The sequence below is a fragment of the Aphelocoma coerulescens genome, chromosome 10 (assembly GCF_041296385.1).
Source record: "Aphelocoma coerulescens isolate FSJ_1873_10779 chromosome 10, UR_Acoe_1.0, whole genome shotgun sequence".
In the NCBI taxonomy this organism is placed as follows: Eukaryota; Metazoa; Chordata; class Aves; order Passeriformes; family Corvidae; genus Aphelocoma; species Aphelocoma coerulescens.
Genome location: NC_091024.1, coordinates 11,487,397 through 11,774,958, shown reverse-complemented (window position 1 = coordinate 11,774,958; position 287,562 = coordinate 11,487,397). Strand labels below are relative to the sequence as shown.

At 46.9% G+C, this 287,562-nt stretch overlaps 4 protein-coding genes across 12 annotated transcripts in view; 1 reads left to right on the top strand and 3 right to left on the bottom strand.

Moving 5' to 3' along the window:
- Positions 1 to 46,700, bottom strand: part of IQCH (IQ motif containing H) — a 67,700-nt gene extending 21,000 nt beyond the window's left edge. Inside the window, exons 1-16 of one of the 5 annotated variants that reach the window (XM_069026246.1) lie at positions 44,052 to 46,700; positions 33,700 to 33,799; positions 31,862 to 32,012; positions 31,535 to 31,651; positions 31,091 to 31,188; positions 30,673 to 30,781; positions 28,942 to 29,064; positions 23,150 to 23,261; positions 22,304 to 22,465; positions 21,694 to 21,908; positions 19,616 to 20,152; positions 18,914 to 18,980; positions 14,130 to 14,213; positions 11,835 to 12,010; positions 8,433 to 8,705; positions 6,441 to 6,632 (exon numbers count right to left, since the gene is read on the bottom strand). In XM_069026246.1, the coding sequence (XP_068882347.1) occupies positions 6,441 to 6,632; positions 8,433 to 8,705; positions 11,835 to 12,010; positions 14,130 to 14,213; positions 18,914 to 18,980; positions 19,616 to 20,152; positions 21,694 to 21,908; positions 22,304 to 22,465; positions 23,150 to 23,261; positions 28,942 to 29,064; positions 30,673 to 30,781; positions 31,091 to 31,188; positions 31,535 to 31,624 (2,238 nt within the window). In that variant the 5' untranslated portion in view covers positions 31,625 to 31,651; positions 31,862 to 32,012; positions 33,700 to 33,799; positions 44,052 to 46,700. Of the gene's footprint in view, positions 1 to 6,440; positions 6,633 to 8,432; positions 8,706 to 11,834; positions 12,011 to 14,129; positions 14,214 to 18,913; positions 18,981 to 19,615; positions 20,153 to 21,693; positions 21,909 to 22,303; positions 22,466 to 23,149; positions 23,262 to 28,941; positions 29,065 to 30,672; positions 30,782 to 31,090; positions 31,189 to 31,534; positions 31,652 to 31,861; positions 32,013 to 32,306; positions 32,387 to 33,699; positions 33,800 to 44,051 lie in introns of those variants that run through there. The other 4 variants (XM_069026249.1, XM_069026248.1, XM_069026247.1 and 1 more) reach the window with 4 other exon arrangements.
- On the top strand, positions 32,515 to 49,339 carry AAGAB (alpha and gamma adaptin binding protein). Its single transcript, XM_069026251.1, has 10 exons — positions 32,515 to 32,618; positions 37,959 to 38,149; positions 38,656 to 38,752; positions 39,435 to 39,524; positions 41,774 to 41,857; positions 46,708 to 46,790; positions 47,197 to 47,290; positions 47,972 to 48,076; positions 48,345 to 48,394; positions 48,920 to 49,339. Exons 1-10 carry the CDS (start codon positions 32,543 to 32,545, stop codon positions 48,995 to 48,997), a joined length of 948 nt encoding a protein of 315 aa, XP_068882352.1. The 5' UTR covers positions 32,515 to 32,542; the 3' UTR covers positions 48,998 to 49,339.
- A 3,368-nt stretch (positions 49,340 to 52,707) lies between these two features.
- Positions 52,708 to 121,151, bottom strand: SMAD3 (SMAD family member 3). 2 transcript variants are annotated; one of them, XM_069026253.1, is made up of 9 exons: positions 120,642 to 121,151; positions 71,730 to 71,923; positions 70,857 to 70,961; positions 70,069 to 70,143; positions 69,244 to 69,294; positions 63,643 to 63,855; positions 62,227 to 62,364; positions 59,783 to 59,927; positions 52,708 to 57,172 (listed from the first exon to the last, which is right to left on the bottom strand). In XM_069026253.1, exons 1-9 carry the CDS (start codon positions 120,845 to 120,847, stop codon positions 57,049 to 57,051), a joined length of 1,251 nt encoding a protein of 416 aa, XP_068882354.1. In that variant the 5' UTR covers positions 120,848 to 121,151; the 3' UTR covers positions 52,708 to 57,048. The 2 variants fall into 2 exon arrangements, with proteins under 2 accessions (XP_068882354.1, XP_068882353.1); XM_069026252.1 differs by having other exon boundaries at positions 70,827 to 70,961; positions 120,642 to 121,150.
- A 32,793-nt stretch (positions 121,152 to 153,944) lies between these two features.
- SMAD6 (SMAD family member 6) lies at positions 153,945 to 269,058 on the bottom strand. Of its 4 annotated transcripts, XM_069025286.1 has the most exons (7): positions 267,609 to 269,058; positions 264,918 to 264,974; positions 263,141 to 263,218; positions 227,943 to 231,384; positions 202,561 to 202,646; positions 155,324 to 155,577; positions 153,945 to 154,667 (listed from the first exon to the last, which is right to left on the bottom strand). In XM_069025286.1, exons 1-4 carry the CDS (start codon positions 268,363 to 268,365, stop codon positions 230,843 to 230,845), a joined length of 1,434 nt encoding a protein of 477 aa, XP_068881387.1. In that variant the 5' UTR covers positions 268,366 to 269,058; the 3' UTR covers positions 153,945 to 154,667; positions 155,324 to 155,577; positions 202,561 to 202,646; positions 227,943 to 230,842. The 4 variants fall into 4 exon arrangements, with proteins under 4 accessions (XP_068881387.1, XP_068881390.1, XP_068881388.1 ...); XM_069025289.1 differs by lacking the exons at positions 153,945 to 154,667; positions 155,324 to 155,577 and adding an exon at positions 201,701 to 201,933; XM_069025287.1 differs by lacking the exons at positions 153,945 to 154,667; positions 155,324 to 155,577 and adding an exon at positions 201,701 to 201,914.
- Between the last annotated feature and the right edge of the window lie 18,504 nt (positions 269,059 to 287,562).

Sequence of the window (287,562 nt, the reverse complement as noted above, 5' to 3'; positions counted from 1 at the left end):
GCCCCACAAAGCAGCCCCTTCCCGGGACTCCCAGAACAAGGAGCTTAGTTCCCTTTCAACTTGCCAGCACTTAAAGTGCTGCTCCTTTTTTCACACCACATGGGGCCACGGTTCTCTGGCCGGGCTCACACTGCCACTCCACACGCTGAGGGTTTCCATATAGAAAGATCAAGCACCTCTTTTAATTCTAAATTCAACTACAGACACACACACATACAAAAACCCCACAAAACCCCCTCTGCCCTGGACCAAACCCCTTCCCAATCGCTTCTTTCATTGTGCACTTTCCTATTTACCATCCATTGAAAAGCACATGTTTACATTGTGCCCTGAACTACTTCAACATCTGCTAACAGACCAATAAAAAATAAATAAACCAGGATTGTTTAGGAAGAGAGATCCTTCCCTATTTCCTGCAAACACTCCTAAGCTGGCAGCAGCAATATGCTGCCAGATCCCTGCTCGGAAAACAATCTATGCAGGGAAATCAAAGATCAAATCAGCGCTGCCAAAAAATCAGCCAGAAAAAGGATCTTGAAAGTGCTATGAACCCCTCAAAGAATTCTGCATGATTATGCACTGAATGTTAGTTTAAGATTAGGATAATTTTATTAACTACTTTGCTTTCTAATCCAAATAAATATTCCAGAAGTGTGTCTTTTGCAAGGTGCGTCCTGCATGTTCAAGGTTCCCCACACCTTCCTTCAGAGAAAAGAAAACACAATTGTCATGATCTTCAAAAAGCTCTCTTCAAAACAACAGTCATATATTTATTTCAAATGCAGCATTTGTAAGTTCAGGATATTGGGATGTTAATCCTCATACAAAATGAGATCAGGAATATTTGAAGGCATTTTCCTGTTTTTTAGTGAGATTTCTGCAAGTGCACAGACAATTCTGATGCCCTCAGATTAAAATTATTTTCCCAATTAATTGAGTTTTCTCTATTTCAATCTCTATAAATTTAATGCACTTTTGTGACTTGCTCTCCTTTGTGGCTTGTATCTCTAAAGAAAATATTCTAATGAATTTCAGAAAGAAAAAAAACCTTATACAGAAAACCCACAGTCACTTCCCAGGAATTTTATGGAAATTGCTGTAATGCTACGGGAATTGTCAGACAAAACCTGCATTGTGTTTCACAAACAACACACACTTAAATTCCTTTTATTCCCAGAGTTGCCTATGTGTTACTTTTTGGATTTTAGCAAAACAAACATTTTTAAAATAATCCAAGCAGGCATTTTATTGGCTGCACCAACATTAAGGCATTTCAGATTTCTTTAGTGCTCTTGCTTTATCCTCTCCTTCCCCACTGTTATTGCTACAAACTGGCACTTAAATTCAATTGATTCAGAATATTCTGGATCCATATGGCCTAAAACCCTGGAGCTGAAGTTCTGATATTGCCTCACTGCTGTTTTCTAGCATTTGCCTCTCCTCCAGTCCCCAGATGGTGGAAGTAACATTTAAACCTCCTTTTCCTCTGCCTTGTACAATAGACCTTGGCACCATTTCAACTGTTTACTCCGGTAATTAACAGCACTGATACCACAACAATTACAACTCCTACAATCTTAGCACAATAATGCTATGAATTAGTGAGAGCTAATGGCTGGAAGGTATAGTGGTTCCAGACTGCGAGATCTGTGCATTTTTAGAATAAAATAAAAGGTAGGAACAGCACGCTGGCGGTAGACAATGATTACCTAGTAATTAGTTTACACAAAGCTTCCTATTTAATGGCAAAACGCTGTAATTAACGCGTGACAGAAAATCAAAGGGTACTTTGTAAGCATATGAAAAATTAACACTGCAGGCCTATAGCTTTATGTACTGATTAGGAGCATATTAAATCAATAGGACATACAGCCCAACAGCTTGCAGAGCCCGTGCTTGTGGCTCAGGAGCGATATCCCGGCTTTCAGAGCCCAGGGATACAATTCTGCTTCATTTTACCTCAGATTTGCACATCACCTCAAACACCACCATGGCAGACACACAGATAATCTTAATAAACTGAGGACTGTGTGCAGGTACAGGGAATATTTCAATTATTTGGGATAATTGCTGGCAGAGCCCTGCTCACACTAAGAAACCTGCAGCACTACTCCTTTACATCATCAGTTTCTTCCGGAAGTCTTTGGGTTCCTCTTCTTTCCCTAATAAACACAACACCAGTTAGAAGAAATGTTAAAAACCTGTCAAAATGTTGGAAATACATTTTCTGGGGATCTGTCAGAGTTTCTGGCCCTCTTCAGGCTGGAAAAATACCACACCTGCAATTCCACTTCACAACAGGCTCCTTAAGAACCCCCTCCGTGGGCTTTAGGTGTTACACTAAGATCAATTAAAAAAACCAGGAAACAAGGCAGTGTTAGGAAGCTCTACTGTGTTCAAAGGAGGTCAGAAAGGAGTGTGCTGGCAGTGGCAGATTTCTGAAATTACATTTCTGATGAATTGGTTTTATCCTGATTTGTTTGCAAACGCACACCCTACTCTGAATTCCTTAACACAGCAAAGAAACAAGATGTGGTATGGGAGCTCCAGGTGTCCAGTGCATGGAATTCATCCAACCAGGACACAATCTGCTCTCCACTATACCTGATTTCCAGGTAATCCCAGAGTTCATCTATTACTTAGTACAGGACTTCCAAAAACTGAGCAAAAAATGTTTCATTTAAAGGAACATCCAGCATTTTGCATTACTATTTTCCAACAGCAATCAATGCAAAATCCTGCAAGCAGCATCCAAATCTTGTTTTATGTGATTCAGACCAAAAGTTGTCCAGATCTGTCACCTTTTGAAAAGATTATGATTTCCTCATTGTAGTAAGTTAACCAAATTATGGCCTACAAGGAAAAGAAAAAGCAACAAAATCCTCTGACTCAACTGGAGGAGGAAGATTCAAACATTTTTCTAGCAGGGGCTGCCCAAGTGCATTAAATCACCTTTTTTTGCTCTACAACAGATATTTAGTGGAGAGTTTTGAAATGGTTGTGTAGATATCACCAGTTTTAAGGCTTTATTGAGAGAGTATTTATTGCTTGCTTTTCTGTGTCTTGTTCTATCCCTGGATTTTCAGCTCTTCTTTATCCCTTTTTTTGTCTCCAGCCTGATCTTTGTTATTTTCAGACTTGCTGCTACGTAAACTCAGATCATGTTGTTGGTCCTGGTGGTTAATTAAGTCACAGGATAATAAAAGATAATTCTAAAATTAATTTCAGTAGTAATTTAATCTAGCGATTTACTATTTACAGCTCCATAGTTATGCAAGAGGATGGGATCCTGCAGTCCTGTGTTATTTATATAAAAGGGAATTGCTAAAAGAAGAAAAAAGGCAATAATAACAGGGAAGGTGATGTTATCTTCGCCCTAAAAGGGAAGAGTTTTGGGAGTTTGAGTCCCAAGAAAATGGAAAATATAAAAACAGTGAGCATATCCGTTCCTTGGATATTCTCCCAGCCTCCAACAACTCAGAATCCCTCTAAGCCAGAGATTGTGTCAGCAAAAACAAGAGTTTTCCATGAATTTAGCGTCTCCCAGCAAGGGTCCATATAAGTTTAGGTGAGATTTTCCAGAATCTGAGCTGCTGGCTTTGAGCAGGACTCAGATGCCTGGCTACACTATATATTAATAAGGGTTATGGGTATCTTTATCTAGATATTCAAAAAAATTATACACTTATTCTTACAGCAGCAAAACCACTTTTTCTGCTATGCATGGACTAACTGAAGCTTGAATTGGTACAGAAAACCAGCATATGTTAAAAATTAATTTATTTGTTCCCTACAACCATCATTCACCCTATAAGATACAGTTAATCTGATAAGGACCTCAGTATTTACTCATTTTTCTGTACACAACTAGGGCCAGATCCTGATGTTGTTTTCCACACTGGAGAATATCTCCACAAACAACCTCACAAGTACCAAATGTGCAGCAGTCCTCTGGATGTTGAGCCATTGGATTCTGGGCCTCAGGATGAAATTTCTCTGCTGACAGACTTGAGCAGTGCACAGGAGGCTGATGGACTTCGAGACATTCGTGCAGTTTATGAATTCAACCCTTTCTGCAGTTGCAAATTAACTGTTCAGATAACTCAGAGGCTGCATTAAGTTTACAAGGTGAAATCCATCCATAAACCCATCATGCACTTGGGTCTGCCCCAATGTTCTCTTTGCAATGAGGAATCTAAAATCAGCCTCATTTTTAGCTGGAATAGGAATAGATTTTTACACAGTTCAGACTCACAAAGTACATTATTTTTAATCTGTTGCCTACTCCACACTACTGAGGAAAATCTGGGTGTCATGTCTTAAACTGCTATGCAAATGATGCTATTTGTAAGTATTACCATAATTTAGTGCTTACAGTCATGTTCTCATTTCTAATAATTCCACCAGAATGGAGAGGCTTTTCACTGTACTCCTAGCCTGCAGGATAGTCTTTCATCAAGAGGCTGAATTTTTTAATAACCTGCCAGCATCCATTTTTTGTGTGGCAGCCGCCGCTGTGACACGACGTCTTCATTATCAAAGGAACCAGGTCCCTACCCTACAACAGGACATTAAAGCACAAACTCCTGCTTTGATGTTTAAATGTGGATCATTACAATGGTGTTCCCTAACAAAGGAGCATTTTAATCCTCTGCTCTCAGTGCTGAGACTCGGGGAGGCTGCAATTCATTATTTCAAAAGAGGGTAAACGCAGAAGGCAGGGAAATTCGAGCAAACATTCAAGTAAAGTGTTCAAAACAGCAGCAAGTTCCACACTTCAGAATCACAGAAAGGTTTGGATTGGGAGGGATTTTTGGGATCATCCCATTCCAGCCCCTGCCATGGGCAGGGACACCTTCCACTACTCCCAGGGTGCTCCAAGCCCCATCCAACCTGGCCTTGGACACTTGCAGGGATGAGGAAGCCACAGCTTCTCTGGGCAACACTTTGCCAAGGCCCAGTTCAATATTGGCCTTATTTGTCTGCTGACTCTGGGAAGTTAGATCAAATTCATTACTCCATATTTATTTCCCAACTTCCAACATATATTTATATTTCGAGTTTCTCACTGGTTGATTGCTGGCTGTATCAAAGCTCGAGGTAAATGGAGTATAAAGGAAAACCAAAGGAAGTCAGGGATCACTGCGTCCTTTATGCAGAAGCACTTAGGAAAAGAATCAAAAAAGGCACAGAAACAGGGAATGCCACTTATATCAGGGATTTATACCAGCAAAAACCTGGAGCTGGTGACTCCTGATTTTGTCATGACTCAGGTGGTGGGAGCAGGACCTGGATACATCCTGAGCTTTGTGTCGCACTAGGATGGCTCTCCAGGGCTCTCCTTCATCCTGTCTGACTTGCAGGCAGTGAGGAATCAGCAGATCAGAGAAATTATCCCTTTAGCTTTGTATCATGAACTCTGTTTTGTAATGTGGAATTATTTTCTAGTTGTCAAACACAGCAGAACTGTAATCAGCCCAATTTGAAATTTTAATATACAATATAATTCAATCAACCCAAAATTTCAAACCCGTTTTGATTGAATTAAAAAAATCAGAGGAGCTATAATGAGTAGTTTATGTAAATTAAACAATTTTTCTGGATACATTCCTTCTGGCTTTAAAACCATTACATTAGGAATGAATTTGGCACGAGATACAGAAATATCAAATGCTTATTGAAATTAACACATTTAAATACCAATGAATATTTAAACTACAAATAGTTCTTGGAAGGCCAGAATAATGAAGTGTGGTTTCACATGGATCTTTCTGCAGTTAAAATGTATCATCTTCCAGCCTCTCAATCGTGGGTATTCTTAGGAACCCAGGAGCGCCTGAGTTCATGCTCTGACGTTTCCCTTAGATATTTATTGATGTCTCTCCTAAGCACCCCTGGTAATGAAACTGGCAGGAGTTTAATGACCTCCAAGACCTCAAGTGTTGTGTCATACAGGTTTAAAAGTTATTACTAAAGCAAAATATACAGGAAAAACAATCCATAGAAAACCAGATAAAAAAGCAATCAGTTTGTATGATTTCAAATTAGTGTTGCTCAACTATTTTAATCCCAATCCCAACTAATCTTTGTTTCAATAATTTCAAATTTCTATGTAGAGATTAGGCTCTACTGCCCATAAACTTCCCTTTATATGTCCTCACTTTAAATTAAAAAAATGTATAAAATTTGCACATTATTGCATAGGAAGTGTTATGACACAACTTATTCCACAGTTGGTTGCCAGGCATTCCTTTGTATTTTGGAATATTTCACTGTTTTATTTAAATTGCTGCTACCTTTGCTTTGTAAAGCCAGTCTGGGCTGTGATATCAATGTTTACCTTCAAATCAAGGCCCAGAGAAGAGATTTACAGCGAGGAGGAACCTCAGGGGACCATTAAAGAGCCACGACAACAAAGATGATTTCATTTTGTTACTTACACGAGCCTGGCTCTTACTCCACACCTCAGGGCCGTGTCCCTGCCATTCCTTCTGGATCCAGTGGTAGCATTCCAGGTGGGAAATAACATCGCAGTAGGCAGTGCCATTTCCTCCACGCTCATCATCCACCTTGAAGAGCCAGCGCTGCACTTCCATGTTGTCCAGGATGAGCTGGCTGAGAGCACAGAGCAGCTGCAGAGCAGGGACACAAAGATCCTTTGCACAGTGACAACACCAAAATGCTCCTCAGACTTCCAGTTCCCAAGTATTCGGGCTTAACATTTATTTTCTAAATACGGTTTCATTTTCTCAGAGGTGCTTGTGTTGTTACAGCTGTTTGGGTATGGATTGAAAGCAACCTTGGTCAGCTTTGGATGAAGACTCCATGGCCTTCATCCCTGTTTTCTGCAGAGAGGAATTTGCCTGCCCAGGTTTTTGTTTTGTCTGATGAGGATCTGAGGTTTTGGATCACCGGAACTGCTCCATAAATGTTTGTGACAGGGAACAACGCGGGATGGACGATGCTATTTGCAAAAATGTGCCAGGGTAACACCAGCCAAAACAGCTGGGAAATTTTCCTACTGGAGAGTGCATTCCATGGTTATAAATGCACGAAGGAGGTACCAGGCAGGCTTTATAAAAATGCTAATTATTTATTTGTGTATGTACACAGATTTAAATGGCTTTCAAATGCCTTTTGCCCAGCTGGTGCAGGATGCAATTAGCTTCTTAGAAACTGCAAATGACTTTGAACCTGGTAAAAGTATTCTCAGATCTTGTTGCATTGGCTGGAGTCTCCTACATTTTACAGAGTAATTTGGGGGATTTTTGTTTCTTTCTTTCTTTTTTTTTCAAAGATTGACCTAAAATACAATTACATGTGTTCCATTTGTGGCATTTGAGAATCACATAAATGTGTTTTTCTTGAGGGCTCCCCTACAGTAATGAAAAGGATCAATAATCCTGTAAGGACCGTACCAATCACAAAGAATTATGTGCTATCTTTAAGTGAAAATTGAATTGTGCTTTACCATGGTGTCACCTCACTTTGATTATTTAACCTAAAATGTCAATATTTCATACAAGCAAACAACAGAAGGAGAAATTCCATAACCCTGTAGGATGAACCAGAAGTATTGTTAAATAATTTACGTGAATCAAATAAATCAAACAGCTGTTTTGCAGGTCATTGATCATATATTTATTTCACCTACTACAGAAGTTGCAATGTATTTGTGTAGCTTAGATTGTTCAGTCTAAAGGTGATTAATAAAAACCAAAGCAATGTGAAAAGCCTCTTGAAGAAGCAGGAATACCTACTAAAAACCTTAGCAATGATTCTTTTCCTGGATGAGATGTAACACCACCATAAAAATGTTTTCTTTTTTTTTTTTATTAATATTTAGACATATCATTGTAAATTGCAAAATCAGCTTACAGAATAAAATATTGAGGAACTGGCTGCAAAATAAACTTGTAAAATGAAAGTACAGAAACCTCTTGTGCCTTGTAATTTTAGTTCAATAGGATTTTGTTCCTTCCTTACTGGTCACAACAACAAGAGAGATGAATTTAGCAATGACAGGCTGGGTACAAAGTAAAACTGCAGAGACGCTCAGTGAACCTCAACTGGAACAGGCTGATTGAAGGGAAAATTTCTTCCCCTTAGAACAAGGAATTTTGGAAAATGTGCATCTTCAGTCACTGGCAAAATGGATTAATTTCATGACTTCACTCATGGGGCAGCAGCACAAACCGTCTCAAATATTGGACCAAACACTTTTATATCCTTAAGACCATGAATAATCCCAAAGTAATTGTATTCCTTCCTGCCTTGGGCACAAACTGCATTTAATTGAGCCAAAAAAGGACCCAATCTCACCCAAGATTTGACGAAACCCACGAGGGTCCCATCACTGGAGTTATTGTAATTACACAAATCCCCACCCTGTCAGGTGAACACTGTCCCACCCCAGAGCACACCCCGCTCACCTGCTCCCTGCTGTGGATGCCCCACTCTCCAGGAGGGGTTTGCACTCCAGCACTGGCAAAGATTCTCTTGCTGCCAGACTTGGTGCTGTAGAGCTGAGCCACTGCTGGCTCTGAGCCCAAAAGTGGTACCTGGAGCACGTCGGCCACGGCCAAATCATCCTGGTGGGGAAACCCCCCAACCACGTAGGCATCCCTGCTCTGGATCAGAACCTGGAGCCTTTGGATTGTCCTGGGACTGTACTTGAGCACAGTGGCCAGGCACATGTGATGTTCCTGTAAAAAGAGAACATTATTCTTTTCTTGTGATAAGTGGGTTTTTTTTCTCCCCCTAATTCCTAATGTTGCCCACAATAAATACATTATTAATAGCAGGCTGGGTTATGACCTATCCTGTAGCTTAGCAGTTTAAATTGATAAAAGCTGTTGGGGTGAGGCTCCATAATCGTGCACATCTTTAGTGTGTTGGAAATGGCCTCATTGGGAATAGAACTAATTACTACACATCTGTATTTATTTGATCCATGTGGAATTATCCTTCTGTCAGTCGGCAGAGAGGCTGGTGGCCTTTGGATAATAGTGATTCATCTCAGCAACACTCCTGGCATGGTTTAACTCCAGAGCTCCTAAAAATCAATAAAAAAATGAAGAAACCCCGTCTAAAGCAGGGAATGTATTTCACATACAGTTCAGTGGTATTTTAAGTGATTCTTTGAGAATAAAACACTTTGATTTACAAAAGCTTTCAGTGCTCACATTAAATTACTGGGGATGCACATTTCCATTACACAGGAGCTCTGATAGCTGATCTAAAGTAGCACTCAAAGAGAGAGGAGTAGTTTTGTGGTTGCTTAAAATAAAAGGCTTCCAACTTTTTGGAGAGAATTTTTCATTTCTTCCCAAAAAGATCTACTGCTGAACAACTAGCTCGTGACATATCCTATAAGCTCAGAATTTAAACTATCACTCATTGCAGCTGAAGCTTACAAAATGTTTTAAACAACATATCCTATGCATGGTATTCCAAATATAGTCCCAAAAATATGGAGATACACTGGGGATGAGACAGAGAGAAACAGCACAAGAGAAATCCGCTGCAATAAATTGTCATAAACAAATCATAATCCCAACAAGAAGAAAATCATCTTTCTATTGAGATTTCATCTAATGTAGGCCTTGATCAGGAACGTATCCCTTTTCAGGATAATGTAAATCCTGGATTTGCCAGGGAATTCCAGCATTGGAGAACACAGAATATTTTCCTTCCAGGTCCTGGATGTTCATTGGCAGGGACTGAAGTATAAATCCTGATTTCATTGCTTGGATAGGGATGATGCTGGAAAAGGACACAAGGAATCCAGTTCTGTCAGTCCCTTGGTGCTTTCTCATACCAAACACAGCTCCAAAAAGTGCCCAAATCTCTATGAAGGAGTTGGACACACTGCAAGGACAGCAGGAATGGGATACTCTTCAAAGTTCCAGCAGAAAAAAGGGAATCACAGAAGGACAAAAATAACAACAAAGTTACCTGGAGCCCTTTTCCTTGCATCAGCTTTAAAGCCAAGACTTCTAAAGTTCTGGTCCAAGTGTTTTCTTTACCTGAGCACTGGTGCAAAAGCAGGGAGCTGGCCCATTCCAGAGTTCTGCCATGCAGGGAACAGGATCAATTCCCCACCCCGGTCACTCCCTCCCTGGGGCCAGAGTGAGGATGTAGGGAGGAGATTTGCTTTGTGTCCTTCAATAATGGATTTTACAGTTAATTAAGGAGCGCAGGAAACAGGCTGTAAAAGCTGGTTCATTCCTGCTTTTTGAGAGTGGTAGAGCTGCCAGGATATACGGAAGTGTGAGGGAGAGCTGGGAAAAGCAGGAGAACTGAGGGATTCCAGCAGGACTGCCCAGAACAGGGGATATGGGATTAACCAAAGTTCTTGGCTCTCAAACCTGTTGATTTTTGTTTTGTTTTCAGCTTCCCAAGATTCCAGATCTGACCTTGGCATCAGCCTCACCACAGAGAGCAAAGCTGCCTCCCGTTGTGACACACCTCAAGTGGAGGATCAGGGCCAGCTGCGCCTTTTCCACACATTTTCCTTCCATCCAATTCCACCAAAATAGCTGGGAAAACGTGCAAGGCTGATTTGTGCTTCTGGAATTGCTAAAAGAAGCCCTCTGAGGTGGCCTTCAAGCCACACTTTCATTGATTGGGAATAAATTTCGATCCATTAGGTGCAATAAAAGCTTTTTATTCAATAACCCAGAGAAAGATCCTTCAAAAAGGGCCTGTAAAGCTCAAAACCTTACACAGCCCAAACTGTCACTGAAGCCAAGGGATGGCCAGAATCAGTTCTCAGCTGATTCCTCTCCACATAGAGGATATATTCCTTAAACATATTAATTATTATATGGTAAACACATGTTTAATGAAAACAAGGTACTTTGAGCATTTTGCATATTAACAGGTACATGACACTGAAGAGCCAAGGGTTACCTCAACATGGTTCACCTAAAATCTGGTGTTCCCATTCTCCTGACAGATTTTGGCATTAATACACTCACAGTGGGGAGTTACTATTGGAAAAATAACCCAGCATCCAGAGAAAAAACTTGCAATAATTGATCAAAGTGCAATTTAAAAATAAAAAATTAGCAAAAAACAGCAGCAGGGCTTCAAGCAAAGTCCCTAAACATGCCACAAAAAAGTTTGATAAAAATCAAATCTCAGCCAAGACACTGTAGGTTTAATACTTGCAATATAAAACTATTATTCACTGTGAAAAGTCTCCACTACACTGCAGCATTTTCAGAAACACTGTACACACAGTACATTAATTAGAACATGATTCAGCATATGGATTTAAAACTGACTTGACAGGTTTGGAACTAATATTTCTGCATTATTAATTATTATTCTGGACCTATTATTTCAGTGTTATTGAAGCTAATATTTATGTATTATTCTGATCTGTTTGAAACTCATATTTCTGTATTATTACCTAACTTTGTTTAAGCCCAGTTCTTTAAGGAGCTCCACAATGGATTTAGTTGCAAGAAACTCAGCAAACACAGGAATGATTAAATGCTGGGCTAGCCAGAAATAAAGTTTGAGTAATAAGAATGGTTTATTGCTATGATTTGCTTAGAGATATAAATCTATCATGTTCCCAGTCCGAAGCACAGAGTCAGAAGGGACGACAGCCTACAAATAGCCAATATAGGACTATCTCAAGCAAGTCTATAAAGCTAAACCAGGATATTTATTTCCAATGCTCTAACTAGTAGTCTAATCAGTAAAGCCCTTAAACTTGCAATAATATTTCACTGATGTGTACCAGAGCGTTGCAAGTTATAAAATTTCCAATTTAATTTTACTGCATCCCTCAAGCTGTAGTAATTAGAAGACAAACTCACAGGGAAGCTGTTTATAGCTTCAGGGGTGAGAATTTTGAACCTGTCCTGCAGGTCAGCCATGTCCTCGGGGTTCCCAGATCTAACAGCTGCCTGCAGACCCAGGAGTTTATTGTAATACTGCAGTAACTCCTCACTCAGAGCAAGGGGGCAGATGTAGATGACGTCCACGTTGGCATCTGAAACAAAGGGGCACAGTGTTCATTGCTGGGAGAAAGGTACACCGCATTCCCAACAGCAATCCCAGCATTCCCAACCCTTTGCTCACAAATAGCGTCTCTAAAAAAGCACTGGAAATAAAAATGAGGTCTAATTCCCAAATCTTAGTGCTTTTGCTGTGCTTCAGCATTTCTCTGAAGACAGGTCAGCAACCCAAAAAAAGAGCTGCTTCCCAGGATTCAATCTGCAGAACATATTGGGGGCAGGATTTGGGAAGTGGTGCAGGGGGATTTGTAAGCCCGACTCCCATTAACATCAGTGAGAATTGAACTGCTTTAAAAATATATCCCATTAACGCCAACAAATTATAAAACTGAGCTATTCAGTTTAGAAAGCTGAGGAAATTGCAATTTTCTATGCTGCCTGGATTTTCCATGGGCTGTTCCTATTCCTGTGCTGCCCACACAAAAGCTCACGGTGGGGTATCATTAACAACCACTGCTGGGCATGCGAGTGTGCAGGGCAGCCACTTGAACACAGTGTGGAAATCTGCTTGTCCACATGGAAAACAGCGTGGGCTGAAGGACTGTGTCTAAACAGAAGAGAAATCTGTAATATAAGCAGTTTTGGAAAATTTTAACCACGCTGCTCTGATAAAATATTAATGTTAATTGATGAGCTAATGAATTAATAGGCCTTGAAGCATCAATAGAATACACTGGCAAAAAGCACTCCAAGATGGGAAGTAGGAAAGTCTTTCACTGTTTTATTGTGCACAAGTGCCAGGGATAACTGCTATTCCATGGGAACGACTCTGCAGCAAAGCAAGGACTGGATAAGGAAACCCTGAGCCAAATGTTGTAAAGGAATAAGAGATCCCACTGATTGACTTTGTTTTGCCAGAGCTGCAGGGAAATAATCCACATTAAAAATGTGAGGCCAGAACTCACCTGAGGCATTAAAATACCACAGAGCCCACAGTCATAGTCTTTCTATAATTATTTACCATACACGTAACTTTTAAAAATACTTAATAGAAGAGTTCAGAACCATTCACCAGTCAATACTCAAGTGAAAAACTGACAACTCAAGTGAATTTGGGGAATAAAAAGGTGCAGCACATTTTACTGCTGTAGCACTGCCCTATAAAGAGAAATAAACTCTCCTTTGGACACAGTGGGGCTCCAGGGACAGCTTAACTCACAGGCGGTCACAACCAGCAAGGAAGTCCTTTGCTTTTCTAAGGAAAAACCAAACCGAAATGATAAATCGCAGTCCTCTTCTGCCAGGCACAGGTAAAGCATCTCATCTAGTTCATAATTCAGTTAATATTTCACTAGTTTGTATTTTCCTCTTGGTCTGTTTTACAGTAGAACCAGTTTTCATGTTCAGACATGAGAAAAAGAAATGTCTGTTTCATGTGTGACTTTGTCCCTTTAAGTTTCTATCATTTTAGAGCCAAAAAAATCCACGTGAGAAAAAAAAAAAGAGTACAGTGGAAAAAACCAATATTAGTGCCTAGATAATATATAAAGGCAATTACATTATTATTTTAGGCAACTGTAAATTTCTGGATCTAATATATTTTTGTTACAAACTTACTAAATGGCATTTATAAAATAATCATGATCCTGAAATATACATGAATCATGTAAAGTATGTCATTCCAGGGAGCCAATGAAGTTGGTCACTGATAAATAATATCCTTCCCTGCTTTGCTTAAAAGAAGCCTGTCAGGAAAAAACTTTTAAATGGATGCCTTTTGCCTCATTTGCTGATTTAAAATAAAAAAACATTGGTTTAAACAAGGGCTTGCTCTTTTGCAGCACATCTTCCTCTCCGTGTGAGCCTGAATGAGCACTAACAGAATTAGCTACCTAATTTTGTAGAACACTAAACACTTTGTGGTGCTCAGCAGGTCACAGGATGAGGCTGCTTTACCTTATCACAGAGGCACAAGGAACCAGCAGGATTTTTTATGGATAACATGGCCAGGAAATGCCACAGCAGATCAATTCCTTCTCAGCTTCTCTGTGCTCTATATTTAATATTAATACAAGAAGTCCTTGTGTTGTTTTCTTTCACTCACAACTGGGGGGGGAATAATCAAAAACCAGGAGGCAGGAGCTCATCACATACCCAGGATGTCACACAGCCTTCCCATCTGCAGGTTCTGCTGGAGAGCAAGATCAGGGATGTGCTCACGGATGCATTGGGAATATCCTGGAAAACAAGGAAAGCCCCCCTCAAACTGGAGTCAGAAAACCCTAGTACAGATTTGGAAAAAAATCAAACTTCTGAATTAAAAAGAGCTAAAAAAACCCCCTTATTTCAAATCCCACAGCACTCATTGCAGCATTTTTCTGAATTTACTTTTATTACTGATGCAACTTCACGTTTTTCTGTCATTTTAAATACAGACCTGAATGTTACAGACCTACAGAATTTTCTAATTTAACCATGCAGACCATTTTGTTGGAGTCTTTCATGTTGCTGGATTTTTTTTTTTAAACACTGGGGAAAAAAATGACACCATCATTAAGCAAGAATCTTGGTAATTTTGTCCTTCACACAGATAAAAGGCACCAAACCCACTTCATTAAGGAGATGTCTCAGTGCTACCTGCTCACTTTGTTGCAGAGGAAAGGTGAGTGACAGCCTGTCTGAGCCTGGATTATCTCTTTGGAGGTCAGAATTCCAGCTGATTCCATGCTCACATTCAAAAAGACTGCAGGAAGTGATGGCAGCACCGTAACTATAATTTTTAAGCCTGTAATTTTCAAACTGCTGCAATTCTAAATGAATTGTGGTGTCTGTACAAACAGCCACAACCCCACCGTCGGTTGCCATTGAATCCCTCAGGGTTAAGCCCAATATTCAGTGTTTGGCATAAAAACTTGGATCCAGGAACAAGATTCCTTACATTTCCCTACATTTACACATGGCAAATCATCAGAAACTCAGAGAAAACTTACTTAGGCTAAAATCTGCTCAGTATTTCAATGCTTTCATTTAGAAAACAGCAAAGTGGATATTTCAGACTAATTACAAAGACAATTATAACAAATAACCAGCATTCTAAGGTGCTGTGGCACTGGCACTTTGCACAGAACATAAGAAAATACAAAGAAATTAAAATTACCAGTTTAATTTTTAGTCATTTCTTATCAAACTTACATTATTGCAGTCAGCATAGCGGTACCAGGCACTTGGAGAACTAAATCAAAGTAAAATATATTGATTTTCCTTTTTTTTTTACTCCTCTAGTATTATATATATACAGTAATTAGAATAAAAGCTTGCTCTGAGTATTTAAACTTTAGTCTCAAGGCTTCATTTTGCTCTCTCACTCAATTTTAAGCTACTAAAAATGCTGCCTAATATTCTCAAGCCATTTAAATGTCAGCCTCAGAAAGCAGCTGATTTCCTTACCCTGAACTGTCCTCTTGAAAATGTTGGATTTTAAGAACTGGGCCAAAATATAACACGCAAATATCACTTGAAAAACCAGGAATTATTTGAAAGGAATAACAAAGTAGCAATTAAGGAAGTTAAAATTTGCATTTTGCTCTGGCTCTGCAGATCCATTACAGCATTGTACCACTGTACTTTTCACAGGAAGGTTAATAAAACATATTAATTCACAATATATTAACTTCCACTGGCATGACCCCATTAGATTTAATGAGGAATTTTCCCTCCTGGTGAATCCTTGCCCTCCCAGTGGACAGGATGAACCACATTCCTCCTCACCCCCTGATCCACCTTGAACATTCCTCACTCAAGACTGGACACCTGATAAAGCTGATTAAAGGTTTAATATTCCTTTTCTTCCAGTTTAAACAGAATCCAATCCAAATAAATTCAATATATTGTGATCATAACCTACATGTTCCAGTGTACCTGTGCCATCAGTTCTGGTTTCTGATCCAGCCTCCAATCTGGGTAAGAAACTCCAAATGGTGGCTGAAATTTGGGATGTGGACAAAGGAACACTTGGGAATGGGATTGGTTCTTGCATTAATGACTCCAAAGTACAGGGAGCATCACAGAAGTGCTAAAATAAGAAGTGTAGGAATGAATTCATCTCCCCCTCTCAACCTCAGCCATGACCTAACACCCTTTAATTGACATTTCCTTAATAAATTTTGCTCATCTCCAAGTGACTTCTCCCAACAAAGAATCCACAAATGTGCCTTGGAGAAAAAGAATAGCAGAGAGGGGGACAGGACACAAAGGTTCAAATCCCCATGGGGCAATACCTGAAGGGGAAGGAGGAAAACGAGCTGGGATCACCCACCCTGTGCTCCCCAGGACTTGGGACAGCTCTAGGAAATAATAACCAAGGTTTAATAAATAAAACTGATTTTTTCTCTCTATATTTGGCACACATTTAAGGGAGTAAATCTGATTTGAAGGTTCAAATTTATTTCTCCTTACTCTGCCTGACAACAATCCTTTAACACTGGAATCCACTTTTGTTTTTTAGCTATCCTAGAAATTCCAAGTTTTTCTTTGGGTGAAATAAATGGAACCATTTGCTCCTCCCAGCAGTACAATTTAAGTCCTTCACTATCCTTTTTCCTGGATTATTTCCAGGAACTTGACATGAATCTGAAACTGTTGTGAAATGAGAAATTCACCCTCCTGACTCTATCACCGTTTATTGGAATTCCACCTGCAAGGGAATTAAAATCAGACTCTGATTTACCCCAAATGCTGAAGTCAAGGACATTGAGGAGAGAATTTCAGGTTTTATTTTTGATTTACAGAACTGAACAGAGAAACTATTGAGTATCATCAAACTTTGGTGTCTTCTTGTTTATCTGCTCATCCCAGGTTTTGTAACTTAAAAAATTTCTATGATTCCACAAAGGTAGTAAAAAATAAAAATACTGCTGAAATCAGTTAGCATTTTGCATATTTAGTCCTTTTTGACTGAACCAAATGTTACTTGTTTAAATTTTCTAGCTTCCTCCAAGTTGACTCAAATTATTCTTAATTTTAAAATATCAAATGTGCAGAAGCAGAATAATGAACTATATAAAACTTTTTGTTACATTTTAAAGGTTTTTAGTGTAGGGATTTTATGTTTTCACCTTTTAAAATCTTAAATATAAGCTGTTCTTAAAATTAGATCAAACCAAAATTGCTCAATGTTAATAATTTTTTGTTGCTGTTTCTCGAAATCAGTTTTAATCTTAACATTTCAAAAGAAGAAAAAAAAAACCCAAAATACTTAACATTACATTTTAATAAGCTTACCATGATTTAATCCATGTAAAATCCCTATGGAATACTGGAAATATCCTTATATAGCTGCATTTAATAAAAACAAGCAGGAATAACTTTTCCAAACAGCACCTTCCAATCCCTCTTTTAAAGAGAATATATATATATATTTTTTATATTTTAACCGACTTAAATAGGTTTTCTGATTTTCCAAGAAAATATCTGCACTCAAATTATCTTTACCCCTTTCTTTCTTCCTCATTAAGGGGGAGATTCAAATTCCTGTATTTACAGCACAAGGCTGTGTAAACCCTGTTACAGAATCAGGGCCTGGGCTCCCAGTGAAGTGCTGAATAAAGTGGAATATCCCTGGAGTTTTACCTTTTACTTAAGAGGTTGAAATAATTTAAAAACTTCTACAAATTCCCAAATCCAGCAGAAGAACAGGGACATAATGATTAATTTTTGATGTCAGCCTGTTTTGATTATACTGAGGATTATTTTAATACATCTTTGAAAACATCTGGTATGCAACAGCTCTGCTGACTTTTGAATTCACACACCTAATTAATAATTGCTTTTTTTTCTGGCTAAATGCTCTCCTCCACGTTTTTATTCAGTTTAGTACACTGGAATGTCTAAATTATTTTTAAATTATCCTGGTTTAAAATAGCACTCAGTCGTGATTTAACCTGGGATGGTCACAAGACTTTGGGACAGGTGTAATTAACAGGAGTTGTTGATCAAATGTATATTTATGTTAAATACAGCCAGCAGAATCATGGAATAAAGGGCTATCTGGGCTGCAAAACTTCGAGTTTAAAACTTATTTACCATCTTCATTAATTCAGGTCTTAACTAATTCACTTTACGAAATCCTGAAGCTCTCAGGTCAATTAATGTGCTGTGTAAATACAAATTATAAATCCAGTTACAAGTGTTTTGACAGGATTTCACATTTTAGGAGATTATCAGTGCGTTCTAGAAATTCCCAAGAAATCATCCTCCTAATTTCTCAACACCTCCACTTTGCCATTACGTGGCAGAAACCAGCTTTTAGGCTCCCCCAATTCATAAATGTAATTAAATAATTACATTAGTGCTAATTAACATGAAACTGCAGATTATTTAAGCGCAAAAAACACTATTCAACTTCTTAATTATTCTTGTTCACACAGCATTTCCTTTTGCTCAGGCGCCCTAGGTGCAAATAAAGCATCCCATCTGCTCGTAATTAGAACTAAATAATTTCAGAGAATGTAGCTTATCATTTTGACTGCACATTTGATTAAAAACAGTGTACAAGCAATATCCTGCCTTATTGCTGCACCAGCATCAACGTGCACGGGCCCGGCTTCGCCTCTCATTAAAGGAGCCTGCAAACATTATCTGTTATTTCAGGGGGAAAAAAATACAACTTTTTAGTTCATTTCATACAGATGAAAGCAAATTACAGCAAATCACCTCTCCACTGAATAGAGGCCCCCACATAATGACTTTATTTGCTTAATCCCCAAATTAAACAGCGTTTCAAGCGAGGGCCCTGTGTTATTACTCTCATCATGTCGAGAACATTTTCCTGCCGAGACCAATTTGAATAAAACAAGGGGCCTTCCTTGAACTCAATCAAGGAGTCATAATGTGGTGGGTAATAGAGGTTGCTGATAGATTTGCAGGCAAAAGTGTTATACCTAATGATGGGATATGGATAATAGTCCTCCTGGAGGTCCTGATGCGATTCCAGTTGGCTGCCAGATGCTAAAAATCAAGAAGAGCATTGATCAGTGACAGGAAGCTGTAGTGGATTCATCTAGTCAAACTTCAGCTGTTTTTCCACTGTACAGTTAAGCCAGGCATAAATTATATTAATTGATTTAATTACATACTTAAAACATCTTCCCCAATTAATTTAATTAGGTGGCTACATGAAGCTACTGGCAGGGGAAGATTAGAGGCTGCTCACTTAATTAACAGAATATGAATGAAAAAAAAGAAAGCAAACATAAATGAAATTGTGAGCACTAATTAAGAGGCTGTCTGCAAACTTAAATACTTTCTGACAAAGTGGTGACAGGAATGTAGACAAGAGAGGGATTTTTTTTTTTGCAGCAAATTAAGTGCCACAAGGTATATATAAGGAACTAAGGTAATGCAGTTAAAACATTGATTTTCTGACAGAACCACTGAAGCCAAAGAGAAGGGACATTTTCACCAGAAACACTGCGACAGATTTTGCAGCCACAAAGGCTGAATTGCTGATGAAGGATGAAATATGATCCTCGGACAACTGGATGGTTAAAGGGGGAAAAAAATGGGAACAGCTTCTTGCAAGCAGTGAAGCAGGAGATGTTTAGAAAAGAAGCGCTGCAGTAACAGCTGGTAGCACCACACACCTTGGACCTGCTGTAAAAATTCTCCAGGTGTCTGTGGCGTGCTTCCCTCAGGGCGTTTCTCACACGTGCCTGGTGATTCCAGGAGCGCCAGGAAGCGCCGAGCACACCTGCTGCCCACTGCTGCTGCCCGGAGCCCAGCGCGGCTCCGGGACGCCGCCACCGCCTTGGGATGTCTGCGGCAGCCGCTGCAGTGCCCCCCTGGCCTCTGCGTCTCTGGCCAGGTCGGTTTAAGATCTTTTCCACAGCTGACTGATTCTTTATCACTGACAAAATGTCACTTTTGGTGGGATTCTCATTAAAATCAAAGTCCGAGGCGATTTGTGCCAACTTTTGGCCGTTGATGGTAGCCAAGGGTACGGCGTGGTCCTTGAGGAGCTTTTCTGTGCGTTCCAAAAACCCCACAATGCTCCCCCAAGAGGAATGATGGTGCTGTTGGAGTGCCAGAAAACCTGGAGCTTTCTGGTCCACAGTGCCATGGTGGACAGCAATGTTCCAGTCCAAGCAGGGATCCTGGAAGGGCTGAGCTGTTTGTGGGGGCTGCAGGGAGAGAAGAGCCACAAATGGTGCTGTAAACGAGGGTTAAAATGCACTCTTTTATTATTTTTTATGACTTAACTGAGGGGATCTGTGCATCTGAAATACACTGATCCTGGTTCTGTCCATCAGAGCTACAAATCCTGCCCAGTTTTACCATCAAACCCACTGCCATATGAAAACCTCCAAGGTCATGGAAAACTATGAGCAATTTTGAAGAAATACATTCATTGCACCAAGGAATGCTTGATTTACCAAATATAAAAATTAAACTTTACACTGATTCACAGGACTAAAAGCAGAAAGTAACTGCAATGGCATTCCTCCACTGAGACTGCTTCCACCTTTCCCAGGAGAACAGGAAATATCCTACCATAAAAATGCAAATGGGGTAAAGCTTGGAATAGAAACATTCCTGCCTCTTCACAGCACTCCCTAATTCCTGGCAACTTCAGCCAGCAACTCATTAGCTCTGATTTTCAATCTAAGGGCAGTATATTCATACCATTTTAGGTAATTATTTTTATTTACTTCAACATCTCATTGATAGTAAGACAGATGGAGAGATGGTATTACAAGGGCCTGGAATCACAGGACACAGGGAATGGCTTCCCACTGCCAGAGGGCAGGGATAGATGGGATATTGGGAAGGAATTGTTCCCTGTGAGGTTAGGGAGGCCCTGGCACAGGTTTCCAGAGAAGCTGTGGCTGCCCCTGGATCCCTGGAAGTGTCAAAGGCCAGGCTGGAGCAACCTGGGACAGTGGAAAGTGTCCCTGCCCATGGCAGGAATGAGCTTTAAGGTCCCTCCCAACCCAAACCATTCCATGATTCCATGATGTCCATTTCTCAAGTTTACTTTCTTTTTCATTCTCACACCTCCTCAGTGGCACAGAACTCAAAAACTCTGGAAAGATGAAGCAAAACTCCACAGAGTTTGTCACAGAACACAATAATTATCCATAAAAGAAAGAAATGTCTCTTTTCCATGGGGATCAAGAACAATGAGCAGGCACTGAACAGTCAAGGTCAAACTCCCCCAGATTCTTCTGTAAGTATAAAGGGAAACACCACATTTGCTTAACTGCAGTGAGGGAAATGGAGATGAAACATTCAAAAACTCTTTTATAACAGTGAAGATAGTTAGTTAAGCACTGGAACAGATGGCCCAGGGAGGCTGTGGAGTTGCTATCAACCCAAAGTTTTCAGAACAGGTTAGAAAAACAGCTGTCTGCAATATTACAGGTACAGGTAATTCTGCCTGGAGGTCTGGATAACCTCCTAACATCCTTTCTAAACTAATTTTCTAAGATTCTGTGGAAAAAAAACCAAATCCCAGACAAATTTAGGTAGAAGACTTGAAAGAGCAGAAATTGGGAATACACAAAGTATTTGTTATTTTATTTCAATATTTACTATTTACTGGATGTGGTTCAAACTCTCCTGTGATTTACAGCCACTTCCTAAACCAGCTCTGGTGAAGACAGTACTAAAAACACAAATAAAACCTCATTATCCTCACGGAGTGATTCATTCCATCAAATACCTGTGTCTGAGAGGGAATGTGCACCTCAGCTTCCAACTGCTGAGCTGGATATGTCCACTCTGGCTTTGATTTCCTTGTTGAAACCATGGAATTGCTGGATGGAAGTGGTGCAATGTTACCTTTACCAGAGGAATATGTGCCATAAATTGCTTCCTTTGGCTTTGGGAAGATGATGGTGTCTGTGTTCTCAGGGTCCAGCCTGCTACTGATCTCTCCTGTACAAAGAAAACATGGATTGCAGGTTTCATTCACTTATTATCAGTTATTCATTTAATCACATGGCAAACAGAGGCTTGATCAGCTGGTCAAAGACACTATTTCCAGCACCACTGGCTTAACACTGGGCAGAGTTTCAGATTTGGATGCTTAGAATTTGAAATGTGCAGGTAGGAAGCCAGGAGGATCTCAGAAATGAACAGGAACCAAACCCTCCCAGGGACGAAGAAATCTCTTTCCTACCCAGTTGCAAGACACAGGATTCTCCTGGCTTTATGCACTGCAGAATTTGGTGAGTGCTCATCTCAGAGCTCTTTCCTTGGGAGATAAAACCACAGCCCGAGAGTGAAGCTGGAGATGCAGCTGAAGGTTGTTATCAATGCTTTGTACTCACCTGCGGCTGATTTCTTGCGCTGCCTGGGAAATTCAGGGAAAGGTGCTGCTTTGGATACAACAGGAGGGACTGGCAGAGTTCTCTTTGCTGCTGGAAGGATGAGCCTTTGGCCAGTGAGGCTCAGAGGTCCTACAAGAAGACGACATTCCTGAACAATTCCAGCTAGGAAAGAAAAGGAATTCATAGCAATAAAGAAAGAATTAAGCAAAGGCAGACCCAAGTTCTACATCAACACTACAAAAGCAGCAGTTTTCTTTAACTGAAAGATACCTGTCTTTCAATAGTCAATGTTTTACCTTGAAGGAAGGTGAACTTTGCCTATAAAAATTGACAAATACGTGCAAGGTATTGTACCAGTGCTAATTCTGAAAGGGAATTATATGTTTGTAAATCTATAATTAGATGCTTGTACAATGTAATTTAATATGCAGAATGGATGAGAATTAACTCTTGTAAAGCACAATATAATAATGCAATTATGAATATAAGCTGATTGCTAAAACAATCCAAGTCTAGTTAAGATTGAACAATTAATAACCAGCTGTTAATCATGGTAGTTTATTTTGACTGGTATTTAGACAAGAACCTCCACCACACACAAAATTCTTTCCAGCAGCAGCTAAACGCTGTGAGTTGCAAGAACTGGCTCAGGATGATTCTCAGCACAACACACACTACACCCTCCACCAGCTACCACCTGGAGTAAGCAGCCTAAAGTTCATCCCTACCCCTTGCAATGTCTGACATCACAATTCTTGGAAGTCTAGAGGTGGCAGGAAATTCAGTTCCCAGACATCTGCTGCAAATAGCAGCCCAGCAGCACCCAGGGGGGCCCCTGGGACTCACCTTCTGGGGTGTCCTCTTCTACCAGGGGTAAGGCAGAATTCAGGGAGTGAAAGGCAGGCAGAGCCCAAGGGCTGGTAACTTTGTGACCTTTCCCTGTCTTCTGACTGCACATCTAGGAAGAGACAGAACCTTCTTTTAACAAAGGGAAATCTGGGATTTACAGACATTTCTCTACTCCTGCAGCAATAAATAATAAATATAATTTCTGCTGTGACCATTTCATTAAGATTTAACAATGTACCACTACTTTTACTACTCATAACATGCTACAGTATTGTCTACTGCTGTTACTTCAGTAATTTAAAATAAAGTTAATTAAATTTAATTGATGACTTGTGTACTATTTAATGAAGGAATCCAGGAAGTTTGCTCAGTTTTAAGAGAGTAGTATAAATACAGTGTTTCTTGACAGAACAGTCTTTAAAAATATAAAATGCATACACAAGCAAGGAAACAGAAGGAAAAACAAACACTTCAAAATATTAGCTTTTAATGAGTGACTATCAAGCTTTTAATACAATCCAGGCCATGATTGGGATCTTGGAGCACTGTTGGGTCATAATTACTGAGTAACAGCACTCAGCAACTTTCTAGAAAGGGAGAAGCAACTCTCAAGAACTGCTCAGAATCCTAAGAGGGAAATGAGACAGATCAAAAATTAACTATTCTAACCTTTCCTCCCAATTTGTCTAACAACACTGCCCACAAGAGATGAGGGAGAGAGAAAATCTGTACTTTTAATCATAATAAAGTATCTTTCAGAGAAGTCGCAGGTTCTCATTTTAGTTATGGCCATTATGGAGCATTCTGCTTTAAGGGATGGAGGTGGATGAATCCTCATGTCCTGGTGTTCCAAGAAAATAGCAACAACCATGGAACAAAGATTAACTTTATGCCAGCTGCCATATAAGTGGCTTGATATTTGAGAAAAGGAAATCATAAACCACGCTTTCCTGCTCACCCTCAGCCCCAGCAGTTTGGTGAGGCCACAACAAAAATAAATAAAAGGCAAGAAATTGAATTAAACAGTGATTCCTTTTCCAGGCTGTTGTTGCTGTATCAGTAAGGCAGCACTGATTTTATTCTTGGTGAGTTTTATCCTAATTTAAATCCCAGTTATGAGGTTTTGTTATGATAAACAGCAATGAAATACATTTTAATTCTTTTCATAGAAATGTAATAAGCTCCAAGGAAAAGGAGTTCAGGTGGAGTGTGTGAGTTCAAAAGCAGCCTGGAGGCTTGGAGTTTTTTTTAATTGGAGATAGATATTTAATTCTTTTTTGCTGTAGCCTTTAATTTCTCTAAAGTCCATGCCAGGTGTGATGTTCAAACAAGGACTGATACAACAGAAATGTAATTTAATCTCTCATTTACACTGCCCAGTGCCATCATTCACTTCCTTACAGGCAAGAGAGTGGAACCGTGGAGCTGATCCACAACAGCTCCCCATGAAAATTCCACCCAGTCCCTACACCTTTCCATGTTCTTTTAGCACCCTGATTGCTGCATTAGCTCCCTCTTGAAGAATTCAGGGAGATACCAAAGCAAAATCTACCAAACTGCTTCCATTTTGGGAGTATTTTCACTAAAATTAAGCCAACGCAATTACAAAAATAAGACCTCAAAAATAACATTAAGTTCTGCAAGATAAAGGTTTAGTTTTAACATCACTGATTCATCAGGGGCATTTTTAAAGTTCAGTTTTGTAGGGCTGGAAGGGAGCTCTTAAATTGCAGGGCAGACTAAGGCTGACTTGCCTTAAAATATGCTTGGAGTGTGCTAAAAAACTATTTTTTCATTTCAAGTGCTTCTGAGTGTAATTAACCTGGGACACAAGAAAAACAATTCTATTACCCTTTCTAAAGTGTTTTTCTCCTGTGGATAAACCTCTCCCACTTTATTTTTGCTTTTTTCTTCATTTTAAATAGGGCACTTGTTGGAACACCACAGGAAATTTTCTGATTAGCTCTCTATTTGTTTTCTTTTTACCTAGCAATATTTAACTAGAACTTTTTTTTTTTTGGTAAGTATCTTTGTAAGTATTTTTTCCTCCAGTAAAAAACAAAGACTGGTATTAAATACAGAGAAAAGATGACTATTGTGTACCAAACCAGGAATAGAGAGACAAGATTTGGTAAATAAATATCAGAAAATCTGAGGGTTGGTAGTGATGGGAAAAAAAGGGATATAACAGATTAATCTATTGTTCCATCTATCTTCTCCAAACTGTTGTATTTGTTTTTAAGAAGTTACTGTCAAGATTTGATGGACACAGCACTTCTATAAAGGGAAAGAGGAAGCACAGCAAAATAAAATCAATGGAACTAAGGTCACTTTTCAGTATGTTCAGGAAACTGTCAGGAAAGAGCTTGGAGAAGGCAAGATTAATTGGAAGAAACTGGGAATTGCATCTTTAACAACAGGTTTTATGTTATTCTTACCTTCTTTAAGCTCTTAAAGTGACCAGAGATGGCTCTGAACTGTCAATTTTCCACATACTTGGAAAAATCAAGCTTTGCCCCTTTTCTGACCTACTGCTCTCTAGCTCTCCCAGAAATCCACCTCCATCAGAACTCCTCCCTAACAGGTGTGAAAGAGAATAGCTGGAGAACTTTGGTGAATCCCACATCTGCTTTTTGAAACAGGCACCAGAAGCAGCACAGAAGGAAGTAAGGAAGATAATTGCTGGCTTGAACCACAATATGTTTTACGTGTGGGCAGAGGGCCAGCTTACATGAGGCAGGATATGTAGGATCAACTTATTGGAATTCAGGGATGAGCCTCCATTCCTGTGTGGAGCCAGCTGTAAACCAGCAGCCCATGGCATCCCAATCAGGCACTGAGTTTTGTCAAGGAATGCTGAAATGCACACAAACAGCTTCAGCAGCTCTGGCTGCACCCCTGCCTTGCAAAATGACAGTCAATCTCCAATTCCAGATGACAAGAACTGGATAAAAACTTAAAACAAATGGTGACCTTTCGAAAGATTAATTTGTTTACCAACAAAATGTTCTGCGTTTGTCAGGTGAGATGGGGGTGACCTTCACATTCCCATTTCCAGGTTGAGAGGATGCTGACTGCAGTCATCTGTTAACTCTCTCTCACCAATTATTTCCTTTTTATTTTTAGTGACAAGAGGATTTTATTAAATCACTGTGCTGCTTATTACAATTACACACCGTAATACAAATGCAAGCAGTTTCTTTTGATTTACTGTAGTGTGACATCAATTTGTTTAAGTCTCATCCTGCCACCACTGCCAAACTCTGCTTTGGCTGTAATTAGAGCCACATGCCTGGGTTTAAAACACAATCAGATTTGGGGTACCAAAAGACCTGGATTTCTTCTACAACTTCTTCCAATCACTTGAAATGAAAGGAATTGCCCTGCCTTGCTTTATAATTTTGAAAATAAATACACTTTCAACATAAGCATTAATGATTAGCAGGATGCAAATGCTGAATAAAGAATGAATAATTGAGGATATGATTAGAATGGCTGTGCTCAAACAAGTGAGCTTAAAAAAAGCCCCAGAATCACCGCCATCACCATTAGAGCCACACTAGATAAGATGCAACTCATAAAGGCTAGAAATCATCACCATATTAAATTCTACCTCATGAATAAATGAAAAGGTTCCTAAGTTTACAGTATAATATACATTTATAAGAAAACAAGGACCCAAAAGTGCCAGTATAATTCTATAACAGAACAGCAGTCCTATGAAAATGGAAGGTAGAGCTGTGAATCTTTTCTACATTGCACCAGTACATCAGAATTATTCTTGCTGCATTTCAGATTACTGTTCTTTTGGCTGGATACTCCACAGGAAGTATACATATTTAATAATTATCCACTCATCATTTTTCATCTCTTATCCAGATATAAACTGCAAAAGAAAGTGATGCCCAGTCTGTGTTTCAAACAGAATGACAGCCCTCTTTTAAAATAACTACAGAATTTAACAGAGGATGAAGCATTACTATCAGACCCAAAAAAGGTACAAAAGGGCAATAGTTAATTGTTCTTAGTTTCTATGAAAAAATCCAGCATCAGCAACTTTATAATATCAAAAGAGCGAGAAAAGACATCATTTTTGGTGAAACAATGAAATCCTGACTAATAATTTTTCCAACTACTGGAAAGGCAGGATAATAAAAAGTCTGAGTAGATTTTCTGCTTGACCCCTCAGGTCACCTCAACCCCCGAGTTTTTAACCTCACCACGCTTTCAGCTGCTCAGCTCTCCTTGAAAACTCCTGGAATACACCTGTGTGGCGCGAGACAAGCAATTAGTTTTTAATTTACTTGGAGGAGAGTGATTTTTCCATGGATTTTTTGGGAGCCGCTCGCTGACCCCACGGACACACCTGAGGCACGTGCGCGTAGGGACAGCGCCCCCTGCCGGCCGCTCGCCGACACCAGGCAGGTGCCGCCGGCCCCGATTCCCGCAGTGACTTTAATCTAAATTTTACCCAAATTAATGTCATTTCAGACCTGCAGCTGCACACAGATTCACTGCTGTTACTACTAATAATCATATATATCATGTATAATCATATAGATCATATAAAATCCCTCCTTTAAGTGCTGGCAGACACCACATTTAACAACAAACACAACTCAGCAGTGGATTTTGCAAATACCAACTGCAAAATTCTACAGCCAGCGAAGACAGAACATCCCAAACCACACGTTGTGCCCAAAGATTCGAAAACTATGAATAGAATAAATTGGAGAGGAAATACCTGCTTGGTTTTTGACCTGTCAGCTCCTAATCAACTGTAAATATGTATCTGGGAGCTTGACTAATTCACATTAAATGCTTGTAAAATAAGTCCCCAATAAGTTTTCTGTGCTCAGTTCACGTTTCAGGGAGAGTGGTAAAACACATGGCTCTCTGCAGTAGGATAATATTCCTCTCTGTGAGTGTTTTAGAGTGGTTCTAAAAAGCTATTAGCCATGATGCTTTTTTCTAATTAACTCTATTATCACAGGGTTAGACAAATCACCTCTTAGTCTGGGCAACAGCTTTCAAAAATCATTTTTTATAAGTGGCAGCTCACAACTGTGCCATTCACAGATTCTCTTTCTGTTGTTTAAAACCAAATACCCCAGAATCTCTCCTAGAGCACTGGGCTTGCTGCAGGATGCTTCTGTCACATAAATTAAATTGTAGAAGAGCATCCCCATGTGAGACCATTGGGTTTGTGGACCACAGTGCTGTGCTAAATTTGTGAACATAATTGATTTTGGGAGGGATGGCTGTGCCTACTCTTGTTTTTTTTTGAAAGCATTCTTTGCTAAAAATACCATCTTTACATTCAACTGCTGCAGAACAATTGCAGAATTGGCAGCAGAACTGAAAGTTGCAATTGCAAGACATAAATTTGGAAGAATCAAAACTTGATCTTGCACAATTTCAACATTCCCAGAGCAGAGAAAATAATGGGCTTTTAACTCCTCCTTGATCTTTGGGTCCAAAGATCCAAAACTCCCCATGCTCCAGTTCATCTCCTCTCCTTGATTTTCCTGAGATTACTGACCATGCACATTTCCATGTATATTCATACTTTTGCTGGATTGGGATCTTGGTACATAAACCTGTGATATTACAGATTTCCCCCAGTATTATCACTCAAAATGGTTCGATCCTTATATATCCATGCCAAAAAGTAGGAAATTATGAGGAAATTGCTTTCACTTAATTTTTTTATTTAGAAGTGATACATATTAACTGTAAGAGTACAAAGCTGCATATAATGAACCCATAAAATAATACAAGTTACTTACAGGAGCAGATTTTTTCTTAGTTATAAGTGGCAGCCTGGTCTCAATGTTGGGATGTTTTAAACCAGCTTTATTATCAATGTTCTCTGGGTCAAGCATGATTTTAACATCCATTTCCACCTGCTGCTGAAATACAGAATAGGGATAATCTTAAAATAACTGCACAGGGGCTGAAGTGTTTAGAGGCAGAAATTGTCTAACATGTTGTAAATTTGCAAAATGATGATAAAAATTAATATTGACTCCACACAGAATAGGGCAAACAACAAAGCCTTTTGATTAGATGGAAAACTTCACAAAGACTTGCAAATACTATCCAAATATACACTTTCTTCAGACTTTGTTCAATTAATTCCATTCCCAGCTCTGACATTTCAACATCTGCACACACACACCTTTGGGTTAAATACGGAGTGGAAAGCCCAGTCAGGTTTGACTCCCTGGATCAGCACAGGTCCCTGTGCCGTGGTTTACACACTCACCATCCTTTGGGAGGGGGCTCCCTGTGCTTCCCAGAGAGGATAACAAGAATCCAGTCTACCCTGGCTGTGTCTGCCAGACACTGGAATTCAGGAATCACTGACCTGATGGACCATAACAGCTCCTCTGGATCAGTTACAGCTCATTGACTCAGTGCAGGAACAGCACTTGATTATTAGTAAATGACAAAAAAAAAACCCTGACAGTGATCAGAATTAAAACATAGTAGTTCTTAATGCACTCTGTGATCTGCATGGAATGAGTTCAACTATTCTGCTAATAAAAACCATGATGATTTAAATCCCAATGGACAGAAAAAGACTTCACAAGTTTCTTCTTGTTATAAGAAATACCTAAAGCATACCTATAAAAGCCAGAGTGATGCCCTATGTTTTTATTACAGTAGAAGTTTCTTAAGTTGAAAACATTTTGGTGCATCTTCTAATGTATAAACATAAAAATAAATCCAGGAAAATTCCAATTTTTACAAATAAAATATGCCATAAAAAGTTCAAGAATCATTAGATGTGTATTTGAAGTATTGAACAATTGTATTATTTTGTGAAAGCACTAAAAATGGCATAATTTATTTATCTACACAATATATTCTCTCTTCTTTTGATGGTAATTACAAGCAGATGTATCAATGAGATGCTCATTTAGATTTGGGGTTGTAAGAACACAAGTTATTATCCAAGCCAATTACTCTTTTACCCACATGGCTGCACAGAGACAGAAAGTTCAATTTTCACCTCATCAGTGCTTTTGTGGTATTTATTTTATTACTATAACACACCGTTATGCAGGGAGGAAACTGCTGGTGCTATTAAAAAAAGAACTGGGGAGAATTGAGCACCTTCTCAATTAAAACAGGGGATGATTCCCAATGCAAACTCCTCACTCAGGCTGACAGGGAAAAGTGCCACACAGGATAACATGAATTGAAATGATTAATAAAAAGCCACCTGATAGAAGTGGCTTTGTCAGCTTAGATGTGTGGGAAGTGCCAATTCCACGTCTGCATGGATGATACCGAAATTCTTCCCAACTTAAATGTTATCCTGGGCTGGGAGAAGGTTCCTATCTCAGCTGCTACTTCTACTGAGAATTTTTTAACACTTTCAGTCATGGGGTATTATCAAAACCTCAATCCATGGGGAGTCAGAGCATTATGGGATGCATTAGTACCCTACAAGACAGCAAACACTCATTGAATGTGGTCCCTGGCAGAACAATTAGTGTGTGATTTCAGACCTGAGAGCCCTGGGACACACGTGGGGCTGATTTGCTGCATCTCTGGACAGCCACAGGCTCAACTCGTGGCAAAACCAGCTGCTTCTGACAGGCACCAAAAGGAAGACCCCTGGTTGAGAAAGAAACAGGCAGTGAGGTTTCTAAAAATTACTTAGATTTCACCTATTAAACCCATGCTGCTTTCATCCAGTTCTATCCAAATGACTGTATTTTTATTTGAATTTGCATTCAGCAAAGGTAAAATCCCAGGAGTTAGCAGAGCACTGCTGTAGCCACTTAGAATTGCATTTACCTTCTTTTTTTTTTTTAACTTAAAATCGAAACTAAACTAACTTTTTCTAGGTCAATACTCCCATTTGCTTTACAAGATTCTGTCACCACAGGTTTTGGGTCTTGCAATAAAACATGTTTCACTTACCACTTAGGGGGCTCTTTTAAATTTACTTCTTTATTACCAGCTGAAGAAAGAGTTAACTCCTGGCCATTTATAACATTTAAATAGCTTTCAGCATGTTTCTGTTAGAGGGAAAAAATGATGTTTAGACTAATACTAAGAGATAAGTAATATTAATTTTATTTAATTCAGTTCATTAAGCAATCCAGGTCTTTGCTTGACTGAAAAGTTGATAAACTTTGTGCCTCTGATGGACTAAAAATCTGATTTTGGCTAGTGGGCACAAGATCAGCTAATTCTGATGACCCAAAAAAGGAAACCAACATTCTGAACTGTAATGTCGGAGTAATCTCATCAGTTCCTGATTGGAAAGGGATCTTGCAGGACAACAAAAAGTGGCCCCAAGTGAATTATTAACACAGACTTTAAAAACGGGATAATTTTCTGGATCTGCTCTATTTTACTTACTCTCAGCCCCAGTTCAGTTCTTTCAGTTGCTGTTCTGAGGTCACAAATATCCACAGCTTCCACATTTCCTTTCAAGTTGTTTTTTTCCATTTTAAGTTTGTGAAGGTCTTCTTGAATCTAAAAAGCAAGTTAGGACAAAAATCATATGTGTAACCAAACCCCACGGGATTCGGTAGAAGGATTTAATTCAAATCAAATTATTCCTAAATACAGAAAAAAGATCCATGCTACTTCCCATACTTCTGTACCATTATAAGATAATATAAAGCAAATGTCTTTAAGTCGTTGATAGTAGAAAGGCTGGAAAAACTCAATTTTGAAACAAACCTCACAAAGCAGTGACAATAAACTTCAGGAATGAGGTTCTCTGCCAAGGAACGATGTTTCCTCATACATCTCTCACACCTTTCATGGCACAGGTGGTTTCACGGGGCAGGGATCTTAAAAGCCTTAACGAGAGATAAAATCTCCAGGCAGCCTGTGAGGAGACCACACGTCAAACTCGTATATTTACGTTAACTAAACAACTCCGAAGTCTCAAACCCCGCAGCATTTACAGACCAAGCCCTGGTCCGACACGCACCAGCCGCTCCCCCTCACGCAGGGCCGAACCCCCCCGCATCCCGCATCCCTTCAGCAGCATCGGGACGCGCCGCGCCCCAGCCGAGGGGCGACTCGGGGTACCGAGGAGTGACCCGGGGTGCCCTGGCTGCTCTGCCGGGGCGGGAGGAGCCGGTCCCGCTGCTGCCCGCACCCACCTGCCCGCACCCACCTGCCCGGCTGCGGCCCCGCTCCCGCCGCGGCCATGGCGGCACCGCCTCACCCGGCAACGGGACGCGCTGGCCGGGCCGCACCATCCGCCCCGCCGCGGGGGAGGCGGTGGGGGGGGACAGCGCATCCAGAGGGGGACAAGCCCGCGCTCCGCCTGGTTCCGCCCGGCTCCTCCCCCGGCCACCCCCCCCGCGAGCGGTGGTAGCGGCGCGGCGGAAGGGGCGCGGCGCGGGCGCCATGGCGGCGGGAGCGCGGCCGCTGGCGCTGCTCACCAGCTGTGCCGCGGGCTTCGCGCCCGAGGAGCTCGTCAAACGTGAGTCGGGGCCGCCGCGGCGCCCAAGCGGGCGGAACCGGGGGCCGCGGCCTGCCCGCGCCCGCGGGAATCGGGCTGGCAGCGGCTTCTTCCAGCCCCGGCCCTCACGGGGGCTCTTCTCCCCTCAGGATCGCAGTTCTCCCCTCACGGTCTCAGTTTTCCCCCTCAGGGGTCGCCGCCATCCCCTCACGGTCCAGATTTTCCCCTCAGAATCTCAGTTCTTCGCTCAGGGTCGCATTTTTCCCCATCAAGGTCGCAGTTCTCCTCAAGGGTCTGAATCCTCCCCTCAGGCACCAGCCCCATGGCGGCCACGCAGCCCCCGAGCCCTTGCAGAGGGTGTCAGGAGCCTCCTTAGTGCTTTAAGGAAATAATTCATCGATTTCTCAATGCGGAAGGACTAAAAGGGAAAACTAAAAATTCTGTCTGTTCTGCAGTTGTTAGAATTGCAGATTACACTTCGTACCAAGTACATAGAATTCATTCTGTAGGAAGTGGTTTTCCTGGAAACCAGTTGCCATTTTTATGGCTCAAAAAGGGAACACAAGAATAAGTTCTGATAGTAGAGGAAACCATGGTGGAATTTTCGGTAATTCTAAGATCGGGGGATTCCAGGAAGAAGCTGTTCAGATCTTGATGGGTTTCCCATGTTAGGACAGCCCTGGTTTTTAGGGAACGCTTGAACAGTTTGCTGTGCACACTGAGGTGTAGAACTTAACTCCCTCATCCCTTCTCTGGATTTGTTTTTACCTCTTTCTGAGCAATTCTTGCTTAGGATCTCACCAAGCACAGGGCTTCCCCCTGAGAACTGGCTCCCTCCACCTCATTAAAGCACATTTTGAAACAAAAACAACAGTACAAGGTCTGCAGTCAAAGGCTCCTCTGTCAAAGAAGTAGTAGTAGTTGCTTATTTTTAAGGAAGGTATAAGCAAATTGGAAGGAATTCTTCAGGGTTTCTCTGGGTTTCCCCTTTGATTATTTTACACAGCGAAATTAAACCGGTAGAAAAGGTAGGTAAGCAAAAAGTTATTTAATCTGAGAAAGCCCTAAAATTTAAGTTCAGGTTTTTTTAACTGGTACTCACTTTGAAATGTCTCAGCTTCCACTGTTCCTGGTACCAAAACTGGAATCTTGTCTGTGTGTCCTCTGATTGGGTTACTTCACATTAAGACATTAAAATCCTCCTGAAAGAAACAGCAGCATTTGCTAAAATAAATGCCATCAGCATTTTAAGTCCTTCCTTTGTATAACAAGTGAAATGAAATCAGATCCAGCAGACTATAAAACATTCAAGGACACACTGGCATGGACAGGGCAGCAGTGAGAAGGGTGTGGTGGGGTGAAAGAGCCTGTCAGAACTTTTTAGGCCAATTCCAAGATTTTTTCTAGGGTTTTCATCCTGTTAAATAGAAAATGGCTTGAGGACGAGAAGCAGTTGATGGTACTTTCGCTAGATGTAGTTTTATTTGTTCAGGTCTCAGTAGGGTGCTCTGAATGCTTTAATTCATGGAGTACTGGGGCAAACAAAGCTATTTAAAGTGCTCAGCATAGATATGTCTGTTATTATTGTGATATATTTATCACAGCTTAAAACAGCAAATAAGATTGGTTCAGTTTTCATACTATCTCATGTGATTGTTCTTGCTTCTCTTTTTGGATTTTTACCACTCCCCTCCCCCCCTCCAGCATATTTGGGTTCTCTTCAGTCCTTGGTGTAATTTTAGGAGTATTTTTTATGGTTTATTCCACCAGGTGGCTCTCAAGGCCCAGAATGTGGGAACTACTCCGTGTACCTGACAACTGAGCATTTGAGAGCATTTAGGGCATTATGTTCTTACAGTGTTTATTCAGTCTGAAAAACACTATGAAGGGTGGTCAATATCTTACTCCACTTGGGAAAAAAAAACCTGCAAAAAGAAGTTGTAATAATTAAAAAAAATTATTACGAGACACACAATGTGCTAGAAGTGCTTAAATAGCACTTGGGTATGAGAACAGGGAAATTACTGCAGGAGAGCTGCATCTGGTTCTCTGATTATTTAACTCTTCTGAACAGTTATTTCTGGTCTTCAACTCCTGTTTTTCAAAAGTATTTGCACTTTCAGAAGACTTAGTAAGAGTCAGCATTAAAAATGGGGAGGGATGTGAGATTTTACAATATTGTCATGTCCTCTCTTGTTTTCAAAATCATTATCTTGCCTACATGTAAGAATATGAAATTAAAAGTCAATGTTTAAGTCAGTAAAATGAGCAGACATTTATATAAATAGCTGAGAATCATTTCCAAAAGTATTGGTCATAACTATGGTCTGCTTTATTAAAAATTATAAATACTTGTGAGTGAAGAAGGGACACAACTAATGAACTTGCTGAAAAATATAAGCCAGTGACTGACTGCCTGGAAGCAATGAAAGCTTTTCCTCTGGACAGATTCCAGAGAAGTTTGGAAGTTCCTGGAGCTATGTGACACCAGGAAGGATCAGCTACTAGACTGAGTCAGTAACTCAACAAACTTGCTGTTTGTTAAATGGTTTTCTGATAGAAAGAAGGCAAAATCAGTCATGGGGTGAGCTGGAGTAGGGGAATTACCCAGCAAATGTGGTGCTCTTCGTGTGGTACAGGGCTTTGTGGAGGCTGCAGGAGGTAATGACCCAGGATGATGCTGGAGCAGCCAAAAATGGCCTCAAATAATTCCCTGTAGAGCTTCTGCTGCTCCAAATGCTTCTATACAGTGTGGGACACAAATCCAGGATGTCTCCATTTGGATTCAGCAGTTACGGGTAACACTGGGACCATTATTTCAGTAAAATAAGTGTCCAGCAGTCACAGGATTTCACAGGGGACCCTGAGCTCTACACCCTGTTTTTGAGTGACACCAAGCAGCTCTGTCAGTGCCATGAACTTTTCCATGTGTGTTTTTAGAGCTCTGTAGTGGTGCTGCAGCTGGAGAGTGTTTGCATTCCTGTCATCCAGAGAGCTGCTGGTGCTCTCAGGGAGGCCCAGCCCAAGCCTCGCTCCTGTTGTGGTCACACAGTGACTCACTTGGTTTTCCAGGCTCTTTGCATGGCAAACCACTGACACTTTCAATGGCTGGGCAGTTTAATATTAACTCACTCATAAGTTACTCATAAGCTGAACAAGCCACCTCCTTTTGCCATATTAATTTTCTAGGAGTTTATTCTGATCAGTACTCTCTAAATTAGATACCAAGGTATTCTGGCTGAATTTCCTTCTTTAATTAAAATCCGGGGTGTCTTGAAAAGAAATTTTTGGAATGCTGGGGTGGTAAATATAACCCTTAAAACTAATTCCTGCGTCAAATGAGAACTCAGTTTGAGTTGCAGTGTGTATTTCTTTTGTAGTCTCTGCTTGTTTACTCTAAAGACCAAAATCCAATTGCTCCAAGTAACTTTTTTTGGGAGAGAACTCCTGACAAGATACTCAGTTTCCTGCCAGGAGTGATCAGGCTGTTGTGCAGTGATTTCCTACAACCCCACATGCAGTCTGAGACACAGCAAGTCTGAATCCTTTCACAAAGTTCCTGAAGCCCTTTGAGTTTAGTGTGCAACATCAATTTTTACTGGGAGAGAAATTTCACAGGAAATTGGCAAAATCTCAGGATGAAGGATGGGTAATCAGCAGCACAATGGGATGAAAGAAAACCCCTTAAAATACAGGATCAAGTAGCAGGTAATAGGAAATGGCGTCATTCTAGCAGTGCTTTGAGACCTTAATTTGTCCATGAACTCTTCTAAAAAAATTATCACTCAAAAAGCAAATGTGAAATTCATATCAGCTTTTGAAAATCTTTTATAAAAGTTCTTTTGCTTTGTTTTGCCTGGGTGACTGACTCAAGTGACTTTTGAGCAGATTTTCTTTCCTTAAGTCTTTTCTTTCCTCCTTAAGTCTTACTGCTGATTTTCTGGGTTTCAGTAATTTCTGTGGACTCCTGTTCTCAGTTTGTTGTGGCATTGACTTGTAATTCTGTTAGCTTAGCCTGATTGTTATTTAGTTACTTATTTTTAACTCTCAAAACACTGGTAAAGGGAAATTTATATCATATTCAAAACATCTGAGAAGACAAATCCCAGAATCCAGATTTGTTTGGTAGTGACTCAGGATCATTGTCCCCCAGCTCCAAAGTGATGTGGATAATCTTAGTGTGGAATATCTTCTGATTAAAGCCCAATTACTCAGAAAACGATTGCCATGCAAATTAAAATAAAATAAAACAAAACATGAACCTGGAAAAAGCATTTAGACGTGGCACTTTTTATTTTAAGAAACCCAGAGAGGAGACTCCTGTTTCATCCTCTTAAGTAGGAAATGGCTGCAGGTTTCTGTTTCCAAGGTCACATTTCTCCCTCAGATTCCCTGTCTGCTCTTCAGGGCTGCAAATAATCCTGGTTTACAGCTCTCACTGCCTTGTACCCTGTGCTCATTGACCAGATCTATTTCTCAGCCTTTGCAGTTTAGTTGTAAAAATCATTGCAACCTTGGCAAGGAGGTTTTCCTGTCTTTTTGCTAATAAGATACAGATAAATTCAAATTCATCTCCAGACTATTTGGGGAACAGCCTGTTCTAGCAGCTCCAGGAACTCTCAGTGCCTTAAAATACAAATCCTTGAAAAACCATGTACTTTATTCTTTAACTCTTCTGCTGCCCAAGGCAATTCTAGATGACTCAGTCCATTTTATAAATAATTGACCTGTGTTTCAAAGTGTCCATGAGTTCATCCAGCCTGAACAAGATATCCTGGCCTTTCCCTCAAGGTATAATGGGATGCTCTGCTTCCAACTCTAATTCAGCTCCAGGAGTGTTCCTGGGAAGGTTCCTGCCTTGAAGGGCAGTGTTTGACAGCACCTGAGCAAAGCACTGCCTTGGTTTTTAATTGTTGAACTCCTACATGGAATTTAATGGGAATTACAATAGAATTGTAGGAACTGGGTTTATTTTCTCATTAGTTACCTTCAGGTTTTGGTCACAGTTAAACAGTTCTTTACATCTCAATGAGCATGCAAGGGTTGTAATAAAGTTTAGGTTTTCTCTCCATACATCATGTTTACAGGTACTAAGTTTGAATTAACACTTGAAAAGGCATTTGCAGGAAAACAAAAGGCTTTCTGCAGCTTCTGTGCCATATTTTATATTAAAAACTAGAAAGCAAACTCTCTGAAAGCTAAGCAATAAAATCTAGGACAGAGTAACAAATTGAGTTGAATTTTTAAAGATCTTGAGTATATACTCAAGTAAAGATGGATCTGCATTGGCACTGTACTTTTCTAGACAAATTAAGTTCTTGATGCTGGTTTTATCCTCCTCATTAAACTTCTCTCCTACAGGTATCACAGGAAAAGATGACCTTACTGCAGGTGCAATTACAAGTGGAAGAGTGAATTTTTACCCTTGGACAATAGATAACAAATATTATTCAGCAGATATCCACTTCTGTGTCGTCCCAAACACCTTCCATGTGACTGGAGAGATTGCTGAGTCTGTTCAAGCATTTGTTGTGTACTTTGACAGCACAATAGTAAGGCTCTTCTGCTTCATTCTCTCACTTTATCTCTGTCATGTAGCTGCCTTATCACAGTGATAACCATAAATCAGTTTCTCCATCTCTCCCCTTTAGGCTGTTCTGTTAATTGGCAGAAGATCAATATTCAATTTCCCAGCTAACAGTAGTTGGTTTCCTTCTCTCTTACTCCTCTACTCCAACTGGAAGAGGGGTTTTCAGGATTCAGTATGCCACTATGGCAAATCCTCTTCCAGCTCACCATCTCCAGCTTTGTTCCTAGCTGGTGCTGCTTCTTAAAGGCTCCTTTAAGATAGCCAGGATTTAGGTAGCTAAACATAAAATTCTGTGCATTTTACCCTAAATTGTTTCTACTAAATGAGCAGCAGTGAAAACTGGTTTAGCAGAAACTAGAAAGGCTGAGATAAAAAAAGCCTATTTCTTTAAATAATTCAATTCTAATATGTTAAAAACTAAAGTATTGTAGGATGTATTCCAAAGAATACTTTTCTTTTCCCTTTTAGAAAACTGGACTGGATGGTGTCTCTGAATGGCTTCCCCTGACAGAAGAGTGGCTGCCAGAAGTGATGATCCTGGTTTGTAACAGAGTGTCTGAGAATGGTAGGAGACCCAAAGAACTTCCATCCTCACTTAGAGCCATTAACCTGCATAATAATTGACTTTCTAATTACATCAACAATCACTTCTCAGAATGTGTGGGTGAGACTGGCCTGGAGAGCTGATAGAGCACAGCCAGGTGACTCTGGGGAGCAGGAGCAGAAACCTTCAGCAGGTTGTGGTTAAAGCTGAATCAGAGTTTTACCAGCTTGCTCAGTGAGCCAATGCAAAGGCATTCCTGCTGCTGGATGTGCTTCAGCCTGCTGAAAAATGGGGAGGACTTGGTTGCTTAATTCCATTTTTTTGACCATTTGGACATTGAACACACACATTTGCTTTGGTTCTAAAGAACAGCAAGCTGTGAGATACAGATGTGTCCCTGCAGTTTAATTCACTGTCAAACCCAGAGTTAACAGAAGTCTTCATTCACACTTACATGGCCCTGTGGGTATCCTCTCCAAAACCATTTGATTCTATTCCTTCTCCTAAGGAGAAGTTTAACTCTGTTTTTGGAATCCACAGTGAATGGAGGGAGGATCCACGCCAGCTACTCTACACTTTCCCATACAATCCAGAATAAGCAAACAACTTTGAGGGAATAAAACACAGCTAAATATTCTGATAAATATGCTGGCATTTGTCTTAAACTGGCATGTTTAATACCCATTTTTGTCTCCCAATTTAGGTGTAAACAGACAGAAAGCTCAAGAATGGTGCATCAAGCATGGCTTTGAGCTGGTAGAACTTAGCCCTGAGGAGCTGCCTGATGAGGATGGTAGGTCTGCTGCTTCTCTTGAAATTTTGAGAATGAAAAAGTGCACAAAAATATCTTCTAAATAAAATTATGCCCCTTACAATTGTTTATGTGCCACATGATTACGGCATGGAATGCTCCCAGTTGGTGGGGCTTAGTCTCAGCTATTAAAGGTCAGGAGGAGGAGGAGGTTATTTCCTCTGAGAAATTCCATTTGTCTCCTCCCAAATCCAGCTGCTGTTTATGTAGCACCTACGTAAAAATAATATCTGCTCCTTTTTCTGGCACTGCCACCAGGACTGTATTGATACATCAGAAGTTTATATTCCACTTAGAAAATAAATCTAAAGAACCGTTTTTATGCATAAGGGCGGAAAAATTCTTGTTTTAAAGACTTGAAAACTATTTTATACTATCTATCCTCTCTTGGTATAAACAGTGACATGATAGCCTGAAAATGGCAGGTTATTAAAAACATTTCAGAGCAACATGAGCTGTTACACAGGAAATAAACCAGTTTCAGAATCACTGGCTGCCCATACATTTATAACTTGAAAAAAAAACCAAACCCAGTAAGAAAAGTTAGAAGTGTGATGTTCCACTCTTGAAAAGTGACTGTGCATTTCCTGACAGCCTTATCAGCATAAGCCTTATCTCCTCACTTCAGTGATACAAAAAAGTGTTTACACCTTACCTCTCTGCAGCAAAATGAGATAACTGTGTGCATTTGCAGGTTGGAGTGGAATTAGTCACTAACATTTGCTCTGTTTCAGGTTCTCCAAGCACACTGCTGTCACCAAAAATAATTCACTGTGAAATCCTCTTCTAGAACACATCCTCGCCCCTTTTCCCCCTTTAAAAGCCTACTAAAATTGGATCTTAAGTAGCTGAGAAATCTCCCTCTCCCCCCACCACGCCTTTAAAAGTGTTTATTTTTTTTTTTCCAGTCAAGGGGGCAGGATACACTTTTCATTCACAGAAACCAGGAAAATCAGAAGTGAAGACCCCTTAGACTAAACAAATACTAAATGCTTTAAAAATTAGTAACCTTAAATCAAGTTATTTTTTCTATTGAATAATTGTTATAAAGAACAAGCTCTTTACCATTTAAATAATGGGAATAATAACAACTCAGGATGCTAATTTTGGGAATATTAGGATACATGTTCTTTCCTAGCTGTTGGGTAGTTGATTCACTGTGACTCATGCAGAGGAGGAACTGTGTTCCAGTGAGTAACTTATTTACCCCACAAACATTCTGGGTGAGTTACAAAAGGCACAACAGATGCTGTAAACACACTGAGCCAATCTCTGTTCGAAATTCTGACATTTCAGGCAGCTCATCTCAAATAAACTGGAACTTTTGTTTTGACTCACTGTCAGTTGTTTGTACAGTCAGGACAAGAGCGCCAAACTGAGGCTCTTGATAATGACTCTGATACCAAACCAAACAGTGGCATCACAGAGGGCAAAAAATCTGATTTCAGCCTTAAATTCATTTCTAAAGACAGTTTCAATTACTGCACCTGTCCCTGAGTCACTTGAGTTTGATTTCTAAACAATCACATTTTTGTATCCAAAGGATTGTTCGGGGTTTTTTTTTCCCTTTGTCAACCTGCACAAACATGGGAAGTTGACTAAACCGAGGAAATGGGAAAACTGACTTGATACAAAGTGGTGTCAGATCTATTTAGTAAATAAGTTGAAATCTGAATAATGCTTTCCCTGGTCTTTCAAGTTACTGTAATTCCTAGGATTACTGGAACATTCGGACATAGATATTGTGGGGACAGCTTTACAAGATTCCTTTCCATTTTTTACAAGCATTGCACCCTTTTTTAAATGGGTGTCTCAAGTTCTTTACTTTCTAAAGGAATAGAAAGTAATTCTAATATCTATTTTTATGCTGTACAGCATTGTAAAAGATCTTGGGGCAAGAGGTTTAAGTTCCTTGTCTGTTCCAATGAAATTTACTCAGATATTACTTAACAATGTAGGCCCCCTGCTAAATATTTAACAAAAAAAATTTAGGTATCTCCAAAATGCTGAGCTCACAGTTCATTGTACCTGGAAGCTCAGCCCAAGAAGTGAGGCATTAATTTAGATTTACTTGGCCTCTCCTGAAGCAGAGGTGAAAAATCTGTGTTTTGTACCAGAAGCAGAATGTATGATTGTGAGAAGATAGGACAGGCTTTCAGCCCCACCTCTGGAGGCATGTCATGGTTTTTAGAGCCATTTCTAGGAGTGCAATTCTTTGTGTTTTGGTGCAGATGATTTCCCCGAGTCCACCGGAGTGAAGCGCATTGTGCAGGCCCTGAATGCCAACGTGTGGTCCAACGTGGTCATGAAGAGTGGTAGGTGCCACAGGGCCTCTCCCCGAGATCTGCAGGGCTGGGAGTTTTTATCAGGAGTTAAAATCAAGCAGCTGCAGTGCTCCTGCACCAGTACAGACACAGCTGGAGCACTCTGGAACCTTCCTCGTCAAATAGGAAGGTTCAGGCATTCATTGTCCCTTGATGTCCTGATGAACTCATAGGTAGTGGGTGAGATTTATCATAGAATCCTGGGATGGTTTGGGTGGGAAGGGACCTTAAAGCTCATCTTACCCTCTATCCCAGGTTGCTCCAAGCCCATCCAGCCTGCCCTTGGACACTTCCACCCACAATTTCTCTGGACCACCTGTACCAGGGCCTCCCCTCCCTCACAGGAAAGGATTTCTGTGTAAAACTTACTCCCATTCCAGCATCTGCTCCTGTTCCCTCTCTACTTTAACTTGCACTCTACCAGTAATTTGAATTAAATACTCCATTAATTCTACACACTGCAATGAAAAACCAAAGTTTGTTCCACCAAATTCTAGTAGGAAATAGGTTATAATTACCAGCTTGATCTAAAGACTGATGGAGGGTTTGGTGTAGAAGTGAAGGTTAAATTCCACATTTGTTGTAGGGGATTTTTGTTTTGTTTTTTAAACTTTTCAACTAGCCAGGAGAACAGCAAGTGCAGAGATGAGATTTGGCAAAGGAGCCATGTCAAACATTTAAGGACTTTGTCCTACAGAATACCCCACTTGAGTACATGGAAACCACAGAACTTTTTGAAAACAGTGCAAAAAATGGGCAACCCCAGATAATTTCCTGCGAAAACTAATTATCAGGTGGAGTTAGAATTCTGGAAAAAGCACTTTAGCCTAAGAATCATCAGAAAAGGAAATGCTGTGGTTGCAAGTGTAGATCTTTTCATTTACTTGAAAACCTTTAATTACCTTTCTAATCACACAAACTGCTGCAGGAAATGTAGAAAGATGAAACACTTAAAGAGTGCTTGGCCTTAAATTTCTTGTTTCACAAAGCCTCATCCCACCACCAACCTTCCAACACCTTTCTGCTCCCTCATGTCCCATTTCCCACTGTTGTAGCTTCTCCCTTCCTACAAAATTAACTGTGGAATGATTTAAAGCACTGACAGGCTGCTGTTAATTTCGGTATCTGCAAGGTGCTTGCTGGGACTCAGGGAAACCAGGATGAGAATTACTAAACTACATTTTTTAATGCAGCTTTTTGAGTATTTCTCATCCCTCATCAGCACTGAGGTTAAGGTGGGGTCTGATTCAGTGTAACCATTGCAGAGAACCAGGTAACCTTGTCAGAGGGTGTCAAGTTATCTCACTTGTGCTAAAAGTGGTTTTTTAACAACATATTTCCCGTATTTGGCAGATGCCACCTTACAGAACAGCAGAGTTTAGTCACATGTTCAGTTCTTCACAGGGGGGGAAATTCCTGCACATCACTGGTGTGTTCTGTAAAGGTCAAACTCCGTGAAAAATCCAGATTTTCTCTCTCCACAGCACCAGCCCCACACAGCATTGAAGTATTACCACAAGCCCCTCAGGAAGTGAGCTATATTTGGAAGGTGTTGCAGCCTAACTGTGCCTTCAAAGGGAAATTGTTGAGCTCATTTTGCTTAAAATAAAACTTTTTACAACCTGTAACATATCTTTTGTTTTCAGCTTCCTCCAGATCCTGGAAACTGGCTACCATCTAAGTCCAACTTTAGCTTTTCCACTGAATGACCTGCAATTCCTGGCTAGTTGAAAATGCAGGGAAGAGTTATCAGAGAGTGTAAAAGAGTTCTAGTAGTAAATGTGTAGTAGCAAATGCTTATAGCACTGTTAGGTGTACCCTTAATTCAACAGCATTGCCTTAATTCAAAAACCTGTTTCCATGACAATTTAAATTTTCAGGCAGACCAGGAATAACTTTTTTGAAGCACAAACATTAAACCCATATTGTTTTTTTTATTGTGTTAAGCCCCAACACAATCCTTCTCAAGCTTTAGTTTTTTTCACACACCTATTAACATTTTAAACTTCAGATTTTTTTTCCTCTAACCATTAAATGCATCATTCTCACACAGATCTATAAAAATAATTATTAAATGTAACACAGCTGAATTAGAAACAAGTTTACATCAAGTAACCAATCCCAGATGCTTTGTGAGCAAATAAAGCAGCATTATCTCTACTAAAAGCCAAAGCAGCAGTCTTACCTGAGAGTCTCCCAGGAACAAATCCTTTCTGGAGCTGGTGCAAAGTTCTTGGTTTCTCCAGGCCATGGAGCTCCCTTCAGTCTCAGGAAGTTTTCTTTCCCTTGTGCTGGAGAATATGAGTGATTCTCCAGGTAACACATTTCCCTCCCCACAAAGGTATTAAACTGCTGTTGCCCTCTCTGTCCCTACAAGAGCCTCTGTGACAAAAAGAGAAACCATTTCCAGCCCTCTGGAAGAGGCTGCTTGGCTTCTTTCTTGCTTAAATCCCAGGTGAAGCTGCTTACCTCAGGTGGGGCCAGGAATGTGCCTGGCTCTAATTACCAAGTCAATGTGATTGAGGGAGGCCATTTAAACAAATTGTGAATTTGGATGTGTTCATGCCAGTTTTATGGTTAAGGATCATCATGTATCAGCTGGAGACAGACTGGAGGAATATAAGTAAAGGCAGTGGAAAACACTTGGCTATGAAACAGGAATCTGGGCATGCTGAATCCATGTTCAAAGCATCATGAGTGATACCTGGGAAACTACACAGAGCATAGAATCATGGAATCTGGAATGGTTTGGGTGGGAAGGAACCTTAAAGCCCATCCCATTCCACCCCCTGCCATGAGCAGGGACACCTTCCACTATCCCAGGCTGCTCCAAGCCCCATCCAACCTGGCCTTGGACACTTCAGGGATCCAGGGGCAGCCACAGCTTCTCTGGGCTCCATTGTAGCCACTGACTCTTCCAGTAAGTGGGATGAGCTAATTTTTGGCTTTGCTGCCACAAGAACACTGTGTAAGGCATCACCCACTTCCTGAATTGCGCCCAGAAGTTGAAATAACTTTTAGATCCAATAAAAGGAGTTTATAGGAAGGGTTTTTCAAGGGTGTGCCTGCAACCAAGTGTTGTGTCTACCTCCTCCCTAACCATGGATCCAAAGACAAATAGTTGCTGTTCACAGATCCCTGCTGTAGATTCCAGGTTTTTTGGAAGGGATGACATTTGTAATAATTCTGGCTGAGATTCTGTAGGGTTGGAGGAGGGAATATGGAGCCACTGCCATTTTTCTGTACAGGACAAACTCCAATCCCAGATATGAACGAGGTCCATGATTAGATCACTCTAATGCTCCTCTGCCAGTGTGGGAATGTGCTCTCTCCAGGACATTGTGGACTGCAGTGTCCAACCTCGCTTGAGATGACTCAGAAATTGGCTCCATGTCCATCTTTACAGCTCCCCAAAAGCCAGCTCTTTGCTCAGCCCCCTTGAAACCTGGGGAAGCTGCACTGCTTTGGGATGCAAGTCCCAAACTTTCATCCTCCAGTTCCTGTTAATTGACCTGACGGACTTCACGGGCTCTCACGTGGCAGCTGAACATTTTCCAGGGAATTCATTCAGCTGCACTGATTCACTTCTTCCCACCCCTTTGGCCAGGGATCTCTTAAAGCAGTAAAAGGGGATAAAGCAGAGCCAGTGGCCCCAAATACCTGCCAGGGCTGGGGCAGGACAACATCAGCTGCAGGAGCAGGGAATGGGAACTGAGGGCTCAGGAATGCTCTCATGGAGCCATGTTTACCTGGATGCTGGGTGCCTGGTGGGCTCAGTTACACATCCAACCCCTCAAAATGGGAGTCTGGAGAAATGGCAAGGAAATTTGGACAGAGCATCAAAATTACATCACCTCAACAGTTGAGACTAGAGCTTAGTCATGAGTGTAATAATTTAGAATATACTTCTTTTAAAAAGTAATATTAAATCTTTCTTCTGGCAGAAATTGTTTCCTGGCTATTTCTGGTCCAATAACTTCACATTAACTAAAATACAAAGATTTGCAGAAAAATCTCTTGAGTCTCTTGTGTAACTGCAAATATTTACTACTCAGTGCAAGGCCATTTGTACTGAGTAATAAGCTATGACTTAGAAAAACCTGACTTAGTAAAATCACCTCATCACATCACTTATTATGCACATAGTTTTGTATAAAACAAGTTTAAAAATAGAGCCAGTTTGAATTTAAAATACTGTACCACATTTACTATCTTAGATGACTGTTTAGGTTTAGGTTTGAAATCACTCTTTAAGTTGGGTTTTAAAGTAGCATTGAGATACACCCTAGGCCAGCAGTGGGGAAAGCCCAGAGCACCTTGCAGTGAGAAGAAACCCTGGATTTGATGGATACGTCCATCCAGGAGTTCTGAATTAGATATTTAAGAAATTTTTTTGCCATTATTGTCATGCTCAGCCTGTTTGGACAATGTGTGAGCAGAGGCTCTCGTTGCCTTTCCTGAATCCAGCCCCAAACTCAGTGCTGCTTTCCATGGAGGTTAAACCTGGGCATCAAGAACAGCAAATGCTGCTTCTGGATTTTCCCAGCTGCCTTGTTTGGAATTTACCAGCTCAGATCCTAACAGAGCAGAGACTTCCAACAAGAACTGAAAAGATCTCACATCTCTTGCAGCTCACACAAACCGTGGCGAGTATTTAGCAGTAAACGTTGCTAACACAGCTTAAAGCTTAGAGATTATGTCAAATTTCTGCTTAAAATCTATTTTCAACTGCACTGGCACAGTTTTCCATGGTGCTTTGTGTCTTCCCTGAAATACTCCCCTCTCCCACCTGGCCAGTCCCAGTATTTGCAGTAATTTTGCACTGTGTGCTTTGTTTCCAGACAGGACCCAGGGCTTTGGTCTCCTCAGCACGTTGGCAGGAGCAAACAGGAGCCGTGGCTGCGAAGAGACCCTGGAGACAGAAGTAAACAGTAATTCCTGAATTCCTGGTTCCTGCTCTTCGCTCAGGCCTGCCCTTCATCCATGGGGTGGTGGCTGGGACCTCCCCACTGTGTCTCGGAGCCAAAGGAAAGAGCACTAAAAGCTCCATTCAAGATGGTTTGATTATATCCCAATTATCCCATTTTGGGCAAAACAAAACCTGTCATTTCATGGTGTTATTTGAAAAAACCCCAACAAATCTCTCCTAAAAAATCCCTTAATGCAGCACCAATTTCCAGTGTTGCAGAAGTGGCTTTTCATGGAACAGGTTTTGCAGTAACACTTTGAGATACAGTGTAAGGTTTTGAAGTAAAAGCAGGAAGCACCTGATTTGTGGCTGATGGTTTTCACGCCTTACTGGATACTCAAATATCTTTGTTTCCTGACAGCCCAACCCATCCCCAGGAGACAGGGAAGAATCCCAGTCAGATGGTGGAGAGGATGGAGCTGGCACAAACAACCTGGAGCTTGACAGTGCTGCAGGTGAGCTCTGCTTGGAGCATCCACACCTGGCTGGGACAGGCCCACAGAGCCCCTGAATTCTGCTCAGGGAAAAGTGGGGCATAAAGGCACTTGCCAGAGCCAGGGGAGGTCCTTAAATAATTGCAGCATTCCAGGAGATGGGACCTTCTTAGCAGCTGTATGTGAGATCTGAATGTTTGTTGTTGTGGTTTCAGCACAGTCTCATCACTCTTTGATTCACTCTCTGGCTGTTTCTGGACAGATCATTCTGGAATCAGCAAGAAACCTTAAATACTAGATGAGCTCCCATGTATCATAGAATCATGGAATCTGGAATATTTTGGGTTAGAAGGGACCTTAAAGCTCATCCCATTCCAGCCCTGCCATGAGCAGGGACACCTTCTGCTATCCCAGGCTGCTCCAAGCCCCATCCAGCCTGGCCTTGGACACTTCCAGGGATCCAGGAGCAGCCACAGCTCCTCTGGACTCCCTGTGCCAGGGCCTCCCCACCCTCACAGGGAAAATTCCTTCCATTAAATTAATCATCACTGTAACAATGCCATGATTTGTCTGTATGAGCAATCAGTAAACCAGTTTCTCTCCTATGACAGTGGAATTTGCAAATGGGATTTGCAGCTGGTAAAATCCTGGTTTTCTGCTGATAAACCAGAATAATTTCTCTTCAACCAACCTGTATTTCAGATCCCATGCTGGATATGGACATCCAGGAGCTGGCCAGCCTGACCACGAGAGATGGGGACCTGGAGAACTTTGAAAGGCTGTTCTCAAAGCTGAAAGAAATGAAAGGTAATGCACCAGGAGAGATGGACTTGAGCTCTGGCACCTCCTCCAGGGGCTCAGAGGCAGGAGTGAGTTGGAAAGCTGTGCAAATTCTTCTCCTGCCTGAAGTCCTTTATAAGTAGCTGCTCTTTTCATTCATTTGCCCTTCATCTTGATAATGCTCTGGAAAGCAGCAGATCTTGACTCTTGGAGTTCCCTAAATCCAGCTGCAGGAGGTGTTTCTGTCCCTGCTCACTCCTGAGCTTCACAACCCAAATCCTCTCTTTCCCCACAGACAAAGCTGCCACGCTGCCTCACGAGCAGAGAAAGCTGCACGCGGAGAAGGTGAGCTTTGGGAATTGGGGTGGAAATCCATAAAATGGGGGGGTTCTTTCCAAGCCACCATTCCTACCTTTGGAGAGTTCCTGGATTAAGAGCAGTGAGAACAAGCCATGAAGTCCCAGGGAAGACTTATCAGGTATCTCCCAAAAACTGAGTAACTTGCAAGTTTGAAACACCAGAAAAGCATAAAATCCTGGAATGGTGTGGGTTGCAAGAGGGACCCTAAAGATCATCTCATTCCACCCCACTGCCATAAGAAAAAGACTTTCCCCTTTCTGAATTTTGAGCTGAAGTTCCTGCAGTCACTGGGGTTCTTGCACAGGTTTTGTATCACAGGTGCCTCCCATGACCTGAATCATTGCCTCTGTGTTGCTGAAATTCCTTAACCTCAGAGAGGAGGCATTTTTCTTACAGACCTGGGTGCCAGATTTAGCTGCTGCTCAGTTTCTACATTTTGGATGGGAAATACAAAATCTCCAGTCATTTGATGGGAATTTTCTCCCTTTCCCATCTTTCTTGCCATTGTAGGTGGCCAAAGCCTTCTGGATGGCAATTGGAGGAGACAGGGATGAGATTGAAGGTCTCTCCTCAGATGAAGAAAACTGAATTCCTCTGTAGCTGGAAGTGCCAGAGCAATCCTAAAGGAATGATCCTGCCCTGCAATTAGTGTCTATTGCCAAAAACCCCATTTAGCTGTAGCTGCTTCCCTTGGTGACAGCATTCCCCATGTTCCACATTCCACAACACCTCCTGGCTCCAGAGGATTTGTCTGACTGTTCCTTTCTCCTCTCTCAGAGGACTTTGGAAGGTGACATGTGTGTGGTTCAAGGAGATATGGATGAGTTTACATTTTTCAAATGAACATTTTTATTATTTCCTCTCTGGGGTTTAAATAAACAGTTGTGCTCCCAGTTATCTCCGCACACATGGCTGGGGGCTGGGAAGCGACTCCTGAATTCCAGACTCCACTTTTCAGCTGTAGGCCTGCTGGATGGTTTTATGGAGCTTCTCCCAGCTCAAACTGCCCAGATTTTGATGAGCCATGAAGAGGAAGTTGTTGAACTGTGCCCTGTGGGAGATGCTCTGCCAAGGGCTGGGAGCTGCATCCTGCCAAGTGCCAAAGCCATTAAAAGTGGCCCCGGGCTCGGATTCTGTTTGGATTTTGCCTGTGTAAGGACGGGGGCCTTCCCTGGAGTGGCAGGTGTTGTCCACACTCCCTGGATTTCCACTGGAAACTAAACTTGGGATGAAATGCCAGATGTTTGCTGCTGCTCTGGGGTGGAATTCTCTGCCCAAACCTTCTGCAAGGCCTGGCAGAATGCACAGAGCTGCTCCTGGGAGCTCTGTCCTAAATTCCCAACACTGGGATTCCAAACCCCTCAGTGCCCCTGGATGTGCCTGTCCATCAGGCACACAGGGCTGTCCTGTGGTGCCAGGGCTCACAGGGAATTCCCTTGTCCTGGATTGAGCCCACATCACTTCCACACCAGCACACGGCACAGACCCACTGGAATTAGGGACCTGGAAGGAAGGTGGAGCCTGGTGAGGGAGTGAGAGGAGAAAGGGGAAATGCCACCCTGGCTCCTTCTCTGCTACCAGCACAGTCAGTGGATCAGTGGGAAGAGGATCCAATAGATTCCCATACAGAAGGGTCTGACCCCAAGAACTTTTCCTTATCAATCTGAAAATCCACCCTGTTAAGCACCCTCAGTTAGGAATTTCAACATTAACTTTTCCAATGTCCACTAAATTCCCAAGTCCCAGGACACAGGTTTGCCATCGATTATCAGATGGCTTTACATCCTGGAGGCACTTTCACAGTGGTCCTTGAATTCACTGTCTCTTCTTTTATGATGAAGCAAAGGTGAATGTAAATAATGAGTTTCTTGGAATGCTGGGAATCATTTCCAGGGTTGAAATGGCAGCATTTAAGGACAAGGACTGAAGCCTCATTGGCAGTTTGGAAAGTGTTCCTCAGCTACAGCTTGAGCAGGAGCTCCCCCATGGTAAAACACCTGGTTTGGGAAGAAATATCCTGGAATACACAGAGACATTTGAGGAAACACCTGCCAGGGACACCTCTTCCCAACCAGCTGCTGGGCCTTGCCATGACTCTGCCTTCTCCCATTCTTTTCTTTTTCCCAGCACAGAGAATGTCATAAAGACCTGAAGGTGGCTCATTCCAAGCAGGGAATGGTTTTCCATGTTGGCTTCTTGATAGTTGAAGACTTCTTTCTGCCCTTTCTAAATCTTTGTTGTGCAATGGTGATAAATGGCAAAAGTGCCAAGGGAATGGAGTTGAGGCAGTGAAGAAAACAATGGACTGGGACACTTTATAAACCCATTCTTTAGACATGTGATAGAGATGTGACTATTTAAATTTAATGAGATCATATCAATTAAAACCCAGTGCTTTGCTGCCTTTTTATGAGGTAACAGCAGCTCATTCCCATATTCAGAACTCTTTTAAACATGTTTTTATTATAAATACGTGTCTTGTTTGTAGGGGGAGAAATCATGGAGGCAGGAAGTGTGGCTGGAGACACTGGAAAGTAATGATCCTTTGAGAGTGTTGTGTTGTGCTTTAAAATCAAGATTTCTTTGCTGGTGGTTAATTTTTTGTGGGTGGTTTGGGGTTTTTTCTGAAGAGACCCTTCGGTTTTGGCTACAGAATTTCTTCACAAAGTAAGAAGTTACAGAAATGAATAAAAGGGGCATTAGTGGAAAAGCAAAGTTGTGTCTGTCACTCAGTTTCTCTTTGTGTAGCAACAACAAAAGAATTCCCAGCTGGTTTCCACAGAATCCCAGAGAGGTTTGGGTTGGAAATGACCTTAAAGGCCACCCAGTCCCACCCCTGCCATGGGCAGGGGCACCTCCAGGTTTGACATCCTTGTCCCAGGTGGGAAGCTCCAGTTCCAGAATTACTGGTTGCTGCTCCAGCACTCCCAGTCCTGGGCTGGCATTCCCAGCTCAGGCATTCCAGTGTTACTGGCCAGGCCAGACTGCAGGTGAAGCTCTGGGATGGCAAAGATTTCCTGCCACTAAACAAACCCCTGTCACCCAGCTTTGGCCTGAACTACAAATTCCAGGCAATGTCAGCTCACTCTTACTTTTGACTGAGGCTTTGAGATTTTTAATTCCTCCCATTTCCCATTTCCAGTGGGAAAGACTGGGATACTGGAATCTGTGGTGTCTCCAGGTGACACCCAGTAGAGCCCCCAGCTCAGCATGGATTCACTGCAGCGCTCTCGAGTTCTGGCACCCCCAGCACAAAGCCTGGACGAGACCCTTCATTACCACATTGTTGGAAACCAGAGTGGAAAAAGTGTTCTCGTAAATCCTATCAGGAAAAACAACCCAAAAAAAGAGAATTCCAGTGAAACCCTAGGAGGGCTGTGAGGAGTTCACAGCACGGATCGTGGTGTGCCTTGGCTCCTTCCCCGGGCTCTTCGGAGAGTGCCCGCTCTGAGGCCATGGGATGCCAGGGATCTGTCACTGTGCCCCGGGATGGCACCTGCCCCACCCACCCTCATCCATGGGGCTGTTGGAATTCGGCCCCTGGGAGTGGCCACAGGGGCAGCGGCATCACTGTGGAGACCACAGCTCAGCACGGAGTGACAGCCAAAAATCCTGCCTGGGGATTAATCAGGAAAACTTCACCACTAGGATCACAATGCAGCCATGGAATGGCTTATCAGGGAGCAGGTGGGTGGAATCTCAGATTTTTCTTCAGGATTTATTGGCTGAACTCGTGTCTGCAGCACGGAATTGCAGCTCCTCCACACAGAGACACCGCAGGAATTCAGGGTCTGCTTGTGACAGGACACTGAGGACTGAGCAGTGAATGCTCCTCTGCAGCTCCTGCTCTCCTGAGCTGTTAAGAGAATTCCCCAATTTCCTGAGCTGATACCAGAGTTTCCTAACTCCCAGCCCTATGGTGGAATTCCAGTGGCAGTTTGAACATGTGAATGCTCAGCTATGTCTGACTTCTCCAGCAACTGGGCAATAAATCCTTGGAGCACAGAACTCCACTTGTACTCACCCTTGAGTACTGTCAGTTAAAAAAAACTAAATACAATTTTTAAATTTTTTTTTTAATACATTTGGCTTTAAATTCTTGAATATATCTGTCCTGGCTGTAAAAAGAACAAAGGTCTTACCTGTCACTGAGCTCTTGGGTGCATTACTGGGAATGACCTTCATTACACAAACCTAAAGATGCTGCTTGTGTCCCAGTTCCCTGTCATGGCAACACCCCAAATTGTCAGTTTGGGTCCTTAAATACATTCTTGCAACAGCCTGATGTGCTCATGAGCCTCAGTTTTCAAATCAAAGTTTATTAAAATGTCAAAAACAGACCTTACAGTTTCACATGGGAAGGGGAGGGCATACATGGGACAGTAACAAACGCAGTAATGCTGCCAGGGAAAGCCAGAGGTGGCACAGCTGGGCAGGGATGGACAGTCGGGAAAGAACTCTAAACTAAACACAAACAGGCTCCTATGGATCATCCAGGGACAGAGCTGGGGGTGTCCCAGCACAGAAACTGCAGGGCTGCCCTGGGGCCCATGGGCTGCAGCGAGCACGAGATGAACCCACCAGGTGTGGAGGGAGCACAAGAGGAACCAAACAGGCCTGGAGGGGGCAAAGATGACCCAGCCAGTTCTGGAGGAACAGTTTTTGGTTTTTAAAGCCTCATCAAGCCCCAAGGAGCACAAAGGGCCCGTCTGAGACCCTGACTTGGTGCAGCAGCAGCACCACGGCTCCCAAGGGCTCGGGGGACTTTGTGCTCAGCTCTGTTCTCACATCACAAACTCCTCATTTCCAGCAATCATCAGCAAAGAGCAGATAGAAGATTTAATGCTCTGAGTCCTTAATTACCCCTTCTGCTAAAAATTAAATACTGGATTCATCTGAATATTCGAGAAAGACACATAAATACAAAAGCATGTACATAGTAAAAAACATTGAACTTCTCAACCACATCGCTTGGGCCACCACTAGGGAGGGCCTGGTTCTCATCCTAGCTTAGCATATCCATGAAATTCCATCCTCCTGCCTGCCCAGTACCTCAGAGAACCAGGAAAGCTCCTGGATGCTTTGTGATATGGCTGAAGTCCTTCATTGAGCTGGGTTCTTCCTGCTTTTCCAGTCAGGAAGCAGCTCAAGGCACAGGTGACACCACTTGGTGCTTGAGATGAGTCCTGAATACCCTTCACCCAGCAGAGGAGTCCTGCAGGGCTCAACTATGCTGATCCAAGGGGGAGGAAACTGAGAGTAACTCAGGGGTCCCCTCAGCCTTTTCCTGGCACTCAGGGGCAGCCAGAGCTCCCGGGAAACGCCTTATGATGGGATTTCTCCATCTTTGTGCATATGCACACTGATTGCTGGAGATTAAATCAAATGGGCAGCACTGGATTACTTCTAAGACAAGCTTAACACAAAATACAACCTGCAATTCAATACATTACTAATAAACAGATCACCACAGCCGTGGAAAAGCACAGGGCCGTCGGTGTCCTCTGCCAGCAGCCAGGCCCCTGTGTGCAGCTACACCCATGGAAGAGTCAAAGGTCCTGATACTGACTCTGTAGGAGCAAAAATGGGTGAAATCCTGGTGAAACGAGCCAAGCCTGCCATGAAATGAGAGGATATTCCAGCCTGGAGCTGCCATCTGAGCCAGGGCATGGCTGCTCCCATCCCTTTGAGCTCCACACCAAAGCTGCTTTAGTCAAGTTCTAGGAAAAATCAGGGCCTCCTGTGCCTTCAGGGCCCTGCTGCCCCCAGCAATCCCAGCCCAATCCCTGTCCTTAGTGCCCACAGGAATGGGAACTTCCCTCCATCTCTGCAACCGTGACCCTCCAAGGCAGCGTGGGCAGAAGATCCCTGGGCTCACCTCAGCCCCAGGCCCATCCCTTCCCTTGTCCAGGGCACAGGACTCTGCTGGGCTTTCCAAGGTGACTCCAGAACCAACAGAGCTTTTATGAATTAGTGAGCAGCAAACAAAGGGGAGAGAGGAAATTAATACTGGAGTGGAGATAATCTCCCCTTTATCTCACTGCACGGCTGGGCCAGCTCACATTTTCCACTGGAAGTCATTTTACTTAAGGGATGATGAGGGGAGATTAACCAAAGTTTTTATGCATCATCTGAATGCTGGGTTTCAAAAGGCCTCCATTAATAATGGTCAGCAATTAACTATCCTTTAGCAAGGAGCTGTAGCTCTGGTTCCCAGCGGAAATCCAGGTTGGTGAGGAGGTGACTCTGTGTGCAAACTTCATATCAAAGATGGGATTTGTTCCCACTTGTGGCCTCTGGATCAGACTGGGCTCCTGCTCACACCATCACCCTGGCTCTGGGATTTCAGATGTCATTTTTGTTGTTAATACACGAGGCACCAGAGTCCAAATTCCTCTGTGATTCTGAGGACAACAACAACATTTGTCACCAAAATAAGCAAGTAAGACACTTATGGAGGAAACCTGGGGCCATTTTACAGAGCAGATTTTTTCCCTCTCATTAAAGCAGCCAAAAGTCAATTATTTCTACAAAATTCAGGATAATTTTTTCTTTGCAGCTATGTTAGAAACCTGTATCTGAACCAGTGCTGAACCAATTGATGGTGACAACAGATCTGCTTTGTAAATGGCCCTAAAAAATCCTATTTTATATGGCTCTCTCCTTGCCCCAGCCTGTGCAGTCAGAGCTGTAACTCAGATCAGACACACTGTAAAATCTAACAAATTAAACATCCTAAAAGCCTCCACTGCTGCTACTGCTGTGCTGCACAGGAACAGCTCCAGTCCACACTCAGCCACAGGATATTCCAAAGTGCCTGTGTCATCAGGAGCATGTCCACCACTGAGAGTCTTCCTCAGAATTTACATTTCAGATGTTTAAAAAAGGTAATTTCTTGTTTCTGGAAGGAAACTCCCTAATCCATCCCTTCATCTGCATTTCAAGTAGAAGCTGTGGCCTCTGGGATCTGTTTCGGTGGCATCTCATCCTCTCGGCTCCAGAAGTGGGGGGTTTGGCAAACCAGGAGAGGCTGGCAGAGGTCTCAGAAGAACAAGCAGTTGGAAAAGCAGGTGCATGGGAATTCCTGGTGGGTGTTTGATCCAATCAGTTCCCCCAATGGATCAGGGCACTCCCACAGCTGCCCCCATGCACATCTGGGAGCACAGAAGTTTGCAGGACTAAAGCTTTATCAAAACCATCCTCAAGTCCATCCCAGTCAGTCCTTCCCACAGCCACATCCAGCTTGTTTGTCTTTCATAGATTAAAAAACAAGAAAAAAAGATTTCCATAGGAAACTGATTATCACTTTCTCCCCTCCCCCTCTAATATTTTGGCACAAATGCATAAGATATTCACTGCAGATATAAAGAAACAGATAATTGGACAGCACTGACAAAGTTATGAGACTTATTTGGCAAATGTGAACCATAAAAACAAGTGCTAAGGGTTTTTTTTCCAGTTGTGGAAGTTGTTTGCCACGACAGTTGCTGCAGGGAAAAAAAATATTAAACAGTCTGGAGCATGTATGTTTAAAATGAACATTTTATAATACAAGTAAATACACACTCTCCCATTTTCTCCAGGCAAAAACACATCTTAGAGCATTTTCATCAGCTGGAACAAGTTTTACACAGAGGGGTGGTTGTGTCTGAGATGTCCTGGCTGTTGCATGTGACAGCACAGGATCCCCCCTCCAGGGGTGCTCCACACTGACAGCCAGGACCTGCTCATTCCATCCCTGCTCCACCTGGACACGGAGCCCACGGAGCCCTTCAGGCTTTGGGAGAGACAGAGACTGGGAAAACACAACCCAGACTCGCTGTAGTTAATGCAAACAGACTGCAGAGAACAGAGCTTTAACTGCTCCAGGCAGGGCTCCCCACGGGACAATTGTCCATCTGGGAGCAGCTCCAGTCAAAAATCACTGCAGCAACACCAGAAAGAGCCTCAGATTGGGCTTTTTGCTCCTTGTGAATCCAAGCTGATCCAAGAGGGCATCATCCCTCGGGCACCAGGCAAAGCTCTGCCTCCTTGCTGGCAGTCCAGTGTGGGAAATTCCTTCCTTTTTGGAACATTCCTGGGGGAATTCGTTCTTTTGGGTGTTTGAAATGCCTCCTTCCCCCCGTGCTGCTCCAGTGCCAGGTGTGGATCAGGTGGATGGTGAAGGAATGCATGAGCAGGAGCCACCCCAGAGTCCTATGGGGTCTGGTGTTGCCATCCTGGAGTCCCACAGGCTCTGGTGTTCCTGGGATGCCGCAGGACCCGAGCCTGGATTTGTGTGAGGGAAAGGGAAAGTTTCCTGGGAGCTGAGATGGCTCCTGTGCGCTCACACAGCCCAGAGCCAGGCGGGCACTGCCTGCTCTCCACTGAAACAAATCCAGCTCTTTATCCTCACAAACTCCAGCTCCAAATTCCAACTGCAGCGGCCCCGGAGCATCCCAACCAAAGTGCCGACAGTTTCAGTGGAAGTGGCTTAAATGGGTATTTAAAAACAACAACAAAACAAAGAAAACCCACTTTTTTTTTTTGAAGCAGATTTTTTCTCATCACTTGAATAACTGGGGAGTTGTTTACTATGCCTTTCCCTAAGGGTTTTCCAGAGTCTCTGCTCCCCCCACGGGCCCCCAGGAGAAGTTTCCTTAGGAGACGCTGGAGCAGCGGATGCTGGGGGAGCCCATCTGTGTGAGGACCTTGTCCAGCCACTGCAAGGGGCCATTGAGGTGCAGCTCGATCCAGCAGGGAGTGCTGGTCACAGTCTGCCTCCTGCCAGGGGGGAGAGAACACAGAACAACACAAATGTGACTGACAGAACTTGACAAATGTAAAAGGTTTCAAACTCCTGAGCATTCCTTCCTGCTTACACAACCATCCTGGCCAAAGGAACGTCTCTCCTCCGGAACAGCCTCTGGCCTGTGCTGCTGGCTTCGTTTAAAAACCCACCTTGTCCCTTCACATTTGTTATGATCCCAGAGGAGCAACTCGCTATTTACTGCTCAGATTCCTGGGAACAGGCAGCTGATTCCCTGAAGGGACAGGAAGGTGTTGATCTAAGCAAAATCCTTCGTTTTTCCTCTGCAGACCTATCCTAGTTAGACAGCAAGGTAAGTGTTCACCAAATATGTTCAGTTTCCCTATGCACAGGACAAGGGTGTTCACTTTTTGTTGTATCCTTGGGTTTCAGTAGAACGTGGAAGTGCTGGGAAGAGCTCACCCTGAGCCCTTCAGACTCCCTCCTGTATCCATGGGCCCTCCTGGGCCAGAGTTCGCCACACTCTGACCTTCCCCTGCACAAATCCCTGTTCCCCTCGCGTCTGTCATTCCCCTTGAGGCCAGACCCCACGGATATCTCCAGATGGCAAAGCACAAAGAGATGGGGAGGAAAAGAAGGAAAGGGAGACCAAGACACGGAGCAAGGGGCTCTCCCTCCTCTGCCAAGGCATGGCCGAGGTCTTGTTCCAGGCAGAGAGGCTGTTCCAGGCAGGGACAGCTGCTGTGGAGGAGGGAGATTACAAAGCAAGAGAAACAGCCTGGGAACAACCTTGCTTTACACCCTCATTTCCCACAGAAGCTGTCCTTGGAATCTGGTGGTGGGGAGGGAGAACCTAAAATCTGTGGGGCCTAGGGACAAACCAGGGGTGAAAATGGGACCTTGTGCCTGGGGAGGGGTGCTCTGAGCTCTCACCACCATCCCTATCCCTCTCCATCACAGGCTGCTCATGGAATCGGCTTCTCCCCCTTCCCTGTACCAAATCCCTGGCTCAGGAGTACTAAACACCCCCCATCCAGACTGCCCAAGGGTGAACCAGGAGTCAGAGAACGGCACTCTGGATGCTGCTCCCACAGTAGCATCTCCACCCCTGAATCACCAACCCAGCGTGCTCTGACAGGGGCAATCAGATGGGGAATTTTGTCACAAGGAAAGGCAGGATGGAGAGAGCAGCTCCGGTGTGAGCGCAGGGTTTCGGTGCCTCCAGAGCCCCACAGGGATCCCTGACTTTCCGTAAGTCACGCTTGTCTGGAGCTCATTAGGGCCTGGCTGGGAGCCAGCCCTGAACTGCTCTGGCCCGAGCTCAGGACAATTTCAAAACAAAATGGACTCCAAACATCTGGAGAAATGAAGAAAGTGGCAGAGTAACGTGCAGGGCCCGGGCTCCAGCTGGTCCTGAGGCATCTCCCCCTCCTGCACAGCCACGGGGAGCAGTGGAGCAGCCCCGGAATGGCAGTGACCCCACGGAACTTTGAGTAAGACCACAGCTTTCAAGGGTGCAGAGTCAAATATTTCCACATCACTCTTGGCTTAAATCCTCACCAGCTTTCCCTCTCAGAAAACGACATCCATTTTCCATTGAATTTCATCTCCCCTGCTTGTACCATTGATCCCTGATTTCTCTCCCTCAGCTGTTTGCTCCCCAGTGGAGTGACAGAGCAAAGCTATGGAATAACTCTGTTCCCACAGCATCTCCACTGTCCCTGTGGGGTCAGAGTAACCACATCATCCATCCCACACACCAGACCTCCTGCACCTCCGTTTTATTCTCAGTATTCACTGGGAAAAACAGTGATCCTGCTGCTCCCACATTCTCCCACTTGCCCTGTAGCAAGCCCTAAGGAAAGGATCAGGAGATTTAACTGTAATTTTGCAGCAACCCTCCCAGTTTTTTCAAATAGAAATTTTCAAGCCAATCTGCTTTTATTTTAATCCCATTAGTCCCTGATAAAAAAAGCATTAAATCCAACCCATGGGAACCACTCACACTCACACTGTACTTCCACAAGGGCCTGGAGGGACAGGACACAGGGAATGGCTTCCCACTGCCAGAGGGCAGGGATAGATGGGATATTGGGAAGGAATTCCTGGCTGTGAGGGTGGGGAGGCCCTGGCACAGGGTGTCCAGAAGAGCTGTGGCTGCCCCTGGACCCCTGGAAGTGTCCAAGGCCAGGCTGGAGCACCCTGGGATAGCGGAAGGTGTCCCTGCCCATGGCAGGGGGTGGCAGTGGATGGGCTTTAAGGTCCCTTCCAACCCAAACCATCCCAGGATTCTATAATCCTGTCTTGATAAAAGTGCAGTCTTAAGACACTCAAACCATCAAATACAGATCTAATTTTAAGGAAAAAATGTAGTAATTCCTACATGGACCATGTGGATTTATGTACTGTGCTCCAGGTCAAGCTCTTGGTTCGTACCAGAGTGACCTTCCAGGTGTATCCCACAAAGACACCAGATCAACCCATTCCCAAGAGCCACAACCCATCTGTGTTCCTGAACAGACACTGGGCTGACTCCCTGTTTTCAAAGTGGAGCAACATCTCAGCGGGACTCTCCCAGCTGGGAATTGAGGAGTGGCAGGCGCAGAGCCCAGCGGGATCCCGACCTGTACTCGGCGCCCCAGCCCTTGACGAAGCTCATGCGGATGGTGCACATGCGGGTCAGCTGGTACACGGCCTCGAAGCCCTGGTTCACCGACTGCGCCAGCAGAGCAGCGAACTCCTGGTTGTTAAAAATCTTCAGGTTACAGCCTGTGGGAAGGAACACGGCAAGGACAAGCATTGGCTTAACAGGACTGAGAATTACGTCTCTTCCGGAGCAACTCAAGGCTGCTTTCCCATGTTCTCAGAGCTCCTGGTGCCACACAGCTCCCGAGACAGGAACTGAGGCTGCCACATTTTCACAGGAAGAAGAAAAAGGAGAGGATTCTGAATGTTGGAGGCCCCCAGCAGATTGTGACCAGATTGTGAGACCAGACTTGGGATCCTCCTGTGGAACCTCCTCCTCCTGGATAATATTTCCCTCCTATTGTAGTTTAAAGCCTGACTATGACTGAACACTCAACAACAGAGATCTCTGCAGGCCCTGGAGGGGAGGAGTGCACAGGCTAAAAATAGGAGCTCCCTGGTGCTGGATTTACATGGAGTCTGTCACAGAATGGGGAAGTTCTGAAGTGAAACCACTCTGACACACCAGGAAACAGCTCTGAGAGTTAAAGAGGCTGGCAGGACTGGTGGCAGGGCTGCTCCTGCTAAAATCCTCTCTTCTGTTTCACTATCACGTGCCAATCACTTTGCTTTTAAAACTGAAGCTTTTCCCCTGATGTTTAGCCCCAGCTAAACGATAGAGAACAACTTATTCGACTGTTCTTAGGGGAAAAAGGTGAAATGTAATAACATCCTTCATAGTTTAGATATATAAATAAATGCTTCCCTATTTAAAAAGGTGTTGCTACATTTGCTTTCTCCCAGATAACCATAAACAAGTTAAACTCTGAAACCAGGCACTCAGCTAAGGCTCATTTGGGATTACACATGGGCCAAGGCTGAAAAACAACATTTGGAGTGGGATGAATGTGTTTTGCTAGAGATCACTCGTGAGCCTCCTCTCCTGGGCTGGATTCATCTGGTGTGGAGCAAGGGGTGACCACAGCAGCTGCAGGAAGCACTGCCTACTTCTGGGATCAGGGAAGAGCCCAGGGGCTGCAGTCTCAGGGAGTTTGAAGGGAAGCAAACAAGAAGTTTGAAGGGTGAAAGCGTCAGGGCCAGGCTGAGCTCAGGGAAGGAGGAATAAACTCCAGGAGGATCCCAGTGCTGGATCCCAGCCCTCAGGAGTGCTTGGGAACAGGTCTCTCCATGGGGAGGAGCGGGAATGACTCAATCCTGTCAACAAGGGAATGAAGAAACTGCTTCAAACCCAGAAGAAAAGGCGGCCAAAGACTGTGGCAAAAGTGGGGAGAGCTGGCGTCCAAAAACTGCGCCTGAGCTGGGTCCTGAGCGGAAATGTGGGCTCTTCATGTCTGCAGATGTTGACTCCAGCCAGGGTGGACTCTTGTGATGTGGTGGAGAATTAAGTCATAATTTGCAGCACTGGCAGCTGCATCTGAGAAAGGAAACCCATTAGGATGGGCCAGAGCTTGAAGTGTATGGATCTCCTCTTAAAAGAAAAAAATTCAAATATTTCTAAACAAAGAAGTTCAGTTTTTAAATATATACAGGCTTTTAACTGCAAAAAAGCCAGCTTGTGTAAGCTTAGCTAAACAATCAGATTCCATTTCAAACAGCATCTCCTCTCTTACCAGCTTTTTGCATTTACCTAACAAAAAAGCCTGTCCTTCCTAGATAGATTAAATAAATTATCTTGTAATCTTTCAGCAAAAACTTTAGACTGTAACCAGAACAACCAGGTGTCTGCAATGTAATTTCTTTAGAAAAAACTAATTCCCAGAGGAGGGAGGGGATTTCACTACAGAACAGAAAAAAAGTAACAATTTAAATCTATTACGGGTGAATCTAAATTAAGAGAAATTTCTTACCATTACTTAGAGGCACAAACAAAATTATCAATGGGTCTATCAGATAACGACAATACAACAGTGGGCTGATTAAACACTGAAGAAACAAGTGGCAGATTCTGCTCTAAGCTGTGCTTAGATTCTGTTCTGTTGGATGAACGTAGTGCAGCTACTGGAGCCTACACAGCTGCTTCCTTCCGCAGTACCTTCATCCCTTAGGCTACAAAAATGCAATGCCCTGCTGGAATTGTCAAGTGACTCTTTAATGGCTAAAATAGATTTTCCAAAGAGTTTGTGGACTCCCCATCCCTGGAAGTGCTCCAGGCCAGGCTGGATGGGGCTTGGTGCAGCCTAGGGTAGTGGAAGGTGTGGCAGGGGATGAGCTTCACTGTCCTTCCAACCCAGCCCATTCCATGATTTTATAAGAAGTTCCCGAAGCCCGGGGATCCCCGCACCCATCCCTACCGTGACAAGGAGCAAGGCTGCCCCGGGCAGGTGCCGGGTGCCCGGTGCCCGGTGCCCGGTGCCGCTCTTACCTGGCGGGATCTTGCAGACGGTGGCCGGGTGCCACCCGTAGCGCTGGTTGCAGTTCGGGGACTGCACGAAGATGGCGCTGTCGCTGAGGCACTCGGCGAACACCTCCCCGCCGATGTAGTACAGCCTCACGCCGCGGCCTGGAACACAGCCACGGCATCAGCGCCGAAAAACACCGGGAAGTGCCCCAGGGGCTGCGACAGCTCCCTCAGCCAGCTCTAAACCAGCAGCTCAGATACCCACGACGGAAACTCTGTCCCACTGGACATTCCAAGAAACTGCTCCCTGAGCCAGGTGAGCTGAGGGAGGCAGGGGCACCGACTCCAGTTGGAATTGTACCTCCAACCCCAGCCAGGTTTGTACCTCCAAAGCAGCTCCCTCCAAAAACACTCTGATATTTTTCATATGAAGGTTCTATCAGTCAACACATGACAGTCACCATTTCAATCAGTTAACACATGAAAAATTCTAATTTCTTCTGAAAGTCATCCCAGCTGGACATGACTGTTTAGGGATTTACTCAATGACTTAGAATGAAATTCCACAGCACTTCCAAATCCTTGCCTTTTGCTAGAGATGACTTTGTGTACAAGGACACACATACATTGCCCATAGGTGTTTACACAAATCATTAAAATCTCAGTTAATAAAGGAACAAAGTTGAAGAACACATTTTGCTGCTCACATAAACGTTTGCTGTGGTCTCACATTCTTGTTTGAATGTGTTGCTTTCATCCTTCCACAGAGCAGAAGGAGTCTGCTGCATTTAAAATCTAATTTCTGAATCTTGGTGGGTTTTGGGGGTTGGAGTTTTTTTGGTGCTAGAAATAATCTTCAAAACAAGTGAGGAAAGATTCTCCTGTGCAAGAGGGAGGATCCTCCTGTTGCTCAAGAAAGGGGAGCAAAATTAGGACAAAAATCAGGTTCATTTTTAATAGGAGTCAGCAGAAAACAGTAAAGAATAAGCAATTTCACCTTTAAGTAAAATTGCAGAAATTTGGGATGTTCTGCTTAGCACAAGTTTAACTGAAAACAAATTGGATGGGACCTTGCAGGAAAAGTGGAAATTGAGATAACAATTAAGGAACTCGGTTTCCATTTATAAAAGGTCAGTCAGAAAATCAAACAGTGCAGGAGGGAAAAGGAACACACAAAATCATCCCTGACATCCCTCCAGATACACAGAGTGTGTGAAATGGTTTAAATTCTATTACATGCAGCAATTTTAGTGTTTCTTGGTGCATTTTTGTATTACGATTACATAAAAAAACACAATTAGGGTTGTTTTATGGGAGATCAGCCTGCTGGAATCCATGGATATTCCCACCCCAGTGCTCTAAACCTGCTAATTAAGAGGTTTTTGTGGAGGTCTCCCCCTTCCCCCCGGAAAGCCACGGACAGCAAGCAGCAGGAGTTACCGATGTGTCGCCTCGTGAGCTCCACGGCCGCGTTCCTGTTGACGTTGGACAGCAAACCGAGGCAGAAGCGCTCGGAATTGGAGGGGTCAGTGAAGCCATCCACGGTCATGGAGGGCTGGGAGGCGTGGAAAGTCTCTCCCACCCTCTGGTTGAGCTCGTAGTAGGATATGGAGCACCAGAAGGCTGGCTCGCAGTAGGTCACAGGCTGCAGATCTGCACCAAACAAAAGCCAAATCAGCCACAGGAAGGGAAAGGGGGAAAAAAAAAACCCAACTGGTTTGGAATATTGTTCTGCTTCATTCCTCAGGCTCACTTTAACCAAACTTTCATTTTAATGGACCACAGCAAGGAGGTGACATCACCCCTGGAGCTTCTGGCACGTGGAGCAATCACAAATAGTCAAAGGCATTACTCCCTTAGCAAGTGGGGTTTCACTGAGCAGCCTCACACTTGGGGGAAATTAAATAAATAAACTCCGCTTTACTATGAAATGTGGGATCACTTTTAGGTAGCCAGTTCATTAAAGAGACAAAGAAAAGGAAGCAGCAGAAAATCTTTGAAAGAATGAAGCATAAACCTGCTGTCAACAGCACAGGTGACTGCACCCTAAATCTGTGCACTTCCAGCCAGCAAGTCCAACTCTCCTTGTCACTGACCCTGCTGTGATCTCTTTGGCACTGGTGAAACCAGTAGAGTCTGAAATACGCCCCAAACTGTCTGTAATTCTGGCATCAAGGTGATTTAAAAATGAGATACTTTCTCCCAGTGCACTGGATCTCAAACCATCACAGGAAAATCCATTTTCCCAGCAGGTGAAGGCCCAGCTTTCCCTGGGGTCCTGGTCTGCCTTGCAGACCGAAGCCAAGGGGCTGAAGCTGAGGAGCAGAGGGAGCTGAGGCAGCCCCAGGAAGGCAGGGTGAGTACTCAAACAGCACTGAATGATTTAACTGCTCCCACTGAAGCCGAGGAGATTCCAGCAGAGCAAGGCTCAAGTTAAATTTCCTGGAAATGCAGCCCGAGGAGGTGCCCAGCCCTGCGGGAGCCAAGCCTGAGCAGGGGACATGCAAAGCAGACCCAGCCAATTCCTCAGTGCTACACCTCACATCCAGTGCAGGAGAATAATTCCCTCCAGTCCTCCCCCCAATTTATCACTTCATCCCCGTTCAAATGGTGCTTAAAGGCAGAACAGAAGAGCTCCCATCTGGCCAAGGAGTTAACATCAAGCAGCAAACCCCAGCTTTTTCCGTAGGCTTTCCCATCTGTTGTGCTTGCACGGCTTAGGAGAATGTGGGGCTTAAGAGATCAGCTCCAAAAAAATCCAAGACAGGTTTTCACCACCCCATCCTCCTCTCACACTGACCAGGGTCTCTGAGGAGGTTTGGGAGTCTTTCCTCACCTGTACCTGTTACTCCATAACCTTCAGGCACAGGTTGGAGCAGCCAAAAGACACACTGGCTTCCTCTCATTACTGCACTGGAAGAGTTCCCAAAGTAGCCAATAATCAGGAAAATCACTTTGGTTTCTGCTTTGTTACAAGCTTTGCTAGCAGCAAATAAGGAACTGAATAGAAGTGCATCTGGGGAACTCTGTAATCCTTAGCAGGCTTCAAAGTCCATGAAATCTGGAGCTTATACCCATTCCCAGTTACCTGCTACTTCTTTGTATTTTAATTTTATAGCTCAAAGCAAGCCCCTCTCTTAGTACGCACAGATGTTGGACATCATATCCAGGAGTGACACAGGTTCACTGTCCCTGCCTTTTTCTCCTGCATGGCACATTTGGTTTTCCCACTGGAAACTGCCACACCAGGGCACATTTCTCCAGCAGCAGCCTCGTTTCAGCCCTAGCAGCTGTGGCCACCTTGGGACTGCTCTGGGCTCCCGTGGCCTCAGAGCAGTTTGGAGAGGCCCAGCAAACACCAGCTCTGCCCAGAGCCTCCCAAGGTGGGTCCACCCACTAAAGGAAACAGATCAGTTCCACTTGACTGGGCTTTTACTCGACAGCAAGTGCTTTTCTAATCAAAAGGCTGCTCAGGTCCAGAAAAATCAACTTGTGTTGATCCTTAAGTAATATCCTCAGGTTGGTGCTATTCAAGTTTTAAAACACTGAAACCTCTCCATGGTTTTGTGGTCCTTGCCTTCAGAAACCATCTCCACCTGGCTGGGGATCAAGAGAACTGTGGATTCCCCACTGAAGGATGTACAGAAATTTTACTTCTGGCTCATTTGCAGCTTGAGGAAAGACATAAACCAACAAATACTAGTTTGAAGAAAAGCTCGTCTCTAAAAACTACAACCAAGTTTTTAATGATGCTGCTTTCTCCTGTGATTTGTAGTTTTAAACTTCAGCTTAAGCTGCTGTGGGTTGGGCAAGTTCCCTCTTGTGTTAGAGCCGTCATAAATATTCATTTTCAATTTATGACTTCACTGTTTGGGGAAGAGAACGCAGCTCTGCTAAAGCCAAAGGACCCTGAGGGGGTACACAATCAATAAAAGAGGACACATGAAACCCAGGCAAATCCTGCCTGAATCATCTCTGCACAATTTCAGCCTTGACTCAGAAACAGCTTTGCTGTCAGAAGTGTCCCCTGGGTTCTGGGATGGTCCCAATCCTGCATCCTCCCTGCCACATGAAAGTCCTGGGAAAAATCTGCTGCCTGCTCTGCTCCCCCTCTCTGAGCACAAGGGAAGTTGCTACCCTCATTTCAGGGAATGTGTTTGATCACCGTGTGGCTCAGAACCCACTGAGAGATGTTTCCAACTGTACCAATCCCATCTCCCTCCCTGAAAATGAGAAGATACAGAGATGTGAGTGCTTCCTTCCCTCTGCACCCAGGGAAGGGCTGGCTGTCCCCTGGGACAGGGGGACAGAGGGATGTGGATGTGACCGTGGGCCATGTGCTCATTCCTCTGACAGCTCCTGCATCAAGTCCTTCTGTGGAGCAATCCCTGACAATGGATTTCCTGTGCTCCAAGGGACGGCCCCTCGGAACAACAATGTGTGTGTGACCACAGGGCTGGTCCTCAGCCAGCCTGAGCTCCCTGACTTCATTCCCAATGTCCACAGAATGCTGGCAACTCTCCTTTCATTTTGTTTTTAGTATTTCCCTCAGTTCGTGTTTCAGCAATAGGGAAGAGATCCTTGGATATCTGTGACTTCTGCTTAAAGCTTATGTTTGACAACTGAAAACTTGACAACTGTAATTTGGAACCAAAACTCAAACACGTCCAACTCCAGCAGACAAACTGAAAGGAGAATAAAAAAATTTTAAAAAAGATTCCAATATGTTACCTTGCAACACTTTTGTGCCTGGGAATGGAAGATGAAATTCCCTGAGCTCCTTCCATCCCACGTTTCAGCCTGACATGGAAAACCTGCCCTGCTCCTCAAAGTAACCCTGCCCCTGGTGTCACACTTGGTTTGCCTCGTGCTGCTTTATTGCCTCTGTAACTCCCTGGAACATGGCCACGGGACTTAAGTCCAAAGTTCAGTTTACATAAAGTCTTAGAAGCTTCAGGTAGTTCTGCTCAAATAAACAAATCAATCCTGGGACATTTTTTTCTTCATGGCAAAGCTGGAAAAGCCCCCTCTCTGCTCAAGAGCTGGATGAGAAACTCCCTCCTTGCACACACTGCTGTGGGGTTTAGATTTCTATTCCACTCTCTCAACAAGTGCACAGAGAAAGCCTCATTAGACTCCTACAGAGCAAAGTCCAGCCCTAGACAGTGGAGTTCTGCTTATCCATGGAATTACAGCAGTGCTGCAGGTCACCAGCCACCAACAGCTCCAAGAGGAGAGACCAGAGAGCCCCTTCCTGGGCTGTGACCATCAGGCTGAAGGTCTGATTTCCCTAGGAGCAGCTCCTTGCTGCAGACAAGCCATTTACAACACACATATGATGAGAATTTTGCCCTTGGACACTTTTAAGTTGCTCAGCTGCCCTTTCGTTTATTATTCTGTAGCTTCCTCACAGGCAAAAATTTACAATAAAATTAAAAGCAACAAGAAGTTCTTCATTTGTGGAAGCTCCTGCCTGAGAGCAATAAATATGGTTTGCAAGAATTTCAAGGTATCTTTTAATGCTGGTAAATTAAACTGCTTTTCTGCTGTCTGCTCCTCAGACTACAAAGAGATTCCTTGTGCTTTACCAGCTTCACCTGCTCCTTTTTTTTGTCCCCAGACAGCACTTGAGACATCTGATGTGTAAATAACCAGTGTCCCTGTCAGGAAGGATATGGAGATCTGTTTCCTAGAAACTCCCTTCTGCCTTATGTAAGGCAGATACCACTCGCCAGGTTGGATTTGATACATGGAATTGGCTTTTTATTTTCAGGTTGAATAAAAAGAAAAAATTGAAAGAAAAATCTCATCAGCTTCCAGGCAGCACACTCAGATAAAGGAAATAAAAATTTCTCAGTCATGTGTTCTTTTCTTGGGGCGTAGCAGTTAAAGATATAAAAGTTTGTGTCACCATGGCAATATTAAAAAAAAAAGGGGGGGGGGGAGGGGTGGAAGAAACCCTCTCTTCAACAGCCTCAAGATATCCACAAGTCAGCCAATGACTGACAAATTTTGGAGCAGTGTCAAAGTCTTGTGTGCCAGGATTAAAAGCATATGTAAACTTTATGGCCATGGTTATTCCAGAGCAGTCTCAAGTGGGCTCTGTCTGCTGCCTTAATGAACAGTTGGGGAGCTGATCCTGCAGCCAGGCAGAGCTGGGAGGGATTTTTACGGCACACACGGAGAGCGATTCTGAACAGGGCAAGAGCTCAGCATGATGGAGATCAGAATGAAAATAGAGGGTGGAACTTTTGAGATAAGAGGGTACAGAAAGAGCCACAAAACCTCTTGTGGTGTCTCAGAGGTTCAGCTGCTCTCCCTTCTCCTCAGGGTTCCCCTGTTTGCTGTCACAGGTATGGAATGAGTCAGTGCCAGCCATGGTCTGACAGAGCCCTTGGGGCTGGAATGTGCTCCCTGTGCCCAGGATGGAGCTGGGAGGGGAAGATGACTCCAGATTGCAGTGTAACTTGAGTTTGGGGGAGGAAAAGCAGCTGGCTGTCAGCCAGAACAATCCTCCTGTGCATCTGTGGTTTGTGCATCTCCCCCACAACATTCTGCACCCACAAACACCTCTGGTGCTCCAGGAATGTTGTCCATGACCTCTGCATTCACCAGCATTCCTGCACATTCCCTGTTTATTTGGACTCTCCAGCTAACCTCCTCCACTTCTCTCTTCTCAGACCAGGCTCAGTCTCATAGAATCACAGAATTCCAGGATGGTTTGGGTTGGAAGGGACCTTAAATCCCATACAGTTCCACCCCCTGCCATGGGCACGGACACCTTCCACTACCCCTGGTTGCTCCAGCCTGGCCTTGGACAATTCCAGGGATCCAAGGGCAGCCACAGCTTCTCTGGGCACCCTGTGCCAGGGCCTCCCCACCCTCACAGGGAACAATTCCCTGCTCGAATCCAATCCAAAGCTGCCCTCTGGCAGTGGGAAACCATTGGAATATTGCAAAAAGTGCACAACCTCAACAACAGCATCCAAATGTCACCCTCTGGACTGTAATTACACCCAGCTCCCAGGATCATGTGCTTACCCAGATTGTTGTGTGCTGGAGACATGGGGTTTGGTGATAAGTTTGGAGAACCTGAAAATCAAGGTGGGATAATTATTGCTATGGAATCTGCACCAGGAAAATCATTCACAGGATCTGCTGTGCTGCCCAGGCTTGTTGGAGGGACAACCCACTGCTCACTGAAGTCTCACTTTTGACACTGCAGCTTGTCTGATGTTTATTACTCCTTACAGGAGCTTTCAAATATCAACTTGCTGCTCCTTCACAGGGAATTCACTGAAATTTAACCCATTAATTTTCCAAACTGAGCAGCACTTGGCTGTTTTACTTTCACGTATCATCCTGACAAACCCAGTTAGCTGGGCACTAAAGAGCTTGGGTGTACATTGCCAGACAAAATACAATTAAAACTGTAACACTTTATATCCCCAATCCTGCTGCATTTGGGATGACAATGGAGTATTGGATCAGGTTACACAGATCTGACCAAAAGGCTGTCAGAATTTTATCCTCAGTCATGTAAATCTGCCACAAATTCTGAGCATAGATTTTCAGTATCTGCACTTGGATGTCCCATGGACGCAGAGAGGTGCTGCAGACCATTTTAACTTTTCCTTTCACACTATTCTGAGCTGGTTTCTTTTTTTTTTTTCTATAATGAGGGAAGTCCATGACATCTGAACATTTATATGGGCTATTTGAACATAATATATGGATTATCTGAACATAAATTAGGTATTCTCATTCCAAACCTGGCTACTTCTTTTTGTGCCAATGAGAGAAAACCTGGACATTCAACTTTCTTTGGGATACAGCCACTAAATTAAAACCCCAAAGGTGACTCACCTGCATCCATGCTGGGGTTCATCTGGTGGTCACTGGTTTCTCCATCCTCACTCAAATAGCCTGGAGGAGGGGTCTCTGGAGGCATAAAATCATCACACTGTCAGTGCAACTGAAAAGGCTGGATTTTAAGCACCAAAAACATTCACTCTGTCATTCACAAGGAGCTCAAATTCTTTTTTATTACTTTTCTTTCTCAAGCTGCTGGAGGGAGGAGCCAGCACGGCCAGGGTGATATCCGTATTTGTGAATAACAGAGGAGGGGGAAACCAAAAAAATCCGGATTTTCAGCCCCATGAAACTTTAAGCCATGGAGGCAGTTTTCTGTCCACATATTTCTGCTCTCCTGGAGTGCAGCTGCATAACTTGTCTGCATAACTTGTCCATGCAAATAAGGTGTAAATTGGTTGTAAAAGAGCTACATAAATAGAAGAGCTCAATTCCATCAGAAATTTGGAGAGTTTTACTCAAAATGGCTGGATTTCATTCAAATCTCAACCTGGTAAGGGAACATCCAGTTTAGATTTCACAATAAACTGAGGACGTACCACTGAATGCAGAGGTCAGTTTAAAACCAAGACAAAGCCATGAACAGCACTGCTGGGTGCCCACATTTACAACTTCCAGCTATTTCTGCACAGGTTCCCACTCCAGCTCCAGAGGAACGATGGAAAGAAAGATTCCCAGTGTGGGATCCCCAGCCAGGATTCCCTGTGCTCTCTGACCCTTCCCTCTGCTCCTGTATGGAAGACACAAGGTACCTGGAATGTAGTTGCTCTGGGGCTCGATACCTGCTGGGAAGTTAGTGTTCTCTGGGATTGAGTGGCTGTAGTCATCCAGGGGCGGGAATTCGGCCGGAATCTCCGTGTGCCGAGGCACCAGCACCGGAGGCAGCACTGGGAAGAAAAACAGGGAACAGCTTTAAAATAAAGTGATTGAAACAGCAGAAAACGAGGAGAAACCAGTTTGGAGTAACAGCCCTAAATACATGGAATACAAAGAGGCTCACTAAGGGACAGGATTTGCTGTTTGCTTCTAGAGTAACAGCAGCAGGAGAAGATGCTGTTTATTCCCAGCAGGTCTCAGCTGGGAATGGATACAGCTTATCAGAGCATACCTGGTTTCTCTGCCCCTTCCCAGAAACAGCTCTGCTTGAAAAATGATTTAAGAGAAGTTGCACCCCATGATTTCCAAGGAATGAGTTTCCCATAGGACAGAGCAGGCAGGTGGGATTAGCATAAACATCCTGCCTGGCTCTGCAGATCTGTGTTGACATGCAGCAGAAGCTGCTGCAGCCCCAGATCAAAGTCCCTTCCAGAGGCAGGAGGAGACTCCAGAACAGGAAGTTGGGAGCTGTTCTTAGACCCAGCTCAACAGTTTATCCTTAATTTAACACCAGCAGCGAGGGATGCACAGAACACTGCCATGGTTCCTGCTGGGAGTTGTTCACGTGCACGCAAATGCCACACTGGGAACCTGGAACCTGCTCACTTGGATTTCATCAATTCCCAAAGATATTTTCCCCCTGAGTGCAGGTTCATAAATTATTCTACTCCATACAGTCAGGGATTAGCATCAACAACAGACCCGCTGTGCCTGGGAATGCCCTCGGAGATGCCTCCTGCTGCAGGAGAGGCTGAGGACAGGCAGGGCTGTGGTGGTACCTGGGGTCTCCACTCTCTGGTAGTGGTAGGGGTTCACACAGACTTCGTCCTTCTTCATGTTGAAGGCGAACTCGCACATCTCCATGGCGCGCAGCTCGTGGTGGCTGTGCAGGTCCGGCCAGCGCCACAGGCGGCAGTAGATGACGTGCGGGAGGCCCTTCCTGTGGGACACCTGGAGCCGCCCATCCAGGGATCTGCAGCACAGCACAGGGAAGGGTGGTTAGCCCGGGATTAGCACAGGGTGCTTCTAGCCTGGCACGGTCATCAACACCTGGCACTGCCAGGAGGCTGCTGGTCCCTCTCTTCAGGCCAAGGATTTACCTCCAACAGCAGTAAAATCATGGAATTACTGAACGGTTCAGGTGGGAAGGGACTTCAAAGCTCATCCCATTCCACCTCCTGCCAGGGAAGGGACACCTTCCACTTATCCCAGGTTGCTCCAAACCCTGTCCAACCTGGCCTGGGACACTTCCAGGGATCCAGGGGCAGCCACAGCTTCTCTGGGAATTCCATCCCAGCCCCTCACCACCCTCACAACAATTCCTTCCTGGTAGCCCATCTACCGCTGCTCTCTTTTAGTCTGAATCCATAGCCCCTTGTCCTGTCTCTCCAGGCCCTCATCCCAAGTCCTTCTCCAGTTCTCCTGGAGCCCTTTTAGGCACTGGATGAAGCACCCACAACAAACAATATTTTTTCATGTAACAGCCTTGCTCTGGATTTATTTTTATTTTTGGGTATCTGGATTTTTTTTAAACTAATTTTATGGTTGATTAGGAGGCCAAGACAAAAGCTGCAGTCAGTAAGAACACAACAACGTAGTGGTACCCCTTAAACACTGCTGTGTCCTAAACAAGCAGGGTGTTTGCACAGCTCTCAGCAATCTCTGCTGTGCTTGAAAAGGTGTTACATCTTAAAATGTGTGCTAATAAACGCGGACTTTCAAAACACAGATACATGAATTTTCCTTGTGACAAAATCAATATAGGTATCTTTAATGTAAATTTATCTACTATGTCTATATAAAGTTCAGGCACCTTACAAACAACCAAGACTTCCAGTTTCATTTTCCAAGTTGCAGCTTGAAAGCAAGTAAGAGGTTTTAAAGCATTGCTTATTTTTATTTTTACATCTACCCTGTGTCTCCTCCAGTTCACTTTTCACCTAATCCCATCCTCATCCCAGAAAAGCCTCTTCCTAGCAAACCTTCTTGGGAAGCAGGACAAGAGTGCTCAACTCCTCTCCAGCAGAGGAAAAAGCTGGAGCAGGGTCTTCTCCGTGCTGGATGAATGGGAATGGCCCCCAGGCACTTCCTTTGAAGTCTAACCCTTCATTTCCCTTGCTTTTCCTAATGACCCAAATGAAAGACTTCAGGGCTTTGGTGAAATGAAATACTTCTCTTTTTTAATTTGTCAAAGAGAGAAAAAAATAAAGAAAATAGAAATTTTACTTGGAATTATTTCCCCTGGTTCTTTGTGTTGGCAGCCGAGTTAGAAAAACAAAACAAACCCAAAGCAAAACACACAAACAATTATTCCAAAGAGGCTGGGCACCTCTTGGCTGCTCTAACAGAGTTTTCCCAAAAGCTCCTCTGGCAGATCTTGGTACTACACACATCTTTGCAAACACTGCTACAACAGGGAAGGCAGAACACAACTGATTCCAGCCAAAATTGGGGGAATATTCCCAAGGAGAGTGCCAGTGGCTAGACCTGAGTTTCTGGGCAAGGTGGGAATTTTGGTGTTGATTTCATTGGAGCCAAGACTGGAGTTACGTGCTCTCAAAATTAATCAGGTTGGGAAAACTTTTAAAAAATAGATATGAAAAAAGTGAAAATATTCACTGACTTTAGCAAAAAGAGAGGAGGTTGAGACAAGGAATAAACCAGGAGTGCCTCTCCATTCCCCTCACCTTTGCCTGCTTGGCAGCATATCTTGCACCCAAGTGAGGAAAAAGGAGAGAATATTCCAAGTATCCCACAGGAGACACAGCTGTGGGAAGTGTTATTCCTGCTCCCAGCCTCTGTGAGCACATGGACATCGTGGATTTGGGTTGAGCAGCTAAGGTGGGGCACTAACACAAAACGTGTTTGACTTTGGGGCTATTTCCAAGGATGGGGCTCTCCCAAATTCCCCAACAACAAACTTCCCAATGGGCTGGAGGGGAAAGGGCTCTTCCTCCCATCATCCCAGGGCTCTGGCATGGATGCTGCCCATAACACAGAAGGAGATGGAATTCTCTGCACTCTTTATCGAAAGAGACTTTTTAAAATGACAGAGCCATCTGGTTTATTTTCAAATCCAGCAACCTCCCTCTCTCTCCTCTCCCCTCCATAAGGAGATAAGGTAAAAGGAATTCTATTTCCCCAAAGCCCTGGGGGTTCACTGGGTTTTTCTGGTTGGGAAATCTCTCCTCAGGCTCCCCATTGAGGGATTTGGGACAAAACAGCATTGTCTGCACGTCCTTGGGAACATGGTTAAGGAACAGGGCAGCTCCATTTCCTCCTGCTGTCCTGCCCCAACCCTCCAGGAGCATTTTCCTCAGCCCTCAAGGAATACTTCCTCCCAAGGAACAAGCACCTGGTGTGGCTGAGATGGGACAGGAGATGAGATGAGCCAACACTGTGCTCTGCTCAGGGCAGCCCTGGGGGTGACCCCAGCCCGTGTCCCACATCCCTGTGCAGAGCCATCCCATAATAAACTCCAGGGTACACACTTCTTCCCTCTCCTGTTCTGAAGCACAGGCTGATCCCAAAGCATCTCAGCATATCCAGACTTCATTAAAATTAGCAGAATCTAAGCGCCCAAATTTCCCTTGGGATGCTGAATTGTTCCTCCCTTTTACCTTTCCTTGAACCAGCCTGGGCTGAGCAGCTCTCCCTGTACAACTGCCTTGATCTATTTATTATTCCATACTATTTAACAGGATTTCTTTTAAAATTATCAGTATTCTTCGGCCAAAATGTAGTACTGGATTGTTCTCTAAAAAATCAGTACAATTTACGTTGGTGGGACACTGTCATCCAAATCTTTCTACATGGCATGGAGTCCTTGAGAACCAAAAAACCCCTCGGGCTGAGCACCTTGAGGATGGATCCATCTTTACAATCCATTTCCCAAGAAAATTTAACACACAAAGCTGCCTCTCCAAGTCCAAATGCTGCTCAAAGAGCAAAGGGCAACAGTGAGGCTTTAATAGCAAAACCAGAGAGGGGAGGGCAAAAGAATGACAGAAACATTGCAGCTTTATTTTTAAACAATCTGCTTGAAAAACGGTGAGGATTATATAGGAGAACATTGCCTAACCTGAATTTGATTTCCAGGCCTGATTGGGGCTTTTTCTGGTTGTTTGGGGTTTGTTGTTGTTGGGGTTTTTCTATTGGGTTCGTTTTGTGGTTGCTTTTTTTAACCGTATTTAATTTGTAAGATCCTGGATTGCGAAAGACAAAAAACCCACCCCACATTCTGAAAGGTTTTGGTTATTTTATTTGTTCCTCTTTGAGCACTTTGCAGCTATCTTTAGATGGATACTGAAACTCTTCTTTGCACCCATTCTCCTGCTTTAAAAGCAAAGCTGAAATCTGTGGTGCAAAAATCAGGAGTGTAAATTAAGCAAAGTGATCTAAGCAATAAAATATTTTTGTCCAGGTTGGAAAACTTCAGATTTACTCCATTAGAGATCCAATCCCTTCCCTTCCCCATCAGTTTTATATCCGTCATTAATCTTCCAAGAGAGCAAAATGCTAAAAAACTCAAGTATCCAATAACACCAACATGTGCAAAAAGGGAGAAGGAAAAAAGAAAACCAATCAGGAAACAAAAGTTGAAATTATTCATTTTAAAAACCACAAGCAGGAGCTGGTTTTTAAACCCATGACTAATAATTTGCCAGTTACTCTAAAATTCACCAAGAACTGTGGCCACAGGCTGTGATTTTCTCCTGAGCACAAAATATGATAAGTAGTTCCTTACTGGCCCTGCATCTGGGCTGCACCAGGAAAATTAGCATTTATTCTTGTAGCACAATCTGGCTTTTGTGGGCAGAGCTCTGTAATATCCACAGGGCTTCACTGAGCAGTTGGATAAGATCTCAACTTTCCCTCAATAGCGGCCAAATCAACAAGAGCGAATAAAAAAATGACCCATGCAGCACATTTGTAACTCCAAAGCTGATCCTCTGCCATCTCTTTCCCCCCAATTTGCTCAGCATCACTGAATTTTCCATTTTCTGGGGCACTTTTAACAGTGCTGTCATTCAAGTTCTGGAAATAGAAGTCCCTGTGTCAAGCTGAGGTTTGCAATGCACTGCCAGAGAGGAAACTAATAATTAATACTCCTGTTTAACACTTAGGATTTATAGATTAAAATAACTAACAAATTTGTAATTTTCAACACTTCTCTATGGAGAGGGGAAGTTTTTACTGCCCTCAAACAAATGGAGTTGAAGGATTTTCCCAAAGCAAAAGAAAAGTTTGTGGCAGAGCCAAGACCAGGAAGGAATGAGGAATAAATCTCTCCCTCAATACTGTCAATGATCACCCCTGTTTTGTGCTGGTAACTCTCTCATCTGCTTTTTCTTCCCTCTAAAATCCTCATTTGGATTTAGAAGGAAACCACAGATCCTCTACAAAGCCACCCACAGCATCAGGTAAAGATCTGAAAGGTGAAGAGCAATTCCCTTTTTCTTCTGGTGCTTCAGAATTCTTCTGCTCAGGTCTCGTTTGTTCTGGGTTTGCAAAGGCACTGATAATAGAAAACTTATCAATATCTCTTGTGTAAATGGTTCTTTACCTGCCTACTTCCATCCCAATCTTCCCTAAGGCTTTGCAGCCTCCCCCTTCCCCCTCTCCAGAGCTGAAGAACTCCAGCCCTGGGAGTTGATGTCAGGATCAGATTATGACAGCATGAGTCATTTATTAAGATTCCAGTAAGCTCTTTAGCAGGTGCCTTGAGACCGTATTTTTCAGAGTCTAATTTCACATTCAGACATAAGTACATTTTATTGGTTTACCATAAACTCTCCGCCCATTGTTGCTGCTCTCCTGCTCTGCTGCTTCTGGATCCACGGAGCTGTGTCCCCTTCCACTCTCACGTAACACCTCCGTTTAATTTAGATTTCTTTAAACGTATGCAGAGATCTCATTTTCTCATATACCATCAACTATTTTTTCCCCTGTATTTTTTACTGATCTCTGCTATTTACACCCGCTCTGTTTCTGCCCCAGCTACAGGACATTGGTTGGTGGCTACCAAACCCAGCTCCCTCTTCTCTATTTTTAGCCATTTTGTAATTTTATGCCCCTACATCTCTTTCAGCTCCTCCTTTTCCCGATAGTCAGGAGCACAGAAAACAGATAAGATATCCCAGAGGCCCAACCACACACCCTCCTACCCCAGAAAGGACAGAATAGATCCTAATGCTTAATTAAGGCTTCATCATAAACCCACCTCCAAACTTCTTAACATGCATTCCTATATTTCTGCCTTTTCTCCACAGAAAGTAAGGGATAGAAGTGGAATTTGAGGCCGTGTTTCTGAAGGTATTGCATGCCAGGCACCTCTTAAATGCGAAATCCAGTTTTTCTAAGCAGTCCTGGTCCTTTTATTTATTTCAGCAAAGTTTATTGGCCCAGATCTGTGTCAGATCATCTAAATTGATTTGTGCTTGAGCCTTAAGGGTGCAGGGAGTGGACACAGGAGAGGTTTCTGTACGTGCGTTTTTGAAAAGTCATTTATCAGAGCTCGTCGTTTCTTCCCAGATTCCTGTATTTAACTCCAGTGCTGAAATCCAAAACCCAACACACTTTCATCCAACTGAACCAGCAACTTCCTCTCTCCCAGGAGATTCCAGGCATACTGATGGGGCCGTGTGTTTGGATGGGCAGGGCAGTCTCATAAGGAGAAAAGGGACGGATGGAAATGCCAAGGAAATTCAGATAATCTTCCATAACCCAGAGTGCATTCTAAACAAAAGCATTTCAAGAAAGACCGAATTACTGGAACACACGGCAATCAAAAAGAAGAAAAAGGCAAAAAAAGCTGTTGTAAAACTCAGTTCTTCAGTCAGCTGAATGGTACTTACACTGATTTACATTTAGTATCTAGTTTCTATCTGCATCTTCTTGATGCTGTAGGGAAAAAAGTCCTCCTATTTTCACTGAAATCAAGAGAGTTCTGCAAATTAGCATCAGCTGCTGATATAACCCAGATAAACCAGAGCAAAAGAACCCAGAGAAGAAAGAAAAAGGAAACTCATGTGCTGCACAGCACTTGGACAGAAGCCTTGCACCAAGAACTGCTGCCCCAAATATGTGTCTGCTAACAAAAGCAAAAGGGATTATCAGAGGGAGTGGGGAAAAATGACAGTTTTAAGACCTTGGCCTCCCCTTCACAATATATACAATTCCCAGTGCCTTCAACAGAACCTTCATATAAATACCAGAGTCAGAACTGGCTCCTCAGACAAATGTTTGTGCATTCTATCAAGTTGGGACAAAGCCAACATTTCTTATGGAAACATTTCTGGTGGTCCTGGACAAAGAACATGTTTACTTTATAGCAGATATAGCTAAAAATACACTGTACTCCAGCCTCCAATTATCTTGTTTGGAATAGTTTGAGGCTACTCAAGGTTCGTTGCTGTTATTTTCTTTATTATATAGTGAAAATGTTGCTGCTTTTCCTGTAATTTGAAAAGCAGCTATTTCCAGGTTGGCCATCTGTGTTTGGACCTCCCCCGCATGGATAATGAGATCCAGGGTGAAATTTTCCAGAATGCCCATCTCCCGTTTTCAAAAGCAACTTAAGGCAGAGATCAGTGCTCTGCTGGAATTACACAGGCCTTTTAAGTCTTCCCTTAATCCCACTGGCTCTGTGTTACATTGCTTTTCAAGATGGGTTAGCAGCCACTCAGATATGTAGTTATTTGCACAACCAGTAGCAATTAACAGCACACCACAAACAAGGGGACCTGGTCCCACAAACTTCCTCCAACCTCGTCCCCAGCCCCTCCGCAGGGATGTCCTTTGGGATCCATCCCACACGTGCTCAGATGCTCCATGAGGGGATCTGGTCTCCATTAGGCTGCTCTGCTTTAAATAAAATCCAGTTTGCTTACAAAAAACTTTCTGGCTTCCTTATCAGTCAGCCTCTCCTCCCAGAGAATTATCCACCTCTCTATTCCAAATGAGCTTTCCCAGCTCCAGCATTGTAGTGAATCAGTTCTGGGTGAATCACTTCCCATGTGCAGCCCGTGTGCTTCATCCCAGAGAAGATTCCCACAGGCTTTCCTCCCTAATCCTGATGACACAGAGCTGCCCAAACAAACCCCGGAGTTTCCACAAGGAGTTTCCACAAGGAGTTAACAGAAGGTGTGTGCTGAGGTGAAAAGGGTAGTGGAAGAAGGCTCTGTTAATTTTACAACTCTGTGAGTCACCAGCGATGCAGGAGAAAACCAGCTCCAAAAGCGAACCCAAAAGAGTGGGATGTCTTTGGGGACCGCTGCAGATTTCAGATGAAACGCCTCATTAAAAGCTCACACAAGTTAATATTTTACAGTCTCTTCTGTCTGTAATTACCAGTGAAATCAGAGACTCTGCAAAAGTCCAGGTGTGTTTGGAGGAAAAACTTTGTAAACTTCTCTGTCTCATAATCAACTTTTACAACGCCTCTGAGGAGGCTGAGGGCAGACAGGAGGTGTTGGTGCTTTTGGGTTTGTTACTCTTACTTGGGGGCTGGTTCTGTACAGTAAGAAAAAAGGGTTCTTTGGACCAGAGAGGTGGAAAAAGCTTCAGTTGAAATAGTTTTTTCCCCCACCTCAAACTCGCAGCAGCAAAAAGGAAGCTGTGTATGGGGCCCACCTGAAAGCTTCCTTTCTTCCTGTAACTCTCCAGAGCAGTGGCAAAGGTTGTTTTCAGGCTGCCACTCACAGCAGAAGTCACTCCCTCAGCCACCCCCTCCAGCCAAGATAATTATCTTATTCATGGAAGCCAAATTCTGCTTCCCTAAATTACAGACTTTGTTTAAAAAAACCTCCTTTGAGAAAAGGAGGGGGAAGAGTATCTTATCTTCCCCCTGCTGCAAGACACAAGGAATTCTCTGCTCACCAAAAATGTGATTTTTCCATGGTGCTGCTGTCTGGATGCACCATTTCCCTCTCTCCTTCACTCTTCCCTGCCCTGGTGCTCCTGGAGCAAGGATGTCTAATTCCAAAGCTGAGCTCTGACTAATGCAGGATGTGTGGGAGAGCAGCTCCATGAATAAGAGCTCTCCAAAGCACCAGGATCACGCTAAGTCACTCTTATCACCCAAACAGGATCTCCAGCATGTGCGTGCACAGGGGCCTTCCTGTGAGGGTTTGATCATTGCTATTGCTCCACGGAAATCCAGCTGGGGTGACATAAAATGCTGCAGGAAAAAGCAAGTGGCTGAAATCAACACCAACAAATATCTTATTTTCATGTAAATGTCAGTAGTAATAAAAGCTTGAGGCCAGAAGTGATTAAAAAACAGTCCAGAAAACAACCCAGTATGAAAACAGGTCACCTTTCAATGACCACAGGACACAGAACTGTTCCCAAATGAGATGTTTTTCAAAAGTTTTCCATGAGGTGTCCATTACGAACAGCTGAAAATACCAACTGCATCCAAACTCACATTTAAGGAACAGAGAGCCATTTCAGGTACCTTTCCTGTTGTCAGTTCCCCCTTCCCTCCCTCCAAACTCACAAGAGTATTTGATATTCACATCCTGGGAACCTCACTGGATAAATGTCTAAACATTGAGCTTAAACCAGATCTTGAGCTTGCCAAGGAGAAGGAATGAGGAGGGAAGCAGACTCACAGGTAAATATTAGTTTGTACTTGAAAAAAGCCAGAGCACATTTTAAATCTGCTTTTGATTTTCATGCCAACCTCATATCATCCTCTGTCAACCACTGAAGGCCGAAGTGACACAGGGGGACAAGCACCTGGTGTCTCTGGCAGCTGCTCCAGGGGGACAGTGACACTGCCAGCCAAATGATGGGAAATGGCCAGCAGAATTCCAGAAACAAGGGATGTTTTTCTTCCTAATTTCCTTTCTGGCCCCTCTTGGCTGGTGCCTTCAATGCCAGGCCCACAGGAGGTAAGCTGGGCTGTGTGTGTGGTTCCGGCACTCTCCAAAGGGCCAAGGAATGCTGTTTGGGAATGCTCTCCTCCTCTTTGCTCCCACACAGGCCTCACACCACCACCTTCCAGGGCAATAATGCCAGATAAAGCCTGGAAGCTCTTTGAAGCCACAGGAGAGATCCCTCCTGGCCTGAAGCAGCAGCCCAATGCCCTCTGCTGTGCCCTGAACGGGCATCCAAAGAAGACAAAACAATTTCCAGTTCTTTCAAATCCTGAAGTGTTTTCAGCATTCTGCAAGTGCATAAATAGGTCTGTCCATCTCTGTGGTGCAGCCAGGATGAGAGGGACACCAAAACTCTGCGTGACAGCCAACACCAACATCCCACCACTTTGATGTCACCATGAGACCACCACCGCTCACTCCAAATCAAAGCTCCGGGGGAACTTCTGAGCAAGCCATAATCACTGTGCAGATGAAATGCAGACAGGAGACCCAGGAACACCACCCAGCTCCTCTAAACCAACATGCTGAGGCATAGAGGGGTAACACTCAATTATGGCCATTTTCTGTCTCCTCTAGAGCAGCAAAATGCACTTGCTGGGTGCCTGGGTCAGCAGTGACTCAGAGAACAGAGGGCTTTCCACTGAATCATCCACAGTTTTAAGCACCCTCCAGGTTCTGTTGATGGGAGATGTCTCACTACCTACACCTTCCCTAAATACTTCCTGGGCTGTCCCGGGCAGGAGAGTGAGGGACACAGCACAGACCAAGGGCACAAAGAGCAGGAATTCTCTCGGAATACCTGGATGCTACAGAAAGGAATAATGGCCAAACACAGGTCGAGCAGCCCTGCTCACTCCCACAGCATGTGAGCATGGACAGAAACTACACAAAGATAGGGAAACAATGGGATAACTCACAAATATTTGACTTCACAAGTCAAGACAGTTTTCTTTCCCCTCCCCTCGTGACTAAGCCTTTGGTCCACACACCCACTCCATCCTCAAAAAAACAACTCCATGAAACAAATGTGATTGCTCTAAAATACACAGAGGCAATGACCAACCAGCCTCCCCCTCACAGCACTCAGCCTATTTACTAAGAGTCTGCACCGTCTGCTCTGTTTGTAACAGGATCCAACTCCCCCTCTCAATGAGACATTAAACACCAACAAGTCCAACTCCTCTCCACTTTCCTTATCCCATTCCCAAACCTCCGAGTCTGCAGACAACATCTTTCTCCCAGATGAACTTGCTGTAATCACTCCTAGCTGCTTCCAGGGGAAGGACACTGCAGTGTTCAGTGTGCCAGCTGATCCCAAACCAGCACTCAAATCCATGGCAAGGGCTGTGCCAGAGGCTCCTGTCTTTCCCTAGGGGAGAGCACTGGCAGCTCCACGCTCTGCCTCCCAACATCCCTGAGCCCGTGAGCTCAGGCTTTGTGCCATGCCTTAACGGGTTAATCTGGCAGAGGGGAGATTTGGATTCAACATAAGGAAGGAATTCCTGCCTATGAGGGTGCTGAGGACCTGCCCAGAGAAGCTGCAGCTGTCCCATCCCTGAAGTGTCCAAGGCCAGACTGGATGGGGCTTGGAGCACCCTGGGATAGGGGAAGGTGTCCCTGCCCATGGCAAGGGGTGAAATGGGACAGGATTTTTCATTAAAGCCCCTTCCCACCCAAATCTCTCTACTATTCTCTGATTCTGCACCTCAACTGTAACGTGTCTCTCTGTGCTGCCCAAGGACTGCTGGGGGAATGGCAGAGCCACTGCCTGCACCTGCAGCCAGAAACCCAGGTTCAGCCCCATCCTGGCAGAGACTTGCTGCATCAAACCTTACTCTAGAAACCTACTCACCATCCAGAACCACTGCTCCAGACCACCCCTAGTACCCTTCCCAGCCTTTTTCTGTTTGATACATTTTCCTACACAAAATTTAAGGAAACCCTCCCCGCCAATCCAAACCTCTGAAGCAAGTAAAGACCTACCCCTTTTTTTTCCTTTTAACAATCTAAACAACTTGCCTGTCCTTATGTCATCCCAGCTAATCTCCTCCTCTCTGGCACATCAGATAAATATCTTGTTCCTCCAACCCATCAGAAAACACAGCTGCTAAAATTATCACTCTGACCCATCAATCACCCTCCTCTCTTACACTGTCCCATATCTCCTCCAAGGTATTAAGTTCAAAACCTTGTCCTCAAGGCACTCCAGCCCTCTTTATAACACCCTTGAGAGCTCATCCCAACAGCAGCTTCTCCCAAATTCCAGACTGGACATCCCCACATGCTTCCCTTTGGCTTCTCCTTCCCTCCCACCTCAGGCCCCTCTCCCTGCTTTTGGCAGCTTTCAGCATTACAGTGGTGTAGAAATTCCTTCCAGCCCTGAAGAGATGGAAGGATGATCCTTCACCATCTCATTTCCTTGGGAAGGCTGATTAAACTGAGAGCACCAACCAGGAACAACATGATGCAAGCAGACAAAAAGGTTTGCAGGGAGCAGATAGTGCAAATTATTGAAGTAATTAATATAGCCCATGGTTACAGTTTTCCCTGGATATTCCCAGGAGTACTGCCTTGCATCTTTGAGCTTGCCAGCTCCTCAGTACAGGGACAGCCTGTATTTTTCCCCCTCTTCTAAAGCAATAAGCACATTCTTGGCAGCTAAATTATTAATAAGGAACAAATGGTAACTGATTTATAGATGAGCCTGAAAAAGAGGATTTGTCTTCTTCAGTCTTTTAAGCCACCTTGCCCACACAGCTTTGGCTTTGTGCTGGTTCCATCCCCTCCAACATGTCCCACCCAGACCTGCAATGCAGCACATCCAGCTCCAAGTGATCTGTAGTTGTGTGACCCCTTTACCTCTGTTGTATCTGACCACTGACCACATATTGCAAAAGAGAAACAAAGTGCTCATTGTTCTTCCTGTCTCCCTCTCTTCTCAGTCGGCAAGAAAAAGCTTAACTGGATTAGTTCTTAAGACTTTATTTTTATCCATTGTGAGCTTGTGAAAAAAAAAATACTCATGGAAAAGATGAGTTTTGAATTCAGGCTTTAAATATGCTGAGCTTGGGGAATTAGCTCTCAGTACTGGTGGAAAGTTCCACAGTTCTGGCCCAGGACTTCACACCAGAAGTCTCTATCCTGCTCCTCAGAGCACAACTTTCTCACATTTCAGCTCCAGCACTTGCAACAACAATCTGCACTCCTGTTTTGCTGCCTAACCTGAGGATCTCTGGGAAGGTCTTCCCCCTGTATGGATCTGGGTTTCCTTGTGAGACAGGCGGGAGGAGCGGCCCAGAGAGCAGCTACTCCACAGGCTCTTCTGTTTATTGCAATTACAAGCACTACACACACACCCCACCCCACTGCTTTCACAGCATTACCCACAACTTGTTTGGCACCAAGGACTGATCAGCAGCCAGCCTGCCACAAACTCAACCTTTCTGAGGCAGACCCGTGGCTTTACTGAAAGCAACCCAAATTTTGTTTCTAGAAACACTATGGAGATGATATGTAAAACACAGCTCTGCTGCTTAAAGACTGGCTGAATCCCAAACAATGGGAGCTCTTCCACGAGGCAAAAACAGACCTTCAAAGGCTTGTGGGCAAATATACTGTCACTGAATATTTTGTCATGGAAGCAAGAGCCTAAAAATATAACAGGAGCAGATAATGCAGTGAGACAGCCCGGCGCACATCCTGCCTGCGCTCTGTAAACACCCCGATGCGAACTGGCACCATTGTACAAATCAGGCCACCCATACCAAAAAGTAGGACAGTGGTTTGTGATCAACTGCAGCCTCCATCCCAGAGCCCCTGTGCTCCTCGCCCCAGAAATCCCACTCCGTTTGGGAAGAGTGGTGGGAAGCTCTGGTGGGAGCATGGCTGGGTTGTCTCAGGAATTGGGAGAGGTGAGGAAGGGGCACTTTGGGGTCCCATCCCTGCACCCAGAGCTGCACCACGTCCTGCCCACAGCAGGAAACCCAGCCTGGGGATGTGCTGATTCACCACGGGGCTGTAACGCTGAAAATACTTCTCCTCCTCCTCCCTGCCAGGGAAGGGCTGTTGGTACAAATCAGAGATAAAATACGAGTGCCCTGGGTAACTGGAACACATCATATTCTGCATTCCTCACTCCCATTTGCAATATTTGGGCTTGAAGGGGAAAATATTTTGTTTAGCATAAATGAGAGAATGGTAAAAACCATACCAGATTGAAAAAAGTGAGGCTCTGGGGACACAGTTCTCCAACAGAGCAAAGGGATATGAATTTCTTGTTCTAGCAGATATAACTTAGCTAGATTTGGTAATTAAACCCAAGTTCTCAAAATCTTCAGGTGCTTTAAAACTGTTTTATTCTTATCAAAATAATCCCCATTGCTCTCAATGCTTTTCTGTACATACAAGTGGCAGTTCCCTCCTGTGCAAGTGTGCAAGGACACTGGAAACACTCCAGGAGCTCCAACACCACAAAAATAGATGTCAAAACTTGAAATCGTTAATGCAGTTATGCATAACAGTCCCCAGAACAAGAAGCCCTCAACAAGCCTAGGGTAGAACACAGGAGCATTCAGACAGTGTAATCTGTGTTCAGAACCTTCCCTGTGCCCAGAGCTATGGAAAGTTCTCAGGTGGAAGAGGGGATCCAGACAGGCAAACAAAAGTAGGCTCCCCAAACCTGAAAGGTTTGTTGCCTTCCAGGAGAGCTCTCCAGGCAAACCTGTGTGTGCTCATGTGCACATAGAATGAATTCAGCAAATTCCATTCCAGCCCTTCACACACTGGCTCCTGAGGATGCCAATTGTTTTATGGCAGCACCCACTAATCCCCGCTAAACCCCAACCAAATATCAGGGCTAGTACACAATCAGCAGAGGAGAGAAAGTCCCTGACCCAGGAATTTCCATTTCCAGCAGGATGAACAGGTAAATGAGACAGACAAACAGGAAGGAGCAGTTATCCCAGGAGCAGATACTATGTACTGGGGTGTGAAGTGGCTTCATAGAAAGAAGAAATTAAAAACATCCCCATCCCATTCTTCCTGCAGCAATTAATCAGATTTCACTTTCAAAACATGGGTGCTAAAGTCCAGGTGAGCAAATCCTGGGAAATACTTGGTTTCTTTTTACAGGCAGATAAAGAAAAGAGGGGAAAATACAAGCTAAGAACTAAAAAGATATATTTTTCTGAAAATCAGAGGGGCATCAGGAAGGGAAGGCTGTGGGGAAATGTGTATATGAGTAAAGCAAAATCCATTCTGCTTTCCTCTGCTGATCACCCTTGATAAATTATCATGACTCTTCAGGGATTCTTTTAAAATCTGTTTTTTATTATTACTCCTATTTTTAAGGAAGATAAGACTGTCTCTGCCTTTGAAACTTCCACAAGGGCCACACACTCCCACACAGAAGGATTTCACTGCTATAAAAGCTCTGGCTGCTCAGCCAGCTACCACTTCATGACAAAAAAAGCAGCACGGATGGCTACAGGAGGCACTGATATGGAAACCATGCAAAAAGGTGGCATTGGGTTTTCTTGAGCACTTGACATTAAGAATAAAATAAAAAAGAAGTAAAATAAAATTAAAGAGCTGAAAGAGCTGGAGCAGGGCCAGGGTGCCCAGTTGGGGGAATCCTTCCCTGACCAAGGCTGCTGCATTCCTGACTCACAAGTGAAGGTGCATCCAGGGGCTGTGTTAGGTGCTGGCTTGGCAAAAGCATTTCCTGCTAATGGCTTCTTAATTGTTTTCTGACAGACGTGACACATTCCCCAGAGGGCTGTGGAGCCAGAAATTTGGAATGCACGCTGCCATTTGTCACCGGGGGTGTGAGGCAGCAGCCACCTGCTCCCCAGCCCTGCCATCCCCACCTGCTGATGTGCCTGGAAAGCTCGGAGTGAGGTACCCAGGGAATGACCCCTCCCTACCCATGGTGGCATTCCAGAGGCCACTTGGCATTTGCTGGACTTTGCACATCAGCTCCATTAATTTAACTATTCAATCTAAGCATGTCCTCAGAGGGCCCTGCAGAATTCCTGGATTGAGGCAGAGATTTGCTGTGCTCAGTTAGGATGAAAGAGACCTTGAAATCTTAAAACACTGTTGTTGTCTTAGATAATGAAGTGTTTTAACAAATAAAAACAACATTTTATTTCAGCCCCAGCAGGCAGTCCTGTCTAAGGTACCGCAAGGCAACAGCTATGAATTCTGATTTAAAGAGAATATTCACTCCACTCTGCTCCAAGTCTATCTGAATAAACGCCAACTTATTTAGCATTTTGCTTCCTGCTGCAAAGATTCCACTGTTGTAGGCCTGGCCTGCAAGGAAAACCAACATGGAATAGCATGTGTCACTTCCTTTTCATCCCATGCAAACCTGGGCTCAGCTCAGGGGTGGATACAGGCATCCTCCTTTCACCTCAGCTTTCAGGCACAATAAATTAAGAAGGGTGGGCCTCCACTCAAAGCAACTTTTCTTTAAAGCTCTGTATTCATCAAATCCCTTCAGAACAAGTTCATTTGAATATATTTAATTTTACTTGGAGACTGATAATAGCTTGAGTGTATTGCATCATCTTCACTAGAACAGTAATGCCTTTTAAGTTTCTTTTTAGTAGCTGCCTCAGACATGCCTTAGATAATTTTGTTGGCCAACTGAGGACTAATGCAAGACATATTCTATGAATAAATGCATTTCCAGAGCCTCGGTCTCAGAAGGTGATTTTGCAAATGGCCAATGAGAAATGCCTCCTTTGAAGTGTTCCTGGAACTTAAACCACTGATCAAATTCTACCAAAAAAGGCTCAGAGAAGTGTTACTTCAGACTAGGTTTATCTTTCCTATAAATGCAAACTACTGCATTAAAAACAGAACTTTCCCCTATTAAATGTGCACTTTCACAGCTTGGGAGTATTTAACTGAGGTGCCTAAAGACAACATTTCATTTTCTTTCTTGGAACAGTTGAAAAAACTTAAAACCAAAGTTTTCACTGAATGGAAAAGGTAACTCCAAATATCTTTTCCCTAAAAACAAAGGATGAAGTTGCACCAGCCTGTGTGAAGGACCCAGTGACACAGAGTTAGTACCACTCCAGCCTGCTGTGCTCTAGAAAGGATTTCCCAGCCAGAAGTCTCCAGGTTTTTCCTTATCCAAAAGATTCCTGATGTTTCCTCCATGGCTGAGGATCCAGACATTTCTGTCCTGGTGGTGTAAATCATTGCATAAGGTCCATGGAAAGGGGAAAAGAGACTTCTTGAGCTCTGTGGGAATCTCTGGGCACTCCCCAACTCCCCAGCAGGGCATTTACTCTCTTGTTTCAACACACTTAATTTGATTGTCTACCTCCTGAAGCAATCCTGGCCCAAGCTGCCCAAGCCCTACTGGGTTTGTACTTCACCAGTGAAATCCCAATATACTCTGCCCAAAATTCAGCAAAGCAGAAAATGCACCAGTTTCTTCCTATCACAGCACTCTAAAAACAGTCTGGTGGATATTTTGGGGAGGGAACAGGGAGTGGAGCCTGGTGCACAGAAGGATTCATGACATCTCTCCTTTGAGATTATTTTGCTCTACTTTGTCACAACATTAAACCTCTTTGACTTACACTTTACACAGAATGTTTACAACACGTGGACAAATTTAGTGATACACATTTTTCAAACTTGATTTCTTTCACACAGAGATTGCTTTAAGATATTCCTTTTGTTAACAGTAAAATCCCAGCACTTTCCATAGGCAGAAGGCTACAGAATGGCATTGCTGGCAGGTCTTAATGTAGCTGAATGATGGCATTGAGCCCCTGCATTGCTTCAAGGAGAACCTCAAAAAATCCCACCAAGGGAAGCCTCAAAAAATACACCAAAGCAGCCCAAAACTCGGGCAGATCAGAAGTGCCTTCCTTTAAATCAGCAGACATTTCAAAGAAAGCACACAATGGTGCTGCCAACTCGCCCTCGATGGAACATTTTGTTTTAAAAGGCTGTTTTACAACGAGGCTGTTTTCTCCTTGTCAGGATCACAGGAATCCTCAAGACACCCATGCTGAGAGTGCTGTCAGCACTGCACAAAGAGGCTTCAAGGAGGACGCAAGGCTTTCAAACACCTCCTCAGGGAAAAGCCACCTGGGCTCTTTCCAGTGCTGGTGCAAGAGTGCTGTGTTACTCCACCTCTGATGGCATTATTCCTTGGGCACATGCCTTTGCTGCTCTCATTTTGCTGTGGTTTTCCTAACATTAGGCTTTTATAGGAGAGTTTTGCAGCAAGTTTGTGGGAAATGACATCACCAGCCCTCAGTTCAATCAGCTTAATACAGAAAGCTGCCTTCAAAAGAGCCTTTAAAATACATTTTTTGATGGTTCTTTAGTATTTGAAAAAAATGCTAGTACATCCAAGGCTGTAAAGTTACATAAAGAACTTCCAATTCAAACATCTGAACACTGATCCATATTCATTCTCTGTGCTGCTAATTAACCACAAGCTGATTTCCTTCAGCACTGTTTTTAGCAGTATGGTTGTCCAGAACCCAGCAATAACCAGGCTCCCTAAAACACCTACGTTCACTGCCACACTGGAGAAAATTCCCATGCAATCAGTGGCTTGGCTTCTACCAAGAGCACAAAAGGTAACAGGCTCCGGAAGTCTCCGGTCACAAAGAGTGAAATATTTCTCAAGAAGATGATAATGATAATGTTGGCCCTTTGGGAGATTAATCAGGTTTTTCAATACAGAGCAGAAGCTGAGGGACCATGTGGGCAACCACGAGAGGGCCAGGCTGGGAGGGAGCCTCAGCTTTCCTGTGCCACCAGTGAAAAAACGGCCACATGTCATAATTTGTCCCCAAAAAAGCAACTAAACCCCGAGGGAGCACAGAGTTCCAGAGGAGCCCTGTAGTACAACATCTGGAACAGGAAAAAGGCACAAAGGAGCAGAGCAGAGACAGGAAGGCGAGAGGCACAATGGGCTCTTTTAAAAGCGGCGATAAAACGGCACAGAAAGGACAAACCCATCTCAGTGCTGGGGCTGCAGGTTCTGTGCAAGACGTTTTTGGAGATGATAAATCTGAAGCACCTTGAGAGCAAACTGCCCTGCCAGGAGCTGCACATCGGGAAGGAGAGCTCAGCTTCCCTGGCACTGACAGGGTGGGAAAGAGTCGTTTTGGAGGTGCAGGAGGCAGCTGGATCCCACTCACTCCACTGCCAGTCCACTCCCTACTTCTCTTTGCGCTTGTCTTTGTTCTTCCATGTGATATTAAACACTCATTCCCAGGAAAAGCTTCCATGCAGGATGCAGAAAGAGAGCAAACTCTTAAATAACCATTGCTGGGCTTGCTTTGTTTCATTTACAGCAGGAGTTGCTTTTTAAATGGCACCTCATGATAGATTACAAACAATGAAATCTTAATGACTGAGTATGAAGGGTGATAAATGAAGGTCAGTGTCACCGTGAGCTTAACTGGTACTAACAGCTCAGCAGCCAGCAGTTACAGAATATTCCAAGCTGGAAGGGACTCACAAGGATCACTGAGTCCAACTCTTAATTAAATGGCTGCCTTTATGAGTGGCACAAGACCAAAAATAACAAAGTGTATGTTCTCCATTGATGAAAAAAATGCACGTTTCCAGTCGTGATGCCCAAAAGTCACAAAGTAAAAGCAACTTGCTTCGCCAAAAAACCAAACCCAAGCCCCCAAAACAACAAATAGAGAACAAGCCTTGTGAAAAATTGATGGTTTGACCTTGTCAAAATTGTGGGCTGCATGTACTCACCACTCCTTGTGGGACCACATTCCCAAAGAACAAGCTCTCCTTCATGTGGGGTGTTACTGATTAAAATTATTTAGGGAGACCTTTTCTTCCTCCTTGTTCTTTCTCCAACCAATTGTTCCTTGTGTTTTGGTTCTGTTTATGCAATCAAGGCCTTTCACTCTTAACCACGACCCAACTCCAGCTCCATTGCACATTTGGGCTCTGTTTTATTTGCTGGTAGGCAGAGGAGCACAGGGCTGGGTTTCGAACTGCCAGAAATCCCATGCAGAGCTTTGGGACTCTCCTCTCCCCCCATGAAATTGAAGTGTGATCCTTTTTCTGCCAGAAGCCCTACTGTTGCTGCAGCAGTATCACGAAGGATGTCTTTTTTACCATGATAAATTAATTAACATTTGTAACTGATATAAAGTTATACTGGCAGACTGTTTAGTTACCTTGGAGAACATCACAAAGGCACAACACTCCACAGTAAAACTCAGCTTTTTGGGGACATTTCCAAGCTTGGTTAAATTCTTAAAGCAGGCTGGAGTTGCCCAGAAGCCAGAGTAACACAGAACCAGCTTTGCAGGGAACAGCCTCGCTCCCTTAGCAGGGGATTTGGACTAAAGCATCTCAAGAGGTCCCTTACAGCCCTGTGGGATTCTGGAATCTCCTTTTCAGTGGAGACTGAGCCCTAGAGCTCCAGACCAGATACCCACTACTCTCTCTCCCAGGCTGCTAAGCCAGAGTCTCTTTCCTAAGGATCCTTCTCTTTCACCTGCTGAGAGAGGGAAAAGGGCTCTGCTGGATCCTGGAGCTTGGCAAGGAATGATCACTCTCCCTGGTTTCTTCAGCAGCTCAGCACTGAGTACCCAGCTGGCAGAGCCATTTTGAGTCCCCATCGCAAGTCACTGCCAGCCTGAGGAAGAACATGCTCCAGAAGGAGCTGCAAAATGCTCAGATTTAGCAGAGTCCTCCTTTTTACACTCCTTCCCTTGCCTGTTGCTGTCACAGCGTGGTCCTGCCCATATGTGCAGGACAAAAAGCCATCTGAAGTGCCAGATCTGCACTAGAAGAGGTACAGTCAAAACATCACATGCCTCTTGTGAAACTCCCACAAAGGTTAGTGGCAAATCAGGACACAGACTGATAAAAGATCCTCTGTACTGAGAGGGCACCCTCCCATGAGACAGAGTTATACAAAATAATTGACCAAAATTATCCGAGTGAAGTCACTGAGAGACCAAACACTCCACCAATAAAATTTAAAAAATACTCGCGACTCCAAAATTTAACTCACTGGCTTTACTTCTTTGCCTTAAAAATACCTCACCAATGAACATGTTTACTCACTGCTCTTTTCCTCCTCCTAATCTGCCCACAACTCCTGGCAAGACAGGTTTTGATTCCTTTTCTCCTAAAAATTAGGATTACTTTCTTAAAAAAAAAAAAAAAATCAAAGTTCTAATCAATCATGCTTGATCATCCTCATGCAACCTGCAAGGTATCCAATGCTTTTCCAACTGCTAACACCCCTCCTGGCACATCCTGAGGCATTAGCAGGAGGGATTTCCCACCAGATCAACCCTTCTTTAGCCGCTCCAGGAACGAGTCTGGGTTTCAGGTCAGCTATCTTTAAGGAGCTCTGCAGTTTGCTCCCTCCCATGCCACAGGGATGCTGCAATGCAGCCTCTGCACTGTGCTCTATCCCCAAACAGAAACATTGCTCACCCCACTGAAATTCTATATAATGTTTTCAAGAGCATTAAATTTTCCCTTCTTCTTACACCATTACACAACTTAATGCCCATAATAACCTGGAAAAAAAAATTATCTTCAACGTAATTATGCAATTCTCTGGCCCCCCTTTCATCAGACACATCCAAGTGTGTGATACACTTTCACTCACTTATCTCAGTGCCCCAAGGAATGATTTGCCCCATTTGAAAGCAAGGAAGCTGAGGCACAGGGACACTCACAGACCTGAGGGATGACAAGAAGAGAAGTGCAACTCTCCCAGTTCTCTTGTGCCAGATCTTTAATGCTGTTCCCCTATCACACATGTGTTCTTTGAAAAAGTAACTGCAACAAGAAATAATAATAATAATAATAATAATAATAATAAGAAGAAGAAGAAGAAGAAGAAGAAGAAGAAGCAACTTTATCTTGTATCTTGCAGTGACAAGACAGGAAATTCTTCATAACTTACAGCAGTGAAGATTAACATTTATTACATATACGCTATTATAAAATAGAAATTTCTAGTATTTCCCCTGGTTGATACAGTCCTCCTGCCTAAAACCTTGGAGAAGTGTGTTTGTAGATCACATGTGCAACCCTGACATCCTCATTCTCACAGCATAGCCACCCCTGATGCATCAACCAGAGCCCAGGACAGACATACAATTCCAAAAAACAACTCCCTTGTGTTCCACTCCACAGACTTCAGACTTGATCCAAAGTTCAGGAAGCGTTTGGGAAATGCACACAGGCTTTGCATCAGGCCAGTCATGTCTGTGTATAGATTTGCTTAGTGTAACTTCAAAAAAATCATAAAAAAATCTTCTCACAGTCCAGGGCTTCCACGTCACTGCTATGTTGCTCCAGCAGTAAATTCTGTAGATTGCCCTTGACCAGTCACCCTCTCTGGGTCTCTCACAGGTCACTGGGAAAATGAAATACTGACTCCTCCCTTGCAAATTTTAATGTCTCTGTCCCATCTATTCTATGTGGTTTGGCAGAATCAAATACATTTTGAATGAGTACAGAGTGAGTCTATACAGCAGCAGTCTCTTATTAATTGGCTGCTATTTAAAAAAAAAATCATTTGGAGTGTCTCTTGTGGGAATTCCATGTGCTCAGGCTGTGCAGGAGGCCTCCAGGGTTACTCAGAGGAGAAGAGCTCCACTGGAGCTTCTCCAAGAAAGCAAACACACAACGAAATTGAAGTGCCCACGTTGCAGCTTCACACTTCACCAAAAAAACCCTTCCCCTCTGCCAACAAACAGCACAATTTGCCCTCCAAGCAGTCAGTAAAAACACACGTGAAGCACACTCAGGGTGAAACCACAAGGCTTGGACAACCTGCTCTCAGTAGCACCACTGAAACCGAGGAGTTCGTGGATCTGCAGAGCCAACGTTAGAGCAGAAAGAGAAGAGAAAACCTCTTCCCACTACCTTTGCCAGCCCACTTGGCCAGATTCCCCATCCAAAGCCTTCAAAGGCACCTGGATGGCAAAAACTGAGGCTGTCCAGGCTCTCTCCACATGGGGATCTCATGGGGACTTCCCTCCTCTCCGAGTCAGTGACTCAAACTACCCAACCCCAACCTCAGGGGTCCAGAGCAGCTTCACTTTTGCACCCTGTATTACTCACGTGCAAATTCCAGCCCAGGCCACAAACACCTCTGCAGCTTTTGGGCAGCCCTGGGGTTTGGGGTTTTCCGGTCAGCCAAGCACACCAGCTGCAGGCACAGGTGCCTCTAAAAAGGGTTTAACTGGAAGACTTTTAATAATTTTAAGAGCATTAGTGAGAAATCCCCCCATCAATTCTGGCAAAACCAAAATACCACTGGAAGTGACAGCAGACACCAAAACAGAAGGGATCTTATGGCTTAAAAAAAGATCTGTAACCTGCAAGAGTGACAGGGAAGGTGAGGTTTTTGCCAGAACAAAGGATATAGGGAGGTTCCCAGCATGGAGCTGCAGGCCCAAGGGTTAGCACAACAAAGACTGGAGGGCGAGCTCCTCTGGTGGGTCCAAACAGCCTCATCTCATCACATGGGGTAAAACTGCAGTGATGGCATGGAGTTCATCTCCCCTTTCACAGTTTCCACTAGCGTGTTGGGAAGAAGGCAGCTGGCACACATCTCTCCCAGAGGCTGCCAAGACACAAGCAAACACTCACAGCTCTGATTAAAAACTCCTCCTGAAGCCAAAACTGAAAGAGTTGCAGCACCTGTGAGAAAGGCAACACTCATTACCTCAAAGAATTTCCCAGCTTGTTAAGTGCTACATTTCTTGACAGTATTTCAAGTGCAGGGTAAAAGCACACCAACACATCTGTAACCAGACTCCAAACTAGCAAAAAAACCCACTGAAAAACCTCCCCCCACATATATGCACATCAAAACCAAGATAGCACAACAAGAATAGGAAAAAACCCATTAAACCACCAGGCAGGAAGATAGAGCAGAGAAGTTTAATGGTGTTTAATAAGAAACATATATCAAGTGAAGTGATTTACAGTTTAAAAGTCTAAACGTTTAGAGGAACAACAGAGTATTAACCCCCAAAGGAAAGATGTTTTGCTCATATATCTTCTCTGGGGAAAAAAGCAAACAGAAAACCTGTATGTTTAAAGATATTTTTACTTTTCTGATAGACATGATCTAAATAGGCACATAGAAAATAATTTCAGAGCTTGGATGCATAGAATGATTATTTTAAAGTCTTTTTTTCCCAGCATTGTATTAACTATACAGGGAATAGCTTCAACTTTAAATAGGGTGCCACTAATGTTCCTCTTCCTGCTCTGCTAAAGACTCTCCAAAAATTGGAAAATATTACATAGAAACTGTGTTGCAATTCCTAGGCACGTCAGGGTCAGATGAAGTTCACTCTTCCCTTTGAACTTTCCTGCCTCTGTGGGCTATAGTCAAATTCTCGGTGTTATTTTAACATGGTTTTTAAAGTTTAATTTCCTTTTTGTGGCTTTGCATTATTAACATCATTGACGTTAGAAGCGATAGGCAGGCCCCTTTTCATCTCTCAGAAAGCAGGGAAATATTTGTGGATTCCTCCCCCCCCCCCCCCCCAATTAATTAAAAACTTGCCTCAGCGACCCTCTGTAGTTGCTGCACAAAGTCAAGACAAGGAATCCTTTTCCCATCAGTGGAACTGGGATTTCTCCAATCCACTTTTCCCAGGATGTTTAGCAGAGCAAGAAGTCAGTGTTCAGCCTCATCCAGAGTGTCCTGAATTGGTTCCCTTTGGGTTTGAGTCTCAGTATTTGACACATAATTTAAATTAAGCAAAGCCAAGCCCAGTTTTAAACAAGTCTTAGTGTTGGAGCAGAGAGCAACCAACCAGACCAGCAAAGATTTGCAAGGATCTGCTTCAAATCAACATCATCTCTACCCCCCTAAACCTCTTTGTGCCCTTCTGGGAGCTGCTGCACTGATGTAGTTTGATTTCTGTATTTTTTTCCTAAAGACAATGTCTGTTACTTGATTCTACACCCTGGGATGCTTCTTTTGGGATCTAACACCAAGTTAAGGCAGGTACTACAGCTGGAAATTCTGGGCACCTGGCTGAGAACAAGCAGGAGTGGAAAAAATATTGGATGCAGAGGGTCATTTCCCAGGAAGTGTCTCAGTGACCCAGGCACTGGGATTAACTTCAGCCAGGCATGGAGCACTGAGCTTTGCTTTTTTAAAGAAGCCCTAACAGCAAATCAACAATAAGCAAATAAAGTGTTTAAAAACCAAAGTCAGCTGGAAAATAAAAGTCCATCCTCAAACAAGTTCTGTGCCTAACCTGTTCTTTGTTTTTTCATGTAGAACTCCATCCTCATTCCATATTAATGCACTAAAATAACCTGAAAAAATTGGGTCAGCAGAGCGTGAGTCCAAGAGGAGCTGGTGAGCCCTCAACACTTGGGGGAAAAAGTAAATATCAAGGTGTTCTGTCAGAGATCCTTATAAAACTCTAGGAATGCAGCTTCAGGCATCTGATTTTGCAGAATCTTTGATTCCAGAATGAAAAATAAACCAAACTAATTCAAACCAAAAATAACCTGGCATATAAATCCAGTTCAGATCCTACAAGCTTTTCTGTAGCAGCCACTATGTGCCATAGGAAAGCAGAAATTCATCTAACTCTGAAGCACTGAAAAAAAAAAAAAGTCACTTAACAGAACCAAGTTAGCAAGGACAGTTTGACGACAGTTTTCCCGTGATGACAGGCTTCTAAAAGATATGCCAGTTACAATAAATATTTCCAAAATAGATATCTGGCATTAAGTCGAGAGAGCCAAAGGCTTAAAGATGTCACATAACATAAATGCAGCTCTGTTTAATTTGCAGTTTCTGAAGCACTGAAACCCTGGGCTTGCTCTCTTTTCCCTTTCCCCTCTCCCTTTTTTGATACGCCAAATCCATGACCAACACAAGAAACTTCTTTTGCTCGGCTGTGACTAACATTTATCATTTGTGTATAAAGTAGCCATTATTCACCCAAATGCAAATTCAGCAAGTGCTTTTAAAAATCACCCACCCCCCAGCAAGAACCGCAAACCAAACAGCCGCCCACACCCCGGCTGGAGCAAGGCTCTGCATTCCTGAGCGCTGAATAACAGGAGCCTCTTTGAGTCCAGGCTTTCTTGCTGCTCCTAAAGCCTGGGAGAGACCTTCCTTCAGTGCAGAATCGGTGCTGCAGTGGCAGCCTGGGTCACACCTCAGCGTTCACCTTAATTGCTTGCTAAGTGCAGCTTAAAGATGCTCCTGATGTCTTTTTCTTATTGAAAAAATAAGTAAAAAGGAAAAAAAAAATCAGATTTTTTTTTAAGTATATATATGTATATATGTGTGTGTCCAAACAATAAAGTATAAAGGAACAAGACCCCAGTCTGTATCCCTGAAAGACTGAAAGCAAAAAGAGCTCTCAGAAGCAGCAGCTGGGTGATCCAGTTCCAAACTGATGCCAAAGATGATGCCACTCATCGTCACCGATCCGGGCAGGAAAGCCAACCCTGACACCAAAAAGCGACAGACCCACCCAGAACCGATTGCTTCACTCAGCAGGAACAAAGGCCCTGCTCCTGGAGGGAGTGTGAAGCCCAGAGAGGCTGGTGTGGATCCCTGCTGGTGCAGCAGGGCCCGGGATCTGTCCCGGCTCTGAGGCAGCTCCCTGGCAGTTCTGATCCCGTTTCTCCCTGCTCTGCCCATCTCCCCCAGCGAGGCCCCCTTGCAGTGCTGGACAGAACAGGGCTCCAGGGACGGGGGCAGCACACACAGCTGCTCTGGGCTAAAACGGGACAAATATCCTGAGAAAGGAGCAGCAGCGCTGGCTGGAGAGAGGAGAAAGCTCACAGAGCCTCCAGCAGCTGCAGAAGCAATTTGGGGCAGAGGCCCCCCCTAGAACTCCCCTCAGAGTAAAACCACAAGTATTTCCAAACAATGAAACCCAGCCACAAATAAATTCTTAACAATATGCAAAAAAATTGCTTATGTTTGAAATAATTTCTTTACCTACCATGAAGTTGAATCAGTTCTCAACTTCCATTTGCTCTGTCGGCTGGGAGCCAGCCAGGAGAGCCCAGCCTGTGGGGTGGGAACAAAAGCCTCACCTCAGAGTCCTGGAAATGCTGATATTCCACATAACACCTTCCCTCCACACTTCCAGGGTTGAAAAAGGAACACCTGAGAAGTTTTGCTGCACACAAAAGTCATTTCCAGATTTGCAGCAGCAGCTGGATTTGAAGATCTTTTACCAGCAAACACAATATCCCCCTTGCCTTTAAGTCCTGTATTTTCCTTTCATCCAGCATTAATATAACATTTCCATGCTACGGAGCAGTCATGGAGTAAGGCATCACCATCTGAACACTGTTGTACCACAGTCTGCATAGACATTTTTTTATTTATTAGGCTGGGGAAAGCATCAAATGCTTTGGGGTTGCTGCTCTATTCCATTCATGTTATGCTTTAATTTGATTGGACTTTTACAGTTCTTTGAGGCAAAAAAAAGGCCAATAAATCCAATACTGAAGACATTTTAAAATGGGATTGCCATTTTGAGCAATTGACTGAAACTAGGTATAAATTAGTAATTTCTTTTGCTGTAAAAGGTATTCAAAATCAGGTGTATCAAGGCCCAGAGACCTGATTTTCTTTTGCTGCCACCTTTGCCAAGATCTTTTTGGGAAGGCCTGGAAGCTCCTGTGATTCCTCACACACCAGCAGATACCCAAGGTGCTGAGCCAGTATGATAATCCTGTATTGCTAAATCCACTGTTTCCCCAAAAACCCTTGAATCACAGTCACCTGGCCAAGGACAGCGGATGTTACTTTTTGCAAAACCTGTCACCACCACTTCCAAGTCAGCAAAAAATTGCTGGAGAGAAACAAAATTCCCCCAGGCACATCCGATGGGAATGTTTGGCCCACTCTCCTTCCTCCCCTCACCTTTGTGTGCCTGAAAGTGAACAGTCCAGGAAACAAGGACAAAACATTTAAAAATAAAAATTTTGGCTCCTGGGCTACTGTAAAGCCTAGGAATTTTTGTCCATAAATTAGAATCCAGGCCTCACACAACAAGTTATTTTGGTGAATAAAAGAACACCCAGAGAATGTGTAAATGGACAGAAGAAAGAACTCTTGACGGGTTAACTGAGTAAAAGATTCCAAGGAAGTTCTATTCTGCCTGTATTGATGGAGTATCTAGCACTTTTCCCCCAGAATGGGCCCAGCACAATCAATGGCTCTCCAGAACTGTCAGCTGCTGCTAATTTACACTTCCATAGTTGCCATCTGCTATTCAGCCCTTTGTGACACAGCCACCAGCCCAGGACCTTTAACCAGCACGGGCAAAACAAAACTACTCCAAGACAGAAATTTTATCCATGTCCCCAACGGTAAAGGAAAACATTTAATCCAATTATGGTTCATCACTCCTAGTCTGGGTCACACAGCCAGAAAATCGTGTTGCAGTATCTTCAGTCATCCGCCCTGAATTTCAGAGAGAAATCAAAGATACTCATTGATATCTCAGGTCAATTAATGAAGACCTGAGAATTCTAAACAAGAAAAAAAAGCTGAATGATCCTCAGGTGCATGAGTTCCTGAATGCTTCCTATAGTTTTCAAAGTATATTTTATGTACCCTCATGGAAGAAGGAGATGCTTAGCTTACATTAAAAGCAAGTGTCACCAGGAGGATTTCTTTATTCCTTTCAAAGTGTTCTGAAAAATATTTTTTTAATTCATGCTATTGCTCTGCCATTAGAAATATTTTTTAAAAATCTGTGTATTATTTCCCTTTGAAATATGTGCTGGTAAAACACAACACCATGAAAAACTGCAACACAGCTCATTGCTTACACCTAACAGTTCCAGCACCTCTTAGGTGTACAGTGCTGGAATTTCCTCCTTCAGAACTGCTTCCCAACTCCAGCACAGGATGCAGATCCCAGATTTGATCAGAAAAGAAGGGGAGAGATCAAAGATTCCGCGAACTGGATGACAAATATCCAACTGTATGAGTCAGTCCCAACAGAATCAGCATGATAATGCTGAGCCCTGTAGCCAGGATTATAGCCATGGTGGAAACAATGGGACATATGGGCACAAGGAATATTCCTCTTTCTTTAAAACTGTCTATTGTTTAAGAACAAAGCAAACCACATCCAAATACATCTGGCATCAACATCTAACAGTTCTGCAAGCTGATCCTTCTTTTCAAAGCCCAAAAAAAAAACCTGTACATCCCAGTATCCCATAAATTTTGCTCGAGCACATGATGAGCCTGGACATTTTCTGGAGGAGGAAGTGAACTCCCACATTGTCCTGCTTACCCCAGGCTGTTCCTCCAAGAGCCAACTGGCCCCATCCCACCTCCCTCCTTCCCTTTCATGCGGCCTCGGGCACACTTTCCCTAGGAAAGATGGTGGCTGGGAATGGGCTGTTTGTCCCACAAAGGCAATTCATTCCGGGTGCATCCCATCCCCTGCTTAGATCTGAAGAGTGTCTGGGAAAGAGGGCAGCTGGGAGCTGGCTGAGTTTTGCCCTGGAATGCGATGGAAGAGCTGCTTTTAAACCACATCGTCCCTCCTGCTGCCAACAGGAAACGGCTCATGTGCTGCACCGAGGATTAACAGCAAGGAATATAGGAACATGCTCCCACAAAACACTGGAGACACCACAAACTATTGCATATGAGCACCTGGGAAATCCAGAGATTCAGAAAATACTGGAGTGCCTCCTTGTTGTCCATGTATTACACCCTGGATGCGATTTCTGACTGAGGGACCCCAAATAGGAACAAGCCAACCCTAAAATTTCCCCAGAGAAATGAAACATCATTAAATGCACATCAGGCTTACTTAGGGACAGGCTGTGACATTCCCCTCACGCTGAAAGAACAGGGCCCACTTAAGGTCCAGTTAGGGCAAGTTGGGCACCAATTTCCATTTGTATGTGGTATTTTGAGCAAAAACAAGCCAAAAGGTATGTGAGCAATCTCCTTTCTTCTCAGCCTGCATTTGAATGCTTGGTTCCCAGGGTGCAGCTCTTGTCCAAGTATTGACTCGAGCTGAAGAAATGAAGTGGAAATTAATCACTTTGCCATTTTAAACAGCTTTCCTCCAGCTTCCAGGTTTCCCCAGACTCATCCAAAAAAAGAGTCTGGGCAGAGCTTAAAGGTTTTCTACATTTCTTCGTGCCTGGTTAAAGTTACAGGTTGTGGTTAAGTCCAAAAAGTCCAATTATGTCACTGCACACACACACAAACGGCACATGTGAAACAAGGCTGACACTGGAGAGGTGTCTCAGCTCCCACACGTTTTGTGGAGTCAATTCCTGCTGTGAGACCATCCAGGCAGCCCAAAAATCTGGGGCTGAGCTTTTCAAACCTGCCAACTTTCTGTGTGTGTGCAATACTACAGCTGCACACACGTTTCTGTCCCAGAAACCCTGAGCAGAAACAGAAGTGTCCCAAGCTTTGCCTCCAGAGTTTGCATCACAATGAACAATGCAGCTCTGTGTTGGCCACTGTCCACACAACCACAATAAACAGCTTCCAGCATTAATCACCTTTTGGCAATTTACACCACAACAGTTTATAATCTTACCTACTTTAATGCCTCCAAAGTGTCAGAGTTCATTCTGCACTAGATTAAACCCAAGAATAAAGTAAATGAAAGATTCCACGGAACAGCAACCACCCCGGAATAGGAGCCCTTTTTCTCTAACCGAACTCACAACACTGGAACCCTGAAACAACAGGCAGAGAGAGCTTCTTCTGGACCTCAGAACCACTCAGGTAAATGCTAAATAATTCATCCTTGTGCTCATAGGTCTCTAAGCTTTGCAAGAGCATCATCCTATCAATCAGTCAAAAGGAGTAGATCTGATTATTCCCTGGAACTGCAGCTTTCCAGGCACAAGAAGCTCAAGGTACCAGCCTCAGTTCAGCAGAATTTAATGCTCAGCTCGTGTTCAGCAACTTGGGACTCCACTTGAGGATCATTCTGTCATCATGAGATGTATTTATATACATCTTTCAGTGCTACTGCAACACCTCCCAGCCCTTGCTGGATGCCAAGGGACAGGCAGATGTCTTCTGCTGCCTTAAACCACAATGGATGAAGGAAAATTCCTTGCATCTCCTCAGAGCGTGCGCTCCTCACTGAGACTCCAAACTGCTTTGCTTTGCTAAGCACTTGTAAAGCATATTTCAAATAATTATAATCCTGAGGTCTCCTCTAACATTACCACAATGTATATTTATTAAGTTAAAAGCTCAAGCTGCTCCCAAACAGTTATTTAACATTCATTGCAGCATGTCCAAGCAAGCCCTCGATGCTCTGCAAAACCCTGCTCTTCCCTCAGGGCAGAAATGCTAAGTGTAGCTTGAAACAAGACACTGTTTTGTCCTGAATTTACCCATAAAAGAAATACTTGAAGGATTGGTAATATCTGCCTTTCCCGCACCCCTCCTGAAACTGTAAAATCCTACTAGATCTTAAATAAAAACAAAGATAAATAAGAAAGAACATAGCTGATGTTAAATTTCTATTTTTCCTAAAATTGTGGAAATCACACTCAAATCCCAACTCTGACTTGCTTCATTGTTGCTTCTAACCATAGCACAGGTGAGCTGGTTCATCAGCCAGCATTGGTCTGCTCCTCAGGGGTGCTGGGTTTTTTAATGAAACTTTATCAGAGACTTCCCTGGGCAATTTGCCCACTTTCCTTCAATAGCTCTTACTCTCCAAATCTATTTCTAGGCAAAATCAGAAGTGCCACAAACAACCACAGGGCTTCTCCAGGTGGGGAGAAGGAAACCTCTGGAGTCACATGACAGGGCTGCCTCTGCAGAGGAATTTGGGAAGTTTGGGTTCCACAGAAGTGTCAGGCCATGGGGACACCCACATTCCCACGTTCCATCCCTCTCCATCAAGAGGCAAATCCCAGGCTTCAATTTTGACTAAATCAGCAAAAAAGATGTGACTTCTCAAGTGCCCTCCTGGAGCTGGGTTCAGAAAAGTCCTTTGAAGGAGCACAAGCTACAGGGGCACACAACCCAAAACATTAAAAAAACCCATCATGAGACAAAATTTAACATCACCTGACTTACCAACATTTGGTGGGAGACTTCTACAGGCAGGCACAGGGGTAAACTTTATCTCCAGTGAAAAAGATAAGACCCGCACAGAATTGAAGACAAGCAAAACTCAGGGCAATCTAGCTCTAGAGTTTTCTCAAATTTAGTTTCCTTCACTACTAGAGGAGAAGTTTGGTTGATAAAAGCTAATTTTCTAAACACAGTGCTTTTAGACTTCTGTAAAGCAATCAGCTGTGTACAGCTTGGTAAAAATAAACCCACAAAAACAGTTTAGGGCAAAAGAAAACATATTAAAACAAAAGATATGAGAGTTTCAATCCATTGTTACTATTAAGACAATGATGAGTGAGGTCTGAATCCCGGCAGGGTAAGAAGTGTGTTTACTGAAGGGGAAAAAGGGAATAATGCGGGACTTGTCAGTCTGGCCAGGAGAGGTAAAATGAAGCAATGCTGTAAGATGACACTGGGCCAACTGCAGCTGAAATATGGTAACTTTTTATAAATGTGAGGAGATTATTAGCTGTTAAAAAAAAAACAAATAAAACCCAACAAACCAACATAGTGGAATCTCTGTCTTGGTATCTTTAAATAAAAGCATTTCTGAAAAACACACTTGTCCAGGTTACTAATTTCAATAGAGGTCAAAACTCTACCCACAAGCCTGATTTAAAAGTGCATCATTTACAAGGTATTAGAGTGGGTGGTCTTGTTGCCATAAAGATAAAAAGAGACTCTCAGAACTGCAGCAAACTCAGAGACAGCCAGAAATGGGATTTTGCCTTTTAATGGTGTTCTACCACTGGGCTAAATCAGTGGTGTAACATGAAGCCACATCCTCACTTGGTCCTGGAATGCTTCCTTTTGTTTTATATTTGCTGGCCCACAGAGATGTGATTACTGGAAACAAGGAGTTAAACTAAATATCTGAGGTTCCACTTTCTTTAAAGCACAAATAAAAGTAGCAAATAGATATTTAGTAAGCAGACTGCAGTCACTGCAAGCTGAAAAATCACTTTACGAGCAATCCTGTCCAAAACGCTTTTAGAGTCCAAAGAAGCAGCAACCCTGCTGTTAAATAGATCTGCTATGAAGAGTGAAAAATAAAATTAAAGCAATATTACTGCAGGGAAAGCATTTCTCAGAAACACATGGATGTGACAACAGCTCAGGCAGTGCTAAAGTCCTGCCCAAGCAGCTGCAGATCCCAAGACGGGAATTACATGGTTAAACTCAGACATGTGATCAGCTTCACTGACTTACAGGAGGCTCAATCTGGCAAATTCTTCAGAACATGCAGGACTTCGAGCACGGGTGAATGTGGTTGGGATCATTATTACGCATCCTAAGGCTGCACGGGGCAAAGGAGCTTCCTCCAGCTCTCCATGGACACAGGGGTAGCCATGGGAAGCTTTGCAGAACCGAGTTCGTGGAAATCTTAATTTTAAAAAAGCAGTTCTTAAGGTGGGGAAGGTGATAAAAAATCCCCAAACAACAGAGTGCAAAATCCCCAACGAAATTTCAGTGCTCATGTTTAGAGATAAAACTTCACCACACACCCCCTTCCCCCACAGGAAAAAAAAAAAAAGACAAAAATAAACCACGAAGGGAAGGAAGAAAAAACCTCATGATTTTTTAAGTTTGTTTTAGGCCTACTGCAGCAACGGCTTCACTTGGCTTTTATCTGCTTTTGTGGTGTTCTCCATCCCTGGACTGTAAAAGCAAAGTGCTCCACACACAAACAGCAGAGGGTTTTATAGAGTAGTCTCCTTTGTTACTGATGGAAATTAGAGACAGGTGTTGATCCCAGAAGGGACAGTAATTGCCACGCACAGAGAGAACCTGGGAAGCAGAAATACCAGAGGCCCTGAGCCTTTATTACCAAGATAGCTGTAAACTCCTGCCCGGGGCAGAAACCAGACCAGTCCGTGAGAAACTCGGCTCTGGTGATGACTCTGCTTCACACACACATTGGAATAAACACTTCCAGATTTCATGTCTCGCAGCACACCATTACTGTTATTCATTATTTGCTAAGAGATGACAGAAAGCAAAGTATCATCAACAAAAGAATAGAAAACTCCACAGCTCCCCCACAGAATCCTTAGCCTGGCTTTGCACAGCTCCCTCCAGGGTGCAAGTCCAGGCTGTTTTTCCTCTCTGCCTTTCCAAGAGAATAAATGAACAAGTTGAACAGCTTGTGATATTTGCATGACTGGAGCGAGAGCATCAGAACAGTCTGAACAGCCAAAGTCTAAAGAGTTTGCAAGGAGTAAAAAGCGTTTGTGACAAAGTCCTCTGAAGACCCTCACCTTGCTGGAGTTACTGCAAGTATTATTATTAAATCTGTAACGGCAAGCAATTTCATTTCCACAGTAGGCTTTTTCTACTTATTTCCAGCTTAGAGATAATCCCACTTTTATTAGGTGCTGATCTATCACTTTATGTGTTGCAGAGAAAGAGCCCAAATGCCAAGGAATGAGAGGTTTTAGCTGAAATAATTTCATGAGGGGCTTTAGTGAAGGCAAAAAGACAAGGAAAGTAATGCTACACTGACTGGAGCTGCATATGGACACCACCACCCGATGGCAACAATATGTTAAAATTAGACAAGATTCTTTTTATGTAAATTAAAGGAAAAGCATTTAAAGGAGTGTATTTTCAGTACACTCCAGGCACAATTCCTGTCATTGACATTTGCACGTCCATGTTCTGAAATATTCTCATCTCTGACAAAACCTGAAGTGCTGCAGCTGATTTTCAGTAAATTAAAGAGTGCCATAAAGTTACAGGATTTCACATCTACATTGTCCAACACATCTGGGTAGCAGATTATTTCACGTGGGGAGGAAGATTAGGCAACTGCCAGGTAATGTTGCCTCTTGTTCAATAATTATCTTCTCCGTGTGCAAGGAATGCCCGAATTGCAGAGCCAGACTTGTTAAGAAGATGGAGCAGGATTTCATTTATGCGTTGCACAAGGGTCACTCGGCTTCTCACGTTCCACACGATGCCAAATCCCTGCTGAGTCCAGCTATACCCAGGCAGTTTTGCACCCACATCTGACTTTCTTCTAACACCTTGCTCCAGCACAGAAATGCTTTCAACGCTCAGGAAAAGTGCCAGACTAAGGATAATGCAAAGAGCTCAAGTTCTTCATTAAAGGACATGGCCACTAACGGGCCACTCACCTTACACAATAAACAGCATTGAGTGTTTTCTTTGAAGGGAACATCAAAAGGTATCTGAGTTTGCATCTTCAGTGCTTGTCACCTTCAGCACAGTCCCCAAATGGCCAACTGCAGTGGCCTTTTGCATGTGGTTAGGTGCCTATTCACCATGAAACATGACAAACCCATTTGCTGCCGAAGCCACAAACTTGTATTGAACAATCCCTGGTAGCGATGGTGACAGGAAACTGCCAGTCAGTGGTGTGGGATGTGAGAAAACAAAACCCTTCAGCACAGTCACACTCTTCAAAGACAAGTGGTTCACCAGTGAGTAACATTCCTGCAGTGGTTTGTAGGTAACAAGAGCTACACTCATTGAAGTGGAAACCATAAATAAAATTATGTTACTGAAGTATCATTATCATAATATGTAGAGCTACGACAGTATAAAAGTACGTGGAAATCAGACAGTTCAGAGCTGTCATTTCTGTTACACACTGATGAGACTCAGCAGCACAGCCAGAGATGGCTGCTCAGTCCAAATCCACTCTGCCATTTATTGGCATATGAAGAAAATATTTGGGTTTAAAGTAAAAGATAAAAAATTATTGACAAATAAAAGCAGAGGTTATTGCTATCTCAACTTCCACCAACATAATGCCCCTTGCTACACCCAGCTGCATCTGCCAGCCCACTGCACACATTCACACTGGTTTTAGGCTTCTTCAGCTGGGGAAAAACTTAATTTAAAACTTCCCAAAAGAAACCCCAAGGTGCAGTTTCATCCTTGTGAGCTGCTGTGCAGCACACACACACTCATAGTTTCCTCACTCACCTTCTTCAGGCCTGAAAACTACTGCAGGAGATATAAATATAGACAAATTTTAAACACTTGACTGGCTCTCTCTCCTCCACTCTTTTGTGCCAGGAGATAACATCAGAAAACTAAACTGGAGAAAGGTTATCCTATAGGCAAGGCTGTACACTGAATTCCCAAAGGACTGCCAACTTCAGATTAGGCAGCACTCCTCAGTCCCCCAATATCCATAAAACAAACTGCATCAGCTTTTGTGAAGCACAAGACTTGTTTGTCTCTCGTTTATTCTAAAACATGTTTATTCTAAAGAGGGTAAGTACCTTGTAGTAACAACCTCACTTGTTGAAAAAAATACAAATTAATTAAAAAATATCCTGCAAGCTAGCACTGGCTCCCACTTGACATGAGGTGCAGTTTTTAACCAACAGGAATGAGTTACTGACTCACTGGTAGAAATATTATGGGCTGTGTTTTGAAACAATCCTTGTCTTCTAAAAATAATTCTTGGGTGATTTAATTTATAGCAATACAGTTAGCATGTGCAGTTACACTGGACCAACTTTCGGTCACCTTTTGACAACACTCAACCCTCAAACAGGCCTAGAAAAATATCCTTCAGAGCTCCAAGTGGCACAGGGACTGCAAAGCAAAATTCAGGACGAAATGTCATAGGATTTCTAAAATCAAGAGGTGATCCTAAAGCAGAAGCGTGACCAAGTCTTTTGTGCTTCCCCAGTTCCTCTCTCACAGTGATGTAAATTCAGAGCAGCTCTGCACATGCAGAAATGATGGCCCTGAAGTCACACAGGTGAAAAATATGTGACTTATTGAACTAATAACAAGAATCACCCCCCACTCAGGCTTCAAACCCAAGAACCTATGGCTGGATTGTTTTACACATTCACACTGAGTAATGATCTTTGCTTTCAAAACAAAGAACATTTTTGTTCCTTTCCTCGCCCTCGGAGTAACCATCTTTCCCTGTTGTTTAAGGTTCTTAGCCACAGCACAAGGGAGAAAAATAATATTTAAACAAAAAAACCCACCCCAACCCCTAAACAAATAAACAAAGACAAGCACGCACAGGAGAATGCAAGTCACAAAGGCACAAATGAGCCCAGAGCCTCTGGGCAGCTGCAGCTCAGGGAACAACTTCAGCAAGGCCACCAAGCACCAGGGCCCTTCCCAGGAGGGGGGGAGGAATGTCACACCCATACCCACCAACTACTGCCTGTGGAATTCCCTCTCCCTGCTTTTATGCCCCTAATGCAACTCTGATCAGCACTAGAGCTGACTGGAAAATCATTATCCCGTTATTTTATTTATGTGGGCATATGTAAAACTAAACAAGTGTTTTGTTCCAGTGGTAACAGACCATTAACATTTTTTAATGAAGTTACAATACTTTTTTTCCTCCACAGAATGATTAATTAAATACCATGTTCCAATTGAAGCTAATTCTATGGGATACAAATTTTTATGTATATATTAAAAACCCTAAATATATACATACACATATAACAAAATATAAAATTGTTCTAAAACTTTTAACGGCCTCTCTCTGGTCCTAAATGTCCTGCTCTCCTCTCTTTTACTGAAGAGACTGTCAAATGTACACAAGCAATGGCTTCAAGCACAAACAGATCTTTAATTGACTATCAGATAAATTGGAAACCTATAAACTTTGAACACAAAGTCAAAAGCCAAATTAATAACAGTGCTCATTAGCTCTACCTCCCACCTTTCCTCTTTCTTCTGGAATAGCTGGTCTGGCAGTAGAGCAGAAACTCTGAAATGCCACCCTAAAAATAGAAAGCAAGAAAAGAGGAAAAAAAAAAAAGGGGGGGGGGGAACAGGAACTGAGAGAATAAGCAGAGTGAGAAGCTCTGTAATATAAAACTGTCTCCAGCTTCAGTCATCAGCCAATCATAATCCAATAAATGCTTTTTCTTCTTTCTAAAATCAGAACACTCAAATGGCTATTTTTATTCCTGTTTAGAAGCAGCTCTCTCAACAGGGCCTTCAAACCAGCAGAGCCTGGCATGAATGCAGGGAGTTACAGGAACCCACTTCAGGCCAGCATTTGCAAGACCTTCATTGGGTCCATGGGTTCATTTGTATCTGGCACCAACTTTGTTTTACACCACAAACCCCATTAGGGAACAAGTGGAGAAGTAAAGGGAGGAAACAGAGGGGATGTTTATAAAAAAATTATTCTTTCAACCCTATTTAAGGGTGTTCCCTTCATGAATTTCTATCCATCCAAATGGCTACTCTGTTCTTCCAATATCTCAATAAACATATTTTCCACATGCAGCCACCAGGAACTGCAATATAGACAGGTTTGAATTTAACCTCGTTCTTGGGTCACTCAGGCACACCAAAAAGAATTGCTGGGATCTCTAAGGTACTGGAAAATCACGGCAGAAAGGCTCCATACTCATCCTAAGTCTGGAAAATATGGACATAAAATGAAATAGCATCTCTTGAGGTGTATCCTCAGCACTTTCTTACTTCCTTTGTGTGGAGAAGCTGTGAATGTCCCACCAGTGGAAGTGTTCCAAGGAAGGTTGGAGGGCCCTTTGAGTAACCTGGCTAAGTAAAAGATGTCCCTGGACATCCAGGGAGATGGACAAGATGAGCTTGGAAGGTCCCTTCCAATCCACACCATTCTGAGTTCATGATTCTAAAATGCTAGAGGCTTCTTCCTCTATTTAACTGAAAATTAGTTTTATGAATATAAAATCCACATGTTCTAAATTATTAGTAACACAGAGAGAGCAGGTTTTGAACTGATTCCTGTTTTCCATCCAGAGCACAGGAAAATGCCACTTCAATCTTGGATATGGAAAACTGCAGCAGGCCTTAGGATGTCTGCACCAAAGTGCTCCTTTGCCCCCATCAGCCTCAGGTAAGTCAACTCCATTCTCAGGACTTCACTCTTCCCTTCAGGAGAGGAGAGTAAAAATCCTTCTGCTATAAAGGATTTAAGATCAGAACTCTGGTATAAAATGAAAGGCCACAAGCACTCCCCCTTCAAAAGCACGTTGGCCCTTCAACACAATGAAAAGGTCTTTAAAAGGACTCAATGAATATTGTATTGTAAAGATTTTTTTTTTTTTAATGCGAGTAGCTGCCAGCATTGGAGCTTAATTGTTCTCCTTCAAGGAAAGTAGCCATGTAAAACACACAGGGAAAAATCCAGAGGCTGTTTTGCTCTTAGCTTATCTAAGTAACCGTGATCTCAGAGGTTACTCTTCCATCCTTAATTTTAGTGAGGAGATACATTAAATACCCTGTTTCCCACAGCAAGGCTTCAAATTCATCTTGCTTCAATAGCTTTGAAAAGAGCATTTATTTCAAACTTGTAAATGATTTAAAAGAGAACGTTTAATTAATAATGTTGTTTCCAGCCAGATGGCCAGCTATTAGTTTTCAGTCATCTCTTTCAGAACAATTCCCCACAAGTCTTCAGATGCAAAGTGGCTTTGAAGCAAATAGATGTGAGTGTTCAACACTCTCAGAGGCTGCCAAAACATTCAGTAAAAGACACAGCTATAGGTACAGAAATTGCATCTTTCCAAGTGGTTTTGCTGCAGGTCATGGTTGTAGAAGTCCACTAGCAACAGACACACATTTCTTTCATTTACCATCCTGTATTTGGATGGCATTAAATTCACATATGGCTATATAATATTACTTAACTGAAAACATGAGGCTACATGTATAGAGTTCCCCCTGGACTTGTGCTAACAGACCTCAGACTGGAGCTCAGGAGCAGAACACTGTGGTATGATGTGTATCAACCAGTCAAAATATTCCATGTGTACAGGAGGCACTGCTACAGAGATGAATAGATAAATATTACACAAGCCCAGCCAAGATTTACCACTAAACATCTACGGAATTCTAATATTCTCACTGACGTAGCACCTATATATTTTCAAAGAGAGTTTCCAACAAAAATTGAAACTGCTTTCTTAGTACAAATGAGCTGCTGAGCAGCAACAGAAAGCTTTTTAAAGCAGCAAGGTAATGGGGTTTGCACCAGGTTTTTAAAATCTTGGGATTTTAAGAGCTTTCCCAAGTGTAATTAAAATCTCTGACAGGCAAGGACTGTATTTGGGAGGTAGTTAAGGTACAAGCAGGGTGCAATGTTTTGCTCAGTTACACAGTGGTGTGGAACAAACCCTGATGTTTTCAGCCTTCCCTAACCACAGTGTGCATTCATTATGCAGCAATCCACAACTGAAAGCCCGTCTTTATTCAGTTATGATTGGCAAAAACAAAGATGCAATTGCAATTCTATACCTGAACTTTCAGCCTGTAGTTCTCCCAAACAAAGCAAAACCAGGCCGGGGAAAAAGCTCCAATGATCAGCTGTCTACCTACACACGAGTTATTTATGGCATCTAATTCAGAGCAAAGCTCAACTCAGTTTGCAGAGTGCCAGCAGACTTTTATTGGCAACAGAAACCGGCTACAAAGTTGTATCAGCTTCAGTAAGTGGACAGTGACTACCTGCTCTTTAAATTTTGCCATTTAGGTGTGTAAAGCTTCATTCTACCACAGTGGTTTCAAATCTTCTGGTTTGCACTTTCCACCATTCTTCTGCAAAAACTGGATGTTAAAAAGCAATGACATGAAACGGCCCAATAGGTCAGATGTGACTGATGGTGAAGCTTATACTAAGTAAGTGAGGTAAATTTAGGCCCAAGAAGCAGATATGGAAAAAAATTAGCCAACTCATCTGTAAATTTGCCCATCCCAAGCCTGCAAAACTCTTATATGGTCATTAATCCAGCACCTCCAAGTGGCCACTGGAGTCTTGCTCGTAGGTTCCAGGCCAACATCAATAACTATTCCAGACTTTTTATCCCACAGGCTGCTGAATGTTGGGAAAGCAGGGGGAGGTGTCATTAGCAGGCCTTGTGCCCTTGAGTTCAAGGCCCGTAATTGTGGAGGGCTTTATCTAGGAAACATTCCTCCTTCCTGGGCTTGTGTAGCTGTGGGGCAGGGGAGGGGCACACTGGAATAAGGGCTCCACCACTGGTCTGAAAGCTGCTTAAAATAGCTAAACAAAGAAAGAAAAACAAACAGAACAGCCCAATGCCACCTTCTGCCCAGGCACAGGATCACCCACTCCAGAGCTACTTCAGCTACAAATGTGGAGGGTCTCTGCCCAGCCTCACCAATGCCCATTAGCAAACCTTCAATGAAAATGAGCAAACTCCTCTGAAATTTAAATGTTTTGCAGAGAAGCATAATTTTCATCAAACTGCCAGCTAAACCCTGCCTGTCTTCCTGCCAGATTTCCAGCCCAGGCCTGACAAGTCCAGCGTTCCTGGGGCTGGAGCCCCCAGGTCTCTCAGGCTCTGCTGGGCAGGCTTCAAATCCTGTAGAGAATAACCCACAGAAGCCACCAAATCCCTGAATTTAAAAGGGAAAAGTGGACAACATTCAACCTACAAACACCCTCTCCCCTGTTTTCAGTTCACTGCTTTCCTGTGCTGTTCTGACACTCCTTTCACTTGCCTGTAAATCAGAAGTAAATTTACTGAAATCCATGCAACTACACAAAGACAAAAAGTGGGAAAATCCTCCAGCTGCTTATTAGCTTTTCTTTTAGATGGAGTGCTTCTTAAACTGATAGATTTTTTCAGATACTGTTTCAGATATGTGCTACAAACTGGTTCTGCATCTGAGTCCAGGGGAACAACAATTTGTTCAACAAATAATAAAGACCTTGCTGTACAGCTCCGTATGTATGGAAACCACAGACTCTGTATCCCTATCAAAAAGCCCCACAACTGGTCTTTCTGAGAATAACAAAATTAAAGGTGCTTGTAGTTGGGTCTTTGTCTTCCCACACAGCAACACTGAAAATCCAGTTAATGGAGGGAAAGGAAATTCAAGGAAAAAAGAATTCTCCAGCTGTTAAGCACATAAACCAACAACAGTCACACATTCAACACAGAAACAGAGGCATTCTCACGTGCCACAGATGTCTTCCTCTCAGCCCAATATTTTGTGAACCTTAACTGCTCTACATCTATGAAGAGTAAGTGAATTTCTCTTTTCATGTTCAAGCAACTAGAACAGGAATGACAAAGTTTCTCCTCTTTTGTTGTGAAAACGGAGAGTCAGTGTCAGCATCCATCATTCAACCACTGCTGGCTGCAGCTTCACCACAAAGGAAGAAATTTCTGTTTTGACTTCCTTTTTAAAAAAAGATTGAGTTATGGTTAATGAACGTCACCGTTTCAGAAATAAACTCTGACCTTTCCTATGACGCAATTTGTAAGGAAAATTTACTGAAATTCTCAACTGCAAATGATAAAGTGAGCTAAGGAGGGTTCCCCTACTACTTTCACCCTGAGAACCCTGAAGCCTGGAGAAAGCAAGAATCCCAGGGAGAGGATCAATCTCCTGACACATCACCCACTGCAATCCTCTCTCCAGGACTCACACCCCTCATTTTCCATAAGCTGATCCATATTCCTGTGGGGCTGGAAAAGCAGATGGTCCTGTCATGGGGTCAGGAGCACAGGCCACCTGTGCAGGTACTCCAGGACAAGGAGGGCATACACAGAGCACAGCTGTGCCACCTGAAATGTGCCACCTCCTTGCCCTCATAACCCCAGTACTGAACAGCAAGTGAGCTGTGAAGATATTTGTGACGTACAACATTTATCAGGATCACCCCTTCACCTTTCCTAGACTCACACAGGTTACATTACTTACAGGTAGGTTTTACTGGGGTTTTAAGCACGTTCTTTCACAAGGCTCACCAGCGAGAGATGTAATTCCATGTTTTCCACAGCAGCAGCAGCTACTAATATCAGAAGTCTGCAGCACACACAAAATCCTCCCTTGCTGCTGAAGGAACAAACCTGGGTACCTGGAACAGTGTGGCTAACAGCAGCTTAGGTTTCCTTAGCTAACAAAGATTTCCTACTGGAGCTCATCATTCCTGGGTGATGCTTTAAAAAGCAGGGTGTTATTTCTTACCTGGCTGGGCTCTTGTGAAGATAAGGGTTTTACTTGGTTGGGTTTTTAATGGGGCTGCTATTACTATGCAGGAATAGTTTATTCCCACTCACATTTGTGACCTCTGAGAAGCTGAGTCTTTAGGACAGAAAAAAAGACCCCGGGCTTTATGTTGTTTCTACAGAGCCACAGTACCTGGAGTAGTCAAACTTCCCTGAGGACAAGTATCCCCACTCTGGTGGCAAAGAGATGCAGCAAGTGAGGATCAGGTCTAAAAGGCTCCACAATACCTTTAAAAGCAGCATTACTGCAATAATCCACACATTATTGGCTCCCCAGTTACACAAAGTGGTGCTACAGTGCCAAGAGCCCAATTATCATCAATTCCAAAAGGAATTTGCAAACATCTGCTGGACCTGGTGGAGTCACCCTGTGGAACTGCAGTGTCTGGACAAGAACCTCTGCCCTGGCTTTATTTCCCTCGCTCCTGTGCCTCCCTTCTCTGCCAATCAGCACAGGCAGCTTGGGACTAGAAAAGGGTTTTTACACAACACATCAAGGCAGACAAGGACAAAAGTTAATTAGGACTATTCATAAGCCTGGCTGGAGGAGTGCTGCATCCCATCCCTGAAAATTTAATTGCACACAGTAGAGGAAAGCTAAAACATAGTGATAATAAAAAAATAACCCAAACAACAGAAAGAGATAATTTGGGAATAAAAACTGATTTCAATTTAATTCAAGCACTTGTTGGCCCTATTTATTTCATCAAGTAGTTCACACAGGATAATGGCATTACTGTGCATCTAACAGCATTAGAAGTTCCTAATAAATTAACAAGTGAAAATTAATGGCTGCTCAGTCCATTAAATCTTGTTAATTTTATTTCTGTTGTAATAATATAGCAATCACAAGTTTACATTATTAAACCAATATTTATTAGAAGAACTCATTTTAATTGGATCCCTGATGTGATAATCCCGTACAGTGTGTATCTCTTTATTTCATCAATTTTTTGCATTTATTTCTCATTATATTTAAATGACTGCAATATTCAGGGTCTTTTCCTAATACTATGAAAGTTAAGCAACCATTTTAAACATCTTATTTCACACAGATTCAACACTTACTACACAATATAATGAGAACATCATGAATCCCTTCAGAAGCTATTTTAACTCTTTTAATCTCTTGAGAAAGGGGAGAAGAATAAAAGGCAGAGATATGAATATTTGAAAGCATCTTAACAGATGGTAAAATCCGTTTTTTCCCCCTTAGCCCTTCACTGTCCTGGGTAAACATTCTGGTTGTTTTTCAAGATAAGAGGTGTTTTACCATGATTTTAATGCAATGGGTGAGCTGGCCTGCACAACTCAGGTAAAAAAGTAATGTAAATATTGACAAAAGGGTTTCAGTTGTAGTGACTGCTGACAGAAATTATAAAATTGAGGAAACACCTTAATAAAGGGCTGGGCCTGTTGTGTTATTCCAGCAGCAACTCCGTTGAGGGGAGGGACTGCAGTGCTGGACCATAACTCCTCCCCAACCTCCCTCCTCTCCCAGTTCCTTGTCTGTGCCACAATAATTGAGTGTGTAGTTGCTCCCTAACTGGTTGTACCAATGTTATTGCTCGAGCCTGACAGTGGTGTTTTGTTTTTGGGAATGCCATGGTCTGGAATACAACAACTCCACACACACTATCCACACTGATGTAAGAGGCAGGAGCAAGTGCAAGGGTGGGGTGAAATGGTTGGAGGGGCTGCAGGGAGCAGAAACCTGTGCCCAGAGAGGGGGGTTTGACCTGTGGGGAGATGGCATAGAGGGAGATGAGAAAAGCACTGATGGACAAGCAGGACTGCAGGCAGAAGGTCATGGAGTCACATGGAAAAAGCTGAGCTGGAAGGGACCCACAAGGATCCTTGAGTCCAACTCCTGGCCCTGCACAGGACCATCCCCAAGAGTCACAGCCTGTGCCCACGAGTGTTGTCCAAACGCTACTTGAGCTCTGTCAAGCTAAGGCTCATGTGAACTCACTGTATTTTCACCTTCAGACCTGACCTGCAAAGTCCCACAGAAGGCCACAACAGCTGCTCTGTGGAGCAGCCCTCAGTGCCACAGCTGATGAGGGCACTGCAGCAGCACAAAGGTTGGGACAGGGCTGTAAAACCTGCCCATAAATCTCGGGCAGGACAGAGGTCACTGACACGGATTTGCAGTGGCAAAATCCCCAGCAAGATGGAGCTAAGCAAGGAGATGGCAGCCAGAGGGTGTTTGCACTCAGGGACAGGACTGTAACCACCACTGCACACCAAGGCTATGCCTCTGCAAACAACCTCAGACCAGGCCATGAAATGTTAAAGCTCCTCACACACAGGGAAAAACTGAAAACAAGCTAGTTTGAAGTTGGCAGTAAAAATATATATAAAATTGCACATGGACACACAAAATTGTGTCTGGTCCTTTGCTTATTACTGCAACCAGATGGGCACCAGTCCCAAAAGAAGAGCATAGAATCAGAGAATATTCTGAGCTGGAAGGGACCCACAAGGAGCAAGTCCAACAACCCCAAAAATCACACCATGGTGTGACACCACAACATCCCTCAGAGTCTTGCAGACAGCCTCTGCCACTTAACATACTCACAGTTTTCACATTTTCCTGGTATCACCTCAAACCTAAGAACATGATCAATTTCTGTAAACATTGTGTGGTCAGATACCAACACAACAGAAGCTGTGCTCACACCCAAGATGTTCCTGAAATACTTATGCATTATGTTCCTTATGTATTATCCGTGGTTTTCCCCACCAAAATGTAAATCATTTAAGGAACACCTTGTTCCGTGTCTTTTAAGAAGCAAATGTGGCATGTTTCCATTTCAATTGGTACATTCTACCCTTATCAGATGAGTTCCACAAGAAATAACAACCCACCTCTCTCCAAAACTGTTTTCTAATTTTAAAAAAACCCCATCACTTAAAAGAAGGTGTTCCTTACATACAGGAATCCTGGCTCCCCTAAAACCACTGGCAATACCAAAACAAGTAAATACAGTAATGTGTTCAAAAGAAAAATGTGCATATGAAAATGTATTACAAAATGTCATGAGATTCATGTCTTAGTGTGTGCAGCATCACTAAAGCTTTTGAAACAAAGCATTTTACTATCTCATAAAGCAAGACTATAGATACTGCACAGCTTTTAGAAATTACTGAGTGCCCATCACCTGGTCTGGTTTCTGCAGATCAGACCCTATAAAGGTAGATTTAAACACTCATTGCAGGTCAGACTAACACACTTCATTTCTAGGGCAAATGCTGCTGGTTTCTCTGGTGTACAAAATAGCCTCTCTTGTGCCCAGAACAGTGTTAGAAACTCTTTTTTTTTTTGCAGGTTTGTGTGAATGTCAGATGTAGATGATATTCTTACTATATTTTTGGGTCTCAGAAGGGAATAGAGCCACCAAAAATTCAAAAATTCTGCAAGCAGCTGGTGCAGATCTTTGCCTGCTCACAGAGCAAAGCAGAGAGGCCATGAACACCCACCTGGCTGTGCTGGGTAGGTGCTAATGGCACACTTGTCCTCAGGTTGGTCTGAAAAGTGATAAAAATGCTAACCCTGAAAGCTGGACTTTCAAGATAATGCAATTGTGACAAAGGATGCATTTTAGTGGACAGAAGAATGTGTTTTCAACTTTATCACCGATATAGAATGAAAAAACCTTTCTGCCAGGCAGACCCACGACTCACTACGTCAGCTCTGACATCAAAGGCCACCAGCTCAGGGCACAGAGGTTTAAAGTGAAGGTCCTGCTGGGGCAGGATGGGCTTTGGCAGCTGTGCCCAGAGGAGGAGGAGGGAAGGAAGATCCTCTAATGGAGTCATCCTGTGCAGCACCAGCACCACGAGAAACCATTAGATGGTCTGAGACCAGAGAGTTTTCAGGTGGAAATTACTTCTTCCTCCAGCAGTGAAAACAAGAAGGAAAAATCCTTCCTGCCAGGAGAGTCACACTGAAATCCTTGAAGGCCTCTCCAGCCTTTTGCTGTCTGCCACAACAGAAAACCTGGGGCCTGAGGTGTCTGTCACACCACCTTCAAAATGGAGCACTTGGAAAAGTAATACATGCTGGGCAAATACACAAGCAAATAAACTAATCCTTGTTTACTTATCTGTCAGGAGATGGCATGTAGTACATATTTCCAGATCTCAGCAGATAAAACATGACAGCAGGAATACATTTGTTATTCCAATTCCTTAGCCCTACAACAAAACAAATATTTCCTCCTGTCCTTTCTTCAACACACCCCACCTGATCAATCCAGGAATTTGCTGTATAGCCTTTATTCCCACAAGCAACGTTTCTGCAAAGCTCGAGCCCTTTTCCATGTGAAACTTGCTCCGTCTCATGGATACAATAGCTAATTTTGGACTTACCCTGCTCCTGCTGGGCCAGAGTCATCACTGGCATGGCTCCACTGTAATTCAGTCTACTGATGCATTACAGACAATGCACAACATGAGCTAATCCTTAATGATGCTTTTCGCCCCTTTCTCCCCCCGAACCTATCATTTGAGTAAATAGTGAAGTGACATATGTAAAAATTATTAAATGAAAAAAAATAAACAGCAAACTAAACTCATGGTAAAATTGTCTTCCAAACACTAATTTCAGATGACACAGTAATCAGATTCAGGGATACATTAGGACAAGCAGTGCAACCCAGAGGAAAAGACACAGCTCTTAAAGTCACAAGGCCTAGTTAGAGCTCCAGCTCTGCACTGACTTCATAAGGACTGTTCCATGCTCCCACACCATTCCCCAACCTCTGATACACAGATATTAACATCTCAGCCCAGGCTAACCTAACCATGCTAATTTCTAAGCAATAATAAAAGTACAAATGAAGTTGTGTTTAAAAAACAATGCCAAGGTATAAGGGGCTCCCACCAAAACAGGTTGATGCCTCCCTCATACCGAGGTTTAAGATCTGCAGCATCCAGGCTCAGTGTCATAAATTAACATGAAATGTTTTAATTTCTGCACAGATTTTCTTTAACAGAGGAGGAACAGACGTTCAGTACGAGCAGCCAGGACAATCTCTGAAGGTGAGAATATTTACGACTTGTGGTATCTGTTTGTGTTGTTTATTTTCAACCTTAATTTTTATTTTTTTTAATAAAGCATTGTATTTGGCCCAATTCTTTTCTTCCTTTAAGCCATAAACTATCGAAACCTTCCTTATCTAAACCACCTTGTTAGGAGCCACAGAAGTTCCACGGGACTTCATGCTCTGCTCCCTAATGGGTCAGCATCAGCCAGACACAATACCCAGGTCACAGCAGCAGGGCTGCTCCAGCAATTTTCTTCTTTTGAAATGGTAAATATTTCAGGGAAGTGTTTTAAACACGGAATTATCTACGTGGAAAGCATGCTGCTTACCACGAATTTTAAAAATATAAGTTTTAAGGCATTTGTGTTGTGTGGTGGCTCTACAGGTTTTGATTTCTGCTTCAAGTAGAAGCCGGAGCAACTCTAACAAAGGCTGAGAGCTCTCATTTCCATTAACTGGCCAAAATCTTAGCCACAGTCATTCACTACCAAAAAAGATAAGGAGACTTCAGTTTTCCTTTTTAAAAAACACTACAGTTGTTGGAAGAAAATTTTAGGAGTTCCAAACATCCACATTTTTAAGCTACTTGCCTCACTTTTTCATGCAACAGATGCTGCTTTGTATCAGCTCCTGCATATTAAATCATTCTGACAACCAAGAAAGCATACATTTGTTTGTGCCAGAGAGAAGCATGAATACACACACACACAGATATCTTCTCACGCAGAAGCACACAATTATACAGCATTCAAATATTTGGGATGAACTTTGGCCTTTGCTTAAAAAAAAAAAAAAAAGAAAAAAAAGTACTCTCAAACAACAATCAGGAACAGACCCAGCAGTCATCTGGCTGAGCTCACAAAAATCAACAATCTGCAGCAATAAAACACCACTTGTGGGCAGCCATTTGAAAGTTACTTGGAAAATTATTCTTAGATGGAATACTTTTATATACGTCTTTTATGATTTATGATGGCCCTACGGATCGAGCTCGGAATGGACACTAAAAATAAAATCTATGTTAATTCAAAAAAATGGAGAAAAAAATCAGTTACATTCACCCTCACATGTGTGGGGGTTTTTTCTTGCACTCCAAACAACCTCCTTCAGCTCTGCCCTTTGCATTCCCAGTTTGAAAAGTAATTCGAAAACATCAGCAGAGCAGGGCTCTAAATCACCCTTTCAGAGGAGTAATATGGAAGAAGCCAAACAACCCAAACAAAACCGTTTTCCTGACACATTAATCACACGAAAATCTTAATGCAACAGCACTTGAGAACACGCTGAAACTTTTGACAATGAGAGTACCCTCAGTGAGTGGAACTAATCCACAGCGCTTCCAACTTTTTTTTTCTTTTTTATAATCTCGGCTCGAGACATATTTTCTCCACTACGTTTTCTCTCTCGTTACTAGAGAGTAATTCAATTCTGTAGCCAGTTACGGGGTTTCTCTGAACTAGATAAAGAACAGGCAGAAAGGACCAACACTGCACCAAGTGCCGCAGGGCCGGGAAGCAAAACAAGCACTGTCCAGGCCACGCCGGAGCTCGGGGGACCCTGGGGGTCCCTCTGCTCCTCGGGCCACCCCGCGCCCCGCAGGGCCCCGGGAGCCGCGCCCTCCGCACCCCGGTACCTGGGGATGGTGATGCACTTGGTGTTGATGTTCTGCGTGGTGATCGCCTTCTCCAGCTCGTCCAGCTGCCCCGTCTTCTTCAGCTTCTTCACCAGGCTCTTCACCGCCTTCTCGCACCATTTCTCCTCCTGCCCGTTCTGCTCGCCTTTCTTCCACCCCAGGAGCCGCTTGACGATGGGAGGAGTGAAGGGCAGGATGGAGGACATGCTGGCTGTGCCGGCAGCGCCCGCCGTCGGCTCCGCGCTCTGCCCGCCGCCCCCTGCGCTCGGCCCGCCGCCGCCTCACACCGCGCGGCCCGGGCGGCCCTGCCCGGCCCGGCCCGTCCGCTCCCCGCCCCGCGCTGCCTCAGCGCCGCGGGCTCGCGGCTCCAAACTTTGCCCGGAGTTCGCCGCCTCTCCTCGGCGGCGGCAGCTCCCTCCTCCTCCCCCTCCTGCCCCGCTCTGTGTGCGCGGAGAGGCGCCCACTCCAGCTCATTCCCAGTCTGTCTCTCATGCAAATTGCCTGCTGGCCGCCCCGGCCCGGCTTCCACCCCCTCCTTCCCTCCCAAACACGCCGCCGAGGGAGGGAGGGAGGGAGGATGGAAGGAGGGCGGGGAGGCGGCCGGCCCGTCGGGAACTCCGCGCCTCCATCGCCGCCCGCGGTTCCGTGCGGGGGATCGCGCTGCGCAGGGCCCTGGGCCCACAGAGAGGGGAGAAAAGCCCAGGAGCAGGACAAGGAGAGGTACCCGGACAAACCCCACCGAGGGGAGGCAGCGAAAATAAACACAAGTGTAAAGCTCCCCAGCTGTAAAGCCCCACAAGTGTAAAACCCCCTCAGTGATGGGAGGGGACAAGAGGGTCCACAAGGTGGCTGCAGCCCCTGCCACGGCCGTTTCATCCATGGGAAGGTTCCCACACAGATGCCTGAAAACAGTTTGGCCAGCCGTGCTCAGACAATCAGCTGCTTTTTGTTTCAGCCCCTTTAATTTACTATTCCATTCCCTCATCTTTCCACCCCGAGCAACAGGTACCCGAATAATTTTTGCCCTGTATCAGACACAAACGACACCCTGGAGGTGTTTACCACGGAGCTGGTCAGAAATTCTCAGACGGAATATTTTTGTCAGAGGACGGCAGTTTGTTCACATCTAGGTGTTTTGTAGAGATGCTTCGGTTTGGGCTGACTCAGGGTGGCATCCAGGTACATTTCCAGTTTCTAACTTTCCATCTCTGGGCAGACTGGGCTGTCACACTCCCGGTCTCAAGCATCACCCCCTCCATGCTGAAAGGCAGCCCAGGTCCTAAAAAACCGTATAATTATAAACTTTAGCTCCTCAAAGCAGCAGTTCTATGTTAAACTACCCCAAAATGGTGCTGAGCAAGCAGCAAGGAGGCTCGGAGCCACCTGCGGAGTCACCAGGTGCCTCCAACAAGGCTGGTTCCTTTTCTCAACTCCAGCTGCTTCTCATCTCCCTGCAACAGCTGCCCAGGAGCAACAGGGTAAAAGTTTTGTGGGACCTGGCTCCTGAATTCTAAGTTTTCAAGCTGAGATATGCTTCCCAGTTTTTTCCATCCTATCAGAAGGGACGATGGTGAGCCCGAATTTGGGAAGCCTGCGGGGCTGCTTGGCAGCTCCTAGACATGCGGGTTCTTGCCAACCCACATTCTCATATTCCAGGATCCAGTGTAACCCAGTGGGGAGACTCCTCGAAAGCCAGCATCCCAAACCTCCCCATGCCTGTGGATTTGGAGCAGCCAGCCATCCAGATTGCCTCGTGGCAACTTAGGAACTGATGGAATCAGACAGCATCTGAGGCTCTGAAGCAACTGCCTTGGTTTTCACAGGCACTTCAAACACAGGGGTTTATTCCAACGTGACAGTATCAATTTTTGAAATATTAATATTGGATACAAATTAAATACGCCCTTCTCTTTTGGTTTTTTTTGGGTTTTTTTTGGTTTGTTTTTTTTTTTTTTTTTTCTCCAGCATTCTCATATTATTCCCCAACATGCATTCCCTGAGTGTCTTGAATTTTGGAGGCTCACCACTAAAATTTTGGACTGCTGCCCTGACCCAATTTTTGGCTGCCTTGGTTGAGATGCCTGAAGTACAAAGATGTGGAACCCCTGTAGATGATCCCAACATCGTTTGAGGAAATATCTCCTCAATACCCCTAAAGCACTGCAAAAAAAAAAAAAAAAATTGACACTATTTACACTAAGAGCAGGATGCCTCAATTACTGACTTGCTGTATATTTGTGTTTTTCTGAAAAGGCCAAGTTTCTGGTAGTTTGTGATTATTTAAGGATCTGAACTCTTATTTAAAAGTTGTTCACAACTTTAGAAAATAGCTTGAATATGTGAACCAAGTGAAACACAGATGGGGAAGTTAAATACATTTTTTAATGTAGAAATACATTCTCACTGCATTTTGAAATGGGGTGAAGTTAAATATCTTTTTCTATTTTCTCAATTCTTGGCCCAGCACATTTTGCAAGACCAGAGCCTGAAGGACCTGCCTCAGACCTGGTAAGTCCAAGTTGCATCAGGGTGATCTCAGAGCAAATTTCTGTTGGGGACTGACATTTCTTTCTGGCTGTTCTGGATCTAAAATCATGGGCACCATTCCATTCTTTTTTCAACCAGAAAGATTTTGATAATACTCAAATCTCATCGCTACACTGAGAATTCATGCTGTGACCTTGCTTCATCAGAGCTTCTAGAATTTTCTGTGCATATTCACGGGCTGATCTTCACTCCTTACAGTCATATCACAAGTGATGGCCTAGGTACATTTGAATAAGGGGAAGGAGAGGAAGAGCTGAGTGGTTTGCTTGTGCTTGTACAGTGATTTAGTGGCAAAAGGGTGAAGATAATTTGCTAAACACTAAACCAAACTGGGTCTTGCTTACAGTCTCTAAATGAGGTGTAGGCAGCTAAACCACTGATCTAAACTCTGGGCCACAGCAGCACTGAAAACACTCCTGAAAACAAACAAACAGTTGGGCTTGGGATATGGGATACATTTTTAAGCTTAAGGCCATGGCATTTAATGGAACAGCTTGTGTGCTTGGTGGGGCTACCTGTCAGAATGAACTGTTCTATGAAAATATGACTTTCTGAACCCCTAGACAGTAATCCTTTATTTCAGAGAGTTTTGGACACTCTCATAGTGGAAAAATTAACAGGAAAAGCAGGACCATCCCAATTCTGCATGGTCTGGATCCAATTGCTGGTTTACAAAATGTCTGACGTATTGGAAGCCACCACTAGGCAGGAGAAGTTTATGCTTCTTTTTGTGATTGTGCTTATTATTTGTGAAAGAGTTTGTTCTTTGCTTTTTAAAAGTTATTATCTTTGCTTGGGTTTGGAATAGTAGAGGTTCAGGGTCACAGTTTGCTCTTACTGAGAAATAAAGATATAGGTAGTCTGCAATAATGTGAGAAAAAACCCAAACCCTTTACAGCTATTTTGCATTTCTTAACCTTTTACTAATACACTAGCACCTTAAAATTACTGAAAAAAAAAAAATCTGCATACCTTGGGTTTTGATATGATTAATGAATAGGATAAGAATTAAAATTCTCCTTTCACAAAGAGAAAAATCAGGCTCTGCTTCAGGAACAATATAAAATTAGCATGAGAAACAAGAAGGTGTTCACTGGAGCTCAGCTGTGCATATAGGTACCTTTATCAGAAATATTTTTAACAGCTTCAGAGACTGAAGAATTGTTCTGTGCTTTGCTCCATGTTCCCTTTATATCCTTTGAGTAGTGAGAAGGGATTTTGGGGCAGACAGGAAGGTGCTTCCACGAGCTCCCATCTCTCTGCGTGCAGGGCGAGCTGGAACAGGCAGGATGGAGGCAGCATGGCCGGAGCACGCTGCTCCCTGCCTGGGCTCGGGTTCTGAGGGAGCCTGGTGCCTGCTCAAACAGCTCCCAGGCTGGCCCAACGTGCCATTGTGGCTGGGTTGAAAATCAGGGAGTGGTTGAGAAGCAGCTTCTGAGGTGCTGCCCCCATCTCTCCCTCGCTGGCTGAAATATTGCATACAATTTCCTACCTGTACGAGGAAAGGGAATTGTACAACGGCACTGAAGTTGCAGGTGGACAAACTGGGAAGCTCACAGCAGACAGGGTGGGGGCCTCAACTCCTCTTGTCCAATGAAGGGTCAGATGGGCAGCACTGAAAATGAGGAGGTTTAAATTGGGTTTTCTTCATTCTTTACTTTGTAAATAAGGGCTGTGACATTTAGCTTGGAATCTATGTCACGTATAATGTGCATAAACAAGGGAAAGTGTGGGAGCTTTCCCTATCGAAGGTAATGTATATATATATATCTATATGTGTAGAACAGCATTTATATGCAAGCAAACCTATCTTAATCACCCAGAACAAACCTACAGGAAAATAACTTCTGGTGTGAGTCATGAAAAACGCAGGGCCTTTCTAAGTTAATGTCTTCAGCATTAATGTCAGCTCTGTGAAATACACAGCTCAGTCAATTCCTTGCAGGATACCACAATTATTCTTCTCTGCAGATGAGAAAACATGCACACACAATAAAAAGTTGTTTTGTTGGAAATTCCTAATGCTTCGTACACACAAGCCAATTCACCTGCATGTTCCAAGAGGCTCAGTGGTGCAAAAATCACACAACCACTTCTAGTTAAGCCAGAATCCTTTCAGTTACCACGGCAGCACCTCTTGCCTAAGGAAAAAATACAAGGCAGCAGCACGTCCAGAGTGATCCTTCTAAAACGCTCTCCCAGTTTCTGGCAGTTATTTGTGTAGGCGCTCCTGAACTGGAGTTGACCTCCCTGGAGAGCCATGGACAGGTCATTCCTGCACTCCAAAACCTCTCTGCTTCTGACTGAGATTTCTGGGTAGCCTTCCCCAGGCCCCCATGGCCCATCTGGGGCACATGAGCTATTCTGAAAAACAACTGAAATTATCCACTGAAAAGAACGATTCCCTCTTTATTTCTTTTATGAACTGTGCGGGTCTTGGTGGGAAGGGAAAGGGCAGTGTTGAGGTTGGGGCAGGTGAGTGATCTCCCAGGAAATGTGAGTTTTCCCCTCTGTGTCACAGTGCTGCTGTGAGATACAATGCAGCCTCAGCCTCGGGGGGTGTTTGTGGTGTGCAGGGAGCTGGGGGGCCCTGGCTGCTCCCCTGGGGTCGGGGCTGCTCGGGGCACTCACAGCTGCACGGGAAGCGGCCGAGCTCTGCTTCACTAACACGGCACATCCTGCTGGGCAGGGCCCCACAGCCCTCCTCACAAACACCTTCAGAGGCTGCAAAGGGAATCCCAGCTCTGCTTTTCCCTGGACATGCGAGGCTTGGCTTTGAAATCTTAATGGGCCTTTACATGGTAACTCCTGGCATGGTTTACAAGTGCCCAGTGTGTGAAGGTAGACAGCAGCCAATAGTCTGGAGGACAGTTCTTTGTTTGGTTTTGTAGTTTCATGAGACAAAACAAAGCATCTTGCTGGGGACACCACAGCATCTTTCCTGCATGGCTGTGGGAGCACAGGAAAGGGACACACAGGGACACAAAAGCCTCCTGAAGCTGAGCCCTCTCCTGAACCACAATCACTGGGATAAGGCCTGATCTAATCTTTCCAAATGTGCTAACAGCCTGAAATTAATATGCTTTTAATTAAGCTGGAGATAAAACTGTCACCAGGGTGGCCACCCAGTGGGATGTGCTGATATCCTGAGGGATGGAGTGGAGGATTTTCAACACCTGGCTGTGAGGAGGCAGCACCTGCAAACTCAGCACTGCCCAGACTTTGCATACAAGGAGCTGCTGTCAGGCTGCTCTCGGTGTGACCGCACACACACACAAACATGGCCCTGTCTCAGTCTGGCAACCTGGAATTTCGTGGGGTTTAAGCATGGCTAACAAATAAAAACCAAATTCTCTGTTTTAGGGATGGTCCTCCTCATGAGATGTTTCCCTCCTCTGGTTGCCGGAGGGACTGAGACACTGGTGAAATTCCACACTTTGTCTCCTGTTGTACAAAAAGCACCAAAAGCTGCAGTCAGGAAGAAAGAAAGGAATAGGCCAGGCCCCGAAACCAGAGGCTCATTACAGGTAACACAAAAACTCCAGTTCCCAGCCACAAACATTTATTTGAGATTCTTTTCCTGTGTCCATATATGACTGTCTGTCCCTTCTGAATTCCTTGCTGTGTCTGCACTCTTTTCTTTGCCAGGGCACATCTGTTAAAGTCTTCGTTTAGGTTTTGAAGTGGGCATTTTCTATCCAGCTGAACTTTAAAAAAGCTCCTGAGCAAAGGCTTTGAAGGAGTAAATATAAATATATTATTTTTATGAATAGGCCCCTGTTTTCACATGTTCCACTTGCAATGGCTTCTTGTCCACAACTGCTGGCATGTCCAGCCCTCTGCAGGAAGAATCCTCTTCTGGAGGAACACACTTTTCCTTGTGCACAAGGGATAATCTCAAGGAACATTTTAATCTAAAAATTCACCTGTATTTAAGGGGTCAATCCCACCATTGTGCTCCAGTCTTGGAAAACAGAAACCAGCCTGGCCAAACTGACCCCCAGCACTACAGGGAGATCCTGATCAGGTTCAAACTCTGTACCTGACACTGTTGGTTGTCAGTGGGGGCTGAACCTGGGCAGAGCTTGAGGCTGCTCACAATATCCATCCATGCACACAGCAGGGACCAAATCCTTTGGATCTCAGCCCTACCTCACCCAAGTCAAGTGGGAGTTGACTAATTGCAATTACTATAGAATTTAGTCAGTAGTTTTTATGTTGTGGTGGCTCCCCTACATAAAAACCAACAGTAAAAGGCCACTTCTTCATTTTTGAGGTTTACTTAATTTACTCTCTCTCTCTCTTTTTTTTTTCTTAAATCCTTTTAACCTAAAATGCATTGAAGGCCTCACGAAGGGACTCTTATTCTCATCTGAACCAAGAATCCTCTTTAAGGCAGCAGCAGCAGCAGCAAGGAGTGGCATGGAATTATTTGCCCATGAATAATATGTTAATATTTATACATAGCTTGCTTAGATAAGGGAAACAACTTGAAGATTTATGGGAGAAGCTCTGCATGGCCATGCTCTGTGAAGTGACGTTTCAAGCTCCATATAGAATCCCAAGTGTTGATTTTGCCTCCTGACAGTTTAATGTGTAACCCAAGAAAGTGCATTCTTCAAGATAAAAAGGGGAAAATCAAACCACCACAATCTGCCTGGCTCTTCCCGTCCAGGGGTTTCACTGCATTTTGAACAGAGCACAGTCCCTTTACTGTTGGGATCCTCAAACACAGCTGAACTGGAGAGAGTCCACAAGCTGTGCATGTAAACATACAAAAAAACTTGGGTTTATTTTTTTCTTCAAGTCATCTTCTGAGTCCTCACTGTTGCAAAAATGCAGCTTTGCCTTTTCCTAACATTTTCATAAAGCTCAAGTCCTACTTGGCCAGTAGAAATGGCACAAATGGGAAGAGAATGACAAGGAGAAGCTCCGTGTGTGTGAGAGGAGGGATGTTTACCCCTTGTTTGTTTGTTCTGGGGAGAAATAAAGTGCTTTGTGTGAAGGCTCTTTGCAAGTGAGGCTGAAACGCTCTCAGGGCCCTGTAAAAGCATTGCCAAGTTTGTCAGCAGAGGGGAAAGAAATCTGGGCAGGCTGCCCTAAATTAAAACTAAACTTAAATCCAATTCAGTTTAAATACACAGTGTAGTGTTTGGTGTGGGGGCTGAAGGCAGAATTGAAACATTGAAAACTCCTGGGTTAAGACCCTTTCAAATGGGTCTGAAATTGTAGCAAATAAATTAAAATAATACTGTTGTTTCCTTCCTTCTGCTTTTGCTGCGTGTCAGAGGAGTCATGTTTCCTACCTTGTCTTGGCCCAGGTGAGAGCTGAGCTGAGCTGAAGGTGGAGGTTCTGATGCAATTCTGTGCTTCTGGGAGTTAAGGATTTAAGGAACATCACCTGTGTGAGTTTGCAGTCAGCTCCTGAGGGGCAGGGACAGTGCAAAAGAAACCAGAGCTGTGGAGAAAATCCAATTAATTATTAATTTACCTGAGATACTGAACAAATTAAGATGCTGTTTTATTGTAACACATTGGGATCGTACACATTTATTCTTTCTTTTAGGATAAACTAAGCAGCATAACTTGGATCTGGATCAAAATTTCAAACCAAACTTCAGGGCTGCCTGCGTAAGGCTTCTTGTTGATTTTGATATGAGATTTTGGGGATTTTTTGAAAATGGAAATGTCACGTCACTAGTTATAAGGCTTTCTGTAATGTATCAAAGTAATTTTTTCAATATTGGTGGTCTTTCCCCTCCCAAGCTGTTGAGAGTAGAATTGAAAATCACGTGCTCCAGCACTTAGAGAGACCCTGTGAAGTGAATGGAAGCCAATTTAGACAGCTGGGTACAGCCTTGAGAGAAATTTTCAAAGGCACACGTGATTTTTATGACCTTAGGACTATTTCTTGTCTTTAAAAATCTCTTTCATAGCTTAACTTCAGACACCTCTTCACAAAAGCTCTGTCCTCTGTTTGTTATCAGCACTTACAGCTGTCCTTTATAGATTTACCGATTTGAAAGTCCCTGAAACAAACTGTGGGTACTGGAGGGGGGAGTGAGAAGCAAGGAGATAATTTCAGTTACCTAACATTTATTTGACTTAGTCATGCAGAACTGGATCAGTGCAGCTGATACGGAACGGTGATTAAACCAAAGCCTGAGTCTTTATTCCCATGTGATCACTGCCATTATCTCTGCTATCAGGGTTGATCTGACAGAAACTTTTATTTAGAATCAGCCACACTTCTTTTCCCCACCTACCCCAAAGGCACCAGAGTTGTTTGCAGCTCCCCAACTTGCAGAAAAGTAAAATGTAATTTATGCCTCCAGTGCAATGAGGGAGCTGGGAAAAGAGATCTGGCTTTTTTATTTTGGGAGGCCTGATACAAAACCCATCACAGGCAGGAAATGTGGGTTTGTAAAGAATCCCAGAATGGTTTAGGTTGGAAGGGACCCTAAAGCCCATCCCATTCCACTATCCCAGCTTGCTCCAAGCCCTGTCCAACCTGGCCTTGGGACACTTCCAGGGATGGGAGAGCCACAGCTTCTCTGGTTGGTGGAGAGTTTGAAGGTCCTTGGTTTGAAAAAACCAGAATGCTGTATCTCAGTTATTAAATGTTCATTAATTCCTTGCTTTCTCATACACATTCATATTTCAAAATACATATATATTTCAGTATCCCTTGCAATATTGCATAATTGTGGTGTAAGCCCAGAACCCTTGACCTTTGTAGGCAAACTCCTGAAAGAAAGGATATTTTTATAACAAGAGAGTACAGAAAATATTAGTAATAATCACTTTAGACTAATTTAACTATGCTAACACTTACAGGATATGGAATGTGCTGCTAGATAAAGGTTAATGGACAGGTCCATACCTCAGCTCTGGTCCATAGGGAATGACCTCCTGGCTGACCTTTCTTTTAGTGAAGAGAAATGGTCCCCTCACCTCCTGTGCCATCACCGTCTCAGCCCGGATGCAGCAATGACAAACCAAAGGGTTAACTGAACTTGCCAAAGGGCTGCTCCATTCCTAAAAGAAAGGAAGCCAGGTTAGAAATGAAATTGGCAACGATGGTTATGTTCAACTCTGATTTCTGGTTTGGGGTTTGCATTGCTTTCTGGCTTGTTTCTTAAAAACTTAACCAAGCTTGCTGAGGTGGAGATTGAGGCATGTTTGAAATGAGTCAGCTTGTTTTTAGGTCTTCTGACAGTTCTGAGAGTTACCAGTTTTCATCAAAGACTATTGAGCTGTGACCTGAGGATCTCCTGGGTCTGAAACATCCAGATCTCAGTGGTCCCCAGTGGCTATAGAAAGGGGGCTGGGGAGCAGGGGGGAGGAGGCTGTGAGGGTGCTGTGAGCAGGGAAGAACACCCAAAATCAATGTCATTTTTTCATCACCAATTTGGGCTTTGATGGAAGAAGAATCCTGAAAAGGACCATTGCTACTGAGGCCTGGAGAGCTCTGCCAGGCAGGACGACCCCAAAGCTGCTGCAGTGCAAGGCAGGATTTGAGTAGATTTATGGAAACTGAGAGTTCAGCCTTTGCTCTGCTTTGGGTTGGTACTTGGTAACCTGAGGGACTCTTCTATAGAGCAATTTGGATATTCTGGGCCCTTTATTTTATGAATTATTGGCTTCATTTTATAAAATACGTCTGAGGCATGAAGGAAAACGAGGCAAGTTGTGAAATAATTCTCTGATCGGACACTCAAAGCCCCATGAGATCCATTATTGTGACAGCAGATCTCCCTGTGGTGTGTGCAAACTCAATCCCCACTTCTGTGCTGTCATGGCAAAACTCACATCCAGCACATCCTCCCAGCCCCCTTGGGCCTTGGCCCATCTTGGGGCTACCTGAGGTGTGTGAAACAATGTTCTTTCCCTGCTTTTGGGACATGGAGAGGCCTGAAGTCAGGGGAGAAATGCGAAGGCAGCCACCCAGATGTTGCTGCCACAATAAGGGAGACAGAGCCTTTTGTCTCTGCTGTCACTAAAGCTACAGAACAAATTATCTGGTTTGTGCATGGAGCAACATTATGTGTCTTTCCATTGTGTGCAAACATTTCTCTTGCTTAAAATGCTACACTTAATGGAGAGGTTAGTCCTGAAAGCTACAACGTTTTTCAGTGTAATTAATGCTGGAAGAGACCAAGTCAACAGTTTGCAAGTACAGAGGATTAAACTTCCTGTTGCTACTTGTATAACTCTATAGATTATGTGCAGTGCTTTGCACAAGTACAGACCTAAATACCTTACAGTCTATTCATCTCTATCAGATACAACTCCCTCCTCAGCCTAAATCATTAATAAATGCTGTGAGAGTCATTAACTCACCAAAACTGATGAACACTGGACAGTTGAGATAAATTTAAGGAGCAGAAAATTGACGGCAATTCAATTCCCATTCCCATCCACCCATTGTCACTCTCCCAAAGGAAAAAAAAAAGAAAAAAGGCAACTAATTGTTCAAATGACAATGGGGTGATGATGAAGGCATAAAGCCCTTTGAGAGAGAAGAAATTCCTTATGAATAGACTGGAAAGGCTGAAATTCTGCAAAGGGAGAAGGGCAAGGCTGAGATGCAGCTGAGCTACAAAGAACCACAGAACCATTAAGAAAAGACCTCCAAGATTGTGGAGTGTGAGTGTTAATCCAGCACCACAAGAAAAGGCAGAGGTGAGGAGGAAGGGAAGGACAAGGGAAGTCAGGTGCAGCCTTGCAGGAATGGTGGTGGGATGGTGCAAGGCAAGGGCAGGAGTGGAAAAAACACCGTGGTGGAGGAGAAGACCAAAGTCAACAGAGTCCCTGGTAGCAGGGCAGGAGGAACTTCTCCGGGGGAAAAAAGATGTGTAGATACAGAGGAAAAGAGATGCTGAGTTTTTCCAGTGTCTTCACTGGCCTGGGGACAGGGGGAGATGGACTGACAGGAGTCACAAACAGGAGTCTGACAACAGAGAAAGTCCAACCTGAGGGTCCCTGTACACAAACAGAAAGGTGGATGGCAGGACTGAAAAGCAGAGAACGCAAAAAGGCAAAGGTGAAGCTGAGGAGGGGTTGGATTTCTTTGCCTTTAAGAGATGTTATAGCCAATGATGTTAATTTTGTGTGGTGCCAAAGTCAATATAAACTGCAGAGAAAATCAGATCTGTAGTGGTCGAGGATGTGGAGAAACAGTCGATTGTATATTTAACAGGAAGCCAGGGAGATCAAAGAGTTTTCAAAATGGTTTTGTTTTTAACTGATACCCTGGCTTTATTTTGTTTAGATTGAGCTGGGGGCCTCTCTGAAGAGGATGAAAGGAGAACAGAAATGTGTAACAAAGACATTTCCCCTCTCCTTAATAGTCAAGGGAAGTTGACATCCCTGTCAAGCAATAGCACCATTATATGCAGAGCTGCAAGAAAGGAAGCTATTTTATCCTTGGGAGGAAAGAGAAATGTTATCTTCTAGCAAAGAGGTGAAGTTCTGCAGAAATTCAGGGCTGTGAATAGACTGTTATGACAGGGTGCAATTTGATTTCCAGTGAACAATGCGTGTCCCAGGCCTGAACACTCCTCAGTTAGCACAGATCAAACAGAGCACAGGGACAGCCTCCTCTCTGGAAACATATCCTTTCAAACACTCTGCTTGTTTTAAGAGTTAAATTAGATTTTTGCTTTTAGCTATTTTCAGCTCGACATGAAGGGATGGTTTTGCATTAATGGAAGTGGCAAAGTCTAGCCTGTAATGAATTAAGATAGAGTAACGTGGGACTCTGCAAAGAGAATTCTCTAAAAGATCTGTAAAAAGGAACATCTTGTAACACTTTTGGAGCAGGCCTTGGGCACAAAATTTTTGAATTAATTAAGTGTATGCTTAAATCTGCCTTTGCTGATCAAAACACTGAATCGTCTTTATGCTTTTTTTTCCTGATGCAGAATGGGTTTGAGTGAATACTTGAACATGTATTTGTTTTGTAGGACTTTGAATCTGATGTGCATCAATGTCGTGCTTCAGTTTCATCCTCCCAGTTTGTAGGCAGCCTCATGAAGCTAAAATCTTAACTTCCAGTTAAAACAGGATATTGAAGATGACAGATTAGAGGATACAAGAGGAAGGGGTTGTGCCACAGGAGGCACATAAGCCCTCCCTGCTTCAGAATGAGGAACAAACATGAGGCTGTTTCCCATTTCTGCAGTCGCAGCTGATTTGAGTACCAGTCTCAGCAGCCCCTGCCAGCGTAGCTGCAGTTAAGGTGGTGCCAGTCTTTCAATCAGAAACCATTTAATAACTTGGCCACAAACACCTGCTTCAAACTGAGACTTAGCACTGAAAATTATCAGTCCTTCAGCAATTCTGAAGACATTTCCCTCCTCCCCTCCCAAAATCCCACAAGTATTTTCATGCAGAATTATCTGTGATTGATAAAGTTTCCTTTTGGGTCGGTATCCCCATCATTTCCAAACCCTTTTGTACCTCTGTGTGAGCTATGCTACCATCCTGCTCACGGAGAGCTGCACTCCTCAGATGAAGCCTTCAGTGCACAGAGCATGGCAGGAATCATTTACGGTAGGAATTACGGCCTCTCAGGTAGATTCTAAATGCATGTATATTCATGATTTCCCTTTTGTTGTATCGTGCAGCTGACAGAGCAGATCAGAGCAATCTCAACATCATCTTCACCATCACAGGCCCTTTCTCTCTCTCTCTGTTCAGGTTGCCAGCTAAACCTGTATCTTCACAATTCACCCAGTTTGTTCTTTTTCTGCTCATGGGTGACTTTCCATTTAATGTAACGGCTTTAGGAATGTAGGAGGCACCCATGCCTCAACACCTTTGCCTGCTGGCAGAGCCCTCTATCCCTATCCTTATCCAAATAACACAACCATTTGGCTCCATCAGAGGAATGGTGCAAGGCTGTGTCCCAGCCCTGGGAGGCAATGCCAGGGTGGGAGCAGTGTGGGTTACCCCTCCTTCCCTATGCTGTGCAGCCCTGATGTGAGAGCAGAGAGGCTGTGAAACCCCATCTTCCTTTCTCTACCACAGCTGTGGTTGAGTTGATGAGTTTTTGTTCCCCTTTCTGGCATGTGCTCCTACTCCAGCTTGAGCCTGGCTCAGAGGGATGGAGCTGCGCTTCCCTCTGCGCTCCCATGCCATGGTGGCACGCTGGAGGCGGTGAGTCAGGCAGCCTTTCTCACCCACAGGCAGCTGCCTCTTGGCTTTGTGGTCTCTGCTGAAAAAAGCGAGGAACCTTCATTTCACTGAGCTTAACCCAAGGTTTTCAGTGCTCCCCGTGTGACTGAGCTTGCCCTCGCTCCGTCCTTTTGTTTTCAAACCCTAAAGCCTCTTTAGTTTCGGGATTACCCGTGGCTCTCACCGGCAGCTGTTGTTGATCACCTGGGGATCACCTGCTTTCCTCCTCGAGGCCAAGCCCATGGATTGTTTGATCCATTTGATCCATGCTCAGATGCAGATGGCGCATCCAGACCTGGTGAGAGGGCAGAGCTTGGGGCAGGAGCCAGCAGGAGAAATTCCCTGCTGCCGGGAAGAGATGGCTCTGCCCTGAACCAGGGCCAGCACCTGCAGAGCCCAGGCTGTGCTCAGGAGCTCCCATCCCTTCCCAAAAGGGCATTTCTTCCACACAAATACTCAACAAATGTTTTTGGCCATTAGCCATTGGTCATCAGCTGGAGGGAGGGGGAGGTGAAATGGCGCTGGAAATCCCAGAGAAATGCTGAGAAAAACGAAGCTACCCTCAGAATACTTGGCGCCTTTTTTTTTTTTTTGTCTATCTGAATAAAGGAAATTTTTCTACTCTCATCAGAGAGGGGAAGAAATTACATTGCCTGTAGTAATGGTGCCCAGAAGGAGGAACTAACCTGGTTCACTCTGGTGGAACAGAGAGCAGAAAATTGTTGAAGTGTGGAGGACTCCTGTGCGCTCACACCGGCTCCTCTGAAACAACATTCACCAAATCAGCACAGAAAAATGCCTGGCACCAGGCACTAACCCAGGATAACACAGCCTAGCAGGAATGCAACCCTCAGCCTGACATTCCTCTGAAGATGCGCAGCATTCCCTAATTCACTTGACTTGATTTTAAGGAATAAAAAGTAAATTAGACCGTAAAATACACAGTTGTGTATACCTAACACCTCTCAGGGGCTCCGAGCAGTGACCCTCGCTGCCTGCTCCTGTCTGACTCCCTCCTCCCCGGTGGAATTTCCCCAGTGACTGCACAGGCAGCACAGCTGTGCTTGTGCCCGGGGCTCCCTGCATGCCTGGGAGATCCTGCTGCCTTGGGAAGGGTTGGATCTATCGTGGGCACGATGCTGAGGCAGAGCAAACACGTGCCTGGAGTTTCCAGCCCTCCTGCTGCCACCGAAAGGTCTGGGGAGCCCCACGATCCTTCCCCAAGTTAACCAAGCCTTGAGGGATGGCCGTGCTTTGTCTGGAGGGGTTTTACAGCTCTCAGGGCCCAGCTGTGCTCCCTAGGGACCAGGCAAGACTGAACAGGTCACAATGTCATGAGAACACCTGTCTGGAAGTCAGGAAGGGCAAAGGAGCCCATGGTCTGGCCGGAGGCTTAGGAAGATGACAATCTGTACACTCAATAGTTTCTAATTTCCGAAAGAACACCTTACTCTATCAGTTCCCCCTCCTTTGTCATCAGAGAAAAACTCACACTTTCCTAACTGAAAGTTCAGTCTAAACATAAATGTCACTGAAAGCCCAGCGAGACCTTTGCTTCTCTGGTTTCACTCTCCTGAGCTGTGGGGAAGATTATGCAACAGGAACACTGGGGTGACTCATCTTCTGGCATTGCAGTAAATTAGGAAATGTTTGCTGCGATGTTGTAGGGCTTTCTACCGGCTATTTGTGGGCTGCTTCTTTCTTTGCCAGTATCTCCAAATCCCAAGTGCTGCCCATTGCCCTTGTCTGAGCTAGGAAGAGGCTCCTCAGTAGGTGCTGCAGCTCAGCTCTGGGGCAGAGGGTAACAACAGCAGCTGTTGGAAGGAAATGATGGTAAAGAAATTCTGAATGTCCTTGCTCAGCATTTTTTTCCCCCGTGAATATTTCTTGCAAGTCTTTGAATCACTGGTTTTGTTTCTGTGCTGTAACTCTCAATAACACTCTCACCCATCAGGCACTAAGGGGGTCAAGGAGATTTTCCTCCTGTGTTTGTTCCTGAAGCACGAGGCTTGTCAAGATCACAGAGACTGTTCTAAGAGAGTCTGAATATATTAGAGGAAGGACAAATTGAATGTAAGAAAAATCATGTCAGTCACATCCCTCCTTCTTTGCATCTTCTTTTGGTGTAAGGTTCAAAATACATATATACTTGTCTTGAAGCATGAGAATTCACATGGTGAGCCTTCCCTTGTGAATTCTCATAATTCTTCCTAATTTAGGGCAAGAATTAATTTTTGGAAAGAAACTGCAAAACAAAGAGAAATACTAATATAGTGAGATTGAAAGTAAAAACCATGAGGATTGGAAACACTATGAAGGACATTAACCAGACTGTTGATTAAGATATGTGATGCCAAAAATAACCCTGATGTAAAGATGTGAGCCTTTGTCACAATTTCATTTCTGGTTACTTGTGGTACATATTCTTTAAGGATTAGAAGAGAGAAAGTCTTGCAAACACTTAAAGCTACATCAGAAATTCCACAAATGCCCCCTAGTTGTTCAAAAGCCCAGTCCTGAGTTAGGACTTTTCTGAGCTACACAACCTATTATGGTTGATATAAACTGAAATTTCAGGCAAATAAAAAGGGGCATGAGCTTCTCAGCTTGCTCATTTTTTTCCCAAAAAAAAAGTATGAACTTATTTTGCCATAGAAATCAAATAAGGCATCAAAGCCCAATTTCCTAAGGATGGTATCTATCAGTTTCTTTGAAGCAGACATTTTTATCACCAGCAATGTTAACAAATCCAAACTAAGTATCCAATCTGTCAAGGAGAAAAATAAGTTTAGAATGAAAGTAAGTATTGCTCGTTAAACTTTAATGGTGAGGCATTTAAAAGAAGAAAACCATCCATTATAATGTTGGTGGAATAGTGTGTTGTCAAATTCCCCAGAGAGGACTTTTATCATGATGTTTAAATATATTATATTAGGGGATGGCTGTTACTCTATTCTCTAAACAGGAGACTTTCTAGAGGAAAAGTTTAGGAGCAATATATATCCAGAGGTGAAAATTTCCCCATTGCCCAGCAATTAAAAGGAACTATTGGATATTAATCCCACCTGTCCCAAAGGATGTACTGGGGGAAGAGTTGTACTGAGGCAAAGCTGAACCAAGCAGTGTATATTCAACCTTGAAGAGGTTATTCCATTTTTTTTGGAATCTGCAGGATCAAGGACTTCTGTGATTAATAACTGCCCCTAGAAAGAGAGCCATTGTTTTAGGCTTGGTAATGAGTTTAGACCCATGGTGATAAATCCTCAAGGAGAACCTTTGCCTGCTGATCACATCCCAGTTTTGTGTCCTGATTGATCTCTGGTTTGTGCAGGTGCACATGGCCATGGCACATCACCAGCATCTCTTGAACAGTGTTTCCTATCCTACTGGAATGCTCCCCTTGCCATGACTGCATCCCCCACGTTAAACACACCCTCTTCTCTGACTCCCATTGCTTTTTTCAAGGCAGAACTTGTTCCATGTTTCCTTTCCTACCCCCTCACTTCAGTGACCACATCACGAGTCCCTGACTCAAGTCAGCCCCGCTTCTACCGAAGCAGAGCTTTACCTTTAAGGCCTGTTTATTTTTAAAAGATACATGGGAGTGATTCCATTTTTGTTATCAACTACTTCCACACCCAGAAATCCATCATAAGAAATGAAAGGGAAGAGCTGCAGAGCCTTGGTCCAGCTTTCTCCCAGGGAATCTTGGTGCTGTAGAGGCCAAGAGCCGCAGGCACGGTGGTGTCCCAGCTGATGGATGCAGTGCTCAGCCCCATCTCCAGCAACTCCACCAGCCTTTGAACCAAAGATTACTGCCTCTGCAATCTTTAATGATTTAATACTTTTAGTATCACTGTCTCATCTCACTTTCTTTGGTTGCAAAACACTATGAGGTCACTACAACAGTTGAATGTGGCTCTCAGAGTTGGTGCTACAGCTCTGCCCTGATGCCAAGACTTGCTGAAATCTTTGCCAAACTTTCATCACTTGAGCTGAAAATTTCATGTCAAAGGCCTGCCATAGTCTGGTTTGCCTTGAGGTTTTATTTACTCTTTTGATTTAAATTAATTCTAGTGAAACCATTCTGGAAGGAACCAGAGAAGACACAGACCTTATGATCTGTCTGTCAATTTACTGTGGCCCCCACAAAAACATTTATCACAGACTTTATTGCCACGTCCTTGTTTTCTCCTCAGTTTCTATCAGCATGCAGGCAAGACATTAAGGGGTGAATAAAGGCTGCAAGGTGATGGAAGCTATAACCTGACAGCCCCTTCTCCATTTGCTGCAGGAGATGGGAAGCATGTACTGAATTAAGGAGGAAATTAGAAAGAGAACCAAGTTGATGCAGCTGAAAAACAACCTGGAAAAAATGTCTGTAAAATCTTTGCCTCTGTCATAGAATTTTGGAGTAGAATTAGGCAAGTCACTTGGATGAAAGATTCCCTCATCATCACTAAATATACATTCCGCATTCACCAAGTTCCTGCATGGATCTGAAAACAGTGGGGCTTTGAGAAGCTGCAGCACTGCAAGGGACCACGACTGCTCACACATCATGTCCAAACCCCAAGCTGGTAAATACCCTTAAAGTTGATTTCTCTCTGCCTCAAATGTCATCTATAACCCAAGCAAATGCCACCCCCACACCTCACAGGGGAACGTGAAGAATAAAATTTGCTAATGCCTGTCATCAGTGCCCGAAGAGCACTCCCAAGGAAATGAATAATTCTGTGTTCGGAGCAGGATTTGAATAGTGAGCAGTAAGTGAGGCATGGGGGCACACATTGCACAACCAGGAAGAACAAGAGGGTGAATAATGGTTCACTGAGCAAGTTTGTACATGCAAAGAGACAGGAGTCCTACCAGGAAAACTGTGCAGAGCCAGAGTAGAGAATAACACCGTAACACAGGGGTACAGGAACGTTCAGACTTAGGGAGCATCCTTCTTTCTCAGTGGCACTTCCTACCTTTTGAGAACCAGACTGCTGAGTGCTTGATTTTGATACTTAAGTGCCAAAATAAGTCTTTCTCTGAAAAAGCAGCATTGCTGAGATCAGAGACAAGGTTTGCACACAACAAAAAGAGTTGGGGTCACTTTGGGCTGGAAAAGATTTCTTGCTTTTCAGTCTCTGCCCACAAATGGTGCCCTGCCTACACCTCTCTGAACAATTGTCTAGAGAGTTTCCTGTTCTCAGAGCTGCCACAGACCTGGGCACAAGCTGCTGTGTTTGCTTCCACTTGTGTCACTCTTCCGGGGACACCAGTAGGCAATGGACCCCTGGAAATGTTCCACACACGGATGAGAATAAAGGCCCACAGCTTTTTGGTCAGCAGCAGTGACTCAGGTTGGAGTTCACAGCAGCACATTTCATTTCTTCTGCTTGAGATTTGAGTAGCTCTGTTCCACCTCCATCCACAACAGCCTTGATTCTGCCCATGGCAAATGGCAAAACTCCCACTCGTTGCCCAGGGAGTGGTGTTGGAGCACTGGATTTTTTTTTTTTTTCAGCTGGGTTGTGCAGAGACTTTTTGTCAGGCTCGGCAGGAACATTGGGAATATCCAGTCATCTGTGTGAGTCCAAGAGCAGCCAGAATATGGGCAGGCAAGGAATCTGCTGCTGTGACCCACTGTAAGGTTGTGGACCTTGCCTTTGAAGCAGGGAGTGATGCCTCCCTTAGAGCACCATCCATGGCAACTCTGGAGCTGTTCCCTCTGCAGCTCCCATTGTTTCAAATGGATTTCACAGTGCTCATCATCTGCCAGGCTTGCACTTCTGGTCCCAGTCAGCTGACTAAAATAAAAGCATGAAAAATGGAGTAAATTGGAACTATTATTTGTCACACACCTGGCAGCACAAGGACCATCTTTCAGAATTTGAGTTCCTGGAGAATATGCTTTCCTGCTCCACTTTCCTTGGAGATGCACACAGTGAGTCCCAGCCACTTACATATGTGGAAAAAAATTGAATTTTAAAGCAAGTGATCATAATCCAGGGAGACCTGTCAACCTTGGATGTATCTCAAGTTTCCCTTCCAAGGCTGCTGCAGTAATCCCCTGTTCATAAAGCTGAAGGCCAGGGAAATCAGAGACTCATGGTCCTTGTGCAATGCCTCTGCACAGCTGGGTTTTCCCTCCTGGGTCAGCCTTTAAAAGGACTTAACCAAGGCTGACAAACCTAAAATTAGATTTGCCAGCTCCAGAAGGAGTGTGAACATGTCCCTCCTGTCTCAAGGTTGCCTCTGTATCCAGCCAGGGCTGACTGGAAACCAGAATTGTTGCGTATCAGGAGCTGTGGGGACAGACAGGCAGGAAGGGAGCATAAATAAATGTTGGTTTGAGTTGTGTCCGTGCTTCCACTGACTCCACCAGGTTTTGGATCAGGCCCTACATGGGAATAAGAGTAGTGGGAGACTGTCTTTAGCACAGAAGCGCTGTTACACTCACAATGAATGCTATTAAATGACAATTTCCTGTCCGCTGTGGTCCTCTGTGTGTCTTCTCTGCCAGCAAATCCCACGGGGAAGGGAGTGTCTGTTATTCCATGTTTGTTTAGTGCCTCGTACAATGAGGCTCTCTTCCAGTTGGGGCCACTTGATGCTGCCACAATACAAATAATAATTATTCTAATAATAAAACGCAGACTTCAATGGGCCAAGCTGCTCAAAAGCATTGGCCTTTCTTGCTGACTTGCTTCCTTCCCACTTCCTCGCTTCCTCCTCTGGTAGAAGAGCTCTTCTACATCATCAATTCCCAAAGGTGGTTGTCCTCTGTTGTTTGGCTCTGCAGGAAGCACCATTGCTTAAGACACTTGGCTTTGTTTTTTTAATTCTTCTTTTTTTTTCCACTGACACATTGCAGAAATTCTCCTTCCACACCCTTCACTTCCCGGGAACATCCATCCCTTTGGATCATCATCTCGGCCATGGCACCACTTGCACTTTCTCCAGCCCTAAAGACAGGGAAGAAGTGGAGATACCAGCCAGGGGCACAGGCTGGGAGGAGCTGGCAGAGAACAGAACAGAATCATGGAGGTTGGAAAAGCCCTCCAAGCCCATGGAGTCCAGCTGTTCCCCCAACACTGCCAAGGGACACTGAGCCATGTCCCCATGGTTAAATCCCTCCTGGGATTCCTGCAGCCCCTCCAGCAGCACAGTGGGGTTTCTCAGCAAGGACAACACCCTGGGCACAGGACTAGGGAGCAGCGAGTGCTGGGATAACTCCTTCCCACAGCACTTTGTAGATGCAGCCAGTTTAGCTCTGTGTCCAGAGCTGGTTTCAATTTGGCTTCTCACAGAGCACTCTGTTGACAAAAATGGCTCTTGGCTAAAGTTCTTCTTTGTTTTGGTTGGAATTTTCCAAGTTTTCGGACAAAAATGCACATGAGGAGGGTTTTGATTTTCTGTCACTTAATCTGTTCCTCTGTTGGAAAAACGGAAGCTCAGTGGAAAATCTGACAGCTAAATGTATGTGAGCCCTCAATAAAAAGTTACAAGAATCAAGGAACAAAAATCTGTGAAAAAATTTTAATGGCACAACCATTTTTGCAGAGAATATATTTAACATTTTCCAACCAGCTTTAGCAGTGACCTGTAATTAAAGAAGAGTCCAAGCCACAAGGTTCAGAACCAGACTTTCCCAGAATTTATGCCTGTCTGGGTTTGGTTGAGTCCAGTATGAACCATGGCAAGAGCTGGGATCCAACTCCCACTTCTCCTAAGGCTGGACAGAAGTGGTTTGGAGGCACCTCTTCATTCAGGGCATCCTGCTCTGGCTCAGAGGAGCTGCCACCCTGCCTGAGCCCTGGGCAGGGACAGCAGGACAGACAGAGGTGTCTGTGCAACTCCCAGTGTCATCTGGGAATGCTCCACACCCTAATACAAAAACCCTTTGGAAATTAAAGCCAACTACAGAAAAAATCAAGAGTGAAAGAGAAAAGAAGAGATAAGGAGAGGAAAAAAAAGGAATTGCACAGGTATTTTTCAAGAGATGACAGGAGCTGCTGTCAAACCACAAGCTGACTCAAGGATAACTCAAAGAGATTCCTCACTCACCTCTGGCTGGGAGTAGGAGAGGTCATTAGCACTGCCAGGCTGTGTCCAGGGTCTGGAGAAGAGTCTGAGGTCTCCTTGCTCTTGGTGCAGTGGGGAAACATTTGTGCCACCCTCAAGGTATGTATTTCTCTGTTAGATATTCTGGGACAGATTTCCACCCTGGCTCCACATCTTGGGTGCTGACCTCCTTAGAAAATCTGTCCCAGCCAGGTGCTGCCAAGTTCCTGAAACACTGGCCCTGGGCGATTTTGGAAATATGGCCACACCTGTCCTCGTTTCGCATCACTATCAACTCCAGCAAATCTTTAGATTGGCCTGATTTCAGCATTGTTTTGAATCCCTGTTGCCAGGTGTTGTTTGGGAAAACACGCTGTCCTTGCCACAATGCATTCTGTCTTGGAACAACTTAATCTTGTGTTTTGGCCCCAAACCAAGGGGCCATTCCTAAAGGCTAATAGAACTGCTTGGTTTATTGTCTTGCTGGGAACACACTGGGGTGGTTGGAAAGGGATCCCAGAGTCTGATAAAACCAGGCTACCTGTCTTGCTCCTTGTTGAGACTGGTTGGGGCAGGCTGCCAGCAACAGCTGTTTCTTAATTGCACAGACACTTATCTTGTTCTGACACCACATGCAAACATTAATGTCTTTCTGCAAATATGAATTTGGAGATTCATTCTGTGGGCTTTCAAAAGCTGTGTGTATTTCTTGGTCCATCAGAAGAGACAGATGGAGGGGCAGAGACTTGGGGACACATCTGAGCAGAGACACACACCTGCTGTTACCTGGTAAGCTGCTGACACAAAATGGTCTTGTAGCACCATTTCCAAGCCGAGGTGCCAAAAGCCAAATGCCAAAATCAAAACAATATGGGTCAATATCAGTAATGTATTTGAAGGAAAGAGGTTGGCACTAGTTGGGCTAAACACAGCACACACCTGCCTGAGGCTGTGGGGGATCATCAGGTCCCAGGATGGTTTGGGTTAGAAGGATCTTAAAGATCATCTAGATCCACCCCCTGCCATGGGCAGGGACACCTTCCACTATCCCAGGCTGCTCCAAGCCCCATCCAACCTGGCCTTGGACACTTCCAGGGATGGGGCAGCCACAGCTTCTCTGGGAATCTGTGCCAGGACTTCCCCACCCTCAGGGATGTTTGGTCCAGCCAGCAGCACACACCTCTACAGCCACCCACATGGCTCTCCCCGCTGCCTCCAGGGCTTCCCGTGGAGTGCCTGGGCCTGGCCAGCCCCCCAGGCCCTGCTGGTGCTTACACCAGTGTAAAGCACTGCTTACTGGAGCCCTGGACGTGTCTGTGTCAGGGCAGCCTTGGTTTCTGCAAGTCCTCCATGAGCGCCCCTCCACCCACGCCTGCTCTGTGCCCATCTCTAATTTTCCACCCGAGGAAGCCCGTCTGGCTGTTTGGGTGGGAGCCTTTCTCAAGGTTCCCAGCTCTGCCTGGCTTTCAGCAGAGAGTTTTATTTTTGGTGCTAAGCCCTAAAGCCAAAACCCCGCTCCTCCCTTTGCTCTGACCGCCGGTGCTGGGAGGCTGCTGTAAACAGGCTGGGGAGGGAGCAAAGCACAGCCCCTGCTGCAAGGAGGGCTGCAGGGATGGTGTGATACACCCCTCTTGCTGTTCCTAGGATTTGTAATTAAGGTCTCCCTGGTGGAGACATGAGATCAGCAGGAAAGGGGACCTGGAAATATCTCTGTTCCTTGGTCGAGGCATGACATTTAAGATTGCCCCTACTAAAGAGAGGCCTTGACGAGAAAACAGCAGCCGGAATAGTCAGTGTTGGTCATCAGCTGTCTGTCTACCTCTCACTCATCCTCAATCCCATGAGAAATCCTATGGAATTTAGCAGGCTTAAACAATAGCTTCCACATAGATTAAATTGAAGCACTGCTCTAAAAAAATCCCCACAATGTATGAGAGTGATCTTTCTAAAGCTTCCTTTCAAAAATCTGTAGTGGGTTAATCCTTCTGCATTACATTAAACGTATGATTTAAATGATTCATAAACAGAGGTCAGGTCTGCTCTAGAAACTTTCCCTTGCACAGCTTCTCTGCTTGGGAATATGGATTTTCACCACATTTATGGACCAAAACCCTACACAGTACTCTTGCCACCAAGCCAAGACAGATTTTTGGTCTTATGGTGTTCTTCCATAAGGAAATACTTCCTTTATCTGTTCAAAAGGCAAAGGATCTGATAAAGCCATTTCCCTTCCAGACCCTGACACATGATGTGTAACCCTGGTAGGCCTGAAATGATCTTCACTCAAATTTTATTTCCCTGTTTCTGTTTTCTTAGTTGCACTGGGTTCTTTTGCTTTTCCGTTTCTTTCTTCTAAACAAATGGATGAATGAAACCCCACGCATGGCACACTCTGTTTGCACAATGTACAACTTCCTAATTTCTCTTAAAAGCAAGAGTGAAACTTTGCAGCTGGAGCAGAATGGGGTTGGGCAAGCATAGAGAGGAAAGCAGGCCAAAAGGGAATGGCACATACAGCAAATGTATCTGGTGCCTGAGCCACACTGAGGCACTAAAATAAGCAATTGTACTTAACTGAATCTTGAATGCACTTGATGTTAAACATACGCTGAAGGACTTGGTTGGACTTTGTGATCTTGAAGGTCTTTTCCAAACTTAACCATTCTATGATTTTGCTGAGTGCCCTGGATGACACAGGGAAGCAGCAATTTGCTTTATTCCTGCCCAGACTGGCATTTGGTGGGTGGCTGGGAGCTTGCTGCCCACTGGTGATACTGCTGTCCCTACACCACCAGTGACCTCCCCAGCAGCACATCCCATTGAACAGGGACTGCGTGCTGGGAGCAGAGATCTGGGATTGCTCTCTGCCAAGCCACAGGGAGCTGGTGTTTCTGAATGACTCCACTGACCAGATGCATGAGCATTGAAATGCAACAACTTGCCCAAAAGCTTGGTTTTCCTCCTTAACCCCGATTTCCAACCCTGATAAAAACTGGGGTGTAACACTTGGGCAGTTTTAACCTCCCAGAACCACACTGTGGTGGAAAAATACCTGGGCACTGGCTGCAGCACAGCCTCAGCAAGGCACTGTCATTCTGGCTGCTTCTTCCAGGCTAGGAAAGGTGCAAATCTTCAGGTGCAATCCCACTTGGAAAGCATCGGGCTGTGCTTCGAAGCCTTCAGCTGGGGCCAGGAGCCGATGTCAGCGTATCCCCAGCAGCGCCACCAAAGCCTCTCTCACCTGGCCTCCCGACACACTTAGAGGGAATATTATTGTTGTGTCAGTCAAATACCGGGGCTCCACTGAGGAATATTTTCCGTCTGCAAGGGAAAAAAGCCTCTGTGAGTTCCAGCCAGCCTGCTCAGACGGAGGGGAGTGATCCAAGGTGCCAGGTTTCCACATGCGCATACTTCCCTCCGCAGTGCCCTAGAAGGGACAGGAATTATCCTGGGCTTTGCCACGAGTGTGCCAGGGGAGTGAGGAGAGTACGGGCAGGGCATGAAAGGGATGGCAAACAACTCCTCTTTTGTATTCACAGCATTTATTTTCTGATGAAACAGTAAATCTGTCCCTCTCTCCTGCATTCCCAGCATCACACAGGCTCGAGCTATGTGGCTTACTGGAACTGGCTTGCCCAAAAGATTTTCATTAACATTTTAGCGTGAAAAAATCCACACATCAGCCACACAGGCATGTGGTTTCAATCCCTTAAAACACTGATTCATTATGTGTTTAGCAAACATTTTCTCCTGCATCTGCAAATAATAGCTACTTCCAGACTTTCACTGGCCCGTGGTTGCTGCTGCTGTAACGCCTTGGCTTTCCTGAAACCAAAAAGGTGAAATTTCTTTCCAAAAGGCAGCTGCCCCTCTGAATGGGCCTGTCCTTCTGCTTCCCAGAGGGGAATGCAGCCATCCCCAGCAGCTCAGAGGGGCTGGGATTTAACCCTCTGTGCTGTCACCCTCAGAAAATGGGAGAGTCACAACTGTCTTTGGGATATCCTTTAGGGCTGCACCGGGTGAGAGGCTCTGAGAGCGCTGAAAAGGGCCTTGGTCCATCTGAAATCCTTAAAAAATAGAAGTAAATAAAAAGGAGCCTGTGGCCAGGGTCAGGCACACACCTCTGCCCGTCTGGGGTAACCGAGCGCTGGCAGCACCCCGGAGCAGGTCAGCCTTTCCTCCTTGGCATCCCCGTAGGGTCTGTGCTTTGTCCTTGGCAGCGGAGGTGAGTCACCGGCAGTGCTGAAATCCCAGCTCCCGCCTGCACCGCTCGGGGCAGCTGTTCAAATAACCTGAGACGAACAGAACCATCCATTCCCTGAAAAACAACAACAGCCTCTTCTTCAGGGCTGCTTTCCTGCAGGGGTGAGGTGGCACAGCTGATGGCACAGGCACCAGGTAACCCCTGAGCCACAGCAAGGAAGGCCCAAAGGCAGCGAAATTCCTACATATTCCCTAAAAGCCTCCTTCCCTGCACAGCACACACACACCGAAGCAGATTTTACTCACTTCTCTGAGGAGGCAGAATTACTCACAGGTGGTTCTTTTCAAAAATACATATGGGCTGAGGCTGAGAACATATGGTCTGATAGCATATTAATAACAGAGAGCTGAGGTTCCCTGTTACTCACACGGCAAAAAGCAGATTGAGGCAAGGACACCTTTCAGGAGGAATTCCTGCTGCCCTGGCTGCATGAATCACCCCTCACCAGGTCACCCTGTTCCCAAAGCCCTGCCTAAGAAAAGCAGCCATTTATGGGTATGCAGAGATAAAGGGGTTTTTATCCCTTGTGTAGATGCCAGGGATGAAACCACAGACTTTCTCCCCCATTATTCTGGGATGAAAGCACATTTTTGTGGGATACATATAACAAAGGCCACGATGTCTGGAGGAGTTTTGGTCACTGTTCTCCTATGGTCATCCCCAGTGCTGCTGGTTGTGAATGAGGACGATGCTCCACCACAATTCTCTATGGGGCTCACAGCAGCGCCAACCTGGGCATTCCTTACTCCAGATTATCCTTCCTTCCCAGCTCTGTGAGGATCTCGCTCTTATCTCTTCAGTCCTGGAAAAGATCAAACATGCTGCAGCTGGGAGCAGTGCTGCTTAATCCAAACAAAGCCTGGGAGGAGATGCCTCAGCCAGCTCATGCTTTGCAGCTGGGGCTGCACTCCTTCAGTGGGATAAGTACTTAGCAAAGCCAAGGGGTGGTCTGTGGCTCTCCTGCAGGAGAATTGGGTCCCTCAAGGGATAGGGATGGCTTTTCTCTGAGGATGGGCCCAGCTCATGCCAGCAGTACCCACTTCTGGACCCATAGCTGAGAGATGCTTCTTGCAACTGTGCCCAGGATCTCACTCCTGCCAATAAAACCAGGTCAGGGTTGATGTCTGAAGTACCCTGACGTGCATTTGCTAAATTTATAAACTGAATTAACTGCACTGGAGTGGGGAAAGAGAAGGGGGACAGGAGAGGATGCAGGAAACAATACAGATTTTATTTTTTCCTGGGTTACAGGCAATGACTTGTTTCAGGTTGCAGCATAAGGCAGGAAAAACGAGGAAAGGAGCTGTAAGCTGATGTTTGCTGTGGAGAACCCCACTCTCTGGTGTGGAGACACCCAGACCAACCGAAGCAGAAAGAAAAGGGCCCCCAGCTCCAGAAACAGCACCAGAAATGGAGGGGGTGAGGTGCTCTCCTCACTGCTGCAACACTGGACCAATATCCCCTACTTCAGCTTAATGTGCCTGCACAGCCAATTGATTTTCCTAAAAATAGTCAATTGGAAATCACAATTTCCAATTGTGATTCCAATTCCAACTGCTTTCTAATTCCAGCCTAAAAAAGAAATATAGAAATCCCTGCCCAGCATCCTCTTCTAAGGGTCTGTATTTCCAGGGATCTAGAGTGCTGCTGGTAGGACTGGGCTTCAGGAGGGCAAAGCATAGCAACCTCCCTCCCGTTTGATCCACCCTGTGGAAAACTCAGTGTGCCCAGGGTGAAAATCCAGCTGGATAAAATAAATGTCTAATTTCTTACAATACCCAGTAAAACAAAGGTGCACGGAAGATTGACTTTTATCGCAAATTTGCCACAGTTGATTTTTCCAGCTAAGGATGTTCCTTCTCTGCTGGGCCTTAAATTTGTCTGCACGAAAGGACTGTGGAGAGGGAAGGCAAATGAGTGAAGGTGTGAAATCAATGTACATGAACTCAATGGCCCTGAGCCTCGAGCCTGAAGCTTTAGTTGGCTGCATTTCATGCAAAAGGAGCTAAGACCGCTCTATTTGACTCCAGACAAGCCTGCAGACAGACCTTTCACCTTCCACCTCTGCTAATTCATCTTGACTTTGTGATAATGGGACAAAAAATTCAGCTTTTTGTCCCCAGAGTAGCTGGAATCATGGCAGGCGTGGGAGAGACAGGGCCTGCCGTGCTCTGCTGCCAGCCTGGGAGGACAATCCCTGTCCCAGAAGCTCAGGCAGGATATTTAACTTTGATATCAGATTTCCTTTCCAGCTCAAAAGATACCACAGTATGTCCACATGTGTGCTCTGAGCTGGAATATATCTGTGAACTCCCATGACTTTTGAAGGACAGGTGTATCCATTAATATTCTGGCTTCTTATTAATTTATTTATTTCATTTGTATGAGTGGCTCAGCTTTAAATAACTTACGTTTGTTACAAGAACTGTGGGCAGGAAGAGAAGAGCCAACAGAGAAGTTTCCAGGGAGACTTTAAAGTCTCTTCCAGAGCCTAAAGGGGCTCCAGGAGACCTGGAGAGGGGCTTGGGACCGGGGATGGAGGGACAGGATAGAGGGAATGGCTTCCCACTGCCGGAGGGCAGGGATGGATGGGATATTGAGAACGAATTCCTCTCTGTGAGGGTGTGGATGCCCTGGCACAGGGTGCCCAGAGAAGCTGTGGCTGCCCCTGGATCCCTGGCAGTGTCCAAGGCCAGGTTGGACAGGGCTTGGAGCACCCTGGGATAGTGGAAGGTGTCCCTGCTCATGGCAGGGGGTGGCACTGGATGAGCTTTGGGGTCTCTCCAATGTAACCTTTGATTGTTTAACTGCTCCAAAAGCAGCCGGTGCACCAGAGAGGGCGAAGCCGAAGGCCCCAGGACTCTGAGAAACCCCAGCCCGAACTCGCCCTCGGCCGCTCCCGCCCCGCGCTCAGCCCTCCCTGAGGGCCCGGCCCGCCCGCGCCGTTCCCGGGCTCCGCGCGCCCTCCCGTGGCCGCCGGCGCGCAGCGCAGCCGGGCTCGGTCGGGCTCGCTTCGGTCCCGCTCCCGGCTCTTTCCAGCGCCTCCTTTTCCTGCTTTTCCCCCCATCACAAAGGGCAGATCTGCTGCTCCCCGCTTTTCCAGGCGCTCCCACCCCTCCCGGCTGCGCGGCAAGGCTTGCCAAGGCAAGGCCAGAAAAAGAAGGGAGGAGAGTGGTTGTTCTTCTTGTCACTACACAGGCCTGGAAACGTGTCCCCGTGAGGGAGGACAGCTCAGAGACCCTCAGGGGGCTTAATGCACCGAGCCAAGGGGATGAAAGAGGCTGCTGAGAAATGAACAGCAACAGACCGGCAATGGCAGCACCTTCCAGGGCTGGGACCTGCTGACCCCCGAGCTGCAGCTGGGCCTGAGCTAATTCAAGAGAAAATAAACAGTCCTGAAGTGCCACTTGCCCAGGCTTGGAGTGAGATGAGCTCTAAGGTGGCTTCAACTCAAACCATTCTGTGATTTCCTAATTCTCTACAGCACTAGGGAGCTGGGGGTGATGCAGAGACATCAGTAGCTCCTTGTCTCCTTCCAGATCCACAGAGCACATCCTTCCAGCCCCGCTCTTCCCCACTCTGGGTCAGACAGAACAAGCTGCCCCTCAGAAGATGAATTTCAAAGCCAGGACAAGCTGCCCCTCAGAAGATGAATTCCACAGCTGCCCAAGTGCCCAGGCTGCTCTTCCCTGCTCACTTGCCATGAACAAGCTGCACTGGATATGCCAGGTGTCCCCAGTGCCGTATGCAATGCCAACAACATTCCTGTGCCTCCATGGAAAATACCTCACTTGATGTGCCCTTGCTTTGTGTTTTCCCAGCCACAGGCAGGCTCAGAGCCTCCCTGGAGCTCATGCATCCATGGATGGTCTTCCTGTCCCGCTATTGCTCCCAGCAGAGCCTTGCAGGAATTCATATCCATCCCTAAGTGCTACATTTCCAGCACTATCAACAGAATCCTAGATATGCTGAGTTGGAAGAGACCCACAAGGATCATTTAGAAAAACTCCTCGCTCTGCACAGAACCCCCCAAAAATCCCACCATGTGCCTGATAGACTGTAATAGGAATAATAATAATAATAATAATAATAATAATAATAATAATAATAATAATATAATAGTAGTCCACACCAGGTCCTGAGAACCCCAGCCCTCCCTTCTGACACCCCTGCAAGGGTTAACAGCAGGGCTGATGCCCAGGAAAGGTGGAAGGTGCCCACAGCAAAACAAGTGATGTTCCAAGATAGTTTTGTTTGATCAATGCTATTAGACTGATAGATTGTTTAGGGAAGCTTTTTATCTCAGCCCTCACATCTGTTCTGCATTTGGAGGCAGCCTAAGAGACTGGGGGTGCAGAGCAGGTGCTGCGAGTGTCTGGTGAACATTAGGGAACATTCACTCAGAGGCTCCAGAGCTGCCAAAAAGTGCACTGATTGGACAGATGTTACTTCATTACTGTCAACTCGTCATCCTGGATGTTTTAAGGGAACAGTTGTTTGTTAAGGAAACACAGCTGTTACCAAGAAATGTGTTTTTCCTTTCCTTTTCTTGGCTGCAGGGCAGGGAAAAGCCCAGGGTACCTGGGCACCTGCAAAGCCTCTTTCTGGGCAGCTCCCTGTGGCCAAGGAAGGGGCACAGGACTGGAAGGACCTTGCCTGGTTACCTGCCACCCCATTGCCCCAGGGCTGATCCCTGTTTAAGCTCTCCTGGACGTGTTTTCCTTACCTGGTCTTCAGAATTCCCAGCACTGGAAGTTGTCTGGCACTGATGTTCCAGTTGTGGGGTCACTGCTGGAGCTTTGCAATGGAGGTGGCTTTGTCATGGGCTCCTGGGTGCTAAAACCTTTCTCCCATCCAGCTTCAGGGCAGATCTTCCAGAAATTATCCCCAAAGTATGATTTGTTTCAAGGAACTGCATGGGAGGGGAGTTGGAGCACAGTTTGCCCCACAGCTCTGCCACCTGGAGGGCACACACAGGAGGATTGGATCAGGTTTATCTGATTGGATACCTTCCAAAAAATGGGTCTGTAGGCTTCCCTCTGGTGTTCAAGCTCAGTTTCATCCAGAAATACTCATTTGGAATGTCAAACCTGTGCCTTCCAGGGCAGCCTGGATTCCCGTCTCCTCCCACCACAGCTGGGAGCACCCTGCAAAAATGGGAACAGCTTTGGTGTGCAGCTATCTCCTGATCTCCTCTCAGTGAGGCTCAGGAGCAACCAGGTCTTCTCCATCCTCTGGATGAGATTCAGGGACTTCACTGTCCCTGTGTCTCAGCCTCCTCTCTCCTTTGGACAGAGCCAATTCCAGCCCACAATGGTTAAGAATTAATTATTAATCCCTTGATGTCCTGTGGTGCTTTGGTGGGAGGCAGAGGTTGCTCTAAACCCTCAGTGGGGTTCTCAGTGGAGAAGGTGGGTGACACGTGGATACAGCAACTGCCCCTGGATCCAAGCCATGCAACATGGAGTGGGCAGTGGATATCTGCTGGGGTACCAGGAGCACTGATTAGCAGACCCCTGCTTTTTGAGGGATCTCAACCAGAGCCAGGCTCATTTTGCTTTTCCCTGTGCTCTGAACACCTTTGTCAATAAACCCCTGCAGCTGAGCGGGTTGGGAACTGTGCAGCTGATCCGAGCATCCCTCTCTGACATCTCCAGACCAGGATTCTGGAGCCACTGAGTTATATCAGCTCAGGCAGCCTCTGATCAATTCTGAGTTATCAACCCGCCATCAATTAGCACAATAACTGATTGCCCTGCTCCTGCCCAGCTCTGTCTATACATCTTCCCACAGACCCGTTCTCCCTTATCGATTTTTTACCCTCCGGCTTTTCCGCTTTGATCGATTCCGAGAGGAACGTGCAAATGAGGAGTCAAACATCTTTATGACCTGAGAACTTATCAAAGGAATTCACTGCTCCTAATAACCCCCCTCCCAATGCTGGGTAAGCATTTAACAGCCGATATGTGCTGTCAGGGGGAGCAGGCTGCTCATCCAGAGGGATGGAATAGATCCTTCTTTCGGCTCATCCCGTGGCTGCAGGCAGGGAAAGAAGGTGGCTCTGCTTTACACCTCTTTATAACCTGTTCCTGTTTTTGTTTTCCCCACAGTCTCCAGCTCAGGTGCTGCTCTGGGGGGTTATGTGGCTTAAGTCCCATAAAACAAGGTTTTATCACTGGGGTGTCCTGCAAAGCTGCCGGGAATGGGTGGGCTCCTGCTGCTGCCTGAAAACAGCTCCCTGGTATCAGGAGAGGATGGAAGATGATCCCATATATCAACATTTGTGCTTCAAACACAGCAGGAATCAGCCTCTGGAAGGAGATGCTGAAAGAAGAGAGAAAACGCCGACAGAAGTATCGTGCAGTGCTTGCTAATCATAGAAATGTCGAGTCATAAAATCACAGAATCATAAAATCACAGAATCACAGGATGGTTTGGGTTGGAAGGGACCTTGCAAGGTCATCTGGTCCAACCCCCTGCCACGAACAGGAACAGCTTCAACCAGACCCTCTACACAGACGAACCACTGAGTGCTTTGGTGGGATTCCAGCTATGCTCAACTTCTCCTTGCCAAGCAAATCATAGGTTTAAAGGCTGCTGAAATTGAGAGTTTTATAGAAATGCAGAAATTTTGATGGAGGCAGAAAGCTATTGATTAAATGAATTAATTAAATCTCCTTGAAACCAAGACACAACCAACCAAACCTGTCATGGGAGCAGCTCCTGTCGCAACACAAGTCACCTTTCAAATGTGGACCTCAGCCAGGTCATAGCCTGGAGAATCCCTCTCCTGGAGCACAGATTCCCTTCTCCTACAAACAACAGGGAGAAAGAGCCAGGAAAAGAATCCCAGCAGGCTTAGAATGAACAACAGCCAGAGAGGTCACAACCCCCTCAAACTGCTCAAGATTTGCAAAATCACCAGGGACTGTTGATTTTCAGGAGTCCCCAGTGGTTCCCTATAGAAAATAAACAGGACACTATCAGCCAGTGCTCCCCTCCAATCCTAAAAACTGGGAATTACCAGCCTAATGTTCCCTCCTGCCCATGTCCCTGGCAAGGTGCTGCAGTACTTGAACACCAGGATTTCCTTGGGTTATTAGTGTTAAATAAAAGTTGAAAGCTCTTTGCAGTTACAGCTGGAGCCGGAGACTTTGAAGAGGAATCTGCTGAAAATGAGTTTTATATACTGACTGGCTGAATGGATAATTAAACAAATAACAAAAGTGAAATGCAATTTTCTTCTACCTCCTGGGAACATTATTGTTAGTTTATTCTTTTTATCAAAAGACTTAAGAAAAAAAACCCCAACAAAACAACAATGCAATTGAACAATATTGCTTTTGTAAACAATTTGAAAATCCAATAACTGTAAAACTTATGACATGTTATTAAAATGTCTTACTTTTTTTTCCCCTACAAGTGAGAAAGCAATTCCAATCTCAGATGTTATAATTTAATTATACACTTTAGGTTCTGAAGAGACCATAATTCTTAGCACTGAATACATTCCATTTAATGTCCTTCTGGCATGTTTGAGAAGCTCAGGCGTTGCTGAGCTCGTTGGTCCAGTCTCCCAAAATCTCTGCTCACTGGGTGCCTGGCTCTTCCCAGGGAGAGCAGGAGGCCACCACATCTCCCCAGCCTTCCCCACACCTGGCTGGGGACACACACAGAGCCCTGGGGTGTCATGGGAGGAAGGTTTTGGGGTTTTTCCTAAAACATCCGACAGACAGGATGGTGGGAGAGGGTAGGAGGCACCAGAAAAACTAATTCAGTGCTGACTTCTGGTGCTGCCAACAAAAAACGGACACAGAAATGTTGGAGCAATTCCAGAGGAGGCCATGACGTGGATCAGGGGACTGGAGCATCTCCCTATGGAGACAGGCTGGGAGAGCTGCGGTTGTTCATCCTGGAGAAGGGAAGGTTTTGTGGAGACCTCACAGCTCCTTCCAGGATCTGAAGGGGCTACAGGGAAGCTGGAGAGAGACAATTAATCAGGGACTGGAGTGACAGGACAAGGGGGGATGGGTTCAAACTGAAAGAGGGCAGGTTTTGATTAGATATTGGGAAGAAATCCTTCCCTGTGAGGGTGGGGAGGCCCTAGCACAGGGCGCCCAGAGAAGCTGTGGCTGCCCCTGGATCCCTGGAATAGTCCAAGGCCAGGTTGGATGGGGCTTGGAGCACCCTGGGGTAGTGGAAGGTGTCCCATGGCAGGGGGTGGGACAAGATGATTTTTAAGGTCCTTTCCAAGCCAAACTATTCCATGATTTTATGATTTGGGAAACAGGAGTGGAGGAGGTAACAAGCTCTGGCTCAGGTGGTGATGGGCCCTGGGTGGGGATATGGTGGCCTGGCTGGCAGGACAGAAGAGCTCAGCCAGGGCCACCCAAATTCCACAATGCCAGGTCCCTGTCACTGCTGCACAATCCTCGACCTGGCTGTTCCCAGGGTCTGCCATCCCTCTCCCTTCCCACTCCCACCCACTTGGATGCAGATTTGAGGGTCTTCAGCTGAGCACGAGCAGGACCCACCCCTGCAGCAAGAGAGCTCCCAACACAAGAACTAATTGGAACAAAATTTAAATGCTAACAAATAAATAAAGGCAAGCTACAGTGAACTAGTAATAAGATACCTTTGGATGTTCATTATGCTGGATTTCCAGGCAGTTAAATAGTTTAATGCATTTCCCTTTGGCTTACATATCAATCTCGGAGCCTGTCTGGAAGCTGTTTCCCATCCTCCCCAGTCCTACATTACTGGAAAATGTGTCGGTGGCACCAGCAGTGACTCCCACCAGGTAGGGGCTGTGATCCACTGACAGCAGCAGTGTGGGGATAATTGATGGCAAGTGATTGCCAGCATGCGATGATTATCTCCTCGGGTTGTCTGCAAAACAATTAATGGCAATGAAAAGAATTCCTTTAATTAATCATTTCCTGTAAAAAATGCATCAGAATCAAATAAATCACTGAGTTGTTGCTAAAAATGGGTTGCTGGCAAAGGCTGTCACATGTTAGTGATGGAGCTGATGGTGAGGGAGAGGCAGCAGAGAGGCTGAAATGTAAGTGGGTGTCAATTGTCCTCCCTCCAAAGTTTGGAAATGTGGGAATGGACTGTTCTTGGGAATGGATCCACTTTAGGGGCTCGGAAATGAGAGGGATGATGGGGCCTGGGTGGCTGAGCCATGAAGCAAGAGCTTCTCTCCTTGGGGATGAGCTCTCCTTGCCCCTCTCCTGTGGGAAGCAGGGTTTAATGGAGACCCAGAGGGATGTTCCTCACTGGTCTGGTATCCATGGCAGCAGAGCCCATGGGAATGGGAGCACAGGTTGGTGTCAGCTGCTGCACCCCACAGGTTATTCGTGCCCTGACCACAGAACCCCTTTGGTTTCTGGCCAAGCTCCAGGTTGTTTCCCGGACTCAGATTTCCACCCTGTGGTGGTCTCAGCCCAGATCCTGCTGCAGCAGAGCCCCTGTAGCTGCTCTCTGTGCCGCTGATGCTCAGCCTTCAACCCTCACAGCACAACCTTGTGCCATAAACCCTGCCACACATTCCCTGGGAATGCTGTGTATCCATGCTGGTGCCACCTGGATGAGCCTCGTCCAGATGAGGCAGCGCCATCCTGCATCCCCAGATGGCATTTGGGCGTTTGAGATGCCTGAAGGGCTCCTGCTTCCCAAAAAACTCCTTATGAGAAAGCATCTCCTAGGGATGAGCCCATCGTCAGCTGCTGCCAGGTTATGGGGTGTAAATCAGGGCTGAATTCAGCCTTCAGAGAAAACAATGGGCAAGAGAAAAAAAGAAAACAGGTAGGTGTTAAAAATAATCATAAATAATCCCAAGCAGAAAACCACAAAAACGTGTCACAAACCGAGAGCATTTTAAGAATGCTGAAAGTTTCTAAAATTAATTTTCTTCATTTTACTTTATTAAAATTGCTTTCATTTATCTCCCATGTTAAATATTTTATTTTTCCATATTAATGGCTGCAATTTCTACTGCAGCTTGTTTCTGTCATTAACACTGTACAAACTTAATATCATTAGTAGTTTTTTCCCTTAATTATGTGAGTGAAGAAGAAAAACATCAAAGTTTCCGTGAAATTGGAATAGTATATCTAAATTGCCTCATGTTTATTTTAACATTAACAGTAAATGAAGCTAATGGGCTTTTATATTATTAAAAGCAGCCATTTGTGTCCTGCCTGCTGTAATATATAGCAAAGCTTTAAAAGATGTTAAATAATTAGTTATTTAATAGTGATGCGCAAAATAGATCAAACAAGAGGCAAACTTCCTGGAAGCAGCAACTTCGGATCAACCCTGGGCCCCTTTGTGATGCCTCAGAACGGGGTTTTTCCTGCACACAGCTCATGTCCCACTGTTATTCTGATTGCTTTCATCTCCTGTAGGCCCACAGGGGCTCCCGGCGCCAGCCTGGGGACAGCGGAGCTTCGTGCCCGGAGGCGAGGGAGCGATGGCATCGATGGGAGTGATGACATCGATGGGAATGATGGCACTGGGAGCAGCTCCTGCCCACACCAGGCCTCTCAAGGAGAGCAGTGACCTTCCCTCATCCCTGGAAAAGGCTCCTCCGCTCCAGGAGGTGAAGGGGGAGATGCCAACAAAAAACCCTGCTGGTTTTCCCTGCAGGATTCCCAGGGCAGCCTTGAACTCTGGGAGTGCTGGGTGTCTCCATGCAAGGCAATGCTTGCCAAGGATAATCCAGGAGTTATTTACTCCAGAACTCACACCAACAAAGGCATTCTCCCTTCCTGGGAAAATCCTCTCATGGTGTGAGCAGCAAACATCAGTGGCAGGATCACGGATGTAACGAGGAGCAGCATCAGTGCTCCCTCCATTGCTCCTCCTTTGGATGAACCTACAGATTTCAGCACAAGGACAAGCTCCAGAGCAAGCTGATAACTTGTGGTCAAATTACAACATTTTAAGATGATATTTGGGTGCTTGGGCTGTCTGTCTAATGGGGAGTAGCTGCAGAATCAGCACCACTTTGCTGGGTTCCCATAAGGGCAGCACAAGCTTGATTCCCTTATCACCTGTGATGGCACAGGATGATAATTAAACACCTCCTGCTGTCACCTCTCACCCCCTCACACTCACACTTCAGCACTTTAAACCCACCATTAACAGCCTTTATCTCCCTCTCCCATTTTTTTTCTGTGCTGGGGAGATGGATGGACTTAAATCACCTCCAGAGAGAAGGGGTGTGCAAATGAGAGCACTTCTCTCTTCCAGCCTATTAGTGCTGTTAAAAATGTGCCTGGAATTAATAATCATAACAAACTGCTGCAGCTTAAATAAAATCAATAACAAATGGCAGATTAGCAGAAGGCTTCGGGAAAAGGCTGGAAGAGGGGAGGGAGGACACAGGGAGGGGAGCACACCTGGGAATGACAGAAAGCTCCGGTGCTCCCTGGCTTAATTTAAGAAGGGATTGACTCCCAGGGGTTATTTTCAGTTTGCTGCTCATCTCACAGCATCTTCCCAAGGGTTTTTTGAGCACCAAACCACCCCCAGCCCCAGCCTCCAGCGTAACTCCAGCCCTGCCAGGCAAAGCAATGCTATTTCCTGTGCCTTGGGGAGATGGAAAACTGTCGGGATAGGGATCACTCTGCCTCTGCAACATGGGCTGCACATGTAGGGCTGGGAGAAAATAAATAAACTGGCCCTGTACTGCAAGCCACAGGAATTTGTTATGTGAGGAGGAGTGGAGAGGGGAGAAATCACTGTGTGGTTGTCAATCCCATCAAGGAAAAGTAGTTCACACTAGCAGAGCATGAGTTTGCACCCAGCTGAAGGGCCCAGTTGCTCTTTCATCACTCACAGGCACATGGCTGGACTGGAAAAAGGAGCCCCAGAAGGCAAACACAGCTTGGACAAAATGGTACAGCAGAGGAGGGTGCTGGGGGTATTGATGTGGAGAGAGGAGGGGTTGTGCCGAGTGGTTTTGCTTTAGGGAAAGGAGGAGGTGGAGTGGGAGCAAAGAGGAATTACTTAGGGAGAGATGAAGTTTCTCTAAAACTTCCAGATTACAGATTTTGGGATGACACCACACTTGGAGCTTGCAGGCCAGAGAGTTCTCTGAGCCTTTATCCCTGCCTAGAGTGCAGCAGGGCCAGGGATGCCACGGCCTCCCTCGCTGTGAGCCAGGTCATGCTGCTGAGGTCCAAACTTCAACCCAAGGGACCTCCAGAAGCCAAGGAGACCCCAGGAGCAAAAGGACAAACCATCACCCCTGGCATGAAGCAACACTGGGCACTCTGGGATAGTGCAAGGCATCCCTGCCCTTGGCAGGTGTTGGAATGAGATGAGCTTTAAGGTCCCTTCCGACCCAAACCATTCCATGATTATGACCTGCTCCTGTTCCCAGCTGCAGTTTTGGGGAGATCCTACACCTCCAGCAGCATCCCTGCTCTCCACCCTCCCTGTCCCATAGTGAGTACCGCTGTTCCCTCACCCAAGACAGCAGTGTCCAAGAAGCCACTGAGGGAAGGCAGATTTGTCCCTCTCTCTCCCACATCTCCGGGCAGGAGCATGGGAGGAGCATTGGCCAAGGGAGAATAATTACAGGGAAGTGGCAGCTTTCCTTCTGCTTAACTTGCTTTGGAAGGAACAGTTGGGGGTACTACAGAAACTAATGTAAGGTAATGTAATCATTTACAGAAGATTTGTGGTAAATGAATGTTTGGCCTCTGTCCAAGCGCGCAGCCAGGGCTCATTACGCCCGAGGAGATGGCAGGGAAAGCTTTCCACGGCCACTGTTTGTCTTTCATTTCATCTCATGTCTGACCCGCCTGACCTCGCCGAAGCCGCTGAGGACTTTGCTTTTCTAGGGCTGGATTTCAAACGGGATTTCTAAAGGACAGCTCTGCAAAGGCTCCTTGTGCCGGGCCCTTGGCGCAGTAACGAGCCACAGCTTTCCCAAACTCCGCCACTTTGGTGAAGAACAGATTTTTTTTAATGATTATTATTATTTTTTTTCCACATGAAAACAGCAGCGAGGGCCCTGGGATAGGGTAACTTAGCAACTCCACCACAGGGATTAGGAAAATTGACTCCAGACCAAACTAAAACAGCAGAGTTTCCTGTTTTGAGCCACTCTGGACTATATTAAAATTATTTATGAAAAGAGTAAGAGGGAGGGGAAGGATGGGGAGCTGGGGCTGCTGCTGGGGAAGATGAGCCTAGGGGGATTTTTTTCATCCCACTACTGAGCTCGCAACAGAGACAAGAGGAATATCAGGGGATGCTGAGCAGGGGCTCAGCATCAGGACCAGGCGTCACCTGCCCGTGCAAAGGTTGGGCCAGCAAATCTGTCCCTCCAACCCAGTTAGAAAAACCCTGGGAATCATCCCAGCACTGTTGTATGGGGCAGATCCACCATCGTGGTGAAGGAGGGGAGATTGGATGGATCTGAGTTTCTGGGATAAAATGGATGAAGCCCATAAGCAAACACTGTCCCTTCATCCCATGTGGGGATTCCACCACCCCAGGGCCTGCTTTATGTGGCAGTATTGAACCAGGGGCTGGAGAAATGGGGCCACAAAGATTTTGAGGGAGCTTTTACACTTTCTTTGGTTGTTTCCATTCTGGAGCCCTGGAGATGTGCAGGGAGAGCTGTAGCTTGAGCCCTCCCAGCTGCAATTGTTCCTGGGAACCCCACCAGATCCCAGAATCCCAGAAAAATTTTGTTGGAAGGGACCTTAAAGCTCATCCCGTTCCACCCCCTGCCATGGGGGGCATGGGGGCAGGGACACCTTCCACTATCCCAGGGTGCTCCAAGCCCTGTCCAGCCTGGCCTTGGACACTCCAGGGTTGGGGCATGTGGGATTGCCCACCAGTGGAGTGGCACAGCCCCTATGCTCCCTATTTTTCCCTGCTGGATGTTGTTCTTCCACTCCTCCCATGGTGCCCTTGTGGTCAGGATGTGGCAGCTCCATTTTTTTGGCACTGCCTTTTTTTTTATTGTTACAGTTTTCAAAGAGCAGCTCTTGTTAAAGGGTTTTTTTGGGAAATGAAATTGAGCAAAATGCAGTTCTGGTTTCAAACTTCCCAAGGGGGGAAAGAAAAGCCAAGGGGACCCACAGGCAGCAAAGAGCTTCCTTAAAATTATCAGACAGTTTGAACCAGCCTTTTCCCAGGAATGTCCATGTCCCAAACTTTCCTGTGAGCTATGGGAGCCTCTTCAGGGTATTTAAAAATGGTCCCTGTGCTGGGAAGCCCCACAGATGAGAAATTAGCTGGAAAATGTCATTGCATGTTGGTTAAAGTGGGCTGCGGACCTTCCCAGCATGGTCAGAGGCCACCTGACCATGAATCACTGCTGGAGTGTCCAAGGCCAGGTTGGACGGGGCTTGGAGCAGCCTGGGATCGTGGAAGGTGTCCCTGCCCATGGCAGGAGGGTAATGGGATGGGCTTTAAGGTCCCTCCCAACCCAAACCATTCCAGAATTCCATGATTTCTTATCCTAAAGGAGCCATGCCTTAGACGTGCAAGAAGCAAATCCAAAAGGCAGAGAAAAAGTCCCTTGTCAGAGCCCAGCTCTCCTGCCATTTATCTTCTAGTCCTTAAGACATATTAAAATAGATTTAAAAGGACTTGAAGTTTTTTTCTCTTTAAGGAACACATTAGTGGTTTTTGTTTTAATTAAAATAGGTATTGAAATCCTCCATGAAGCTTCAGTGGAATTGTTACAGGCTGCAGTTTCCTTACGTGCAGTGCAGCCAAAATATACTGTAGTTGTTATCTTGCAACAAGGCAGAAGCCTTATTAATTTAGTTCAATCAAATCAAAGCTGCTTTAATTTACAAAGCAATAAAATCTGCAAGCATCACTTTAGATCAAAGAACTAAAAACAGCCTAAACACAAGTGGAATGTTTATTTTGTACAATGGTCCATAACTGCATTTATGTGATTTAAAAGCTTTTTGAAGCATGTGATAATATTACATGCATATAGAATTGTGTCCTTGTTGTGGATCATTACTCCCCACAGAGACCAAAAAGCATTTGCTGTTCAACTCCTACCTAAAATATTTCCTTTTACATTATTTTTTCCCCCCTTGCCTTAAATGGGATCTCTATGGTAATTTCTTTGTGGGGTTGTGATGCAAAATCATTTACAAAAAGGGATAGGGATGCAGGATGGCATGAAGGAAACTCAGCCAGTTTTCCAACTTTGGATGAAGGGAATATTTGAGATTTTCAGAGGTTTCTTTAAAGGAACACAACCTTTCAGAGCCCAAAACCAAGCAAAAAGCAAATTACACTGTTCTGGGGCCAAATTCCATCCTCCTACGGATCTCAGCCATATCTGGATGAGGTTCAGGAACAATGGGGCGAGCAGGGTGGTCCCATCCTGCTGGGATGAACTGGGATGTGCCTGAGATGCTCCAATCTCCTGGTGTTCCAAGGGCCTTTGATCTGGGGAGCAGCCCAGTGTGGCCACCACAAAAGGACCAGAGAGAGCCCTGTGTTTTAAGGTTTCAGCCGAATGTCTGTAAATAATTTGGTGCAAAAATGCCCCCTCTACTGTACTCGGGAAGGAATGAAAAGTATTTGCACGGTAACAAAGGAATTTAACGGCTTGGAAAATGACTGTCGTTCCGAGCATCCAAGGCTGGATTTGAGAAAAAACTGGATGCTGGTTCTCACCTAACCCTTAAATCCTTCCAGATGTGGGCAGGAGAGGATATCTGGAGCACCAAATGAGCCACCCCAGCAGACTAGCAGCGTTTGCCAGCATTGTTTGTAACAGCATCATTTCCTCCCTGTTCCATATTTTTGTAGATTTTGGACTATTTCTGCCAGAGTTTCTTGGATGATGCTTCACACCAACATCCCCGATGGTTAAGAACCCAAACCCAGAATTAAACATTTTCTCCTCCTTCTTTCCCTCAATGTTTTCCTCAGACCAGGAGATGGTGGCAAAAACAGGGACTGCCACGAAAAAGAGTTGAAATCCAGACCTGAGTGTTTATGTATAAAAAAACGAACACTGAGAAAATCAATTGCAGCCGAATGACGGAAAACTCATGGAACTGCCACGGCTTTCTAAGAAAAAACCCAACTCAGCCAGAGTCCTGTGTGCCATGGCTGTGTTTGTGAGCAGTAACTCAGCCTGCCAGAGCTGTAATAAGGGAGAATATACAACTAAAAAGGGCTTTTTACCAGTTTTTAGCAAAGTTCAGTGTTTTTGTGAACTGTTCCCGACTACCCCGACCAGACCCAGAGTTCCAGACGTGCTGGTCCGTGGCTCTTGCAGCTGAAGCCGCCGGCTCGTGCCGCCGTGCCTCGGTGACATCCCCACAGCAGAAAAAGGCAATTAAGACAACTGGATTTTTTAAATTTTAGAGTCACTGTAAATAATCTGGAGCATGAGTTACGCGACGAGGGCGGCAGTAATTGCCGGCTTCTTCACTTTTTATTACCGGCAGCACCCTGGGAGCTGTTTTATTGGCCCATTCGGCTGGGTAAGAGCCCTGCTGGGGGACCTGCCCTCCCTAAATCTGCCTCCGGGGCTGGGCTCTCCGCAGCCTCCCGCGGGCTGCGTTTACCTGGCTGTCATCACTCCTGTCCCCAGCCCCAGGGGTGATTTAAGCACTTCGGGCCTCGAGCTCTGACCGTATTTTCCACAGTGAGCCCTGGAGATCTCCGGGCATTTTCATCCCCATTTCTCCAATATATTGACCTCGAGTACTGCTTCTGCTGCAAATCCAGCCTGGCTGCAGTCAGTGCACCCGACGGGATTGCATCCTGCAGGAACCGAGCTCCCATTCACGGATCTGCTGCGAAACCAGCGTCCATTCAAATCCAAACCCTTCATTCACTCCTCCTGGTTTGGCCGGGGAGTGAATGAACCGTCAGCACGATCCTGGTGTAAAAACAGAGGAGCGTCCCCCTGCTGCACCTACAGCTCCAATGCCTCTGCTGTGCCTATTCCCCCCTACCCCGTGCCAGTGTTTGCTCCAGAAAACACTCTTCCTGTCACGGTGGCCAGATGTAAATCCCAGAAAATGACACTCTCCGTGGAAGTACGCAGTTGTTTACAACACTCAACCTCGTCCTGGTCCACTACCTATTAATAAAAGCAGGAGCATCTCCTCCCTCCCCCTCCTTGTCCTTGACTCCGTTCCTTTCCTCGCGGCTGCCGAAGATGGCTTTATAAAGGAGAGGAAACTTCAATGGCAGCAGATGGCAGATAAGTAGGAATGGTAAATAGTTTTAATTACTGCATAATGTAAGTGAGACAATAAAGGGGAGAGAGTGGGAACAAGCTGCTGCCATGGCAGCCCTGGAACTGTTGCGGGCCCCAATTTGTCTGGGAGGCAGCATGTGTTGCTCAGAGTCTTAGGAGGGCTTTAAAAGAGGATGCCGAAAAATATTAATTGCATGGCTCATCTGCCCATCCATCTTCACAACCGAGTCACACGCTTCCTTAATTTCAGGGGAATCGTTTTCAAATGGGAATCATGCAAATGAGTATTTTAGCTATTCATTTGTTTTACTGCAAGCGCTTTGTGAGCAAATGGCCTACAGCTTGCAATGAATTAAAAGACACGGGCACTGGAGACCGATTTTTAATACAAAGTCTTGACACAGAGACGACCCCGACCGGCAACACAGAAAATGTTGGCATAGCAACTTTGGGCATTTTCATGCAAATTGGCTCCTATATAGATGATACCAATGCAATGTTTTCCTTCAACTAATCATCATAAAATTAGTTTCACTATATTTAAATGCTCCTACTTAATGCATTATATCCATATGCATGAAATTGCTTCAGCTAATGCAGTACATAAAATGCCAAAGATACAATGAATAGCCAAATTGCAAACAGTTATGTTATCTCCCATAAAAACTCCTTTTTCCTTATTGAATGTGTGGGCCCCAGAGGCATCTATCACAAATTGCTATTAATGCACACACACACACACACACACACACACACACACGGGAGCCTGCACCCACACACTAAACACCTACATTTAAGTAACATTGAGGCTGTTATGCAACCTAAGACAAGCCCAAAATCTAAATTCAGGCTTTTTGCTTAGTGTTGTCTGCATCCTGTGTGGCTGTGTATTTCTGAATGTGCTGCTTATCAGCTTTGCAGGGGGATGAAGCTGAAGTTCTGTTATTATAAACAGTTTTCTAAACTTCAAGAAATGACATTTTGCATTAAACTACCCCTGTGCACATCCCTGGGTTGCATCCCACTGCTTCTTGCAATATTCAGGTTGCTGCTGCCGCTGCATTTCCTTGCCTTCAATGATTTTATCCCAAATTCTGCTGCTAAACTGCACTTAGGGGCTTTTTAAAAAGTAAATTTATGTTTTATACCTGGACAACAGTGACTGAAGGACAGGTTTGTCCTGCACATGTCTTTGTTTAACACTTGCTCTTCAACTGGGGACAGGATCTGCCAACAGAGAATTCCCAGTGACTTCCCAAGGGGCTCCTAGAGGTCTACACACAAGATGTTCCTCTCTTGTGGAGGGCTCAGTGCACCAGACAAGGTTTGCAGTGTCAGCCAGGACAGACTGCAAGCATGTTTTCTCTGTCTAAAACTCTGGGGACAATAAATCATTGAGGAAAATTTACATCCTGCTAAATGCTGCTGGGGGAGTTCTGCCTTCGGAAGCACTCAGCATTCATCTCCTTCTCCAGCAGGAAATCCAAAGGGAAATGAGTGGGGAAATCTCTGTCCCACCTAGGAGAGGTTTGGGATGGATCTCTGACTTCTGGGGGTGCAAGTGTCACTGTGCAAGGGACAAAGGGGACCATCACACCCACAGTGGTGTGGGGGGGTGACATCCCTCTGCTCCCGGGGTACAAAAAAAAGTCCCCAAAAGTGCAAAAGAGGAGTAGAGCCCAAGTCCCACAGCTGGGAAGATCCCAAAGGACCAAATCTACATCTACACTCGATGTTGTGCATCCTTCTAATCTCAAAACATCTGATTGGTGGCATGTTTTAATCTCTCTGTGTATTATTCCATAGTATCAGGGCCCAAATACACTTCCAGGAAATATACATTTTCATGGAGTCAGTCTGAATGCTGTAAATTGGGGTGGTCCCAGGCCAGCAGCAAAAGTAACCCCAAAGAGGTGTTTGGAGGCTCTTAGGAAATCTCCAATTGTTGAACAACTCACCTGGTTATGAAATCATAAAATCATGGAATGGTTTGGGTTGGAAAGGACCTTAAAGCTCATCCTGTTCCACCCTCTACAATGGGCAGGGACACCTTCCACTATTCCAGGCTGCTCCAAGCCCCATCCAGCCTGGCCTTGGACACTTGCAGGGATCCAGGGGCAGCCACAGCTTCTCTGGGCACCCTGTGCCAGGGCCTCATCCCCTCCCAGGGAACAATTCCTTCCCAATATCCCACCTAACCCTGCCCTGTCCTATCCCATTCCCTGTGTCTTACCCTTCCATCCCTTGTCCCAAGTCCCTCTTCAGCTCTCCTGAGGCACTGGAAGGCCGCTATAAATTCTGGAATTCCCTCTGTGTGCATCTCCTCAGTGGTTTGGTGCCACTGCACAGAGATAAACCACCTTTACCTCATCACTCAAGGACTAATTGTGAGATGATTTAATTAAAGTATACCTCTCCTTCCCCCAAGTTAGTTGTATTTCATATTGCTCTAGTAGGAGTAATTTGCAGAAATTAAGCATTGCATGTTGCTGGAATGGTACAGGTGCAATGGAAGAATAAAAAGCCCTTCCTGCAGCAGCAGGCAGTGCCACCAGAGCTCAGTGAAATATCTGTAATGACTCATTAATTCAGCAAATGCTGCACTTTGCAGCAAACATTCAAATTAGCCACAAAGAGGCTGTTTTTAAAACTTGCAGGTTATTCATAATTGCTCAATGAACACTTCATGCAAATGTATTTTAGCCCATTGGGCAAACTGTTCCCTTTGAGTATTTCCTGCAGAACGCACAATTAGCCCCAAGAATTTATGACATCATGGGATTTTTAAGGCCAAGAGCAGGATGAGGAGAGGAAGAATATGGATAAAGGAACACTGAGAGCTCTTTAGGAGAGCAGGAAGAGGCACAGACCCAGGATAAATCTAGTTTTGGCCCAACAGCTGAGAAAGAAGTTGAGAAGAAATGACTTTGTGGCTGCTCACAAGTGGCCTGGGATGCTCCAGGACCAACCTGTGACTGATTTACACACCCACAGATCTGTGCACAACTACATTTGCCACATATTAAACACTCCAACAACTCCAACACCCATGAAGAAGAGGGAGGGGAGAAATGATTCCTTGTGGGAGCCAGAGCACATCCCACTTGCACCATCCCCTGCTGAGAGCTGTGGCACGGGGGAAATAATCCCAACATTTAGAGCTTTGCTTTCTGCCAGGGCCAACAATTTTTCAAGCTGTTAATTCGCTTCATCTTACGACTCACAAGTGCCTCCCAGATATTGGCAATCATAATTTTTATTGCCAGTTATTGTGAGAGTGAAGTGATATTTGTCTCCATGTCACCCCGGAGAGCCACGTGGCAGCGAACAAACGTGGGGAGCAAAGCAGGAGGGGCAGAGGCTGCTGGGGTGATGCTGCCACTGCTCTCAGAGCTGCCAGCTCTGGCAGATCCAGTGGTGGCACTGCCAGTGTCACCTGCCAGCCGTCCAAGGCCACCAGCACAGAGGGGGCTGTGCAGGTGAGCGGAGATGGGGGCCTGGGTGGGAGTTCAGTCTCATCCCACAGACCAGGGAAGGGCTTGTGGGACTTTAGGGGATTTCCCAGTCCTGGTTTGCCCATCAGAGCTCATGAGCAGGCACAGGAGGAGCTTTGCCCATCACTGATGCCTCCTCTTTGCTCTCTATGTGACACAACATTAATTCCTTTCTCTTCTGCTCACATGTTACAATGGATCTTTAAAGGCCATACGAATCAGAGCCAAATCTTGCTGAAAGACAAAAGAGAGCATTTCTTTGACTTGATATAAACCACATTTTGTCTGCAGGCTGCACCAGCTGAGAGAGCTTGGCAGACACCTTTGCAAATAATATTAAATCCTGACACAGGCTCAGGACAGGCTGGAATTCCACAAACCCAGGAGCAGAGTCCCCTGTCCCACAGCCAGCCCCCTCTTTGCCCAGGCAGATTCTCTGCTCCAGGCAGGCATTTCGGCATATGAGAATATTTCTGCATTCCCAAGCACTTGATATGGGAGCACTTTCACAGCTTCCATTCTTTAGGGTTGGGAATGTGTCATTTTCCAGACCCTCCTGACTGTGGGCTGGGACACCAGATCTGTGACCAGGTCATTCGCACGATGAATGTGCCACTGCCACTTACAGCAGGCAAGGAATGACTTTTTGGGGAAATTTGACACAAAGAGGGTCACTTTCTATAGGATCTCCTAGGCTTCCCTGGCTGGGGAAAGCTTCTCTGCTCTGAAATGTGCTGGTCAGGCTCTCCCCACGGAATCAAGGCAATGGGATGGAGGAGCCTGGAAAGGGAGGTGCTGCAGGCTGAAGATTGAGACCCTGAGCTCTTCCCACCCAGCAACCCCACCAAGGGGTATCCAACTGCTGCTGGAGGCTTCAAGAGGCACTGGATGGTTTCCTCCCTGGAAAGCCTCTTTCCTCATAGGCAAAAATAAGCAAAACTGAGCCAAGTCTCTCCCTCCCAACCCTCTGTCCTCCAGCCCAGGTGATGGGAGCAGGGCAGCTCTCAGCAAGGCCTCTCTGTCACTCACTTAAAGCATAATTTGATATCTAGTAGCTCATTAATCTATTTTTTTTTTTATTCCCCCTCTCCCCTCCCCCAGATGGGGAGCGCTTATGCTTCTCCTCAGCTAAATAACTCAGGTCATAAAAGGTAATACCATGGGTAGCAGAATGTAAACAAACACATTCTACCTCAATAAACATGCTAATTTCCAGCTCTAATATTCACAAGTAAAATATCCATCACACAGCCCCTATTTGGCGAAGGCAGCAGCCCTCATCAGTCAATGAAGTAGGCTCCTGCCAGTTCACTGCGGGAGGCAAATAGTACAACTTAACTCACTTGATGATGCCCTTGAGGGGAAAACATGAGCCTCATAAATGAGTCTGGAAATGTGATAAAAGGATAATCTTGCATAAATGAGCCTAGATCATCATTACCTGCACAAACACGAGGTTGTTTGAATGATGTGGCCATGTTTGATATAAATTAAGGCAAGGAGGAGGCACTGCACTGGTCTGGGAGTTGCTGGGGATTGGAGGAGTTGGGATGTTCCCCTGGATCCCCCAATGCCATGGCACAGCCTCTCGAGCCTGGGAGCTGCTGCTGAGGGGCAGGGCTTGGCTGTGGGGCTGACACCCTTTGGGTGGGATGGCTGAGGTTGCTGTGGGACCAGACCAGGCTCCTCCTGGCTCTTGGACATATCTGGATGTGCCTTTGTGTTCTGCTCCAACCAGAGGATAAACAAACGACCTCCCCAAATGGCATTAATGGATGGAAACAACCCAAAAGCACCTTGGTAAGGTGGTGAAGCCCCTTAGAACAAGAGATGACACCAAATGGCCAAAAATCTGTAATCTGGGGGTGGTGACTTCATCTCCCCTGCAATTCCAAAGGCACTTCCTGCAGCACCCTGGGCTCTGCTGAGCATCTCTGATCATCTGCCCGGTCTCAAGGTCCACCCGGGGCTGGTGGGAAGCTGGGGTGTCCCAGCCCCCTGCCATGGGACTGGATCACCTTGAAAGATCCCTTCCACCCAAAGCATTCCCTGATTCTGGGATATTCTCCCAGTTTCAAAGCCTTTAACACACAGGAGCTCCACACTGGCACAGCACTGTGCCAAGGCTGCTGAGGGTCACCAATCCCATGGCAAGGGGTGCACATTTTCCCAGTGTTCCCCAATAAAGCATCTTTTCCATCAACTGTGCCCCTTCCCAAAGGCACACGAGGATTTTTCCCATCTGAGCATCCCTCTGTGTGCGTGGGGATGGGCAGCAGGAGACAGGACACCTTCCAAGCCACCTCTTCATCAGCCTTGATTTTTCAGCCACTTGCTGTGGTTAAATCCCTAAAAGAATAGCCAGATAGGATTATTTTCCCACGGGATGCACAGTTTTCCAAGGAGAACACTGACATTAGGGAACATCCAGTTCATCCCACCAGGCTGCTCGGCTCGTTCTCTACTGGAGCATTTGGGGGATAATGTCGCTCTTGGGAAGGGTTTTAGTCCTACTGAGCAAAGGAAAAAAGAGGCAAGGAGAGCTCAGTATTCCTGCTTCTCTCCCTTAGCCTGTCCCACAAGATCCCTGTGCTGCAGTTTCCCCAAAAAACACAATGTTCAACTCATGTAGGAGCTACAAAAGTTTAAAACCATTTGATTCCTCCAAAACCACAGGACTTTGAAGGATAAAGCCCAAAGCCTTCAGAAGGATAAAACCAGTTGTGCTTTACTTTCCTTCCCAGGTTCATCTCTTGGATATCACACAGTGATGACTTGTGGGGATCCCCCTGGAGCTGCCACAAACCTTTCACAAGCAAAAGGCGCTCGCTGGACTCGTTTGGATCAGTCTCTTTGCAGCTGCAAACCAAAATCTCTCACAACTTCTCCCCACATCAACAACCACGCAGCTGATTTAGGGAGCATTTGAAATGCTTGTTGAAAAAGCACAATTAAAAACACGATTCTTAATTATTTGGACTATATATTGATCTTATGGTTCCATCTGTTGCTCAGTGCTACACGGAGTCAGTGAAAACCCGGGCTCACATCAGACCTATCGTGTTCCTGGGAAGCAGGAACAGCAGGAACCACGGGGATGGGGAAGAGGGGATTTGCTCCCTGGTTTGCAGGGCAAGGACTTGCTTCCAGATGTGTGACATTCCCAAACTGTGCCCTGCAGCCATCCAGAGACAAAGCCAGGAGCCCCGGGCCGTGCCCTCTGTTCTGCTGCTCGGGATTGACCCATCTGCTCCAGCGCAGCTTTGCTGCCTGGGCTCCACCAAGGATGCACTTCCCCCGTTTTGGTTAATTCCCAGGCTGGGATAACAATGAACATGGGTGTGTATTTATTACCTGAGGCCTCAGAGTTCTAAATGCAGCAGAGAAACCTGGAAAGCCCCTAAACTACACAATAGGGTTGTGTTTTATATTCCATGAGACAAAATATTCTGTTTGCAGGAGATCACTGAACCCACTCCATTTCCAACCACAGCAGCTCAACCCCATTTGTCTGGTGGGATCTTCCTGTTACAAGAGCCTTGAACAAATACAGTGAAAAATACTGCTTCATACTCCTTTTTTTGTTGCCTTTTTTTTGGCTGCTATTTGCATTTGCAGTCACAATCCCCCTTTTAATTACATGGTGCACTAAAGGCTACAACACTTGAGAAACTCCGAGATCCCTGGAAATGAGATGCAGGATATAAATTAGCCTGTATTTCCTGAAGATTCAGACCTTTCTATTTGAGAAACCCACATTTGCAACTGGGAAAACCCAGGACACCTCGTGTGGAGCTGCTCGCACCCCAAACTGAGGGGAAGCTGAGAAACTTCAGCAAGCACCACCATGGTATTGGGAAATCCTCTGGATTAGCACAAACCCCAAGCCCCAAGGAAGCAGATGGAGCAGCTACTTAGGGGTTAAATCTATTTTTGTTAAGTGGCTATTTGGGCTTGTTGAAAGGAGAAAAAAAAAAAAAAAGAAAGAAGAAATCAATAAAATAGAGGAGCAGAAGTCTTAGTTGCAAGTCTTGGCTGAGAAATGAGGTGGCTGTGCCAAAAAGTGACACATTTAAGCTGGTGTGTAATTTTGATCTTCATGTTTAAAATACTTCTCCCCGTTTTTGTAAATGGAGGGGTTTGAACGGGGCAGAGGGAGGGGAAGAACACTGAAAACACACATTTCTAATCATGACAGCTCCGGACTGTAAAATGTCCTGGCTGGAAGGGGGGGGGGGGGGGTTAAATAAGACTGGGTGGAAAAGGTGACTCACGAGTGCTGGGGATGCTGGAAGGCTGGGATGAAATGCTAACAGAGGGCTCCTGAAGGAGGTGTGAGGCTTTGAAAGAGAAGCCCAGCAGCTGGGACAGCCCTGAGGGGCTGGGGGTGACCTGCAGAGCTGTGGGTGCTGCTGGTGGTGTTTGGTCACCTTTGGGTGGGTCCCTCTATCCCAAGTGTTCCATGCATGGAGTTCATGGTCATGGGATGAGGATCCCAGAGAGCAGCATAACACAGACCCAGGTAGAAAGAAACCACAGAGTCCCCTCCTTGGTGATGATGGCGAGCTGCAGACAGCCACCAACACAACGCTCTTTTGGGTCGCTCAGGAAAAAATGAGGCTTTTCCCATGTCATTCCCTGAGATTCTCATGCCAGAGGTACCAGTATGGATGGGGTTACTGGTCCCATCACAGCCCAGCCACGGGCAGGGTGCTGGCACAGGGTGCCAGGCCATGGCGTGTGACACCAGACTCTCCCAGGGTGCTGCTCACACGGTGACGGAGCCGAGCCCTGCACCAAACCTGGAGCAAGCTCAGGTCAAGCACTGAGAATTTTTTAATAAGAAGAATTTGCAATATGGAATCCTCCCGAAATGAGATTGACAATGCTGTGCTCTCATCCTGCCATAAATCCCCAGCAGCTTTTACCAGGCTTTGAATTCCTCACACCAAGAGCCAAACCAAGCCAAAGGGAACTGCCACTTCTTCGTCCTGGGCATTCCCCAGGGCTAATTCCTACTTTTCATTCCCATGTGGGCAGGGTGTATGTGCTATTTCTCAATGAATCCTTCCTTCTTGTAGCTTCCTTCTTGAGATATTAATGTATTTTTTTTAAGTTATCCCTTCTCCCAGTGTCTCCCATTTATGATGCCCTTTGAGTGCTGCTACTTCATCCAAGTGGGTTCCAACAAAATTTTTGGAGGCCCTGCCTCTGGTGCAGCTCCATGGTGCCCATCACCACAGGATGGAGATTGCTCGACATGGAACCATCCCAAAAAGGCTGTTTGGATCGGGATCCCAATCGGAAATTCGCCGCTTGGGCCCATCTCTAATTTTATTATTTCCGTGGAAATAAATTATGGACTTAATTGGAATTTCTGATTTGATCTGTCTGCTCCCCATGCTGCATAAATATCCCTCAGCATTTATTTTTCCCCTTGCCCATAGCTCATTATATTTTCCCGTCTTGGGATTCGGGGTTTTTATAGCAATTTTCTCCCATCTGTTGGGGAAAGTCCTTGAGGAAATGAAGATATTTGGGGGCTCCGCTTCCTTCCCTGCTCTCTGAGGGGCTCCCCAGGAATGTGCTGGGACAGGGAGGTCCCCAAGGAGCCCTGGCCCTGGCTCCTCCTCGTGCACAGCCACGATTAATTACGATGGAAATGACTCTTTGCCAAACCCAGCCCCATTTTGGGAGCCAGTTTGTGGCTCTCTGCAGCTGCACCCCTGAGTTTGCTCCGTGCTTTAAGGCACGTGCAGGGAAATTGTTATTTTGGGTACCAAAATACCGATTTTCTCACCCACTGCTGCTTTATTGTAGGAGCTTCATTCTGCCTGGCAGACACTGCTCACTTTAACTACCCACTTCAGTTCTAAAATCCTGTTCAATGCCTTTATAAAAGATTCCCCTGTGCCTCAGGAAGCTGACAATGCAAAGCAAAGGGTAGCAGGGGTAAGGAGGACGATAAAAATACTCTAAATACTAGTTTTAGAATCATAGAATGTCATAGAATCATAGAATTTCATGAAGAAACTCACAAGGATCATCTAATCCAGCTCCGGGCCCTGCACAGGACCACCCCAGTGACCCCATCCTGTGCCTGAGAGTGTTTTCTACTCCCTCATTCCTGCATATCCCAGGGATGGACCTGCTTTGCTGCTCCAAGCCCCACATGGCCACCACCCAGTGCCATTTTCCCAGCAGGGTGTGACACTGGGCACTGTAAAAATCACTGTTTATCCCACCCAAACCTCTGACCTTTCTCACAGCAGTTTTGCCAGCCTCAGATCCCGCAGGCCTCGCATCCCTAAATCCCCCCTCTCACCCCCGTCATCTCACTGGGTCCTCAGACCTCACCAGGTCTTGCAGGGATCTAGATGATGTCCCCATGGTAGCTTCAGCCTTGAATTGAACCTCCAGACCATCTCTCCTGTTCCTATTTAAGGCACCAGTGCCCTGGCTCCACATCCCTTGTGCTCTCTTTCACCCAGGACACGACCCCAGCTGGGAATTCTTTGGAATCAGAGCAGAAACTGCACGTTTTCTAGGCTGCCTAATCCACAATGCCCTTGTTTTGCTTGGAGCCTCCACTTTGTGCCCTAATCCCACTGATTGCCCCACCTCAGCCACCAGCAGCACCCAGAGCCAGCCAGAGGAAGTTTTTGGCTGAGCACAGCGTGTGACAGCTCGGCCTGACCAGCAGCTTTGCCTTGTACAAACCACACATTTCACCCCATCTCTGTGTTTTACTGAGGCAAAAATCCAGCTGTCGGGGCTGAGAAGTGCAGGAAGGGGTCGAGAGGCTTTTTTTAATAACAAATCCATTAAAATAATGGATAAAAAGCAATGCCAGCAGAGCCACGCTTCTCAGCCTTTAATCTTGGTGCGCAGCCCTTACGGAGGCCTGACGGGGTATCTGGTGTTCCTGGCATTTTTCTTAATGAAAAATTAGCCAGCTGAAGGAATAACTTGTCAAAAAGAGAGGGGAGCATGTCATGCATGACAGATTTTTGCAGACGCTGTACCAGCAAGGGAAGCCAAGACAAATAGCAAGAAGAATTTTCATTGCCTCGAGTTGAATATGATCGGGATAAACTGCAGCCACTTTTCCAGGAGAAATTAACGTACTGGCAGTAATCAGGCAGTTTGAGCTCTCAAACCACCACCCCTTTTCCAAATGAAAAGCCAATTAATTAGTCCATTTCCCCCCCTCAGAACAATCTGTGACACAAAGCTAATCCTCAGCTCCCCTTTGCTTGGGGATGAAACAAGCTCCCTGAGGCTGCTCAAAGTGGTTCTGGACATCTCTCCCTTGGTCCTGTTGCTCAATTTTCCTTTTCAAGAGGCTTGTCTTGTGATCTAAAGAACATTGGGGCTAAGCTGGACCTGGAAAGTACCAGCACCGAGGGCTGGGAAGGGTTCCTTGGTTCAGGAGGAGGCAGGAGAAGCTGTCAGAGCTACTTGAGCAGAAGCCTTTGGACTTCCCACAAATCCATCACAGACTCAGAGAATGCTTGAGGTTGTAGAAGATTTTAAGATCATCAAGTCCAAATCAGAAATGTCCATGTGACATGGAGAAACATCCAACCACCCCTTCTGGCCCAGCACTGCCTCTCTTTGCTTTTCTAGGTTGAAGAAGAAGGGTGCAGACACTGATTTTCCTGGGAACAAGAGGCACACAACCTCTTCCCAGCATGTCCAAAGCTGTTGGCAGCAGCCAGAGCTGAGTCTCACATTCTTGCTGAGATATAAATCACGGGATGTGATGGTCCCACCAGCTCCCCACCATGGGTGTGCAGGTCCTGCACTGCCCAAACTGCTGCCAAGCCCTATTAATGAGTCTCTGATTAACCTCCCAACCTCACAGAGTCCTTTGAACCAGCTCTAAATTAGATTACTGAGATCAGTTCTGTTAATTTTTTGGGTTTTTCACTCCCAGCTGGCAGAGGAGCCTTTGTTTCACACCAAAATGTTGCAGCAAGACCTGGGGTATCACATCCCTGTGCCTCCCATGCCAGGCCACCATGGCCCCATGGGCAGGATCCCACCAACACCCGCACAGACCCTCAATTCCCAGCTTGGAGGTTCTTCTAGTGTCCTTTTGGGTGGCACATTGGGTCAAGGCCTGGGTTTTCCCACTGCTGGAAGCACTTTTGACTTCACTTTCGCTCTCAAGCATTATTCCTTGGGAGCAGCAGCACTCTGTGGGGATGAGCACGGCCTGGTCCAGCTGACTGTTGCCATTCCTTGGAAGTGCTGGGCGTGTTCTGCCAGTTTAGTAAATAAGGATCCACCATGCCCATAAAACTTCAGCACAGCCAAGCCTGGCAGTGCCATCTGCTCCTTGTTTGGTGCCACGTTGTGACATGCTCTGGTGTCAACTCCAGCAGCTCCCAAAGGGCTCTCAGGGCTGGGGAAGGCAGAGTCTGAGCTGCTTTTTCTCCGTCAGCCCTTGGAGGACATCGCTGGGTCTCAGTGGCTCTGCCTGGCATGGAATTGAATTCCAAACAGAGCATTTCTGCAGCAGGAAGGCAGGGCTGGAGTCAGAAGCGAGGGCTCGGGATAACACATCCAGGCAGGAAGATTGATTGGAGTTGTGTGAGATAGCCCTTCACTCACTCGCAATTATAATTACATTAAATTGCTATTTAATGGTTTTCACATCATCTTTGACAGTAGGTTATTTTTGTAATCTTTATTTTAAATAAACTCTTTTTCTGCCTTGTCGCTGAAACCCTTCCCTGCTTCCTTTTGTGCTTGGTGCACGAGGAAATCAGTTTGTTTGCATTATCCCCAGACTTCTGTGTCATTCCATTATTACCACAAGATTAGAAAATAAGTAGCTCCCCCAAAAGGGCTTCTGGGTGAACAGACTTTCTGGTTAGAGCAGAATGAAGTGGAGCCTTTTCCCAGTGCTATCCCTACTCCACAGCCTGTCATTCCCTAATGCTCCCCTGTCAGAGCAGCAGGAAAAGCTGCGCTCGGAATATTCTCCCTCCAGCTCCAGCAGAGCCACCGTTGTGGTGTTCCAGAGGGAGCTGGGAGAAGCTCTGCCAGCTCTCGGGGTGGAAACAGAATCCAGACCAACGAGTGGAAAATTAATATTTCAGCTCCAAAATGCCATGTTAAGGGCTGGGAGCTGTGATCCATCCATGCTGCTGTGACATTCAGACCATCCCAAGCAGACTCTCCATGCTCCAGACATCCCTCCATCTCAGGGCCTGGGGTTTGGATAAAGCCCACCTCAAAATCCAAAGACCTTTTGTATCTGTCTGAACCAAAATGGAAGGGAAAAAACCTCTGGGTGGATTTGTTGGCTGGAGGCCGCTGAGTTTGAGAAGCTGGAGCATCCTCATGGAATGCTGAATCCCCAGTAGTGTCCCCTCGACTGTACCACACTGTCACCTGCTTTGGACCAGACTTTTCCCACATCCATGCCTTCCTCAGCACGGACCACACTCTCAGCTGGGATGGGAACCTCTCAGATCAGAAGCTTCATCACTTGCTCCCACTCAGGGAAATGGGAGATCCCCTTCTCGTCTGAAGTTTAAGAACGACTTCTTTAAATAACTTACCAGTAATGATGTGATTCATTTAATATGCAGCAGTGGTTTAAAAAAGGGAAAAAATAAGCACTTATGCTCTAAGGATTTTACCCCCTAATTCTTAATAAAAGACCCAGATTTAAGCAGTAATTTTCTTTTAAAAGAATTACAAGGAAGTGTTTAATGACTCCCTCCTATGACCATGCGTTTTTGCAATGAACAATTTACAGGGCTGAATATCTCAAGTGACTGGTGAAAAGAAGACACAACTATCTGACACCTCAAACCCAGCTGAGAAACAAGAACAGCACATTCCGTGGCCTCTGGGGTGGAAGATCTGAATTAAACACTTTCTGTCGCCACTCAAAGACACCCCAAGAGAAGCAGCAACATTTCCATGGTTACAAGAAAAGCTGTAACAATTTTGCCCGTGACGTTCAACAAAACAAAGCAAAAGGAAGGGCCTGTAAGCGGGTCAGGGATTTTACACCAGCAGGAAAGGCAGCACGGGGATGCCTGGCTCATCTGGAGCTCCCACATCCCAAAGCCCTGTGGGGAAACACTCGTGGGATTGCTCCAGTAGAAGTTTTTTACAGCGAAGGTGGTAAAACACCGGCAGGGTTGGTCAGAGAGGCGGAAGCTGCTTCGTCCCTGGAAACACTCAAGGCCAGGCTGGATGGGACTTGTTGAAGATGTCCCTGCTCACTGAAGAGGGTTGGACACCCTGAGGGGTGTTTCCAACCCAAGCCATCCCACGATTCCCTAAGGAGGGCGATGTTCAGGAGCACAGAGCCGGCCCTGGTGGGGGGTGTGGTGGGGGGAAGGCCCCTAAGGAAGGCCCGTGACCCAGCCCCGTCCCTCATTGTCCCAGCCCAGCCGCTGCGGTGTTGTTTAAACACCGCCTGTCAAACCCTGAGCTCCTGGGACCGGGCTGACCCCGGGGAGACACACGCGGCTGGGAAATGCTCTGGGTGTAATTAAGGGCCCGTTCCCAGAAAGAGACAATGCTGGATCCCCGCGAGCTGGGCAGCCCTGAATCAGCAAACCCAGTCACACTTGTCACCCACACTTCGGGCTGGATCAACAGCCCGGCCGGACTAATGAGCCCGACTCCAACAGAAAATGACCTCATACGGGGCAGGACCCCGCCGTGAATTTGCTCTTTGTTGTTGCAGCCGCCTCCCTCCGACGCGGAGTAATCCCCTGGTATCCCCGCGCTCTTATGTGTACTTTACATCTCTGAGAAATGGCCTTTGTTTGTGCAGCTCAGGGCATGTTTAAATTGCCGGGCTCCACCACTCCACCATTAACAGTTTGTCCAGCCAGATGGAAAAAAAGTGTTTCCCACCTGTATGGAAATGTGTGGGATATACACGGCTCTTTCTTTTCAGGCTAATGATTAATTTATCACTTCTCAGTTGGGCTTTTTTTTTTTTTTTTTTTTTTTTTTTTTTTTTTTTTTTTACGTGATGAAGTAATTAGCAGGGCTTTTTCCTAACTAAATGTTTCTCTGTGCATGTTCAGTGAGAGCAGCTGAGCAGATAAATACCTGAGATACCAACAGAAGACAGTGAAAAAACTGCTAGACTGGAAGGAATATTTAGAAATACAAAATATTTCTAAATCCCTGTTTTTCGTTCCATAGAACCATAGAATTCTAGAATGGTTTGGGCTGGAAGGGACCTTAAGGCCCATCCCATTACACCCCTGCCATGGGCAGGGACACCTTCCACTATCCCAGGGTGCTCCAAGCCCTGTCCAGCCTGGTCTTGGACACTTCCAGGGATCCAGGGGCAGCCACAGCTTCTCTGGGCACCCTGTGCCAGGGCCTCCCCACCCTCACAGGGAGGAATTAGTTTCCAATATCCCATCTATCCCTGCCCTCTGGCAGTGGGAAGCCATTCCCTGTGTCCTGGCAGTTCAGGCCCTTGTGAATAGAATAACATTCCTGTAGAATAAGAATTCCCTGCACTTGGCTCTCAAGACACACAGAAAAGCAGCACCCCAGAAATTCACTCTGTCCTTTGGGGAGCTAGTGGCTCCTAAGGAAATGTCTGAGGATCAGGTGAATTTTGCTCTGCATCTACCAAGGCATCAGAGTTGGGGGCACCTGTGGTTCCACACAAATAAATAATGAAACAAATAACCCTCCATGGACCATGGGGGTAAAAAATGGACACCTGACATAACTGGGCTGGGCTGGAAAGTGTCTGACCCGCACAAAGCACAAGCTTTGGTGTTAAAGTGGCACTGGGATGCTTGTCACTGCACTGGGATTGTGACACACAGCTGGCACAAGACATCTGAGCTGCCAAAACCTGGGTCACCCTTCGTGCACTTCTTGAAACCTCCAGCCTTGGCATCACCGAGGCCATTAGGGTAATGCACGAGATAAGGTTTCACTGCACGTATTTGTCCTCAGACTTAATGAAAACACACTGGTGTTACATTTATAGCTCTAGAAACCAGGATCAAAATTCTATATGCCCTGGAGAGACCTTATCTGCAGCCCAGGAAGCAAAGATAACAATCACATTTAGATATTAACTTCCCCTCACGCAGGATCTCTCACTGCTGTCGTGTTTTCCGCTCAGCCCCAGGGTGTGGGTGCTCTGTGGCCATGGGGGGATCACATCCAAGGGGGAAATTTGAGGCTGTGGTGGCTTTGCCATCAGCCACCGTGACAAAACCCTGGGCATGTCCCACCAGATTTGTCACTGAGTGCTCCCAGCCGCCGCTGTCAATTCCCATGCAAATACACCTAGAGAGGGAAAAACCCCAATCACTGGATCATTAAGGCTGGAAAAGACCTCCAAGTACCAAGAATCATGGCATCCTAGAATGGTTTGGGACCTTAAAGCTCATCCCATTCCAAAGGCAGGGACACCTTCCACTATCCCAGGCTGCTCCAAGCCCTGCCCAGCCTGGCCTTGGACACTTCCAAGGATCCAGAGGCAGCCACAGTTTCTCTGGACAAGGTCATCAAGCCAATATTTGACTGAGCACCACCACACCCCCTCAGGCACAGAAACCATCAAGCCCACCAGGGGCTTTGCTGTTGCTTACAGGAATCCCCTTCCTTACCCCAGAAGCACAGGGAGCTCCCAGTCCTGCTGCTCCCACACAGCCCCCTCTAGGCCCCACGATTCAGAGCCCAACACCAAAACTGCCCAGTAAAATCCACACAAGCCCAATTTCACCAAGGGCCAATCACAGGCAGCACAAAGACTTCAGGTGGTATCAAAGCACCTCCTGAAGGCGACTCAACAGGATCAGAGCTGCTTTTCCTTAAACACCTGCCATTTAAAGTATGTCCTTGGCTCCTGCTCCCCAAGCACAGGGAGCATCCAGGAGAGCTGGAGATCCCTTTGGTTAATGGTTTGAACTGGACAGGTCCATAAGCAAAACCCCTTTGGTTTGATCTTGGCTTAAGGGGCTCCCCAAGGCTTTGAGCCCCCTGGCCTGGCTCTCAGACCCCGCTTTGGACACGGCCCTGGCTCACACCCTGCAGCTGCACTGTCTCAACATTCCCCTTGTAACCCAGTCCTGGGGACTCCCTGGCACAAATAAACTCCCTGCTCCTTCCTCCCCTTGGCTGCAGAGCAGGAGCAATCCCAGCCCCTGCCATCCCCCATTCCCTGTGGCCCCCCCAGCCCGGCTGACAGACCCCCCTGGCTGAGGGGAGGCTGTTCCAGCTCACCTGGAGCCATGAGCTCCATGCTGAGAGCACTGCAGGGATGGAGTGGCTCCCACCCCTCACCTGCCATCCTGAGGCGGCAAAAAAATGGGAATTTGGATGTTGGCTGGGCCCTACCTGCTGTTACTCAGTTTGGCTTTTGAGTTTGACAGGTTCTTGTATTTCCACAAGGCTGGCAGCACTTGTGCTGTGAGCTGATCCACAGCTCTGCAGGAATAAATTTGGGATTCTCTCCCCATCACCCACTGAAACCCCACACTGCCTTTTCCCAGCTGTGTGGAACACTCTGTGTTCCACAAGGGATCGTGAAAGGACATTCACAGCTGAAAACTCCCACGCAAGGCACCAAAACCCCCAAATTCAGCCATGTGAAGGTTTTTTAAAGGCCTTTGCTTTGCAGAGGGGATGTGTTAGAGCAGAAAGCTGAAGGCTGCTGAGTGAAGCTGGATGAAAGAATTCCTGTGCTGGAGCCTGAAATATGGGATGCTGGAGGCTCAGGAATCAACAGGGAAGGCTCTACCAGTGTGTGTGGCCACAAATTCTCTGTTTCCTTGGGACAAAGGCCTTAAAGGAAAACCCTCATATTTTTTTCCCACCTGCTCATGAGCTGTGGGCCAGTGGGGCCTGAGCTGAGTGGCCACTGGATTGGGATGTGCGCTCCTAAACTATACTTTGGGAAAAACAATGGCTAAAGTTTGTGTGTGCTGCAGAACCTTCATCTTTTAAAGCAAACCCTCACCTCTGCACATACAGAATGAGAGGTTAAAAGCAGTGAGGCTGAGCTGGAACATTTCCCCCCACTCACAGAGGCTGTAGGGCAGGCACACCAACACATCCCAGTGGGCACAGGCAGGACAGGGCTGATTCCTGAGAGATAAAGAAATGATAACCTGGCTCCACTCATTGCTAATTAGTGCTTGCAGGGCTGAGTGCTGGGCTGCTCTCAGCTCCATCAGTTGGGACTCGGATTAGAGCATGACTTTGGCTGGAAATCTCTTTTTCCAATAAATTTAATTCATTTTTACACCATGTTCCTACCATTTGGGCAACAAAACCCCCCCTTATTGATGGGATCCTGTCCCAACACCCCCAGCAGGACAAGGACCTTGATTTGTTTCCTTTTTGGCCAGAAAATAAAGTCATGGAGCTCAGCCATGGAGCCACCACCAGCAGGTCTGGTTTTATCTCACCTAAAGTCCTATTTTGGGACAGTTCAGCCTCAGCAAGGTGCAAACTTTCCTGTTAAAGCACAGAAAGCTGGGAAAGGGAATGGGATATTCCCTGGGGCAGCCAAGGGCTTAAAACCAGGAGAAAGCCTTTGAAGGAAAATTTCTGATAGGCTTGAGGGGATCCTTTGAGGATGGGGGACACAGACCAGTTACTATAAAAATGTTTTTTCAATGTATTTTGCAGACTGGGCCCGTTCACAGGAGCACCAAGAGTGCTGTGGGAGATGAAAGCCTCTGTCTCCCTGGTCCAGCATCCTGTCTCCAAGAGCAGCCAGCGCCGGATGCTCCAGAGGAAGGGATAAAAACAATGGGAGCACTCAGACTCGGGATAATCCAGTCTCTTTCATCCAGCCCTCTAAGAAAGATCAGTTCATATCCAGCAACCCAAGATGAAATGTACTTTAATAGTTTGCCTGGTTCTCTTTACTGACAGATCCCTGTATTCCTGCCACGGTATTTTCCATTTCTATTTCAGAGCAGTGGACTGGGGTCACAAAGTAGCAATTCACTGTTTGATTTTGGGGGAAGCCTGGCAGTTTTGGTGCAAAGGGGGGAAGAAATGTTTGCTTGCAGGAGCCTGAAGGGTGACGCTGTGGGCTTTTAGCGGGATAAAAATAGGAATTGGTTACTTTCCAAAGGGAAAAATAAACTGCTAAGTTTCCACTGACTTGGAGTTGCAAAAATGCATCTTGGATTCTGGAGCACTTGGTAAAATATTGTGGTTCAGGCTCAGTAAATAGCAGAGAGCATTAGTTTGGAAATAGCAGTGTAAATACCCAGCTTAATGGGATGGTTTGTTTCGGGTTCTTTTTTGGGTTTTAGACTCAGTAACCTGTTTTAGCCTTGTGCTTTAGGTTTAAAGGCAGCCCCTGGCTGGCCACACACCTCAGGTGCTCACCTGCTGCCCCAAAATGAGCCCAGCTGCCCTGTACCAGAAAGATAATTTATCATGTCTAGGAAAATACAAGGAAAAGGGTGAAACTGGGAATCTTTGCACATTGGCTGCCCTGCAAACTGCTGCCAGCCCCAGGACCCTGCCCTCACCTCTCCAGGTGGGACTGGGGCTTGTGCTCAGGAGCTCCATCCCAGCCCTGGGATCAGAAGGGTCAGGGAAGGTCCTTCGGGAAAAGCTGGGAAACCACAGGAGGCTGTCCCTGCTGCCAGCCCTGCAGGCAGCAGTGACTGCTCTGTGCCCACAAAGGCACACCTAGGCTTTTGTTTAAAAGCCTAAATTAGATCTCCAAACTCGAAGATCTTCCAGCACTTCCAAGAAAAGTTGAGTTCAAAGGTTGTCAGAACTCTTGATCCCTCTGGATGTTCTCCCACCACGGGTGATGCCCACCCTGAGCCTGCCCACCTTCAGCCCCAGAGACCTGCCCAGTGCCAGGGCCCCTCCTTTGTCACCTGCTGCCAGCTCCAGGTCACACAGCCTCCCCTTCATGCCGAGCTGCAGCCCAGGAATGCCAGCTGGAGAAATCCTCATGGCTGTGCAGGGCAGTTATATATAAAGTCTGGGTTGTAATATAGAGCAGAAATTTAAAATCTTTAAATCCTTTTCACTCTCCTATCTCAGCACGTGTCCAAAGCAGACCTGAGGGGTGCTGGGATGCTGCAAGGACACGGACAATTAGAGCAGGGCAGCTCTTGCCACTGCTGGAAAAGGGTTGTGGCCCTGTCACCAGCAGGACACGGAGCAGGAGGCCACCAGCATGTCCTGGCTCCCGTCTCTTCTCTTCTGTCTCTTCAGAGACAGAAAATGAGACACGGGGAATGGTGCAAAGCCCAGATTGCTGCATCCAACACCTGGAGTGAAGCTTTCTATGCAGGAGACCCCCCCAGAGCAGCACCCAAAGGGCTCCCCGGCCCCGGCTGCTCCAGCAATCCCGGCTGCTCCAGCAATCCCGGCTGCTCCAGCAATCCCGGCTGCTCCAGCAGTCCAGGCTGCTCCAGCAATCCCGGCTGCTCCAGCAGTCCAGGCTGCTCCAGCAATCCCGGCTGCTCCAGCAGTCCAGGCTGCTCCCAGCCTCAGCCCCAGCTCCGGCTCCAGCCCTGCTTTGCCACTAGATGGCACAGGCCATTGAGAAATGTTTAATTTCCTCACTATCCCGTGTTTTCCCAGAGCCCGCTGCCCTGGTTTGGGATGTAGCCACAGACACCTAAAGCTTGCAGCACGGAAAAAGGGGAGAAATCCTTGCTCAGCCGGGGGATGGATGGCTCTGGTGTTGCCCTCCTCTGCTTCCACACCTTCCCCAGTGTCATGTCACTGGCAGGAACAGCAGGGAAATCTCTGCCGAGCTGCCAGCCAGGACACCCTGGCTCAGATATTACAAAGCCCTTCTAAAGTTAATTTTCACTGTGCAAAATCCCAAATTGACAGGTGAGTATGAAGCTGGTTGTTTTGGTTTTGGGTTTGTTTGTTTGTTTTTGTTTTTGGTTTTTTTTCTATTAATTCTACAAATTCCAGACTTCACATGCACGAGTTGGACCTGGGGCTCGGTGTGAGACAGGTCCTGAAGGTCACACCTGAGTCACTACCTGGCCACAGCAAAGGGGAGCAGAACTGCCCTGGCTCTGAAATGCTTTGTCCTGGATGTGCAGCCAGTCCTTCTCCCAAGGGAGACAGGCAATAGCATTCCTTTGCTATCAGTCTGGATTTCCAAGAGAATTTCCCCCTCCCTCTGCTCCCACCTCCCAGACACCTTCTCAGGATCAGGTTTTACCAGAGAATGAATTTCCAAGCCACATGGATTCATGGAAAATTCATTCCAAAGCTCGTGCCTGAGTTCTACCCAGCATCTAAGTGTTCATCTGACCCGGGGCTGGGGCTGCTGCTGTGGTCAGTCCCATTCAGCCCAGCACTGACTGCTCCCCAAAACAGTTCTGGGAACTTCAGACAGCCCTAAAATAAATTTTCAATTAACTTCATAAGTTAATTTCATCTTTTCGTTCAGTCAGCTCCCTGATGACATCCTGGCAGTGTGTGCACTGCCCCGAGCTATTCAGAGTTTGCAGGGAAATGCAGACAGGGGATGGTGCTACTTCCAAACACCTGACAGCAGCTGAGTGGCACATCCAGGTGTTGCCAATGTTATGGGTTTGAAACTTGTAAATACTGCAAAGTAGAAACAGCTTTCTCCTCCACATGGAAACAAAAGGGAAAAAAGTAGGATTTGATTGGATGTGTTTCGGATTTTTTTTTCCTTTGTCTCTCTATAAGCACAGCCAGCACCCAAATATTTCCCTTTGCCAGTTTTGCTTTACAGGACTGAAGGAAAATGTGCATTTTGGGTGATTTCCATGAAGGCCATGTCCCAGGGCAGTGGCTCTGCCATCCCTGCACCACCTGGATTTGCCTTCCCAGGGCAGGGCTGTTCCACCCTGACTCTGCTCATCTGTCCCTTCCAGCTCAAACTTTTCATCTCCTCTTCCCTCCAGCCCCAGTTCAGCCTCTGACCCGAGTCCTGTGGGCAGGAGCAGCTCTCTGGATCTTTCCACACGTTTTTTTCTCAGACCCAGCAGCCTGCAAAGGTCTTGGCAGAGCATCTTCCCTGGCTGAATTTAGAGCACCCTCTGAATCTCGGTGTGATCCAGGTACCCAAGCTCAGCCCCACTGCTGGATTCTGCCCAAACCCGGCCTCGGGAGAGCACAGGGTGGATGAGGATCTCCCAAAGCACTCTCTGGGATAGCTTTTTCTCTGAATTCCTGGCAACAGCCACCCTTGCATTTAAAAGCAGCCTCCATGCATACGTATCCATCAATTACTTATGCATAACATCTCAGTGAGCACAAGAATTGGCTCATTTGAGCCCAGTAAACAAACACTGAGTAACCGAATTCCTGATAAATCTGCTCTTCAGCTCCATTTGCATCACTAAAACAACGAAAAACAAAATACACCGTTCATCACTGCTGGAGCTCAGAGTCCCTCTGGACTCGGCTCAGAAGAAAATTCACCCAATAACTCTGGTCCGTGCTGTAAATCAACATCTTTTCTGAAGGGTTTTTGCACTTCCTGATATTTGGCTGTAGAGCAAAGAAGCCCTGAGCAAACCAGGCTGGAGGGTTCTTGGTGATGCTCTGGTTCTACTTTGGGGTGATTGTGGGGCTGGGTAACTCTGAGACAGCCCAGCAGAGCTTTGAGGACTCTGCAAGCTTTGGAAAGCAATGAAAATACTGATTTCAGGCACCTGAAGAGCAACATTTGCAGATATTCTGGACTCACAACTAGAAATTCTTCTGTGTTCAAAGTGCAAATCCTCTTTAATAGAAAATAGCATGGATCAAATGTGTTTCAGGTTACAGCTAAGTTTGGGGTTTGTTTTGCTTTTTAATAACCCTCCTGCCAACACCATCCAGTGCCCCGTGAGAAATGTTTGTGGCATTAATTGCAAGTGAAAAAAAAAGGGGGGGAGCAGCAATCCAAACCAAAGTCTGCCTGGAAAGTCTTGAAAGGCTTTAAAGGAGAAAAATCAAACAAATGGTTCGCAAGCTGCACTGGTTCCTTTTGGTGCCTCGGTGTGGAAAACATTCAGCACCTCCTGCCAGGTGTGCCAGGGGTGGAATTGCTCCCCGTGAGGGTGGTGAGGCCCTGCCTAGAGAAGCTGTGGCTGCCCCTGGATCCCTGGAAGTGTCCAAGGCCAGGATGGACAGGGCTTGGAGCAACCTGGGATAGTGGAAGGTGTCCCTGCCCATGGCAGGGGGTGGCACTGGATGGGCTTTAAGGTCCTTCCAACCGAAACCAGTCTGGAATTCTCTGAAATAGCACCTGAAGGCTGAATAGACACCCAGAGAAGGGGGGCACTGCTCATGGGGTGGTTCTTATTTCACCTGCCTCTCCAGCAACATTTTCACAGCAATGTAATTGCACAGACAGCAAATGCAGGGACTGAGGAAAATCAAAGAACAGGGGATTAGAAATGACACAGCGTCAGAAACTTGGAATTCCATTAGCAAGCAGGGCAGGGCATTCATTAGAAACACGTTTTTTGAGTCACAAATGAATTTCTGGTGCCTGAACTGAATTTATCAGTAAATTGTAGAAGCAATTATCACAGGATGGTGCTGGATCCCTTCAGTCAGCACTGCCCTCAGTGCTGCCCACAGGTCTCCTCTGCAGATCCCAAGGCTGGGGCTAAACAACTGCACGAGGAACAGAACAGCAATTGCTGCAGCTTTGCATTTGGGACCAATTTGCTCCAACATTTCCCCACTGCAGTCACTGGCTGGGCTGCACAGACCCTTGGGAGAGCAGCTGGAGTGGGACTGCAAACTGCACTGCTTCCATCCCTGTGTTTGGGATGCAGGCAGGTTGGGATCTGATCTGACACCAGCTGTGCACAGCAGCCACTGTGGGAAGGTCTCAAACCACCATGGAAACCCCACAGCAAACACAGGGAGATCAGAATTTAAGTGTTTCACTGCTGCCCATGATCCCGAAACCTTGCCCATCCTCCATCCCACCCTGTCCATCGCTGCCCACCACAGGCACCAGGCACCTTCCAGCCCATCCCAGCTCTGTGCAGCACTTCCTTAGCCATCATCCAAAGGAAGGATTGAATTGGGGGAAGGCTCAAACCCAGTTTTCCAGCAGATTCCTGTTGGAACCAGAGCAGGGAGATGCTGCAAAGGCCCCATCCTCAGGCCACGAGCCCCCTTTTATTTTCATTTCTCTTCAGTAAAGCCAAAAGGAAAGAAAAGGCACAATAAAGGGAGATGTGAACCTCTCCTGAATGGGTTATTCTCAGCCAGCTCCTCTCAGATTTTCCCCTGCTGAAGCGTTGGAGAGGGAAAAGGGGCTTTGCACCAAGTCCGGCTGCAGGGCCAACGCTTTCCGTGGAGATGAAGGCGATGGCTGGGAGCACCACCAGTGTTGGGATTATTATTTTCTTAATTGATGCTGCCAAACATAGAATCATTAAGGCTGGAAAAGATCTCCCAGGTTGTTGAGTCCAACTGTTAACACAGCACTGCCAAAAAACTGTTGCCTGTTTTTTAACCAAAATAAGGTGGGACACACACAGGGAGCCTTGAGGGAAAGGACATCTCCCTTTTGCACGAGAACCAAGCGTGGGAGATGTTGGTTCATCACTAATCTGTGCCACAAGAGCCTGACCTAAGCTCTGACACCTCAGAGACCATCGACACCCCCAGCTCAACCAGCACAAGGGGAAACTGAGGCACGTGAAAGCAAAGTTATCCCCTCCAGATCCCCCAAACCCAAACCCCAGCCCAGGGAGCAGCCCCAGCACCCTCTCCACAGCCAAGCTCTGATTGTTGAGAGGCTTAATAAGTTGTAACTTAAAACTGGTTTATGGCTGTACATAGGGAAAAAAAAAAGCCCTGTCGTAAAGTATTTATTGCACTTCCTTTGGAAATGATGACAGTCCTCCAGTGAATGTTTTTATTGTTATTCATCATCTTTCGAGAGGGTTGGACAGCTCTGAAATACAGCTTTAATATGAGAGCCAAATGAGAAAGTGCAGATTTAAGGGAAACCTCGGCAGATCAGGTTTCACTCGGTGCCTGCAGCACTCCCAACATGTGTTTCTGATCTGCAGCTCCGCTTTGTTGTGCCCAAACTGAAACTGCATTAAATTCGCTTCGCAGGGATTGTGAAAGAGCGAGAAACACACACAAAACCCGGCTCGTTCTCCACGTGCCACTCCCGCCTAATCCATGACCTGGAGACGGAAGCAGGATTTATCCCGCCCCAGGCTTCACCCTGGCTGCAGATCCAACCTCAGCAGCACTGCTTCCCCATTTTACCGACTTTGGGGCCGCAGGTGAAGCCTTTCATCAGAGAATCTCTTTGGGAAATTACACCAAGTTTTCCTCCTGGAAGAAAACCCTGTGCATGCCCAGCCCAGGTCACCGTGCCACAAACAGCATCTTGAAGCGCAAAGCCGAGGAAAAAGGGCTCACCTGTCACAAATCTTCTCTGTCCCTTCACACCAGCTCCCAGGAAAATGGGGCTGGAGTGGAAAAAAACCCAGGACAACTGAAGCAACATCTTTGTGCTTAAGAAGCCATGACATGCTATGGGTATTTATTAAACAGATGTGTTAATTCGAGAGTGCCTCTCTGAGAAATGAGTTGCCAAGTCCTGGAAAGAAGTTTGCCCTGGCAAAAAAAAAATCCAGAGAAAGACAGTTCAGCAGCTCCAAGGAATCCTGTTCCATTTTATCAGCTTCTACCCATCAAAGGCAGCAGGGGGATGCAGTGTGTGCCCCCCTGACCCAGCCTGTGTCACCCACTCCAGCAGGTGATGGCAGGAGGCAATTCCTCCACACTCATTTAAATCATGGACATGATGGATTCCTGAGCTTTATGGCTCCTATAAATACTCAAAAACATAACCCTGGTCCCTTTCCTGTAACATCCTGCAGTGATTCCTATCAAAGCAGTATCAGAGCAGCCGAACCTGACTGGCTTTCCTGTTATCTGGATCGATGAATACAGACCTGTATGGAACTTGAGCAGAGGATTGCCTGGGTAAGCAGGAGAGAGGAAAGGGAAAGGGAAACCCTCTACCCTGCAGAGGTTTGCTTGTGGGAGTGCAGAGTGGTGGTAGGAAAATATTCCAAGTGGATCACACTGTGTACTACCACATCCCAATCACAGCATCCCAAACCACATCACTTGGGTTTATCCCTGCATCCACCCTGGGTACCACTGCCTCCCAAACACATCACCTTGTTTATCGCTTTATCGCAACTGGATCGCCCTGGGTACCATGGTAACCTGACCACATCCCTGTGGGTACCACCCCATCCCAGTGCACACCCTTGTCAGCAACCCCCAGCCCACACCACACTCCCCAAAGCCCTCAGCTCTTTGCCCTGGTTTCCCAAAGGCCTGTCCCCGCCGGTGCTGGGGGAGGGAGGGTTCCCTGGATGGCCCTGAGCAGCAGATGCCAGGCAGCCCCAGCCCGCTGTCTGTTTTCACTTTGTTTAACAGCTGCCCTTTGGATCCTGCTACTTCCCAGGCTGTGGACAGTGGGGCCGGCACAGGAAACACAGCCAAACATTTACCTACCCCTCTTTGATTTAAAACAGCTTCAGAAGGGCTGGAAGTCTGTACATCAACATCCAGCTAATCCAACCTTTCCTCCTGCCAGAGAGAGCAAGCGCTGAAGAGTTAATGAAAATAACTCCTCTGCCCTAAAGAAATCATAGTTTGGATGTGGAGTCATGCAAACTCCAATCACCCTCACTTAACACTTGCACAGAATTATTTTAACATTTGATTTTAACTTAAATAAACATGCTCAGTGTTCCAGACAGGGGCGTGGGAGCTGCCTGCTGTTGGGCCACCAAAAAACGAGGCAGGAGGTGTCTCCCCTCCCTGGACAGGAGAGGTCAGTGGCAGCCGCTCTCCTGGGGCACAGACACCACCCTGAACTCAGTAACTTTGCTGTGGCTCCACTTTGTGACAGATGAAGCTTTTCTTTAGCTAGAAATGAAAAGAAAAAGGCTGCCTGGTGCTAGCCCAGAGTTCTGCTGCACTAATGAAATGATGCAGCTCATTCAGAGCCACCCTGGAGACATCTGCAAGACGAGACAGGCCCCGGTGACTTCTGCGTCCAGGACAGTCCCAGCCCGAGTGACCCGCTGAGAAATGCTGCCCTGATGCCCTGGCCAGCAATTTGTCCAGGGCTTTTTTGGGAAGAAGAGGGGTGGAGGGCTCATCTGGCTGCCCCTGGGACTGGGCTGCCGGGAGGGCAGGTCTCGCCTCCCATCTGGGCTCGGGCTCCAAGCGGAGCCAGTCGGTCTGACGGCCACTGGCTCTTCCTTGCTTATAAATGCTGAGAACATCAGATAATCCGGGGAGGTCAGGGTCAGCTGCTGTCACTGCTTTATCTCAGCCCTGGAGCAGCTCTGCATGTGTCCCAGCACCAGCCTCTGCCTCTTTATGCTCAATATTATTTCAAAAATGCCTCCTTTATTAGCTCTTCTCACACAGTTCTGCTGCAACCCAAAGGGAAAAGGCTACAGCTGAGTGAGCACCAACCCAGGAGATTTCTACATTCTCCCTGACTCTACACAAGAGCAGGAATCCTGCTTCCCTCCCATCTCCCAGCCCTGCTCTTTGCAAACAAGAACTTGCTCATAAAACTTAAGGCCAGGCCCTTGGCTCATCTCATCCTCCCTGTTTCATCTCGCAGAGTTACTTTGCTTCACTGCTAGTTCAGGCAGAAGGTGATCGAGCTCTGCTGAGCCCAATAACTGCTTGATTTAAGTACCTTTTCCAAAAAGTGGAGGTGTTTGTGCTGCTACAACTCTGCTGGCAATTCCTCCAGGAGGGACAGCCTAAAGCCAGGGGCTGCAGAGGAATTTTTTTAGGGTGCAGATTACCTGGTGAAGCTGTTTTTCCCCAGATCCTGTAGGTTTCACACATCCTTACTCCATGCAAGCATGAGAGAATAATTGCTGTTTATTGGGTTCTTTTTTGTTTGTTTGGTTTTTAAAGACTCTCATGCTCTTTAAAACCTTGATATGGATTTTTTTTCAGTGTTGAGATGAACTTTTTGGGAGTACCCTGACCTATCCTGCCTGGCTGGCAGGGGGTGATGCACTTGCCCCGGACATATGGGAGCCACAGCTTTAAATTTTCCATGAGTGGATATTTAGTAGGGCCAAAGCGGAAAAAAACAGGAAAAAAAGGTCCCAGGCTGCCACAGCAGAATGAAAACAAGCATCCAAACATTGAGAATTTTCACAAAACCCCCAGAATTGTAATTCTGTAGCCACCTGTGCTGCAGCATCACTCCTCTCCAACCAGTGCCTGTTCTATAAACTACTGCAAAGAGAAGGAAAGCCAGGCTGGTGTCTGGGGTCAGAGTCACTCCAGCACTCACATTTAATGCTTTTCCCTGAAAACAGTCAGAACAACATGTTTTTCACTCTCTGAGCAGGACCTGCATTCCCACATGAGCTTTTGCAGGAGTCATTGGTGAAAACCAATCCTCACATGACCCAAAAACCTCCTGAAGAGCAGGCGAGGGGCAACAAGCAGAGGACAAGCCCAGGGCTACAAGTTGGAGGCGCTGTAGCTCATCCCCTCCCCAGAATCCAGATTATAAATTCATCTCTGCCACATTCAGCCAGGGTTATCCAGGGAATCTGGAGCAGAGCTGAGCTCTCCCACGTGGCTCAGGCACTATCACCAGCATCCCTTCCCTCCCACAAACCCAGATCCTGGACAGATAAGAAACAATTCAAAAATATTTATGGCATATAAAAGCCAAAGGCACATTTACAAGCAGAAATCAGGACTGAAATAAAGAGAGGAAGAGCTGAGCTAGGGGGGAACAGCAGGATTGGAACACAGTGGTACCCAGGCCTGCATGGAAAGAAAACCTCTGTGCCCAAATCCCACATCCAGGGAACCCGTGCTCCAAGGAAACCTTTTTCTTCTGAGCAATTCAGCACAGACCTGCTGCCCCCATCAGCTGCCTGCCTGATGCTCTTGCTTTTCATGCAGTTAAACATCTTTGTTTGCACGGTTTTTCCCGGGATAAGTAAGAACAGGGCTGGGCAGGACACTTGGGATCTGCAGCCAGTGGAGGGCAATGCTTTTGTTCCCAGCATCTCCCGTGCACCAGCTGCCTGCATGCACGTTCACTGCTTGGAAGAGATTTCCCCTGGAAATTGGCACAAAATCTGATTGCCACAGGATTTTTCCTTCTTTAAATAAACAGTGCAATGTGTCATAATTGCACTCTGTGGCTGGAAACTTCAAATGGCCAAATGCAGAATTTGGGGGATCTGTCACGTCAGCGCTGGAACAGCTGAAAAATTCACCTGGAGCAGTGGATGTGCTACATCCCAGGGAGGGTGTATCCCATTATTTTTCCAAAGGGACCATTCCTGTAGGAAGCAGGGCTTTGTTGCTCTGCTTAGATGCAACTTGTCCCCTGTGGCTGCAGTTTTTACAAGGCTGAAGGGCACTTGGGCACACAACCCTCTGTGGGCATTTTTGGGGTGAAACCTCCTCTCTGCAGCATTTGAATGTATGATGAGCAGGCAAGTACTTCCCAAAAAACCCTCCTTGTGCTGGGAACCTTCCCCCTACCCATCAGTGTGGCCACAGTGGACAGATGGGCTCCTGGCTGAGGCTGCACCAGTGAGGAGCTGATGCTTTGGCCTGGGCTGGAAGAGCCCAAGGCTCCATCCTCCCCTGCAGCTCCTTGCTGGAAGCAGATGGCAGAGGACTTTGCATTTCCATTGCAGTCAGGCGTGAAGGAGAGCGTGCACTTCACTAACAAGAGATCAGCTACTATTTATCTTACACGGGTGACTGCACGGGGGAAATAGCACCGAAGAGAGGTTTAAACCTTATTCCTCACCCAACCACTTCTCCCAAATAGCAGTTGGGAAATGAGCAGAGCTCGGAGAATAAAAAGGAGAACGTTTTACAGACATGCATGTTCTCAAACTGCTCTCCTTTCAGAAAGTTAAGCCCTTTTTAAATATTAAAATAGGGAAGGGAGAAGTTGTTTATCTTGCATCACTTTTTAAAAATATTCTATCCCTGCTGTGGGTCCTCCAGTGGCAGTTTAGTTTTTATTTCTTTGTTTATCACCAAGTCCCAAGGCATTTGTTCAAGTTGCCCCAAGTAAGGGCTTTTTACACAACCAGCCCCGGATCCACAGGTGCAGCAATTCCCTCACCCAGGGGTCACCCCATAGCTCCCATTATTGCTGTCAATGCTTCCTCAGAGCCCAGCAGGATGGGGCTGGTGGAGGATGCTGATGGATGGGGCTGTGGGCAGGAGGGAAATACCTGCTGCCGGTGCCTGGCCCCGGGCCAGCCCGCGGGATGCAGAGGGAGCAGGGAGGGACAATGGCAGGAAGTTGTTGATCAGTGACTCGCTGCTTGCTAACGACATTCGCTTCCTCTATTTCCCTTTATTTCCCACCTTTCACTACCTCGGTGCAGTGACAGCATCAGCCTGGCTGCCACTGCCACACCACAGCCTGGGAGAGTGGGGCTGAGAGCAGGATTCCAGTGGAGAAAGCAGCTTCTTTAAAAAAATCCTACAAATCCTACAAAACAGGCAAAGGTGCTGGATCCAGACTGGATTTTGGTTTTGCAGGGAAGCGATTCCCCAAAGTACAGACACAGTGCCAGCTCCTGCCACAGCAAAAGTACCCTGGAATAAAGTCACTGTGGCACAGGGACACCAATCATGGATTATCCTGAGCTGGAAGGGACCCACAGGGATCATCAGTCCAGCTCCTGGCCCTGCACAGACAGTCCAACAATCCCACCCTGTGCATCCCTGGGAGCGTTGTCCAAACGCTCCTGGAGCTCTGGCAGCCTTGGGGCTGTGCCCATTCCCTGGGGAGCCTGGGCAGTGCCCCAGCACCTCCTGGGGGAAGAACCTTTTCCTAAAATCCCACCTAACCCTCCCTGACACATCTGATCTTCACAGTGAGATCATTGCCATGGGGTCAGGGGCTTACAGGGGAACTGGGAAAGGTTTTAAACCTTTTCCACAATTCAAGCCCTGGTGCTGAGTTTGATCCGTGATAAATCCTGTTTACCATCCCAAGAGACTTGGAGGAGCACAGACAACCTTGCAAACAGGTTAACCATTCACTGAGAGCAAAAGTTTGTGGAAGACGAGAGATGATAAAAAAGAACGTAAAGCAATATTATTACCTTAGGTATCATCTCCTTTTGATCTGGCTCAGACTCACACACTACAGGATACACAGTTGTGATATCAGGCAAAAAACGACTCAAAAACTGCTTTTAACGCTTCAAAACAGCAGCTCAATTTAAAATAAAGCTGGAGCAAGTGAAGAGCCCTGATCCACCCTGCCCAAGGCTCACACCAACTGCAGATTCCTCAGATGGTACCATCACCTCAGGAGCAAGAAAAGCAGCTTGTTAGCATTTAAAAGAAAATTTATGAGGGGGGAAAAAAAAAAGAATCTCAAAAAACCACAAGGATTTCAGCATTTTAGCAAAATCAAGCTGGGAGGAGAGTGAAAGCATGGATGTGTGAACACGGGCAGGCAGAGTTTGACAGCTCCATGGCACATTTCCTCCCCCGTTATTTCTAGAGGTGCCTTGCGTGGTCAGACCAAACCCTATAAATCTGTCAGTGCAGGATGCTGGAGAGTTTCCTCAAGGAAACCCTCCTATATCATCCTCAATCATCCAGCAAAATTTGGCAGCTCCACTTCCCGAGGTTAAAGGCATCACTGAGGTTTAAATGAAGACATCCTTGGCTGGACTCTGCTCTGCTTTAATTGAAAGATTACAGCCCCCATCCCCTGGGAGGGATAAAACCCTGGGTTTGGGAGGATGCAGAACGCAGCTGCCACCACCATGGATAAGGTCTGAGTGAGCAAATGGGTGAAATAAAGCTGGGAATGGTGTTTGGCTTCCTTGGCCAAATCCCTGCCCCGGACTGCTGTGGAAGACCCTACTTCCACACATCCCAGAACCTCAAAATCCACGTTAGAAATAACATGATTAGCACAGGCTTTATGCATCCAAAGACTTTTGAGGTCTTTCTTACTGCTGGAAGACTTGGAACTGGCTTTTGCATATTTTGGATGACCTATTTATCCCAGAACTGGCAAGGCTGGGGAGCAGTTTTCCTCACCAGGCAGGTCTGGGTCACAGGGAGTTGGTGGGAAGGAAGGAAGGAGGCGGAAACTTTGTGTAAATAACAGCCCTGACCCCTCCCAGCTCCCTGCTCGTGCCCGTTCCTTGGCAGGGAGGAGATGGGACACAGACCTTTGGTTTGAAGAAAGCTAAATTCTTTTTGCAACTGAATTACATAGCCAGGGCCTCAGATCTCTGGCCAGAGGACTGTTCTCACTGTCAGACAGGCTTTAAAAATAAATATACCCTGTGTCTGCCAGTAACGGGGCTTCTCTAATTAACCAAGTGTCCTGACAGCCTCTGCTGAGCAATCTGCAGTCCCTGGTGCTGGGCACTGGTTGCCTTTAGGGGCTGCTCCTCATCACATAGGGCCTGGCTGGACTCTCTGGGTCCCTCAGGAGTCCAGCTCCTCTCCAGAACACTGTCCCCATTTCCAGATGGGAAGGAGATGCCAGGAGTATGTTAATGGGGTGGCAACGAGGCACAAAGGTCACTCCAATCCTCGGTCATGGTCAGCACCACCAGTCCCAGGAGATCTAAGGCATGACATGCTGAGCCTACACAACACCTCAAGGTCATTTTTACACACATGCACCGTATTCTTCTTGTAGATTAATTATTAAGAACAATTTGGCTTCCAAGAACCCTCCACAGCAGGAGTGCACTGAGGAAAGGTGGCTGTGCCAGATCACACCCAACCCACACACACCTCCCACCCCTCCCTCCTGGAGCAGTCCTGACAGGGACACAAGGAAAACTCCAGAAATCACCCAAAAAAGCAGCCCCAAACCTTCCAGCAAGCAGATTACAGACTGCAGCACCCCAATCCAGTCCTGCCCCTGCCTTGCGTCCCCCATTCCTTCTCCTGCCTTGGAGCTGCAGGAGAGACACTGCCCCCACATCAGCATCCCACTGCCCATCCTTAAATTGCTTCAAACAGCCTCAGACATGGCTCATGACTCTGTCTTTAAAGGTTATCCCATTTGTTTTTACCTCCAATTCCACTATTTCCCTGTTCTTTGCTTCCTCCAAGCGAGCCTGGGAGCTGCAGCTCCAGAAGAGCTGCTGGCTTAGAGATTTGCAAGCTTTGGCCCCTAAAACCAGTTTAGAGAGTTAAAGTAGTTGGGGAAGGACAGACCCTCTGCAGCCACACAGTGCTGTGACCACATCCTGCTGTGGCTGCTCCATCCCCACTCCTGCTAATTTTATTATATTCTGATTTAACAGCTTGTTTTTTTCTCACTAGTTACACTCAAGCCTTCCAGTTCTGGAAAAAAGCACTATTTTCTAGGTGATGAGATGTTCAGCATCCTCTGATGATGGGGGAGAGGGACACCACAGCACAGGGAGCGCACAGGAGAAGCCAGTGAGAACAGAGACAACCAAACTCCTGTTGCTCAAACACCCAGAACAGAGAGAAATTATAATCCCAGAGATAATAAAGAGTCTTTATTCCAGCTGTCAGTCAATCTGCCTCCACTCCTCGCCTGCCCTCTGGAGAACACTTTTAAAGGCCACAGCCTTGTAGGTGATGATGTTTTATTACATCTCAAAAAGAAAGAGGGCAAAAGAAAAAAAAAAAAAGACCAACACACAGAGGAATGCAGTTTCATTTGCAGTTTCCTGAAACCTGAGCAGAAAGTTTATAAAAACTTTGCGTTGTGTTTGGAGTTAGGAAGCAGAATGAGAAATCGCTCTCCTTTTCCTCTTTCTGTTTGCTGAGCAGCACCACCAATCCCACAACCTTCCCTCTACTTCTCCCTGTGTTTTCCCCAGCAGCATCACAGCTCCAAGCCTTGCACTGTTGGCTTGGATGTAAGTCAGCAAGTAAGGGGCTGAACAAGATCCTTCTTGTAGTTCACACACCCTCATTTATAAAAACCCCACAGGATTAAGAAAGAAATTTGATTCCCCACTTCCTAAGTCTGAATTGTCTGGAAACTGCTGTTCCTTCAGGTAAAAAAAAAAAAAAAGAAAGCAGAAACCCTCCCCCACCAACCTCTGAACATCAAAACAAACAAACAAACAATGTTTTCCTTTAAAAGTAAGGGCTGGTGAAGACAGAGCCAGTCTGAGATGTTTTTCTCACTCATAACCCTCACAGGACCTGGGCAAAAACAGACCCAGGAGAGCCTGTCCTGGAACCCCTTTGCACCAAGGACTGGCTGCACCAGCGATAGGAGGGAAAAGGGACACTGCTGATGGGATTTGGGCACTGGCACACCAAGAACGACCAGCCCTGGGCACAGAGGATCCTGGTGCAAAGTTTGTGAGGCCTCCCAGGAGCAGGGATCAGCAAAGGAAGCCCAGGAGAACAGCCAAGGGGAGCCCAGGCCTGAGCACCTGGTCCCTTCACCCTGGTGACTGAGCTCAGGTCGGGCATCACCCAGCCCGGCCATCCCTCTCCATATTCACTCCCAAAGAATCCTCCCATGTGCTTTGAAACCTCCCGTTGTCCCAGGGTAGATGCACGTCACCCAGGAGACACCATCTGCCCCCCTGAGCACTTCCCCACACCCAGCTGGGCTCCCCTCAGCATATCACACCCCATTCCCATGGCTACACTGGGTCCAACAGGAGCATCCCCCTTCCCAGCCCAGCTCCCAGCTGCTGGCAGCACGATGCTGCCAAGCACGAACAACAGCATGAAAAGGCCATATGGCCTCTTTTTCCATCACTTCTTCCACTGATGGCCAGCAGCAGCAGAGAGAGGAAAGCAGGCTGGGAAGCAGGGTGGGTTATTGCTCAAGGAGGCTGAAAAGTTTACAAAAGCAGCTTTACTGTGCTATTTCCCAATTTTAAGACCTAAACTTTGCATCCTTCACATTCTTTTTGATAGAGCTTTTTTTTAAAGTGTGGTTTTAAAGCAAATACTTTGAAGGCAGCACTGGAGCCAGGCCAGAGAGGCTGTGCTGGGGTGAGCACATGAAGGACCTGTGATATTTTGTTTTGGGGAAGAATGTCACACTTCTCCTTCAGGCCAGGAGCACTTCATTCTGGAGACTGATCTGGCCAAGGAGGCTGAGCTACTCAGGAAAATTAATTTACTATTCCTTGTTAAGCCTTAGAGGCCAGATCAGCAGCAGCCACAAACCCAGAGCTGTATCAGTGCCAGTTCTACCTGCTCCACACTGTCCAGCAGCCGATCTTTTAGATAACAAGTCAAGCTCTAAGATGCCAACATGCCAACTTTGGGAAACATTAGCTTGGAAATCCTTGGCTTTCTACTCCAGCAACTCACTAGCACTGGGACCAGTTGCTGTGCCCCTGGGCACATGCAGTTCGCTGACTCTTGTGGGGGATTTTGGGTCTCAAGTCCCAAAGCACCCCTGAAACCCCAGTTTCTGGTGCTGCCTGACTTCAGCCAGGGCCATGTGAAATCCCAGCCAGCCTGTTCCAGCAGGTGGATGGAGAGTCCAGGTGCCTTTGGATTTTGTCCCATTTTGCTGCATATTCATGACCACTCTACGTAGGGAGCTAACAGACTTTAAGGACTCCTGTGATCTCTTGGTCCACAACCCATCCTTGTGGTTTAAAGAAAAAAAAATCTGAAAATAATCAAGAAACTCCGTGCCACAACTGTCCAATCCAAGGAACTTAATGAGCCCTGTAAGAAAAAATGTATTTTCACCTCCTTTCCCTGCAGGAAGGTGCATCAGCCTGGCTCAGAAGCCGCTCCTTGGCACAAGTCCCTCGAGCCTGGGCTCATCTTTGCTTTCCAGCTTCCTCAGGTTACACCCAATTTCCTCCTACTTTCCCACCCTGCCAGAGGAAGAGCTGGGCCTGGTGCTCAGGTTTCTGAGGACATCAGAGTTTTAACTCTGAGGAAGCCAGGCCACGCTCAGCTGGAGAGCTCCTGGACACTGGAGAAGCAGAGGCAAAGGCGGAGCTAAGCCAAGCTGAGCGATTACAACACAACCTCTTTCAAATCACACCCCCAGCAGCCACATCGGAAAAGTCGGGATGCACCAAAATGTCCACGTGCCCAAACACCCACAAGAGACTCCAGCAACATCCAGTTTTTCACACTGAGGGACTTGAACTCCATGAAAACAGCTTGGAGCTGCTCACAGACAGCCTCTCTGCCACATGGGTTGAAAAACTCCAGCTGGTTCGAGTAGGACCAGCCAAAATCAGATATCCATGCGGGAAAAGCAGCATCCATTTCTCAAAGTCCATATTTTTTTTATTACCACCCTGAACATCCAACTCACCAATGCAAGGAGCAACAGGGAAATGAAACATTTCCATCTCCTCCCCCCAAAGGTCATATTACCCCCTTGGCCCCCATGTTGACTCTAGGGATTTTCCAAGTGTTTTACCATGTAGGGTTGGAAAGGCACTCAACCAGTGCCGTGTGCCTCGGATTGCTGCTTTCAGATGGACCACAGCTGTCTCCAGGAAACGAAGAAAAACCCAGCGTGTCTTAAATGAAAAGTGTTTCTGACATGACAATATATTTTGCTTTTAATTCGTTTTTCATCTCACATTAGGCATTGCCAAAAGTTCTGCTGCCTGAACAGGTCCAACCAGCTTTCCCTGCATACCTCTCCTGAAACCAGCTCAGAATGGGAATGGTAATTATGTGTTGAGGGCAGAGGAGATCATTAAAATAAATGACTTGGATTCTGAAGCCTATAAACTGTCCTCCTCTGCAATTAAAGTAATTTCATATTTCAGTTCACTTTGTCACCTTGTCTATCTTTCCCCAAGTTGTAAATTAAGCTCAGGAAGGTTCATTAAAAGCCTGTGAAGTTCTCTCTAATAAACGGGATTTAGCCTTGGCAGGAGGAGCAGATACAATGCATGAGTCACAGTCTGGGGACTGCAAATCCCCTTGCTCTGGGCAGCTGGCACAAGGGCTACCAAGCTGGTGGCATTGGCCCCTGGCACAATGTAGGGGTCTGGTCTCACCTGATAATGCCTCACTTGCCCCAAGAATGTGTCAGAGAATGTTGATGTCTCTGCACCACTCAGATCCACCTCAGAGCAGGGATTTCATCACGTCCTCTATCCACGGGGTTACAGGAGCAGCTTGTACCATAAAAAAACCATGGAAACTGCATGGACATCTCTCCAATCCCACCACTGGGAATGGGGGACCCGGGAATGTTGAAAGACATTAGGATGCACAATGGAATTAATGATGGATGGTTGCATGGTTAAGTGAAGCCTGAGAGAGGGTTTGAGCAGGATTATGGGATCCTCAAAGCACCAACTAAAATGACATCTGTCACTGGCCCTGTCCAGAGAAAAGGGTTGGAACGGAATGATCTTTAAGAATGTTCCGAAACCAAACTATTCCAGGATCCTGCTCCTGTTGGCTTTGTGTGAGACCCGTTTTAGGCCACAAAGGTGGCACAAAAGGCCCACGTTCTCCAAGCCCATCCCACCAGCTCGATCCCAATGCTCCCACAGTGGCCTTCACCGCTTGGAGGAGGAGCAGAGGCCTCGGCCCTCATCTGACCTCCCTGTGGAAACCCAGAGTAAACATTTGACATCCCCTGGCTCAGCCCATTCATGCTGCCACAACACATCCCTTATTGTTTGCCAGACAAGCTCCGCTGTGTTGGGTTTGCCCAGCCTTTCCAGGAGCCCCCCGGCTGCCCCTGGTGACACCCCGCCCCGGGGCCGCATTCCGCCCGTCCCCGGCCATAGTGGCGCTTTGTCGCCGGGCCGCGCCGGCCGGACGTCACCGCGGGCCCGAGCGGGCAGTGCCCACAGCCCGGCTGTGCCAGCAGACCGGCCGTCGCCGGGACGGGACAGCCCTGCCGGGCTGGCGTGGGCAGCGGCCAAAGAGGTGCCAAGACCCCGCCAGCCCTGGGAAAGAAATGCCCACGGGTTTGAATGGAATCAGCAACTCCAGGCTGGCAGCGCATCCATGGCATTTATTGTTCCAGCACAAGGGCCCTTTAGGGAGAAGAGTTCCATGGAGGCCTCTGCGGCCAGATTAGATCAGTTCCCTGTGCTGCTTGAGATAAAAACTGCCCATGGCGGCTGAGGCAGAGGCTGGCACCGCCTTTGTGTGCTCCGGCCCCCACAGCAGGAAAAGTGACCCCACAGTTTGCAAAAAGGGACATTCTCCCCATGGGTGACAGCCAGGCTGCGGCTCTGGGGTGGCACCGAGAAGTCATGGCTCGGCCAGAACAAGGGTGACAGCGCTGCCGACATCTGAGCCGCTTTGGGAATCCCTCCCTGCGAGGGGAGACAGGAGCTCCTGGGAGAAGCTGCAGCCTACTCTGAAGGCTCAGGGGGACATAGATTCAGATGGGATTGTGCAGAAATCTCAAGATTTAGTTACTTTAGAGCAGTCACAAGGGTGATGGAGCTGGGTAGCTCCAACTCAGTACGTCAAAACATTTTCCTTGTCCTGGGTCACTAACAAGCCAGTGATAAATCATTTCAGCCATTTCTTTCCTATAAAACAAGCACATCACTGACCTCCTTTATTGAGATTCATCACAAAATCCACTGGAGAGCTATTTTTTTTGGCTCTACCCACCAAATGATCCTGTATTTAGCACATGCTTATGAAATAAAGCACACGTCATCTGGGAGACACCAGCCTCACACCACCGGTTCAACTCCAAGCCACTGCAGGGACCGCAGAAGCAGAAGGACAAGAGATGAGACCAAGAGCAGCAGACCCAGAGAGCAGAGCCCTGCCAGGAGTCACTGCACCAGCACCGTGCAAGATCCGTCTTGCTGCCACCCACCCCAACATTTATTTTCTCCTTTCATGGTTTTGCCATTAAAAGCAATTACAGCCCAGTCATATTCACAGGGCACCCCAATGAATGCATCAAAGCCAGGGCTCCACACAGACCCATCTCCACCTCAAAGCCATGACACTTCCCCTTGCTTCCTCGGTTGCTCCGGTGTGAACCACGGGGAGCTTGGATGTCTGGAGAACAAAAGCCCTACACAAAGAATTCCTGCCCGACTTGAATGGCAGCCCCGGGTGCTGATACAGTCTCAAACGCAGTAATTATTGCTGGCTTTGAAGCCTAACGTGTGCAGAGTGCACTTTCCACACCTATTTCACCCAAACGACACCACTTACCTCATCCCCTGAGTACCTGCTCCACCGGAGACCTTTGTAGTCCTGCCAGGGCCGCTCATTACTGCTCTCAAATGCTGCTGCTGCTTCTGGAACAAGAGACAGTAACTTTATGCAGGGGAAAATGTGAACTGAAAAAAGGCTGCCATGAATTACAGCTCGCATCACCATGAGAAAGCCTTTATTATATTATTTTGACCCACTTGATGAGGGGAAATTAAAAGATTAAGTTTCCAAATGAGTGTCTATTGTGCACAACTCCCACATGTCCAGCCCTGGCTCATCCTTGACCTGCCACCCTGAAGGACCCTTCACTCCCAAGTCTTTTCCCCATGCCCTTTCCAACCAAACCCTCTTGGTTTGCTTCATCAGTGCCACTCAGATAAATCCAACCGAATTCCTTGTGGAGATGAAGACTTCTTGTCATTTTACCATGGAAGTGGCAGATCCAGAGGAAAGCTCTAAAACCAAGGTGGGTTTTCCCAACATCAGCCTTGCAAGACGACAACCAGACTTAGAAATCCCCCCTACCACATCCCTGAGGCACTAAGGAAGGTAAACTAACTCAGAAGAGATAGCATCAGAAAGCCCAAATAGCTCCGAGCTGGTGATGCGGAAGCAAAGCGTGTTTGCCCAAGAAAATGCTCCAAGGATATCCTAAAGATGGCCTCAGCCACCTGGAGCTGAGCCCCAGCACGGTGTCAGCAGTGAAAACACGCTCTGCAGAGCAGCCACACAGCAGCAGGGAGCCAGAGCAGGGTTCAGCAGCCTCTGCACAGCAGCACAACCCAATTTCCCTCCCCAGAGTCTGGTTGGGGCCAGCTGATCCCACCACACTCCGCTCATTCCCACCCAGTGCACGTTCAGACACACAGGGTGGCCTCAGCAGACAAGGTACATGAGATAAACTTCCTTAATCACACAAAACAGGACAGATAAATTTGGTTTATCTGGGTCTCCAGGAGCTGGAAGAGTCCCTCACAAAAGACTTGGCATCCGCACACTGCAAGTGCCACCAGGAAGGGCAGGAGGTGACACACAACCAAATAAGGACCATTGGATCAGCTCCTGGACACCTGGGTTGGGGAAGACACCAGCTGGGGGCCACCAGCTCTCAGCCAACAAGCCAACCCCTCCAGCTCAGCAGCAGGAATCTGTTTCCAAAGGATTTTGGCAGTTTGGAGACATCAGCACGCAGGAGCAAGAGCTGCTTTGCCACATGGCACTGTATTCCCAAACCCAGCCACCTCAATCCATGCAGGGAAACCCTTGGGAAGGCACTGGCTGGGTGTGCAGCTCTATCCTCTGCCCATCTGCATTTGTGTGCTGCTAAAGCTGAGATCTCACTGGTTTATCATAAAAAGCAACAAGGGCTTAAGATGCTCTTTGCTCTGTTTAGCTCTCCAGTGGGGTTGGAGCTGGGATCAGGCTTTGCCATCTGCTTTTTTCCAGAGAAAAGGACCTGGGCAAAGGGAAAACCACTGATTTACCACCAGCAGTGATCCCTCCTCAAGCCAGGCCCTAAGGGAAGGAGAATTTTGGAATTTTGGTAAAAAAAAAAAAAAAAAAGAGCATCCTACTGCTCACAGCTGATGCTGGCAGAGGAGCCACAGCACCTGCCTGGCACCGGGCTCAGTGCAATGAACAATGTTGTGTCTGTAAAGCTCTGAGAACGTGGGGGTGACACAGGAACAACACAATCCCTGCAATTAATGCAGATTTTTTCTGGCCCCATAGAGCCCTGGTTAGGAAATAAATCCCACAAGTGTTTTCCTTATCCAGCCTGACATCTGGCAGAGCTAAGAAGCACCCAAATGCTGCTTTGGGGCTGTACCAGCTGCCCTGGGTAGGTGTGACAGGTTTGGGATGTTGTGGTGGATTTTCCCTGCTCAGTCAGGAACAGAGGAGTCCATGTCCTCAGCCCTTTCCATGTGTGGCTCACAACAGCATCATGAGTAGCTGTAGATTGTGCTGTGCTCAGTGCAGGGGTCACAAAGCAGCACAATCTTCCCCAGATCCTCCTGGGTTCAGCCTCCCAACCCTCTGACTCCTCTAAAGATGAGGCGTTCAAAGCCATGAAGGGAAGAGGCCACAGCTACTCTGATTATGAGCACTACAGATGTTCCCAGACAGTTGTGCTTAGAGAGCTGAGGCCCAGGATGCTGCAGGGCTCAAGCAAGCACAGAGAGCACAACACTGTTTCCAAAAACCAGAAAGGGAATTTGGGGGAAAGCCCGTAAATCCCTATTTAAATGGAAAACACCCCACACAGTTCTTTTGGGGATTTTTGTTGGTTTGGTTTTTTTCTGCACTGGGTTTTTTGGAGATGTTCAGAAGGGCAGAGTCAATTGGAAGGGACCTTAAAGATCATCTCATTCCATTGGCAGGGACACCTTCCACTAGACCAGGCTGCTCCAAGCCCCACCAACTCTCACCAGTTATACAGGAGAAAACAAAACAAATGCTCTTCAATATCATTGTCTGTCCCCAGCATTAACAGCTGCTGGGACATTAATGAGCCTAATTACCAGAAATGCTGCCCATCCAACATCTCCAGCAATTGGCTCCCCATTTTCAAGTCCTCACTGATGTTTGGTTCTAGAGCAAATTTAAACTCCCCTCCTAACCCCCACACACCAAGCACCCAGCATCTTATTCCAAATAGAAAAACAGCTCCGAGGCACAGCGGGGTTTAACATTTTAGGGATGGCACCTTCAGCTCTCAGAAGTCATCTGTGCTCTCAAAGCCTCCCCAAAGCAGCTCCCTTCCCTGCAGCTCTAATCCACACCGACCAACAAAGCCTTTGGGTGTCTATCAATACAATTTTAGCCTTAATTACAGAGCACTATTAAGTAACACTATTGTTCCCTGACAAAGCCCGTCGAGTTATTTATTAGGGAAGGATTTGGCAAATTGAGCCAAACTGCCAAAGCTTTGCTAAACTGAAACCTCATTTTCCCTGTGATCTCAATGAAACAGATTTTCCTTTCCTGAAAGCTTTGAAATCTGAAGTCTGAGTAGTTGTCACTAAGTGACGATGACAAAGGGCTATTCTACTGCCACTCAGAAAAACTGAAATTTTGCTTGTCTTTACAGTGACAGATGACCAGGCCAAAGCCAAGTTGGGGACTTCTCCATTTCACATCTGCACTGGTCAATACACCCTGATGTTTTCCATCTGTGGGCAGGAGAAAGCACAATGCACTGTCACTGCTTTAGGAGCTGGGAACCACAGAAAAAAGAACCAGAAACCCTTTTTTCTGAGGTGGCCCCTTTCTCAATTACAGTTTATTCTGATACACAAGAGCAGAGCTTTCCTTCATCAAACCCCATGGGAAGCTTTGCCTGCTGCTGTCCCCAGCCAGGACCAGGTGTCTCCCAGGGACTCTTCTGGTGGCTGATACGGAGCCATGTGCCATGGCTGGCACAGCCACCTCGAGCCCAGACCTGGCTGAGCTCCTATCAGGAATGAATCCCTCAGCCCAGCAAGGAACCAGCCCACAGGGAGGATTTCCAGGTGACATCACAACCCAAATTGCTCCTGCTTCCACCTGCAGCAATGGCTGGAGACCAAACACCACTTTGGGATTGCTGGAGAGACTTCCCAGCAGGACAACCAGTTATTCCATGGACATGCAGCAGTAAGGGAAAATTCAGCCTCCAGACCATTCTTTAAACACTTTTAGTTATAACTTTATCCCACCCCCATGAGTGCAGAAATGCCTTTTCCCCTCAGTGAGTGCTGGGATGATTATGGAATTCCTGAATGGCACAGAGCTGACACTTGTGGTTGATCCAGTCAGCATCCCATGAAGAATCCTGGAGTAACTGTCAGGAAGACAAGTGGTAAAGGCTGGATTTCCCTTCCTGCACTGCCCAGGACAGGATGGACCCTGATGGGCAGCTCTGCTTCCACACAAGGAGCTGCTTTGCACTGCCAACAGCTAATTCCTAAGCAAATTCTTTTCAAATGTTAATTACAGTCGAACATACTTGAATTTTACTGACCCCATCAAATTTGACAGGCAACTTCTCATGTTACCCAGAGCCACTTAAAAGCAAAATCAAGCTGAATATATCTTCAGGCTAAAATATTTGTTAGTCTAAAACCCTGCAAGCTTCAACCATAACCTTGCAATTTCCCTTGCATGTATCTCTGTTGATAACAGGCTCAGGACAGCAATTACTGGGCTTGTAAATACAAGCAAATCTCAGGTCTCAGGGCCAAAGGCTGAAACCAGAGCGTGTCTGGTGTTCAGAACACTGGGAACGGATTGTGCTCAATGACACACAGACAAAGGATTTCCCTCTTAGATCAAGGCAAAGTACAAGACAAGAAGTTGCTTGAAGATCAGGCAATAGTATTTAAAAGAGTGGGGTCTTGGAGTCAAATCTTTGCTCTTTTAGGAGCCAAAACCCCATGGGGTCAGGCACCTTCCCTTGGGGGCATGGAAGGGCCAAGGGGCAGATAGAGCATCCTTTTGGGGTTGTATTTTTTAAACAAAACTTGCCCTCCAGACACCAGCATCTCACTGGGCTGTGAAGCTTCAATATGGCAAATCCTGCAGGAAATACAGGGGGATAACTGGGACCTGACAGTTCTTCTGACATTAAATTCCACGAGGATGCCCAGGGAGAGAGGTGCACCAGGGATGCTCCAGTGCTGTATAAACAGGACAAAAAGTCTTTCCCAGCCTGACAGCAGCAGGTGGCCCAGGGCCAAACTGGTCCAGACAGGCTAGCACATGCCCTTGCCATTCCTCAGCACTGGTCACACAGGCAGCTCTCCCACCACAACCCCCAGCATCACCCTACAAACCCCAAAATGCCTCCAGGAGTTCACTCACGTGTCCATATTTGACACTCCCGCCCCACATGCCAAAATGAGTGCCAGAATTTCCCTTCCTCCTTTTCCCCACCTTTGGAAGAAGCTGCTCTGTGCAACCACCCCAAACCCACCCCATGACCCTGAGGCTCACCCAGAGCTCCCCACACTCTCTGAGGTGCCTCCAAAGCCTCTCCCATGCTCAAGGTGTCAGATCAAACTCCAAAATCTCAACTGCAGACATGCCCTGTGCTTCACTCACATCTTTTACCCTTCCACAGGAGAAAGGTCTGTGCTGCTATCCCTAAAGCCCCATTATTCTGACAGATGCAATAAAACCCTGCCCCAACAATTCTGCCCCAGAGCAGCCCCACAGCTGAAGTGCAGCGACAATTCCTCATGGAAATTCATGGCTGACAAAGGTTTGGAAGCAAACAGGACGTGATACCACTATAACAGCTCCTCTGTCTGTCAGCTCCAGGCTGCAGCCTGCAAATCCTTCCGTTCCCAGATTCTCCATCACTGGGGTTCGTGTGAGGTCAGCCACGAGCTGCTGCCCCATTCCAAAGGCTCTCCCACCCCAAGGGCAGCACAGGAAACTTGTTCCTTCCACTTCTCTTCACTCCCATCTTTTGGGAGATAAGAGCGGCAGGTAACTGCCATGACCTTCATCAGTCAGGTTTATCCTGATGATGGGCAGAGCCCAAGCAAAGCTCCTGATCCCAGAGCCCGGGAATGCTCCTCTCCCAAAGAAAAAAGCACCAGCTTATGTGAAATTGAGATTATTTTTCCCCTCAGCATTCCCAAAGTCTGGTGACCAACATCTGTCAGGGCCTGTGGAATCCCACCAGCTCCAGGCTCTGCAGCACAGCTCCAGTCAGGGCTCCCATCTCACCCTCCCCATTTGATCAGGAGGAATTTAAACCATCTGCAAAGTCACCGACTGTGTGTTAATGGCAACTTGCAGAACACGTTCCTGTTTTATCTCAAAGGCTTCTGGTCTCAATGTGAGGCGTTGAAACCATCACCAGAGCTTCCCCCCAGGCTTCCTGCACCGGCTGTCACAGCACAGAAAAGCTTTTCCCACCAAAAAGGCAGCCCAGCCCTTCCTCTGCACATCCCCCAGCCAGGCTTTGCTCTTATCCCTGCGCAGGGAAGTCAAGCTGAAGTTTGGAAGCATCAGGCAGTCACTTCTTTGCCTTCTGATCCCCCCAAAGACTACCTTTTGGGCTGTCCCAGCCTAGAATCCAAGCTCCCTCCAGGCCCTAAAGGACACCTGATGACATCAGTGGCCATTCCCCTTCCCCACCCATCCCTGCCCTCCAGGCAGAGGTCTCAGCAGAGCCCTGATCCATGGTTTCAATCAAAGCAGCCACACCAGAGCCAGCACCTGCTTAAAGCATTGCCCAAACAGATTTAAATAAGTGACTGCAACTTGCACACAGAGGCGTGGCCTGAAAATTGTATTTTTGGCTTTCTGACAGGAAAAGGGAAATGCAAACCATGAGATGCCTGTTTTTGAAGCTTGATAGGAACAAATTTGGGAGTGGTTTATCAGACATATGCACGGCACGTGGCCTCTGGGTTTTCTCCTGGCTGAATCCCTTTCTTGAGGTTTTTGGTTTGGGCTGAGCAGCCTTTGAAGCTGCCAGCTGAGGCTGCTCAGCAGGAAGAAACGTTCAGGACCCAGAACCTGGGGGAGCTGAACCCGTTTTGTCAGAGAAACCCACATCAGACACATGCCAAATGCCACTTCCATCATCCCTCAGTCCTGCAGTGCAGGATGTCTCTGCCACCAGCGTAGGGATCCCTCCCCTTGTGCCAGAGGTCCCTCTCCATCCACTTGATGTCTTTATCCAAGCTTCCCCAAAGAGAGGAGGAAATGCTTGAGTTCATTTCCACAAGGCTTTTCAATGCTGACCACAAGTGAAACAGGGCAAGAACTCCCCAAATTTATTCTGGCTGGTTGAAGTGTTCACTTAAGGCTCAAGCTAAAAATGGGAAAACTCCCAGAAATCTGTAAGAAGTAATTCCACTCTGGAGTTTTCCTCTCTAACCCCTGACTGGCCTTTCTGGATTGTTACCCAGACACCCTTTATCTCAGGCTGCAGCTTGGTTGTTCACATTCAATATAAATGTGTTAATCTTCACCCCAGCATCTTGATTTTCTATGAGATCCAAACCCAGCCAAGTGCAGGGTTCAGGAAGCAGAAGTGGCTGCCTTCTTCCATCCTCACTGTCACTGCTTTGCTTTTTGACATTGCAGCCTCTTTGCACAAATAAATCCTGGTTCCAATGCTGCCAAAATGTTTTGTAAACAGCTTCCAAGAGAAACAGAATGTTTTTGCTGCTGATTTCATCTGGGCTGTTTGTACACATGAGCAAGTTCCTGAGAACTGCAGAGATTTGCAGCTTTAAATAGCCCAGATTTTTCCTGTCAGGCTCACGAGCCTCAGTGAAGTCACTCCAGGGATGACTTTGGTCCAGGAACAAACATTTTAGACTGAATGTTTCAAAGCCTTTGGTAAGGCTTTGGGAACACCAGCAAGATTAGGATTATCAAAGAAGAAATCTATATTAGAAAAGCCAGGTTTATTTCTCCAAAATCACAGAATCATTTAAGTTGGAAAAAGAGCTCCAAGATCATCAAATCCAACCATTCCTGAGCCTTGTGCTCTCCAAATTCTCTGAAAGAACTCAGGGGCTCATTAATACTTTAACCTTTTATGAGTTCACGAAAGAAAACCCCAAAAATCATAGAAGAGATTCTGTAAAACACATCAACTGCCTCATTTATAATGTTAGGCTTTAAAAATACCCAGGGGACATGCAAAGTTGTGAACAATCCCTGTTGGCATATTGGGATTTCACCCTGAGCCACAAAAGCCAAGACAGCACAGTTTTAGCCTAATTCACATTTTCTCAGCTGTCATCCTGTTCAACTCGGTTTGGGCCAATTTAAGTTCATTTTGGAAACAGCACTCTCTGTGAGGCTTCATTTTTATCACCCAGATCCCAGCATGGATCCTGAGCTTCAGGAATCACCCTTGGAACAGTGTCAGTGTTCCTCTGTCTCTGCCACAGCCACAGCAAAAGCGAATCCTGTAATTGGTGACCAACACATAAATGAAAAAATATTATCAAATAAACCCACTTGGGTTTGTCCCATGGGTTTGCTAATCATGCAGCATCCTCCAAGACAGGAATTCTAAACCAAAGGTGGCATCCTCTAAAAACCAGGCAGGGCAGCATCCTTACCACGCACAGGACAGCAGCACCGCCCTGACCAGGGGAAGAGCAACTTTTCAGGGCTCCTTTCCCAAAACACAGAAGTTGCTTCGAGCATAAATCCCTCCCTGCTGGGTCCATCACAGCCTCTCATGCCCTTGAGACAACAGTTCCCCTCTCATCAAGGGTGGGCTATGCCCCATCTCCTTTCCAGCTAATCTGCCAAAGTCCTGCATTAGAAATTAAGAGTATTTCTCTTAACAAAGAGGATTTTTGCAGCTTTGTGTTAGCTGTGGAGAGGAAACTGCAATAAGGAGCACAGAAGGCCAAACCCCAGCTAAGCACAGGCTGGAGAAGCCACCATGAGAAATAAGAAAGTTTCCAGTTTCCAAGCTGCCCCTATTCACCTACTGAGCTAAACCGGTTTGTAAAGGAAAAAAAACACCCCAAAAAAAAAATCAAGATTTCAAGCCCAGCACTGCCACAGCCCAAGAGCTGTGATCCCACCTCCCCTCACCCAAGTGCTCCATCAAGAGCAGAGCTGATGGGCAACAACCACGGTGCTTTTCACCAGCCCTGCACTAAACCACATCAATCTCTGTTCCATTAGCCCCTTATCTTCTCTCCCATTTATTTTATACCCAGTCTGCAAACACCTTCAGGCACTTGTGCTACTCAAGGGTTAAAATATTTGCTGCTCACACACCTGATGAGGTTACAACAGAACTTTTGGTGCTGATTAATCATTAGCAGTTTCCTCAGAATTATTTTTTAAAAATTCACACCAAAGTGGCTGCTCTAAGAGCCTCTGTGATGCTTTAAGTAGTGCAACATCACAAGTGCAAAAGCAGCTTTTTTGGGATAATTTAAACGGCATTAACCTCCCTGCAGGGCCACATGAGGTGAAGCAAAGTTTGGCTGAGATAACGCACCTTGCAGGAAGTGTCTGTTTGCTCCATGAGGGATTTTGCACATGGATTCTCATAGTGATTTGGGCATAAAAATGCTGGGAAAAGTCTTTCTGTTGCTGTATTGACATTGTTACCAAGGGCATTCCTGGCCTTCCAGTACAAACCTTGGCTCCAAAGGGGACTTTGAGCATCCCTGGAGGAGCAAAGCTATCTCAGTGAATTCCCATGATAAAATTATGGAAAAGATCACTGGGGGCAAAAAGCAATGAGCAAAGGCTGGACCCAGCACTGATAACCAGGCACAATGATCAATATTGTCACTGCCTAATGGTAATTTACTGCCCAAACCCACCCATCTCCAGGCTGTGCTGGGACACTGGATGTACTGAAACCTGGGAGGGAAACCTGGGAAAGTTTAATATAAGCAGATATTTTGGAGTTAAAGTCTCAGGAGGAAACACAGGCTCTGGCACTGACACCAGCACAGGGCACTTTGTCCCTCCAGTGCCCCAGGCAGCACACCAGGACAGAGCTGGAACATTTACCTGTCCCTACAGGCACAGGGAAAAGGAGGTGACCGATCTTATGAAATCTGCTAATTAATATTTATGAAGATCCCAAGATGAGAGTCCCTAATTATTTCACAGCACACCCAATTCCTTATCAAGGGACCTGCTCATAACCCCGCAGCCCAGAACGCTGCTCTGGTTTAATCCAGCCCTTTTCCAGCCCAATTTGGGAGTGCCCAGGCTGGTGCAGTGCAGAACATGACTCAGCCAGGCCTGTGAAGAACAAACCAGGGTTTTAGAGCCCAGCCTAGACAGGAAGATAAAACCAGTTTTCAAAAGCAAGATACCCTCTCCATGAAGAGCTCTGGGACCATGTAACATCACTGATCCCATCTAAACCCATCAAACTCCTGCACAGCCCTCTTATCCCCGGCCAGCTCCAGCCTGGTGTGACCTGGCAGCAATTCCATTGTGGTGTCTGCCCTGGCAGCCCTGGAAAACCTGCACAACTCCAACCCCAGCTGTTCCAGCAGCTAGCAACAAGAGCAGAGTCTGGAGCAACTCAGCTCCAGAGTGTTCCAGCAGGGAGGAGAGCCCACCCTTGCCTGGCATCTGCTGGAACTGCCAAGCAGGGAGGGCAGTGAGCAGGATCCTCTCCCCTGCACAGGGAGAACCACAGGTGTGCTCTCAGTCTGCTCTGTGCTGTGGGAACACGGGATGGACACCACAGGAATCATCAGCCCAGGAGCAGGACACAGCTGGGGTGGACACAGCAGCCAGGTGATTCTGAGGAGAAGGTGGTTGCTCGGGTCAAGCTCCTGATTCCCAATTAATTCTTCCGTGCATTGCTCAGAACACCTCCCCCTCTGCTCTTGGAAAAAACGGCAGCATCAGATTTTCCAGCAGGACAAGCCCTGTGTGTCAGGAACGTTTTCTTTCAGCAATGTGCTAAAGAAGTGCAAAGGGTCACGGGAGCTCTGGGATGACATCAGCCTCTTTACTATTAATCCTGTGTTGAATATTATCCAGGAGAGAGTAATTTTTAATGGGGCCCTGGTTTGTCTTGTTTAAACTTGCACATACCTGAGCTACTTTTAGGCCTAAACCCACAGAAAAGAAAATAATGCAGCTTGGCTTTAGTGCAAGCAAGAGAAGTGCTAATTCCACCTTCTTTTATCTCCACATTTACTCAGTAGTACAGAGTAAATAGACCAAAATGGAGATTGTTATGTTAAGGCACACCTAATAATACTACACCGTCCTTAATGCCAATTAACTCTGGGGCCTTTCAACATTGCACTCAGAGCACACTTCAGATAATACAGCTGATAGAGGAGGTGAAAAAAGTGGTGGGATCAGCAGCAGCGGGGGAATCTGAGCTTCCAGGAGTGGAATGAAAGTGTTTCTCCTAGCTGCACATGGAATTTTTGTCCTGCAGGTCTCCAGGGCTTTATCGATCTCTAACCCATTTCCAACCCCGCCATGCTGTTATTAAATACAAGAGATGAGCCCCAAGCAGCAGGAAAGGAATTCAGAACGCAGTTTTGGTGCTAACCCCAGATTTACAAATAAAACTGGGTGTAAAGGAGCTGAGTAGCTGTGCTAGGCTTGCCCAGAGAGTCACAGAATCACAGAGTGGTTTGGGGTGGAGGGGACCTCAGTAATTGGCTCATTCCACTCTCCTATGCTGGGCAGGGACACCTTCCACTGCCTCAGGTTGCTCCAAGCCTTCTGCAACCTGGCCTCTCACCCAGCAGTGAGGAAAGGAGGGAATCAGGCATCCTATCCCCAGCATAGCCCAGAGCTCTTATTCCATAGGAGCAGAAACTGCCAAAGGAGCCACAACCACTTGTGTGAGCAAAGGACCAAACTCCAGCCCATGTAAAGGACACCAGGGATGGATTTTCCCTGCCAGGATGGAGGTTACCCAGCTTTCCAGCCCATTTATTAGCAATGGGCCAACAGCTCTCTGATGGTGCCCCAGGAAAGCCTATGGGAAGTGTAAAATTGTATTAATAATCCAAAGAGATTTAAAAAGGATTTTTGTTTTTTAGAACCATCTGTCTGCTAAAAATGGCAGAGTCTCCCATGGAGTCCAGCTCTGATGCCCAGTTACACAGCTGGACAGCAGCAGGAGTGCCAGCAGAGGAGACTCTGGTCCCCATGGTCCCTTCCTCACATTCCTGCTCCCAGATAACTCACAGGATGCCCAGAGCTGACCAAGAGGAACCTACAGCCAAGTGGGGAAACCATGGCTGACAAGCAGGAGGCTGCGGGGCCTGAATGCTCCACAGCTGGAGAGCGAATTTTTAATTTTCATGCTCTAAATTAAGTCATCATCGGTTATTTCTGAGATGGAAGGTATGATCTCCCTTTCTAAACATAGACATGGAAGGCTGCCAGGGAAACACGGGCCTCCAAAACCAACAGGAATCCAGCCTGGAGACCTCAGGAGCCGCTGGAAAGGTCTTTTCCACAGCAGGGAGAGGAAGCCTTGGTCGGATTTCGGATCAGGAGAGCGCAGGGTCCTGAGGCAGAGCAGCAGAGCCCTCAGGGCAGGGAGGAGCTGAGGAGGCACAGCAGCCCCGAAATCCAAAGGAGCCACAGAGCCCTGGATCCAGAAGGCTCCTGGTCATGATGGGACAGCTCCGAGGGGGACGGGAGGAGCCCCGAGGGCTCTCACACCTCACATGGGATCAGCTCCTTCTAAACCTGCTCATGGCAGGGCTGCAGCTGGCATTGACTGCCCAGGGGGACAGGAGCTGTCTGACAGACTCCAGGCTGTGACAAAACCAGGGAGGAGGGCCTGGGATCCTCACAAGGGTGGGAGATCCACCACACCAGGGGCAAGGCAGTGTTGTAGGCATTGCAGGAGGCCCCACAAAACAAAACTCCCAACCATTTCCTTGCCCATCAAGCCCAAAGAGTGATAATTAATTAGGAGAATGAGTACCAAGGAAAACACTTGGACACTGGTACCACCCAACGCACCAGAGGAAGACAAAGGTGAAACCCTCAACAAGGAATTCTTCTCACACAGCGAAGAGGGACGTCAGCCCATGGGACAGGAGCTCCCTCCAAAAGGCCTTTCGAGCTTCATAAAAATTCCAGCTTCCAAAGTCACTCCTTCTCTTCCCCTTGCCCCAAAAATCCAAGGCTTCCAAATGTTGAGTAACTCGAAATTTTCTACTGGGAATCATAGACTTAAGGCTGGAAAAGATCTCCAGGATCAATTCCAACCATTAACTAAATGGTTAATGGTTTAGTTCCACTACTAAACCATATCCCAAAGCATCAAAAAACATTTAGGGGAAAATAAACCCCAAAATGAGGATTATTGAAAAAAAGCATTTGATGGGGTGGGGGAAGTGGCCTGTGACACTGATGCCAGGCACAGAACTGGCTCAGAGTTCACAGTCAAGCTTTTAGGAGTCACTAAATTTAAGAAAACACCTTGTAACAAGTTATAAAGGCAATTGATTAAATCACAGAACCTGACACTGTGGAAAAATCGCTAATTGCTCTAAGGGGAGTGGAAGAATTTTTTTCAGATGCAAATAAAACCAGGCTGATTTGTGCCAAGGAATTTTTGTTTTTCAACCTGCACTGTTTGTTCTGTGGCACAGACCAGGGAAATCTGGTTCCAGCCCAGATTTGTGTTTGGTGTAGCACTGAGGCTCAGGAGGGAAGGGCTGGACCAGGGGATGCCACCCCACAGAGCACGGTGTAAACCAGGCCTGTGCAACCAGAGCAGCAGGAAATCCATTTTTACCTGGATTAGCACATCGGACAAAGTCAATCCAACTCATTTCACCAGGATTTTCCCAGTTGCCTGTGTTTTATAGGGAAAGGAGCCTACCAGCAGGAGACACAAGTTAGAAGAGCAATACCTGTGAATTTTAAAGCCATCTGTGCTGCCTTTTATCTACATGTCGCTGAAAACATGAGCAGGATGATGGCAAATCAGGTCATTTCACACCACAGAGCCAAAGAAGGCTTTCTGGGTGTTACTGCTCCAGTTAAAGCTGGTTCAGGCAGAGCAGATGGACAATCCACCAGCCCTTCCCAGTGCTAATCACAAACAGCCCCATCCAACTGGGAGGCTCAAACCAGTCCCTGGGGCTGCTTTGCTGAAGGAGCAAAGCCCATCTGCAGGTTTCAAGTGAATTTTTCAGCTTTTCTATCAGGCTGGATCTAATTAGGAAAGGAACAGCACCGGCAAAAAGGCTAAAATTGCAGTGTCCCTCAAATGGTGGAACGTTACTGGGAAAGGGGAACCTCAAGCCACCGGTTTGTGTCCATATCTTTGGCTTGGCTCTCCAGGAGCACCAGGCACTCCCCAACTTCGTACCTGGATGATAATTTAATCAAATCAGGATTTCAGCAACAAAATTGGTGACTTTCTGGAAAATACAGGAGCAGGGACAGTGCCTGGGGCACTGCCCTACAGCCAGAGCTGCTCCTTCTCCAAGAGATGAAGGAGGAAGGTGTGGATGTGGCACTTGGGGACACAGCGTTGAGCTTGGCAGTGCTGGGGGAACAGTTGAACTTGCTGATCTTGGAGTTCTTTTCCAACCCAATGATTCCAAGATCCTGAGGGATATAAAAGGATTGCTGGCCATGCCAGTGCTCCTCCAGGCATGAGGAAGGAGAAGAGCCAGTCTGGACCCAAAGCACCCTCTCCCACCTTACCCCAGGAAGGAACCTACCAGTTCCATGATAAAATCGTGGCGATTTCACCCAAACCCACTACAGTCATGACAAGAGGCTGAACAGGTTTAATCACAGCTCCTGGATGTGTCTGGTGCTGCCAGCTCCTCAATCCTGCAGACACAAGTTCATCTCCACAGTGCTCATGAACATAAAAAGGCTGGAGGTGCCAGGGAAAACTGGGGATTCTGATGCAAATACATCCAGAGCCCCTTCCAGAGCTCCAAAGCAAAGCTCAACCAGAAATGCAGCTTCTTCAGACCAGGATCCCTTGCAACAGCCAAGCTTTCCTGCTTCTAGTAAGATCTGAAATTGCCCTGGAAGTGCCTTTCTGAGGATAGATCAGAAAACCTTTTTTTAGACTTCTCCAGACACACATCTCCAAAGAAGGGCACAGGAGACGTCCCATCACCAACCTCTCCTTCCTTCCCTAAATAAGAATCCCCTCCAGATATGCTTGTCCCCAGGCAGGAATCATCATGGGAATCCTACAGAGATCATGAAATTCCAAGTATCATCTTCATTTTACAATTCCTTAAAAAGAAGGGACTTGCCTGAAAGCAGACTTAGGATTTGGACCATAACCCATTAGTTCCCAGTTTACCAAACTGAGGCATGGCTCACTCCAGATTTCCTATCACAAACAGCAGCTCCCCCCCATCCATGCTGAAAAAAATTTCTCCTCAATATTTGAAAATGAGTTACTGTAATGAAGAATGTGTCCGTATTTCCATAAAAAACCCCCTATTCTTCCAAAAGATGGCTGGATTAAAAAAAAATGGCCCCAAACATGGGTAAGAGACAGGGCCAGTCCTGCTCTCTGCTAATGGGGTGTTAAATTATCCCAATTACAAGCGTTGCAATGTCACATCTTTAGCTCTGTAACAAGCAGTAAAATCTTGGCACAGCTTTTGGCCAAAGGCAATTGCTTATCAAACCCAGTGCCAGAGAAAAATGATAACTATTTCCTAGTGCATCAGAGGAATGCTGCAGTGGGATGCAGAGCTTCATTAGCCAGAGACAAGCCCATTGTGGTGGCGTGGTTTTCATCGTGGCAGGGAGGTCTGTGGGAAGAGGCTCCTGTTGGAAACGAGATGAGCAGAGCCCAGCCAGGACCACGTGCACTGGGGTGTGTTAATTCATTCCCTGCTTCTTCTGATTTATTTAGAAAGCTTGGGTTTTTTATTCACTGAGCTGAATTCAGAGAGAGGCCAGCAGCAGCATGGAGAGGATTTCTATGTGGAGCATTTATGGAACCACAGAATCCTTTAGGCTGCAAAAGATGCCCAAGGCCAAGTCCAACCATTAACCAATAGCACCAAAAGCAGCCTGGCTGCAGGAGGAATCAGCAAAGCTGGGGTGGGTGTCCCAAGGGCTGTTGCCTCCAGCAATCCTACAGCACCAAGCTCAGCCCCATCCCTTCCAAGCACCACCTGAGAAAGGTGGGATAAAGATCTGCTACCCTGAGCAACATCCAGGTCTTTGCAGGATACACTACACACAAATTTATCCTGTTTGGAGAGCCAGGAGCACATCAAGACTGCCCTAAGTCCCACACACTCTCAGATTTAGGTTAGGTTTGGCAATCCTACAGCTACAGCACTCCAGCAGCTCTGCATCCCAATCCTGCCGGAACCTGGATGAGTAAAGCCTGCACTGAAGGGAAAAATAACACAGGGGGGGAAGAAGAAAGTCAGCTGAACTTTGTTTAACCCCACAATGAGAGCAAAGGGATTTCTTATTTTCTTCCCTCTGGTTTGTCCATCCCTAATTAGTATCTCAGAGAAAGCCATGTCAGAGTTTCGTAACCCCACCAGAGCGGGAAAGCTCAGCCAGGACTGCCTGGGGTTGCAGAAATTCAGAGTTTATCGTCTGTCCTCCCAGCACTTCTCCCAGGCCAGACCACGGGGTGTGCCAGGGGCCAAACTGCCAGACATCACAGCACTCTTTGGCCCAAAAAGTCCTCAAAAGGCAACCAAAACAGGATCTGGGAGGTGGAGCTCCCTGGCCTGAAGCCAGCACTAGGAACATGCTGGATTGGACAGGCATGGAGGGATAAGGACTTCACCACCCAAAGACTGGCCCAGAAAAGATATAACTACAGCCTGCAGCTCCCAGTGGGGACAATTCCCCTACATTTTGTCCATTTAATCTCAAGGTGAGGAGCTCAGCTTTGGAAGTTGCATCCACCTGAGACACAGCTCCTTGAGGTACAGGAACAAGAATGCAACCCCCTCTCCATTCCAAAACTCCAGGGCCAGCAGCTGTCTCAGGGAATGAAAACACTTCTACCATCAACCACTAAAACTCAGGATTTCTCGTCCCAGTGGGTATTTATAGATGCTTCTCAGGAGCACTGAGGCAGGGAGCCATGACAGCCTGGAAAGCTTGGGGAGGGCTGAGGCACGCTGAGCTGCAGTCAGGTTTTGAGGGCCATTTCCTGGCAATGGGTGTGTCAGGATTATTCGTTCATAACAGCCAATTCACACCAAAAATCCCAGACTTGCCATTAGATGTCCACAACAGAAGGCAGGGCTAAGAGCTCAACCAGGCCAGGGAACAAGATCAGTGCTAAATGATCCATTATCCAGCCAAAGGAGTTAACTAAAACCACCATGACTTCCTAACAAGCCAAAATATGAGACTGCTCATGTAGAAACCTTTGATTCTAGAGGACAACAAACGCTTAAAAGGAATCTCATCCATTCACCAATTCCTCCCACTCACGGGCTACCAAACCTGGCCAGGACATTCTTTTGTGGAGAGATGAAGATTTTACACCAGATGTTGGAGATTCATCTTCAGAGCACCAACAGGGCTTTAACAACAATCAGAGCCTGGCTCTCCAGGACACTGTGCTGCCTGGAAGGTTCCAGGGGTGTCCCCAATCCATGTCACCCCCCAGAGCGCACCCACCTCAACAGGGCTCACGGCTGGCTCCTCCTGGAGCCATGAACAGCCAGAGGAGGGGGCTCCATGGGAGGGATTTACTCCAAAGGAGACACATCCTTCCTGATAATGGGTTCCAGCTTCCTTTTCCCTATTCACATCTGGGGTGTATTTCTAGGTAGCCAATTTAGCTCCATGGTTCCACACATGGTACCTCAGCATTGCTTTCCCCACTCAGAGAAAAACCTTCCTCTGCTGAGAAACCACCCCCAGCAGTTTATAAAGCTCAACAAGGAGTGGCCAACATGAAGAAACAACAGAGGAGGGAAAAAAAAAAAGGACTAAAACACTGAATAAAGCAGTGCGACAGCTCTGGAAAAAACCAAGCAGAAATTATCCCATTTGTATAAGATATTCCGAGAGCCGGTGTCAGTCCATCATGGTTTGTATTAAACCCAGATGGAGATCATCTCCTCTTCAAAGAGAAGTGGCTGTAGTTGTTACAGTCGGCCAGCTGGTTTTAAGCTCCCCTTTTCCCTGCAGTGTAATATATCCCGTGCTCGTTGGAGCTCACGTCCCATGGAATATCTGTGCAATTTGTAACCAGCACACAATGCGGCTCAGCTGTAATTCCATAAATCACCCCGCAGCCTCCGTTTAATAATAAATCTTCTGATAGCTCTGGACTGCAAAGGACCAAGTGAAGGTTTGAAAGGGTTTTGGTTTTTTTTTTTTTCCCCTTGCCTTTCGAAGAGAAAAAAGAGATTCAAAGACATTTGCAAAATCCACAAGGGGTCAGTGTCTTGGCAGAAATCCTCCTCCAGCGCTGAGGAACACAGGCATGGCCTCAGCTCCAGGATGTTTTTAATACTCCAAGACAAGGGCAGGATTTGTGGGGGCAGGGGGTTGATTTTGATGTTTCTCCCTGCCTCCCTTTTTAATGAAAAAAAGCAAGTCAAGCAGCAATTCTGCTTTGCTGCACTGTTTTTCTGCTTCGGCACGGGTGACCTCTGAGGAGTGGGAGAGCCCTGGAGGGGGATGCTGACCTTGGACCTGCCCTGCTCAACCAGGGCAGATGCTGGGGCCGGGCAGGGAGAGGGCTCAGCCCCAGCAGCTTTCCCAGTGCTCAGAAACATCCCCTGTGGGGTGAGGGCAGTGCCACAAAGGGACAGTGGGATCACAGCCCCTCGGATTCACTCAGTCCCTCCATACTGGTGCAGCTCCATGGTGAGCTCAGGGCTCTCCATGGTTTCCTCGTGCTCCCCAGTTTGGTGGAGTCACCCCCACCGTGCCTGGGGACATCAGCCAGCCTGGGCATGGGGCAGGATGGGGCAAGGCGAGGCTGTGCAGAGAAGTGGAAAAGGGTCAGAACACCCCAAACCTCAGCCCAAACCCACATCCCACTGCAGGGCCGGTGTTGCACTGAACTCGTGCACACACAAAGCCTCAGAGCCTTAAATAAAGTCCAATCCCCACATCCTTCCCTCTCCTGATCCACCTGAGGAGTTTGATACCAACACCAGGTCTAAAGGAGGGGATGGAAACTTCAGCATCTTTAAGGTCCCTTCCAACCCAACCCATCCTATGGGGGAACAGAGCATTTCCCAGCCATCTCAGAACAACGGCTCCAGAGGTGTTTCTGAAATTAATGAACATGTCCAGTGTTGCTGCAGAAGTTTTCATTTTCTACCATGTAAGAAGTAGGCTGAGCTTTCCAAGTCCATCTGCTGCATTTTCCTGCCCACATGGAGGATTCAGAGTTGTTTTGCTGATTTTCCATTGGCTCAGGAGCTGCTGCTCCAAGAGGTGATGCCCAGAGGCCTCACAAGCCTTGACTTGGTCTCCCTTTCTCAGGTGTGTGGCACCAAATCAGCCCAAACCCCCAGGAGGGGTCTCTGAGGGGCAACTGTGGGTTGGTGAGAGAGGAAGGATTGCCCAAGTGTTACTCAAGGAGCAGCTCTGACCTCCCTCCCTCCCTACACCACCACTTATCTTGGAGGAAACATTTCACAACATCACATTAAAAAATGTGCTTTTTTCCAGCACTTTCTTTTATATTTAATAAACTAAAGTTTATTACCATTAAGCTGCTATCAAAAGCCTTCTGGAAACCTCATCTCAGCTTGTCTAATTTCAGGCTAAAAAGCTCCAACCATGTTGGTTAACTCCAAAAAATCACCACGCAACCCCTTTCATCTTGCTTGATCCCAGCCCACGTGCACATTTTTGTGAGAAGTTTCCTGAGCAGGAATTAGAGGCTATCGAATTTTTTTAAGGGAAAAGCAATAGTGAGCTCAGCTGCCATCAGGGCACCACACACTCAAAGCCACTGCAGGTGCTGGGAGACCCCTGCCCAAGTTCCTACCCATGCACTGCAGTTCCATGGGTTACTGATCCCAACAGCAGCACAAATCCTGCTTCTCTAACCCCAGCACAGGGGACAGCTCTGACCCAGCTGGGTGATATCTCTGATTTCAGGGATTGGTAAAACTGGGAAGCAGAGAGAAAGAAAGTTCTCCCATCACATCCCCACAGATGGAGGGCAGTGTCAGAGGCTCCTTGCAGCCACTTTCTGCAGCAGAGCATGGATCCTTTCGGGGATTTCTCTGCCAACACAACCAGCTGGAGGAGGGGAGGATTTGCCCTCATGAAGCAGCAGAAGCCACGACCAGAGAGGATCTCATGAAGCAGGAACACAGCTCAGCAGGGACTTTCCTGGTGGGAGATTCTGAGAGCAAAGTAGAACATCCCTTGTGACCACCCCCGTGCACCTGCTCCTGCAAGGGCTGCAAAGAGATCTCCTGCAGACCCAGCACCAAACCTCACATCCAGGAATTCACAAGTTGGGCAGCTCCAAGAAGCAATAATGGGTTAATTATGGACTTGCCAAAGCTATTTCTAAACTACTGCTGTGACACAAGGGCTGCAGAAGCTGTCCCAGCACCAGCTTCCCTGGACTGACGGTCCCACTCAATCCCCACCATGAGAGCTGCACCATGGGCTGGCTCACAGAGTCCTCAGAAGAAAGAGAGAAACATGCTGAATTCCCCAGCATTTGAATCACGGAAGTGTTTGCCAAGAATGGGCCTCCCTCGTTACAGTTTTATAATTCTTCAGTGCTCTCAGCCCCGCTCAGACCCTGTTTGGGTAATAATTAACTGTTCCCAGCGCTCGGCGCCTGCTCCGTGCAGCCCTGCCTGCTCCAGCTTGGCACTCAGACCTTCAAAATTAACAGCACTGAGAAGTTTATTTCTGTTAATTATGCTATTTTGGAAGGAAAAGAGGAAGGAAAGCAATTTCCAGAGACATGTGGGGGGTTTCTTCTCACCCTTCCCCCCAGCATCCTTCAGGAGAAGGCACTTCACAGCCACCATGGAGCTCCCCCAGAAATGGGTTGTGGTTTCAATTCTGCATCCCCAAAGCGAACACAGATCCCTGCTGCCAGGGGAGGAGGCCCAGCACTGCTCCACACAGAGCCCACAGAGCCCTCGGGGGGTGGTGATTCAGTTCCCTTCTCACAAGGGTTTGTGCCACCAGCCTGGAGAGCCTCGTGTCCCAAATGCCACCCACAACCTGCCTCGCCCAGTGCTGAGACTGAGACCATCAGAGATGGACAATGACTGAGGATGTTGGATGGAAGAGACCAGCAGGGACAAGGTGCAGAATCTTCTCCCTCCAAAACCTGCAAGGGAAGCTCTGGGAACTCTTCCCTTTGCTTCCATCCCTGTTCTCTCCCACTGCACATGCTCTTCCCTGGGATGCCAGGCTGGAGGGCACAGAGCCAGGCTGTGACCTGCTGCCACTGCTGCAGAGTGACACAGACAAGTCATCAAAAATGTTCTGTGGCCATTTCATTTGGTTCCTGCCCCATCATGGGGTGCAGAAACATTGGGGACCAAGCAAGTGCCACTGTCTCCTGCACCACTATCACACATTCTATGGCACTGGCAATTTCAAAACCCATCTTGGACATTCTGGGAAAAGGCAAGAGATCAGAGACACTTTATTATTAAAAGAAAATTTAAAAATCAACCAATAAAGGAGTTTCTGTGAGTGTTTCACATGGAGAGAACAATCTCCTTTCCTCTTTCCTGCGTCACAGGTTGGTGTCCACTCTGTCAGCACAGTGGAGCACCCAGACAGTCCCACTACACCTGGCACAAGGCCATCAGCTTCTCACCCAACCCAAACTGGCAGCTGGAGGGTGCTGAGGCTCCCAGCACTGCCAGGGCTGTGGAGGGAAGGAGCTGGGAAGCACCAACACACAGAGGAGGAACCTCTGAGGAAACTCCTGGCAGCAGTTTTAAAGCAACAAGGAAACCACGAGCTCTGGGGTTCCTTTCCGTGACCACAGGATAGGGAGATGCCACCAGTCCATGGCCCTGGCATTCCCAGACCAGCTCCCAGTGCCAGTGGTAGCCCCTCCCACAGATGTGATCACACCAAACAATCCCATAAACAGCATCCAGATGTGATCTAGGAGGCTCCATAAACCTTCTCCTGACAATGGTGCCCAGAAGGATTTGGAAAGCTGACAGAAAGCTTTGAAGTTTTATGCAATGGGCTTTGGACATCCACAGCAACAGCTCTATCATCCCATCCCACCAGGCTGAGCACCCTTCCCACATCCCAAGTGCTGCTAGGACAGGAAACATGAGCCTGACACTTGCTGCGTTCGGGAACTGGGGAGCTTGGAGGCTGCTCCGCCCTTTATCTCCATCCTGGGGGGCTGGAAATCACCCTGGCATTACCCGAGGAAGGCAGCACTTAGGACATTTCCTCCACGTCCCTGTCCAGGCTGAAAATACTGTGGGAAAAATTATTCCCAGAAAAAAATTGGTAGCTCCAAGCCTGGCCCGGCAGTGAGCGGAAAGCGAGAGGCAGGAAAAGCAGCGGAGCAGCCCTTCCCAAATCCAGAGAGGAGCTCGGGGGGGGGTCATTTCGCAGCTGAGTTTCCTTAGGAAACACGGGAATGAGCCACCCTGCCTGTCCATCCCCACAATTCCTGAACCACTGCCTTGCTTTTAACCAAAACTGTGTGAGGATGAGCCGTTGCCAGACATTCCATGGGGCCTGACGTGCCATCCCACACCCCCTTCCTGTCCCTGCGCAGGGAGACGCAGCAGCAGGAACAAAACCCTGCTTTAAAAAGGAACTGCAAGAGATGTGCCAGCCCCAAAGCCCATAACCAGAGCCTGCATCTTCTCAGGCAAGCAGGAAAATCCAACCTCCAGGTGCAATTCCATGGCAGCTGGAGCCCCCAAGCCCCTCCTCAACTAACACCTTTATTTTCTCCGACGCTTTGCCTCTCCGCCAGCCTCCACAAGTGGGACACACTTCCCACCACCCTCCCAGAGCTCCATCCCACTTCTCCAAGGTCCATTTTCAGCTTCGTCCCCCTCAGCCCCATGTCCCCCTGAGCCAGGGCTGGAGGGAGGCTGAGAGAGTCACATTTCCCCAAGAAATTCCGGGAAAAGTGCTCCTGCTTTTAATGAGAAGATTTTTTTTTTTTTTCCTCTGCTCTCTTCCATAGCCAAGCTAATAAAAATGGAAAGCAATAAAAAATTCCAGCAGAAGGGAGGTGCGGGGGAGGAGCAAAGGGAAGATACCACTCACTGAAAACTATCCTAAACAGAAGATAATTAGCCACATATATTCCAGAAAGAATAGGAACAGTATATGCAATTATTGGGAATGCACACTTTAAGAGCATTTGCCAAAAATGCCTGTTTTTATTAAAAAGGAATGGTTTCACAAAGGCCCAACTGTAAGAAAGGTTGTAATTTGCCCAAATAAAACTTAATTTGATCCATGAAATAGCTGTGGTTTATTGTGTAATATATGTGCTATGTGTTTTAATTTAATAGAATCCAATATAATTGTAAGCCAGTCGAGTTTCAGAGCAATTTTGGGTTGTTCCCACAGTGTGCAGAGCACAGATGCCACTTTGTGCATCGCACCAGCACATCCATAAATCAGGAATATAGGAAGGATTATCCACAAAGCAGCAAGTAATGCCTCATCACACTCCAGGCAGAAATTACGACCTTTGAGGGAAGCAAAAGGAGTTATTTACAGGAAGTAACTCTGGATGCTCTGCACTCAACCAGGCTCCTGGATGCAGTTTCAGGGTGCTGGACCAGCCCCAGATGTCACCCAGCAGCCTGTGGTGCTGTGGGTCCCCCATTGCAGAGCCAGGTACCCCCAGCTCACTTCAAGTGAGGGGAGATGGAGGTGAATCCTTATTTTTGCTTTCTAGGAAGCTTGTGGTCCATATTGGCCATCAAGGAGACCAGATCTGTGTTCTCCCACCAGGCAGTTCCTGCTCCCAAACAGCTCAGGGCAGGAGGGACACGCTGGGAGGACGCACCAGGACCTCTCATCCCCCAGCACAGCTCTGCAGCTACCCAGCTCCCATTTCCTTAAAAAGCTGAGCTTAAAGCAGTCAGGGAGCAGCAGATTCAGCACCAGCCACTCTCCCCAAGCCCCCAGGCTGCACCAGCAGCAGCTCCCCACAGTCAGCTCCTGCCACAAGGCATTTACCTGGACAAGACATTTTGTCCTGGTGTTTGTCAGGGAAAACCCCCACAACCTGCTCTGGCTCCTGAGGCTCATCCCACACCCCTGAGAGGCACCAGCAGCTGCATCCCCTGACCCAGGACCAGCCTGTTAAAGTTCTTCCTCCACTCCAGTCCCACCCCAGAGCAGGCAGAGCCTGAGCCTGGAGGGCCACAGAAGGTTTGGGAAGCACAGGTAGGTGTGTGAGCAGCTCTGCTGCTCTGTTAAAGGCATTAACCCACATCCCAAAGAGCTGGAGACGTTCCACCACTCACAGCCCATGAGGCCAAGCAGCATCACACCCCCCAGGAAACCTCCACCTCCTTCCTCTCCACCAACAATGACTGTTTTCTTTTCCCTTGGTAGCCCACGCGTGGCAGGCAATATCCAGTTTTGAATTATGCATTGAACAAGCCCCTCTGCTTTTACAGGAGATAAAGCCCTGAGAAGAAGGATTATGGCCTGAAGACTGGCAGCCCCTGTAAAACTGCAGCTAAACCTGTGCCACAAAGGGATCTCGGCCTCTCTTTTTAAGAAGAGCTGAGAGTGGGTGAATTTAACATTAATTTCTTTTCCATTCTGGCTGGTAGAAAGCATTTCTCAGTCACAGCAGCAATGAAAGTCAAGGACAGGGATGATGAATGTCTGCTCACAGGAGGAGCAGCAGCCTCTGGGACACAGCAGCAACTGGCTGCTCCTCCCCAGCCCAGTGCACAGTTTTAAAACCCACTATTGCTAAATTAAGAGGATCTTATCAAATAAACACTATACACCAAAACCTGCAAGGACTCAGGTCCAATACTAGAATTATTAATTCAGGACTTCCACTGGAGTGGATATGGGGTGTATTTGGCACAGGGAAGCCACAAACTGCGCAGCCTTCAGCCCCTTGCTTGCACCCATCACACCAGGAGAATCCAGCTGATGCCTCCACCAAAGCCTTGGCACTCACAGCAAAAGGTGTCCAGCGAGTTTCACTGCTTCAGCACCACCTTGGAACATCTCCCCATCCCACCACCCCCACAGATGATCCATAAAGCAGCTGGGTGAGTCAGGCCACGCATCCCAGGCTTTGCTGCAGCATCAAGATCTGACTCCTCACTGCCAAGGCAATCTGAGGGCTGTGGTCTGGGGCAGCTCCACCTGAGGAGTCACTGCCTTGGAGGGGTGACTCCCACCAGCCAGAGCCCAGCTGAGGCACCAAACCCACGCAACAGCCCTGTCCTGCAACAAACCATCACCTCTGCACAGCCACTAATAAGCCAGAGCAGCTCCAGGGTCAGTGCCTGGCTGAGGCCCTTCAGCATAAGGACAAAGATGTGTTTGCTCAGGGATTCACTGCCCTGGGTCTGAGTGGTGCTCCAGACACCCAGCCTTGGCACTAAAGAGCAGTAAAGGCAGCTCCCTGAGCTCAGTCTGGCCCCATGGCGCAGCACAATCGGTGTTCCAGCACTGCTACTGAGAAAAAAAACCCTCACTTCCCCACTGCACTGCCCAAAACATCCCTTGGGGATTTGTAACCACAGGGGTGACCCAACAGCCTTCTCAGAACAAAGCCGAGCCAGCTCCAGCTGAGAAGGAGCCACACAGACCCTACAGCAGCTCCCCAGCCCCGAGGCACCCACAGCAGCCTCAGGAGCTCGGACCAAGCACAGCCCAGCAGCCTCCTGCCAAGGGGGTACTTTAATTTGTACCCTTACAATGCTGTAACACCACACAGACCTTAAAGGAACAACGGAGAAAGTGCCACTTACCTCGGGTGTTGGGAGACCACAATTCCTTCAGGAAGTAGGAAAAACCCCACTTGGAAAAGCTTAGGAGGCTGCTCAAGAAAGAAGGGAAAAGATTGTGGCCATCCTGCTTTTATAGGGGCTGGGGCAGATGGGCAAACAGCAGCAGCTGTGGGTGCAGCACAGCAGAGACCCATCAGCTCATTAATCAAACCCAACCACGTCCAGCTGCTCCTGCAAACCGGGCAGGGAATCAACTCCCCTGTCCCCATGAAGTGCCCTTCACCCACAGTCACCCCAGGGGCTGCTCCAGGTGCCAGTTCCCAGCCCCCAGGTCCAAACCCGGTGTGGGGGATGCACAGGGGAGGCTCCAGCTGAGCTCTGAGAGGGTCCAGTGTGAAGTTCAATAGCTTTGAAGTCCTAAAGCTCCTTCAAAGAGTTCCAAGTTTCAGTGATTATAAGTTATTAAAGGGGCAAAATGAGACTGAAAAGGATACTTGATGTCTTATTTCATTGCCTCACCATAAAATCCTTTTTTATTCCCTTTAAAGCCCTGCTGTCAACTGAAATAAAACTCCAGATTTATTCCTGGGGAGGCACATGAGTAATGAAAAAAGGAGAATTAAGTGCCATCAGTGGATTGCACAAGGGAAATCCCAGAGTTAACCCTCAAATCCATCCTTGGTGCTATTTTGTCCAAAATATGGATGGGTAGAAAGTGGAAAATGATGGCACTGCTGCATGAAGAGGAGGAGAACAGGGAGCAAAGGTGTGAATGCGGTGGTGGGAAATGCTGGGAAAAAGAAAAGGAAACAAAGGAAACAGGAAGAAGCACCTTTTGCTGGTGCTTCCCAGGTAACATGAGGACAGCATTAACAAAAATCTCTTTAAAAAGTTCCCAAAACATAAAAATGGCCTCTTGATTGACTGTGTGAAAGCGATACAGTGAGGGAGGTGGGTGGTTTGGCAGGACCCACCAAACCTAAGCCAAAGGGATAAAAAAACCCCTGCAAAGCTCTTGAAAGCTGCTTTAAATGAGAGTGACATGTTTTGACACCGATCCCGAAGAATGGCTGTAACACAAACAAAAATTAATGATGTCAAGTATTATACTGATGCTGCAGGAATTCAACCAATGTGGTCCCAATTAAACATCAAATATGGTTATAATTTGAAAAATGACTCCAGGAATGTCATTGCGACATTCCCTGCTCGGGTCTCTCCCAGCATCCGCCCAGGTCGCTGTTTCCCTGTGGGATGCAGCCCCCACCTTCCTCCATCCCTGGAAGTGTCCAAGGCCAAGCTGGACGGGGCTTGGAGCACCCTGGGATGGTGGAAGGTGTCCCTGCCCATGGCAGGGGGTGGAATGGGATGAGCTTTAAAAGTCCTTCTAACTTGAACCATTCCAGGGTTCCAGGATTCTGTGATTTCCCATCCTCACTCATGGCTGTGGCAGGAACACCAAGTCCAGATGCCAAAAAGCATGACACGCACCAGGAGGGCTTTTGAGTAGTAAATTTAGGTCCTATTTAACTCTTTGATGTCTCATTGCATCTTTTTCTCTGGAAATATAAAGGTGACAAAAATATCCTTTGCAGCCTTGAAAGCTTCCCAATCACTGGGCTCCAGAGGCTGGGTTTTTATGGAAATCAGAGGTACAGGGATTTGTAGAACTCTAGGACTTGGCAGGGCTACTCCCTGGCAATAAATAACTTCCTTGACCAAGCAAAGCCTGTGTCCAACCTGCCCCTGCCAGGCCCAGCACAAGTCAGCAGAGGGGCTGATTTTATCCAGGATTTCCAGGGAGAGTAAATCAGCCAGGACAGGCACAACTGACCAGGACATTTTTTTGGCTGCAGCTGCTCCTCAGAGTAAATATATTCTTCCCAAACACTCCTGGATCATTTATTGCCTGGACGACAAACTGGGAGATCTATGGGACAAAGCTGCTCACAACTCCTCCAAGGCACCTCTGCCAAGGCACTGGAGACGTTCCCGAAATCTAGGGCATGCTCCAAAGGAGGATCTACCCAAACATGAGTTGTTCAAAACCTCCATTTGTTTCTCAACCATCAAACACACATGGGACATACTGGACTCACAGACAACCCCAGGGTAAGGCCGATAATCCAAACTGGTCCTGCTGGGCAGCTTTGTGGCCATGGAATATTCTGCTTTTCTGATACCCACTGATAAGCACTGATGAAAAATCATTTGTGCAAACATGGACGTGCACCCTCACCACGTTCCCACCACATTTTATGTTATCAGAGAGATCAGAGAGCCCTGAGTGAGAACAGCTATGGGAGAGCTACCTCTCACCTCCTCCCAGTGCTCCCTGGCTCTCCAACTGGCCTCCCTCACCCTCACCTTGGAGCCAGCTGCAGCCTTCCAACTCATTTATTAGTTTTCCAGGGTCCTGGCTGAGATGGGAGACAGCAGCTGCCCTCTGGAACCCCCTGACTGCTGCCAGCTTCAGCGGGGGGGGGAAGAAAAAAGACAATTAAATCCCCCCCCATAATGCGAATACTTTATTATCAATGAGTGACTGGTATTAGCTTTTTGTCTGGGTATTAATAATATTTCAAAAAACCATACATCAAAATTAGGGCTTTCTCCTATTTTTGCTGTATAATTTTTCTTTGTTTTTTTTTTTTTTTTTTAAAAATCTGTATTGAAAGAATTATATAAGCCAAAGTGCATTTTCTGTTTTTTGTCCATATACACATTGCACCATACATAAATAATTACATTGTAAAAATGACTCCATAATTACAAGTATAATATATATTTTCATATAATATATAAAACTTTATATTAAATCTAGGTAGATGATATTTGGGATAGTCTGTGTCTTTTTTTTTTTTTTTTTGTGTGTGTGTGGTTTTTTTTTTTGTTGTTCTCCTTTTGCCAGAGGCTGACCGTTATCGGTTGTTGCTGAGTAAGATCTCCAGCCAACAAGGACACGACGTGATGAACTGTCTGGAATAACACGGCCCCCAGCCCTTGGCGAAGCTGATCCGGACGCTGTTGGGGTCGTAGGGCCCGTCTGCATAATCCAGCTCGGCCGTGTGCTGCAGCAGGCAGGACTTCTCGTAGTCAAACACCTTGATGGAGTAGCCCGGCATCACCTTGCGCACGATCAGAGTCCTACAGTTGGGGATGTCCAGTGTCGGGGAGTTGACGAAGATGGGATGCTCGCTGCGGTTGTAGGCCCACACCCCGTCCGGTTCCTTGCTCAGTAAAATCCCGTAGCCGATTTTACTTCGAGTCCTTCTCACAGTCTCGCTCCTGTTGTCCAGGTTTAGCTGTCCGAGGCAGAAGCCGTTTCCTTGAGGTAGGTCATAGAAGATACTGACAGACTGTTCGTACACTGTGTAGAGGCGGCCCACGCGCGTCCGGTGCTCCCAGTAGGCCACGTTGCACCAATGGCTCCTCTTCACGGCATCGGGCGACGTGCTGGCGTCTGTGGGGAGACAGAGAGAGTCAGGAGTGCTGGGATCACCTGGGAAACGACAGGGATGGAGGCTGGGAAACAGCTCCTCCTCCTCATCAGCTTTGCTCAGTGAGAACTGAACTTGTGCTCAACCCAAACCTTGTGTTCAACATAAACTTCATGTTCAACCCAAAGATGGTGCTCAACCCACACCTTGTGTTCAACACAAACTTCACACTGAACTCAAAATTTGTGTTCAGGTCAAAACTTGTATTCAGCTCCAAACATGTATTTAACCCAAAGTTTGTGCTCAACCTAAAACTTGCGTTCAACACAACCTTCATGTTCTACCTAGTATTTGTGTTCAACTCAAATGTGTATTTAACCCAAAGTTCGTGCTCAACCCAAAACCTGTGCTCAACCCAAAACTTGTGTTCAACACAAATTTCATGCTCAACCCAAAATTTGTGTCCAAGCCAGAATCTGTATTTAACCTAAAATTTGTGTTCATTGCAAAAGTTCTATTAACCTGAAATCTGTGCTCAACCCAAAACTTGTGCTCAACCCAAAGTCCATCTTCATCTCAAAGCTTGTGTTCAACCCAAATACTGTCTTCAGTTACATCAAATGCCACCAAGACCGGCAGCTCAAGCCCAGGCTGGAGACCCCACAGGGCGCCCACCATCTCCCATGAGCTCAGCACATCTTCCTCTCTCCAATTTAATGTCCAACCCTGCATCCAGCAGCTGGGCCCCCGTGCCCTCAGGATATCTGCATTCCTCCCACCGGAGCCGGCACAGACACTGCCCCAGTGTTGCTCTGCCAGCCCTGAGCCTGGCGGCAGCACTGTGCTCCTGTATCCCCACTTTCCAAGCCCAACTTGTGCCGAGCTGACCCCAGGGGCATGTCCAGGACGTGCCTGGATGAGTGACCCGCCGGGTGTCTCCGCTGTGTAATATTCTCTGACAGCGATGCTGATGTTCCCATGGGGAACATGAAATCTGAGGAAGTGCTTCATGCCAAGGGGGAGTAGCTGCTATGAACTATACATGTCCTTCTAAAAACCCATTGGAACTCTCTCCAGACAATGAGAAACGTCTCTTCTTTCTAGGAATTACAGTCAGGGAAGACGGGAGGGACACAGGCTGCCAGAAATCTGTTTAATCTATGATGCCTCCAGAATTTATGATGTCTCCAGAAGGAAGACAGGAAAAGAAGGAGCCCCAAAGAGGGCAAATTAACCACTTGCTGAACATCATTCCTGCTCCTACCACACCGGTTAACAGAAAACCGCCGTGGAATTTCCAGCAAGGAGCTCTGCTCCGAGCCAGCCGCGCTCCGTGGCCGGCATTAAGCTCCTTGACAATCCCTCACGCGCCCGCGGCCTGCTGACCCCGGTGCCTCCGTGCCATCATGTCCCATTAACTTGCCCACGGGGTGATGCCATTATTTTGCTCCAGAGCCCCCATTGACACACCGGATTTCAGGCACAGCCCTCTGGCCCTGCTTCTTTTCAGCTCAAATTACCCCGGAGGGGACCGGGCTCCCCTCCCCATTAACCAGCTTTGAATTAAGCAGCTTTGTTGGAGTTTAACTGGAGTTGTAACTATACAAATTTAAGGGGAGGGCCACGGGGGAGGGGGTGACGGGGCAGGCAGGGAGGCAGCAGGATGCCCTTTGCTGTGGGCAATGCTCATCAGCCTGAACCAACCCCTTCACCCACCACAGGCCACATTTTTGTGGACACCATCTCAGTCCATCCCCCTGCCATCGACAGGGCCAACTTCCACTAAACCAGGGTGCTCAGAGACCCATCCATCTTCCAAAGCATCCAGTTTCCACAGTCATCTCTTCCCTGGAACATCCTGCAGATGCTCCCACTGCCTTTCCAAAGCTCTCTCCAAATGCTGAGTTTTGCTGTTGTCCCACTCAAGTGGTCTGGGGGCTACAGACCAGCTCAGGGCCTTCCATGTGCCGGGGCCGGAGGCTGGTAGCAATTACTGAGCTCCGCATCTGTTTAACCTCCCAATCTCCTCAAAGCCCTCCATGCCCTACTTTGGTTTTGTCATTTCATTTTTGAGAAACTACTGCTCCGCCCCTGCATTTCCCTTACAGATTAAGGATGGGACAGCTTCAAACCTCCAGTGTCCCCAGCAGCTCAATTAATCTGGGGAACAGTCAGCAATAAACATTTAAATAGGAGTTTCCCATGGTTTACTGCAAATTAATATATGAGGTGGGGAAAGCAAAGAAAGCAAAGCCAGGAGGAAAACAGTGCCTATCCTACAAGAATATCATGCTGGAGGTGCCACCAGCCCTGGTACCATCTCTGCTTTACAGGAACTTGGAATTATCTAGGCAAAATCATCAATGAAAACAGGGGAAGGGCTTTTTACACCTCCTGCTTTCACATGCATCTGAAATAGCCTCATTAAAAGTGCTTCCATGCAACTTATGGCAGGAACTTCACTCCATCCGTCCATCCATCCATCCATCCATCCATGAGTGCATCCCCCTGCAAATGTGCTCCTCATCTCTGTCATCCCACAGCTCCTGCCTGGCAGTGACAGCTCTGCCAGCTCAAAGCACTCCTGGAGATGTCCTGTGCTTCTTCAAACAGGTGAGGACGTGAGTTTTAGGTAACTACACCTCAAGAAGTGAGAAGTTTCCTTTCAATCCACTTCTTCTGGCCAGGGGAGAGAAAAGTCTTTAAAATCCAAAAAAAGCAACCCACAGGGAAATAAAGCCCTAAAAGGGGACAGTTACAGGCCCATCTGAGCAGCCCCTGCCCGCAGGAAGCTGCCACAGGGTCCCTCTCCCAGTGCTCCCTGTGCTGTGGTGAGTTCTTCTCCCTCCTTTTATCTCCCAGTGCACTCAACCAAATCCTGCAAAGATGAACTCATCCCGCAGCCCTGACATAAAACAAGCACTTCAGCAAGCCCCCAAATCAGGGGGGCCTGTGCTGTGTCTCATCCCCTGCCAAGTATTACTTTCGCCTCCAGCTATTAGCCACTACCACTCTGCAGAGAGCAGGGGCGGCCGGCACAACACCACCTCCTCCTCCTCTGCCTTTTAAATAAATATGCCACTTTTCCCTTCTCTTTTTTTCCATGCTGCCCTTTATGCACAGACAAGAAAATCCATTTTTTGTTCTGTTTTTTCCCCCTCCCACTTCTGCTGGAACAGAGGCAGGCTTGTTAGACTTCTTTTTGAAGAAAGGAAAATATTTGAGTCCCGCAGTGGTACAGGATGGGTTTTTAACAACTATCATTGTAGGCAGCTACAACTTGTAGCAGCTCCAGAGGGGCTGGCGTCAGGGCTATCTCCTCCATCAAAGCCACCTTCATCCATCAGATGGAGGGGCTGAAACTCTGCCTCGTGTTTACTCCTTCTTCCACGTCGCTGCTTCCTCCACGGCAGCGATGCCTCGCAGCACATCCCGAAGTAAATTCAAACAATTAGAGATAAAGGAACAAGATAGGAGAATCAAACCCAGAATTTAAAGGGAAAAGCCTCCTGCATGGCTCAGGCAAAAGGAATCTGGATCTGGGAATAAATGCAGAGAGCAAACACTGTAAATCCTCTCAGCGTTAGCAGCACTGCTGCTGTCACTCCCTGCAGAGTGGAGGTAAAGAAAATAACTTGAGGTTTGAGACTGTGATTTGACAGTGTTTTATGCCAGTAAAGTTCAAAGGAGTGCTTTAAAAGAGAAAAGAAAGATGCTTTTTTCCAAAACAAAATGCTGCACAGCCCCAATGCTTGATGTTGCACTTAAAAGCAGGATGGAAAACATGGGCAGATCACGAAACACATGAAATAAATGGCTCTGATTCACTGTTTGGCTTTCCCAAAGCCACCAAACCTCCTCTCAGCAGGTCAAATGGCCCCTTCAATACATGGCTGCAAGGAAGAGCTTCTCAAAACACATTTAAGAGGTGCCCATAGGGAAGACCATGCACATACAAAATAAATCACTGCACTCTCCAGATGTGACAGGGACTTGAATGCACATCTGGGCACCTGGAAATGAAGCAGGATATTCAAAAGTCCCCCCACACAGAGCCCACTCCCCATTTCCATGTCCCTCCCTCCTGTACTCCTGTGTCACAGGGCAGCCTCACACTCCACTGGCCATGGAGCTCAGTTACCTCCTCTCTCCACATCTTTCCATTCAGTTTAATTCCACTTTTGGACTATTAGATCCAAGCTCAGTCTTTTTCCTCCCTTCTGCCACAGCACAGATCTAGATTTACACTGCCCAACACACAGGAGCAGGGAAGCAGGAAGGTTACAGCCATACACAGGTCACTGTGCACAAGGTGCAGATAAAAAGCCTAGCACAAAGAACACACACATTTCCCCAAAATCTATTAACAGTTCACTAGGGAGCCATCAGTTAAAATAATCCCCCATTAATACCCCATGAAACAAGCACCAGGGTAAGGAAGGGGTTAAAACTTTCCACAGCAGAAATGGAATTTTTATGGCTCTGAAAAAAAAAAAAGAAAAAAAAAAAGAAATTAATTGTCAATCTGCCCCAGCAAAGCTCACAACCATTTTCCTTAAGCCAATATACTTAAAATACCTCTGCCTTACAAGTTTCAGCTGGAATGCATCACTGTGCCCCCCAGAGCCCCCCTGCCACGGGCACCGACCCCGGCACGGCCCCTTTGGCAGGGGAGCGGCTGAGAGCCGTCCCCAGCACGGGGGGCCCCTCCAGGGACACAAACCAGCCACCTTCTGGCTGCCTGTCCTCACTGGGAGTGGCAGGTGGGACTCTGAGGGCACCTTGGAGGGGTTGGTGAGCCCTGTCTTGGCTCATGGGAGTGCCCCAATGTTGGCCCCCCTGTGTGTATTTAAGGCAACATCCTAATCCCAGCAGGGAATGGACACAGGAGGCTGGGCAGGAGCTTCTCCATCCTGGTGAAAATCCTGGTGAGCACAGGACAGTTCAGACCCCTTCTCTAACTCCTCCTTGGTTTCTCCAGGGAAGCAGGAAGCTGCTGTTACAGCAGGACAATGGACTCCTGAGGGGAAAGGCAGGTGAGTGCAAGCAGCAGGATGGGCAGCCCTGGTTTTCCTCCTGGACATTTTCCTTAAAGCCCAGGATCAACAGAGGATCCTTTAATGTCCCAGCTTTCACCAAGAAAAGATTCTCCCTGGTTCACAGAGACCCTGAAAAGCTGTCACCAGCTGCCCAGCCGATGGCCAAGGTCAGCCACAGGGACAGCCAGCTGGACCTTCCCATGCTGCATCAAACTCTCCCAGATTTCTGGTTTACTCCACTGAATGTAAGGATTCAGCCCAGCTCCTATCTCAATTACAAAACAAGAATGTGATTTTATATTGTCATTAATCTGGTGTCACCGGTGCCACTGCAGGGTCCCAACTCCTCCACCCTCACATGGCTGTTGGGCAGCCATGGACACCAGTTCAGCTCACTCATCCCACAAAAACCATGGAAAAACAGCTGAGAAGAACCCTCCTTCCCACCATATCCACCATCCTCCTCCTCCTCTTCTTCCAGCCTTTCCCTTGGAGCAGAGCTCTGCTGCTCCCCAGCCTCCTCCACCAGCAGATTGAATTTGTTAACCCAGGAGATGATTAACTCAGAAGAACACTTGCGCTGGGTTAATTAATTAAATTAGTTCAAAAAAAGGGTCTGACGAGCACCAGAGCCCGTGCAAGAGGTGTGTGGAGAGGCCTGGGGGGAAAGGGGGACATTTCCATGGCAACCCAAGAAACAAAAGCAACACAGGACAAGGAGCCAATGCCAAGAGTGAGGATGAAAACAATTTTCTCTGCATAAAAGAAACCACTCTGCAAAATCATCAGCTCATGCTAATTTTTTTTTATATCCTTCAAAGCAAAACACATGCCATGTTTAGTTCTGCCCGGAAATTTGGAAGTCATCATCAGTTAGCTTATTTTCAAGCTAAACTCAAGGAGTTTGCTTCTAATGGACCTTCCCTGGCCATTAAATCCACAGTCCAGAACATGAGTTTAAGGTATTTTAGCACTGCTTTTCCCCCAGCTCCCCTGTTTCAGAAAGGACATTTCAGCAAAGGGTGAAAACTGGAAAAACCCAGCTCGGGTATTTTTCACTGGCATTTTTATGAGTTACTTCTAAACGCCAAAGTTTTCAGAGATTTAGGGGATGTTTTTAAAATGTTTTTGAGTCCAACAGTCTCCATTAACCTCAGTTTGTCTTGCTCAGAGCTTTCCCAGGCACATCCACGGCTTTTCCAGCTCCTGGGCTGTGCAGGTACCTGCGTTACACCTGGCACGTCCGAGGAACACAACAATGTAAATACAGCTTCAAAAGGAGCCCTGAACGTCACCGCCCACGTTGGCTGCCACTTCTGAAAGCATCAGACCTGTCATCAACCACAGCCTGGCTGGGACTTCTTCCCTCTTGGAAACCAGCCCTGGATAAACCCAAATCCAGCAAAATCCCAGGGTCGTGCTTGGCATCTCTGGGAGCATCCACCCCTGTACCCCAACCAGCTGGAAAATGGGGAGAAACACAAGCTGGTGAAAACCACAGGGGAAAAGGTGGGGAAGGGAAGGTCCCCACTATTGATTTTCTGTAAAATCCAGAGGTTTGATGAAAATCTGAGCATTGTCTGGTTGGGATTGGCTTTTTCCTCTGCCTGCTGCTGCCAGCTGGGCAAGGCACCAGCTCCACAAACAGGGGAGAAGGTTCATTCCCAAGTCCCCTCTGCAGTAGGGTGAGGGAAGCTGGAACAAAACTGGGGGGAAAAAAACCCTTTTTTTCCATTTTTAGATTGAGAACTTGCACATTTTCAGCTCCTCCACCCAGCCATGTGTGCAATCCTTTTTTTGTTCTCCCAGAGCCTGAAAAACGCTGAGAATCTGGGAGAAATCACCCCATAAATCACTGGATAGCAGAATTCCCTTCCAGCCGCCGCCGTGATGTCCAAGGCTCCCTTCCCTGCGCCGCTCCTGCCTGGCCCTGTGCCCACTGTTCATCAGTCCGGAGGCTGCAATCCCGGCCACGCCAACCACATCCCAGCGGGATGGGCACGGGTTGGGATGGCCAAGTGGGATCTCCTGAGCTCTCATCCGCCTTTGGAAGCCATTCTGGCTTGGCAGAGCAGCTCTAGGTGCTGTCAGAACCCCTCAGGGAGTGGGACAATCCGCCCAGCAGCCAGAGCTGCGGCACGGCAGAGCATCCTGCGGCGGGGCCGAGGCTCTGGGAAATGGGATAAATATAAATAATCATAGTTTTCGCTCCCAGAGAAGTTTCGGCTGAGCGCTTCAAAGCCTTTTAAAAGCAGAAACTAATTAGTAGGTCCCTCAGAAGAGAAACAGGAATAACACCCCTTCCCTCCTCCATCGTGCCGCTCAGGAAGTGCACGTTGGGCGCTGGAGCCGAGCCTGGGAATCTCCTCAGTGGAGGGGGACGGGCCAGAGGAGAGAGGCTTTGGCTGAACCAAACCAAAGCCTGCTGGTTCACACCAGCACTAATCCCAGAATCATTAATGTTGGAAAAGACCTCCAAGGAAGGGGTGGAGGGGGCACTGAGGTGCTGGAGCTGTTTTGGGAAGCCAGAGGCCAAGCTGGTGAGGATGTCATGAAGAGGCTGCAGAGATGCTGCTGGAGCCTCCTCATTTTCCAAACTTCCTAAGAACATCAGGGTGTCCCCAGCAGGAGCACTGACCCAGCCCTGGATGCTTTTTTTATCCAGTTGTTGGATAATCCATGGGCACCGAGCTCCTCCAAACCAGGAAGGCTGTCCTGCCAAAGCCAGACAGCACATCACCACCTCCTTGCACAGCCCAACCCCAAATTACAGCTCAGCTCCCTCCAGGAACAACCCAAATTTGCCATTTCCAGAGGAAAATGCTCAGCTTCCCCTCCTTCAGACGTCCCAGCTGATCACAGAAAATCCACTTCCCAAAACACCAGGAAAATGGGAACTTTGGGCTTCAGAGCTCACACAGGACACAGGACCCCGAGCAGGCTGTAGCTGCAGCAGCTTTTTTAGTTTCCTAGCCAGAAATGAGCAGAGCTGCCTCCCTGGGAGGAAAACCAAAGCAATACCAAACATTACCATCAGACATATTTTGAGCGCCTGCACTGTGCTCCAGCCCCAGCCATTCCCTTCAGAGCAAGGGCCTCTCCCTACTCTCACATCTGCATGGGATTTACTCCTGAGAACGAGCTGATGGCTTCCAGAGGTGACATGAGGAGCAGCAAATGGGCTGAAAAACCCAAGGCCACCCTGATTTCTCAGCAGCCACAGCGGCACCTTCGAGGACAGACCGAGTGTCTGTCGGCTCCATGCCAATACCACTGTGAGTATCAAGGACTGAGAAAGCTTTAGGAGTTCATCTCAGACCTGGAAAACAACCTGTGACAGAGGAGGCTCCCTAAGGGGGCCACAAGCAGCGGCCCAGCAAGTATTTTTCTCCATGTAATCTGGGAATGAGCTGCTTTCCTCCTCCTTGGCTGGCTGGGTGTGGAATCTGGTGCCGGGCAGACATGAGACCTCAGCTTGGGAACTCTGGCTTTCAACCCAAACCTGCGCCAGAGGGTTCATCCCAGACCAGCTATGGGTCCTCTATTCCAATCCAACCCTCTCTCCAAAAGGGGTCCAGCCAAAGCCTCCCCTCATTTGATAATTCTCCCCTGCAACCCCAAAAAAAGGCGCTCTTTCCAGCATGGTATCAGTGCCCTCACATATAAGGGAAGCAGACAGGGGCTGCGAGTGCAATGGGAATTCAGGCTTTGTTCTCCCTGGCCAGAGCCCAAGATCCTGCTCCTAATAAAGCTCTCCCAAGCCTCTCTGTCTGCGCAGGCACCTCGAGACGGGAGCCACGGCTCCGGGGCTGCCACCGCGTGTCACGACGCCCACGGCTCCTGCAAGTCCTCGCTCGTGGCAGATTTGCTGGGGTTTTACAGGGAATTAAAGGATTTTGGGTGCCAGCGTGGCCTTTGCAAGGAAACAAATCCCTCCAGTGTGCTGGCCAAGCTGGTCATGCTGAAAGGCTAAACCTGTACGGGGAGGTCTGGGGCTCCTATCTGACGGAGAGGGATTGAAAGTGCTGGGATGGGGTTGGGGTAAGCGGCCCAGGGAAGGGCCCAGCGCAGGAATCCCACCAGGAAGAGATAGAAGGGAGCACAGGAATGGCTCCTGCCCTCCTGCTTGCACGCAACATGTCCAGGGCTGCGTGGGCACCCACACACGCCAGATTTTCTGATAGCTGCTGCATGTATTGATGTGTAAACATCTGCTGGGGCTGTCGCAGCCCTCCCTCCAAGCAGGCAGCTCGCTCCACTCACAACTGCTCGTGGCCAGCATCCACGGGCTCTTACTCCCACTTCAAGCAAAGACTAAACAATGACTTCAGCAACTCAGGATTTAAGCCCCAGGGTTGGTCCCTCACATCCACTGTGGAAGCAGTGAGGATGCCGTGCTGGATCTCCTGCAAAGCAGGAGGATCTGCACTACTGTGAGCACCAAGGAAAACAGCTCTTGTGCCATTTGTGTGCCATGGAGGGGCCCTTCTGGAAAATCCACAAATCAGCAGCTCAGAGAATACATGGAATAAGATCACCCCTGAAGATCAAACATATCTTTTCTCAGAATTATAGAACTGTTACAGCTGTAACTCTAAAATCAGTGAGTCCAACTGTCACATTTTTATACTCCCTAGGATGCTGCTGTGAAATCTACTGCAGTGCACACGAACAGCAAGAAAATTTGTGTGAAGCAGGGGTGGGGGATGAAAATCATTGTATTTGCATGAAACCCACAACACTGAAGAGCATCACTGCAGCCCAGAGAGGCAGCAACGTGTGGCCTCTGCAAGTCCCCATCTTTCAGTGTCATCTCGCAGATGATCAAATTCCTCACGCTGTACTTGCCCAGGGAGACTGGAGGTGACTCACACTAATTACCCTCCCTGGCCAAGAAGGACTTGTTTTCATTTCTACAAACCACAGTTTCTTTTGAAAAAAAGAGGGGGGAAAATAGGAAAATGCCAAAATACACAGAGAGCTCCATGGAATACATCCTGTGCTGCTGCACTAATATGAATCCCAGACAACTCCAGCCTCACTAGGGATATTCTAGGAGAAAAGGATTAATGAGTTATCACAGAATCCCAGGATAGTTTGGGCTGAAAGGGACCTTAAAGTTCATCCCATTCCACCCCCTGCCATGGGCAGGGACACCTTCCACTGTCCCAGGGTGCTCCAAGCCCTGTCCAACCTGGCCTTGGACACTTCCAGGGATCCAGGGGCAGCCACAGCTTCTCTGGGCACCCTGTACCAAGGCCTCATCACCCTCACAAGGAACAATTCCTTCCCAATAACCCATCTGTCCCTACCCTCTGGCAGTGGGAAGCCATTCCCTGTGTCCTGTCCCTCCGTGCTCTGAGTTACAGCATGGACACAGCCAGTGTAACTGGATTAAAAACTCTCCCACCTTTCTAGGACAAGCTCTCATCTTTGTTGGGAGCTGAATTTTCAAGCTAAAAATAACCTTTTCAGGACTGCTCTCGTGCAGGGTTTATGGCTGCAACTCCTCCACAAGCTGTTTTGGGGCTGAAAGCAAAGGCTGAACTCAGAAACTGTAAATGAAGCACCAAATAAACGACCTTCCCATGGAGAGGAAAACGGGAAGGAGAGGAAGGGGAGCAGGTCGGGCTCTTTGTACATCAAGGCCAGGGAGATTACAGGAGCACATGAAGGCATCCTCGGGGATAATGAGTTCAACACTGCACTCCCTCAATTCAGCACTAGAGGAGAAATATCAGATTTCTCCCCTCCCACCAGGGAAATCAGTCCTGAAAGATAAAGTAAGGAATATTAGGGGAAACACCAGGAATTATACATTAAAAAGGCAGCTTGTCACCAGCCTACACCAGACCCATTTTTCTTCCTCATTCCATATATATCACACATATAAAAAATCCACATGGATGTAGAGAACTCCCCTGCAAAAACCCTGAAGAATAACTGGTTATAAAACCAGGGTCCAATACTTTTCCAGAAAATTCACAAAGCTCCAATGAGCAGCACAAATTCTCACTTTGGACAATTTTTGCCCATTATTGCAGCATTCCACCCTGTTTCTGATGGGGTTGTGGATGATGTGGAAGCCTCATTGTTCAACCCCACTCTTACATGGTACAAACAGATACTGGTGTTATAAACTCTGTCAAGTTCTGCATTAGAATCTTTAAATTGTTAAAAATAGGAAAGAAACTGCACAGTTCACATATTTTATAAAGCTGGGTTAAATCAACATCTGCAAAAAATATCCCCGTTAAACGAAATAGCAGGATTTCATTAAGTAAATTGCAAGTTGGCAAAAATTCTGAAAGAAAGGGAAAAAGCCACAGCCAGCCCTGTAATTTAAACCTTATTTTAACTGTGACAGCATGGCTGTGAGAGGCTGCATTTCCAAAGGAAAAAATAAAATAAAGTTTAAAAAAAGTACCTGTTCCCCCTGTACCTCACCTCAGCGTCTGCAGTTGTTACTCAAACGAGTTTTTCCACAGGGTGATGAAGAGGGAGCAGGACACGCTCCCACCCCTGCATCCTGTGTGTCAGATCTACCAACCCAGGAGCACCCAGATGCTGGTGCACGATGGGTGAGGGTGTCTGTCAAGCCCTGTGAGCCAAGAGGGCTCAGGGACACCCCAGGGAGGCTGCAGGCCCCCTTCCATCCCTTTCCCTGGAAGCTGAGCAGCTGAAATCTGGGATGAGATGGCAGCGGAGCTGAGAAACAGCTCAGTCTGGGTGACACTTCATCACTTTGTGTGTTTTAAACACATCCTGCTCCCCTGCACAAGTCCAGGGGCCCGGCAAGCCCAGCCTGGGGCTGCTCTGGTGGCACCCACCTCATCCCCTCTGTGGGTGCCTCGGGGATACTGAGTGGCAGGAATTGGGCTCCTGGCTTGTGTATCCCAAAGAAGGGCCTGAAGGCACAGGATGGGCAGTGCTCACCCTGGGGAGCTCTTCTGGGCTCTCCTCTGGGAACGCTGTTCTAGGGCAGCTGTGGCCCCATGTGCCCAAATCAAGGGTGCAGCTTTGGGGCACAGCTCAGCCCTGGGGCAGGCAGGGAGTTTCCAGCCAGTTTTCCCAACCTGCCGAGTGCCTTCCCAGCTGGGGTGACTCAGGCAGGCTGGGCTGGGCCGCGTGGGGAAGCCGAGCTCTTCCCACAGTGCCGGCCAAGGGCCCTGCAGGAGCCATCCCTGCAGGAGCAGGGACAGGGACAGGACACCCCGAGGGCATCAGTCTGGAGCCACCTCCTCCAGGGCAACAGCCAGCACTCGGGGTCCAGATTTGAGCTCCAGAACTCCAGTAATGACAATTTTGCACCCAAAAGCTCTGCGTATCCTAGGGGAATCACCTGCAAGCAGCACTCTGGGAGCAGTAAAACCCCCCCATCTGGCACACACTGGATGTGTTTGCTTTGAGAAGAATTGCAAAACCTCAAAACAAAACGTGGAAAGAGCAGTTCTGATCTGCAAACTTGGAGCTGAAGAGGAGCCCTCTCACATAAAGGCCAATTATTTGCTTACAAGGTTTTGGCTTCGTTGTTTTTCCTGGCACTTACGCCACCGGAGTTATTTTGAAGGGCTGTTTGCTTCAGGAGGAGCCGAGCAAACAGCAATCCCATTTCCTTTCGGATCTAAACATCCGTTTGCCGTGTGAGCAGGAGGAAAAAAACCCAACCCCGAGTGCCTCAGGAAGCGCAAGGAAAGGGGAGGTGGGTGCTGGTGGGGAGGGGAGCACAGCACCCACCCCTGCCATACAAGGGGGTCTCCATTCCCTGCTGGCCTGAAATGAGAGGGAATGGCCATCCAAGGGGTCTGGGATGTTTTCCTTGAAGCAGACCAAGCAAAGGACCAATGGCTGGACCCTCCCACCTTCCTCAACACACCCATGGGGGTTGGCCTAGATGATCTTCACAGGTCCTTTTCCCACCCAAACCAGTCTAGGATTCCACTCTTACAGTGGGATGGAGCAGTTCCTGAGGGGAGAATTCCAGGCAGTATCACAGGCTGGTGCTGGATGAAGCAAGAAATAAAAGCTGCACAGGCTCCTTGTAGCTCCCTGGAGATGCAGCATCAGTGGAGCCTTGCAGAAGGAAATTTGGAAGCAGAAGAAAGGTGGTTGTGCTGGGCAAAGTGCAAGGCAAAGGATGCAGAGCTGCTGGAGCAAGTCCAGAGGGAGGCCACGGAGCTGCTCCAAGGGCTGGAGCCCTTTTGCTCTGGAGCCAGGTTGGGAGAGCTGGGAATGTTCACCTGGAGAAGGCTCCAGGGAGAGCTCAGAGCCCCTTCCAGGGCCTGAAGGGGCTCCAGGAGAGCTGGAGAGGGACTGGGGACAAGAGATGGAGGGACAGGACACAGGGAATGGTTTCCCACTGCCAGAGGGCAGGGATAGATGGGATATTGGGCAGGAATCCTCCCAGCTACGCTTTCCACCCTCCAGTGAGCAAAGGGCCAGCTTGCCGGCATGTTCCTAAATTTCCTGGCTTTTGAGGATACAAGCCAGGTCATTAACATTATTTATAGGTTCCTGTGTATGAGTTTCCATTTGTTTGCCTGCTTAAAACCAGTTAGGTGGAAAAAAAAGCAATTCCTGGAGGTCAGACAGTTAAAAAACGCTCATGTCCATGGTCTGATGGACCCAAAGGATCAGCAGCTCCTTTAGAGGCCTAACTGTTTCCTTAAATGCTTATTGTGTAAATATTTAAGCTACTTTATAAAACTTTTACAATGTACTTAGGAAGCATAAATCTCCCCAGCGGAGCACGGCAGGCCCTGGCCGGCGCACGCTCAGGCGGCTTTGGGAACACAAACAGGGACATTTCCAATGCTAATGCTGCACCCAAGGGGCCCTGAGGTCACAATCTCAGGAAAATCATTACGAAGCTGATCCCCTCGGTTCACCCCAAAAGGGAGCGTGGTTACGTGCACTGAGTCATTGCTACGGTGTGACTTCAGCGTCACTGCTCTGAAAAGCAGCCACGGATTGATGGCTGGTGGGTGGTGCTGTGCATGGAGCCCTGAGGTTTTTCTCTTCAAAGTGCAGCTCTTACATGCAAAAAATTATGTAATTCAAAAACAATCCACTAATGCTCACCCATTTTAAGAATGAAATGATTTTTTTTTTCAATGCCTGTGGCAGGTTTGAAGTCAAGCCCAACTCGTCAGAGCCCACTCCTTCATCCCTCACCAGTCCAGACTGCAACCAAACCAGCGCCACCAACCCACCCCAGCCTCTCTCGTGGTGCTTTCTGGGGAGACAAACTTCCCAGAGGTGAATATTCCCTTGCATTAGGAAAAACCCCCATGTGCTGACTGACACATCTGTATCCAGGCTGTTTTCCATATGGAAAGCCGTGCAGCTTTATGGGATTTGCTTGGACACAGCATTTCCCTGCTCCAACTTTTCAAATAAATGAGACCTTATTTAACACAGGAAATAACATGTTTAGGATTTTTTCCCAAAAACAGCTTCTCTACTGTAATTTAGGTGCGTTTGAGGCAACAACAAACAGAATCAGGGAACTGGAAGTTTATTCCCTTTGCAAAGCACAGCTTGCTGTTGTATATGATGAAGTACATAGAAAATCTGGAGAAAACTTGGATGGGAGTTCAAACACCGATGTTTTAAAGATGAAAGCATGTTCTTCGATGAAATGTTTAAATAAAGTTTTCTGGTACTAAATCATTTAAACATTTTCACATTCCTCACATTTCTAGAAGTGCCACTGGCTTTTATTTATTGTCATAACCCAGTGCCCTTAGCAAGCCGCCAGGGCCACTTGAGGCAACCTGTTTGCCAAAGGGAAAGTTCTTTCAGGATGGTAAAAAATCAGGAAGAACAGGAGAGACCGAGTCTTATTCTTCACTCCCCATTTACTCCCCAACCTCCATCATATTTTCCTTTTTTTTTTATATAAGTAAATCCTCCCATGCTTCACATGGGCGCAGCCAGGTCCTGCTCCAAATATTGACCAGGAATTTAAAGTAACTCCACTGACTTCACCATGGTTGTATTTAGACAGCTGAAACTCAGGGAAGAAATTGGCCTGGGTGTTCAAATTGTCTTTTTTAGCAGCTCTTAGGCTGTTCCAGGGTGCTGTCAGTGATGAAGTTAGCCTAACTCATGGGGGAACAGAGTATGGCCCTGCCACCAGTGCCTCAAACAGCTCCAAGACGAGGAAAACTTGAAGTCCTTGAGCTTTTTGAGAAGGTACAACTCATGCAACCACCAAGCCCAACACTCCAGCCCCTGCAATGCAAGGAAGCTCTGACCTGGCCTCTCCCAGCTCTGCCACAAAGCTTCGAGGAACTACAGAGAGATCCAGGATAAATGGGGATAAACCTGCCATGAATCAATTCAGAGTGGAAATGCTGGCGAGGTTTAATTGCAGGACAACGTGGCAGCAGAGGAACAAAAAGCTGAATTCCTCCTAAGACACAGCTCGATAAACAAAACGTGGTTTCCAAAGCCAGAAGATAACTGGGCTCAGTCACCCAGCACGCTGTTACCGACCCTGATGTTCTTATTTCCTTGTAAATCCATCATTAAGGAATTAAAACAACAGCCCAGGCTCAAGGGGACATTCATGAGTCCCGAGTCTTGCTCGGCGCTCCGGGTACCCTGGTGGTTCCATCCCTGCTGCTCTCCACTGAACCTCTCCCCAGGAGCTCCCAGGGCTGTTTGGTTAACACGGCCCAGGATAAAACTCCCTATTTATTTTGGCACCATTCACTCCGAAGGCCCTAAAACCCAAATAAAGTCCATTCCCCTCTGCGTGTATCTCCAGCTATTGACACTGCTCAGGACCAATTTGCAAATCCAAACAAACGTGTGTTGTGTAATGGGGCTGGAAAAACAATCAGGAAGGGGCTGGGGATGTGCTCGAAGGTTCCTGCGGGGAGGGAGGGCTGGAAGGGGCGGCAGCCCAGGCAAAGATTACAAGAAATTCAACTTTACTCTGATAACAACAGGGGCTATTTTCTGCCCACGACATCATGCTCCCAGCCCGCCATGAAGCAGCGGAGATGGTGCAGGTGGAAGTCACGGAGGACTTTGCTGGTATTTCCAGTGGCCAACATCCCACAGTTCCCTCTTTTAAAAACAGCAGTTTTTTTTCTTTTCAAGTGCCTCACAACCACCCAAATCCTCTCTGCTGGCTCAGCTGATCCAAGGATAAGTCGCAGCATCCCAAGTCCATGTGAACAAGCCCAGACCCTCCCACCCACACTCCCCAGCAGAGAATGATGCAAACTTTGGGGGCACAACTTATCTGCCCTGTTTTAGCCCTGTTCTGTAGAGAGAAGATTAATTGTGCCCTTCAGCTGAGTCTTTCTCCCTGTTGGCTGCAGTTAAGTATCTAAAAAAACCACCTCAGACATGGACATCTGTATAAATCTAAGATTAAGTGCAAGAATTGCTGTGGCGTGCAGGACAGGGTGAAGTTACGACTCTTATTCATGACCCCATTATTTCAGAATCAATGGTTAAAACTAAGAGCTGCCACAAACTTCCCCTGCAGCTTGAAGGACCCTGTGATGTCCCAACCCAGAGCCCCATCCCAGCCACCACAGGGGCTCTGCTTGCAGAATAAGGCTTTCCTTTCAATGCAATGGAGAAGGCAGAGCAACAGCTCTATTTTAGCCCTGTTGCTATGAAATGTCTACAAAAATAAGTCCTGCTTGTGCCCTCCCTTAGGCACATCCCTGTCCCAGCCAGAGCCTGGCCTTGGCCAAACTCACCTGGTTTCACGTTTCCTGACAAACCCTGAAACATAAATACATCCCTAATTCTGCTGGGGAAGCTGAGCCAAGTTTCTGGCAGGGCTGTGCTTGGGATTGAAACAAGAGGGAAAAAAACCACAGTGGTTTTGACGCAAAACCAAGACTCCCCCCCAAACTTGGCAGTTCCCACTGATTTTTATTTTGACTCAAAACTCAGGGCTCCAACACCCTGTTTGGGGAAGTGGGATTTTCAGAGCCCTGCAGGACACCCAGCTCCCTGCCTGACACTGGATATCTTGATGGAAGTGTGCTACAGCTCTCCAGTGCAATCATGAGGAACTCCCAGCTCTCAATGCAGCAGAAACCCCAAAACATGGGAGGCTGTTCCTAAGCCCTCGCTGCAAATCCCATCCATGCCCAGAGTCCAGCACTTGGAGGCTGCACACAAATATAGCTGCAGGCATCTTTCCGAGGGCTGCAGAGGCGAGTTTAAAAGCAGGATGTTTGGCTGAGCTGCTCTTCCCTCAAATAAACACCCACGACCTCACTCAAACAGAGAGGCACTGCTCTGGGAGCACTTGAGTTGCTGCATTTCCAAGTAGCCAGCCTTGATTTCCCCCCCGGCTGTGGGAGTGCCACCGGGCTGGGTGGCACCTTGGGAAGGGAGTGATGGCCACAGCTCTCCAAGGGCCACGCTGGAATCCTGACACATGTAGGGAAGTGTTTTCTCATCCTCCCCTTTCTCACAGACCTGCTGGGTTGAGTTAGTCAGAAAAACCCTGTTTCAGAAGCTCTGAAATGCTGAATTGGTGAGAATTTCTTTCTGCATCACAGTCTGCTGCATCACAGCACAGGGAATGAATCCAAGGTATCCACGCTGATGCTCCCAGTCTGGGACTGTATCTGCTGCCTTTGTAGTTTGGAGACCACCAAACCTCCAGTGTGTACAACTGCACCACTCACAGCAGGAGCCACAGTCTCATCCGTGTACCACCACTTAACCCAGGATAAAGACACAGAACTTTGGAAAGACATTTCTGCTGCCTGCATGTTATACACCCTACACACTATTGCAGCTTATTCATGTGACACAAGCATTAAACGCAATTTCAAAGGAGAAATAAGGAATAAAAGCCCCAAGATAAGCCTGTGCTGTTTCCCTCAGGTGGCTGCACTTGCCCAGGCACTGGAGAAACGCACCTTCCCTCTGTTAATGAACCAACCTGTGCTCACCCTCACCACCATCCTGGGGCACCGAAGGATGGATGTGAGGAGGAGTTTGGTACTTACTGCAGCTGGCACATGTGAGATTTTTACTGGTTGAAATTATTTCATTCACTTGCCTGCCTTGGAAGCATCCCCTGAATGCCTAAAAACCTTCCCGTGTGTTTGAACAGGGTGGAAAATGTGACTCTAAATCCCAGTGGATGCTTCCTGTGCTCAACACACACCGAACACTCAACCCTGGGGACTTGCACCGAGGCAGCCTGACCCACAGAAGAGCTCAAGAAACAAATAAAGCCATGTTTTAACAACCTCTAATCCAAGCAAGGCTGTGCTGTGATGGCTGGAGGTGGCTGGGCTGTGGCAGGGAGCTGGGAAGCTGTGTGGGCACATCCCAAATCCCGGTGCTCCCTGTGCTGCTCCCCATGGGCACACCGGCAATGCTCCAAGGTGGGATGGCTCCAAAGCCAGCCCCAAATCCCAGGAGTACAAACCCCATGTGTTCAGAGAGGACAGAGCCAGGAGGAAAAGTGTTCTGGAGGCTGGGGGAGAGCCAGGCAGCCACGACCCACGGGGCTGAGCCTGCACGGTGCCAACTTCGCCCTTGCCCGGCCCCGCTCCGAGGGGAAACACCATTGGAAGGCAGCTGGTTCTCATTGAGAGCCTCTGCAGCCAGCATGGGGGGAGAGAGCCCGCAGGGAAGGGCAGAGGGAGGAGGAGGGGTGAGAGGATCGGGATTAAAATAATATTGTGTCGAAATCTCAATGAGAGGGAGGAAAGGGGGAAGAGGAGAGAAATGAGCGCTTTCTGCAAGGCAGCGCCGACGATCCAGCCTGAGGCTGATCTGGGATTATCTGCTGGCTCCCAGCAATGTTCTGGTGCTGGTTGGTTTGTCCTCATTTAAACCTGGATTGATCCTACTGCATACACCCAGCCAGGGCAGCTCCTTCCCTCTGGCACATCAGGCAGCCCAAAGGCACCACTGGAGCACATGTGGCCAACGCACTCGCTGCTCACAGAACCCTTCCACAGCTTTGTCTGGGCACAGAGAGCCCCTCTCTGGGGCAGCCCAAGGCTCTGGGAGGTGGCAGGCCTTCAATGAGCACCTTTTATTTTACAATTTTTGGTGCTGCCTCTGTGTCTTAAAGCGATCAGTTCCAAAGTGCAGCCTGCTGGGATGTGTGTGGATATGCCAGGCTGGAGGGGAAAGGACTCCCGCCCCACTCCAACAAAACCTGTTTGGTGACAGACCTCACCTAAACATGCAAAACTCCAGGATGTGAGACAGGTCCTCCCATTTTCCCTTCTGAGATTCAATTTCTTTGACAAAAATGTAGATTTCAAGCAAAGAATCAGGAAGCTTGACAATATTACTTTTAACCTTTTTTTGAATACTAGCTATGGTCCAACTGAATCTCTTGTGTTTGACTTCTGACTGCCGAGATCTCAGCTGTATTTTCTGGGACCAACTATCCCTAATTCTCCAAGCACACACAGGTTTCCTCTCACCCACAGGGAAGCGGCAAGGAGAGACCATGATATAGGCTGTACCAATGCAGCTCCAGCACCAGTTTCCTACAGGAATAAGCCCAGGGCATCCAGTTTCCTTGATAGCTTTGAAAAAGCCACGCTCAGCTTTTCCTTCCTGCAGGTTTAACATGAGCTGACACTTCCCAGTGAGGCAGCGGAGCTCTGGGGACCACGGAGCTCAGCACATAAAACACCCAGAGCTCCAGCCTTTGAAGCAGAGCCCTTCAAAGACAGGCACATACCAAATCTACTGAGGTTTTCTACACAAACAAATTCAGCATGGCAAGAGCAAAACTAATTTGCAAAGATCTTTAATGTTGGAAGTCTCAAATGACCGACCCTTTCAAGCACAGCTGAATCCAATCCGGCTCTGAAGGTCTGTACTGGCGATTCAACACGGAAAAGACATGGATATTTCAAAATATGTGGCTGTAATTACTGGGGAATAAAGAATGACTCCAATTTTCTTGTTTCAGTGATGAAGAAGCTGCCCAGTGAGCTCCTAGTCTGTAACCTGTGAAGTGTGAGTGACTTTTTTTTAAAACTTAATTCTGCTGACATTTCCCTTCCATTCAAGTAACTCAGCAATGGGGGAAGAGCAGCTCCCTGTACTCACAGGATCTACCTTACTTTGTATTCACACAGGAATTTCCTTGTTCTCCTGTGGGAGAACAAGGAAATCTCCCCAGACATACATCCCTTTGTGCAGGCACTGAAACAGGCCCGGTGTAAATGGAAAAGTCAGATGGATTCCCATGCTGGAAACCCCTGTGGTATTTATAGATGGGCCAAAGGAGACAAGGGCCTGTTCTGGGGTCTGGTCCTCCAAACAAGCCAGCACCTGGCTCACTGGGACACTGCCCTGGGGTTTGGGGGGGCTGGGATGTCCCCACCAGAGACAGGAGCAATCCCAGAATGGTTAAGGTTGGAAAAAGCCCTCTAAGATCAGTAGCTACAATCATTCCCCCAGCACTGCCAAGGCCACCATTTGTCCCCAAGTGCCACATCCACATGGCTTTTAAATCCCTCCAGGGATGGTGACTCCACAACTGCTCTGGGCAGCTGTGCCAGGGCTGGACAACCCTTTTGTGGAAGAAATTTTCCTAAATATCCATCCTAAACCTCTGTTGGCACAACACCCAGTAGCATCCAATCCTCCCTGCAACAGCCCTGCATCGGCACAGCCACACTGACCCAGCTCTTCCCCTGGCATCAGATGCAGGAACAGATCCAAAGTGCCATGGATGCAACTCCCATCCCATGTCCTCACCTGCACACCCACAGGAACCCACCTGAGATGGAGGAGAGAGCACCCAGTCAGGCCCTGCAAACTCCAGAGCTGCCACCCAGCTCAGGCCCCAGCCATAAAACGAGCTCCACAATAGCATTATTTATTTTTTTGGAGTCACAAATGATTTCCAGCAGCAGGAGGGTGAGGGATGCGGCGCTGGACCCGGCACCCGGCCAGTCTCATAAATGGTTGGCAGCCAGCAGAGCAGCAAACCCATTTCTATTGAAATGAGCTTGTTACTACTAATTTTTACTGGCTTCCTGGTCGATTCATAAAGTTTTGTTGGGGTTTTTTTTTTGTTCTGTTGGGGTTTTTTTGCAGATCTCAGAAAGCAATTCCATGACACTTGAGGAAAACTGAGCCCTGGCCTTGCCACCAAGGACTGCTCTGCACCCGGCCCAGGCGTCCACGGCCCCTCTGGAAACGGTGTCGTGTTTTCAGGGCTTCATAAAACCTTAGCAGAAAGAGTTCTTCAGAACAGGCCCAAATCAAAACCTGCTGGCTTCAGTTTCACTGTGATCAGACCTATGGCAGAACAGCTCGAGCCCTCAGTGGAAGCTGCAGACACACAATTTATAGGGAGGGATTGGGTCTGAGACATTAAACTGCCCATTTTCACATCTGCTCCTTCTCTCCACAGCTGGATACCCTGAGTTGCTGCACCACACAAACCCAACCAGATCTAATCTTGGAGTCTGAGCTTTTTATAAGTACCAGGGACTGTTTGCTGCGAGATTTAGCAAAGCTTTGCTTATGATGAGGGGATGGATCACAGAATCGTGGAATGGTTTGGGTTGGAAGAGACCTTTAAGATCATCCTGTTTCACCCCCTTCCACGGCTAGGGACACCTCCCACCAGACCAGGTTGCTCAGAGCTCCATCCAACCCGGCCTTAAACACTTCCAGGGTGAGAGCTCGTGTTGGGTTAATCACAATTTCTGCAGATTTTAAGAAGAATGTTGGAAAAAATTACTTATAGTTCATTTTAACTACAGCTCACTGCAGGGTTCAAGCAACAAATATCAAGAAAATAAAAAGGAAAAAAATCAGGGCACAATGACTGTGTTTGCCACAGAGCTCGGGGGAAGATGCAGTGGTGCTTCCAAAGGAGCAACAGTTACTCAGGAATAAGGGAAAGCAGAGCCATGGGAGCTCCCAGCCACCACAGCCCGTGTTTGCCTTTCCTGTGCAGGACAGGGATGCTCCCAGACCCCACAGCCTCACACAGTGGGGGATGAATCAAGTGCCTCATTCTTCCCCGTGGACAAACTTGGCTTTTCCTGGCGCAGGATCGCACAAACAGGGCCTTGTGTGAGCACCGTGCTCGGCCCCGGAACAGGCCGGGCTTTGGAGCAGCCAGCAGGGGAAAAGAAAGGCAAGAAAGGGAAGAAAAGAGATGTGCTCTGCACAGCACGTCCATCTCTGCAGGAGCCTCCGGAGACAGGTGGAATAAATCTAAAGAGAGCTCAGCCTTATCAGAGAAACAGAATGGGTTGGGTTGGAAGGACTGGAAAGCTCATCTCATCCCAACCCCTGCCCCAGGCACGGACACCATCCGGAGACCAGGCTGCTCCAAGCCCAATCCAACACTTCCAGGGATGGGGCAGCCACAATTTCTCTGGTCAGCCTGTGCCAGGCTCATCCACCACTCATCACCCACCACCAAGTGCTGCAGCTCCCTGCAGGTACCTCTGGGGCTTTTTTCTCCTGACTAAACAGACAACTGGACTCTGCATCACTGTGTGTGAAAGCACAAAGCAGCTGGCATATTTTTTTTAAAGTCTTTAACATTCTTTGGCTTCTCTCATGGAAAAATCATAGCAAATGAGACCTTAATAAATGGAAAGAGCTGAAAAATAGCCTTTCTGCTGGCAGGTTCTGCTCCTGCTCATGGAATATGCAGATAAAACCAACACGGTTGTGTCTCCCGCCCTTCTGTGGAGCCACTGTGAGAAATCCTGCCCAGGTATCCCTGGCATCAAGAGATGCCCCTGCAGCAGCATGAAGACTCCAACTTCTCCAGCCTGGAGTAACGGGCAGCCTGATCCTTCTCAGCTGCTACAAGCACTTAGGAGGAGGGACATCTCCAAAGGCATAAACCAAACACAGGCACAGGAAGGGGAGGGCAGCTCTTCCAAGCCCAGGCGGGGAGATGGCCAAGCTGCAGTGGGTCCAGCTAAGCATCAGTGTCCAGCTGGGACAGCAAATGTGACATGAGGGCACTTCCATGAATTGCCATTTGGGGAGGGATGGCTTTGGTCCAGCTTTTACCCTGGGAACCACACTTGGAGTGGATGGGGAGGGCTGGGAGATGCCACAGGACAGGAGCACGTGGGCTCTGCTGCAAGGGGTCCTTGAACCCTGAGCAAAGACCTCCTGCATCCCCCAGGCACACAGAACTGCTGTGAAGGGGAAAACAAACTCTCTACAGATCCTTCTCTCTTGCACTGTTGGGAATTTGACTTTTTGGCAGGTTTCATACATGGGCTTTTATAACCTGAAGGGCAAAATGCCGAGGGCAGGGAGCAGCATCCCAGCCTGTGTGTTCCCAGCCAGAGACTACAGCCCTGTGGAGAGGTAGGGACAGGCTGTATTTTGTGAGGGTTTTCAGGTCTGAGCATCAGATGCAATACTTATCCATTTAAAGAATAAAAAGAGGAAAATATGGAAAGCAAAAAGAGGGGGAAACCTGGGGTGCAGGGCTGTTTAAGGAGATGCTGGGGCAGGAAAAGGTCTTTGGGTTTAATGCTGTTTATATCCTCTGATGCTAGTGGTTTTTTTCCCCACATATTCTCCCATATCCAAAGCCTGGGATGAAGAACCAGCTTCTCACTGAAGGAGAAGCTTCTCTGGGAAAGGGGTGGTGGGAGAGCAGCTCAGTCCAGCTCTTCAATACTGGAGCTGTTTGATCCCTGCTCCAGCCCTAGGAGCTGCAAAGGCCATTACCAGTCAGCATTAGCAGCTCTGCAAGAGGTCAGCCAAGACAGGCATTTCCACGTGAAATGTTTTTGTTCTTACAGGAAAAAAAAAAACAACCCAAACCCCAAACAGGAATCCAACAGTCCACAGCATCCCAAGCCCAGACCCCAGTGCTGGAGATGTGCTGCACATCTTCCCCTCAATCTCCATTCTCCCAGCGCTCTGCCCCCGGGGTGATGCTTTTTTCCAGCTAAACACCCATTTTCTGAGGCTACAAGAAAGCTGGAGAAGGACTTTTGGCAAGGTGGGGAGGCCCAGGCACAGGGTCCCCAGAGAAGCTGTGGCTACCCCTGGATCCCTGGAAGTGTTCAAGGCCAGGTTGGACCAGGAGCAACCTGGGATAGTGGAAGGTGTCCCTGCCCATGGCAGGAGGTGAAAAGGATGAGCTTTAAGCTCCCTTTCAACCCAAATCAGGATTCAATGAATCAACCAAGTGAAAGGCACAGAGCAGGGGCAGAGCGAGTGCTGGGACAGGCACCATCCAAACTCAAACCCTCAGGAGCAAGGTGGGACCTCAGCGAGCCAGTGTCCCTCCACCTCCATCACCACCCAGCACCTGGATCCCCTGCAGCACCCTCCTCTGCTCCCTCCCAGAGCCCATGGCACTGCAGGACACACGACAGAGCTGGGAATCACAGCCCCACGTGCCCAATCCTGCCGATCGCAGGCACTTGGGAAGCACAAAGAGCCGAGTCTGCTTTGCCAGTAAATTGAACCTGCGGTTCCAGGGGCTCAGGACACTTCAAAGCCCTCAGCAGCACTGAGGGGATGGACTTTTCAGCTGTCGAGCAGCAAAGCAAAATCCACACAAATAAGCAGTGTTCCAGAAAACCAGGTTTAACCATCAGCGGCTCCCAACGACGGGGGATGTTTTTCCTGAGGGTTTTTTTTTTTTTTTCCCCTCCTCCTTCCAGTTTGCCTTTTTTTTTTTTTTTCCCTTTAATTTCTTACTAAAAGCCAGCTCAAGCTCCCACAGCACACAGTCTTTTTGGGTCTGAGCATCCTCCAGAGGTAAAATGCTGAGTTAGGTCTTGGAGCCCGGGAAAGGAGGTGCCTTTGATGAATAGCAAATCTCCAGACTTCAATCGCTCCGGTGAGCGCCACACATTTAATAAGTTATTTCCGTGGAAAACCGTGGTAACTCAGTTATGAATCAAGACTATAAACACCTCTCACTCATCAAAGTGCCACAAAAAAATCTATTACTGGGACTGTGAACACAAGCCTCTCTCTACAGGTCCCCTATAAGAAGCCAAAATTCCTCCTTCAAAACATTCACCGTTTTCAAAGGTCATAAATACACTGTGTCCAGTATTCAGCAAATCCCTTTAAAAAGCAAAACACAGGCACAGGGAAAAAGGAAAGTTCAAAGCCGGATCCATCGGATCCATGCTGGTTAAAGGACACAACCAGAGCTACATCAAAGGAACTTTTACTACCTAGAAAGTCGTATCCAACCCCTAATAGGGTGCAAGAATGTAATGTTTAGGCTACAAAGATTAAACTAATTTACTTTTAAGTAACTTGCTTACTTCCTGATGTTTCTTTTTTTAAGAGTGATGCCTAGGTGCTTGGAGAAGTGAGGGATGTGATTATTCTGTGATTCAAGGCCAAACATCATAACTACTCAGTGAACCACAGACAAAAACACATTTTATCTGGGTGTTGTACTTTCTCCAAGAACTTCTAGGTTGAAAACATCCAGGCTAGCTGTGAAAATCCATCCCAGTTCCAGGTAAGAGAGGGAGAAAAAGCAACTCTCTCCTTCTCTGCTGGAATCTACTGAGAACTTCAGTGTCTTGCCTCCACGGGAACTATGCTCCCCAAATATTGCCTGTGGAACTGTCACTTCAGGGCATCACCCTGCCTGGCTCCATCACAGCAAATTCTCCTTTGGAGTTTGGGAGCTGTGTGTATTCACAGAAATAAAGAGGCATCATCTGCAAAGCAGCTTTAATCCCTGCATCAGGCACAGGCCCCAGTATTGGTAAAACCAACCTTCTTCCATGCCTCGTGCAGGCTGTGCCACTCCAGGCAGCTGATCCTAAGGCTCTGGAAGCCAGTTTGGATTTTTTTCCTTCCTTTTTCTGAACAAGGGACAACTCCAGCTGTCCAGATTTTTAAGCTCTGATTGTCCTAATTTCTTAAGTGCTGCCTGTTGGATGGCTATAGCAACAAAGGGACATTTCCACCTCCCATTCCAGGAGACACCGTCCCTCCTGTCAGACCGTTTTTGGAGGCTGCTGCTCCTTGGTGCGCAGGACGCAAAGCCTCAGATGTCCCTCCTCAGGAGACCTTCAGCACAAACCACCTCTCTTCCCACCTCCAGCAAATTCCTCAGTGGTCCCTCAGCCTTCACAAAATTAATTTCCCCCCTCCTACATCACAGTCCTGGCTGAGCTCTGCACTGATCCCAAGACCAAAAGCCCTGCACTACAAGCCCATAGCCCATAGGGTATTTCATACAAACAGGTGTCACTTGCTTTAGAAACACCTCTACAGCTGCACAGCCACTGTTGATGCTCAATCCTCCTTCCAGAGCCCCATGCTCTGCACGGACAGAGCCACAGGCACCTCTCCACAGGAGACACTGCATGCAGGTGGAACCATGAAGGTCTACTGCCACCACAGCGTGGTCACCCACCAGCTCTGTGGGAGCCTGCTCAGGTAGAGCTCAATGCTCCAGCTGTTGGTTTGGTGGCCCAACATGAGTTATCCCAGAGGGTTTTAATGGAAAAACAATCACATGGAGGCAATATCTCCCTCCAGCTTTGATCTAGGGTGCTTCTCTTCCATTGGCAAGTCATTTAACTTTTTTATTTTAAATTTTTCTTAAATTACTGCTTGCTCAATGCTCGGAACACTTCTTCATCTGCTTATTATTTTACCAGGTGGAACACTCTGCTGGGTTACTCTGCTTATGGATGAAGCACTGCTATCATCAGGCTTTAGACACAACAAGGAGCCCACCTGGCTACAGAATCAATGATCCCTTCCTTTCACCTTCTGCTCCCAAGGAATGTCTGAACTCCAGGAGCTGCCACCTGACCCACCACCCTGGTGAGCACAAATGGGATGTGGAAAAACACACTGCCCTCCACAAAAAGAAAGACATCTTTATATAAAACAAAGGAGCACACCTGCACCTCTGTGAAAGGGACAGCACTGAAAGCCCAGGCATCGGCTCCCAGAGCTTCCCTACCTTCCCTTTCAGGGATTAACTCCATGATTCACCCTGCACTTGGAGAAGTTGCCTTTGATGTCAGCCCCAGGCAGGGCCAGGAGCTGCACATGTGCAAACCCCCAGGGAGAGCAGGTTATTGCTCTGATGCTCTCCCAGCCATCCCAGCACTCCCATGGGGATTCCAACATCCATGGCCATCCACAGCCATGTGGGAAAAACCTCCACAGTGAGCAAAGAATTCCTCTCTGGAGCACACTGGAAAATAGATGCACTTTATTTCCCATTGGCAAACTGAAATTACGGAGGAAAACTGTTTAATATAAAAACATCTGACAAAGCACCTCGAGGATGTATTTTTTTTGCATCAAAGAAGTAGCTCTTGGCAACAGGCTCGTTCCTCCGACCAGGAGAGGTTTTAGCCAAACACTGATTGTTCTAGACTGCACAGGGGAAGACAAGCCAGCAAACCTAAAGTTAAATATGAAAGAAAAAAAGAAACTAAAACCATTACTGGCCCAAACAAACATCTGTCTGTGATTAAACTGGATGCACAGATATGTTGTGCCTTTTTTTAAAGGATTTCTTTCTACAGGAGGGGAGGGAAGAAGGGATGAAAAGGCTCCAGGGTGGTGCTGGGTCAGACCCAGCCTGCAGCCCCCAGCCAGCACTGAGACACACCAAAGCCAGAGCCCACCCTCAAAACCCAACATTTCCCCCCCAGAAGAAACTGCTGCCCTATTAATGAGAAAAATACCCTTTTTTTCTATTAACAGGTAATTCCAGAATCTCTCCCCCAGCCTGGAAAGGGCAATGTTTGCCCAGTTGCCACACACATCCGCCTGACAGATTTAATGGGCTTTTTTTTTTCCTACTCCTAACACACGGGATCTTCATAAATTTCCTTGTTAGCATAAATCCTGCAGCCTGTTATTTCTGGGGGGAGAGGAAGGGAGATGTTAACTTTCTCCATTCGGTGGGTTTTAAAACATGCTTCCTTAAGATCATTCTAAATATTCTGGGAGCAGAAAAAACCCTCTGGCTCTTGCATGGAGCCGTGGCATCACCTCAGCAGGGCTGAATCACCAGCTGGGATGGATGCTCCTGCCTTCTTCCTCCCTTTGGTGGTACAGGGACCCTGCTCCCCAAATCCAATGCCCCCAGCCCCACCACTGCCCTGCAAAAACTTCCCCATCTTCCCAGGCCTTAAAAAAAAAAAAAAAATCAGAAATGATTTAAATAAGCTGCAGCCCATTCAGTGTCTGTGTTTCTTCTCTCTGTTAATTCACAGATTTCCTCCACCATCATCAATCACCAAGCAGAGCTCATCTCCACATGGAGCCCATCACCTTCTGGACATCAGCAGAGCTGCTGGGAATAAACTCATGCCTGTGCTTCCACTTTCAGGTGGAAAACACCTTCCTGCTGCTTTGGAGCACAGACAGGAATTCATTCCTCCTCCAACAAACCACCAATCCAACATTTCTTCTTTAGGATGCACATTTTCATTTACAAAAGGCTTCACCAGAGCTGAAACTCTTGGAGAGTTTTAGCACATGGGGAGTATTTTTGGAAAAAATAAACCAGCATCTTCCCTGGTGATGGTCAGGTCAGCACAGAGACCTGCAGGTGGCAAGGCCACCTTTGGCTCTCCTACCTGTCCTCCCCTCCTGCACTGTCCTCAGGACCTGCAGAATTTAAAGCTACTACTAGCAAGAACTTTGGTCAACGCTCATCATGGGGCTTTTTCAACAGGAATGGGGATATTCCACGGGTTTTAAAAAAAGGTCCTTCCCATGGCCAGTGAGGGAGAGCCCTGTGGGATTCAGGGGAAGGCAGGCAATCCCAAAGCCCACAGCAGCTGCTCCAGCACGTCCCCACCATCCCATCCCAGCTCCCGCAGAGTGGCTCAGCCCTCCACACGCCTGGCAAGTCTAACGGGTACAGCAGCTTCTTGGCATGTGCTGGAGGAGCCAAGTCTGAGGGGAAGGGAAAAAAAAATTGCTACAAATGTTCCACCAATTATGAGTCACGAGGCTGAGCTTTTGTTCCTGCCTTGCTGGATTTTGCCCTTTCCCTGGTATTTCCCCACCTCCGGCTGGGAGCCGCAGGGACGCCAGGACTGGCCAAGGCTCTGCCAGCTCCCGGGGGACAGACAGGCTCAGCCCAGCCCAGCCCAGGGAGCCACCTGGGTTTACAATATAACTCCTCAAACAGCAGGTTTTCTTCAGCTCTGTTCCCCAGGCAGAAACTAATCTAAGGAGGAAAAGAGCCCCTCTTCGTGCTCTCACAAGCCTGAATGTGGCACTGCTTGAGCTCAAGAGGCAGAAACTTTGAGGCCAAACATCTCCAAGTGCCTTTTCCCACCAACCCAGATCTTCCCAGGCCATGGCACTTCACTGAGAAAACAGGAGCATCCCCATTCCAAGGGAAAAGCTGTGGCTGGACACTGATCCTTGGACAAACAACTTCGTTCCAAGACCCAAATGCTTTGAACATGAGATGAAGAGGGCTCTGGGGTATCATCCATGGATCCAGGTCATATCCACCCAGCTATCCACAACTTGTGCTTCCAGTTAGCACTGACTGTTCCTCTGAACTTTACAGTGAGCCTGCTACTTCACTGAAGACTTTCCCTCTTTTTAAGGGCAATATTATAACCATGAAAGGTTCTACTTCAAAAAGAGGGTTTGTTTTTTTTTTAAAATTTACACATATGACAGAGATCATCTTTTACCTTCATGCTATAACCTCCTGTTTAGAAGTTCATCAAATAAAGGAGCAACAGGAAAAGAATGGTTCTCTTTGTTACACAAAATTGAATTTTGTGGTTTTAGTAGGAAAAGCCTTTTTGATGATCAAAGCTGAAGCAATAAATAGTAGTGGCTTGATGCTAAATCCAAAACGTACTTATTTTTGGAAGACGAGTTAGATGCACACTGAGCTCCCGCAGTACGCAAGAGGAGGCAGGGAGGACCATGTGCTTTGTGTACCACTCCCACAGACCCACACTTCAAGCAGAGCTATTAAATGAGTTGAAATGGAGAATAAACAAACTAAAAATGTGGCAGGTAGACTGGAGCCTAAGTGGGTTTTTCCCTTGTACTTCCCCGTGATGACATGTATGGGTTAACTTCAGCAGGGCTCTTATCCTCTTTCAGCAATTGTGAGCACTGGGGAAAAATAAATCACCCAGCCCCAGACTCTTATTAAAAGTTACACCAATGGAAACGGCACAGGGGGAGAGGAGGGATCCAGTTTCAGCACAATCTCGGTCACATGTTATCATTGTATCGTTCAAGGAAAAGTTAAAATCTCTTCTCTTCCAGCAAACCCACCAGATGTCCCATAAAGACTGAGCAATGAGAGAAGCAAAACCATTACATCCTTAGGAACCCAGTTTTCCAACTCGGCTGCTGTAATTAATGCCAATTATCAAGTTACAACAAAAGCCACGGGCATGGGGAGCTTTAGAGACGTGTATCCAGCCCCAGGAATGTTTGCTAGGAATTGCAAACACATATTTATTAGAGCACAAGGCTGAATGATCCAAGTCCTGGCTATCAATTGTTCCCCTGCTCTGGACACTTGGCAGCACAACAAAAGCCCGTGGGCTGGCACACGCCGGATCCGGCACGCGGCAACCGCGGCACCGCCAGCCGGCCACTGCAGGGGGACCTGAAAGGACAAGGAGAAGGGAAAATCCCCAGAGGGAAACGTGCCACCGTGCCACAATACAGACCCTGTGCTGTTTGAACACCCTTTGGAGCTAGCATCAGTCTAAATATCCCAAGGAAGGTGCAAGTCTCATCAAACTGGCTGTAAACTCTTGCAAGGAAAGAAAATTAAGAGAAAAGCCATGACCAAGGGACCAGTACCCCCAAGATCCCCTCCAACACCTCCCCTGACTCACAGCATCATCCCCAAGAGAGCAGCAGATTCTATCCACGTGCTCAGCAATACAACAATGAGCCTTCTGAGGTGCCCAAGCCTCATCCCACCCCGGCTGCTGAAGGAGGCACGTGGGGCTCCACCAGGACCCACATTTGTCTGCCTTCACCCCAGTTCTCAGACCACGAACTAGGCAAAGAAATTAAACCTGGTCCTATAGCCAGGCCCCTCCTGTCCCACACACAGTCAGCCCGCAGCCTGGGATGAGACACCAAGGAGAAAGATGTGGAATAACCGCTGCAGCCAGAGCTCAGTGCAGGGCCAAGGAAAGCCCCAACTCTACCTGCTGTCAGGTAAAACCACCCCAGGCTTGCAGAGCCCCATTAAGTGAATGAAAGGTTGCAGGGTGGGGCAGAGCAAAAACCAGGACCTAATTAAGCCAAGCTTTGTTCGGGATCTTCAATGGCTCCGTAGCTGGGAGCCTGCTCATGAAAGCAGGGATTGCAGCCTGGGGCCAGGGCCCAACAGGTAACACCAGCCCGACGGACCCGGCAGGAACCACCACAGAGCTGCAGCACTAGAACGGCCTCACTGCCCCTGCCATGGAAATGGGGAGGGCCCACAGCCCTCCCCCACAGCAGCCCATGGCCCTGGAGCCTGGGATAGGTCCGGGTAGCTTCCACACGGGACACGCGTGGCCCTGTGGCCACCTCCCAAATATCCCTGCTCATCCCACAAACAGCATCTTATCACAACATGCACAGCACAGACTTCTTTGAAAAACCAACTCAAATAACTGCTCTTTTTTCCCTTCTCTTCACACCAAGAGCACAAACCAAGAGCAGGACCAGGACCCCCGTCCCCTCCTGCTGTCCTGCCCCACCACCAGCCCCCAGCATGGACCTCGCGGGCGGGAAGGCACAAAGAGCTGCCAACCTGAGAAATCTCCGGGCAGGACGTTGGGAGAGTTTGTAGCCTCTGTTTCAGTGTAAGACAACGTGGAATCTGATAGATCTGGAAAAAAAAAAAAAAAAACAGAAAAGAAAGCACTTTTAGTCCTGCTGCATTTGCCAGTGCTACGTGAGCACCCCTGGCTCCTCAGCTTCCCACCACCTCCCTGAGACAAACTCTCCACAGAGCCAGAAAGCAGCGATTAACTTTGTAGCTCCACCACGCAAATGCAAAGCTTGAATTGCCTCGACCACAAAAATAACTCCAGTTAAGTTGATCAAACAAGTAGGAACTTGGTGCTTACTGGATAAAGTTACATTAAGCCTCTAAACAAGTCAGAGTTACTATACTTAATTATCACCATTAAAATTCTTGAAGCTGTTTATTCTTGCTTCCTTCCTTCCTTCCTCTTTGCTGAAGCGAAGGAAACTTTGTTTTAACAAGTTAAGAGTCTTTGTTATTCTCTCTTGCTTACACCCCTCTAATTAAGTGCTCAACTGTTTGCTCACAGATTAACTATTATTTTTCCAATCAAACAAGCCAGTGAAGCAAATTTCAATCCCTGGCTGTTGTTTTAATAAAGTCACGTGTCGCTCACCATCATCTCTCCCTGCAGCACAGCAGTTTCTAAAGGGAATTAACTTGGAAGGGGGAGCACAGGGAGGGAAAACTCCTCTTTTTTTGCCTCCACACCTAACAAAAAACCAGAAAAAAAGCCACCACCAGCCAATTTGGCTTTGCAGGCCACTCTGGTCACAGCCCTGTGGCGATGAAGGCGCCGGGCAGAAAGGTGCACACATGGCTGAGTCTCAGGCAGCTCCCAGGCCTGGCAGGGCAGGGACTCACCTTTGGCAGGGGCAGCTCCCCCCTTCCCCCGGGGCTGGGTGGGACAGGCAGGCACTGCTGTCCCCTCCTATCGCCCGCCCCTCTGCCTCCTCCTGTCCCTGCCCCATTCGAGCAAAAGCGGCTCCCCTTGGTCATTAACCCCAGTAAATCACTGACTACGGGATAGGGATAAAGGGAGAAAGCCCCCAGCTGCACAGATCCCAGCAAGAAATCCAAGAGGGATGTGGGATTCCTCCCTTCCCTCCCATGTCTTTGCTTCCCATTTAACTGAGCAAGAAGGGCTGAGAAAGGATGGTGAGGATGCAGCGATGCCAGCTCAATACACCTCCAGGCCAATGTGCAGCACACAGGACCAGGACCCAAGGCTGCCAGGCTCTCCAGCACCCTGCACTCCACGCCAGCCTACCCACCCCAGCTGCTTTCACCAGTTTTGTTTGGAAAACCTTTTATAATTCCCCAGGAAAAGTGACACCCCATCCAGAAATGACACAGCGCCGAGCTTCAAAGACTTTCCATCTCATTGCAAGGAGCAGAGGAAGGGTAATAGCCGGTTCCTCCATGGAGCAGCACAGCCAGGCCTTTATGGAAATGGCACCCAGGAGCTCCCACTCCCGCAGATTACACACGCAGACAAAACATGACGTCTGGTAACCTTTCATTATGCCTTCATTAAAAATAGAGCTTCATATTATTTTGGAAAATATGCATGTGTCTACACAGTAATTTGGTAGGATAAACCGGCATCCATTTACTTCTTAAAACCCATCAGCTGATGCTTGCTCAGAAATAATGAGCAGCCATAAAACCCCGACTTGTTGGCTTTTGCCTGACGTGCCAGGTAGGGCTGTCTCAGAACCAGCACCCGGGCTGCACCATGAAAGAGTTCCCGGGAGATCAAAAGAGACAAAACACGTACCCAGTGGCTTTTGCTCATCATTAGGAGACAGCCGAGAGTAGGGAGGCGGTGGAGACTCTGGAAAAACAAAACTTTAGGTTAGTGCTGTGTTCAGTTCATCAACAAACCCTCTCGCTTTCTCTTTTGGGGTAGGAACTCTTCCAAGGTTATAAACACCCAGTGGAAAACAGAACACTTGGAAGTAACTGGAGACCAAAGTTTTCCCAATTTTTGAAGAATGGGAGTTCCACCTTGAACTTTCAAAGTGGGCTTTGCTACTGAAAATGCTGCACTCCTCTGCCCCATATCTGTGCCTGGACACTCAACAGCTTGAGCCACACAAAACATCACATTGTTCCCAAAGAACTACATTTCCATCATCTGCACTGGGGGACAACCTTCCATCCATGACTCCAACACACATGGCTTAATAAGTGCTCCACAAACACTTCACAAGTACTGAAAAGAGAGGTTGGGTGATGAAAAGACTCCTCTTGGCACACAGGGCTGACACGAGAGCCAGGCTGGCTTCAGCCACCAAGCCACCCAAGTAACTATGGTCCATCTCAACAAAGGCCTTGGCACAGAAGCGGCTCAGGAGCAGAGGCCACCATGATCCCGCTCACCCTGAATCCACCCCACAAAGCTCCTGAGCTCGGCTTTAAGCAGCAGGACTGAGCAGTCATGTGCTCCAAGTTCAGCAAGTCCTCAGAGGTGCTTTGCTGAATCAGGTCATTCAACCAGCTCTCGCTGTCCTTGAAAGGGTCAAGACCGTGCAGAAGGCTGATGAAGGTCCTTCTTCAACTCCATGCTGTGACTGGAGGGGTTTATTTTCCCCTTCCAAAATATGACAGTGATGTTTCTTGAATTACAACTTGCCAAAACTGAGTGTGCAGCCAGCTGGGCTGTATCAAGGCATCAGCATTGAGCAGGCACTGACTTCAGTGAGAAACTGTACTGTGAAGTCAATCAGCGGCACCGCATAGAGCACGGAAACATGGGTGTGCTCCTCAGCTCCCACCTGCACCTGGCAGCACTCAGCCAGCAACTGCAGCTCAGCCTGGCTGAGTTCATCAAAAAGAACCTCAGCATCCCCCCTGTGATGGCTCTGGGGTCACCTAATGCTTCTCAGAAAAGGTTCCCCATTTCCCCTAATGGGGCAGGGTACTTATAGATCTCAAAATAAAAAATAGAGGTGCCAGTGTCCCCATGTGGATGTAACTGCCCAACCTGGCTGTGCTGGTCCCATGCCAGAGCCAGACCTACTGTCACCAGGGGCTCGTTTGAAGCACCCCAGCACTTCCACACCCCTCAGCTACGTCACCCCACAGTAAACTGGGTGGGAAACACCAACAGGATGATCTCTGTAGGGAGCCACTTGTGGAAAAGGGCATCAAGGCCTTTTCTTGGCTCCTGTTACCAGCGCCCAGTCGGTGCGGGTGGGGTCCTGGCACAGTCACCCATTATCAAAGTGATAAGGAGCCACTTGATAACAGCTCTGCTTTCTACTACTCCCAGCACAGGGCTGGCAGCCACTCACCGCTGGGAAAACCACCACCGCTACAGGAAAGAGACTGGGAAGCTTCTCCCGTTTCTAAAATAAATGCCCCGTTCCTAAAAACGCAGCTCAACTCCAACTGGAATAAAAAAGCTGCCTCCAGCCTCTAGCGACCTTCGGGAGAGGCACGCCCAGAAGAGAAGTTTCTTTGAAAAAAGTGATGCAAAGCGAGGCAGAAGCCCAAAATGCAAAAGAAATAATAAAATCAAAGCGCCTGCCAAAAAAAGGGGCAGTCAGCATAGATTCATAGGATGGTTTGGGTTGGAAGATATTAAAGACCATCTCGTTCCATCCCCTGCCATGGGCAGGGACACCTTCCACTATCCTAGGTTGCTCCAAGCCCCGTCCAGCCTGGCCTTGGACATTTCCAGGGATCCAGGGGCAGCCACAGCTTCTCTGGGCACCCTGTGCCAGGGCCCCGCCACCCTCACAGGGAAGGATTTCTTCCCAATATCCCATCTAACCCTGCCCTCTGGCAGTGGGAATCCAGCTGTCCAGTTTCATTGAAGTTTTTGTACAGCCTGTTAAGTACCATTTCGATTTCTGCATCTCAAACTCGAACATGTCTCTGCTCTGCGTAACTATTCCCTGCTGACACGGACACACGATCGAGTATTGCTGAAAGAAACAAAAAACTCAAGAAAACCAAACCCAGCCTTGAAAATGCTCATCTCTGCCCACGGTAAAAAATGCGAAACCCCGAGAAATGCAGGAGGCCCAGGTGTCCCTGCGGGTTCGGAGATCCCCACGGCGGGGACATCCCCGCAGCCCCCCCGAAGCGCCTGCGGCTTTAAGCCGGCGGCGGTGACCGCCCGGCTCCGATACGAGCGAGCCAGGCTGGCGCCAGCGGGATGGAGCCGCCGATTATCGCCCCTCCGGCTCCCAGAGAGCGGGGAAACTCCGCGGGAAGGGAAAAAAAATTGAAGAGAAAGGGCTTTTCACGCACAACTGGAACCGCTGGTTCCAAGAGAAGGGGGATGCCCGGCGGGGACCCCGGGCCAGGCGAGTTCCCCCCCGGGCATCCTCGCAACATCGCGGGGCCGGGGCAGCGCTGCGCACGAGGCTTCGGATAAACCCAGGAAAGGTTCAGAAATCCCGAATCCCCAAATCGGTGGGTGTTTGTGGCGGGGGGAACCCAACTCGCCGCTGCTCACCTGGCCCACAGAGGCGGCTGAAGTGGTAGGGGTTGCAGCAGACCGTGGGTCCGTCGGCGACGCCGAAGCTCTGGCACTCGCAGAGGGGCTTCAGCTCGGCGGGATGCTGCAGGTCGGGCCAGCGGAAGAGCTTGCCCAGGAGGAGGTGCGGGGGCGCCGCCAGGCCCCCCAGGCGCACCTCGGTGCGGGCCACCAGGACGCAGCCGCCGGGCATCCCCCCGCGGGACTCCACCGCCTCCAGCAGGCTGTCCAGCGAGCGCTCCTTCAGCCGCTTCAGCAGCGAGTAGGTGACGGCCTTCAGCTCCTGCTCCAGCAGCAGCAGCCGCGCCCGCGCCTCCCGGCCCCGCCGCTCCGGGGAGCCGCCGTCGGCCGCGCCGTCGGGGCCGGGGGCGGCGGCGGAGGGACGCTGGGGGCCGCCCGGCTCCCGCTCCGAAAAGAGGCAGCAGGTCACGGTCCGGCCGTCGCTCTCCGGCGCGGAGCCGGGGGTGCGGAGCCGGGCCCCGCGCCGCTCTGCCATGGGGTCCCCGCGCGGCGCCGCCTCGCCCGCCGCCCCGCGCCGCTCCTCCGCCTCCCGCAGCAGCAGGCTGCGCGCTACCGCGCGGAGCTCCGCCGAGGGGCTTTTCTCCGTGATCTTGCAGCTGCCGGTGGCTCCGAGGTCGTGGCCGCTCCTGGCGCTCCCATCTCCGCCGTCCCTGTCCGGAATGACGCGGCTCCTCCAAAGTCGCCGCACCAGCCCTGAGCGTTTGGACCTGAACATACGACCCGCGGGCGGCCGGGGGTCGCGTCGCTCTCCGCCGCCCCCCCCCCTCCTCCGCGGGGCTCCTCGCTCCGCCGCCGGCTCTATCTCATCGCAGCCCCGGAGCAGCCCGGACTCCCCGCGGCGCTGCTGCCCAGCGGATCTCCGACGGCCCGCGGCGGGGCCGCACCATGGGGGGGGCGGCGGGGCGGCGCGGGCATAGACGGCGCCGCGGGGGCCGCTCCCGTGGCGGCGCTGGGGCTCGGGCGCGCCGCGCCGTACCCTACATCGGCTGCCAACGCGGGGCCGGGCGGGGAGCGGCGGGGGCGAGGGCCGGGGGGAGCCCGGGGCAGCGCTCGGCTGCGCCCCGCGGCCGCTCCACCATACAAGGTGGGGAGGAGTGGGGAAGCGCGCCCGGCGCGGGGGTGCCGCCCGGCGGGGAACCGGCGCCGGGGACCGGTCGGAGGCGTCGGATCCCTTCAGCCAAAAATAGTATTAAAAAAAAAAAAAAAAAAAAGTAAAAAAAAAAAAATTAAAAATTAAAAGGGAAAAAATTAAAAATCAAATCAGAAACGCGAAGAAGCAGCAGCAGCAGCAGAGCCCGCAGCGCAGGCCGGTGTCAGCGCGTCCCTTGTCCGCATCGCAGGGCGCGGCCCCGGTCCGGCGGGTCCCCGCGCTCCGTGCGCGGCTCCCGGGGCCGCCGCCGCCGCCCGCTCGCGCCCGCCCGCCCCTCGCCGGCTTTTGTGTGGCCGGGGCGCGCGCGCGGGGCCCCTCGCGAGCGGCGCCGCCATTGGCTGCCGCCCATCATGTGCCAGTCTAGACACTCCGGCGGCTCCGCGCGGCACCGGCCCTTGCGCAAACACCGGCTCGGGTTTCCGACCTCTTAAAGGCACACGCGCCCCGCTGCCCCGCGCCCGCCGCCCCGCGCCTCCCCGCCGCTCCCGCCCGCCGCAAGCCCCGCATACCCCCGCGCTGCCAGCGGGCGGGAGGGGGGGGGATCGCCCCGCGGGGAGCGGGAGAGCGGGACGGGGGCGGTGGGAAAGCGGTACGGTGTGAAAGTAGGTCATGGCGGCGCGGGGGTTAACGCGCTCCCCCCGCGGGCCGCGCGCCGGACACACCCCCGCGATGTATCAACTTGTCCGCCGTGGCAAAAGTTCAGGCCCGGCGCGCTCCCATTGGCCCGCGGCCGCGTGACGCGCGGCGCCGCCACCTGCCATTGGCCGGCGCGCAGCGCGGGCCCCGCCCCGCTCCCACCCCGGCGTGCCCGTGAATGAACGGCAGCCCCGGGGCCGCGCGGTCCCCGCGCCCGCCGCCGCCACCGCGGGGCCGCGAACGGGGACCGAGGGGAGCGGGCACTGGCCCGAGCGGGCACCGGCCCGGGGGCACCGGCAGCGCCGCCGGGAGCGGAGGGAGCGGTGGCCTCGTGTCCCACCCCACGCGGCCACGGCGACAGGGTGCCCGTGGGGAGCGGCGTGTGCGGCTGGGTTCCTCCTTGTCGTCCCCCCCCCCCCCCCCCCCAAAGAATCCTTCCCCAAATACAGAATAAATATAAACTCTAAAATAGCGATTCCCGCCCCCCGCGCGCAGATCCCGCGGGCACAGCATCCCCGGGACACGTGCCTGGAGAATCGAACCCGGGGGTTCGGAGCTGGGGGGCTTTGCCCATCGTCACTCCATCCCCAGGGAGACAGGGAAGGTTCCCCCACCCTTGGATGGATCGGTGGGAACCTGCTGGAGAAAAAGCTTGGGACCAGCTTAAGGACCTCACTAATGAGCAAAAATTAATCTGGGCAGTTAATCCCCCAGAAGTTGGGCGGTTAAGGGAAAAACACCCTAAACCAAACCAATGAAATGATTTCAACCAACAAACCCTGTGCAACCTGAATGTTCATAGTTTTGCTCTTAGAATCTTTTGGGTGGCTTTTTCCATACCTGAAGGCTTCTGTCCAAATTTCTGTCCACGTTTACCCAAACCTGCCCTAATCCACTCAAGAACATAATTTAAATGTACTGGATAAAGACAATACCATTGTTTTACAGCAAACTTAATCAGTGTAACATCAAATACTCCATTTAAAATCCATAGGTGTGTGCCACCGACGTTTGCACCTATACAAACACAGAATGTAAATAGACCTTTTGATTTTGGGGTCGCTTTTGACCTGTAGGACCAGGGGCAAAGCTCCTTGTCCCCTGCCATTTTGGGGTGGGGTTTAGGAAATGTGCAGCTTGCCTGGTTAAAAATATAAAAACTCATATAAAACCTGTGAGGGACCTGCTGTCTCTGACACTGCTCAGCTCTCAGCCACCTGCAAGCAGCTGCGTTTCACACCTGTGCCATGGTTTGGACTAAAGTCACCCAACACCCCACTGTGGTAGGGAAATGCCTTTTTTTTCCCAGTGAAAAGGCACAAAAGGCATAAAGAAAAAAATTCAGCTTCAGACATGGAAGTAGCAACTGGGATTTCCTGGATCTCGTGGAATCATGGAATGGTTTGTGTTGGAAGGGACCTTAAAGCCCATTTGGTTTCACCCCTGCCATGGGCAGGGACACCTTCCACTATCCCAGGTTGCTCCAAGCCCTGTCCAGCCTGGCCTTGGACACTTCCAGGGATGGGTCTCCAACCCTGGCGGGATCCCTGCCCATCCTGAGGCTGCTCCAGAGAGGTTCCAACGCTTGTTTAAAGTCCACATGGATCACCCAGTCCTGCATGACCCCAAGATTCACCTCCCTCAACACAGCTGATGCTTTTCTTTCCAACACCGCCTTTCCAAACTGTCACCCAAATTACAATATGTCCCAAATGTGCAATTACCAACATTTAAATATATATAAATCTTAAATATAGCACTGCTAAAGCTAAGAATAGGTTATTATTCCAACAAGCAACGTCTCACCGCTTATCCAACGCTCTATAATCATGGAGTGTGCAATATGGCAGGAAGAACAATGGGGCTTTCATGGGATCTGGAGCAGCCGAGCATCTCCACGGGCACAGGTATGCAGGAGCAGCCCCGATTCCACCCGGAATGCCATCCATCCCAGCTCCTGCAACAACAGCACATTGTTCCTGCCCTAACGTGGGCAGCAAAAACAGAGCCCTCAATTGTGCTTGTCACAATGCACATATAATTTATAGTAATGTTGGTTATTAAAGGATTTCTAGTGATTAACAGCCAATGTGCTCTTTCACTGCCTTCCCCCCCCCCCCCCTTTTTTTTTTTTTTTTGTCAGTCATAATAACAAACATTCCTGGGAGATGCTCTGGAACACATCCTATAGGTCTTGGCAGAGAAGCTGGAGAGAAGCTTTTGAAAGCCTGCCAGTGTTATCTGACATGGATCTCCCAGGTACAACAGAAAGCCAAATCCTCCTGGGTCCAAGAGGACTGTGGGTGGCCAGGAGGGCACCAACCTCTTCCCAAAGCCAAACTAGAGCTGGGATGGGGAAAAAAAGGGGGAGAGGGACCAGCCCTGCCATTGCAGCACCCTCAAAGGCATTAGTAGAGCCCAAAACCAGACTGTGGCTGTGACTCCAGGTGTTCAGTAAAGGAAATTAATCTCATCGTTTTCTGCTTTTTTTCTGATCTCTAGTACTTGATACATTCCTGGTAAAAAAAGAAGAATGCAGGGGTAAAAATCACAAAAGGAATAATTGCCACTTAAATAATGTTGTAAGAGTTCGACTTGTAGGTTATTTCAATGCCTTGAAAATGGGGGGGAAATGGGGACCCCCAAGGGGTGGTGGGTGCTGGGGGACACATTGCACCTCCTTTTCCCCCCAGAAATGGGGGCTCGGAGTGTCTGAGCACAACCAGAGAAACCACCACAAACCTGCTGCTCCAGAGCCAGGGGCTCTGCCAAAAACTAAAATGCCTCATAAAATCCTGCTGGTCTTGCTGGAAGCTGATTTTGAAAGGAACCAGAGAAAAAAGGTTTTGACAACATCAGAATGTCCCGTTTCCTTTGTTTTCATGACATTGCCATGATTTTCCAGTTCAAACTGACTTTTCATTTTACTCTTGCAAATGTTATACCCTGAGTGGTAACACACTGTGATAGGACCTTGGACCCTCTTCAAAATGGAAAAAGCTAAAATCAGAATGAGGCATTTTGATAAATCCACAGTATAAAAAATAATTATGTTTCAAGAGTTTTCCTCCATGGAGAATTTCCCAACTGTTGGACTCCGCACTCCCAGACCTCCTTGGCATCTTGAAACCCTTTGGGGCAGAGATGTGATCTCACCCCAGGACCTCAGCCTGTGCTCCCATCCTGGAGGAGCTGCAGCCTTGGCAAAACCCACCCTTCCCATGGGATGTAACCACATTTTGCCAACTCTCCTGAGGCGTAAAATTGTACGTTTGGGTTGGAAGGAACCTTAAAGTTCATCCCATTCCAGCCCTGCCATGGGCAGGGACACCTTCCACTATCCCAGGTTGCCCCAAGCCCTGTCTGACCTGGCCTTGGACACTTCCAGGGATCCAGGGGCAGCCACGGCTTCTCTGGGCACCCTGTGCCAGGGCCTCCCCACCCTCCCAGGGAACAATTCCTTCCCAATATCCCATCTGTCCCTGCCCTCTGGCAGTGGGAAGCCATTCCCTGTGTCCTGTACCTCCATTCCTGGTTCCAAATCCCTCTCCAGCTCTCCTGGAGCCCCTTTAGGCCCTGCAAGGGGCTCTGAGGTTTCCTTGGAGCCTTCCCTTCTCCAGGTGAACAATCCCAGCCCTGTCCTGCTCAGGGCAGTCCCAGTGTGTGACAACCCCACGGAGAACCTGGGACATCAGTGCAGGACCTTCTGCCTTGCCAGGGGATGCCCAGGTCAGTGCATTTACATCCCAGCCCAGTGGTCACTTTTGCATTTTCTTCCAAGTGGGATCAAAGTTTCACCATCCTTCGATCCCATCCAAATCCCACCGGATCCAGTGGCACCATGGTGAGGCTGCACCTGCTGCCTGTGGGGCTCAGGGGTGGAGGGCAAATCGGGGCTACAGCAGCCAAATTGCTTAGGGATGGATTGAAATTAAATATCCTCCAAAATTTATCATAATCAGGAAGGAGAAAAAAGAGGCAAAATCCAACAGAAATTCACCAAATACTGCATTTCCCCAGAAATTAATGTGAATGGGTTAATGGAAACTCCGCAAGGCAGGAGCTGCTGAGTTTCCAGGCTTTTCAAGGCCCTTCCCACGAGTATCTGCTGTGGGTGGGGACAAGCTGACTCACAGTTTCCAGGGCTGTAGTAACATTTCAACACCCCGGCACTCCAGCCTTGGGGACTGATGGCAAAGAGCACATTCCCAGCAGAGTGGTTGGGAAGATTTTTGACAAAATGTTTTCTTGGGTCAGAAAATGTCACTTCGGCAAAACCAGAATTTTTTGGGTTTTTTTTTGCTTTTTGGTGGCAAACTACCAGTTTCCACGAAATGTTGCTTGGAAAAGTTTTCTGGGAGCAAGCCTGGATTTCTAGTCAAACCCACAGAGGTAAAATCATCTCCCCAAAGGCCCTCGGGGTGGGTGATGGCACCCATCTGTGGTGGTCCCCATCCGAGAAATGTCCCTTCCTTGGAGCAGGTACATGGACTTCTTTAAATCCCTTCTGGGTGGAGCTGGGCCAATTTGTGAAAAATCATTAAGCAGTTACACAGGGAGAAGGAGAGCCCTGATCTGAGATAGGGAGTGTTGGATTCAGTTCCCTGGCTTGGCTCCGGACAAACAAGGATTGAACCACAAGTCAGGCCAGTGCCACGAGTACAGGATTATCCCCTGTGCTGCTGCTTTCATTTTTTTAGGAAAACAAACTCAAGCCATCCCAGAAAAGCCCTGCTGCAATCCAAGGAAAGCACTGGTGTCTCATGTTTTGTAGGACAGGAAGAGTGCCTTCATCCAAACACAATGCCAGCCTCCACAGAGAGAAAAATGGGCCTTTTCTCCTGAAGAAAAGATTGATTTCCATTTTTCCCATGGCAGAACAAGCCAGATGCACACCTTGGCTCTTGGTCAGTCACAGAGTGAAACATGAAGCAGGAGAAGCATCTTCTCCTGTAATTCCCAGTGGTGCTGAAAATCCCGTCTGGGAAGACCAATTCTCTCCAAGCAGCCTCGGATACCTTCAGAAAATGCAGAGTCAGCTCAGCAAAGCAGAAAAGGATGAAGGGCCCCAGAAGTGTGCCCAGGCTTCCCTTTGCCTGTGGCATGGGAAGGTGATCTGTGAGCACGTGCCACCGGCACGGGGCTGCTGTCAGACCTGCCCGTGTCCCTCCTGCTGCCACTGACTGGGGCCCTCTATGGCCTTTTGAACGGGTGAGAAAATGAGGCACGTGGGTGGAGAGGATGGAGACCTTGATTGCTGAGCCTCAATCTAGTGCTTTATCCAGGAGGACTTCCTGCCTCGTGGTGCATTGGAAAGTCCAGGGGGTCCCACAGTGGTGTGAGCACAGGGATTGCTCCTGGCACTCACACGAGGAGGGGACAGTGCAAGATCCTCCCAATACCTGGAGGGAGCCTACAGGAAAGATGGAGAGGGACTTCTTACAGGGGCCTGGAGCAACAGGACAAGGGGAAATGGATTCAAACTGACAGTGAGTAGGGTTAGATGGGATATTAGGAGAAAGTTCTTTGCTGTCAGGGTGGGGAGGCCCTGGCACAGGGTGCCCAGAGAAGCTGTGGCTGCCCCTGGATCCCTGGAAGTGTCCAAGGCCAGGTTGGACAAGGCTTGGAGCAATCTGGGATAGTGGAAGGTGTCCCTGCCCGTGGCAGGTGGTGGAACAAGATAAGACTTAAGATCCATTCCAACCCAAACCATTCTGGGATTCTGTAAGATGAAGAAGGGGATGGGGAGGAAACGTCACCTTCAGCCACTCCAAAAAGGGTGCAGCCTCTGAGGCTCCTGCAGGAGAGAGATGCACATGCTGAGTCCAGCCACTGCTCGCATGGCAATTTGGGAATTTGTCCCATCTGCCTCAGCCTCAATCCTTCCTTCCCCATCCTCAGAAGGACCAGCAGCCCCTAAACCCTTCCTGTCCTCCTCTGGCTACAGGACCCCAGTTCTGTCACATGAACCAGCTGCTCTGCTCAGATGGGAAAGGAATTACAACTCATCTAGAAATCACACCCCCGTAACAAACACACAGGAGTTTGTCCTTTTATCAGCATTTATTCAGCAGCTTGTGGAGACAGTCTGCCTTTCTGGAGTCTTTTCCAAACAGATAACACCCAGTCCTGAAACTGCCCTTTATGTTCTTGTTGGCTTGGCTTTGGTGAATTGTCATTTTTGAGCTGGAAAGGGACTATTTGAGTAAGAAAAACAGCTCTGTGTGCTGCCACCATGCTGATCCAGCAACAAACTGTGTAACATGCCAAGCCCAGTGTCCTTAAAAAAAATAAATCTACCCCTCTCCATGTTTACCCATACAATTTGCAAACACAAAACTGGAAGTTCCCCAGGGGGTAGGATTAAAAAAAGGATTATTCTATTTGGAGCTGGCCCAGAAAGCAAAGGGAGTATATATAAATGTATATGTTTATGTCCAAAATGGATTTTAATTGAGGTTTGTTGTGTCCAGTGGTGCTCTGCTAGAAGCAGGAGCTAAAAACACAGTGAGGCTGGAGGAGAAGGAAGGTTGAGGAAGATATCAAAGCAGATCTGAGAAAGGTCATCCCTAAATGGCAACCTGTCCATTTCTGCAATAGTTTGCTCTCCTATTTATGATGGTATTTTCTGGGAAGAGCTGGTCAGAGCCAACTAGGGCAGGCTTGTAAAAAGATAATTTTTCTCCCTTAGAAAACACAAAGACAGACAGACTGGGCTGCTGGCTTTTCTCCCTGCCCAAGATCTGCTGCCCTGGGCAATTTGTTCTGTTGCAGCAGCTCTTTGCTGGAGTGAGTGGCGTCTGGGCAGCTTCAGAGCAGACGCCAGTCACTCCAGTAAAGAGCTGCTTACCACAGCTTTGGTAAATATTTTCTGCAGTGGTGCAGCAGTGTCTCACAGAGCAGCACTGTTATTTCGTAGGCATCTCCAATAATAACTCCGAGAGAAGCAGCCACAAGACATTAGCAAAAGCTGCTGCCACTGACCAAAACTTTGGAGAAGCAGGAACAGAAGTGGGCAGAGAATAGAAATAGGGACTGAGTCACTGGCTGGAGAGACAGCAAGGGAAAATTGGAAAAGGCAAGCTTCAAAAGCTGGTCCTGGGACACAGCTGCAGGATCAGCACACACTGGGCTGATGCTTCCCCAAATTTCTCACAACTTCTAAATGGGGATATGAAAATCATTATGGGAAAAAGAGAATATTGTCTTCCCTGTTTTGAATCTGGACCAAAGGTAGCCAGAGGCACTCATTGCTGAAGTACCAAAGCCACATCTCTTTTTGTGTTGAAACAGCATTTTGAGTGTCCCTGCTGGCAGCTGGCTGCAGGATCTCCAGGGCTGCTTTTCCAATAGAAAGCAGGATTTGAGAGGAAAGGAGTTGACCCTGAAGTCATTGGCACCGCTGGGTGTTACTGAGAGCAAATCACCCTTAAATAGACACCAGGACACAGCAGGATGCAGTTTAGTCCAGCAGTGGCACAGTTGCTTCTTAAACACCCAGCACAGGGGCAGGCTCTGCGGAGAGGGCAGATGGTGGTTGGAAGCCAGTCAGGTCTCCAGGGGATCTTCTCCATCCCATGGAATGAGAAAACCCCTCCCTGGCTGGCAACCCCCAGGGTTAGTCCTTCTGTTCCTCAAACTGTGCTGGGGGCCCACCTCTGTCCAGGAAAATGCTGGCTCTGACATCCCAGGCTGTTGGGAAATGATCAGGAGCAGCAGCTCCTTCCCCAAGGCTCTGTGGGTGCCAGCAGCACCTCTTCCTGCTGCACAGGGATCCTGGCCACCAGCACGGCCACTCACGGGCATGTCGGGCAGCTCTGGGGTGCATGTGCCCTCTGCAGACCCCTTTCCATCCTCTTGGAGCCACAACTGGGGTTTTCCAGAGCTGGACATGCATTTCTGACACTAAACCCTTCACTGGTGTTTTGGTGAGCCAAGCCCTCAGAGGAGGGTGTGAGCTGGTGCAGCTGTCACCTTCCCCAGACAGGTCCCAGCCAAATTCTGACCTTTATTTACCTTCTGAGGTGGGCTATGGCCTGGAACACCTCACTGCCCAGCCTGACCCGGCACGCTTGCTCCTGCCCACCTTTCCTGAAATCCAGGGATGCAAAACTGACCTGCTGTCTGCAAACAGCTTCCCATGGCCCGCCAGGGCATCCTGGGATGAGAACGAGAGGATGGAGCACTGACTGGAGAAAGGACTCAATAGAAAACAAATTTTAGGGAAATGAGTGGGGTTTAGCTCCCAGCCTGTTTTCATTCAGCTGGTAAATGATTGAGGCACAGTGACCAGATGTGGTGAACCAAGACCAAAACAGCAATGAGAGGAGTGTGGAAGAGCTTGGCTGAGGGATTGGGTGCTGGATCTGCAGGAACCAAATCCCAGCAATTCTTGTCCTACTTTTCATGGGACCGTCCCTCTCTTCACTGAGCTTCACCCAGCCCTGGGGTATGCACAGCAGCTGGTCAGCACCAGCTCAGGACAAGGGAGAAAAGACAATTCTCAAAGCCCTGTTAGGAGAAAATTTTTGGCTGCAAAACCTGCCAACACCTCCCGAAGCCACCCTCATCTGAGAGCTGTGCCTGTGACAGTGAGAATGACCCAGCTCCCAGTGCCACCCCCCCATCCCTGTGCTCTCCAAGCAGGTGGGATGTGCAGGAGGACAGACGGACATCAGCCATCCCAACAGAAGCTGTTCCCATCATCACTAGCCAGACAACAAACGCTCCTCGTGTGGCCATAAAGCCAGGGTGGCATTTTTATTAGCTGAGGTTTCCTCTTTTTTTTTTTTTTTTCTCCTTTTTTATGGCCTTATCCACAAATGCCGAGAGCCAGAGGGAATTATTTGTTACTTACATTAAAGCAAGAAGCCCTCAGACCACAGTGCTACAACCACTCCCCATATCATTATTTTCTTCTTTTTGGATTTATATGAAGCTCATTATTAAAACTGAGCTAACACAGACATCCTAACAAGGCACCCAGTGCTAATAACTGCTAAACAGCATTCTTAATTATTGTAATTACAGCATTTAATTGATGATATTAAAGAGAATACTTGCCTACTTTTCCAACCCCCAAAAAATCCACAAATGTAGCTTATTAACACTAATTCTATTCTTATTGGTAAAACTATTGTTAGATTTCAAAGACAGCAAGTTTGGCCCCTAAAAAAATGGCTCATGCTGGGATGGTGGGGCATGTTCCCAGACTCTGGTGTCACTTAGCTGGGATGGGGATGGAGTGAGTTCAGCAAAATGAGGAATTCTGTCCCTGAAACCTGACAGCAGCAGTGCCAGGGGCCTTTAGGAGGGGCACAAATCTGTATACCCACTTAAAAGTTAGATCTCTCCTCACATTCCTTCTCAATTTGATTGCAGGGGTGCAGGCGGGTCCATAAAGGCTTGGGGAGCCAGGAGCCCTCTCCAAAGGGTGGTTCTGTGCTGTAAGTGGGAATGGGAATGTCAGGAAGCATCTTCAGGCTCCCCTGTGGTGAGCTGTGGGTGCAGTATAGGGCTGGGATCCTGTGACAGCCTCTCTCCTCACTGCCCCTTGTAACGTTCAGTGGAATTATTCATGCTGAGCCCAGTCACCCAAACGGCCGCATAAACACCGAGCTGCACTTTAATTAAAGATGTGCCGAGATAAAAAGCTACACAAACCAATTTTCAACAATTAAAAATAATATTAGAGGCGCTTGTCTCCCCAGTCTGCATGTGTCCTGGGCAGCTGGGGAGCCTTGCTGCGTTTTTACCGTTGTCAGGACTTTTTGCAGCGATTCCCTGTGCAAGGATGAGCCTGCGTCCAGACGTCTCTTTGCTCCAAAGAGTTAAGATTTCACTTGTCAGGCTGTTTTTGTTTCTATTCACATGTCAGTGCCTGTCATTTATTTAGTCAATGGGACATGTCCAAGGGATGGAGACAGACTGGGTTAGTCATTCTGACCGTGGGTCGCCAGTCACTGCAAACTGCCTGAGGTCATTTCCAAAAGCGTCAGGAACAATGAGAGGGAAGCTGGGCCCGGGAGACCTGCAGGAAACGCCGCGGAGATTAAAGACAGAGATAGTCCTTTGCAAAAGTACACTGGAGGAATGTTCCCTATGTTCTGTCAACAGAGTTTCTTCCTCGCTCAAGACTGTCTATTTTAAGTCTGAGCTCGCACCAAAAATGGAAATCCTTGCTCAATGGCTATCAGTGGATCTTGGGTTTCTGGGGCTGCCTCAGCCGAGGAAATGAACCCTCCGGCTCGGCTGGAGCAGCTTCAAACGATCCCTCCTTGCAGCAGCTCCGTGCCTGGCTGAAGGATGGAGCTGGAGCCATGGTACTGCCCTATTGTCCATGAGCATCATCCCCACGGGGTCCCCACAGTGTCCAGAATCACAGAATGGGTCAGGTTGGAAGGGATCCCCCTCATCTGGTCCAACATCTCTTCTCAAGCAGGGTCATCCCAGAGCACCTGGCCCGGGACTGCATCCAGAGCTGGGGCACATGGGTGCTGGGAATTGCATCCCAGCCCTAATGGCAGCACTGAGCCAAGCAGGACTGCCAGGGCCACAGCTCAGGCTCCATCCACGCCTCCAGGATACTCTCCTGCTTTAGGGAAGGGACTGGAAAAGAAGCACTGAAACACAACCATAAATATTTGCTGCAGCATCTTGGGCTGAACTCAAGCCCCGTGACTGCAGATTTGGGGGAACGGGAAATTCCTCTGGCAGCCAGCTGGGCCTCAGTGCAGGGCTGAAACACAAGAGCAGTTTGAGGTGCAGAGATGCACTTTTTGCTTTTTAAGCAGAATAGGCCAGGCCGCCCTTACTTAACACATAAGGTTCCTCTGGGTGTTTTGGAAAACACTAACAACAACCACATGATTGGTGTAAAACGCTGCCTTTTCTGTCCAGACACACTATTGTTTGCAGATAAATACATTCCATCGAGCTTTTTTTCTATCCTGACTTTCTGCGTGTGGTTTCTGCATCTCAGGAAGATGGGAATGGGGCTTTGACCATGGTGGTGGCCCAGGAGGAGCCACCACAACCTGCTGGCCTGGGAATTGGTGATGGGGACTCAACCCTGCCCTCAGTGAGGGTACAACAGCCAGAGCTATGGGACAGGGATAGAAGGAAGGGTCAGGAAAAGGAGCTGCACAGTAGATCTGAGCTGCTCTGCAGAGATTGGGGGAAAGCAGAAAATGTATTTTTTAGAATACAAACATCCCTCCCGGACACACAAACATGAGAAAATCCAAATTCCTCAGCGTGGTATTTATGAAGCCAGTCAGAGACATGATACAGGCCAGCTCCGGTAGATTTCTCCACGTGTCGTTAAAGATTCAAATTACAGAGTAATTTTCAGCCTTTGAAGGCATTGGAGTGGGTATGGTGAGCCCGGGGGCTGCTCGGGGCAGGGTCTGTCTGTGCTGCAGACGGAGATAACGCAGAGCCACCGGTGCAGCGAGCCCGGAGTCAGGAGCCAGCCAGGAATGACGGAGGCACTGGGGGAATCGGCTCTGCCTGCAGATAAGGGAAGCATCCTGCTTGAAGCATGGGGTAAACAACTTTTCATACACAAGTGACTTATCTGGAGAGCCCCACGGGAGGAAGTGGCTCTGGCCGAGGCTCTGCAGGCACATCTGTGAGGTGTGACATGGTGGGGATGGCGGCCCAGCCATGGCACCCAGGGGTTTTGGGAAGCCCAGGGGATTTGGGGAGCCTGGCTGCTCATGGGTGCTGGGGTCAGGCTCAACCAGCTTGCAGAAGGGAATGCAGATTGATGGATTTGTCTCCAGGAGGGGGACCAGGGCCCCTGGTCCAGAGGTGGCCTCATGGTTGCACAGGTATGGATTGAGCCACCCAAATGAAAAATCACAGAACAGTTGGGCAAAATCAGAAAGACTTCAAAAAGAGACTTAAACGCTCTTTTTAAGTACAAAGCTGCCAACACCAATCATTGTCCCCACTAATGACACAGAATACTGGATAAAATTCAGGTGTGTTTTCATAGATAAGGCCAGGAAAGCACTCTCAAGCTGGAGACAACAATCCCCAGTTGTTTCATCACAGCTGAAGAAGGCTGGTTGTTTCATCATGGCAGGATAAGATTTGAGAGAAAGAAGGAGATCACAGCCACTCCCTCGTGCTCCCTGTGTAGCTGCAGGGTTCATCTCTGAGCTCTGACACCTTGCTGAGCATCACTCCCACGTGGCACCCAGGGGGAGCCGGCCACAACCTCGGCCCTTTGTGTTTTTTTGGGGGAGAGGAGATGGAGCCAGGAGGGAGCAGGAGGAGCTGCTCTCCAGTTCAGAGCTTGATTTATGGCTGAGGCCTCAGGCAAATCCCTTACTGGCTTTGTGGTTTCATTTCCCCATCTCTACAGTCTCTTTCATGGGTCATGTGTGAGGGGGAATTAACAGTCAAACTTTGTTTTTAATAAATATTTGAAGATTTGTCTCGTGTTTTATGAATATTTCTGAATGATCTTCCTGCCCTTGCATAAGGGTCTCTCCCTGCCAGCTCTTTAATCCCAGCTCCTCTCCCTGGCGTGGAGCGGTCTCTGCTGCAGATTTGGGCTTTCAGTGAGTGACAATTAAGCTGCCTCAGTTAAATGTAAAGGCATGTGAAGAAAGTTTTCTGCTGCCAGTTCAGTGCTGGGTGCCAGCAGCAACCACCTAACTTCAGGGTTCCTCTGCGAAAACTCAGCCAAAGCAGCACCCAGCACCGAGATCTGAGTGACCCTCAGCACTCCAAAATTCCCCATTTATGTGTGAAGCATGAGTAAAACTCTGTTTTCACCAACACAGCATGATTTGGAAGTGAAAGCATGGGTTTGAAGCTCCTCTGAGCTGAGGCCAGTGGAAATTCAGTGTGGGTTTGACCCCAGCACTGTGCACGCTTTAGTCTCTGCCTGTTTATTGTTAAACTCATTAAAACCATCAGGGTTTTTGCATCTTAAAAGTGTTTTCTGACTTCATAAAATATGTGAATGCTTAAGAAAGAATCTGTGTGCAACTGTGTAAATAGTGACTAAGGAGGAGGAATTCTGTGGTGTTCAAAGGGAGTGAAAGGAGCTGACGAGCCTGTGCTGTAATGAGTTAATTTGCCTCCAGCCTACCTGGTGCCCAGCTCAGCCTCCCTCAGATGTGGCTGCTGATGGGCCTCGTGCTCCTCCACCCAGATGAGTGATTTTAAGTTAAAGATTCAAAATTAGCTGTCTCGGATGTGCCCCAGCCCAAGGTCAGTCACTTCCTTTCAATATGGATGTGGAATTTCCATGAGAAGAAATTCGAAGAATTTCAGAATGAAGCGTTTTGACTCTTTGAGTTGAAATCATCTCCATTTCTAACCGACACTTCATTCTAATTTTAAAATGCTGTAAAGTTTGGAAAGCAACTCCAGCCATGCATTCAACCAACATTTTTGTTCAAGTCCTCATTTCCCAGAAAATAGTTTGGTTTATTCAGAACTAGAACAAAAATTTGCAACTGCCAATAAACCATTTCCATCCCAGATTTAATGTAATAAACTTTCTGGAACTGCTGGAAGTTGAAGATGTCATTAAATGGATACCTTGTACTGTCACCAAGATTCATGGAATTCCCCAAACTCATCCCAGGCTTCAGCAGAGCTGTTCAAGGGATGTTTACAGCTTATTCTCCTCTTGTAGGAAAATGATCCCAAGCTCTAAACCTGATGGGAGCCACCTTGCTGTCTGCCATGTTGAAATATGGCAGTGAAAAAAGCCAGCAATGCTCAAACCACTGCAGAATCCCAGTGGAACAAGACATGTGAAGAATATTTTATATTTAGGAGGAGGAGGGGGAAGGCAGGAGCTGTATGATGCTGGGTTTTTCATGATAAAGAGCATTTCTCCCTGCCATGGGAAAAGTTCCATGTTTTATTTTCCTGAGGAACAACAGTCTCCTGTGTTTCCCACCAGGTTGCTTACGATGCAGAGCTGGAGCAATCCTACTTCCCCTCTCCATGTCCTTTTCAGCCCATGTGGCTTTATTTGCCAGGATGGGAAGAAGACTTGGAAAGCACAAACAAAAATCCCACAACATCAGTTGCAAAAATAAACAACTGAGTTAATGACTGTATTCAATGATTGGACTTTATATTGGGTATTGAGAAGGAATTCTCCCCTGTGAGGGTGGAGAGGCCCTGGCACAGGGTGCCCAGAGAAGCCGTGGCTGCCCCTGGATCCCTGGAAGTGTCCAAGGCCCGGTTGGACAGGGCTTGGAGCACCCTGAGGTAGTGGAAGGTGTCCCTGCCCATGGCAGGGCTGGAATGGGATGAGCTTTAAGGTTCCTTTCAACCCAAACCATTCTGGGATTCTCTGGTCTTAAAGGTCTTTTCCAGTCTGAACGATTCTATGATTCCAGCCTCATCCTCCTGAGCTCTCCCGAGCTGAGAGGTCTCCTTTAGTCTTCACAGTCCCTGGAAGAAGAGCTATCTGCCTGCCTGTTCTTTGGCTGTTGTCTTCACCTGGATCTTCTGTCCTTCCTCTGCCCCCTGCTCCACTGTCTCCCCATGTCCGAAGCACCTGAGCACTGTGGGAGGTGAGGAACCACCAGTGCTGATCAAACCAATGGCAGAGGGCTGGAAAAGGAGTGCACTGCATCCCAAATGGAGGAGTCTCACAAAACCTCAGGTTTAAGACACAGGGAAATGTTCCACTGCACTGCTGTACCTGGGGCAAGTCTCAGTGCCCAGCACACACCTGGCCAGCAATGATGGGAATTCAGGGATCCTGCTGCCTACTGAGGGAATGAGCACTTGGAACCCAACAAATAACAGACTGTGATGCTGCCTGGGAAGTTCCCCCTTTGATTCTCTTGGTGAATCCTTAAACCAGTGACTTGGCCAGGAACAGAGTCGTTTTCAGCAGTCAGTCACATTTTGTCCCCAAACGCTCTCTCTGGCCCTGGGTTTGACCTCACCACCCTGCTCCTGCCAGGGCTGCTCTGTCTTGGGTCTCCTCTGCTTTGTGTGAGAAGGTGGAACAATGCAGCTCTCTGAGCACCCCTCCAGCATGGAAGAGTTGGACATTGTTTTCTTTTCCTGTTTTGTTTTGCGTGGAATAACTCCCCTCTATGGAGTCACTTCGGCTCCAGAAACAGACTATTAATAAACTTAACTGCCTTGGGGAGCCAAAGCCAAACACTGGCCTTAGAGGGGAAAAAATAAAATCTACAATTGAACAGAGCCTTTTCATCCCTGTGAACCTTCTGAGGGACATGTAATGATTATCCACCACATCACGACGTCAGTGGTGGCTCTGGGAGCCACTGCAGCCCAGCCTGCCTGTGTTGACCCTGGGCTGAATGAACTCTGTAGGCACAGCAGAGGCTTTCTCTAAGTTGGAGCTGTTTGGTAGCTTCCATCAGCTTGTTCTTGGTTCACAAATAAATGGTGCTATCAAAGGGGACAAGGGGTGGCCCTGTGGTTAAGGCACAGAGCTGAAGTCATGGACCTTGTCAGGAGGTTGAGACAGTGCTTTGGTATCAAGGTTTTTTCTCTGCTGGCCCCACCAGCTTCTGCAGAACATAAACTTTAGGTTTTAAAAAGAAAAACAGCTCTATTATTTGGGAGTCCAAGGTCCAATTCAAGCAGCCAATGGGGATGAAAACACAGTTGAAGTCTGTGCTCCCCATTCAATGTTAACTCTTACTGCAGGCACAGGATCAGACTCTCAGGCTGAAGCCGCTTTGGACCAAGGGTGTCCAGCAGCAGGAAACTGCCAGGGATCACTTTGGTAGTGGGTGAGATGGTCTTTAGAATATATGAGTACAACATCCAGCCTAGAGATGGGACCATGGAAACACAAATGGAAGAAGACCATGTGCCAGATCTTGCTCCAAGTGATACTTGAAGCCAATGGAGTTGCTCTGGATCTGTGTTAGAGAAGCCAAAACCAGATTTTAGCACCAATTCTGGAACAGGATGCATGCAAAACTGACATGGTTGTAAGACTGACAGAGAAGGCTGAACACCAAGTCCATGTGCCACTCTGGTATGGACCTCCCAAAGAACACAGGGGTTTAATTATTTTCCTTTCAAAAAATTATAAAATTAATAGAGATCTGAATTAATAGAGATCTGAAACGAGAAAAAACACAAGCCAAATGTTCAACTCACAAACCACAAACCAGCTCCTGCCCCCTGCCCAACTCCCAAAATAAACTTGAGCCTTAAATTCAATAATTTTTGAAACAACGTGTCTTTCACTCAAAGCCCCCAAATAACTACAGGTTTCACTTTCTTCCATTATCTCCAGCATCAAGAAAGCCTGGCAGCTTCCCTTCCATGTAACAACTGCCTCTCCTTGGCATTAACCTGCCCCCAAACAACACTGAGGTGGGTCACCTCTATTTTCCTGCCTATCCTTCATTGAAATCAGTGCTTGCCCAGGATGAGGGCTGGTGCCTTCCCCATGATCACCTGTACTTGCTCCTGGCCTTGAGAACACCTTGTTCATGTGCTTCCCCTGACAGACTGGGAGCATGTTCCCCTCTCTCCCTGTGGATGAGGCTTTGCCTCTTCCACTGGCTTCATGTGCCTGATGTGCAGGGACTTGCTTTGGCACCATCTCATTAGCTGCTGTTAGCATCACTTATCCTGCTGGAGTTTCTTCCCAGCGAGCAATGAAACATTCCGAATCCAGGCAGATTAAAGAGAAACACATTTCATCATCCACCCCTCAGCTTCAACCACTCCATTAGAAAGCAAAAGGCATTTGGATTTGGGAATTGCTCACAGCTCCATTGGAGTGGAGATGAAGACACAGCCTGACAGATCTCAGCTCCATGGGGATGTTTGGCTGTGAAAATGATTTTCATGGTGCTTTACCTCAACCTGCTGCAGATGTTTTGTACCCTGGGAGAGCCCAGCCTGAAGTGCTGCTGCTTCCAGACACTTCCCAAGGCTTTCCATGCTGGACCCACTGCTGCTGCCCAGCCTCCTCCCCCAGCTCAGTCTGGGAGACCAGGAAATCATACCCAGCATGGCCTTATCCAGAACACACTTCTCATGTGCTAACCTGGTCTTTTAAGCTTGTGTAGCTGCTCTCAGTGGATGTGACCACGTGCACACATTCGCCAGCCATGGCAGGGGCTTTTAAAGTCACCACCTAATTTAGTTGTGCCACAGGTGAGCGGCTCCATGAACATTCCAGATGGGAGGAGAGCAGCCTCTGGGCACACTGCTGGGGAAGGATCAAACTACAGCCCAGAAGATGTGACACCAAAGAATTTACTGGCAGGATGGAAATACTCTGTCAGAAGAAGCTGGAATTAGAAGTTGCTTTTTTGTTGTCACCCAGAAATCCCATCACAAGGTAAAAATAGGGAGGAAACCAGAGTTTCAGTATTTCCGCTACTCATGGGGCAAGTTATTTTTATTATCACAATAAAAAAAGATTCTGCCTTGAGAGGTTTGGGGAGGTACCACTGGCTTTCTAAAACCTCTCTCTGGAAAAGGTAGTGACCACTAACCCCAGGTAAAACATAACAGTCTCCCTCCAGCCTTGATCTCTCCCCAGATTTTCCCATATCCCTTGCTTTGCCTGATCCCTGGACGTTGTGCTCTTGGAGCAGGGGCTCTCGTGTGCCTGCCTGGGACACTGCCAGCTCCTGTGCTCCAGAGGACCCTGCTATAAACCATAAACAGTGTCAGTGAAGTTCCCACTTTCCTGAGACATGGCTGGACACAACAAAGCAAGAACAGAGGCAGAAGCACGAAGGAGCCCGTCCGTGCTGCTCCTCTCTGCCACGACAGTGAGAACCAATTTAGATTCAAACCAAGCATTTCACTTGCCACCAAAATAAGCAACTTGTGGAATTGCTATCCTCCCCAAACCACAGGGTTGTTTTAATGACCTTCCATTTAAGCATTAAGGAGTGAAATGTCTAATCCTGTTGAGTGTGTAAAAACGTGACTCATTCCCCCAGCACTGTGAGCTGCCTCCTTTTTGGCAGCTGCTCCATACAGCAACGAGAGCAGCCTTCAAAATGGCAGGGCTTGGATCTGCTCACCTGGAATGAGAAAGAAAGTCTAACTGCAGGTAAAACCTCATTTAATGTGTGTGTGCAATATTAATCCAGTTGCCAAGCAGCAAACAGGAGATGCAGT

Coding starts and splice junctions, on each gene's coding strand:
- AAGAB (XM_069026251.1), top strand. CDS start 32,543: ATGGCGGCGGGAGCGCGGCCGCTGGCGCTGCTCACCAGCTGTGCCGCG. Junction 47,291..47,971: donor GGAGCTTGACAGTGCTGCAG/GTGAGCTCTGCT, acceptor CCTGTATTTCAG/ATCCCATGCTGGATATGGAC. Junction 48,077..48,344: donor AAAGCTGAAAGAAATGAAAG/GTAATGCACCAG, acceptor CTTTCCCCACAG/ACAAAGCTGCCACGCTGCCT.
- SMAD3 (XM_069026252.1), bottom strand. CDS start 120,847: ATGTCCTCCATCCTGCCCTTCACTCCTCCCATCGTCAAGCGGCTCCTG. Junction 63,856..69,243: donor TCCAGCACACAACAATCTGG/GTAAGCACATGA, acceptor TGTTTGGTGCAG/ATCTGCAGCCTGTGACCTAC. Junction 57,173..59,782: donor GGCTGGGGCGCCGAGTACAG/GTCGGGATCCCG, acceptor CCCCCCTGGCAG/GAGGCAGACTGTGACCAGCA.
- SMAD6 (XM_069025286.1), bottom strand. CDS start 268,365: ATGTTCAGGTCCAAACGCTCAGGGCTGGTGCGGCGACTTTGGAGGAGC. Junction 264,975..267,608: donor CAGCCGCCTCTGTGGGCCAG/GTGAGCAGCGGC, acceptor TTGTTTTTCCAG/AGTCTCCACCGCCTCCCTAC. Junction 231,385..263,140: donor CCTGCCCGGAGATTTCTCAG/GTTGGCAGCTCT, acceptor GTCTCCCCACAG/ACGCCAGCACGTCGCCCGAT.